The sequence below is a fragment of the Magnolia sinica genome, chromosome 3 (genome assembly GCF_029962835.1).
Source record: "Magnolia sinica isolate HGM2019 chromosome 3, MsV1, whole genome shotgun sequence".
In the NCBI taxonomy this organism is placed as follows: domain Eukaryota; kingdom Viridiplantae; phylum Streptophyta; class Magnoliopsida; order Magnoliales; family Magnoliaceae; genus Magnolia; species Magnolia sinica.
Window position 1 is genome coordinate 88398260 of NC_080575.1, and position 258882 is coordinate 88657141.

General features: G+C 40.3%; 5 protein-coding genes and 1 long non-coding RNA gene across 12 annotated transcripts; 3 read left to right on the forward strand and 3 right to left on the reverse strand.

Moving 5' to 3' along the window:
- The first annotated feature begins 1627 nt into the window (after nucleotides 1–1627).
- Nucleotides 1628–43471, forward strand: LOC131240164 (uncharacterized). Of its 2 annotated transcripts, XM_058238241.1 has the most exons (10): nucleotides 1628–2030; nucleotides 3572–3634; nucleotides 3717–3812; nucleotides 17086–17133; nucleotides 37088–37159; nucleotides 37577–37635; nucleotides 41805–41892; nucleotides 42063–42274; nucleotides 42987–43041; nucleotides 43216–43471. In XM_058238241.1, the coding sequence occupies exons 1-8, from the start codon at nucleotides 1683–1685 to the stop codon at nucleotides 42213–42215; spliced, it is 927 nt and encodes a 308-aa protein (XP_058094224.1). In that variant the 5' UTR covers nucleotides 1628–1682; the 3' UTR covers nucleotides 42216–42274; nucleotides 42987–43041; nucleotides 43216–43471. The 2 variants fall into 2 exon arrangements, with proteins under 2 accessions (XP_058094224.1, XP_058094223.1); XM_058238240.1 differs by lacking the exon at nucleotides 42987–43041.
- A 5761-nt stretch (nucleotides 43472–49232) lies between these two features.
- On the reverse strand, nucleotides 49233–58861 carry LOC131240165 (probable transcription factor PosF21). Its single transcript, XM_058238242.1, has 4 exons — nucleotides 58209–58861; nucleotides 54357–54489; nucleotides 50112–50196; nucleotides 49233–49872 (listed from the first exon to the last, which is right to left on the reverse strand). Exons 1-4 carry the CDS (start codon nucleotides 58859–58861, stop codon nucleotides 49544–49546), a joined length of 1200 nt encoding a protein of 399 aa, XP_058094225.1. The 3' UTR covers nucleotides 49233–49543.
- Nucleotides 58769–59292, forward strand: LOC131240166 (uncharacterized). The gene is made up of 2 exons (XR_009168645.1): nucleotides 58769–58907; nucleotides 59184–59292. It is a non-coding gene; the product is annotated as an uncharacterized LOC131240166 (long non-coding RNA).
- A 13991-nt stretch (nucleotides 59293–73283) lies between these two features.
- Nucleotides 73284–91639, reverse strand: LOC131240168 (probable transcription factor PosF21). 2 transcript variants are annotated; one of them, XM_058238243.1, is made up of 5 exons: nucleotides 91334–91639; nucleotides 89895–90742; nucleotides 74916–75048; nucleotides 74234–74318; nucleotides 73284–73987 (listed from the first exon to the last, which is right to left on the reverse strand). In XM_058238243.1, the coding sequence occupies exons 2-5, from the start codon at nucleotides 90533–90535 to the stop codon at nucleotides 73662–73664; spliced, it is 1185 nt and encodes a 394-aa protein (XP_058094226.1). In that variant the 5' UTR covers nucleotides 90536–90742; nucleotides 91334–91639; the 3' UTR covers nucleotides 73284–73661. The 2 variants fall into 2 exon arrangements, with proteins under 2 accessions (XP_058094226.1, XP_058094227.1); XM_058238244.1 differs by lacking the exon at nucleotides 91334–91639 and adding an exon at nucleotides 90835–91306.
- A 19220-nt stretch (nucleotides 91640–110859) lies between these two features.
- LOC131240169 (uncharacterized) lies at nucleotides 110860–172257 on the forward strand. Of its 3 annotated transcripts, XM_058238245.1 has the most exons (16): nucleotides 110868–111293; nucleotides 112590–112634; nucleotides 116210–116250; nucleotides 116473–116554; nucleotides 134229–134273; nucleotides 136314–136370; nucleotides 144439–144498; nucleotides 144583–144710; nucleotides 147542–147824; nucleotides 147912–147978; nucleotides 157464–157534; nucleotides 157694–157783; nucleotides 163664–163772; nucleotides 169900–169991; nucleotides 170239–170344; nucleotides 172056–172257. In XM_058238245.1, exons 1-16 carry the CDS (start codon nucleotides 111174–111176, stop codon nucleotides 172151–172153), a joined length of 1494 nt encoding a protein of 497 aa, XP_058094228.1. In that variant the 5' UTR covers nucleotides 110868–111173; the 3' UTR covers nucleotides 172154–172257. The 3 variants fall into 3 exon arrangements, with proteins under 3 accessions (XP_058094231.1, XP_058094229.1, XP_058094228.1); XM_058238246.1 differs by lacking the exon at nucleotides 112590–112634 and having other exon boundaries at nucleotides 110867–111293; XM_058238248.1 differs by lacking the exons at nucleotides 169900–169991; nucleotides 170239–170344; nucleotides 172056–172257 and adding an exon at nucleotides 169617–169662 and having other exon boundaries at nucleotides 110860–111293.
- An 18939-nt stretch (nucleotides 172258–191196) lies between these two features.
- Nucleotides 191197–232736, reverse strand: LOC131240170 (F-box protein SKIP16). Of its 3 annotated transcripts, none has more exons than XM_058238249.1 (5): nucleotides 232401–232733; nucleotides 212948–213643; nucleotides 205671–205889; nucleotides 193426–193532; nucleotides 191197–191626 (listed from the first exon to the last, which is right to left on the reverse strand). In XM_058238249.1, exons 1-5 carry the CDS (start codon nucleotides 232638–232640, stop codon nucleotides 191548–191550), a joined length of 1341 nt encoding a protein of 446 aa, XP_058094232.1. In that variant the 5' UTR covers nucleotides 232641–232733; the 3' UTR covers nucleotides 191197–191547. The 3 variants fall into 3 exon arrangements, with proteins under 3 accessions (XP_058094232.1, XP_058094233.1, XP_058094234.1); XM_058238250.1 differs by having other exon boundaries at nucleotides 191584–191697; nucleotides 232401–232735; XM_058238251.1 differs by lacking the exon at nucleotides 191197–191626 and adding an exon at nucleotides 196631–196697 and having other exon boundaries at nucleotides 193424–193532; nucleotides 232401–232736.
- Nucleotides 232737–258882: the final 26146 nt, after the last annotated feature.

Genomic DNA, 258882 nt, shown 5'->3' on the forward strand with positions numbered 1-258882 from the left:
TTTCAAGCCCATGCCTAGGCGCACGTTTAGTCATGTAAGCTCAAGACATCCATGGGAGATTCCACTGTGGTGCGTGTGGGGCTGTGAGTGCATGTGTAAAAATAAAAATAAAAATCAAAAGGTCAGACCTTAGGACCAGGGCCCATCTCTAGTGGGCGCCACTACATAAACATCTTGGATTGAGTTTAAAACGTTTCCAACGGTCACGGTATCAATGTGGATGGATGCATATGGATTGCCATATTCAGCCAGACATCAAACAACTCCAAGGCAGAGAAATGATAACATACCGATGTAAGTGAAAGTTCCCGCCCACGTGTCATGGGTGTAGGATTCTTAGCCGTGAAAAGATGGGCCAACAGATCACCTGGGCCGTAGAAGAAGCTGGTCCACTAATCAAGTAGGCCCACTGTAAAAAATCAATGGATAATATGTACCCTGTTTCAAGTTACGGCCGACCTCCAGTGTGGCCCAACTCCTCCTCCTCCTCTCTCTCTCTCTCTCTCTCTCCTCCACCTGTCCACACAGGCATCAGCCCCAGTCTGGCCACCCATCTGCATAGGCAATAGCCCCAGTCTGACCACCCATCCGTACAGGCAACAACCTTGGTCCGACCACCCATCTGCATAGTGACATACAGTGATACAAGTAATTAATTTTAATTGAATGGTGTCATTGATCAACCTGGGTTCATCCGGGCTGACTCGAGATCAGCCTGAGTTCGCTCAATGGTGCGGCCGACCTTGAGCTTTTGGCCCGATCCGAACCATAGCCAACTTGATCTGGCTCGGTATGTCTAATCGAGTCAGACACGATTTGGATCAGCCCAGTTAAGATCCGGTTCGGATCGAGTCAGGTGGATGGATGCATATGGATTGCCATATTCAGCCAGACATCAAACAACTCCAAGGCAGAGAAATGATAACATACCGATGTAAGTGAAAGTTCCCGCCCACGTGTCATGGGTGTAGGATTCTTAGCCGTGAAAAGATGGGCCAACAGATCACCTGGGCCGTAGAAGAAGCTGGTCCACTAATCAAGTAGGCCCACTGTAAAAAATCAATGGATAATATGTACCCTGTTTCAAGTTACGGCCGACCTCCAGAGCGTCTCGGCCTGATTTGATAGCAGGCGGCTTATGCAGTGTGGCCCATCTTTTGCTCATGTGTCCTCCACACACGAGTCCAAGACGCCGGCCCAAAGAAAGGGACAGTAGGTGCAAGTTCACGTACAGTTTCTACATCGATCCTTCCTCCCGAGTTATTTGATACCCTGACAGAGTATGATGGTTCATGCGCGTGCGAATGTACACGTGGCAAATAACGGGGAGACACTGTAGACAAAAGATTATTGGACGACCAGTACGTACCACATGTTAATCGAATTTAGATCAGACGATTTCTCATTTTAACCGTCCAATATATGTTTATCAATCGCCCATCTATAACATCTTTTCATTGTAATAATTCTCTCATAACCAATCAAAGGTGGGCCTCAATATTTGGACGGTTTATTTTTGTAATATACATTTCACAATTGGAAATTTTCAACGCATGCATATAAAGTATCGAAGTCCGCCAGAGTACCCAATCTTTCTCATACATCCGCATATTAAACGAAAGACCCATCGCCCTCCCACAGTCTTGCTGTTCGCTCCCTCAAAAAATCAGAGAGAGAGAGAGATGAAGAGAAGAAGAAATTTCAACGTCTCTATCTTCTTTCTGTTCTCTCTCACTCTCTTCTCTTTTTGTTCTTCTTCCTCTCTTGCATTCCAATCAGACGAACTTCTCCAAGACGACGATGAATTCGGTCTGGTAGGTGGGAAATCTCCTGCCGATCTCGAAGACAAGGGGCCGATCCGATCGTCTCCGATCCGGAAGCGATCTTCGTTTGACCCCGAATCGTCCTCGTCCTCCGATTCCAAGGTCCATTTCTCCCTCGATCATGCCTTTGGAGACTCAGACGGCGCAGATTTCTCCCCTGCTGGGACCTTCACCGCCCGCGTCAAGACCCTCAATCACGGTGGACAGGTCTTCCCGTCTCTCTCTCTCTCTCTCTCTCTCTCTCTCTCTCTCCATTTTTATCTGTTTTGTTGTTCTAGAACACGGCGAGTTCACTCGGCTCGGATGGGCTCCTGGTTGACTCACCTTGAATTTTTGTGTTTATTTAGTTTCTTAGTTTAATGTTATATTGTGACTTTGAGTCGACTCGATCAGTCTGGGGATTGACTCGATTCGGATTTTTGGGATTTTCTAACTGTTGGCTCTCTATGCTGGGCTCAAAATGTTCTAATTGGATTTGGTTTCATGTTCTTCATTTTGCTTTTGTTGTATTGGTGAGCAGAAATTTGCATCGATTTTCTTATTTGCAGAAATTTGCATCAATTTTCTTATTTGGTTACATAATGATGTCCTTGGATCAGTGGAGATTAGTTGGTTGGTTATTTAGGGCAAGCATACAATGATATGTGTGTAATGAGTAACGACCATTACAGTCTCTTTTTTCTTTTTTTTCTTTTTTTTTAATTGAAAAAAAGAGTCTGAAAAACCTGTATCTGCCCCACAATGGACTGTTACAGCCTTTATGGGGGGCATAACGGGCTGTTATTAAGGACTGCACTGTTGTCGTCCCAGTTGTCGTCACTGATGTCTTGGAAGTTGTCGACCCTTTTTTTCTCACCATCATCGCTGTTGTTGCCTCCTTGTATGTGTAGTTTAAAGACCAATATCCATAATATTTATGAGCAGTAAAATAGGATCCTATTGCAATGAGGTTCCGAAAATCAACAACATCCCAAACACTTGGCAGAACAGAATTCCATCCTCTGCTGAATATCCAGCCAGCCTGTGGTTTTGGGTATATCCAAATAGGGCCCCTAAATGAAATGCAGAGTGCATTTCAGATGAACATACAAACCTATTCTATTCCTTTTCTTTCCTTGATGCACTTGGAATTTTTCTGATTTTGTTGCTTTCCATAATCAAAGTCATGGTTTGCTTTTAATTTCCATGTATTGTTTTTTTTGTCTCATCTGATCTGAATTCAGAACTGTTTCCTTATCATCTTTCAGTGAAAACTAAGTACTTTTGTGCCCCGCGCCCCCCCAAAAAAAAAAAAAAAAATTTGTTTTTAAGATGATAGCAGGGATATTAGAAAGAAGCACTAATCCTTTGACTTGTTGTACACGTTGACTGTTTAAACGAAAAGGAAACTATTATTACAAATGACTGCACTGGTTTTCATAACTTAAAAAAAAAAAAAAAAAAAAAAAAAATTCTTTTCGAACTTTACTGAAATTTGCCTTTTTAGTTATGGTCTATTTATTCTGATACCTGGTTTTCACTAAATTCTTTCTTAATTTAATTTCTTATGGAATTATGGAAAATGCTGGGTGAGTGCTAATTTTTCAAAGAGCTGTTGTCAAGAGTAGGATATTTTCATTATTTGGATGGTGTCATTGCTCCTGAATTTTCTTTTAATTTCTGTTAAATTTTCTCTTCAAGAGTGTTCTGATTTCTTATTTATGATTCTATTTTGTTTCTAATGTGGTGATGATATCAAATTATGACAGACTCTAACCAAGCTTCGATTTTCAAGGGACACTTTCACAGAAACAGAAAAGGAGAAATTTGAAGTAAAATCTTCCCTTGATTGTGTTCCATTTTGTTGCTTTGTATTGCACAAAAGCTTTATAAAAATGATCTAATCTCTTGCAGATGCTATTGAAAGATGATGGTTTTTACAGGATTAGGGTACCATCTAATGTACTGAATCCTCCTGGGAAAGATTATGTTACCTCGTCAGTCAAAGCAGTGAGTTTTTTAGCAGTTCAGTTTACTTTTTCCCACTATGTTGTTGCTGTACGTATACATCATTCTGCTACAAGGGTCATCAGATTTATCTTTTTTGGTTTTCATTTGTTCGCCAGTATGCATTACAGAATTCTAAGCCACAGGAAACAAATTTTGAACTTGGTGGGAATGCCATAATATTAATATTCGGTCAACACCAACCAGAGTTCCCTTCCTTAACAGGCCCATGCTTCATTTTCTCCACTGGTTGCAGTTCTGTTAGAATAACTTTTTCGCGAGTCAACTTCTCTAACTGATTGTTGTATCAATATATCTAAATGAGGCAGTGACAAAGAAGCATAGAACACCTGAAAGATTTCCTCTTTAGAGGCTGCATTGGGAACTTGGTTGCACGTGCTTGGTACAGATTCAATATAAATTGCACATGAGAGAAACAAAATTGCCATCATTGAATAATTAAATCATAGCAAAAGCATCCTTCGCTAATCTCAATTGTATATTTGATGCTTTTTTTTGGTTGGGGGGGGGGGGGGTTTACTCGTAGTCTGTCATAATTTTCGAGATGGGTGGAGAAACATGAACTGGTTGATATTCCATTTGAAAGGGGCAATTTTGCATTGTCTAGTGGTCAGGATCGACCTATTATGACCAGAATCGACAGGTTGTGGTCATAATTACTCGTAGTATGTCATAATTTTCGAGATGGGTGGAGAAACATGAACTGGTTGATCTTCTGTTTGAAGGGGGGCAAATTTGCATTGTCTAATGGTTAGGATCGATCTATTATGACCAGAATCGATAGGTTCCTGGTTTCACCCTCTTGGGTGGGTTTGTGCCTCCCGGTGTTGGACCATTGCCAAATCTTGCTGGACGTTGAGGAGGATAATTGGGGCCCAAAACCCTTTATATTTGAGCTTTCGTGGCTTGAGTTGGAAGGTTTTTCAAACCTTATCACAGATTGGTGGGGACCCTTCATGGTAGAAGGTTTTGTGGGCTTTAAGTAAGAAGCTGAAACTGCTGGAGGGTCAAATTATCAATTGGAAAAAGGAAGTTCTTGGTAAAAGGCATGTTGAAATAGAAAAAAAATGCTAAATCAGATTCATGAGCTAGATATTAAGGCGGAGAAAATGGAACTTTCTGAGGACAATAAATGTCTTCGCGGGAAGCTTGGTAAAGATTATGCGGATTGTATAAAGGAGGAGGAAATCAAATGGAGACAAAAGATCACGGGCCACTTAGCTCAAAGAGAGGGATAAAACACTAAAATTTTCCACAATATTGCAAGTGCTTAGCTTAGATGCAATAAATTATCTAGTGTCATAGTTGAGAGAGAGATACAAGGACAAAAATGAGGTTTGCAATGCAATAGTTCGCTTCTACAACCTATTGCGTAAAGATGAGGGGTGGAAGTGGCCTACGTTGGATAATTTACATTTTAATGCTTTATCATCGGTGGAGGCGGATATGCTTGAGAAGCCCTTTTTTGAAGAAGTCAAGAAAGCTATTATGGCTGCTTTGAGAAGGGACAGCACCGGGCCCGAATGGGTTCCCTTTAGCTTTCTTCCAAACTTTTTGGGAGAATGTGAAGGGAGATGTCATGGATTTCATGGAGGAATTTTTTATCCAAGAGAGTCTTTCTAAGGAAATAGGGGCATCATATTGTGTAAATTTTGAAGGTTCAGGCATAGCAAATTTGATAGACTACCAGCCCATTAGCCTTATTGGGAGCATTACAAGATTCTTGCAAAGGTCCTAGCAATAAGGTTTCGAAAGTCGCTTTAGGGCGTTATCTCCAAGTTCCAAGGAGCCTTCATTGAAGGTAGACAAATTCTTACTGGTGCATTAATATCTCATGAGTGCATTGACACTTGCTTCAAACAAAGGGTGGGGGAAGTAGTATGTAAGTTGGATATTGAGAAAGCCTATAATCATGTCGAACAGGGCTTCTTGCATTACATGCTTGGGAGGATTGGATGCGTGGTTGTGCAGGGAGTGGGTTAAGGAGTGCATTGGCTCTACTTGGTTTTCAGTGTTGGTAAATGTGTCGCTGAAATGTTTCTTCCAAAGCTCACGCAGTTTAAGGCAAGGGGATCCACTTTCTCCTCTTCTTTTTGTTGTGGTGGCCGAGGCGTTGGGTAAAATGTTGGGACGTGGGCAAGAAGTTGGCCTTTATAGTGGTTTTTGTGTTGACAATTTAGCCCAACACGTTGCTCTTTTGTAATGCTAAAGCCGATATGGTGAAGAATTTGAGAATGGTTGCTTGTGGGGCTTGCTTCTTTGTTCAGATGCAAGGTGGGGGAATTCCCATCCACATACCTTGGATTCTGCAAAACACCTTTGGGATGTGGTTGTGGAAAGGGTGGAGAGGATGCTTGTGAGGTGGAAGAGTCTGTGTTTATCATCGGGAGGTCATATTACCCTCATTAAGGCATCTTTATCAAAATTTCTTGTGTACTTCATGTCTCTTTTTTGATGCCTGCAGTCGGTTTTGGATAAATCGACAAGTTGTGAAGAAATTTCTTTTGCCAAGGGGTGGATATGAATAAGAACTCTCATTTGCTTAACTAAGGAGAGGTGTGTAAAGGTCATGAGGAGGGAGGGGCAGGAATTAAAGACTTGGGGGTGATGAATAAGGCTTTGTTGGGTAAGCTACAAAGTTTGTTTGGTCTTATGGTGCGCCCCCGAAGATACGTTGCATTTGCTTGGTTGGTTGGTTGGAAGGAGTAGGGTGTTGACGGTGGACAACCTCCAGAAACGGGGTATGATTCTTCCAAACATTTGCTTAATGTGTATGGTGCATTTGGAATCGGTGGATCATCTCCTCATCCATTGCTCGGTTGCCTACATTTTGTGGAATAGCATCTTTGATGTAGGACAATTAACTACTTGCTCTAAAAGCTCGAATTGATAGAGCATGACGAATTAATCCCTTTATCTCATAGCCTAGGCCCCAAATCCATGGGTTAGGCCCTCGGCCAAACCCTTCTCGTGAGCCCCAAATCCATGGGCTCCGCCTCACACGAGTCACCCGCCTCTCACGGGCCCCAAATCCATAGGTTACGTGGGCCGCCCTCCCCGAGTGTGCCCCTGTATCCCACATGCCACCCTACTCGAGTCCGGTGTGAAAATGCCCCCACATTAATCACCCCTGATGAAGAGTCTCGAACACAAGACCACCCGCTCTAATACCAATTTGATGCAGGACAATTAACCATTTACTCTAAAAGCTCGAATTGATAGAGCATGGCGAATTAATCCCTTTTATCTCATAGCCCAGGCCCCAAATCTAGGGGTTAGGTCCTCGGCTGAACCCTCCTCGTGAGCCCTAAATCCATGAGTTACGTGGGCCGCCCACCCTGAGTGTGCCCCTGCATCCCACAAGCCACCCCACTTGAGTTTGATGTGAAAATGGCCCCGCATTAATCTTCTCCATGTTCGGTGCCTACTGGGCATCCTCAAGATCTATTGATCTATTTATTTTTGTCTTGGCAAGGGCTGGATGTTAGAAGGGATCTAAAAAGTGTGCGGTGTTTATGTCTTTAGGCATTTTGGGTGGAAAGAAACAGGAGATGCTTTCGAAATGTGAGGCATTTTCTAGGGTGGGTTATTTTGAGAGCAAGGGGCTTGGTTATTGAATGGGCCTCTTCTTTGGGAGGGGAAAACGTGTATTCTTTCTTTTGTATTTAGTGGGTGGCTACTTGCCTCCAGTTCCTTGTATTCTTTGTAGTACTGTGGCACCTACTTAATATATATCTTTTGTCATCTTTTTAAAATTTGATGCTTGGTAGTTTGTCTGGCAACTGCCGCTCCATGATGATACTCTGCTTGCTCACTATTTTGGGTGTGTTTGTAAAAGTTCAGCTGTGGTTAATACTTGGTGGGACCATCTTGGCATGTGAGTGGTGTTAATTTGAGCCTTTGCCATGGCTAGTTCCAATAGCCTAGTTAAAATAGGATGTCTGGGGCAGCCAATTGAAAAGCTTCTGCATATCTATTATGTAGCATTTAAAAATCAAACCCTTTAAAAAAAAAAAAAAGAAGATTAATAGTCCAGTACAAATTGCTAGGAGAAAGGCCAAGATGATGACCAAACCATCTCAATCATCTCTCTAGTACTTCTTTGATGGGGACGTCACGCGCACACGCACGCCCCCCTATGCATGTACGCAAGGAGGAGGAAGGCCCCACCATCGATCTAGATCGATGACGACATCCATGGAGGGCCTTGTAGTTAGAGGGTTATGCTATGGTTCATTGGAGTGGACCTGATCATCATGTGGATCCTACCATTGGATCTCATGATCGTGGCTCACTACCCTAAATGATCTAGGACTTTGAGTTTTGCTTATTATTGTTATTAGGAACATCATGAATGGTTTTGATTGCATTAATTAGTTATTATTTTTGTTACTTCGTCTCTAAGCAATAGTGTGCGTACATGGCGCGACTTTTGGGGTATAAGGTTTTCTTATAAATAGGCAACCCCTTGTAAGTTTTTTATTAATTGAAGATTATGAATAAAATTCTGCGTTTTCCTGCTTCTCTAACTCTCCGAGTTGTGGAAATCTAATTGGGTGCGAAACCCTCCCTTCTTCGAAGAGCTAACTACCGTGGTTCGAAGCCACACTCATCCCAAATCGCCCCCACCTCATACCTTCAATATTCATCATCTCCCACAGCCATCCCACTATCAAATCCACCCCCTTTTGCAGCCAATCCTTCCTCTACAGTAGATTTGCAGAATCAGGCCATCCAAGAGGGCTGAAACTTTAGCGAAGCACCATGCACAGACCGGACGCCCAATCAGCCTGAAACTTAGTGTGGGTGGCCCACCCCTGGCCGACCAACCCCAAGCTGTCCTTTTTTGGGTTCATGGGCCCCACACACGTGCATGCAGGATCCCACGCACGTGCGTCTGGGCCAGATTGTTGTCCATGCGTGTGGACTGTTTTCAGGTTCTCTCTCTCCTCTAATCCTCTCTTCTCTCGCCTTAAATCCCTAACCCTAACTCTAGATAATCCTAAATTCCAAGTTCTATTCCACTTTTGCAAACCCTAGGCTTTTCCAAATTGAAACATGTGATTCTCTTAGATTGGAGAATAATCATTTATAAGAGTGGATGAATCTACTCTCCTTTGAGCATTGTTTGGTCTATAATTTTTAATTGATCCAGCCCTAACATGTTTAGGCTTGGACCCTCGTAGATTCCCCTTGTTGAATGCTTGATCTTATGTGGGATGTGGAATTTTTGTGGTTATTTCTAATTAGTATGATCTAAAGCCTGAAATCTTGCATATCATGTTTAACTTTCATGTCCTTCATCAAATTTGGTATCAGAGCTTAGGTTTTTCACAGGGAATTGTATTACATGTTTAGGGTTTAGTCTACTCACGTTTATTTTGCATCAAATCGCATCATATAGGGCTGTTTAGGATCATCATTCACAACATGGACTGCTGAATTTTTAGTTGTCAGAAAATTCCCAATTTTCATGGCTGAATTTTTTGTTAACAAATTATTTGGCCAGTTATGTTGCTGGAATTTTAGTAGTGTTGTGTAGTTTCTCTCATATAGAGTCATATAGGATCATTTAGTCTCATTTAGATGCGTATAGTTGCATTAGAGGATCTTTAAGTGAGCAGTTCTATGCCCACACGTACTGGTTGTGGTTTTGGTTTTGGTTTGCACCCTACACTAAACATGGAGCAATTGCAAGAGTCCGTGAACGACCTAACCCAACAATTTGAGTCTTTGGGTGGGTGCTTGGAACAACATATTAACTAATGCTTGGATCAACTTAATGTGCGTGTTACCCAGCTAGAGACCATCATTGAGGAAGATGCCTAATCGCAAGCAGATGGTCAAGATGATAGACAAATGAATGGAGGTGGCCAAAGAAACGGTCATGGGCGCGCACTCATGCACCCACCCCACGAGGGACATCAAGATTATTATGACCTAGATGTGCAACTCCTCAAGGGAGTTAGAGTAGATGCTCCTACGTTTGATGACCACTTGGACCCTAAAGCTTTTCTAGATTGGTTGGCGAATATGGACCACTATTTTGAGTGGTATGACATGTCAGATGCTCGTCGAGTCCGATTCGCCAAGATGAAGCTTGTGGGCCAAGCAAAGAGGTTTTGGGTTACTGTTAAGCAAAAGAAAGAAATGTCGAGGAAGCCCCCAATAGTCCATTGGGGAAAAATGAAAGAAACTCTTAAGGAAAAGTACCTTCCTTTCTCTTATCACTTGAGGTTGGCTGAGGAATGGTAGTCTTTTCGACAAGATTCCATGAGTGTGGCGGAATACATTGAAAAGTTGGATGAGCACTTGACCTAGTGTGAAGTTGATGAGGATCCCGTACTCACTTTTGCTCGATTTAAGACGGGCCTCCGTTCTAACATTAGGAGAGAGTTGCTCGCCAAGGACATAAACACTTTTGAACAGTTGTATCAAGTAGTGTTGGAGGTTGAGCAATACCTCCAAGCATCTGTGGGAAGGCGGTTTGAGTTTCGCGATTCTAGCGCTAAGGCCAACCCTTCTGGGGCTAAGCCTAACACTGGATACCAAAACAAACCTTCCAGTAGTTCACAACCCAGGCCCAAGGATGACAAGGGTAAAGGAGTTGTCGGGTCTAGCTCATGCAGAAATGATGCAAGTAGATGTTTTAGCTGTCAAGGGTTTGGTCACTTTGCCCACCGGTGCGGCACGAAAGAGGACACCAAGGTGCTCTTTATTGATGGGCAAGTAGAAGTACTGCCCTCAAAAAGCGACAATGAGGAGGAAGAGTATGAGCCAGCAAAGACCCCTACTGATGAGGAAGAGGGAGCGCAAGAGTCTGCGACCTTGGCAGTAGTGCATTACGCCTTTGCCCAAGCAAAGAATACCAACGATTGACGCCGCAACACGATCTTCTATACTTATGTAAAGTGTGGTGATAAGAGTTGCAAGTTGATCGTGGACAGTGGTAGTTATGCCAATGTGGCATCAACTGGCACTGTGAGCCGTTTGGGCTTGAAGCTCGAAGCCCATCCTCAACCCTATAGAGTGTCTTGGGTTGATGAGACTTCCATTCCAGTCTCACACCATTGTCTTGTTCCTATTCAGTTTGGTTCATATAAAGACACTTTGGTGATGTTATTCCTATTCAGTTTGGCTCATAAATCTAGGAAGCCTATTGATCTTGTCACCATATTTGGTCGTTCAAATGTGTGTACATTCTGGTTTGAGGGCAAGAAAGTCAAGCTAAATCTACTTTCACCCAGGAACACAATTGAAAAGGAGTCCACTACAAATAATGGTGTGAGCGGCTTGAAGGAATTGAAGGAGTCGAAGTCCAAGTCTAAGCCTTTCCATATTCTAAATGCCAAAGACTTTGATCGAGAGACCGAGTTAGACTCAATGGTGTACACCCTTGTGGTTAGGGAGAGTGCAGGCTAGTGTAGAGTTACTCACTGAGGCCATTTCGGTAGTGAATGAGTTCCGTGATGTCTTTCCTGAGGATCTGCCGAATGAGCTTCCCCCTATGAGGGATATAAAGCATGCCATTGATTTAGTCTATATGACGACTCTACCAAACTTCCCTCATTACAGAATGAACCCAAAGGAACATGCATAGTTGAAAAATAGATTGATGAGCTCTTAGAAAATGGTTTCATTCGAGAGAGCATGAGCCCGTGTGCCGTGCCCGCCCTTCTTACACCTAAGAAAGATGGCACATGGAGGATGTGTGTTGATAGTAGGGCCATCAACAAAATCACACTCAAGTATCGGTTTCCCATACCATGTCTTGATGACATGTTGGATATGATGGCCAATGCTATTATCTTCTCCAAAATTGACCTCAAAAGTGGTTGTCACCAAATTCGTGTATGCCCTGGTGATGAGTGGAAGACGGCCTTCAAAATGAAGGATGAGCTATACGAGTGGCTAGTCATGCCTTTGGGGCTGACTAATGCCCCAAGTACTTTCATGCGTACGATGACCCAAGTGTTGAGGCCCTTTATGGGAAAGTTCCTGGTCGTCTACTTTGATGATATCCTGATTTATAGCATGACCAATGAACAACACCTCAACCATTCGAGGCAAGTTTGTGGGATCCTTAGATCTGAGAAATTGTACGCCAACCTAAAGAAGTGTGTGTTTATGTCTAGTTGTATTATTTTCTTAGGTTTTGTTGTGTTAGCTGAAGGTGTGTCCAAGGTGTTCGGTATCGGTATTGGTGGGCGTAACGATGCCCCACCGATACGGATACGCCCCGTATCGGCTGATACGGGGTGTGTAACGGTGCAATTTTTATTTTATTTTTTTTGGGTAAAAAAATTATGGAAAATTTCTATTAAATCCAAAATATTCTAACCGAAGCTCCAGTCACGCGACTTCCGGATTTTTTGAAAGTTTTTGAAGTCGCATGCGACGCGTCAAGAGTCGGCATAGGAGGAGCACCTAGTTAGGAATGACACCCTATCGCCTTTTTTAGTGAGAAACTAAATGAGGTGAAGCAAAAATACTCCACTTATAACAAAGAATTCTATGTTGTAGTGCAATCACTGCGCCACTGGCGTCATTATCTATTACTGCAAGAATTTGTCTTGTTCTCAGATCACAAGGCCTTGAGATATCTAAACTCTCAAAAGAAATTAAACCTTAGGCATGCCAAGTGGGTTCGATTCCTTTAAGAGTACACTTTTGTGCTTAAGCATAAGGCCGTTGTAGAGTATAAGCCTGCCGACACGTTGACTCGTCGAGTCACGTTACTCAATTCCATGAGTGTCGAAGTCATGGGCCTCGAGCATGTCAGAGAGGACTATTCTGAGTGCCCAGATTTTGGAGTTGTGTACGCGTCGTTGTTAGAGAGTCCGTCATGAGCTAGCAGTGAGTACTTAATTTTAGACGGATATTTGTTTAGGAGTGATCGCTTGTGCATACCGCACACCTCCCTCCGCGATTTTCTTGTCTGGGAGTTACATTCAAGAGGGGTCGCGGGTCATTTTGGTCGAGACAAGACCATTGCCTTAATGGAAGATAGGTTCTATTGGCCAAGCTTTAAGCGAGACGTGGCTAAAATTATAAGGCAATGTCGTACCTATCAACTGGCAAAGTAGAAAAAACAAAATACGGGACTATACACACCTTTGCCAGTTCCATTCATCCCTTTGCAGGACATCAGTATGGACTTCGTGCTTGGGCTCCCCAAGACTATTCGGAAACACAATTCCATATTTGTTGTCATGGACTGTTTTTCTAAAATGGCCCACTTCATTCCTTGTTCTAAGACCTCTGTCGCATCTCATGTTGTTAATCTGTTCTTTAGTGACATCTTCAAACTTCACAGGTTATCAAAAACCATAGTGTCTGACCGTGACGTGCGATTCATGAGTTATTTTTAGAAGACACTATGGCATATGATGAATACTAGGCTCCAATTTTCTTCTGCCTACCACCTTAAGACCGATGGTCAGACTAAGGTGGTCAATAGGAGCCTAGGGAGTTTGCTCAGATGTTTAGTGGGGGAACACACCAGGACGTGAGACACTGCACTACCTATAGCCGAGTTTCCATTTAATAGTTTTGTCAATAGGTCCACAGGTTTAAGTCATTTTGAAGTCGTTACTAGTTATAAACCTTGGAAGCCTATTGATCTTGTCCTTATGTCACTGTTCCATAGGCCATCAGAGTCTGTAGAGTTCTTTGCACATCACATTCATTCATTACATCAAGAAATCAGGTAAAAGATCACTACTAGTAATGAACATTACAAACTTTCTGCAAACCAACATAAACGTTTTAAGGAATTCAATGTAGGAGACTATGATGGTCCGGATCAGGCCAGAGCAGTACCTTCAGGGAGCTGTTCGTAAATTACACGCGTGTAGCGCTGGACCATTCAAAATTATAAAACGAAACGGTCTCAATGCGTATGTGGTAGATCTTCCACCTTCCATGGGAATTAATTCCACATTTAATGTGGAGGATCTAGTTGCATTTCAAGGGACCCCTGATACATTGTCCAGCTTTTTGCCTAACCATCCTGATTCCCCATACCTTTCCCTGATACATGACCTCTTAGATCCTTCTTCCCAACCTCTACCTCTCATACCTACCCTTTCCACACTCAGAGAGGAGATGGAGGATATTTTGAACCATCAGATAGTATCAACGTCGGACGGTGGGTTTCGAAAGTACCTGGTTAAATGGAAGTCACGCCCAGCTTCAAATAGTACGTGACTCACTGAGGAGGAGCTTCAATGAATTGATCCTGACATCTTGGAGCAGTTCGGGAGTTTTGTTCCTCCAGTGACGAAATCTTCGCAGCCGGGGAGAGTTGATGGGGACATCAAGCCCACACGCACAACCCCCTACACACATACGCAAGGAGGAGGAAGGCCCCACCATCGATCTGGATCGATGATGACATCCATGGAGGGACTCGTAGTTAGAGGGTTGTGCTATGGTTCATTGGAGTGGACCCGATCATTATGTGGATCCCACCATTGGATCTCATAATCGTGGCCCACTACCCTAAATGATCTAGGATTTTGAGTTTTGCTTATTATCGTTATTAGGAATATCATGAACGGTTTTGATTGTATTGATTAGTTGTTATTTTTGTTACTTCGTCTCTAAGTAATAGTGTGCACACATGACGCGGCTTTTGGGGTATAGAGTTTTTTTATAAATAGGCAACCCCTTGTAGGTTTTTTATTCATTGAAGATTATGAATAAAATTCCGCGTTTTCCTGCTTCTCTAATTCTCTGAGTTGTGGAAATCTAATTGGGTGCGAAACCCTTCATTCCAAATCGCCCCCACCTCCTACCGTTAATATTCATCATCTCCTACAGCCATCCCATCATCAAATCCACCCCCTTTGCAGCCGATCTTTCCTCTACATCAGATTTGCAGAATCAAGCCGTCCAGGAGGGCTGAAACTTCGACGGAGCACCGTGCACAGACCGGAAGCCCGATCGGCCTGAAACTTGGTGTGTGAGTGGCCCACCCCTGGCCGACTAACCCCAAGCTATCCTTTTTTGGGTTTGTGGGCCCCACACATGTGCGGGCAGGATCCCACGCATGTGCATCTGGTCCAGATTGATGTCCACGCGTGTGGACTATTTTCCGGTTCTCTCTCTCCTCTAATCCTCTCCTCTCTCGCCTTAAATCCCTAACCCTAACTCCAAATAATCCTAAATTCCAAGTTCTATTCCACTTTTGCAAACCCTAGGCTTTCCTGAATTGAAACATGTGAATCCCTTTGATCGGGGAATAATCCTTTTCAAGAGTAGATAAATCTACTCTCCTTTGAGCGTTGTTTGGTTTATAATTTTTAATTGATGTAGCCCTAATATGTGTAGGCTTGGACCTTCGTAGATTCCCCTCGTTGAATGCTTGATCTTATGTGGGATGTGGAATTTTTATGATTGTTTCTAAATTAGTATGATCTAGAGCCTGAAATCCTGCATATCATGTTTAACTTTCATGTCCTGCATCATTCTTTCTTCTTTCAGAGCTACTCTTAGACCTACTTTCAATGGCCTCATTCTCAATACCATCATTCCTAGTGTTCCCAGACATTCATCTTTACAATGGTTATCCTTTGGTCATGTTACGTCCTGATTGCCCAACCAACAGAAACTAGTCTAAAACAGAAATTTCATATTTGAGCAAGTGTAGATAAACACCTTTTATTACGAACCTTAGTTGTAGGGTTCTTCCACTTACATAACGCTCTGATTCGTGCTTTTAATTCAGTTCCTTGTAGGAACTGCAATTCTCCTTCTAAAGATTCACACAACTCGTAGGAACCATGTTTTCTTTTTTCTCTTCTTTTCATGGATCGGATGTATTGGTTTATCTCTTACATGTGCAGGTCACCGTTTCATCAACAAAAATAATAATAATAATAATAATAGTATTGAAGACTCCTAGAGATTTTGAACTTCGTACTTTTCAAAAAGGGTGGTTTCCGGCTCCCACTGCTTCGTGCAACTAAGGTTTGAATTACGGTTTTTTTTCTCTTTAGGAAAGCTAGAGCCCTTTCTGAATCTCCAATATTAATAATCAAATCAACAAATTTCGCTGAAGCAGAGGCAATGAAGTGCAACCTCAAGCTGGCTGCATCCCGGAAAATTTTCTCTTTTATTGTTGAAGGGGCACCTGTGTCCGCATCAGGTTCTCCTTGGGGCATTACCCTTGGGCTAACAGGAATTCCCTGGACACTCTGTGATGAGCACCATTGGATCAGTGTCTTTTAACCTTGTTGAGAGGGAGGTGAATAATATTGCAGACAGGCTTGTGAAAGAGGGAGTTTATATATCAGAATTAGTAATCTCGAATGTAATGCTTTAGGAAGCTTTCGGTGGCTTGTCAGCCCCTTTTGTATTTTATTTTGGTTTTCTTCTAATAAAATGATTGGCATTATATATATATATATATATAGCTTATCCCCTTATCTACAATTTTCTTTCTTTTAGTCTATTTGCCATTTCCTTTGCTTTATGCTCCTGCACCACTGCATGTGATTTTATATATATATATATATATAGCTGTGGAGTCTCCCCATGAGAAAAAATGGGAGTCTCACCTCTAAACTCCATTCACAAGAATAAAATAAATAGAAGCCCTATCACAATCTTTAAGTGCGTAGGGTAGTAAGATGGGCAGTAAGATGGCCTTGCTTATAGGGCTTCCTTCCCCTTTACAAAATAAATCCTTATTAAAATGGGATAGTAACTGTTTGTTGACTTAAAACTTTTTTGAAGAATAACTAATCTTCCTTAGTCAACTTCTTTAGAAAGAAAACAAAGAAATTAATTTTCTAGGAAACATTCAAATGTATTGTATAGGACATGTGGACCCTACAATTGGTCAAACAAAGCCACCATGTGCCCCATGTGTCTCACTAACCAAAGGCATGGCTCAAAATACCTTATCAGATAGAAATTAGGACCTTCAGGTCCACATGGATAGACCTAGGGCCCAGATCCTCAATCAGTTTAAAGTGGGACTCACCCTTGACCTTGTATTGATACACTTAGGTGATTAGGGAATTCCTGCATCACCAGCACTTGGCCCAATATAGCATGGCTCGCCAAATATCAAGCTTACAAAATTTTACCTTGGAGTTTAATGACTATAAGAAATGCGCGATTAAAACATTGTTGTTTTTTTGTCTTTATGCACCCCTTCCATAGTAAACTCTTATCATGATGCCAATTTTAAATGTTTCACTTTCATATCATTGGTTCTTAATTGGTATCTTTTTTCTTATGGCAGAGGTGTCTTCCACGAGAGACTTTGGATGAACATTTTGTCATTCACATGGTAATTTCAAACCACAATCTTCATTGCTATTTTAAGAAGTATTTTAATTCGCTTAAAAGTTTCAAACTGTATGGCATGGTGTGGATTTTTATGTTGCTTATGTGCTGTGAAGCAAATTGACTTTGTGGTCTTATAAATATTTGAGGATTAAAGCCTGTCTCACCTTGTGGATTAGGTAAACAAAGTATGAGTCTCCAAACTGCCCATCGAAAGGGAGCTAGGGAGCCTTTTGAATTTGGTGTCAATTGGCTCAGAAATCAGGATTATTGGTCTAGACCATTATAGCAAAATATGGCTAAAAAGCAGTTTTCCTGTTTTTATATTTTTCTAACCACAAGTTTTTTTTTTTTTTTTAAAGGATGCTTGAATTAAAAGAAAATAGAATGAGAACAAAGAGGCCCGAGAAGGGTAGCTACAAAACAAAGAGAGAAAAACATGAAACCTAGAAAAAAACTAAGCAACAAGGAAAGAGAAAAGAGGAAACTTTAAAAACATGAGAAAGGGGGCATTAAACCAAAAGTTTGGAATGATCTATCTGTCTTTGAGAGAGACTGATAGACCATTCTGTAACATCTCTGAAAATAAGAGCAGGAACTGCAGCTGGAGAGTTGTAGTCATGGAAGCATCGAAGGTTTCTTTCATGCCAGATAGCCCAGAAGGAAGCAAGAGCAACAATCCTCCACAAAGCTGTGGAATCTTTGTCAAGGTCTGGAGAGTGCCAAGCATGTAAGAAAGAGGGGATGCAATCAGGAGGGACCCAGTTCATCAAGAACTTAGAGCAAATGGTATTGCAAATAATCGATGGGAAGGTGCAATGGATGAAGAGGTGGGGGATGGATTCTGCAGATCTGAGGCACAGAGGACACACATTAGGGAGAATCATTCCTTCTGAAGGTTATCTATGGTCAGCGTCCTTCCTCTAGCTAACAGCCAAGTAAAAGCCGCAACTTTCAGGGGGGCCTTATATTTCTAGAAGAAGGCTGTGAAAGGCTGCACTTGTTGGTTGGAGGAGTCCAAGATTAATTTGTAGGACTTTGTTATGAAAACCCCCGAGGGGTCTTTAGTCCAATGGAGGCAATCTACATGATCTGAAGAGGGATGAATCCCCTGCAAAAGGAGGAGGAGGAGATTAAGTCTCCGGCTTCTAAATCGGTAAGGTTTCTGCGGCAATGGGGGCACCAGGCACCAGTGCCCGATGGAGAGAAACAATCCGCCATTGAGATAGAGATATTGACCAAATTCGGATAAGCTTCAGCTAGAGATCTATCCAAAATCCAAGTATCAAGCTAGAATCTTATGTTTCTCCCATTGCCCAAGGAGAAATTGATACCCTGGATGAATTGGTTTCTAACACCTAAAACAACTTTCCAAATGGCAGAAGCTCTGTAAAGAGAGGTCATTTTAAGAACAAGTTGCAATGGCACTTATGAACTGAGCCATTTACAACATGCATTCTATCCTTTTAGAACTTTTTTTTTTTTTTGCTTATTTAAGTGTAAGGACATATTGTTCAGTATCTTGGGTTGATAGTTCATGAGAGTGGAGAGAATCGAGAGATTGAGAGGGATGTTTCCCATAGAATTCAAGCTGGAGGAAGAAATGGAGACATGTCTCTGGAGTTTTATGTGGTTGCCTTATACCACTCAAAGTTGAAAGGGAAATTTTATAGGATAGCTATTAGACCAACCATGCTTTATGGGATAGAATGTTGGGTAGTTAAGGAATAACATGTTCATGGGATCAGTGTAGCTGAAATGAGGATGTTGAGATGGCTGAGTGAGACGAGGAATGATAGGATTAGAAATGAATGCATTTGAGAGAACTTAGGAGTAGCAGCAATTTCAATCCAAACCCAACTTCATCTTAGGGCGTGTTTGGATTCACATTTGCGTTGTACAGTATTGTATTCGGGTACTATTCACGGATACGTTGGGTGATTTTCAGAATACATCCATCACAAACATGCCTCAGCACAATGTTTGGATAGGAGGTATTGTCGTAGCAAGTATACAGAGACTTGTACAACACAATGTTTGGAAAGGACGTATAAGGGCCATACATTGTATACACATAAAAATATTGGTAGTTTGTGCAATACTGTCACAATTCGTAAAGTCTCATACATTCTATCCCAGGTGGGGCCCAATGAGGTTATCGTGATTAATCTTAGCCATGCATCATGTTATGATTGAATAATTGTGACCGTTAATCCATTGTAAAATATGGAATGATGACGTCATTAATAGTGTTGATGTAAAAAGAAACTTGTAAAATCGTCCGATAATGTTGCACCTCGTGTAAATAGCAGAATACTTTGTCCCTAAACCTGAATACTTTGTCCCATAATTTTTGTCGTCTTAGATGAATACTTTGTCCCTCAACCTAAATATTTTGTAAATTGTCCAATAAGATTACCCCACCATCGCCCGTATACGGATGGAGATGGGAAATAGGGTGTATACGCTTTACTGTATAAAGATATAATCCGATCTTGATCCTCGATCTAGACCAACAATATATGTATATATAAAAGAAAAAAAAAAGTCAATCCCTACGACTCTCACATAGAACTACAACCACTCTCACATAAAATTAGAACCGAAACATCAACTTCAATGTCGCATAGAAAATCAGCATTTGAAATAGCAAACGAAGCACCAAATGGATGGATGGTTCGTTCCTATCCCCAGCAACCGCCAGCCTCTCAGGGCTACGATCTTCTTTGCCAGACATTCTTTGGATTATGGTTGGATCAGCAATAACACCTACACAAGTCCCACTGTCCTTCGTATGATGAGATGTAGGGCCTCTATCAATTGTATTTGGCATTCCCGTTGCACGATCGGAGACTGTTGCCTAAATTATTAAGTATAAAAAAAAAAAGAATTTATGTCCATCCACTAATAAGAAACTTGTAAAACTTAATCCCTAAAGTATGAAATCTATTATACATACGTATGAATTTTATTAATAAAAAATAACTAACCTAAAACTGATTTCACACATTCATCGCATCTCCCAATATCATGAAGGACTTGTGCTTGCAACCACTGTATCCGTGAACCTAAGCATTGCAATCCGCCCATGTCGTAAATATTCCGGGATTCCTCCCTACAAAGACCACGTAATACTTGTGCTTCATTTCGCTGCAAAACATACTTAACAAGTTATTGACAGACTTATTAGTGTAAACAAAAACGTACAATTTGGGATGATGTCTCTTTTTCTATAATCTTCATAATACTTAAATAATGAAGATGTCGGTAACAAGTTACAATTCTTGAACCTTAAAGTTTTATCAACTGATCACCTCAACCAACCTGAAATACAGAACGGAACTGGTCAATGCCACCAAGATGGTTCATATTCATTCACTAGAACAAACCTGATAAATATCCATATAACCTATCTATATATCCAAAGATTCGATAATATCATAATAACTTTTGTTTCCCTGATATAATATTTCACCTCACATCTGTCAGAGCAGAATTACCAGAGAAAAGAGAATCAATACAGTATCTTAAAGGGATAGCCATTTTATTGCAACCCAATTCAATACATTCTTAATATCTTCATGAACAGCCTTTTGAAATTTTGATTAATTTAATTCAAGACAGATGTACTTCATTCTAAAACTATCTGGTTTATTTCAAGGTAGAAATGTATTATTATAGTATCTAATCAGACTAATATACCTCAGTGGGATTATGAACGTTCTCAATACCAGCAAGAGTATCAGGAAAATTCGATAAATCAAATAAAAGGGTTTGTCAAAAGTAGAAACATTACCAGTAACAATCCGATTTTACCGTAAGTGAAGCCATAGTAATCCATGTCAGTTACACATGACAAAGGTATATCAGTATAACTTTCAGAAAATAACCAGCAAAACTAATGTACAATCCAGGAATAAATTATGAATGTCAGGGGCGTATTAGAAAATAACACATAAAAGAGTGTTAATACAGAAGAATGAATGTAAACAGTAATAATCTCATTCAGCTAAAACAACATCATACTGATATATCAGGTTAATGACATAAAATCAGTAAGACATAAAATCAATGATTGTCCTGGTCATTGTCTGAGTCCAATGACATAAGTACCCGACTGAAATGTAGCTCCACTATCAAAGCTATATCGGTAGAATGGTATAAAAATATTGTATAAGTCTACAGTTCCAACCTGCAAGAAGTATCAACACTATGAGGGTAACAGCTTCGCATTTTCAAAATCGAGCAGTCCAAAAGTACAACATTAGCAGTGCTGCCCCAGCAGCAAATGTATCATCCACAATATATTAAAGTTAACCAATCCAAACTGAGCTACCACATACTCGAAAAAAACAGTTTCTATAGCAAACCATCCAAAAAAATACATTCTCCAAATGTAAACAGTCAACAGATATCATAAAACGTCTCCCATTTTCATCCGGGCCACAACAAGGAAGGATAACTTTTTCGATCCATTCCTTCCAACATTCATGACACATCTTCATAAAATACCAAGCACTGACTAAATCAGTCTGTAAGACCCTTGCAGTACGGAGTTAGTCTTCTTGGAAAAGACCATCCACCTCTTCCAGGATACCCAGCAACCGCTGAACGCCCGTCATGCTTTTTCCCTAATCCAATGTAATGGTCAAGTTGTTAACGGCTTCAGTCACTTCCCCCATCTTGTCGCCGATATGTTCACTCGGCTTGCTCTTCCTCCCACGGCTTATCTCACTCCCCTCTATGCGACTATGACGAGAACCTAAAGTGGCTTTTATTGGGCTTTTGTTAGCACATTTTGTCCAATTTAATAAGGATCCATCACCACCTCGAACTCGGGGAGGACGCCTCCGATCATCCTCGTCAGAGGATAACAAATGTACTATCTGGGAAGCCCCCTCATCTGACTCATCCTCAGAGTTGAACTCGTCACGGCCGCGCCTTTTTTCTGATATCAGAGAAGAATATGCCGTACTAGTAAATTCACCATGGGCACCGTCATTGCCAAACATGAACGCGAGGTCGTCCCATCTTTCAATATGTTTGCCTTGCACCCATTCGGCGCACACAAAGATAGAATGTTTTTATCAATTTTGTTAAATCAAACAGTACAAACTTTAAAAGCATTTATATGTGAAGATCATACCGCGATGTATCCATCCCATACATCCTCTATAGCAAGAACCATTTTGTTTTGTTCATCCCATCCAAAACTCGAGGCGTTGAGCATGTCCTTTATTGCCCAATACAGCCTCTTTAGGGTCCGCAAGCGATTAGAAATATGATGGTTCTCTAGCAAAATGCCACAAGTATCGTAGATTACTTTAATCGTGGCTTGTACGCTTCGAGTTTAAACCCGACTTCACTTTTAAGTCCTAGGTTCACCTGTTCCACCAACCCTCAACTAATGCGTTATCCATGTTTCTGTCCATTGAACTCTACTAACTTTATGTGAATTGCCTAAACTACGCCTTGGCTGGAATACACATTTTGGGGATGACCCTTTGCGGGAGGGCATATGCTTTTTCTTAGGAGTTCTAATTAATTCAGTCGGTGAACTCGAACACTGGTTTGAAGCAACAACCTTCTTTAAAGGTGATGACTCCACATCTTTCTTTCTCGGGTCCTTGACGGTGCTCCTTAGAAAATTTGTAGAACCTACAAGCAGAAAATATAAATAGAGATATAATAGCTACAGCAAAGCAATGCAGTATAGTAATGAGTCATAGGCAGACATAATGACATTCAACACGAATACTAAACATAATATCCCAAACTTGGTGAAAATATATGAAAATATTCCCGCTTTTAAGTAAGCGGATCATTACATAAACCAAGAAACCTAAGTCCGTTGTCTTGTGCGCGAAAGACTGTCATTTCACATTCTATTAGCAATCTCATTTCTCTTCCTTGTCCACTCATCACGTGCGTGATCCGTCAACCGAGCTAATGCATGTCATTCATCTACTGAGGTTATATCTACAGGGGATGGTGCAACATCCTCTATACTATCCCCACTATCCTCATCACCACTAACACAAATGAAATTATGAAGGACACAACAAGCTATAACAATTTTCACTTATGTTATAAACTTGAACTAAGGAGGAGTGCGTAGAATAAGAAAGCGATTTTTTAAAAGGCCAACTAAACGCTCTATAACATTTTGCAATTATGTGTGGCGATAATTGAAAAGTTCCTTTTTATTGGCAGGCTTCTTTCTAATACGAAACTCATTCATCGCATACCTTGATAGAGTGCCATAAATCCAGGCGAATGTACATATCCAGCATCAACAACATAATATTTTCCTACACAATTGTAAGATATGTTTTAGATATCTATCACACATAATTACCTACAGAAAGAACAATCATCCCTTATACGCAATTACCATGTGGAATAAGAAAATAGTCAGGGCGATAGGTGAGTGAATTTTGTAGCACACGAACATTGGATGCGAATCCATCCTAACCAGCAAGCACATATATAAACTTCATATCAAAAGTACATGCGGCCAAAACATTCTGTGATCGAAATCCTTTTCTATTTTTGAAAGTGGAGATTTTTTCTTTTGGCAAATTAGCCAGGATATGGGTACCATATAGGGCCCTTATGCAGTCCTACAATCAAAAGGGTGACATATGATTAGTTCATCCATTAACTATCAACTTATAATTTAGGAATTTCTTTAACATATCTTCCAGTTTACCTGAAAATATGAACTCCACAAAGGATTGTCAAAAATTTTCTTGGATGTGTGTAAACTAAGAAACCTCATGTACTCGGGATATAGACCAGTTATGGCATCCAGCACTCTACTCAAGTGTTTGCTCATAGTCTCACCAGATCGTATAAAACAATGACCAATCACACGATTACGTACGTTATGTCCAACAGTATGAAGAAACATTACAACCTTCTTCTCCATGCTACATCTCCTGCTATCGGAAAGTAATTTTCGATTCCTCAACAGCGAATATAATTCAAAAAATTATCCTTACTCATCCTCAGTTGCGCAAGACACTCAGTATCGCTCTTACGTATAATTCGGCTTATGAACCCATCTCTCTCAATCTGGCTATCATTGGGTTTAGCCTTTATACAGTAACAACGATAATATTCAGCTGCTCCCATTACAGTTACTGCGACTGCAATGATGGTTATGACAGCGGCTATTTTACTCTCATGCCAATCACTGCCAGATGATCTATCGTCGGAACATTTCGCACTTTTGGAAGCCATGACAATTTTAAGGGAATTGAAAAAATGATCTAATTGACAATTAAAAAAAATGTAAATTTGAATGGTATATAAACATGTATACATACTACATCAAACAGTTACAGTTATAGAGATTGATAACCTTCATGCCTTTGGGTATAAAGTAAAATGTTAAAGTTTCTGACAATATTTTTTGAAATGTATTCTACTTCTAACAAGCATTAAAGGTATGAAAACACTTGTTCCTTCAACATCTTATATTATACTACAACAAAATTAGAAGATGTACACCCAATTACAAATAACAGATTAAACACTTCTTTCTTATATCAATTATTTTTTTTAGGAGAATTTTTTTACTTGCCGCTGAACAGATTGATACATCAAAACTGTTAACATCAAATTAAGAAGATGTACACAAAGTTACAAAGAGTACATGAATCATTTGATTCTTCAATCAGTTAATGAAGATATTAGAATATAATTTTTTAACAGAAGATAACAGCAGAATTATAAAATGTGCAGCAAAATTAACAACAGATTATGCAGCTGAATTTTTTTATCATTCTAACTTAGATGGATACATGAAGCATGTAAGCAGCATCAAAAGAAGATATACACAGATTTCAATGTAACACCTAAACCATATGCTTATTAGTTTTTTTTTTTTCATTACCTTGAAATTTTTACTTGCTGCTGAACAGATTGATACATCAAAACTATTAACATCACATTCACAAGATGTATAAAAAAGTTACAAAGAATAAATAAATCACTTGCTTCTTCAATCAGCTAATGAAGATTTTAATAGAGAATAAGAGCAGAATCAACAGCAGAATTTTGTAATCCCTCAACCTCAGATTGATACATCAAACATGTAAAGGTCAGAAACAGGCAGGTGTACAGGGAGTTAGTTTGTTAATTAGTATCCCTTATTTACTTGTTGTTGAATAGATTGATACTGTTCACATGACATTAAGAACATGTATAGTATGTAAAAAAGAGTACATAATAAAACAGTTGGTACATGAATCAGTTGTTCAAGATTTGAAACATGAATTTTTTAATAACCGTGAAACATCAGAATTAGAAGATGTAACAACAGAATTCACAATAAAATTATGGGAAGAGATTTTTTAACCTTTAACCTAAGATTGATACATCAAACATGTGAAGAGCAGAATTAGAAAACATAGAGAGAGTTAAATGTAACAGAGAAAACACTTGTTTCTGCAATCAGTTGTTTTATTAGAAAGTCTCAAATTTTTACTTGCTGTTGAACAGTTTCATACATCATACCTGTTCACATGACATTAAGAATATTTCCAGAAGGAAAAAAGAAAAACAACTAAATAACCACTTGCTTCCTCAATCAGGTATTTCAGATTTTAGGAGAGACATGACTTTAAGAATATTTCCCGAAGGAAAAAAAAAACACCTCAATCACCACTTGCTTCCTCAAAACAGAAAGGTTCAAAGACAACAAACGAAGGAATGATTTTGAAATCTCAGAGAAGGGTTTTATGTAATCCAGGACATATCTACCTGATAGAACGATTCCTCGGTACATACACCGCCTGTATATGACCTTCCGCAAAGAGATGGGTGTCATGCACCCATCCTTTCCAAACTTCCATTGTTCAGCGAAATCTTTTATCAAAACCGATATTGGATTCGACAAGAGAAGATTGCCCCACCCTCGCCCATCTACACATAAAGATGGGAAATAGGGTGTATACGCTTTACTGTATAAAGATATAATCCGATCTTGGTAAAGATTGTTGGATGAATCCAAACCAATTTTCAAAAGATGGAGGATCATACTTGAAGCAAGTGCACTGCGCAGTTGGACTAAGAAACACGAACACCTAGTTTGCAAAGAGGAAGGTGGCAGCAAGATATTGAAGCCACTGTATGATGAAGTCTGTCTAAGAGAGGGAATAATCCCAGTTCATCTTCGACATGCAAGGTAAGGGAGATGATTTACGGAGAAGGACTATAGCATCGCCCGTTCTCCCAACATCCACTTTAAAATGGAAAGTTTTTTATGTCTATCCCTCTTCAATACGATACAATGAAGAGACAGGACCAGACGCTGTATAGCCGTCACCAAGTACTCTACAATCGATGAGAAAAATTAGTTCCACGCAATATTCGCGCACGTGGAAATGAATGCATTTGAGAGAACTTAGGAGTAGCACTAATAGGTAATCAGATGAGGGGAAGTAGAGTTAGATGGTTCCGCCATGTGTAACATAGGCCAAGAACTGTGTTGGTTAGGAGTGAGTTGGTACAAGTTGAAGGCTTTGGAAGGGCAAGGGGATGGCCCAAAAGGACATGGGTGGAGGTAGTAAGAAAACACTTGATGACATGTGGTCTAACCGAGGTTATGGTCCTTTGATAGAGTGGAATGGCAAAACAAGATTCATGTAGCTCACCCCAATTAGTTGGGATAAGGCTCAGATGATGATGGTCATCATCATTTTTTAGTGCAAGGACAGATAGACCCTGATCCTAGAAGGAAATAATAATAATAATGCTTTTGATTCCCGCAACTCATTTCTTTCTATTCAGACGTGCTTTGATTCTTAGCAAACATGTGCATGTATCAAACTCTTTGTGATGGAGGGACATGTGGTGACCTAATCCAATATGCATGTATAATCAGGTTAAAGAATGTTCAAATAAATACACGAATCAACTAACTGTTTCCAATCAAAGGGATTAGGTAAATTTCAACACTAAGATGAGGTCATTCCGTCAGGATTATGCCCCTTAGCATAAAATCACGTAAACAGTAAAAAGAGAAGACCTGGGGATATGAGGATATTCCAGATCTAGTATAAGTCAGTCCACGGTTAAGTTTGGATCTGATTCTACTGACTAACAATCCCTCTTTTCCGTTCAAAGTAGAAAGGGGATATCAAGATAGAAATGAAAGGGGTGAAGAATGAAGGGTTCGAGATGAAGAAAGTACAGGTCCTTTTGTCGTCAAAAGAAAAGGAGGATGATTCTTACATTTTCCTGCACTTCGAAGATCAATAAAAAATGAAATCTGAAATCGGGGTGGAATCCTTAACACCCAAGGGCCAATCCTAAAATCCTAATATCTTGAATAAAGAGAAAGAAAAGAGAGGAATTTCTATTCATTCAATAATAATGAAAATAGAGTTTCTCACATCGTATATATAAGCTATGAAAAAAGTAAAATTGCACTAAAGCCCCTAAAATAAGAAAAATGAACAAAAACGCCTAAAACTAAAACACCCGTGTAGAGGTGTACATGAACCGAGCTAGCTCGGTTAGCTCGCTCGACTTGACTCGAAAAAGCTCGATTCGACTCGGTTCAAAGCTGAGTTCGAGCTGGCCCTAGCTCGACTCGACTCAGATCGAACTAGTTCGGTGACTCGGTTACTTTGATATTGATGTTACTCACCAAGTGTTTGATGAAATGACTCAAAGAAGTGTGGCTGGTGGCAAGGAAAGTATGTATATGAAACCAACCCCCTTTTTTCTTGATTTTTATGTTGCTTAGAAGGTGTTTGATAAAATATCTGTAAATCCATTGTTGTTGTCTCAAATACACTGAGATGTTGAAGGTGCGGTCCAGGTGTTTGTGAAAATGCTGCAATGGCGAACTCGGCTCGATCTTGGCTCGAACTGGCCTGAGCTGCTGACCGAGCCGAGCCGAGCTGGCCAGTTAGGCTCGAGGACTAAGTCAAGCCGAGTTCGAGCTGAGGTCAACTAGTGGCTGAGCCGAGTTCGAGCTGAGGCTAGCTCGACTCGATGTACACCCCTACACCCGTGTAGTAGGGTGTGAAATCCGACCCATGGATCTATGGTAAGGGTGCGGTCATGCCGCTCCTGCACTCGTACCGCGTCAGAAAATGGGTCCGATGGATCCAACGTCCATCCACATCAACTCCTCTGCTCTGGTACTCTGTCGGCAACGCCTCCTCCTCTGGTACAATCTAAAGGGTTCACTACTGATGTCCGCATCACTTTGCTATGGCCTTTTCTTGTTTTATCCAAACCATATAAAACATGTTCATTTAAGAGGCCATTGCCATATCTTTATCGATATGATGTAGACAATCTGACAATGGAACCAAGCACCTCCTTCATTAATGATGAAGTGATGCCTTCCAAGATTTATCATGACATCCACCCCTTCATGGATGATAAACTTCAGAGTGATTTTCATTCAAGTTCATCATGTAGCTTTAACAAAGGGCCATAAATGGAATGTCTATGCTTATTAAATGAAAACTTAAATTTATTATAGAAAGGCAGACAAAATATGTGCTGGGAAGAGGCAACAATCAACTCAACCACGAGTTACCCTCTCATCATTCATTCTTTCATAGGAGAATCGGCAGCCTTGTTCACATCCTCAAAACATTAGAAAAATACACTCCTCCAGTTAGCAGAAACAGCTCAGATCTATGGCATCAGAAAAACCAATTTCTAATGCCCCAGCAACATGGAACAAGCCTATTTCATGGCATTACTAAAGTCTTCTTCAATGACCAAATTTCTAGAAAAGAATGACAAGAAAATGAGTAATCCTCCTAGAGTGCCAAGACTTCTACTTTGTTAGATCCCACCTTGCCACATAGGCTGGAGAAATTTCTCTACAGTTGTCATAATGAACAAGATTCCATGTGGTCTGAGGAAAAGGTTCATGAGAAGAAATCCATCAACAAGGTCTGGAGTTTTTCTTATCCCTTTTGATATCATCAACCACTGTTTCTTTTTTCTTAGAATTTATAATTTATTAAAGAAGCCATAAGGCAAAAACCAACAAAAAAACCAAAAGGAAAGCCCAAAAACCTTACAAACCCAACAACAGATGGTTCATCGATTCTCTGATGACGCTCCTTAGCCTTCACCGATAATCATCGACTTTCTTCTTATTCATTCATCTATGGCTACAGATCATACCATCCGAGCAGATACAGAGAATCATTACCCTACCCTTTCCAAGGAACCAGAGTGGAAAAGGAATGGACAAAGGTGGTTTCTAGAAGACGTTCCCAGGTCCCGGTAGCTAATAGCCGCGGCAAATATGCTCATTTCCCTACCCTCTTCGTCAAAGGCTATCCGCATGGCTGGTTTCCTATCAACCTTGAAAGAGTCTTTGGTTGTGTTGGAGCGGTCATGGACGTGGTTATGCCTAGAGATCGAAATAGTGGTGACTAAAGAGGGTCGTTAATCCGCATGGGGAGTGAGAAAGAGTTGGCAAGGGCGGTGGATATGCTCCATGGTGATAGTTTTGATGGCAGAAAATTAGTAGTTCAAAGGGCTCGATATGGCCCCGACACACTCATTAATCCTCCCAAACGCAAACAACCGAAAACAAGCCTCCCCTTCATGCGCACACTCAACTTCAAAATAGATCTTCCTCTACAGGCATCACGCTCACTTCGCTCGGATCCTTCAAAGACACGTGGTTAAAGGCAATAGCGCAGCCAAGGCCCCCGATCTTATGTCTCCAATGCCGACGACCCCACTACCAACTATTCTCAGCAGACTCACAAATCAGACAGCAACTCTACACCGGACGACACTCTCTCCATTGATCAAGATAAGTTTGATCACAACAGGGCCGAACTGGCCAAATCTGTTGTCATTATCACTAACGAAGGAGCCTCGATTAGTTCTGTCAAGGCCTGGATTAAAAACAAAACTGGTTTTCAATATGGGAATTCTGATTTTAAACCCATTGCTTCCAATGCGCTTTGGGTTAAAGTCTGTCCAGGCCTTTCCCCCTATCTCTTGACATCAGTGGGGAACTCCCTTAAATCAGGCCCGATTGTTAATATCATGCCATGGGAGGAATTTACCATATTTGGTAAAGAGAATATATGGGTTCTAATATGGGATTTCCGTTGGAATTTTGGTACGATGAATTTCTCATCTCCGCAGCTTCTTCCCTGGGATTTATACTGGAAATGGACCCCAAAACTCAACTTGGGGTAGAGCTTGGTGTTATCAGAGCCAGGATTCGAAGAAAGAAAGGCATTCCCCTCCCCGATCACATTCGTGTCAAGGCGGACAACCGAATTGTTCTCCTCCTGATTACTTGATAACTATTTGCTTTGAAGGAAGCTAATAGGTTGCTAGCTGGTGAACGAGGTCATGTTCATCTCAAAAATTTTCAGAAGTTGCTTCGAATGAGGCAACAGTACATGATGGCACAAGTTTCAGCCCTTTATCCAGTAAAGGCCTCACTTGGACAGACACCTGGAGGAAAGTATGACTCACGTTCTGATGGGAGCAAATCAGGTATTATGCTTGTGAAGTAAGTATCTGATATCTCCATTTCCGTTTGAAAGAAAATGATGCTCTTATTGGGAATATTGTGAAATAAAAAAGGGAAGATTTTGGGAATGTACAGGTTCTTGTGAACATCCCTTTTTGATTATCGAGAATCAATTTCCCATTGGAAACGAACTCGGGTTTGTGGAAGCGGGCCCCTTTTCGTCTTGAATCCGCCTAGCACACAACACATGGCCCGCCATCACTGTAGCTGAATCAGTTCCTCTTAATCCCCGATTCTCTTCTGACGCAACCCATCCTCTGCCCTCATCGCCCATCCTCACGAAACTCTCCTCTCAATTCATTCAATCCTCACATAGTATCCACCTGGCTTCGATGGACGGTTCTCAATCCCATGGGGACATCTCTGACCTTCTTCTCACAGAATCTCAAGGCGACATATCCTGTCCCACCTCGCCTACCTCCTCAGCTTCCAAGAGTCATGATTGGGCAGATATGGGACCCCTGACTCTGTTCCAGGAGGAGGACCCTAAAGCGATCATCATCGTTGAACCGCTCTAGATGAGAGCTAATTCCTCCCATCAATAGCAGACTGACTCCTTGCTATCCACGAAAGGGAAAAGCCACAAGGAAATCTTTGAGAAGATGCAAAACAAGAGGTGGATCAGGGACACTGTTGGCCACATCGGTCGGTCTCTAGGCCTATCATTCGGAACCCGGCCAGAAGATTACATCGGCCTATTCAAATATATCGAAGACAGAGGAAGGCCTCTTCCTCCGACCAAGACTTCGATCAAACAACCAACCCGCTCTGTCTCCAACAGGGAGCTATCCAACCTCCAATCTATCCCAGCATTATCCCCCGCCTCTTCCTCTAGATGCGGCAGAAAGGGTACTCGGGGCAGAGTGGTTTCTCAATGAAAATACTCTCCTGGAATGTCCGCGGGATGGGGTCCAGGCAGAAGCGGAATCTCATCAAGGAATCCATCAGGCGCAGGCATCTGGATGTCTTATGCCTTCAAGAAACCAAAGTTCTTTCTTTCTCTGATCGCCTCCTGGCCACAATATGGCACACCAATGACGCTAAGTATGTGACTCGGGATGCCGACGACTCTTCAGGAGGCATTCTCGTTGCCTGGAAATCTTCTCCGTGGGACCTGCAACACTCGGTCACGGGCGTCTTCTCCGAACAATCTTGCAAGATAAGTCGTCCACCTTTCATTGCCTTATTATTGCTGTATATGGTCCTAACGATGACTCTCTTAGATCTCTCTTCTGGGATGAGTTGTCTGTAACTAGGCAATTATTTTTAGGTCCCTGTTGCATTGTCGGAGATTTTAACGTCATCCGCTACTCCGAGGAACACTCCCGCAGAAGGAGAGTCATCCCAGCTATGCGGGTTTTCTCGGACTGGATCCAACAACAGGAACTGGTTGATCTTCCTCTCTCTGCTGTCAAATATACTTGGTCTGATGGTCGTCGAAATCCGATCCAGTGCAGGCTTGACAGGTTTCTCCTCTCCAAGGAATGGATCGACGCTTTTCCTTCTACAACCCAGATTGCTCTCCCCAGATCGACTTCTGACCACTGCCCGATCCTTCTCTCGTTGGAGGAAGTTAACTGGGGCCCGAAACCTTTCAAATTCAATTCTGCCTAGATCCTTATCGACGGATTCAAACAGAGGATTGTGGAGTGGTGGTCATCCTTTCATGTAGACGGCTTTGCTGGTCACAGCCTGCTTTGCAAACTAAGACTACTGAAGGAAAGAATTAAACTCTAGAAGATTGAGGAGCTTCGTAAGAGAGATCAAGAAACCGACGCCCTCTTTTCGGAACTGCAGTTTATCGACTCAACTGTTGAAGGCAATGATATTCCCCTACATATCTTCTCCAGATGCATCCCAATAATTTAGGAATTATCTTTTAGGGCCCTTCAAGATGAAATCACCTGGAAACTTAAAGCACGGGCGAAATGGATTACAAAGGGTGACAAAAATACGAAGTTTTTTCACAATATTGCAAGTATGAAAGCTCGGGCCAAAGCCATTCTTAGCATCACGGTCAATGGAAGACAGATCGACAATAAAGATGAAATTGCTACCTGCGTGCTTGCTCATTTTAGCTCAGTTCTTTCTTCTGAGGGCTAGAATCGACCTCTTCTTGAGGGCATTCCTTTTCTCTCTCTTCAAGCTGATGATGCAAATCCTCTGGAAACCCCTTTTTCCGAAGAAGCTTTAGCGGCTATCAGGGCGATGGGTGGAGATAAATCCCCGGGTCCCGACGGGTGTCCCATCAGTTTCTACCAAATATTTTGGGACACAGTTCGCAGCGATATCATGAATTTTCTCCAAGAATACCATAGTAGGAATAAGCTTTCTGAAGGTCTTTAGCGTCCTTCATTGCCCTCATTCCCAAACTATCTGGCGCATCTTCATTTTCTGATTATAAGCCCATCAGCCTCATTACCAGCCCTTATAAAATCCTTTTTTCCAGACTCTTGACAGTCATGGGCAAACGCATTTCTAAGTATCAGAACACATTTATCAAGGGGAGACAAATCATAGATGGAGCGCTGATTGCTAATGAAGTCCTTCACTCTTGCCATTTGTTAGGGAAGAAATGTATCCTTTTCAAATTGGACATTGAAAAGGCGTATGACCATTCTGATTGGAGCTTGCTATTCTATATGCTTAATCATATGGGGTTCGGCGATAAATGGAAACGATGGATGCATGCCTGCGTGGAATCGGCTCATTTCTCCGTTCTCCTAAACGGCACTCCTAAAGGCTTCTTTCCTAGTTCTAGAGGGCTTCGCCAAGGAGATCCTTTATCTCCTCTCTTATTTCTTATGATTGGTGAAGCCCTGTCCTAGATGCTCTCTAAAGGTGAAAGTGTTGGTCTCTTCAAAGGAATTGCGATTCCGGGTGTTTCGTCGACAATCTCTCACATTCAATTCGCCGATGACACCCTAATTATGGTGGAAGCTGACTCTGACTCCGTGCAAAACCTGCAGACAACTCTAAGATGTTTTGAGGCCGTCTCAGGTTTATTAATCAACATGTCTAAATCCAGAGTTTTCGGCGTTAATTGCACAGACGTTGAATTATCCTCATTTGCTAACACCCTCGGGTGCTCCCTAGCATCCTTTCCGACTTTCTTCATGGGCCTTCCTTTAGCGTTAGGCCCTCCTCCAAAGCCTATGTGGGACAAAGTGATTCAGAAATTTAACAAAATGCTTGCTACGTGGAAAAGTCATTATCTATCTATCGGGGGAAGACTCACACTTATCAAGCTGCGCTGTCCAACACGCCTGTCTACTTTGTCCTTATTTAAATGCCCCCCTGATGTCCTCAATAGAATCGACAATTTGAGAAGAGATTTTCTTTGGAGCGGAAAGGAAAATCAGAAAAAAAATCCACCTTTTGCACTGGAAAGACGTTTGTTCCCACTTTAAAGAGGGTGGTGCTAGCATCAGGTGTCTAAAGACGATGAATCGAGCCCTTCTTGGCAAATGGTTGTGGAGGTTGGGTATTGAGACGGATGCTTTATGGTCTCCTGGGGGTTGGTGGACCAGCGATTCTTCGCGGTACAGAGCTTCCTTCCTTTGGAAAGGTATTTTGCCGGTCAAAAAGACAGTTATTCAAAATATTGGGTTCCAGCTTGGGAACGGCGCTGCCATAAGGTTTTGGGACGACCATTGGATTGGTGACACGCCCCTCAAAAACAGATTCCACAACATCTACCGCATCGCTGTCCTTAAAGATAGCCTGATTCGCTGCTTCTTCTCTCAAACCGATTCTGGCTTAGTATGGGAAATCAATTGTTCTAGGAATATGCACGATCGGGAGTTGGAGGAATATGCCGCTCTTCTCAATTGCCTCTCCATGGTGTCGCCAATCAGCGACAAACCTGACAAATTATTGTGGAAGGGGGATAAATTCAGCCTATTCTCGGTGAGATCGTTTTATTCCATCCTCTCTCCCTCCTCTATCCCTGCTTCCTCGGTGCATCCGTTTATTTGGAAATACCAGGCTCCTCCTAAGTTTATCTGTTTTGGTTGGCTAGCGGCTAAGAAACGGATTCTAACGATTGATAATTTGAAGAAGAGGGGCATGCAACTTCCTAACATATGTCTTTGCTGCATGAACGATGAGGAATTGACAGATCACTTATTGGCCCACTGCCCCTTCATCTCTCTCATCTTGCTGGATTTTTTCGAAAGATTCGATGTTTCTGGCTGTCTTCCTAATACTGCCTCTTCTTTATTATCATATTGGCATGGGTTCAATCTGGGGAAAACCAAATTGAATATCTAGAGAATGGCGATCCTCGCGATTTGGTGGGCTGTTTGGATGGAAAGGAACGACCGATGTTTTAACAACACTCATGCCTCTGTTCAAGTTGTAGGATCTAGGGTTAAAAAGCTCCTCATTGAATAGGTCGTTTCTATTTCTAGTCTTAAGGGTTGTAATCTTCTTTTTTTAGGCGTGTAAGTCTGGTTCTGCCACCTTGGCAGATCCTTGTTCTCTTTTAATGAATCGTTACTTTTGAAAAAAAAAAAACCTTACAAACCCAACAACAGATGGTTCATCGACCACTGTTTCCCTTACTACAACTGAGATTCTAGTCATTGAATGACTATGGAAGCAATAGTTTAATGTGCATCCAACTAAGGATTTGAATTATGAGATGAGTCTTCAAAAGCAATAACTGCATATTCCATAACCGAAGGGGTTATTAATGGAGCGCAATTGTGGAATTGAATCTCAAGGGGCTAGATCCGAATATGCTTCTACATGTGGAAACCCCTAGTTCGACCCACTTGCTTTTTAGCTAAGCTTATGCATGAGAGAGAGAGAGAGAGAGAGAGAGAGAGAGAGAGAGAGGTGGAACCCCCTCTTCCTCATCCACTTGATCCCACTCTCACTCTCTTGTTTTTCATAAAGATAAAATGAAAACAGTAATAAATACAAGAAATGAAGGGGAGAGAAGGAAGATAGGTAGTAAGCATGAGCTTTATCTGGGTCACATAGTCACCAGGAAGATTGAGATGCTCTAGAAGGCCTGTGAGGAGATATTGTTATATACAGTCTTCATTCTAGTCTCTGAAATTGATCCTTAACTATTTGTGAAAAGACGCTCGAACCAGTCCTATCCAAAGTGATGGACCATTTTAATATCTTTGAAATTTAACTTGGGGGCTGTTTGGATGCAATAAAATTGGTTACGGGTATAAAAAGGACTGGAACTACAAATAATAGTTAGTTTAATTCTGGACAGTTTTTTAGCCCTGTTTGGTAAACACATGTTAATATGGAATGATTTTGAATTCTCTTTAAAAATAACGTGCTATTCTAGAATTGAAATTTAAATACACAAAGTGCCATCTATCAAGCATCCATGAAACTGACAACTAAAATATGATTTTGCTATTTTATGTTGGTTTATGATCCATCTAAAGGCCCACTGTTTGGATGATGTACTTTGAATTACATATTTCTCATGTGTTTGGTTTATGGTCCATTTAAAGTGGGGCTGACTTTTTTAATTTTGATTTACATATTTCTCATGTGTGGTTATAGGTAAGGGTGGCAATGGGCCAGTGGCCCGACGATCCCAACTCAGCTTTAGACCAGGCTTGGACCTATTAGCTTGGTTGGCTTGCCACCCTTGGGTCTGACATGTATGGCCTGATCAATTTTTCATGTCAGGCTTGGGCTTCTCATGTAATTTTACTCAACCTGGCCTAACCCAGCCCAGCTTGACCCAACTTACATATGTAAGTCTTATATCCTAGAATCGTCATTCTAATCCTCGATCTAGCAGCTTATGCATCTTGAATGTAGACCATTAATCCTGTTTCCTTTAAAGTTTTTTATGTGCATGTTTGGCACATTGGTCAGCTAATAGATTAGGAACATTCAGGTGGGAGATAGGGATTTTTATCAATTTTTGGACCAGGTTTGGTCAGGTCCAAGTCCAACCAATTTTATTTCGGGATCGAGCGTAAGGTCTTAAGTGTTGAGCTGTCTGGGTCCGGCCCAAACCCAATCCATTGCCACCCCTAATTGTGTATTTGCGGGAGAGGGAGAGGGAGATGTGAAAGTGGTTAGAAAGAAAAAAAAAAAAACCACTATTAGGGGATTAAAAAAATGACCAGTTTTTAAGGGTGTTTTTTTAATTTAAATTTATTAAAACATTAACCAGGGACAAATTTTCCACTTTTTATTTCTTAACCAAACATGGTTAGAAAAGAGTTAACTGGTTATTTTTTTAACTTTACCGGTTATTGGTGTATCCAAACAGCCCCTTAGTGTTCCACGGAAAGTGCTAAATAACATCTGGTGTATGCATATGATCTGTTCATAAATGACACCTCTGAAAAGACTCAAATGACTTGTTAAATTCCACTAAGACACATATCCCGAGATCGATGACATTTATATTTTGCAGGAAGGAGTGAACATTTTGGCTGTTAATTATGGATCTGCTGGAGCATGCCAATATCCCAGGCCACTGAAACTCGTAAGTCACAACCAACCACCATTCTCTCTCTCTTTTTATTTTTTTCAATCTTCTATGTTCATTGTTATTTAAGTAGTTCTCAGTGGATTGTATCCTTGGAGGAAAAATAAAAGGAACTGATAAGTTCTTTAAAGTGTTACTTGAGACAAGTCTATATCTGTGAGGTGATATTAGCCAGCAGCTATGAGGGAGAGAAGGGAGGCATTTGGGCCATGTTCCTCATCATGTTTTCCATGAACATCTAAGGATCTCAGTTTTCAGTTCCATTGGTAATATGCTTGGCACAGAAAACCACATCTAAATTTAGGATAATGTAATTCCCCCAAGCCGGAACAAATGTAGCTTTTAGGGGAAAATGACAAGATTTCTTGAAGATACTGAAAATGATTAACCACTTGCTTTATGTCTTGATTGCAGCCGACAAAATGGTCTTTTAATTCATACACTGTCCTGAAGAACAGTGAGCAGGCACCAAGGTAATATATGCACACCAATCCAGCTTTCCAATTCTTCATCCTTTCATTTTATTTTTTTTCATCATTATCTCTCCTATTATGTATTCTTTGTTAGAAAGCATGCTTACGTACAGACTGATCTTATGAGAAACAAACCACCAAGATTTGACCTTTGACAACATGACTGACTTAGAATGGACCAGTTAATCCTCTTTTTTTAAAACATAATAATAATTATTATAATAATAATAAAATTTGTGGATGAACCAGAAATGCATTTGTTAAAGGATCAACCATTTCATCAACTATTCTAGTTGATGAAATTGGAGCCAGGTCATTTACACAGTAGGCCACACCTGGATGCATGCCACATGTAAACTGTGTGTGGGCGTTGCAAATCACTACAGAAGGAATTGACAAGAAGTGCTGTTTTTGCTGCTTCTTTTTCTTCTTGTCCTGTTTGTTTGTTTGTTTGTTTTTGGTTTGACAACAACAATATCTTGCTCAGCATAAAGTGGATGAATTGTGCTAACAGGTGGATTCCCATGTTCACTTGAGTACTTTAAATATGTGTTCAGTTTTCTACATTCCATCTTTCATTTCTGCCATCATTATCATCATTATAGCATCGTGCCAGCTATTTGGGGTCAACCTTATGAATCCTGCTTTACAAATCAATCTTATCTAAAGACCCTATTCTAAGTTTCAAAAAAAAATAATAATAATAATCTGAGGCCCTGTCCTAAGTCCCATATCGCCACCTCAATCCAAGTCCTTTAGGTCTTCCTTTCATCCTCTTTTCATGCCCTTCAATTCTAAGCAGTATTCTGCTTCTTACTTGAGTCATCCCTGGTCTTTGTTGCACATGACCGAACCATCTCAATCCGCTTTCCATGATTTTTAACTTTTATTAGTACTACACTTTTGATTGCTTCAAATCTGTGTTTGAATTATCTCCGATATTATCTTTATCTCCAGCTCAGCGATACCGATAACATAGGTAGCGATACCGATAACACCGGTAGTATCAAAAATTTCAGGTATTAGCAATGTATTGCTAAGTATTGCAAACGTATCAATATCGCTAATGTAATCACCAATATTCAACTATGTAAATTCTAGGTGTCGCTTGTATTGACAATGCATCAATATCGTCAATATTTTCGACTATGTAAATTCTAGGTAATGCTTGTATCATAAATGTATCGACGATATTTCAATAATATCGCCAACGTATTGATATCATCAAAATTTTGTTTATTAGTAAAATAAAAAATAAAAAATGGTTGTATGTAGTGTTCAATTTGTCATTGATAATATCTCAATATTATTGATATCGCAACATGCACGATATTGAGATCACAATCTTTCGTTTCCTTTCCAATTGTTGATGATTTCTTGATGACAGATCATGTATTGTTGATATTTTGCAATATCGATGGATGTTTGGACGAAAGGTTGGATGGTTAAATAGGCTAGAGGGGATGGTTAGTCTTACAACAAAAAAAAAAAAAAAAAAAAAAAAAAAAAAAAAAAAAAAAAGTGCACATAATAATTTTCCTTTGCATAGGGTCCTAAGTTATGCATTATCTGATTGAACTAAGGTAACTATATTCAAATATGATGCATAACATTAAAAATTTTGTGGGCCACAAATATATTTTTTTTGGATCAAGCTGATATTTGTTTTTTCCTTTCATCTAAGTCTGTGTGAACTTATCAACAGGTTGGATGGTCACAGTGGACCTTAGAAAGTTTTCAATGGTGGGGGATCAATGACCAATGTTTCTCAAGTCTGTGTGAACTTATCAATAGGTTAGATAGTCACAGTGGACCCTAGGAAGTTTTCAATGGTGGGGGGGTCAATGATCACTGTTTCTTATAGTGTGATTCACTTGAAACTTGTATCTGTTTCATTTTTGGGACCATGCCATAAAATAAGCAGTCCAAACAGATGGACGACGTTGATATGCAATACATACATCGATGTGGGCCCTAAAAGTTTACTCATGTACGCAGTTTGTTTGGTTAAATCCAAGCAACCAACAACTTGAATGCGATCTTGTCCATGGGGCTACCTCGAGATAAGATGGTGTATCAACACCATCAATTCATTTTAACATATCGGCCATGGCCAAAAAATAAGGCAGATCCAAATCTGAGGTGGACCACACCACACAAAATAGTGGTTATTGAATGACGACCATTAAATTTTTTTTGGGCCTACAATTTTTTTGGATCAAGCTAATATTTATGTTTTCCCATCTAGGTTTGTCAAACCTTATGAATGGATTGGATGACAAATAAACATCACGGTGGGCCCTAAGAAGCTTCAATGATCATTGCGACCACGGTTTTTGTGGTGTGGTACACTTGAGCCTTACATGTCTCCTTTTTGGGCTCATGCCTAAAGATTATCCATGAAAATGAATGGACGGTATGGATTTGCTGGTGCACCACACACCAGTGACTTGGTTGGTGTGGGTACGTGTGGTGCGAAGATGAGTGTTGACGCTGGTCGAGCTCGAGTTGTACAAACAGTTCAAAGGAGAACAAAGTTACATAGGCTCCACAATAATGTATTGATTATATCCACACTGCTTCATCCATTTGGAGAGATCATTTTAGATCATGAGCTCAAAAATGACTCATATCAAAAGATCAACTAATATCAGTGGGATAATGATTCTCACTATAAAACCATTCGTAGGGCCCACCATAATGTTTATTTTCCATATCCAATCTGTTCATGAGGTCGCACAGACTTGGATGAAGAGGAGAAACAAATATCATATTGATCCAAAACTTTTGTGACCTTCAAAAGGGTTTCAATGGTTGACGTTCAATCTCCCACTGCCTATTTCAGTGTGGTCCACTTGATCTTTGGATCTGTCTTATGTTTTGTCTCAAGCTATACAACTAGGTCGTCAAATGGACAAACGGTTTGGATATAACATATACGTCATGATGGGACCCACAAAACTTGGTGACGTCAACACACCATCCAGGTTGGTGGTGTGCAGTACACGAACCCATCTGATTCCCGTAATAAGGGCTGCGGGCCCTTTTTTTTTCGAAGGAGAGGGTTTCGACGTTCCGGAACCCTGAAATCTCTTAAAAATCTATGATTTCGCTGAGGATTTCTTCGGACTTCGCCCAAATCTCTCCCAAATCAGAGATTTTGTTGCTTCGTTTCAAATGGCCCTTCAAATACATCTTCCGATCAGGGTGTTCTCCTCTATAGGTACCGAAATCTACCTGTTGAAAGTTTTTTTTTTTTCGAATGATGATGTTGTCCCAACGTCCCCGAGTTGTAGTATCGTTGATATCGCATGATATCGAATGATTTTGGTGATATTATTCTATATTTATCAATATATCGATCGATACAAAATATTCTGTAAATTTTTTCAAATTTTTAGTATCTTACTGAGGGTTTCGTATCACTGGACTGCGATATCGATAATATCGGCCGATAGTTTCGATATTTCGAACACTGGTTGTATGTAGTGTTCAATTTGTCATTGATAATATCTCAATATTATTGATATCGCAACATGCACGATATTGAGATCACAATCTTTCGTTTCCTTTCCAATTGTTGATGATTTCTTGATGACAGATCATGTATTGTTGATATTTTGCAATATCGATGGATGTTTGGATGGTTAAATAGGTTGGATGGGATGGTTGGACTAATTTCTTACAACAGCACATGCTTTTAAGGCCCCCATTAAATGGAAAAACTTGTTATATATGCATTCTTTTTACATTTTTTTTTTTTTTCTAAATATGCAAATATGAAGTTTTGCTGAAAATTCCACTGTTTTTTCCATGTTTCCCCACATTTCCGGTTATCAACGATATTATCGGCGATATATATTTCCGTATCCTTAGCTAGTGAAACTTGTAGTGATACCGATACTTCAAACACTGCTTCAGATGACCTCATTCTTTTTTGTCCTTCCTATTCTTCCCACACATCCATCTCAACATCCACATCTTGGCAACACTTGATCTATGCCATGCTGAATTCTAACTGTGCAACACTTTGCCCCATTAAGCTTCCTAGGCATGTAGAGTCACAAAAGGCAAAGAAGGCACATCCCCACTTCATCCATTCCATCTTCTTTTTTTAAAAAACTTCTATTTTGGCTTTTACCATTGCTGGAAAATTGGGGTCCTTGCAGAACTCCAGCATTCACTGAAGAACTGGGTGGGGAGAATGGAGATGGCGAAGGCACAATGCCCCCGGAGAGATCGTTCTGGTCTAAATATGTGAGTACTAATCTATTTATCCTTTCCTCTATTTCCCCGTTTGCATGTCCACACACGTGCCCCTTTTTCGCTTAGCATAGTTATCCTTCTTTTTTTTCTGTTTTTCTTTTTCTTTTTAATTTAATCACCATGTGCTGAAACTTGTCATCAATCTCTCTGTTTGGTTTTAGTGGATGTACATGATCCCACTCGGGCTCATTATCATGAATGCTGTCACACAAGCGATGAACATGCCCGAGGAACAGGCTGCAGGTCAGGCAGGTTCCCAAGGGCAGCAGCCAATAGCACAACGGCCACAAAATGCAGCTGTGAGAAGGAGATAGCAAGTTAGGTGCTCAAGTAATTTCTCTCTCAAGGAAAGACTGGCTTTTATGGATTCCTGGTATGTAATGTGCATATTTTTCATAAATTTTCAATGACTTAAAAAGTCTTTCATTTTTCTAATTTGACCATAAAAAAAATCCGAATGGTGAAAATGGCTTCACCAGTAACATTTCAAAAGAGGCAGTTCCCATGGCAGAGGGTATGTATTTGGACTTTTTGGTCATTTAGAAAAGATTTGGGTGGTTCTTGTCAGTAATTAATGGATTTACCTGGGAAGGAGGGTAACTGCATCTTTTTAGGCTAAAGAAGCCATCTGTTTCCATGTCCAGTGTCATCAATGACCAAATACATGCTTTTCTCCAACGAGTATGTGTCAATACATTAAAGCATGTGAAGAATCTTAAGATTAAACAATATGTTTGGTTTGTTTGTGAAACACACAATTCACTGATATACATTTCAACTCGGGAATGTCACTAACCATCTGAATCATAATAAGATACACACATGATGCTAATGGCACTTGTTTCGTTGGCATCCAATCAACATTATTGGTTTTGATGAAAATCACTGATGCATCTAGAAAAATGGTGGATACTCAACGAGTTGGATTTTAATATTCCGACCAATGGGTGGCTCATTGGTTGTCGATGATTGAGAACCTACAGACAAGATCCTCATTAGATGTGTATGTATGTCCGCAGCTATTGTCCCCACACAGTGAAATATGTACTTGAAAGGTTTTCTCTGTTTTGGGTGTATTTTAATAGGCACGGCTCCATTGCAAACTGAAAATCAGCACACATCTCTCACCGTTTAAAGAAGGTAGGGATCCTGCAAGCATTTCAAAATGTGAATTTTCAAAAGCCCATTTTGAAATGCATGCTTAGATTTCCTCCCACATTTATTTGATGATACGAATATGTGCGCACAGGCTCTCAGTGCACACAACATGTGTCCCTTATATCCTAATGATAGACATTGTGCTTTGCCTTTCAGGGTTTACCAAATGGCTTGTAACTGCAGTTGCATGCCTGTAACCGTTGCTGGGCATACTTTAGACATATTCACCATTTTCAGAGGTGTTTTGTAAGTTAAATGGTAATTTAATTTGGACAGATGTTTTCCAGGGCAGATTTTCCATTTGGTTGTGAGGAAGAGGACATTGAATGCTTAGTTATTTTCTGTTTGTCATAAGACAAATACCAGTTTCTGGCACACCTGGAATCAGAAGAAGTCACAGCATTTCTCTAGACGTTTTTTTTTTTTTTTTTTAATAGGCAAGTTGCAGTACTTTCTCTTCAAATGCCTTGATAAGGAGAATTGTTCCCGGTCATGCCTTGGGAGAGTGGGAACACTGTTAACTCAGTGACTGAACTGGATGTATGATAGGTGGCTTGTTTAAAGGCTGTTTATTCTAAAACAGGAGCTAAACATGGTTCTTTAGATTGAGATGTCATTTTTGCCTTTCAAATCTGTGGCCTGCTTGATTTCTTGCCATGCACCGAGCTTACAATGTGAGGCCCCATGCATATGCACCTGCCCATAAATCGGGCTGCTCATGCAAGTTCCAATCACAGAATTTGAACATCGAATGCTGAAAGCGGGGGTTAATCTCTTCTGTAACTGGTCTGGCTATCTTTCATCAGTTCCAGCGGTAAGGATGGTGTCTTTCACTATTTTTATTCTAGTGCTGATGCACTTCTATTTTGTGACTTTTAGAATTGGAGCAGGGGCAGTCTAGATGGTGAGAGTTACTCTTACATTGATATTGCACCTCAATGGTACAGATACTGAGGGGAAAATAAAAGTTGCAAGCTGTGGTTGATTATTATATTGTCGATGCTTCACAGTATTTTCAACATTGTGAGATGTCGATGTTAACCGTTTGAAATAATACATTATACTGTTGATACGTGATAATATCCATGATGCTAGTATTAATACTAGAGAAATTCCTGAAAAAAAAAAAAAAAGAAAAGAAAAAAGAAAAATCAGAAGTTTTTGGGGGTCTCTTCTTAGAAATGTTCTAAATCAGTGCATTATATCTATTGAATTATTGTATTATTTCTTAGTAGTACATTAAAATCATATCTATTAAATATTTTTGTCCGGTAACACAGTTTTGGCTTCTATTACAATGGAAACTTTATGAATAGTTGTTTTTTCATATCATTTTGAGTCCCAAGTGTTAACCATGTTTCTCTTGAACTTCTACTGAAAAGCTTCACCACTGTCCTAAATGTTTCCCCAATGATTCCTTAGCAATACATTCCCTTGTTTAGTCCTTTCAGTACCAGATTTTGGCAGTAGTTGATCCTGGATTTCTTACTATTGAATTAACGGATGATGACATGGTGGAATGGAAGTTGTAAAATACAAGCATTTTGAAATATGTTGTTTGGCTCATCGATATGAGGAGGAAGGGTAACTGAAGAAAGTGCTTTTTGGGAGATGAAATGAAGAAATTGTCCTCTAATTCTTTTTTCTTTTTCTTTTTTTGGGTCGGTCGAGCCTGTGTGTGACATCCAATCCATTCAACTGCTGCATCCTACTCTGATTGTCAGATCCCATCCACAGTTGCAACTTTCGACCTGTCTTATTTTTTGTTCATCTGATACTCATGATAGGGTGCAACTTTGGATGGATTGGATGTTATACAACATGTGGGCCCCAACATCAGATTTCGCCATTTTTTTTGGGGGGCAATTTTGGTGATTGCACCTCTTACAAATCACCTTTCGAGACTTTCAACTAGTTAAGGCGGGCATTATTTGGCAAAATAAGGATCCTCGAGGCATTCTAGAGTAAAATTCCCCAATTTAAAAAAGAAAAAAGAAAAGGGAACAGTTATTTTAGTCTGGTAGAGACGTAAGAGTGTGAAGCTTGATTGTCAGGCACTCGATTTTTGTACCAGGCACATGGCATGCTTCGGCTCAAACTGTAGGACCCGCTGTAAATAGCTCATTGCTCAAAGCTCAGATTGACTGAAACTAAAATGGCATCTGTTTATTGAATATGAACTGTTTGAGAAATATTTATTTCAACCGTCCACTAAATGTCCATCAATGGGCCATTACGATATCACAGTGTGAGCATCAGTGCAAGAGTCATCTAAATTGCAACTCGTGATCTTACGGTTTTAAATTTCCTGAATGCCACGCATGCAATTCTTAGTGCCTGTGTATCAAGCATCACTGGCAGAGTATGAAAGTTTTTCTCCAAACCAAAAGGTAATTGATTCGGATGGTTTTAGTGGAGTACTGGATGCCAACAGTGTATGGGTCAGACCTGAGTTTGAGTTTTAGGCCCGGTTGAACATGGGCTTGAGCCTGCCTGAGGGTTTTTTTTTTTTTTTGGCAAGTGCATGCCTGGAGAGGTCTTCTGTGGCACTTTGCAACACGTGGGAGAGAGGGAAGGAGAAACGGATATGAAAAATGTCTTTTTGGGAGGGATTTGCTACAACATCTCCAGGAGCATAGTCGTTGAATCTGAAGTCACGTTGCAATGATAAAAACCATTTATAAAATGGGGTATGAGATCTTTTTAAAAAAAGTTCTAGATTTCAAATCACAACTCTTTGATCATTTAAATCTCTTTTCTGTGAATGTGGCCTGACTCGTTGCAACGCTTTTTTCTTTTTCTTTTTTTTTTTGTAAATTGGGCCGTGCATAGGATCTTCCAGTCATGAAATGGTTTTTGTTATCGATCATCCACTTTGTGGGCCATCATATAAACGATGTGGATCATTGCAAATGTCCCCAAATCCAAGGACGCCACTTGGCTGCGACGCCGAATCATCAATGTGAGTGGGACCCTGACCGTAGGGCCCACCTCGATGTGTGCATTATATATCTACACCGTCCATCCGTTTGTCCAACTCATTTTTATGGTATGATACCAGAAATGAAGCAGATACAAATCTCAGATGGACCAAACCACGGGAAACAGTGGTGAATGACTATTAAAAAAATTTTGTTACCCAAAGAAGTTTTGGATCAATCTAATATTTGTGTTTTCCTTTCATCGAGGTCTCTGTGACCTAATCAACAGATTGGATGGCAAACAAACGTTACAGTGGCCTTTAGGAAGTTTTTAATGGTGAGCGTTCAATGACTACTGTTTCCTGTGGTGTGGTCCACCTGAGCTTTGCATCTGCTTCATTTCTAAGATGGTGCCATAAAATGAGTTGGCAAACGAATGGACGGCATAGATATATATCATTCATAGAGCTGGTTCCGGGGTCGCAGCTAAGTCCCGTCCCAAATCCAAGGGAAGGAGTAGAGACCCCAAGTGAAAAATAGCAATATGCTTAAGATGTATTTATGAGCAGAAGTAGTATCTCTGCCCATGGAGACATTTGGTGCCTCTAAGTTAAGTGAATAAAATCTCCACCATCCTCTCTATAATGTAGGGCCCACACGATGGCCAATCCATCTCAAATCACTTTGATTAAATTGTCCTACCCATCCAATATAGACCGTCTATCATGTGGGGCCCACCTTGATTGCACATCCCTCTTTACTCACTTTGAGCAGATGATCCTAACCATACGATAAGTGGTTTGGTGGCGTGGACAGTCCATATTGAGTATACTAGATGAGACGTGGATCGTCCATAATGCAGGGCCCACATTTGATTGCTCATCTCCTTGAAATAACGTTGATCAAATGATTTTAACCATCCAAATAGTGATTTGGTGAAATTGACGGTCCATATTAAATATTCTAGAGAGGTCTAAGCATGATATGGACCATCCATCACCTTTGATTGCCATTTCTCTAAAATTACCTTGATAAGATGATCCAAACAATTGGATCAAGTGTTTGGAAAATGGGTGGTCCATATTGATTATAATAGAGAGGTTTAAGCATTAATATGAACCATCCATCATGTGTACCCAACTTTGATTGCCCATCCTCTCAGATCCCTTTGATCATATAATTCTAATCATTAGATTAGAGGTTTGAGAAGGGACAGTCCATATTGAGCATGGTAGAGATGTCTAACCATTGATGTCAACCATCCATCATGTGGTGCCCGCCTTTGATTACCCATCTCGTGTAAATCACTATTATGAAATGATCCTAGCCATCCAACAGTGGTTCGGTGAAATAAACATTCCATATTAACTATACTAGAGGGGCCAAACCATTTATGTATGTAAATGTGATTTACGTACATAAAAGGCGTTTGTTCTTTGTTCATGGGAAGGTTGGTAACATCCCGTAACCTTTTAATGAGAGTTGGAATGCCCAATCATCAATCAAGACCGTCCATTCAATAGTGCTACTAGGAGGAAAAACAATGGTACAAGAATCACACCAATCAGATTATCCTAACCTTATGAATGAAACTAATACATTAGATGATTCTAACGCTATGAATGAAACTAATTCATTAGAGCCGTACATTTTTTTTCACACAAGTCATAGATCGCATAAGTAGAATCACCATACCAAAGAGCTTACTTTTGAAATCATAAACAATAGAAAGTAGGATCTATTAGATAAGGGTTCAATATTATGATTGGACCCATTTTGTATGTATGGTCTGTATGGACTGTAAATCTTCCATGCTATTGGTTGCACACTTAGGATCATCCACCATCCAAGATTTTTACACCATGTCTTTATCCCTAGTTGTGTGAAAGAGCTCACATTTCCAAATAATGATTGGCCACCCAAATGTCATTAAAAAGCTTTGGGGAGGAAAGTAGGTACATCAGCAAAACCCTAAAAAAAAGTCCACCCCAAAAACCAAAAACCCAGGGAACATAAACCAAACGGAAAGGTAATGAAGTGGGCCAACTCCAACATTCCCATGAGAAATAAAGAATGATTAGATTAACCTGCTAAGTACAAAAACCACCTTTCTTTTTTTGGTCTTTTGTCCGAAATCTTTCCAACAGCCTTAATAATGCGAAACTTTATAACCATCTAAGAAACCAATCGCATGCAAAAGGCAAAGCTTTAGGGTGCGTTTGGTTGCACCAAATATCATGAAATTTCCGGAGTAACCAGTCATAGTATGGTGAAAATTTTCACCATACGAACCAAACATACCCTTGACCATCTCATGCATGCAATTTCTGCCCTTATCCTGGAGCTATGTATAAAGATTTACTTATTTATTTAGAAGGGCAGTTGAACAGCATGCATGTGTTTTCAGTTTTTATTTTATTTTTTTACTTTTCTTCCAACACAAGCAAGAAAGTGCAACGACTTAGCAAACTTTTCAAGCAAACTATAAGAAAAGAAGATTTACTTGACTTTAACAAATAGCAAGTGGCGAGAAAGCCAAAAGTTATTGCGCTAGTCAAAAGAGACGGCTGCAGCAGCACATGCCACACTTCCCCTTTATGCGCCAAGCTACGAAAATTCGATGCCCATCCCGAAACCGCTTTAAACCATTCATCTGGTGGGGCTACCCATGGCCCTGGGCCTGCCAATGACGCTATCCAAAGTAAAAGCCCAACAGTGCTCAAAATCTTAGATTTAATTAATTTCATTAAATCTAGCAGGTGCAGCACCCATGGTTCAGCCTCTTTGAAAGATCTAATATCTGAATCACTGGAATTGAATAGAAAATATTCAATTTAATAAAGAGGAAACTATACACACATACATAGGGTTCAACCCTGGAGATTTGGTGGATGGGAATCGCTACATAGCTATCAAGAATAACAAATACAAAAATAAATAAAAGAAGTCTTCTATAACAATCAGGACAATGGAAGATGGACCTGGAATTGCAGAAGCTACATTTCTTCCAACTCACTTGAAATTCATGTCGCTGAAATTTTGAAGAAAACTATAATCTGGTTATTGCAGTTTATTAGACTGATAATAACAAATTTTGCAATTTGATTCAACAGTGCATCCAAACACCATTAAATCGTTCAGCCATGGGATGCATCCCACAACATGCCATGGCCAAACAATTTCATTCCTGTACCTTCACAAAGTTGCCACAAGAAAATGAATGCGGCTGTAGAGTTTGGATACAAACAAGGAGGAAAAAATGGTTAAAAATGAATATTATCTGAGTTCAGCCTATGGTTACATTATAAATTGTCTTTGAAAGAACAGCAACTTCATAGAAATGACAGTTAAACCACCACTTGAATAGTGACATGGTAACAGGCAGCTCATCTTAGGAAAAGTACAAGGCTGCATGCATTTTCTAAAATGGAATTAATTTAGTTGGGTACTGATAAAAAGATCATGGATGCATTCCTTCAAAACATGCACATGCAAATTTTATCTACTTAACAATACAGTCAAAAGTTACAATTTAGACGGCTACTGACTACGGCATCTGTTTATCATTCCCTGGACGAGGAGCTGACATCGGATTCTCTGTGATTCGGAGATGGCAAGGGTCCCCTGCTGGGTTGTAGTTGTGACTGTTGGGGCTGTTGGGGCTGCTGCTGATGCTGTGGGTGTAACTGCTGCGGTTGCTGCTGAGAATGGATCTGGAGTTGCTGAAATTGGTGGGCAGTCATAAGCGTCTGCATGGCATCGTTGGGCGGATAGAACTGTTGATTGCCACTGTATGACAATGCATAATTCATCATTTGTCCGCCATTGGGAATGGGTTGGCCTGTCGCCAATTTCAGACGCTGGACCTCATCTCTCAGTGTGTCATTTAGAGCTACCATAAGAATTTTAAGAACAAAAGAGAAGAGAATAGGTAAGAAGAGACCAGAACATGACTGACCACATTCAAACAGCAAGCAGAATGTACTCAAAATAAAGTTATGATAGGTCAAAGCTCACTTCAAACTCTGCAAACTAGAATATAGACTGATTTATCATGAATATAGATGTCATCTCTAATGTAAAGAACTAAAAAGCATTGTCCAAGAACTGCCGCATACAATGAAACCTTACCATCTTGTAGATGAACTTGTTGCTCCATGGTTTGCAAACGTAGTTTCAGCTCATTGTTTTCAGCAGTCAGACCATTCGTGTCTCTCTGTCCACAACAAGCCAATGCAAGAAACGGGGCTCATAGCCATACTATATTAAGATAAGCTTATCCAGCGTAGCATCTTAAGAGATTTAAAACAAACTTTGAATGGATCAATGCAGCTGCAGTAACCAAAATGATCATACGCATCTATGTGTACAGGGGCCACATTCATGATTTTGATGAACAATCACCCTACAACTGGCTGTATTCTTCCCCCACCTCCAATCGCCTTTAGAGCTCATGTGTACAAGGAAACTCATGCCTACACCACCATGTGTGCTAGCATGGCACATAACTATCAGATCCAATTCATCCATGAGGTAAGAAATGAGGATCACATAATGTGGATGTCCATGCCCAAGAATCAGGTGGGCCATGGTTCGTGAAAAAATTGTACAGCTGAGGAAATTTTGCCTAAAGTTATCCTAAGCCATCCACTTATTCCTGACATTGTGGCCCACCTAAAGAGTGAACCAGCCTGAGTTATGGGTAAGAATATCTTCGAGGTTGGACCCACCTGGTGGACAGCCTGGATATTGCACCTATCTGCCATGCTAGCACGTGGTGGTGTGTGGATGGTATCCCTTTTACGTGAGTGTGGATTTGGTAAAACTCTTCCCTTCAAATGTTCCAATTTTGCCCTTGCAAATATCATATCTTTTTCAAGGCCAACCTTCAAATGTTCTAATTTTTCCCTTGCAAATATCATATCTTTTTCAAGGGCAAATGGTTGAAAAATGGGTTGTAGGTTATGTGGACCAGTCCTCAACTTTATACCAAGGCTGAGTCCTTCAATATTCTGCCAGTGCGTAAGGGAGCAAAATACCTGTAACATGGTCAATTGAGCAGACAATGTAGTTGCTTCTGTTTGCAGGGTCTGCACTTTCCGTTCAAGCTCCGCTATGTAACGCATCTTCCTTTCTTTCGACCTTGCAGCTGACTGCCTATTTGCCCATATCCTATCAAATGAGAAAGAAATAATCAGCAAAATATAAGTATATTGCACTGGGAAGAAAACAGAATAATATGATTTCTATCCAGAAAAGAGCAGCATTTTCTTTTCATAATTTGCAAAACTAATAAACTTTCTAAATACCATAAGGGCCCATTTGGTCACACTTCCTCAAAAATGGGTTTTGAAAAGGAGGCGCGAGGCCTGCTTTTCCGGTCGACTCAGAAAAAATCAATTGGATCAATTTTTGCCAATCCAGCATTTAGCACAACAGGGATTGGTTTTTGTCGAGTCCGCAATTTAGCGCCTATTCTATCGTGCAGGAGATGAAACAGGGGGTTTGCAAAGCGCATCCAAATGGACGGCATCAACAGCCATTTAGATCAAAATGACATTTAGTCCTCAAAAACCCCTTTGGCGGGTGTGCCCAAACAGGCCCTAAAAGAATGACCTTCCATCATAAGCAGCTAAGGAAAGTTCAGCAAACATCAGCTAAGGTACAGAATTGATTCATCATCAACAAGCATGGAACCATCCCCACGCAGTGTATCAGCAAATACATTGACCTTCACAGGGAAACAAATCAACAAGCACTACTGAACCACAGTACATCTATGGCCTCCTCTCACCTCAAACCACAATATATTTATGGCCTCCTCTCACCTCAAGCATTGGGGATTTTATGCTCACCACAGGAAAAATCCTAGCAGTTGCCTAAAGCCCCAACTTCAAAGCAGCAGCAAAGGTAATCAACCTTACACGGACTGGATATGGAGCAAGCTCTGACAACAAGGACAACGATAATTTCAAGCTGAACAGGCCCCAGAAGCAATCAGGCTATAGGTACAAGCACTACATAGTAGTTTGAAGATCCCCGATTGGGAAATGGGGAGTGGAAGATCATAGATGCAAAAAAATGGAAGGGTGGCCTTCTAGTATGCTATTTTTTTCCTAACACCAGGACCCAGATAGGATACTTCACTCCTGATTTTCTATATTCAGGAATCGGGGGATGCAAATATTTATCAAAGCAGTGGGCTAATTTTGGTGTTGAATGTTCACAACTGATGAAAAATGAAAAGGCATTGTACTACTGTAGGCCATTCTTCTTCATTTTTTTACCCCAATCTACAAGTTCATTATGGAATTACAAAAAGGAGTAAGAATGACTTATCATATTACATTTTCCATCGAGATGATACTGAAACAGCTATGAGCTACCAATACACCTTCCAATTTCACAAGGGTGGAACCAGTGATGCACCCAAATGTTTTGATATTTGAACAATTGAACAAACATTCCCTCCCAATCTTTAAAAAAAAAAAACTAACATCCTCTTTCTGCTCTTCTTCTTCTTCTTCCTGAGGGGTACCAAAAACTTTTATTGAAATCGGAGAAGACTTTTACAAGGAGTCTGATAAGGCATCATCCAACATACAAAGGAGATAAGTCCTCCCAAGAATTCCTAAAAAGGTCCCAATGGCTGTCACCAAAGTCCTTGGAATCTTTAGCCCACTCAATAGCCATCTGCTTCACTTGGCTGACCACATCCAACACGCACGACTTGTCCCAAAAAGCATGGTATACAAAAACAGTTACATTTACGGGCATAATAGTGGCGGTGCTCATTATGCATTTGTTTTATTTTTTTTTTTTTGGGGGAGATCAACAGCCATAAGGCTGGCAATTACAGCCACCATTACCGTTATTGAATGCATTTGCTTAAAAGTCCCATCGCTTTCATGCCAAATTGCCCATAAGACAACAAGAAAAGATATCCTCCAAAGAGAGCACCTCCTTTACACCTATTCCTACTCTTTGCCAAGCTCTAAAGAGCTCATTAATGAAGGATGGCATGACCCAGTCCACTTCTAGGAGTCTAATGAATTTGCACCAAATCATTTGCACAAAGGAAGCTATGCATAAATAAAACAGTCCACTTTTACCATGTCTCTAAGGCACATAATGCAATCATTTAGGATTATCATTCTTCTACTCCTCAAAGTGATCAATCACAGGTACCCTATTTTTACCCACCTTGTCTTACCATTCATTGTTTAATTGACATAAATAAAATGAGAGTATCAAATGGTATATTTTTCAATCAGAAGTTAGATCTAGACAGGTTGACAAACACCCGTCTTAGACTGGCAAGCAGCATGCAAGTAGTACTCAGACAAACTCAGATCAAGATCAGACATCAAGCATGTTATTAGATGCAATAGACTGTCACTGTCACAGTGTCACTGGAATTGCTGAACAAGAAAATGCCAATTACACTGACAGAACCAAGAAAGAATGTGTTGTAACCTTCAGGGTGTAACCTATAAGAAGAAAACACTGAACTGCATACAAAATGAAAGGGGAAGAAAACATGCACCTGCAGTAAACCTGGAACAAAGTAGCATTAAACATTCCAATTTTCAATGAAATCACATATAGGAATGCCTCGCCCATTTGGAAGGGAATTATGTCTGTAAAAAAGGCAGTTCTTCCAGTTTTCGGCTTCAGCCTGGGAAATGGGGCCAAAATCCAATTTTGGGAAGACATTTGGGTGGGTGAAGCCCCCTTGAAAGTCGATTTTCCAAATATGCATCGCCTCGCCTCCAACCCCAAGTCCTTTGTAGACGAATGCTACACACATCTGGACAACAAGGTAGACTAGATCATAGATTGCAGGAGGAAGCTTCAGGACTGGGAGATTGACGAGCTGGCGGGTCTTCTTCAGTGCATAGATTCAAGCACGCCAGATCCTTTGAGCCAGGACAAGCTAATTTGGAAGCCGGATAAATCATCCAGCACTTTCTCCGTCAAATCTTTTTATCAGCATTTGGACCAAGGCTCGATCCTCTCCAAGGTCCACCCTCCTTTCAAGTTCTGGAGTACTCGGTTCCCCCCAAGCACACCGCCTTCACCTGGTTAGTGGGGTCCAAAAGAATCCTCACGATGGACAATTTGAGGAAAAGAGGCATGTCTATTGTCAACATTTGGTAAAACACTTCCCTTCAAATGTTCCAATTTTGCCCTTGCAAATATCATATCTTTTTCAAGGCCAACCTTCAAATGTTCTAATTTTTCCCTTGCAAATATCATATCTTTTTCAAGGGCAAATGGTTGAAAAATGGGTTGTAGGTTATGTGGACCAGTCCTCAACTTTATACCAAGGCTGAGTCCTTCAATATTCTGCCAGTGCGTAAGGGAGCAAAATACCTGTAACATGGTCAATTGAGCAGACAATGTAGTTGCTTCTGTTTGCAGGGTCTGCACTTTCCGTTCAAGCTCCGCTATGTAACGCATCTTCCTTTCTTTCGACCTTGCAGCTGACTGCCTATTTGCCCATATCCTATCAAATGAGAAAGAAATAATCAGCAAAATATAAGTATATTGCACTGGGAAGAAAACAGAATAATATGATTTCTATCCAGAAAAGAGCAGCATTTTCTTTTCATAATTTGCAAAACTAATAAACTTTCTAAATACCATAAGGGCCCATTTGGTCACACTTCCTCAAAAATGGGTTTTGAAAAGGAGGCGCGAGGCCTGCTTTTCCGGTCGACTCAGAAAAAATCAATTGGATCAATTTTTGCCAATCCAGCATTTAGCACAACAGGGATTGGTTTTTGTCGAGTCCGCAATTTAGCGCCTATTCTATCGTGCAGGAGATGAAACAGGGGGTTTGCAAAGCGCATCCAAATGGACGGCATCAACAGCCATTTAGATCAAAATGGCATTTAGTCCTCAAAAACCCCTTTGGCGGGTGTGCCCAAACAGGCCCTAAAAGAATGACCTTCCATCATAAGCAGCTAAGGAAAGTTCAGCAAACATCAGCTAAGGTACAGAATTGATTCATCATCAACAAGCATGGAACCATCCCCACGCAGTGTATCAGCAAATACATTGACCTTCACAGGGAAACAAATCAACAAGCACTACTGAACCACAGTACATCTATGGCCTCCTCTCACCTCAAACCACAATATATTTATGGCCTCCTCTCACCTCAAGCATTGGGGATTTTATGCTCACCACAGGAAAAATCCTAGCAGTTGCCTAAAGCCCCAACTTCAAAGCAGCAGCAAAGGTAATCAACCTTACACGGACTGGATATGGAGCAAGCTCTGACAACAAGGACAACGATAATTTCAAGCTGAACAGGCCCCAGAAGCAATCAGGCTATAGGTACAAGCACTAAATAGTAGTTTGAAGATCCCTGATTGGGAAATGGGGAGTGGAAGATCATAGATGCAAAAAAATGGAAGGGTGGCCTTCTAGTATGCTATTTTTTTCCTAACACCAGGACCCAGATAGGATACTTCACTCCTGATTTTCTATATTCAGGAATCGGGGGATGCAAATATTTATCAAAGCAGTGGGCTAATTTTGGTGTTGAATGTTCACAACTGATGAAAAATGAAAAGGCATTGTACTACTGTAGGCCATTCTTCTTCATTTTTTTACCCCAATCTACAAGTTCATTATGGAATTACAAAAAGGAGTAAGAATGACTTATCATATTACATTTTCCATCGAGATGATACTGAAACAGCTATGAGCTACCAATACACCTTCCAATTTCACAAGGGTGGAACCAGTGATGCACCCAAATGTTTTGATATTTGAACAATTGAACAAACATTCCCTCCCAATCTTTAAAAAAAAAACTAACATCCTCTTTCTGCTCTTCTTCTTCTTCTTCCTGAGGGGTACCAAAAACTTTTATTGAAATCGGAGAAGACTTTTACAAGGAGTCTGATAAGGCATCATCCAACATACAAAGGAGATAAGTCCTCCCAAGAATCACTAAAAAGGTCCCAATGGCTGTCACCAAAGTCCTTGGAATCTTTAGCCCACTCAATAGCCATCCGCTTCACTTGGCTGACCACATCCAACACGCACGACTTGTCCCAAAAAGCATGGTATACAAAAACAGTTACATTTACGAGCATAATAGTGGCGGTACTCATTATGCATTTTTTTATTTTTTTATTTTTGGGGGAGATCAACAGCCATAAGGCTGGCAATTACAGCCACCATTACCATTATTGAATGCATTTGCTTAAAAGTCCCATCGCTTTCATGCCAAATTGCCCATAAGACAACAAGAAAAGATATCCTCCAAAGAGAGCACCTCCTTTTACACCTATTCCTACTCTTTGCCAAGCTCTAAAGAGCTCATTAATGAAGGATGGCATGACCCAGTCCACTTCTAGGAGTCTAATGAATTTGCACCAAATCATTTGCACAAAGGAAGCTATGCATAAATAAAACAGTCCACTTTTACCATGTCTCTAAGGCACATAATGCAATCATTTGGGATTATCATTCTTCTACTCCTCAAAGTGATCAATCACAGGTACCCTATTTTTACCCACCCTGTCTTACCATTCATTGTTTAATTGACATAAATAAAATGAGAGTATCAAATGGTATATTTTTCAATCAGAAGTTAGATCTAGACAGGTTGACAAACACCCGTCTTAGACTGGCAAGCAGCATGCAAGTAGTACTCAGACAAACTCAGATCAAGATCAGACATCAAGCATGTTATTAGATGCAATAGACTCTCACTGTCACAGTGTCACTGGAATTGTTGAACAAGAAAATGCCAATTACACTGACAGAACCAAGAAAGAATGTGTTGGTGTTGTAACCTTCAGGGTGTAACCTATAAGAAGAAAACACTGAACTGCACACAAAATGAAAGGGGAAGAAAACATGCACCTGCAGTAAACCTGGAACAAAGTAGCATTAAACATTCCAATTTTCAATGAAATCACATATAGGAATGCCTCGCCCATTTGGAAGGGAATTATGTCTGTAAAAAAGGCAGTTCTTCCAGTTTTCGGCTTCAGCCTGGGAAATGGGGCCAAAATCCAATTTTGGGAAGACATTTGGGTGGGTGAAGCCCCCTTGAAAGTCAATTTTCCAAATATGCATCGCCTCGCCTCCAACCCCAAGTCCTTTGTAGACGAATGCTACACACATCTGGACAACAAGGTAGACTAGATCATAGATTGCAGGAGGAAGCTTCAGGACTGGGAGATTGACGAGCTGGCGGGTCTTCTTCAGTGCATAGATTCAAGCACGCCAGATCCTTTGAGCCAGGACAAGCTAATTTGGAAGCCGGATAAATCATCCAGCACTTTCTCCGTCAAATCTTTTTATCAGCATTTGGACCAAGGCTCGATCCTCTCCAAGGTCCACCCTCCTTTCAAGTTCTGGAGTACTCGGTTCCCCCCAAGCACACCGCCTTCACCTGGTTAGTGGGGTCCAAAAGAATCCTCACGATGGACAATTTGAGGAAAAGAGGCATGTCTATTGTCAACATTTGTCTATGTTGTATGAAGAATGAAGAAAGCATTGATCACCTCTTACTATCCTGTCCGTTCATCTCAGAAATTTGGACAGATTTCCTCAAGTGCTTCGACTTGAAGTGGTGTTTTCCCGGTTCGGTCTCCCTCCTTATCAAAGCCTAGCACGGGGTCAGTTTGGGGAAGAAGAAGACAAGGATCTGGTGTATGGCGATCATAGCGATCTGGTAGTCGGTTTGGGAAAAAAGAAACAACAGGTGTTTTAGGGATATATCTAATCCCACCGTGGCTATAGTCAGTAAAGCAAAGCGTCTCCTGATTGAATGGATGGTCTATGTTGTAGGTTTTAACCAAGTTGATTTTCTGTTCCTTGGGGTGTAATGGCTTGTCTTTGCCTGCTCGGCAACTCCCATTCCCTCCCGCTTTTGTTTTCCCCTGTTCTTCTCCCCTTTCTTCTTTTCAATATATTCAGTGACTTTTCAAAAAAAACATATAGGAATGCAGATATGCTCATTAGCCCATGAGATGATATATACCCCTTTGAAAAAAAAAATCAATGTAAAATTGAACAGGCAAAGTGAAGCCGTGTACCAAGAATTGCAGATTTATTTTTCGAAAATATCATAATTGAATACTGCAGAACTATTTACATTGCAAAGCAATATATAAACAGATAATATATTCTTCCTTTATTGTACAATTTAAAAAATGCATGAAGCTTATTCCCTATTTTAAAATGGCCTGGAAGTACCTCTTTGCACGCTTTGGATCAATGAGTGCGAGATCAGCAAGCTTTGCTGCCGACATGGCTTTCTTCTGTTCTGCTAATGAAGGACCTTCTGCACCTGAAACGAGCAACTCAGGCTTGATTGAGGTGGATCCATCCATGGATTGGCTATGTTGGTGTCTAATCCTCGGCCTCTCGCTAGGACCCGCAATCATATTATCACTTATAGGAAATGTTGCTGCTTCTGAGGACTCACCGGATTTTACACCTGATGTTGCACAAGACGAGGTAAATTTCTCCATGTCCATGTACATGGAGAAGAGGTCTTCCTCAGTATCATCAGACAGTGAGGGGCCATCAGCAGAACCCACAACACCAAGATCGCTATCAAAGCTGATGTCATCAGGGAGTCCAAGAATCTCAGAGTGGGCCCGTCTGTGACCACGGTTCTTCGGGGGGAAATCCGGCATCTGGCTGATGTCATGGCTGAAACGTCCGGGCTCCGACGACATTGAATGGTTAAAATGACCGGATTCTGGCAATGCAGGGGGAGCAGATGATGGTGATGATTCACAGTTCGTGGTTAAAGAGTTCGCCGATGAGCTAAAAGCAGAGTAACGGCCTGAAGGAGGCGGCAGACCACCACCAACATGGCCTGGTGATTTATGCTTCTCCATAGACAAACGATCCTCAAGCACTAGCCCACTCAATACAAAACCCTAAGTACATAATAAAAGAATAAACCCTAGAAATCAACGATTTTCTTTAACTGACTTAAAACACAAGAAATCAGTCCAAGCTCTCTGTGCAAGGAAAATGCCTCCAAGACAAATAAGTAAATGAATCTGTGCTTCTTCTTGTACCGTATAAATCAGATATATGAGCTTTTAGTGCATAGTAAACACTGAAATCTTACTATTGACTGAGAGAAATCCGTTCCAAAGAAAACCAAGCGATAAAACCACAGAAAGTCCTACGCCAAGTTTCAGACAACCCCAGAAAGAAATCAGAGATCTGCTCTAAAGTTCACGAAAACGACTTTTACAGATAAACCGACCGGCAGAGCAGCGTATCTTGAGCTTCTCTAATGGAAATCTACCGAGACGCTGCGAAAAATAGAAAACTAGAAAAATCAGGATCTCAGCTTCTGCTACAGAAAAAATGCAGCTTCAGACGAAAATAAAGATATCAGACTACCGTTCTGCTTCAAATAAAAAGCTCCGAATCATGAAAACACTCAGAAACCCAAGAAATAGGAGAGCTGATATCGAGGTAAAGTGAAATACCTTGTTTTAAGAAACGGTAGATAAATTTTCAGAGATTGTGCTGAAAATGGAAAAAAGAGATCGAGACACCTAAAAATCAGGGATCTGAGCTTTTCCCGACCGCTGCAAGCTTCTGGTCTTCGAAATCGCTTCGATAAATGACAGTTTCTCCGGATTCATTGGCCGTTCTGAGCATAAAAATCGTCGATTCGTAAAGGATACGAACCTAGGGTTTGATCGAATATGAGAGAGATCTGAGAAGAAGCTTCCGAGAGAAGGAGGTGAAGAAAATGGAAGGTTTTACAGCTAGGAACGGTTTTTTTTTCTTATTTTAAGGAAGAAAATGAAATGCACTTATTATATCCTTATGATAGTTTACCACCATTTTACGTGGTGCTGCATGATACTCGGGCAGCGTATGACGCTTGGTACGCAGGCACTCGGAAATTGTGTACGTGGCATACATTAACTCAAATTAAATCAATTAAATTGTGAAAATTACTGGGTTGAGTCACAGACTCAAATCAAATTGTTTTCTCTGATGCTTGATTTTTTTAAATTTTTTTAATGAAATAAGACCGTTTGGATATTTTTGAGTTTCAACCGTCCAATAAAAGTCCACCAATCTCACAGGCAGACAATTCAGTTACGGCAATTTTTAATTCGTGATACATCTAAACTGAGGAAAATAATCGTACAGTTTAATTTGACTTAACTTGCAAGCCACGCATGCTTTTTCTAAATGCCTGTGTATTGTCCCCCACCTTCTGCCAGAGCATCAAAGTTTTTTATCTTTTTTCTGAAAAAAAAAAAAAACAGTACCGTCCGGGGGAATAAATGTATAATACGTACGCGGTTTGGCTGGTGACCCGGACATTAGCCAGGTAGTTGGTGTCAAAGCTATGTAGCCTCACCATGATGTATTTGTTTTATCCACACCGTCTATCTATTTTTCCAGTTCATTTTTGTGCATGAGAGAAAAAATGAGGCAGATATATGGCTCAAGTGGACCACACCACAGGAAAAAAAAAGAGAATGATGTCCACCGTTGAAATCTTCCTGTAGCACACAGTGATGTTTATTTGTCATCCAACCTCTTCGTGAGTCGGAAGGGAAAACACAAAAATCAGCTTGATCCAAATCTTTTTTGTGGCCCCCGAGAAGTTTTCAACGGTGAGTATTCAATCCCCTCTCTTTCCTGTAATGTGGTTCACTTGACCTTTGGATCTGATCTGGAAAAATGGATGGACGGCTTGGATAAATATATACATCATGGTGGGGCCCACAGAGCTTTAACACCGGCTAGCTGGCTGGTGTTGGGGTCACCAGCCAAACCGCGTCCGTCTAAAACAGTAGAGTCGAGGAAGGTGATATATGTACAGTTCATCGCGTTGTATTATTGTTTAGAAATATATCCGTTGAATTTCAATTATCAAAACCATTTATAAGATGGGCCACACCGTTGATATTCTAACGTCTTGGATCCTGATATTTCCATGCTTTAAGTTTAATCATTTGACTATTTTTTATTTCAATTTGAGCCGTCTCCTTAACTACCAGTTGCTTGGTAGGCCATTGACAGGAGTTTATTACTTGTATTTTTTATGATACATTCACAGTAGCGGATTGTAAACCATAAATCATGAGTTAAATAGGCAATTAAATAGATTGTAAACTAATAAAATAGACATAAAATGTATTGTAAACTCGGTTCAGTTCTAGGTTTTCTTCCAAGTTCGGTTATACAGTTCAATTCCGGTTCTTTTTTTTTTTTTTTTTACACATGCACACAAACCCCACACACTAACACTTGTGGAATTTCACCACCTATGGGTACTCGAACCCTTGACTGGGTGTTGAAACTCCTAGGAGTCTACCACCCGAGCGAGAGTAAGGACCGTTCGGTTCAGTTTGGTTGGATTCTACGGGACCCAAATCAAGAACTGAACCGAGCCAAACCGAATTAGCCGGTTCTTTGATTTTTGGAATCGAAACCAGTGCTTTGGTCAGTTCCAGTTTACCGGCCCATGTGCACCCCTACCACATAGCATGCACTTGATTTCAACTGTGACACGTAGACCCCATGGTTCGCTAATCCAGGCTATTGATCTGTCCCATCTTTAATGGATAATGAACCAACGATATATATATACACGCGCACACACACACACGGACGGAAACACTCACCTGCTAACCAGTTCGTACGTACTACATACGAACTTTTTTGAGAACCTATCATACGTGATGTGGATCCAAAATCTGAACCGTTCATGTGAAGCAGCACCTCAAGAAACCCGCTGGGACCAAGTTTTACTTTGATCTAAAACTTTGATGGGCCATGAAAAATGAAAACAGTTTCCTCCCTTGATTTGCATTTCTCTTTTCTATGGCCCACCAGAATTTTAGATCAGGGTGAAAATTTGTCGCAAGAGGTTTCATGGGATTCTGCATCACATGGACTGTTCAGATTAGACACCCATGACACGTGTGCAAAGGTGCGCACGTGCCTAGATGCGCAGGGGAGCATGACTTTTATATATATATATATATATATATATATATATATATATATATATATATATATATATAATCACATTGACCGATATTGGGATTTTTTTGGTTGGTGTAGATTTCTGTTGTATCTCTCTTTCTTAACTGCACCCAAGCTATATGGTATCCACCGTATCGTTTATGCAAAACCTATTTGCAACATGGAACGCCTATATGCAGGGAGAGTTTATAAACAAATAAAGATCCATGGTATCATACTCTGTACTAAGATATTCTGTGAGGCCAACAAGTTGATTTGAGATCTCGCTATCAAACTCTTGGTCGAAAATATATATATATCTCAATAAAGTCGGATGACCAGCATCATTCCAACTAAAAGGAACACCGCAAACTGTCGATTTCATTTTCTTGGAAATCCTGAGGTTTCCACAAGTGGCACGTCATTATGGTTGTTGAAAGTATCCCTATTATTGGCGAAGGGGGACTTGGAGGGTGATCGCAATCTTCTAGTTGTTGTTGAGAATGGTTGTTCTTCTAGTTGTGGGGTGGATGTTATTTGTGCTACTTCAATAAATACATCTGAGAGCGGGGTCTGTTGTCAAGAGACACGTAAACCTCGAATCATGTTGGAATGAATAAATATAGGGACTATTTGTTCTCAAATTGAAAGGGCTCAGTGTAAGTGACTCATAGATTCCAGTCACGGAAAGACTACTTTGAGGAAAACTCAGGACAACGACTATGAGGAAAATTGCTTCAATATACATCTGAGAGTTGGGTCTGTTGTCGGGAGACACTAAACCTCTAATCTTGCTGGAATGAATAGGTATCAGGGCTATTTGTTCTCAAATCGAAAGGGCTCAGTGCAAGCAAATCGTAAACCGCTACTTTGATTTGGTTTGGTTTCTAACTAGAAAAGTAAGTGCTTGAGCTTGAGAAGCTTCTGGCCCAATTGGGCCCATAAAATTCACTAGTATGAGTGGTATTATTGAACCACACAAAACAACAAGCAGATTATTTTTATTTTTATTTTTATTTTACACACGCACACACCCCCACACACACTCATGCCATAGTGGGCTTTCACCACCTATGGATACTCTAACCCATAACCTCGTGTTGAAACTCCCGAGAGTCTACCACCTGAGCAAGAGCAACGATCCAACTAAAAACAGATAAAAGCACCTACACTATAAGACAAGTAAGCCTCCCCTACACACAAGCTACAGCCTATTCTCATTTTTCCCAGCAGTGTGGCCCACCTGAGTTGTGGATCTGGCCTTTTGTTTTGGCGCCAGGGCCTAGCACTAAAGATGCACATGATGGACGGTGTGGATTGCACAATAACTTGGCGGGCTCCACAAAGTCCGTACCCTACTGTATAAAATATGAGTGACATAAGAGTTTCCAACTTTAACAAGACAGGCCGTCACCAGTAATCCATGCCATTGGTATGTTGCCACCACGTCGTAGAATTGATGGCACAATGGCAAGCCTTTAAATTTGCATCTGCATTTGGACGACTGAGAAGAAATGCTGCAGACGGCCCACAGCGTCTTGGAACCTTTTTCAACCTGGATGTGTGGAGTTTTTATCATCGGCCAATGAGAATCAATAAATCAATGGTTTGGATTACAGAACCATGGGCTGCTCTTGTCAACATGCTGTAAGAGACTCTTAAGGTCCATGGCTTACATAGATCATAAGGTTGAGAAAACGAGAATCCTCCTGCTGGACCATGATGATAGGACCGGATCTCATCCAACCATATCATCGTATTGTATTTTGAGAAATATATTCCTTGACCGTGTTGAGATCTAATTAGAATCATTGATGGATTGTATTCTTGAACTGCTTATAAATTATTAATAATTTAAAAAAAAACCTGCAACACAATTAAGGCGGTTGAAAATGAACCATTAACCACCCCACCTATCTTGGGGAGCGGATTGGATACTTTGTTGGGGATTTGGACCGCGGAATCACACAAATCTAGATCTATGATAGCAATCTAATGACATCAAGCGCACACAAGAGAACAAAGATTTAACATGGAAAACCCTTACGGGAAAAAATCATGGCACAAAGCGACAGATCTCCACTATGAAAATAGAAATTACAAAGAGAGAGGACTTATCCAATTTGAACAACCTCGAATCTTACCCTTGTTACACCATTTAGAAACTCTAAAATCCTTTTAGGAACCCTTGGAACTCCTTTAGAAAGCCTTAGAATATCTCTTAATCCCGCATACACCCCTTTATATAAATTTAGAAAGAATTAGAATCGGAATAGGAAACAAAAATCGCAAAATCTGCATTTCTGCAGAAAATCTGTGTAAAATCTTCTATGTCATCGAAGATCCATCGATGTCATCGAAAACGGAACAAAACTGTCCAGCGACCAGGAGTAAAAAATTCCAATAATTATTAATGGCATCGAGCAACCTTCGATGTTATCGACGACTGGCTTTGATGTCATCGAAACCTGGTCGATGTCATCGATAGACCAACAAACAGATTTAAGACATCTATCCATAACAATCTTCACCATATCTTCAATCTTCATCCGTGTAGCTTCTTGTCCCCTTTTCTTATCTCCACATCACATCATAACTTCTCTTGCACACTCAGTCTTCCTTTTACACCATCGTCAAGCCCAGAGAAGTTGCATGGAACTTGAACTTCTCTGCAGGAACATTCTTGTTGATTATGTTTGTCAGATCTAAATCCACATGCCCAACCACCTTTGCTCCTGTCTTCCCAAAAGAAAAGACATAATCTTCTTACCATCTCACCGCTACCCAATATTGCTTGCCGGGGTACTTACTCACAACACTGATAGCCTGTGAAATAACCGGTCTAATCCAGACCATGACATACAATGTCAACCGCATTCGAATAAGGCTCATGAAATATCCTGCTTTTTCTCATCTGTTTTGGGACATGTCCTGAAGAAAACTTGAGGAGAGACGCGTAGGGAACGCTCTCCGACTTTTCCTAGCCCATGACATCCTTGATCAATACCTACACACAAGGTATTCCTCCTGTGATTATTAAAGCCTACTCCTCTTTCAGTCCCAACGCTGAAAACCATCTTTGCAGCCCCCAATCCTTCATCTTGAATGTCCTACTTAACCGAGTCTTCAGTACATTGATTTCAAACATGTCATAATTGGCAATCTACATGTCATTAATTCCTGACTCACCATGAAGGAATCAAACCACTGCCTAGGCAACAGGTCGAACCACGACCTCCTGCAAAGTCTTTTCTCAACCCCTTTTAACTTTGAACCACTCTAGTTACTTCATGTAGATCTACTCTTCACTTTCCACATCCATCCTTCCAGCTCAAGAACACATTGGCCAACCAACGCCAATCACGGATCTAATAGACACCTGCTATTTCGTCGGCGCGAATATCTCTGAGAAGCTGATCCCTTCTCTCTGAACATAACCCTTCGTTATCAATCTCGCCTTGTATCTATGTTATATCCTCCTGAAGATCAACCTACATCCAACCGCTTTCCGGCCAACTGGAACCTCCGCCAGCTCTCATATGTCGGTCTGGTACAACGAATCCATCACATCGCCCATAGTCATCTTCCACTTCTCAGCATCAGGCTTACCTAGAGCCATCAAAATAGAAGATGAATCCTCTGCGATATTGGAGTCGTCTATGTGCCACGCCGATATCCTGCGATCATGCCATATGATTCTTCTCACAAGTGGCTACTCCACCTGCTCTGTATCCTTGTCCGCGTGTCTTAGCCTTCCTGCCCTACCCGCTCATATGGCCATGCCCAACATGCCACACACATGCAGAGGTGGAATCCGCTACATCCACTACAGTCAGTGTCTGAGTTGTCGGTATCGCTACAAGTTTCGCTGGCTGGAGATAAAGATATAATATCGTTATCGCCGATGATTGGAAATGTGGGGAAAACATGGTAAAACGATGTAATTTTTCAATGAAACTTCGATAGAGGCTTAAATACACATATTTACATGTTTATGAATAAAAAAATTGTTAAAAAAAAAAAATGCATACATAATAAGTTTCTATTTAATTAAGGCCTCAAAACATGTTCTATCATAAAAAAAACAGCCTAATAGTAGCATAACAATCGCTCAAATCTCATGAAACCAATTAACAAATATAATGCATTCATACATTTTACAACCATGCATAAATAAGCATATAAATTTTTAAAAAAAATACATATGCATGATGATCCAACCATCCATCCCATCCATCCAACCATCCAACCACCCAACCATCCATCCCAACCATCCAACCATTCAACCACCCCAACCATCCCATCCATCCATCCCATCAAATCATCCAATCATCCAAACATTTATCCATCCATCCCATCTATCCAATAATCCAACCATCCCATCCATCCATGCCATCAAATCATCCAAAAATTCACACATCCATCCCATCTATTCATCAAACCAATCATCCAAACATCCATACATCCATCCCATCCATCCATCCATCCATCACATCAAATCATCCCATCCAATCATCCATCCATCCAACCATCCAACCACCCAACCATCCCATCTATCCATCTAACCATCCATCCATCCCATCAAATCATCTAGTCATCCAAACATTTATCCATCCATCTCATCTATCTAATAATCCAACCATCCAACCATCTCATCCATCCATGCCATCAAATCATCCAAACATCCACACATTCATCCCATCTATCCATCCAACATCCCATCCAATCATCCAAACATCCATCAATCCCATCCATCCATCCTTCCATCACATCCAACCATCCATCCATCCAACCATCCAACCACCCAACCATCCCATCTATCCATCTAACGATCCATCCATCCCATCAAATCATCCAATCATCCAAACATTTATCCATCCATCCAACCCTATCCATCTCATCTATCTAATAATTCAACCATCCAACCATCCCATCCATCCATGCCATCAAATCATCCAAACATCCACACATTCATCCCATCCAAACATCCAAACATCTATCCATCCATCCCATCTATCGCATCAAATCATCCCATCCAATCATCCAAACATCCATCTCATCTATCCATCTAAACATTCATCCAACCGACCCATCCATCCATCCATCCATCCCATCATCGCATCAAATCATCCCATCCAATCATCCATCCATCCTTCCCATTCCATCCAACCATCCAATCATCCAAACATCCATCCCATGTATCCATCTAAACATTCATCCATCACATTCAGTCATCCAAACATTCATCCATCCATCCATCCATCCATCTCATCTATCAATCCAAATATCCATCCAACCATCCCATCCCATCCATGCATCCAACCATCTAACCATCGAGAGTGGATGATGTGTGGCCTCAGCCTCACTTAAGAGGGTGGCCACCACCTTGGATTATGTATTCTATATCCATCTATTTTACATGATCCTTTTAGGGCATGAACCTAAAAATGAAGTGGATCCAATTCTCGAGTGGACCTTATCATAGGAAACGATGGTGATTGACCATAAATGGGCCACAAAAGTTTTAGATCAAGTTGATATTTCCTTTTTCCCGTTATCCATGTTCACGTGACCTTAGCATCTACTTAGATGACAAATAAACATTATGGAAAGATTAAGGTGGGCCCTAGGAAGTTTTTAATGGTATGGCATTCAATCACCGTTGTTGTACGGTCCACGAGATTTGGATCTTCATTTTTAGGCTCATGCCATAAAACGTTTTGGCAAAATGGATGGACAATGTGGATATAAAATACGTAGATCATGGTGGGCCCCATAGTAAGGGCCTCACCCGCCATAAATATCCCACTCTATTTAAATGTTTATTTTAAAAAAAAAACTGCATTTTTTTTGTTCCTAAAGTGGTGGTGAACCACTTTTGTTGTATGATATGAAACTCACACTTTAAAAGTAACTTAAAAGTTACTTAAACTATTAGTTTAATTTCCATTCAAAATAGTGGTGACATATGTTTTTAAATGGTGGAAAAAGCATACTTTAGAAAAAGTTAAAAAGATAAAGTTAAAAGCAAATAGCTTCGACCCCTCTTTCAAAACCCTAAAACTCACGCCCATTCCCTCCGCAGCAACCACCGCAACGTGGGTAGCTCCGTTAGATTTTCCTTCCACAGATATGGTTCTATTCAATTACATGCTCTATCTAATCTAATATCTCTCGCTTTTTTCTTTTCTTTTTTTCTTTTCTTTTTTTTTTTTTTTTTGGAATTTAAGGCTATATACGAAGATATAATCGTCGAATTATCAATATTTTTGTTGTCATCAACGTTATAGACGATATATCGCCAATATATCACCGATATTTGGAAGAGACAATTTTTTGGGTTTTTGGTATCGCAAGTCCAACGATACCGAAATTATCGGCGATAATATCGATTTTTCACCGACAATATGAACACTAACTACAGCTCCACCTTTTAAAGTGCTCCTGATCAACCTTTACATGTTACCGAGTCGTTGCGCTTTCGTAACTACCCGTGCCCCTTTAGATACCTTAAGAGCACCATCAATATCTATGTACTTGCATCTTTTTGCCTCAAGTACACCAAGAGAAATCAGATTATGTTTTAAATCAGGAACACGCCTTACATCAGTCAAGGTACGCTCCACCCCATCAAACATCTTGATGCGCACTGAACCAACAGCCGCAACATTACAGGCAATATCATTGCCCATAAATACATGTCCATCATCGCACTTCATGTAGCTAGTGAACCAACTCCGATGAGGAGTCATGTGAAAAGATGCCCCTGTTTCTAACATCCACTCGTCCTTAAAATCATCGTATGGCCGCCTGATAGTAAACACAGACAAAACATTACCATCACATCCACTCAATCCATCAGACGTGGCAGTATTGACCTCCCTATATGAAGCCTCAGAATCTTCTCTCTTCGATTTAGGATTTTCACAATCCTTCTTCATATGTCATTCTTTCCCACAATTCCAATACATTACCAGTCCTTTGCCCTTGCCCTTGGATTTAGATCTATAACCTGAAGAACCTGTACGTTGCTCAGAATTTTTGTCCCTCGTAAACAGTGCCTCAGAAGATGTCCCCATATCGCCGTTTAGCTTTCTCATAGCCTTCCCTTGAAGGGCTGAGATAACAGTGTCGACACTCAGGGTTTTATTCATGCTGCACATAGTGTCCTTGAATGACTCATACGACGCCGGAAGAGAATTCAACAACATACATGCTTGTTCTTCATCTTTCATCACTTCCTCTATATCCAGCAACTTACAAACCAATTTATTAAAGTTGCTAATGTGAGCCTCTAGATCTCTACCCTCTGTCATCTTAAAGTTATACTACTACCGCTTCAAGTGTAAGCGATTTTCAGAGAATTTTTTCGCATAGACATCCTCTAACTTCGCTCATAACTTAGCCGCAGTTTTCTCCCTAACGACGTTGTAGAGAACCTCATATGTGAGATATAAACGGATCGATGATAAAGCCTTCTTATCAAGAGTATTTCAATCATCATCAGTTATAGTAGACTTTCGCTCCTCAAGAGCATAATCTTCGCCTTGCTTGATTAAGGAACTCATCATCTTGATCTTCCATAACTCAAAATTATTTTTTCCTGAGTACTTCTCAATCTCATACCTAGTGCTTCTCATTATTACTAATCCTGCGGATTCAGATATGTGCCCCAACGATTACTTTGATATCACTTGTTGGGGATTTGGACTGCGGAATCATACAAATCTAGATCTAGGATAACAATCCTATGACACCAAGCACACACAAGAGAACACAAATTTAACGTGGAAAACCCTTAAGGGAAAAAACTATGGCACAAAGCGACAGATCTTCACTATGAAAATAGAAATTATAAAGAGAGAGGACTTACCCGATTCAAACAACCTCGAATCTCACCCTTGCTACACCCTTTAGAAATCCTAAAATCCTTTTAGGAACCCTTGGAACTCCTTTAGAAAGCCTTAGAATACTTCTTAATCCCGCATACACCCCTTTATATAAGTTTAGAAAGAAGTAGAATCGGAATATGAAACAAAAATCGCAAAATCTACGTTTCCACAGAAAATCTGCTTAAAATCTTTGATGTCATCGAAGGTCCATCGATGTCATCGAAAACGGAACAAAACTGTCCAGCGACCAAGGGTGAAAGTTTTCAACAATTATCGATGGCATTGAGCAACCTTCGATGTCATTAATGACTGGCTTCGATGTCATCGAAACCTGGTCGATGTCATCGACAGACCAACAGATAGATTTAAGACATCTGTCCATAACATACTGAACGCTTCACTAGCCAAAAGGCTACTGAAGTGACGTGGTAAAATGTCATTGCTTGAATACCAAGGGACTATTTCTTGCAATGTATGCTCTTTCACCGCCATTCCGTTAGCCTCCGTGTTGTTCCGTTAGCCTCCGTGAAAGGCTTTCCCATGAAATCAGCATCCACTTTAGTTAACTGGGAAACAGATTGGCTACTCCCCCTGACACCAGCCCTGTGGGTAGTGGTTGGTGCTCTGTGGGCTCCTCCATGATGTATATGTTTCATTCATTCCATTCATCCATTTTTAAAGATTATTTTAGGGCTTTATCCTGAAAATAAAAGGGACATAAATCTTAGGTGGACCGCACCACAGGAAAACAATAGTGATTGGATATCCATCATTTAAATCCTCCTAAGGCCCACTGTACTGTATATCAGACATCCAATCTGTTTATTAGGTTATAAATACCCAGATGAAGGGAAAAAACAAGAATCAGCTTGATCCAATACTTTTATGGCCCCCAAAAAGCTTTTAATGGTTGACGTTCATTCAACACTATTTCATGTAATGTGGTCTAACTGAGATTTGGATATACCTCATTTTTTGTGTAATACCATAAAATGATCTATAAAAATAAATGGACGGCATGGATGAAACACATGCATCATGGTGGGGCCCATAGAGCACCGAACACCAGCCATTGGGTGGTGGCAGGGGGAGTAGCCAATCCCTTTCTACAGACAATAAATTCTGACCGTGGCAAGGCTTCTACGTGGAAGCTATAGGATGCCAGTTTCTGATAAACAATGAGACATGGTGCACATGCCATACCTATTTCTCGAGTTAAACCCCAGATTGTGGGACCCATTTTACACGTGGAAAATTGATTACTTTTATTTTTCAACTGTCTTTTGAATTCACACCAATGATCTAGTTAGAATCCTTTATTTAGTATCCGGTTTAGGTTATGGCCCATCTATTGTGGGACCCACTAATTGGACGGATTTTGATGAGCTACTTATGTGACTTGTGATGACAATTTCTACATGCAGGAGTATGGATCATAATACTCTGCTAGTTTATCCGTTTGTGGCCGAAACGGAGGTTAACGGACTGCAGTGAAAGAGCATTCATTGCCCACTGAAGCGTTCAGTATCCAATCTGATCCCCTATCTTGGGTTCACTTCAGGTTTAAAGGAATTGCATTTTAAGTCCCATGGTGGCTCAGTACGGCTGCCACTTCAGGTCAACCCGAACCTGACACACTGAACCCAAGTTCGAGTCTCACTTTGGAAGACGCCAACCCAATTTTAATTCTGGGTTAGGTCCGGGTTGATCAAATTCAGGTCAGGTCAGGTTGGGTTGGGATGGGAATAATCACATGTATCTGGGTCATGTCGGATCAAGTATAGAGGACTTCAGGTAGGGCACCTCAGGTTGGAATTCAGGTCAGATTGCAGGTTGGGTCTTCTTGTATTCGGGTTGGGCTTGGGTTGACCCTTAAACACATGCCCTCACACCCAAATTCTTAGGGCCCATATGCAGCCAGAGACACATGAAAAGGAAGGGACGCGGATTGCTTCCTAACCCCCGCCCGGACGGTATCCGTCCAGGCAGGTCTCCGTGGGACCCACCGTGATGTAAGTGTTTTTATCCAAGCCGTTCACTGCTTTTCTCATATCATTTTAAGATACGATCCTAAAAATGAGGCAGGTCCACAGATAGAGTGGATCACACCAAAGGAAGCTGCACTGATAATGACACCCACCGTTGAAACCTTTCTATGGACCAACATGATTTTTTTTTTACCATCCAACCTATTCATCAGGTCATGTAAACGTGGATGAAGTGAAAACACAAATATCAGCTTGATCCAAAACTTCGCCAGCTCCCAAGAAGTTTTTAATGGTGTACGTTCAATCACCACTTTGTGGTCCACTTAAGACTTGGGCCTCCCTCATTTTCTAGTGCATATCTTAAAATGATCTGATAAAAGTGTTGAACGGCGTGGATAAATTACTTAAATCACGGTGGGTGGGCAGGGGTAGGACGCAATCGGCGTCCAAAAGGAAGCCCGAGCCTAGCCAGTCGAACTCGATAAGCTCGTCGAGATAGACATGAACAGGAACCCAAGATCCAATCTGCATCCAATCACGGCCGAGTTTCATATCAGCAAAGGGAAGTTCCCCCTGCAAAACTCAGGTAGTAGATTTGGGCCCATGGTCGGTCTAACCAAGTCATTGATCTGACAGCCCCCATCATGGATGGACCATTCTCAAAAAATCTGCTCAATCAGTCAACTCCAACGTTACAATTAATCACACATAAATCTTATGATTAAAAAGAAATGTATGAACAAGCCACATTCAGTGAATGGCTAGGATCTTCCAATTTGTGAGATTTTTGGGCAATGGTCCTTGAAGCTTTAGAAGTAATTCCAACACCATTCTATCTAAGCCGACATTTTTCCAAAATGATAATTGTGAGAAAGTCACTATATAAAGAATGACCACTAACATGAAATGGTTACCCAAAGCACCCTAAGAAAGAATCTGATCGGCAAACCGTCTTCGTAAACCCAGGGGAAGTAAGTTCCCACCAGCCACACAAGTAATGCATGGGATAGAACACTGCTACCCGACCTGCATGCAATGCAGGGCATCAAGAGGAAATGACTGGAAACTAGGGTTCAACCCTGAAGTTCGATCATTGCAACTTCGAGGTCTCAGGTTGAGCCCCACCTACCTATAATGACTATAAACTCACCTATTATTGTGGACAATGTAAGTGCCCTCGAGTTAAGAGTAGTTACATTTCTTCCAACTCGCTTCAAAGTCATGTAGCTGAAAGTTGGAGCCCTGACCCCCAATAAAAAATACTAAAGAAGAAAACTATGGTCTGGTTATTCCACTTCATTAGACAGGAGTAACAACTGGGGGGGGGGGGGGGGGGGGGGGCGGGGACAACAAAAGAAGAAGAAGGAGAAGAAGAGTAGCAATTGGCATTCCAATTCAATACTGCATCCAAACACCATTAAATATCACCCAAACAATAACTTTCATTTACCTTGACAAAGTCACCACAACAAAGCACAACTGTAGAGCTTCGACACAAATTAGAAGGAAAGTAATGGTTAAACATGAATATTATCTTACATTATAAACCCCTTTTCATCTTTCAAAATAATGGCGAATTCTAAGAAATAACAATTAAACCACTTGAAGAGTTGATTGGAACAAGCAATTCATCTTAGGACAGTATGAGGCCGAATTTCATAAAATGGAATTGAATTAATTGGCACCAATAAAAAATATGAATTTGTCCACATCATGCAGATGTGAATTTTCCCTACTGAACAATAAAGGCTGCAGTTAAAAGTAATAATTTTTCGACAGCTACTAACCACGAGAGCTCTTTCTCATTCCCTGGACGAGGAGCTGACATCTGATTCTCTGTGATTCGGAGATGGCAAGGGTCCTTTGTTGGGTTGTGGTTGTGATTGCTGTTGCGACTGCAGCTGCTGATGCTGTTGGTGTAGCTGCTGTGGTTGCTGCTGAGAATGGATTTGGAGTTGCTGAAATTGGTGGGCAGTCATAAGTGTCTGCATCGCATTGTTGTGGGGATAGAACTGTTGATTCGCACTGTATGATGAAGCATAATTCATCATTTGTCCCCCATTTGGAATGGCTTGGCCTGTTGCCAATTTCAAACGCTGAACCTCGTCTCTCAGTGCGTCATTTAGAGCTATCCCAAGAATTTTAAGAACAAAAGAGAGAACAACCGGTAAAAAAGAGATCAGGATATGACAGACCACTTCAAACAGCAAGCAGAACCAAACTCCAAATCAAGTTATGATAGCTCAAAGCTCACTTCAAACTCTGACAACTAGAACCTAGACTGATTTCTCATGAATGATGTCATCTCTAATGTAAAGAACTGAAAGGCATTGTCCAAGAACTACTGCATACAAACAGTCCATCGAAAACTTACCATCTTGTAGGTGAACTTGTTGCTCCATGGTTTGCAAACGTAGTTTCAGCTCATTGTTTTCAGTAGTCAGACCATTTGTGTCTCTCTGTTCACAGCAAGCCAATGCAGAAAAAAAGGGGTTCATAGCTGTACGTTATTAAGATACTTCGGAGCTCACATGTACAAGGCAACCCATGCCCAAGCCACCATACCATGTGCGCTAGCATGGCAAATAACTATCAGATAAAATCCATCCACCAGGAGGGTCCCATAATGTGGCTGGCCTGAACCAAGGATCAGATGGGCCATAGTTCATGAAGAAACTGTACCACTGAGAAATTTTCCTGGAGTTTTTCTAAGCCCTCCACCTATTTATAACACTATGGTCCACCTGATGAGTGACTGGGCCAGCCTGAGTTCTGGGTGAGATCTTCAAGGTCAGACGCACCTGGGGGACGGCTTGGATATTGCACCTCTCTGCCGCACTAGCACAAGTGGTGACGCATAGATGAGCTGTCCTTGGATATTGCACCTCTCTGCCAAACTACAAGGACAAACTTTTCCAATTTTGCCCTTGTAAATATCCTTTTTAAAGGGCGAAATGGTTAAAAATTGGGTTTAAGGTTATGTGACCAGTCCTTAACTTCATACTGAAGCTGCGTCCTTCAATCTTCTGCTAACAGGTATAAAGGGAGCAAAATACCTGTAACATGGTCAATTGAGCAGACAGTGTGGTTGCTTCTGTTTGCAGGGTCTGCACTTTCCGTTCAAGCTCTGCTATGTAGCGCATCTTCCTTTCTTTGGACCTTGCGGCTGACTGCCTATTTGCCCATATCCTATCAAATGAGAAGAAAGGTATTATCAGTAAAACATAATTATACTGTACTGTAAAATATATTACATGGAGTGCAATTTTAGTAACTATAGGAGTGGTAATAAGGAATTAGTTAAGATTGCCGACCAAGATGTTTCCAAAAATAACCAGTTTCATTATCTTGGGTCAATAATTCATGAGTAGAGAGATTAAGAAGGATGTTGCCTATATAATTCAAGCGGGGTGGACGAAATGGAGATGTGCCTTTAAGGTTTTATGTGATCGTCGCGTTCCACTCAAATTGAAAGAGAGATTTTATAGGATAGCTACAAGACCAGCCATGTTTATGGTACATGTTAGTGACAGCAAATGTGGGCCATACGATTGTATGGCCCGCCTAGATGAATGTAATAAGGGGCCATGCATTTGTATGGCCCACCTAGTCTTTAGTTTTGTCTGTGTCCTTTTTTTAGTTTATTAGGCGCACTTAATATGCACATGTTATATTGTAAGTAGGTAAGGAGTGTTTTTTGGTATTTTTACTCTTTTTTTATAACTTATATAAAAAGGGATAGGGAAAGGGGAGCTAGCATAAGGAATTTGGAGCAGATGAATCAAGCCCTTTTAGGCAAATCGTTGTGCCAATTCAGATTGGAGGAAGGAAGATTGTGGAGGAAAGTAATAGCAAGCAAGTACGGACTACAGGAAAAGGGTTGGTGGGCAAAGAAATCATTGCTTTATCGCAGGTTCAAAGTGTGTAAAGGTAATCATCATTGCGGAACAAGTTTTAAGGACAGGAGTTGATGCAGGACAATTAACCACTTGTTCTAAAAGCTCGAACTGTTAGAGTATGGCGAATTAATCTCTTTATCTCATAGCCCAGGCCCCGCATCTCATAGGTTAAGAACTCGGCCGAAACCCCCTCGTGAGCCCCAAATCACATGGGTACCGCCTCACACAGGCCGTCCACCCCGAGTGTGTCCCCGCATCTCACAGGCCACCCCACTCGAGCCCGGTGTGAAATGCACATTAATCACCTCCGGTGAGGAGTCTCGAACACGAGACCTCCCCCGTGGGCCCCGCGCACCCCGAGTGTGCCCCTACATCCCACAGGCGACCCCTCTCGAGCCCAATGTGAAAATGCCCCTGCATTAGGAGTCGCATCACTTTGGGTGATGGGAAAAGAATTCAGTTATAGAAAGACATCTGGATTGGGGAATGCCTGCTTTTAGAGGCACTCCCATCCCTAGCAAGAGTTGCTCTAGATTTGGATGTGACCGCAGACTAATGTTATTGATACAGAAATGAGGTGGTGGTGTGTTCTCCTCCCTGCCGAAGGAACTTAATGGATGAAGAAGCAATGGAGTTTGTTCATCTCTTGGAATGGCTACATTGTCTGAAGGTGCACTAGGGTAAAAAGGATTCCATGGTGTGGTCTTAGGAAATGTCAGGCTGATCCTCTGTTCGCCCCTTTTATGGGTTGTTGGGGCAACTAGTTCCGAGTGAAGAAAGTAGTCTGTTGGCCTTTGTATGGTCCTGCAAATCCCTAGTTGGTGGGAAGAAATAAGATCCTCATCATTGACAATATACAGAACAGACTGATGGCAATTCCACTTGTTGTATAATGTGAATGAGGGCAGCGGAATCAGTGGACTGTTTATTTATCCATTGTCCCTTCACCCGAAAGGTGTGGGACAAATTTATAGCCTTCTTTGGCATTCCGTGGGTGATGACAGGCTCCATGGTAGGAATTTTGCTAGCGTGGTCTGGGGGAGGTTTAAAGAAAAAGGAAGCGGCGACACGGAAGTAAGTCATGACGGTATTGTTAGTCTCTTTAGGGGGAGAGGAATCAAAGATGCTTCCAAAACAAAAACAGATCAGAGATGGATGTCTATAGAACGGCTAAAATGAACACATTGGATTGGATTTCTTGTTTGAAGGATTTTGACCAACATGCATGGTCGTTCCTAGAGGGGTTGTAATCTTATTAGCTTTGTAAATTCTAGCTTGTAAATTGAGCATCTCGCTCCCGTTGATTCAATGTCATCAACTTTCACTATATATATATATATATAGTCCAACTAGTTGGACATATACCTAAGGTCCAACTAGCATAGGAAACTGCCCTTAATTAATGTTAATAAATGACAATGTAAAGAAGGAAATGGGGTTGCTAGCCTAGGTGAACCCCACCATGGTGTTCATGTGAAATCCACCCTGACCATCATCCGCGTCACCCCATTTTAGCCCTTAGACCCAAAATTCAACCTCATCTGTGATTAAGGTGGACCACACAATTAGAAATAGCGTACAAAGCAAAGCTCACCTTCCAAGCTATTTCCATTTTTGTGGCCCACTTGAATCATAGGATAGACTAATTTTTTTAGATCTGCGCCTAAAATGGGATTACACATCTAATGGCTGGAATGGATCTCACCCATCACAGTGGACCCCTTCAAAAATCAAAGACAGCACCCAAAGCAAGGTGAAATAACTCCTCTGCTTGGATGTCACTTACCAAAGTGGGAAGGATAGAGTATTAAAGGTGTTAGTGTTTCCCTAACCGTAGGGCCCACCTTGATGCATGTGTCATATATCCACACCGTTTATTAGTTTTTACAACTCATTTTAGGACATGGTCCCAAAAATGAAGCAGATCCAAATCTTAAGTGGACCACACCACAGAAAATAACAGGGATTGAATGTCCATTGTTAAAAACTTCTTGGGGGCCACAAAAGTTTTGGATCAAGCTAATATTTGTGTCTTCCCTTCATCCAAGTCTGTGTGACCTTAGCAACGGGTTGGATGGAAAATAAACATTACAGTGGGCCCTAATCAGTTTTTAATGTAGGAATCCAATTACCACTATTTCTTGTGGTGTGGTCCCCTTAAGATTTGGATCTACTTCATTTTTTGGGACCATGCCCTATAATAATTTGTAAAAAAAATGATGGATGGTGTGGATATACAACAAATACATCAAGGCGGGTCCCACGCTAAGGAAAACACCCACTACTAGGTAATGCCTATAACAATTAATCCGGTCCCAATTTAGGAAGTAACGTCTGGAGGAGTTAGTTATTTCATCTTGATTTGGACACTTACCCTTCAATTTTGAAGGGGTCCACTATGATGGGTATGTGAGATCCATTCCGACCATTAGATGTATAATCCCATTTTCAGCCGAGATACAAAAAACTAATCTGTCCTATGATTCAAGTGGGCCACAAAAATGGAAATAGTTTGGATGGTGAGCTTTGCCCTATACACTATTTCTAATTGCATGGTCCACCTTATCGTTTGGAAGGTGAGCTTTGCCCCGTACACTATTTCTAATTGCGTGGTCCACCTTAATTACAGATGATGTTGATTGTTGGGTCTTGGGGCTAGCATGGAGTGACGCGCATGATGGTCGTGGTGGATTTCACATGAACACCACGGTGGGGTCCACTCAAGCCGGCAACACCATTTCCTTCTTTACCTTGGGGCATTTATTAACGTTGAGGGTAATTCTCTATGCTAGTTGGACCTTATGTATAGTCCAACCAGTTGGTCTTGAGAGTGCCTATATATATATATACACACATCCAGCTAGTTGGCATGTGGGGGCCACCATGGTGTTTGTATGACATCTCATCCATTCAGTAAGGTTGTCCCACCATAGAAATAGTATGCCCCAAAAATCAGGACGATCCAACCGTGACAATGAGATGCTCTACGTGACTGTGAAATTTTTTGGTGTTGTTTCATGGTTTTCTATGGTGCACCCCACCTAATAGTTGGATCAATCTGATTTTTGGAGCATCTCATTTTCATGATGGGATAATCTTAATGGCAGGGCAAGATGTTGTACAAACACCATGGTGGGCCCCACACAAGCTAGTTGGACGTGCAACTGGTTGCACGTGAGCATTACTCTATATATATAGGGACGTACAAACCTAGTTTTCTCTCTCCATTCTCTTTTTTCTATCTCTTTTCTTCATCTTTTTTATTTCCTTTCACTTTTACATAACTCTACATGGTATTAAAGTGGGTTTTGTTCAAATGTACACCGCTTTCTCTTCTATCTCATAAATTCTTCTTTTTCTTTTCCTCTTTGCTCTTCATCTCTCTCTTGTACTAAAAGTTCTCCAAGAAACCTAGGGTTCCTTCTTCTTCTTCTTCTTCTTTTCTTTTTTTTTTTGGGTGTGCCAGGCCTTTGCAATGGTTTGTGTGTGAGAGTGTGATTGGTGTATCTGTGATCACTACTCTTCTCTTGTTCAGTTGGAATGTGTGGACTGATTGTTTCATCAGGTGCGGTGAGTAGATCATGTAGAGAGTGCAACCAAAGTGCAACTGAAGAGTTCTTAGATATGGAAGAGCCAACTCTCATTTGTGTAAGCACAATGGAAATCTCTATAATTACTTCTAATGGAAAAGAAATGTGATCAAAGATCGAGGTTCCTATATCCATATGATTTTCAAGGGGCTCAATAATCTCTGTAAAACTAAATGGAGAAAATTACCCCTAGAAGTCTTAAATTGATCCAAGTGTTCTTAACGGCCAAAGGCAAATCAAAATACCTAACTACGAAGAAACTAGATGAAAGTAAAAGCACGTACTATCAGTTGATCCAGGAAAATGCTTAAATCACAATATGGTTGTGGAATGGTATAGAAACATTTGTTAGTAGAAATGTGACGTTTCTAGTTACTGCAAAGGGGGTGTGGGATGCATCAATAGAGATTTATTCATCCGATAAAACCATCTCTCATACATATCATTTGTTTGAAGAAAATTTTGCATCCCAAGGGGAAGTCCCTTGGTGAATACTATTCGAAACTTAAACGAATGTGGGAGGAGTTGAATGTGAACAATGTCAGCAACGCGAGGAGTTCCATGTAACTAAATTCATATCCGGCTTAAAACCCGAATATGAGCTAGTGCGTATGCAGATCTTAGGTGGCAAGGATGTTCCATTCCTAAATGAAATTTATAATCGCCTTCAATGTGTATCTCTTGGCTCTGCGGGTAGAGCCAGTGATAATTCCACTTTGACATCATTTGTTGAACGAAACGGATGTGGAAGTCGTGACAGCCAAGGTAATCAAGCTGGTCGTAGTGATGCAGAGGGAGGTTATGGACCTAGTAAGTGTACTCACTATGGGCTTGCAAATCATGTTGTTGAGAAATATTGGGACATCCGTGCTAAGCCAGCTTGGTAAAATCAAGCATCTTATTTTGGAGAAAAGTGGATTTCATTATGTTGATTATAGACCTACAACTCAACAAACAAGTACATTCGATAACATAGTCACACTTACCAAAGATGAGTACTCCAAGTTCTTAAAGAATCAACCTATCTCCGCCGCTACTTCCACTTGTATAATCAATCACATTCCTGAACTCCAGTATGACTTGTTTAGGGTCCAACCATCCAAGTCCTCTTCTCCATAGGTGGTTGACTACAAGGTCTCTGACTATATGTCAGCTGAGTCCAATGCCTTTTTTCCTATATTGATACATTGATGTCAAGTTCATTAGTCACTTGGGCTAATAATACCCGACCCCAAGTATTTAGAATGGATATTCTTCATCCAAGTTCCTTTCTTTTGTTGTCATTTGTTCAATTGTTCTCTATGTACCTAAATTTCCTCTTAGCCTTATGTCTATTAGTTAACTCACAAAATTACTTAATTACTCTGTGATTTTATATCCTTCAACTTGTGTTTTTCAAGATCTAAAGACAAAGAAGAATATTGGTGGAGAACATGAACATGGTGAACTTTACAATCCCGACCGTGTAGTAATTAGAGCAGTAGCACAGAACGTCTCTCCTTACCATTGGCATTATCATCTCAAAAACCCATCCTTGAAGATTCTTAAAAGTGTTACTCCTCTATTATCGTCTATGTCAGCTTTAGAATGAGATATGTGTGAGTTATATAAGGATCATCGAGTAACTTTTCCACCGTGTGGAGAAGACCAGTCTAGTTCTATTTGCTTTGGTTCATTCAAATGTTTGGAGACATGTTCGAGTCTCTGGCATGTCAAGGAATAAGTATTTTGTTACTTTTGATGATAATTTTTCAAGAATGATTTGGCTTTATTTAATGAAAGATATATCTAAACAGTTCTCCATTTTTAAATCTTTCATATGGAAGTATAAAATCAAATTAACTCCAAAGTGTGTGTTTCGTTACGATAATGCCGAGGAGTATATATCCAATTCTTTTAGCTTGTATTTATCTGAAAATTGATATTTTGGATACTGCACACACTCTATGACAAAACGGAATCATATAATGGAAAAACCGCCATTTGCTTAAGGTGACACATGCCTTGTTGATTCATATGAATGTCCTAAAAAGAGTTTAAAGTAATACAATTTTAACAGCATGCTATATGATCAATAGAAATATTATCGTCGTCTCATGTAGTTTTGTTTCCAGGTGTCCCAAGAACCTCATTCCACTAGTTCACCCATTCCTAATATTGAGGCTACACTCACAGTCTACTCACAAAGAAAATGAGGAGATAGTGCCGCAAACCATGATGTGCCATCCATCATGTCTTATTGCGAGCCTGTTGATCCACTCACTTCGCCCGTATCTCATGATTCGTCTAATATCCCTATTGCTCTAAGGATGGTAAGCATGTCTGTACCAACAACCCTATCTCTCTAAATTTGTTTCTTTTCATTATTTGTCTTCCATCTTTCATAAAATTACGTTGTCTTTGTCATCTCATTATGTTCTTAAGTTATGCAGCCTTATCACATAAGGAGTAGAAACAGGCTATGGCTGAACAAATGGTTGCACTTCATCAAAATGACACTTGGGAGCTAACTAATCTTCCAGCCAATAAACGTAATATTAGTTGTCACTTGTCAGTGGGTGTAATATTGCTCCGAGGGTGTATCTCCTAATTTGTTTGATCTCCCAATTGCTCTGACGAAAGGTAAGTGTGTCTACACCAACAACCCGATCTCTAAATTTGCTTCTTTTCATTATTTGTCTTCCATCTTTCATAAATTTGTGTTGTCTTTGTCGTCTCATTATGTTCCTAAGTCATACGAGGAAGCTTTATCACATAAAGAGTAGAAACAAGTTATGTGAGAATAGAGTTGCACTTCATCAAAATGACACTTGGGAGCTAACTAGTCTTTCAGCCAGTAAACATAATATTAGTTATCAATGGGTTTGTACCATTAAATTTCAGCCTGATGGCAAAGTTGAATGAATGAAGGCTCACTTAGTTGCTAAGTGGTACACTCATAGTCTCAACATCGACTATATCAAAACCTTCTCTCTAATTGACAAGCTTAATTTCATTCATGCCATTCTTTCTGTAGTTGTTAATCATGGATGGCCCCCCAATTTCAGCTCGATGTTAAAAATGCTTTCTTAGTGATCTCACAGAGGAGGTTTATATGGAGCAACCATTTGAGTTTGCTGCTTAGAGGGAGTCAAATAAATTCGCTAAGGTTGTGTTGGCCTATGATTTTTTCAAAGTCAATTGATCCCTCTGTCTTTATATATCACTATGTCTTCATACAAAGAATAGCCTCTATCTGATTGTCTTAGTTGTATATCTAGATGACATTGTGGTTACAGGAAGTGAGAGTAAAAGAATTAAGGATCTTAAGAAGTATCTTCAATGTAATGTTGAGGGTCAAATATTGCATATTAGACCCCAGTTATTACCGGATTTTACGAACATAATACTGTTTAACGGCCTGTTTTAATCGTGTTTGTGATGCAAGGTGAATTGACGAGCAAGGACTGAAAAGGATGCTAAAAGCATGGATTTAACACTTAGGAATCATCAAGGCAAGGGACGGACTCCAAGGGACTGAGATCGATGATTTTACATGGCCGAGATTCGAGAAAATCATGTGCTTTATGCTAAAGAGGCCTGAAAGTAATCCAGAATGCAAGATCACAGGGTTCCCACCATCTGCTCGGCGCGAAACTCTATATCCGGCCTAAGGACCACAAATTAACCGTACACGTCAAATTTCAGCCCTCAGATTCATATGGAAGTGGCCCAACGGACAGATCAGCCCATGAATCTCTGATTCGGGGCCCACCTGAGATCTGGATATGCTTCACATTTTGTCTCAACCCATTAAATGACGAGCCAAGACAGAAAGATAGAGAGGATTTCTCATGACCATCACCGTGAACCCCAACTGAGTTGGGTGTGCATGGTGCACAAGTGCACCAGATGTGCACGGCATCTCCAAAAGGCATGAACACGCCAAGTCCCGTATCTTATTAAAAAACGGCAATTGTCGTTCCTCTTACGCAAACGGTTGCACGGCTTTTTGCGGAAGCTAGTGGGCCACCATCATGGCCCACATGATCAATCCACACCGTCCATCAAGAGCGGGCCCTGAAATCGACCAAAACCTAATCAATTCCTTGCAACATGTAAACGATTAAGAATGCAAAGACCGGATGCTTCCGCCACATTGATTAATGGTGTGGTCTACCCAAAGCTCGGATCCACTTCAAATTTGGAAGATTGGCCCAAATAGACCTTATGAATCTAATGATCGACGCTGATTCACCGAAAGATCACCGAGAGTGGGCCCCACAAGGTCCAGTGCAACTGCCGTGCACAAAGCCAGCGTCCTCAAGTTCCGGACACTGCTCGGCTTTTGTGGCCCATTGTATGATCTTGGTGGTGATTGGTTGAAAGATCTGCACCGTCCAAACTATTGGGAGGGAAATTTAGACCCTTCCCACGTTGTCAGAATGCCCGAACGTGATTGCAGGCTGGTCCAAATCTCATCCAAACACAAACCGGTCTTGTGGTTTTGCTGCGACAGAAAACGTTGCTGTGCGTAAGAATTTTTGGATTTTCTCAGCGTAAGCAAGGTCGATTCCTTGCAACCGACCTCTCCACCGTCTTCTCTGCTTATAAAAGAAAGAGAAGAGAGAGAGCAATCAATTCAATCCTATCTGGGGGACGGCTGCACAAGAGAGAGAGATAGTTAAGAGTTTTTTTTAATTTTTTTTATTTCTTATTTTTTATGTTTCTGTTTAAGAGAGTTAGCCGGATCATGTCGGGCTAAACCTCTTAGCTAGGGCTAAGAGGTGAAGCTTGTGGCATGATGGGAAGGATTCTACAGCTTGATTAATGTTAGATGAATTGATTTTGAGTATAGTTTGATTATAAAAAATGCTTCTAGTTTTTAATGGTTTGTTGCGACTAAAATTACAATAGATCTGCAATGACTTTGTGTATTTCCTTTTCATTATTTTTTATTGTGAAGTTAGGAAGCCCTGTTGTTCACCATCGCCCCTTGGAGACGGTTGAATGATGGAATCCTTCCTAACATTCATACATCTCTCAGATTGGCTATGGATTGATTTAATTCTGTTGTTTAACTTGTCTCATGGGCATGGTTTTGTGATGGAATCCATTCTAATTTACATCCATCTTATCTTTTGAAGACTAGATCAGAAGAAGTTCAGATTTGATTTTCATGGTATATCTTCCAACTGGATGAAGATGGGACTCGAAGTCCAGTTGAGTTCATAAATCAAGCGTAGATCTCCCTGATCTCTACAAGTGGATCCTTGGCACCCTAGTTTCCTACCTTTAAATTTCATCAGTTTTAGATTAATATTTTCACCATTATTCCTTCAAATTCACTTGGTTTAGATTTCATCTCATTCTAGTTCTAGTTCAAATTATTTTCAGAATACGTACAAGGTTCAGTCCCTATGGATTCGACCTCGGTCTTACCGAGTTTATTACTACATCACAACCCCATACTTGAGGTGTGAACATGTAACTTCCTAATAAAAGATTTGGTCATCTTCAATATTTCCTTGGGGTAGACATTGTCAAATCAAAGGAACGCATTAATTTATCTCAAAGGAAGGCATTAACTTATCTCAAAGAAAGTATGTTTTAGATTTGCTCACAGAAGTAGGCCTTCTTAGTAAAGCAAGTTGATATACCAATGGATCCAAATCATAAACTAATTAGTGATTAAGGGAAGTGGTTGAAGACCTAGGTAGGTAGAGAAGGTTCGTTAGAAAACTTGTCTACCTAACAATTGCTAGGCCAGATATATCATATTCTATGAGTGTGGTAAGTCATTTTATGAATTCTCCTAGGATGCCTCACATGGATGCAATTGTTCAAATTCTATGATATCTTAAAGGAGCACCTGGACAAGGAATTTTATATAAAAGAGATAATCATCTTCAAGTTACAGGGGGTACTTTAATGCAGATTGAGCAGGCTCCTAGACTTATAGACGATCTACTACCGGGTACTGCACATTTGTGGGATGGAATTGGTCACGTGGAAGAGTAAAAAGAAAAGTGTTGTAGCCCGATCAAGTGCAAATGCAGAATATAAGGCGATGGCTCATACCATTTATGAACTCGTGTACATTAAGTAACTATTGTAGGAAATAGATTTTGGTGTGAACTTACCATTGCAGTTATTATTCGATAATCAAGCAAGCTCCCATAGTATAAATAATTTGGTTTATGATGAGAAAAACCAAACATATTGAAGTCTACTGTCATTTTATACTTGAGAAGGTTTCTAGTGATGAAATTTCTATATCGTATATCCAGTCTCAGGATCAACTTGTTCGCCAAAGCTCTTGGCCGCAGTCAATTTGCACGTAATTAAGCTAGGCACTAATGGCATCTATGCTCCAGCTTGAGGAGGATTATTAAAGATTGTGGACGTGGGGCATACAATCCCATCTGGATGAATGTAATAAGGGGCAGCACAACACCTGGTCTTTAATTTTGTCCATGTGGCCCTTTATTTAGCAAGTGCACTTAATGTGCACATGTCATATTCTTATTGTAAGTAGGTGATGGGTATTTTTTATATTGTTTGACTTAACATAAAAAGGGAAAGAGTGCGGGCATACAATCCTACTCCATTCTCCTTTCTTCCTCTTTCTATTTGCTTTCACTTTTACTTAACTCTACAGTACAAAATCTTGGGCATTTAAGGAACAACATGTTTATAGGATGAGTGTAGCTCAGTGTTTTCAGTAGCGCCCGTAGCGTAGCGGTAGCGTACGCTACGTAGCGTTACAAATAGCGTTTTTCCCCTGTAGCAAATAGCGTTTTTCCCCTGTAGCGTGCGCTACAGGGGTCGTAGCGTACGCTACGGATACGTAGCGTGTAGCGCAGGTAGCGTGCGCTACCTGTTTGGTATTTTATTTTTTTTCAGTGCAGGAAACAGTGGTGAACTCACACCACAAGCCAAACTTAAGTTAAAAAAGAAAAAACCTAATTCGAAAGGGCTTCCACCCCCAAACCGAAGCAGCCGACGCAGTTGCTGCCCCCACCCTTCCATTTGGAGACCAAAAATCCTCTCACAGGGCCAATTCAACGCTGCCGACATTGCTCCTCTCCCCACCCTTCAATGTTGAGGTCGAAAATCTGCTGTCAGGCGCAAACCGATGCTGCTGACATTGCTCCTCTCTCCACTTTTCAATCTTGAGTTTGAAAAACTGCTTCCAGAGGCCAACATTTGCAGTTTTCACTGATTCAATCTCATCTTGAGACAAAAATAGGTACGCTCCTTCCTTTTTCTTTTTTTCTTTTTTCTTCTTCTCCTCTTCCTTCTTCTCCTTCTTCTTCTTCCTCTTCTTCTTCTTCTCGAACTGCTGCGGTTGCAGCCGCAGCTGCAGATTCTTCTTCTTCTTCTTCTTCTCTCTCTCTCTCTCTCTCTCTCTCTCTCTCTCTCTCTCTCTCTCTCTCTTCTTTCCCTCTTTTCTTTCGGTTTCCCCCTCTCTTCTTTTTCATTTCCGGAATAGACTGCGTGGCTGTTTCACAACCACGCACTTATTATTATTATTATTATTTTGTGTTCTGCGATGCACGTTAAACAGTGCACTTGCACTATTTTGTTACACGATCCGCTGTAATGTTTATTTTCCATCTAACCTGTTAATTGGGTCACACTGACGTGGATGAAGGGAAAACACACATGTCAGCTTGATCTAAAACTTTTGTAGCCCGCAATAAATTTTTAATGGTGGACGTTTAATTATTATTGTTTCTTATGGTGCGGTCCACCCGAGCTTTGGATTTGCCTCATTTTTGAGCTCATGCCCTAAAATTATTTGGCAAAATGGATGGACGGTGTGGATATAGCACATTTATCACGGTGGGGCCTAAAAAACTTTGACACTTGTGTGCTATACTTCACAATCCGAGTCCCGCCTAATTCGGGCCCTTAAAAAATTGTACACGAGACATGTATTAACTTAAAAATGATAAGACCCTATCTATCAAATTCTTACTATTTAATATTTATCTCATATATATATATATATAAATTAAAAAATAGAAGTATTGTGTAGCTTATGCTACACGCTACAGAGGGTTGAACGTTACGCAACACGCTACCGCTATTTAAAACACTGGTGTAGCTAAAACGAGAATGTTGAGATATATGAGTAGCAAGACAAGGAAGGACAAAATTTCAAATGAATGCATTCAAGGGAACTTAGGAGTAATACCAATAGGTAATAAGATGAGGGAAAGTAGACATAGATGGTTTGGTCATGTACAACGGAGACCAAGAATTGCGCTGGTTAGGAGTGAATCGGTACAAGTTCAAGACTCTAGAAGGGCAAAGGGAAGGCCCAGAAGGACGTGGGTGGAGGTAGTAAGAAAAGACTTGATTACCTACAGTCTAACTAAAGTTATGGCTCTTGATAGGGTGGAATGGCAGAAAAGGATTCATGTATGATGTAACCAACCAATTAGTAGGGAGAAGGTTTAGATGATGATTATGCTAACAAGAAAATAGAATATATATATATACACACACACACACACACATATATATATATCCAGAAAAGAGCAGCATTTTATTTTGTAATTTCCACAATAGTCAACTTTCTAAATAAGATTAAAGAATGAACTTCCATGATGTGCAGGTAAAAGAGTAAGTCCAGTGTAAATCAGCTAACGTACAGACATGATACAGCATCAACAAGCACAAAACCAACCCCGGCAGTGTATCAGCAAATAACTTAACATTCACAAGGGGAAATATCAACAGGCACCACTGAACCACAACATATTTATGGCCTCCTCTAAGCTCAAACATAGTGCAGAGGGATGTATACTAAAGCATTGGGCATTTAATTTGCTCACCACTGGAGACATCCTAGCGGTTGGCTAAAGCTCAAATTCCAAAGAAGCAGCAAAGGTAGTCTTACACGGGCTGGGCTGGATATGAAGCAAGCTCCAACAAGAAGGCCAAAAAAACTTCAAGCTAGACAGGCCCCAAAGCAAACAAGATGGAGGTACAAGCACTTCAAAGCAGATTGAAGGGTACCCAATTGGGAGATGGGGAGAGGGAGATCAATGGATGAAATAAAGGGTGAATGTCCTCCAGTATGCTGGTCCATTCCTAACATTAGGTCCATTGGAGAAATTCTCTATATTCAGGGGAAGCAAATTTTATCAAAGAAGCTAGCTAATTTTGGTGTTGGAAGTTCAACACTTGAGAAAAACAAAAAGGAATTGTACTATTGTAATCACTCTTCTTCTTCTTTTTTTCCGATCTACTAGTTTATTATGATACTATGGGAGTAAGACTGAATAAACACATTACATCCACCATGGAGATGATACTCAAGGGACTATGTGCTACCAATAGGCCTTCCAACTTCACAATGGTTGAACCGGTAATGCACCCAAGTGTTTTGATGATTGCAGAAATCTTCTGATACAATATTTCCATTCTTTCTTTTCTATGCGTACCAAAAAAATTATTATAACCGGAGAAAACTCTTACGATGAGGATGATAAGGCATCATCCAAATACAAATGAGAATAGTGTCCCCAAGAACACATAAGAAAATACCTTGGAAGTATTTACTCCACTCAATAGCCATCCATTTCGCTTTGATTTCAGACCACATCCAACAAGCACGACCAGTCCCAAAAAGTCCTGTTGCTTCGTGCCAAATTACCCATAAGACAACAAGCAAGGATATCCCTAGAGCTAGGACCTCCTTTTACACCCGTTCCTCCCCCGTGCCAAGTTCTTAAGAGCTCACCAATCAAGGACAGCATGTCTAGGAGCCACATGAATTTCCATCAAATCGTTTGCGCAAAGGAGCAATGCATAAATAAATGGTTCACTTTCCACATCCTTAAGGCACATAATGCAACCATTTTGGATTATCACCTTTCCACTCCACAAGTGATCAATCAGGGGCACCTCGTTTTTACTCACATTGTCTATTGTTTAATTGATATTAAAAAAGAACACGAGTATCAAATGCTAGATTCTTGAATCATAAGTTAGGTCTGGTTAGGTTGACAAACACCCTTCTTAGACAGACTGGCATGCAAATGAAAATACTACTCAAACAAACTTGGATCAAGATCAGACATCGGACACGTTATAAGACGCAATAGATTATCACTGGAATTGATGAGCAACCAAATACTTGTTAAACCAACCATACCACCAAAAGATGTGTTGTAACATCTAAGGTGTGACCTATATAAAAAAAATTTCACAAAAAAAAAAAAAACACTGAACTACATGGAGCTATTTAATAAACAAAAGAACATTTAAAAGACGATACACCTGGGGTAAACCTGGAAACAAACTAGCATTAAACATTCCACATTTCACACCTGGGGTAAACCTGGTAACAAATTAGCATTAAACATTCCACATTTGGATGAAATAGTACCAAAGCGAAGTAAAGCCATGTATCAAGAATTGCATATTTTATCCTAAAATATCATAATTGAATATTGTAGAACTATTTCCATTGCAAAGGAATCTTCCTGCATTGTATAATTTTAAACAGCATGTGAAGTTTTTTCCTTATTTAAAATGGCCTGGAATGTACCTCTTTGCACGCTTCGGATCGATAAGAGCAAGATCAGCAAGCTTTGATGCTGACATGGCTTTCTTCTGTTCAACCGATGAAGGACCTTCTGTACCCGAAACAAGCATCTCCGGCTTGATTGAGGTGGATCCATCCATGGATTGGCTATGTTGGTGCCTAATCCTCGGCCTCTCGCTAGGACCCGCAATCATATTATTGCCTGGAGGAACTGCCGCTGCTGCCGAGGACTCACCAGATGTAGCACAAGATGAGGTAAACTTCTCCATGTCAATGTACATTGAGAAGAGATCTTCCTCGGTATCATCGGACAGTGAAGGACCATCGGCAGAACCCACAACACCAAGATCACTGTCAAAGCTGATGTCATCAGGAAGGCCAAGAATCTCGGAGTGGGCCCGCCTGTGACCACGGTTCTTAGGGGGGAAATCCGGCATCTGGCTGATGTCATGGCTGAAACGGCTGGACTCAGTTGACATTGAGTGGCTAAAATGACTGGATTCTGGCAATTTAGGGAGACCAGATGAGGGCGAGGATTCACACTTTATGTTTAAAGAGTTCGTCGTTGAGGGAAAAGCAGAGTAACGACCTGAAGGAGGAGGCAGACCACTGCCCCCATGGCCTGGTGATTTATCCTTCTCCATCAACAAACAATCCTCAAGTACTAGCCCGTTCAATATCAAACACACAAGTACATAACAAAAATAAACAAATAAACCCTAGAAATCAGGGCTTTTCTTTAGCTGATTTAAAACCCAAGTCATCTGTCCAAGCTGTCCATGCAAGAAAAATGCACTCAAAAGAAGAGAAGTAAATGAATCTGTGATTCTTCTCGTAATGTGTCCCAAAACCTAGAAATCAGAGATATGAGCTTTTAGCACATAGGAATATGCAGTTCAGAAGCAGGAATTATAAAATTCCTCTGTGAATTAAACACACAAACCTTCGTATTGATGGTGAACTTGCAAAACCCTAGAATTCAGATATCTTTTTTTCTCAACTTCTAAACTATGAAAGCAATCCGTTACAAAGAAAGCCAAGCAGCCAGACGTCCAAAATTTCTACACCAGTAAGATCTGGGCTTGAACTGCTCAGGAAGACTTCATATCAAAGGAGACCTTCTCAAAACCCTAGAAAGTGGACTTTTTCAATCTCTACATATGAAATTCCTCATTCCGGGATTTTATTTTTATTTTTTAAAAAAGGCCTACCGAAATACTCTCCTTGTAAAGTTGTACACAATCAAAACTTCAGAAACCCAAGAAATCAGAGATCTAAAAAATGCCTCTACTGACGGGCAGAGATTCGTATCATGAGCTTCGCTAATGGAAATCTTACGATACGATGATAAGATAGAAGGGGAAAAAACCTGAAAATCAGGATCGCAGTTTAAGACGGAAAAGGCGCGTGGGAGAGCTGAGACTCGAGGTAAAGGGAAATACCTTTTTTCTTTAAGAAAACGGCCTATAAATTTATACAGATCTTGATATTTCTATTCCAGTGTAGAGATCTTCGGAGATGGTGCAGGAAATGGAAAAAAGAGATCGAAACACCGAGAAATCAGGGATCTGAGCTTTTCCGGACCGCTAGAGGCTTCCGGTCTTGGAAATCGCAGCGAGAAATGACAGTTTCTCCTGATTCTTTGCCCGTTTGAGCCTAAAAAACGTCGAACCATGGAGGAGATGAGACTAGGGTTTGATCGCATTTGAGAGAGAGATCTGCGACGAAGAAGGAGAAGAAATGGAAGGATCTACGGCTACGAAAGGACTTTTATAAAATACTCCCTCCTATTGTGTAATTTAAGTTCCAGTACATTTTTTAAAAAGCTTCTTATTAAGCTGTTAATGATTAAAATACCCTCTCCACTGAGGCTCAAAGTTGGGCGGCTTCAACCCGACCGACCCGTGTCTGAACCGACGTTGGGTTAGGCTGGGGCAAAATATGTCAAGTCCGATCTCAAGCTTTGGGCTATACAAACACCAACCCGATAAAACTTAGGTTGGGCTCGGGTTGAGGTCTTAGGTTGCCCAACCCAACCCGAACCCGATCAATATATATGTTACTTATAAATTATAATTAAGTATGGATCGTTTGTGTTGAAGGCACACTAATGATGTTGGGTCTCATTTGTCCATATCATTTTCAAGGACTCAAGCTAACAAGATATGTTGGATTTCTCTCTCCCAAATAGATTGTGTGCTATGCTACATGACTTTTAAATGAATGATTGTTCTATATTTTAGCTTGCTTTTTTAAAGAAAAAAATAAAGTTCTTTATGATGAATAATTACATATATAATTAATAAAATCATAGATACAAAAAATAAGTCTTATATTAAAATATAATAAACTAATGTAGTAACGAAAATATTAGCGCGTATATACCCGACCAACCCGATCAACCCAACCAAGCCCGCTTGGGTTGGGTTTGGGTTGAGAATTCCCAACCTAAGATTGGGTTGAGTTCGGTTAAGGTTGAGGTATAGGAACCTTGGGTTGGGTTAGGGTTGAGCACCAACTTGCCCGACGTTCAACCCTACTCTCCACAAAGATGCCCTCTTAATTTACATACATTTGTTTCAACCTACGAACATTTACAAATTAATACATGTTGCTTATTAATTCAACCAACAACTATTGCACTTGTTTCGATATAAATTTCATCCAGTGTAACGGGAAGGATTTAATTAATCAGGGTCTCATATCATCTCATCCCAACGAAAGATACAGTGGGGTTTTGGTGGATTTAAAAATCCACTATCTATATGCCTCAAATTGATACATGTGTTTTATCCATATTATCCATCCATATGCACCTTTTACATGTGACAATCAAGTTACATATATATATATGTGTGTGTGTGTGTGTGTGTGTGTGTGTCTGACAAATACCAGTCGTGAAATCTAATCCATTGATTATAACTCCATAGTCTACCAAATGTAAGTTTCACATAATATAGTGTTTTTTTTCAATTAAAATTTTTAATTCCAAACATAGGATTAGACGATCAAAATACTATGATAATTTCAAACATATAATCATTGTGCAATAATGCTATTAATAATGAAATTGCATTATCAATTTCATATTATTATATCTCACAATCTAAATAGGCCCTAGGATACTTGTAAAATCTAAGATATTCAGCAAGATGGCTCAATAATGGAATAAGCCTTTGATCAAATATCAAGTCATATCTTGGGACACGTGTGAGAGATCTAAGACACTCATGCATCCTCGACTTACATTTTCAAGCACGTGTAACAGCATATTGAGAGGCACGTATGACTCTTTGATGTGAGTAGTCAAGGTTTATTATAAGCTAGTTGTGAATGAGGCTTGATATAAGAACATCTTAGAATTATATATATGACATGCATTGATTCAAAGAGAAGCTGACTAAATGTGTAACACCTCTTTTCCTTTTTTCAACAGCGGGTTCCACTGTATGTGGTTCACTTGAGCTTTGGATCAGCCTCATTTTTTAGCCCATACCCTAACTCTAACAGGAAAACTAATGGATGGAGTAGATTTGTCACGGCATATTTGTGGGTCCTACCCTATTTTCTAAAACAAAAAACAAAACAAAAGGTGGCGTCATCACCTCGGCTAAAACCCATGCCATCTCCCAATTTTCTCTCTCATCTCCTTATTCTCCGTGATACAACTGTAGACCCGAACCCATCTATGGCCATCGACCCACCGTCTAAATGGGACTGGCCCACCGATCTAAATCATCTATTAAGAAGATCTCCACCATTCAAATCCGAACAACCTCATTAGCAATTGTAGCTTGACCACCAGTAATCGAAACTTCTGTACTCATCATCCTCTCCAAGCAATATCTCAGAAGCTCCTGAAATCTTGGATGATTGTGGCATTGGGACCCACCATTAGCTCCAGCATCATATTTCAACCAAAATGTACTAAAGTTAACGTCGACCCTTCTCCATACTTGACAAGAGACGTGCGACATTCGCAAGCTCCCAGCTATAATACCCACTAACCAAGTTCATTGAAGCTTCGAAATCTACCTTCCTTAAGTCTCGTGCATGGGACTCATCTGAGCCATCCAGAACAAATGGCACATTGAGATCTATCTTATACAAGAATCTGTCATTTAAGACCATGGCATCACTTTTGTCAAGTAGCCACCACACAATTTACATGGAGCACTATTTCATATTTAAATCGGAAGTCATTTGGGCCTTTCAAGTATTGTATGATCACCAAGTCTAAGCCTCACCACCAACATGTGGAGTCTGAGTTTTGAATGAAATCAGCACTCCAATGATCGCACCGGCGCCAACTTTACTATTGCCACGTAAACTTTAGAGGCATATTTTCTCATATGTGTATGCCCATTGAGACCTCAGATAACCTCCATCATAAGAAAGATATCAGGGATAGAAATAAAAAGAATAAAAAAAAAACAATCGACGAGAGGAAGAGAGCCGAGCGTTTCGACTTGCCTGACTCGTTGTTCTATTACATCTGAGTTGTTGTTCCTACACATTTTGAATGAGATCAGAAGAATGAATCAGAAGAAAAGGCTAGAGTAAATGAGAAGAAAATAAAGAAAGAAATAAGAGAAGAAGAAAACAGTTTCATCGAGTTGACTTGGTGAGTTAACCCAATGACCTGTTGGTCCAATCCTCCAAGCTAATTCCATATTCCATCTTTAAACCATTTATCAACTAAGTTTCTATTCTTCATCCTTTAATTCCATACGTTAGAGTAGGCTCGAGTTGAGTCGAGTCACTGAGTCAACTCAGTGATTTGACATGCTATTTTCTTATGTTTTAATATTAGATAATCAAAAACTTCTATGTAGGACTTAATAAATCAGCATGTATAATTTTTTATGTAAAAATGTCATCGTTTTACATTGAAAACATTTACTGAGTACTACTAATTTAAGTGTGCCAAACTAAGTTAACTAAAACCAGACTCGAACCTCCATCATCACATCAAAATCTATCACTATAATGGTAGGTAGGTGATCTTCTCAGTTGAAAACCCTATGGTTACAATGTAACTATGTGTCAGTATGTGGATTTACATTATTGTTATGGTGTATCATTATGTACAATGAATTTATTTAATTGTATTTATATGTTGTATATTAAAATTTTTAACTATTATTATATATAGATTGAATTTAATTCATTATAATTATGTGTTATGAACTGGATTTATTATTATTGTTACATATTACAGATTGAAATTATTTCGTTATTGTTACATTTGGTAAATTGAATTTAATTATTTACTGTTGCATATTGGATAATAAATTCATTTGATAATTTTTATGTATTTAAGTTATGAGTGTTTTGTCCTAAAAGGATTGTTGCATTTTTATGGGTGCTTTACCAAGGGTCATTCCCGAATGGATCAGCACAGGTGCTCTGCCGTGGGTGATTTCCAAAAATATATGCACACAGGTGCTCTGCTCTGGATATTTACCCTAAAAATCTATTCATCGGTGCTCTGCCAAAAGTCATTCCCTAAAAGGATCAACACCGATGGTCTGTCGAGGGTCGTTCCTTAAAAGGATCAACACACGGTTGTTCTACTCTGGATTGAACCAAGAGGATCTTGGATAATTGTCTTGTCTTATTTTGTTATCATGAATGCTACAATGTTATTATTGTCATGTAAAATGACGATTCAATACTCGTAATTAATCATATTTATTTTATTGAGTTATATTGGTGTTGGCATAAAATTTTCAAATTTGGGAATGATGTGACCCTATGAGCTATCGCCCTCACACCCGTATAAATTGTTTTGCAAGGTTTATATATAAAGAATCAGTTGGGTAAGGTTGAAGACTTTTTCTCTTGTTTATTTGAATATTAATTAAAAATTAATATATTTTATTTTAATATAATTAAGATTTGATGATAATTTAGTGGAACATTTGTTAAGGGAAATGATATTAGTTTATCCTCTCTTAGTTACTTTGTTTGCCTTGAAATTGCATGTAAATTATGTGGGTTGCAATGTATTTTATTCATATAAAACTCATGGTCTTAGAATTCGGGTTCAGGCTTGGCCAACTTGAGTACCGAATTTCGAGGTGTAACAGAATGGTTTTTAGCTAACCATTATATCCTGATGAGGCACGTCAAATAAATGGATAAGATGAACCAACTAACAGCTCGTGTGTTCCAATCGTTTCTTGTGATGTGGCCTACCTGATTTCAAATAATCGTGAAAATTTAGTGTTAATTAGGATGAAAATAGGGTAGCTTACCCAACGGACAGATTGGATCTCTTGAAAGTTCTGCTCACATCTCTCGTTTAAAAAAAGTGACCTACCCAAATCATGGTTCATGTTTGTGTTGAATGTTCGAGAGTTTAATTTTTGAGGCCCTCCTTTACTTTTAAAAGTATGAAAAATAACAAAATTATGATAATAAAAAGTCAGTCAAATATGATACTACAACACTTCTTCTCAAGTTAGTGTATGGATATCATGAATATCTAGCCTGGATACCACCGAAGACAATCAAACGGCTGAAATGACTTTAATAAACACATTAGCCAATTTACTATTTTTAAAGAGATATGGAGTGTGACTTATTGTGAGACCCGACCCGAGTTCGCATGTGTGCATCTGTATGTGTGAGTATGCATCTCGTTTATTTTAGTCACACGATCCTACTAGTCAAATTCCGGCGACCCACGAACTTTGGGTATTGTTTGCGGTCATCCTTGAGTTCGGTCATGTAGACCCGACTCGGATCGACCCGAGACCTATGCCATTGTGTCCGCATCATCACCGCGGTTCGCCTACCCTATGAGAACTTTCTCCCATAAAGCCACCCCACCTAACTACTAGCCTACCCAGGCCTAGCAAATCCATGATGAGATTTCTTCCAAAACTCATTATTACCTCCTCTTATTAAGAAAGTCATCATTTATTTTTCTTCCCAATCTCTTACATGGCCATCATGACTTTGCTTTTGCTCTTCCCTAGCCAAGAGAGCAATGAGTGCATTGGTATACACCCCTCCCTCCTCTCTCTCTCCTTCTCATTCTCTCATTTTCTCTTCCCTTGTAAAAAACGGCCAACCTCCCTCTCCCCATTCTAGCACCTTCTTCCTCCTTTCCTCCTCCATCTAGCCATCAAAACCTCATCTACAACCTTCAATCACCTTCCTCTTGAAGCAATGAACTTAAATCTTAGAGTTTGAAGGCATCTTTAGAGGTGGGTGCTCCTCTAGATGTAGAAATCTGATTTCCATGGCTCAGATATCTTCTTTCTTTCATGAGGGAAGTGTAAGACCCACCAATCCATGGTGGAGATCCCACACAATCTCATGGTTGTGGCCTAATGGCCTACCTTATGCATGCATGATCCATATATGGGGCTTTTCTCTATGGGCCCCATCATGATAATTTCATTTCTTATCATATCATGTTTGGGTCATCTAGACCTTATAACCATGATGGGGATGACATCCCCACCATACATTTTGATCTTAAGTCATGCATGTGTAAGATCCATGTTGTAGATGTAAATCTATGTATGATGTGTGGTGAGATTATTCTTGAGAGGGCTTAATAGTGGCGAAGCCCTTTCCCTATGGCTGGATTGCCTTTCTTTCTCTCCTTTTCCTTGTTTCCATTTCTTGATCATGGTGTGTGGCCCACTTTGTGGGCCAACAAAAATCCAGCCACCCAAAAAGGGGAGGACTCCCATGGCATTCCACCTTATGACACGTGGCCCCAAAATCCAACTAATTGGGGCACATGCAAAGGTATTTTGGATGGTGGGATGGTCTGGATAAATGTGGGGCCCACTAGGGTGGTTCATCCTTTAATTTTCTGGGATTAAATCCCATTTTAATTACTATTTATAATTATTTCTTTCCAATCTATTGTTGCTGTCCAGAAATTGTCTGGACAAATTTTTAGCCCACCTTAGGGCCTGATTTCTGGTTATTTGGTGGGAAAACTGATACTAATTAATATGTGATTCTTATAGTTGCATTACCTACCTACAATCATATCAAATTTCAGCCCCAACAAACCCCATTTGGGCATCCAAAAGGATAGGCCAACATAGTGGACTGCTAAAAATTTCTGTTGTGCAGTCCAGCAGCATAGTCCCTTAAAAACTAAAATTTTAAAATACTTTTTCAGATGGTGGGCCATCTTTTTGGGTCTCACCTTATTATAGGCTTGATGAGGGACCTTGGGTCCAAATTTCAGGAATTTTGAAGGCCAAGAACCCACCCATTTGGATGGCCCAAATTCAGTACAGCAACATGTATGTTGTAGATTTTTATTCTAACATTGTTGTCTTCCTTGCAACTATGGATCTTATTGGGCCCAGCCCATTGAAGCCTTTATGCATGTCTGTGGGGGCCATCTTAAGGTGTTCTAGAGGCCATTGGGGCCGTGATTTTTGGCCCATGTGGTTGGACCAGCGGTCCATGATGGACGTCCAGCTGGTGGACACCCACCATGGGCTTGCCATCCTTGGCCAGGCCCACCATGATGTATGTTTTTCCTCCAAGCCGTCCCACGTGGGGCCCACTTGGGTTGTGAGGAGCCCACCTTTGTGTGTGTGTGTGTGCTGGGTGGGGGCGGAGGCCGTCCATAGCCTTGGACCGTCCCACCCTTGGGACGTCCCTACCTTGGGTTGTTGGGCCCGCTTCCCGGTGGCATGCCCACTTAAAATATGTGTTGCACATCCCCCTCTCATCTGGTGGGACCCACAGTGATGTGTGTAGACCATCATGAATTAAATACACTATAAATTAATTTATTTGTTGAAATCCAACAAACCCATAAAGCGGGTGGGATGGAAATTCAGTAATGGGCCCAATATTGCTGCCCATAAATATTGTTTTTTTAAGGCAGCATGGCCCATCAGATTTGAGGATGATTTGATTAGTTATCTTGCCTTTTTCCTTCAATATTTTTGGGTGTAATTAATTAGTGCTCATCTGAGGCCCACGCAAGTTGGGTTTTTATTGGAACATTGTATGTGGTTAATTGACTAGTTCCTTAGGCCTTTTGGACTAAAACCTTTTAAGTAGGCCCATTGACTTTTGAACCTATACTCTTCTACCTATTGTGATGGGTTTATGGACTATAATATGCAAGTAGTTGGGCCCTTGGCTGCCCGCCAAATTAACCCTATACCTGGGCTAAGAAGTGAGGCCTAACTCACTAGTATTAAGTGTGAAATTGCCCACATGGTTGAACTACTAGGCTGCCCATGAGGCCCACCACAATATGTGGGTTTATGACCTTTATGGTTGGGCCCAAACCTTGCTTGAGGGCCCACTATATTGCCTATGAGTTAGGCTTTGTGTATAGCCCATTAGGTCATGCATTGCTCGGGCCTTAGACCTTACTTTATATGCATAGTGAGCTACCTTTTGGGACCTAGTTGAGGTTGGATGTCCTCCTTGGTGGCCCTAAGGTAGGCCCATAGGGCCCTTATAGGTGGTCGAAGGCCCACCTTGAACTGTTTTAGGACCGTTTCCTCCATTAAAACCTTATGACTCTCTTAGCTTGTGGGTTACCCCAAAGTATTAAGCCCCCCACTAAAGGACTTTACTTCTCCTTAGAGTACCTGTCTGTGTATCTAGACCTTGTCCCTCCTTGGGATGGAGAAATATATTCTACAGGTAGCGCACTTACTTCATTGTGACTCATATGCATCATCTGTGTGAATTGATTGCATTGTATGGTGGTCATTGAGAGATGTAGTTTCTCCCATCGTGCACATTGAGTGTCTGAAGCTAGTGCATGACCGTATGTGTGACTCATGCATTGGCATCGCATTTCATGATGATACTGCTCTTGCGTTATCAGGGCCTTGCCTCCACAGGAATATTCATGAATGGCTGGATGTGTGAACATCGAAAATGATACTCGAGCATACTGAGTGCATAGGATGCCCATGAGTGAAATTCTCAAAGCTTTCATGGTACTAAGAATCTGCCCCAACGCCGTGACCGAGTGGAAACTATGAGCGCACGAGGGCTTTATACCGTTAGGCCGCGACTCCCACTATCGTGTAGTCGGTTGGGTATGGATGTGGCCTTATTCGCCTGTGAGGGAGGGCATTACTAGACTGAGTCTGACCAGCTCCTGAAATGAGTCTGCTGTCATCGAGCCTTGTTGGTGATTGACTGTCCACAGGTGGGTAGTGAGGTCTCTTACGCTCGTTTGACTGTGCAGGTCTGTAGAGCTGCAATCACTCTGCAGTGTAATGAACCTCGGTGATTTCCTTATAATTGAAAACGTACTTGATATGTGGATTAGTTATAAGCACTAGCATTACTTTGTATCGTATTCGCATCGGCTGCATAAGCCCCTTCATGCATTGCCTTGGTATGACACCCAGTACTCATTGCATCGTATTCATGATAAGCCTTGGTAAGGCTAGTGATATTGTTATTGAGCATGTTTCTTTTCCTGTACTTCCTACTATTCTTCTGTGCACTATTGTCACACACGTTCACCACTCTCTAAGCTTCTATAGGCTTATGCATGATTGATGCGTGCAGGAGATCCTAAGCAGGCGTCGTAGCGGCAAAGCTTGGAGTAGAGTTGAGCTTGAGGACTCCAATATTGCTGACTTTTTTCTCATTTTTCTATTATTTTATGTATGTCCTTTTGGACCTTATGAAAGCTTGTAAAAGTTCAAAATTTTAGTGGACTTGGTGATGTGTGTCTTGTTATTTTCAGATATACTTGTTGTGATCTTGAGTATGCTCGTATTGGAAATGATTATATTGTTATGGAAATCCTCCTTGTAGGATCTCAGGATCGGAATCTGCCTCAGGAGCTGAGAATGGGGTACTATGGAGGTTGTTGCGGTCAGAACCGACCATCGGGTTCCTTGTGAGTCCGGTTACCGAGTCTGAGGCGTGACACTTATATCAGCACACAACTTGAATAAAGTGACAGTCAACTTCAATATGTTTAAATACAAGATTAAAGACTATAAATTGTGTCTTGATGATCACAAAATATATATATATATATATATATATATATAAAATGAAGTGGGAGATATATCACAAGAGAGGCAATATGTTTAGAAAGAAGTCTTTTTATGGATAAATTGAGCAGCTAGGTAGATCATAATCTAAAACTACATTTGGAAGATGGCCTTTATGACCTAATTAGGCTAGGGCTTCTTAACTCTTCGGCCAGTCGCATAAGCATCTCATAGCTCACATGCACTCCGAAACACTAGCCCGAAAATTTGTTGTCTAGCCACCCCCATGAATGTCCTAGATTACAAGTGCCATAATGCTTGATCAAAGTTGTGAGGTGATTGGCAAACAAGGCCCACTTATTTCTTAAAAACTCAATTCACATCATCCTTCATAGGCCATTTAATCATTTATAATAAAAAAAATCACTAAATCTAAAATGTCATGGGAAATTTAATGGAAGGCATGTAACTGCTAATCATCTAAACCAATAAGGTAGTTTATTGAAAATACTTTTTAAAAGGGTATTAGAATGTAAATCTATAGGAACAAGGGAGTGATTTATAAAAACCCTGCAGTTGAGAGTGTAAAGTTAGCCACTGGGAAGTTTTCAACCGTAACAGTTTAATCTCCATTTTGTATTCTACTTGAGCCATGGATCTGCCTCATTTTTAGGCTTGCATGTTAAAATGATACCGAAAAGAAAAAAAAAGAAAAAGAAAAAGAGGATGGACAGTACAGATAAGACCCGTACATCACGGTGGCCACTCGGAGATCATGCCGTTCCCAGCTGGAGACAGGGTATGGGTACCGCGTCCGCAGGCAGGGGATCTGTTGGCCTTACTTAATGTATGGGTTTCATCCACGCCGTTCATTTATTTTTTCCAAGTCATTTTAGGTTTGAAATAAAAAATGATGCAGATACAGGGCTCAAGTAGACGATAGGGTGGGGATTGAACGTGCCCACCATTAAAAATTTCCCGGGAGCTGTTGAAGTTTTGAATCAAGCTGATATTTATGTTTCCCTTTCTTCCAGGTTTGTGACCTTACAAACAGCTTAAATGGCAAATAAACGCCATGATAGACTCTTGAAAGGTCTCAACGGTGGGCATTGTTATCACAGCTGATTCTTGTTGTGTGGTGCACTTGAGCCTTGGATCTACGTCATTTTGGGTTTATATTATAAATTAACTTTGAAAATGAATGGACAGCACGATGGAACCCTTGCATCACGGTGGGTTCCACATAGTCCGGCCTGGTTGGATTGTCGTGTAGGTGGGACAGGACACAATTCGCTTATCAGCGTAGGCTAGTTTTTAACAAGTGGAGCCCATGGTCGGCAAATCCCAAATATTAGTATGCTGAGCCCTGTACTTTATCAAGTAATTTAATGATTGAAAAGTCACATCAACTACTACTTCCATTCTGACCTTTTTAGTTGAAGGTAGGCTGATGTGATATGTCTATTCTAACTGGTTGCATTTTAGAGAACGAATGAAAATGTTGTAAAATAATTTTAGAAGGAAGCTAAATTCTCTACTTGCCACGAACACTAAAATTCTGCTTTCGAGAATTGTGATTGATCCACATCATCAGTCATGACTTTGCTAGCACTGCTACATTAAATACAATTTGATGATGTGGGCCAATTAAATTATAACAATTACCATTTTTATGCTTATGGCAAGGTGAGGATGTGGATTCAAAAATAAAATAATCCAACATGTACAACTTTTTATGGGCCACCTTGATGCATGGGTTTTATTCATACGGTGCATTCATTTTTTTCATATCATTTTATAGTGCAAGCCCTAAAATCAAGCAAATCCAAGGCTCAAGTGGATCATACTATAGGTAGTAGAGGTATTAGTGACACCTAGCATTGAAACCCTTGTAGGGCCACTGTGAGGGTTAATTGCCATCCAGCTTGCTGGTAAGGTCACGTGGACCTCGATGAAAGGAAAACACACATATCAAGCTTGATCCAAAACGTTTGTAGCCCCAATAAGTTTTTAGTGATACGTACTTAATGCTCACTGTCTGGTCCACCTGCATCTTGTGTCTTCTTGATTTTTGGGCTTGTAACCTGCAATGATATGAAAAAATGGATGAACAATGCATATAAAACTCATACGTTAGGATGACCCCTTAGAGCCCTTGTGAGGCAGTACCCAATTCGCCTTTGCAATAATCCAACCACACATTAGGATACTAAGAAGATAAATGCATCAGCCATCTATGTTGTCTTGGATCCTTTTAACTTTGGTACTTGGAGTTTTCACAATGAACGTGAGAACCAATAAATCAACAGTCTAGCTTGCAATATATAGGCCACTCTTGCAAAAAATAGTGCAAGATTTTCTCTTTAAAAAAAAAAAAAAAAAACAACTTTAATTAATTGGCAGTTTGATGATTGGAATGGCCGAGCTGAATATTGCGTCCCATGATTTCATGGTACATTCTTTGGTGCACTTACGGTCTCTCTCCCTACTAATCATATAAATTTATATTGTAAGTAATTCAAGAATGATAAAAAGATAATTGAAGAAGGAAAAGAAAAGCCTAAGTACCACCGTAACACCTTTCTTTAATATCGGATGGTGGAGTCATGCACGCTACTTTTTTGTTATTAATTCCAGAATCTATACATTAGACATGTGATCCCAGTTTCATATCAAACGAAGCCAATGCACACACCATCCAAGGACATTCTCTATGAACCTGGTAGGGGAAGCTTTTAGCGCATGCTAGATGTGCTATCTTTTTTTTCTGTTTTTTTTTTTTTTTTTCATGGTTTGGCCATGTCTATAATTTCTGAGCCATTAAATATTATGAATTTAATTAAAACTTATAAAAATAAGTTTCTTGTAAATATTTATCAGAACACAATTAACAATTAGGGATTTGGATTCGAGATTGAGAACTCATGCATACACAAGTATACCGAGAGAAAAGAGAATGATTGAGGGCACAAATTGACAATTACCTTAAGTCATGTAATCTCAGATGTGCACAACTTTGTCAAAAATGTCGATGATTTGTAAATTTACAGAAATTAGGATTAACCCCCACAAAAAATAAAAAAATTAAAAAATCATAAATATACTGAAGTTACGGTAGTTTAAAAGCCTACCCTATTGGATACATCACTCTATGCTCTCCCTCAACCTAGAGCATCGATGTCCATTATACCCAACTTAAAATAAATATCAGAAAGATAAGGCCCTATAACATCTTTCTTGATGATATTAGCTAATTATTCCCTAAATGCGAGATGAGGGGTATTAATAATACCAGAAGTAAGCTTTTTATAGACATAGTGACAATTCAACCTTTATATGTCTGGTGAATTCATTGAACGCGGATTAGAAATGACGTGAATTGTTGCTTGGTTGTCCCAAAGGTGGGTACGACGGATGTGACGGGGACATTAAGATCAACAACAAATGAGCATAATGAAACCACTTCATTATTGCTATTTTTATAGGTCTAAACTTCACCTTTTTCAAAAAAGGGAGCTACCATAAACTATTTTTATTCATTTAGTAGATAAGATTGCCTATGACAAATGTACAAAATTCAATTATGCAATTGTTGGGTGGGGTGCCTTAGATTCTGCACAGTCTAGGAGTTGAAGCAAGTATATATCAGTATGAACTCCATAGCCTACGATACCACGTACTATCATCCCGACTTCACACTCCAGTTTGGTCATTTCATTCCCACCGCATATTGCATTGCATCCTCAACACATAACATTTAGTTTGCTATGCTTCCATGTTGTATAGCTGATCTATATTATTTTTTCAGTATGTGATATTGACTTATTATGTTTTTATATTGCATAGCCCGAATAAGGCTGATGATATTTATTGACTTATCAACATATTTACTCATTGCCTTGATATTGCATACTTGACACTTACCTTGCACACATACTTTCAGCACCCTCTAAGCTTTCTATAAGTCTATGCACGATATATGCGTGCAGGTGGCCTTAGGTTGCAGCAGTGTTGAGCTTGGAGCTTGTAACTGTCTTCTGAAGCTTTGATTATTAATATATGTATTTTCTCTTTCGGCACTGTATTCAACTATTTATATTAGTGGATATATGATGATGATGTTGCCTTTGTGATTTGGATAAACTTGTGGTTATGCTTATTACGAGATAAATGTACGTTGAAAATCCTCCTCGTAGAATACCAGGATTGGAATCTGGCGTATGAGTGCTGAAAGACGATAATGGGGTACCACGGAAGCTGTTGGCATTGGATTCGGCGATCGAGAATTTTGTGAGCCCAATTTTCGAGTTTGGAGCGTGACATCAACAGTCACTGTTGGTCATAATTGAGGATACTGAAGAAAAAGAGAATGACAAAAACAGGGAAAACATGTAAGAAATGACAAATTGATTCACTAGGTTGACTAGCTAGGTCATGGTCAGGTCAAACCCGAGTTGTGGTTGATTCAGGTTAAACCTTCGCCAACAACAATCTACGAGTGATCATTCTCCAAGTTTGAATCCTTTTTTCCACCATAGTTCTTGATTTTATTTATTTTTTCTGTTTTTTTTTTTTTGTTACTCGATATAAGATTTTAAGAGACCTTTCCTATTATTAACTTCAGCCGTTTATATTCGTATTTGTAGTAAAAATTCATTGTTTCGGGCCTATACTTTAAGTCCTAAGTCTAGCCCTCTTCGCTTTAAATTTGACCATTTTTTAGCTGAAGATTGCATTTTTCTTTCATTTCGACTAAAAGAATTTTTCCCTTTAATTCACTTTTTTTTTTTCAAGTTGATGTGTTTCTTATATTAAGTTACTTTGATGATGGTCCTTCTGTTATACCACTTGAATCTTGATATTTGATGTTACATTTTCTTGAATTTATCTTGCGCATTTGTTACTTGTGTAGTTTCTAAATCGTGAATGTATTCTAATAAGTATATCATTCATAACATTGTTAATTCCTTTCAAGAATCTTATTTGAGTGTACATGCATCGCGATTGTTTGTACTTAAATCCTGATTACTTGATTTGCTTGATTGCATTGAAGTCATTGAATACTTTGAGATTGAATTATCAACCTTATTATAGACTACATTAAATTTAATTTACTTGCATTGGTGGGATTATAGAGTGGGAGTTCCATTGTCTACATAGCATAGATGATCTGCAAGGGGGTTACCAAGCGGTTCCCTTGAGCTATATGGCAAAGATGATATTTTTTTAATGAGATTATTGAGTGGGAGCTCTATTAACCTACGTAGTAGGGATGATAAGTGGTGTGATTATCAAGCAAGAGATCTCTTAAATACATCTCAAGAGTGATCATTGCATATTTTGATGGGATTATCAAGTGGGGGTTCCCCTGACTATACGTCTTCGATGATTCATGCATCGTGGCATTATATATATTTCGTAATGAATTAAATCACACATCTCGACATTGTATCTTATTACATGCTTTATTTGTTGTTATCATGTTTGTTTCAAACTTATAGAAGATATGAATTTATTGGGCTTCTACATCAATTTTGATAACTCTTACAATATTACATAATGAGAGAGGAACATAGAATAATACTTGAATGGTTAATTTCACTAGATTATAGTTATTTATTTATATTAATTAATTGGAAAATTGTAACAAACTTAAAGTAAGGAACTATGAGATGAATTTAATAGTAGTAGATGATTTAGATAGTAAATCCATGAAGTTCTTCTTTATAGTTTTAAGTTTAATTGTAATGCTTTGAATAATTTAATTATCATTTGATTTGAATGTTTGATAAATTTAATGAGAATATAATGAATGAATGCATTCATTATTAGCCCATACTCTAAAGCTTAGGATCGAGGTCACCATATATGGGTTCTGAAAGTTGGGGTGTGACAAGCGCGCCATGTGGCAAATGCGCTGGTTAAAGAGGTATGCGGATGACACTGTAAGAAACAAGCTCATATTAGTCCATGTGGCAGGTCAAAGGTGCAAACTCAACCTCTGAGATCACTGGATGACACCTTCTATATTTTCATCATATTTTCAAGTCCACGCCTTTTCCTTACAAGCATTTCACACTTTTTTTTTTTTTGATCTCAGCCCTTGTCTAACTAGCTTAAAATAGAAATTTAGATTCGGGCCTAGATTACCGCCAATCCTAGTTAAAAAACACATGTTTTGTATCTTTCTCATAAATAGCCCATTTTCTCATACGAGATTCACCTGTTTGACCAATATTCCACGTCATCTTAAAGGTGTGCCCTACTTGAGAAGTGGATAGCATCCTACTCTCGCGTGGTTGGAATCGGTTTAGCAGGGGTTTTGTGAGGCCAACCTTTGATGTATGTGTTTTATCCATGCTGTTCATCCATTTGTAAAAATAATTTTATGGCATGAAGAAAAAAAAGAGCTCGATCCAAAGCTCAAGTGAACCACACGATGGTGATTGAACGTCCACAATGAAAGACCTCCTAAGTAGGATGACAAATATATGTTAAAGTAGGCCTTATGAAGGTTTCAATGGTGGGTGTCATCATCACCGCTCCCTTTTGTTTTTTCTCAGACACTCATGCCATAGTTGGATATCACCACTCATAACTACTCAAACCCTTGACCTAGTGTTGAAACTCTTGTGAGTCTACCACTGGGGCAAGAGTATGGACTCTATTACCACCACTTCGGTATGCTTGAAACTTATATTTGAATTATTTTTGGGGTCATGTCCTAAAATAATTTTGGTAAAAATGGATGAACGAAGTGGATAAAATCCATACATCATGGTGACCCCACAAAGCCCCTGCCCAGGAAACGGATTGGCTACTTCCCCGACACCAGCCCCAGAGCTGGTGGTCGGTGCTCTGTGGGCCCATCATGATGTATTTGTTTCATCCATTCCGTCCATCTATTTTTCTAGATCAATTTATGGTAATACACAAAAAATGAGATATATCCCAATCTCAAGTAGACCACATTACAGGAAACAGTGTTGAATGAACTTTGACCGTTAAAAACTTTTTGGGGGCCATAAAAGTATTGGATCAAGTTGATCTTTTTTTTCTCCCTTCATCTGGGTCTTTATGACCTAATCAACGGATTGGATGTCAAATAAACAGTACAGCAGGCCTTAGGAGGATTTAAATGATGGATATCCAATCACTATTTTTTTCCTGTCGTGTGATCCACTTGAGATTTATATCCTTCTCATTTTTGGGATAAAAACATAAAATGATATTTAAAAATGGATGAACTGAATGGATAAAACACATACATCATGGTGGGGCCCACAGAGCACCGACCACCAGCTCCGGGGCTGGTGTCAGGGGGAGTAGCCAATCCGTTTCCCTGCCCAGACCTGCTTCCATCCGGGTGGGCAAGACCCAATTTGCTCCCCCCACCTGATTATGATACAGATGGACATGTGTTGTAGATGGCTGATCCGATGGTGATTCCAATTCACTATGCTACTTGTACCGTAGCAGCGCCCGCCCCCTCCATTGGCTTAGAACCCACACATTTCACTTTAGCTCGTGTGCGGCCAGTTGCCCAGCATAGTCATTCTCTCACCGTGCAGATGGTCATTCTCTCACCGTGCAAATCGTAGTTGCACGTGAGTTCAAAGGGGCAAAATCATGCGGGAGTGAGCTCAAAGGGGCAAAATCATGCGGGACCACAGTCGTCCACCATACCTGTTTCACACGGAGGAGCGAAACACAAAGCATTGTGGGCCTACCACGTTTTATATGATCCAATCCGTTTATCAGATAAAAAAACCACTATTTCAACTGCATATATGAAATTTTTTATTTAGATTAATAGTACAACAAGCGACGCCAATGCGAACAATGTAAAACTGCTCTTAAAGGTTTAGATCTTACTGATTTCTGCCTTGTCCTCCGATCGAGGTGGAACCTGATGGATGGAGTAGATTTACATATGCAATCTGGGGATGTGGATTAGGTGGTGTTGCCCACACCAGCCTGATGGTGGTGTTATGGAGCCACCATGATGTATGTGTTATACATCCACACTGCTCATCTATTTTGATAGCACGTATTAGGTCGTGAATGTAAAATTGAAGCAGATTCGAAATTCAAGTAGACTACACCATTAGAAATAGTGGGTTAATGACACTCACCGTTGAAACCTTCCTAAAGCCAGCACAATGTTTATTTGCCCTCCAACTTGTAGATACCGAAACTTTTGTCGCTTCCAAAAAGTTTTCAACCCGAAGTGTTCAATCTCTACCGCTTCTTACCATGTGGTCTATAGGATTTAAATATACCTCATTTTTAGAATCAAATGAATTGGAAAGTGGATGAGCAGCATAGATACATATATCATGTGGGGCGACAGAGCTTTGACACCGGCTGGCTGTCGTTGGGTCACTAGGTGGGAGAGGATTGGCTGTTACCAGTGTGAGTTAACTTTACCATGCTGGGGGTTACCACGGGGAACTTGTTTTACACCTGGGCAGCTTTTATATATATATATATATATATATATATATATATTCTAAAACTTGAGCATATATAAATCTAGAAATCTATGATTGAACACACCGATATCAATGACGTGGAGTTAGAAAAAGCAGTGAATGACCATTAAAAGCCTTTTATAAGCCATAAGAGCTTTACATTTTTCCTTCGCCTTATTTTGGTTGGCTTTATTAACGGGTTGGATGACAGATAAACATTACAGTTCTACTCAAAGTGAGCCCATTGAAGTTTTAGTGGTGAGCAATCAATCATCACCATTTCTTGTGATGTGGTCCACTGAAAATTTTGACATGCTTAATATTTTTTGTGCATTATCCTAAAATGAGCTTTCAAAACTGATGGATGGAGTGGATATAAAACATATGATTAAGGTGATCCCTACGGTGAGCGTAACACCCTCTAAACTGTTACCCAAGTGACACTTCGCGTCCAGTGGAAACGGGTTGGCTACTTCCCTGGACGCGGATTGCGTGTTACCCCGTCCGGGCGGGGCTCTGTGGAGCCCATGATGTAAGTGTTTTCTCCACGCTATTCATTGCTTTTTTTTAGAGCATTTTAAGGTGTGTTTATAAAATTGAAACATGTCCACAGCTCTAATAGACCACACGGGAGGAAGCTGCAGTGATAATAACAGACATCGTTGAAACTTTTCTAAGGGCTATCGTGATTTTTTTATTATTATTAATCATCCAACCTATTAATTAGGTAACGTAGACATGGATGAAGTGGAAAAACAAATATTAGCTTGATCTGGAAACTTCTCCACCTCCCAAGAAGTTGTTAATGGTAGACAATAAATTCTCACTTTGTGATCCATTTAAGCCTTATACCTTGCTCAGTGTTCAGCTCATTATCTTAAAATAACATGAGAAAAGCAATTAACAGCATCGATAAAACACTTACATCATGATGGGCCCCATAGAGCCTTGCCGGTAGGACCCAATCCGCCTCTCTACTCCCTTGCCACTAGCCCCGGGGTGCCAGTGGTGGGTGCTCCGTGGGCCCCACAATGATAATTGTGTTTCATACATTTCGTTCATCCATTTTTACATTGATCGGAAAATGTCAAGGATATAAATATCAGGTGGACCGTACCACGGAAAAATAATAAGAATTGAATATCCATCATTAAAATCATCCTAAGGCCTACTGTACTGTTTATTTGACATCCAGCTGTTTATTAGGTCAAAAACCCCAGATGAAGGGAAAAAAACAAAGATCAGCCTGATCCAAAACTTTTATGGCCCCAAAAAGTTTTTAATGGTCACCGTTCATTCAACACTTTTCCTGTAATGTGGTCCACTTAAGATTGGTATATATCTCATTTTTGATCCGTAACATAAAATGATCTAGAAAAATATATAGACGGCATGGATGAAACACATACATCATGGTGGGCACACAGAGCACCGACTATCAGCCATTACCTGGTGGCAGGAGCAGCCAATCCGTTTCGGCTTCCAGCACGGCGGGGCCAGGTTTTACGTGCTGCGCAAAACAGGGGTCGCAGAGGAGTCCGGTCCGTACGCGCTGGAAGTCTCTACCGAATCTATCTCTCCTACCCCGCTCCGATTCGCGTCGTCTGGTCTCTTCTCGAACAACCTAAAGAAGAACTGGAGAAAAAGAGAAAAGACTACTCTCCTTCTCAATCTCTCTCTGAAATTTCACCTTCAAACCCTAACTAGCAGGCCAACCCCACTCTATATGCACACAAAAACCAGCATCCTGAAAATACTCTTCTCATTTTCTTCCTTATTTCAAACAGTATATAAGAATCCTCGCGTCTGATAATCTCTAGGGTCCGAAGAAAATGGAAAAGGACAACGCAATTGCCGACGTAAGATCCGTCGTCGAAGCAGTTTCAGCAGATGATGACGCTTCGGCACCGCTCCACCAGATAGAAAGCCTCTGCATGCGCTGCGGAGAGAACGTAAGATCTTCAAAAAATCCTTTTTTTTTTTTTTTTTGCTTCAGATGCCTGATAGGGTCCAAGCCCTATTAAGCCCACGTGAAAAGAGGGGAAGGGCGTCCTCTCGTGTAAAAAACACGGTTTAAAGTAAAATTCATCTGCATTCCATTATTTCTCCGGAGAACTACATAAAAAGGAGTTATAAAAGAGCTACAGAATCTTACCTAGATAGCAATATAAACGCAAATGCTAGCTAATCTCCTATTTTAACACATTATCAACTAAGTTAATCTCTTATTTTAACACAAATACTATCCTATTTTAGAGGAGTAAAGAAAGGTACTACTAAGATAGGCTCTACTCACCATGTCAGCATTTCGAATAGGTTGGGCACGTAACATCGCCCCCCTCTAAAGCTTCCCCATGTCCTCATGGTGTGAAAATAGGATCACTCCATAGTTCCCACGTAGCCTCTTCACTTGACAGGCTAGGAAACCACCACCATCAAATCAAGGTCTGGTTCCGTTGGCAACAAATTGGGTGGTTCTGTTTCCTCAATCATGAAGATTTGCATTTGTTTGCAACGATGACATGGTGTGAGGCATTCATCGTAGTAATAACAAAGACATTGATTATGTTGGTCTGTTGGGGATTGCATGGAAGAAAACCCGAATTCAATCAAACAAGACGAAATGAAACGTAAACCAAACATGCAGAGAACATGAATTTTACGTGGAAAAACTTTCGCAGGAAAAACACTACGGCACAAAGCGACAAACAATCCGCTATGAAACAATATTACAAGAGATGATACACTTACAATGACGAGAACCCCCTTCGAATCTTTCAAAACCCTGCCTTTTCTTCACTAAAACCTTATGAACGTCTTAGCAAACCCTTGTTATGCCCTAATCCCGATTACACTTGACATATATACTATCACAGCCGGAATAGGAAATAAATTGCGCACTTGCGCAGTTCCGCGTGCGCTGTCGATTTCAGTGTCAATCAATTGACACCGATCCAGCACCCTTCTATCGATCAACCATACTAAAGCTTGAGTGATCGAACTACTCCAAGAATAGCAGTACTTTTTGGGAGATTGTTTCACATGTTCAAAACATCTTGAGATTGTAAGCATGCTCTCTTGCAAGAAGTTTTTAATTTTGTAAAGTTGGTGTTGTTTAACATGGAAAATCTTTTTGCTTTACCCATAGAGCTTGGGCATAGCGAAAGACACTTCAAAATACTGTATTTTTTCTTATGCTTTGTTCACACTTTTTGAAGTATCCTGACACCAGTTATCATGCTCAACAGGGAATTACCAGGCTTCTGTTAACTCGCATTCCGCATTTTAGGGAGGTATGCATTTATTTTTTTTTTACAATTTTTTGGGTATTTTTATGGTTTTATTGATTAAGGCTTTTGATAGATTCTAAGAAGGTATTCAATATATTTGATATATTGCCATTTTTTCATTTGTTCATTGATCAATGAGTTCTATGAGAGTTCAATAAAAAAAAGTTATACCCGGGTGATAGGAAAGAGGTTCTATAAGAGATGCCGCAAGGTATTCAATAATGATAACAGTGGCTGCGTAATTACCGTTACGATATGGGCCATTACGGTCAAATTAAAAAGAAGTGTTTCGGCCCCATAACAGGCTGTTACAGGCCCATTATAGGCAATTTTTTTCCCATAATGGCTGTTACGGCCCCGTAATGCGTAACGGTTTCCATTGTCATTGTTACATAACAGCTGTAACCGTTTTTTAATACCTTGGATGTCGCCAACTCGTTGGCCCTTTTGATCATTGCCTTCAATAGTTGCACTCAGTGTTCGCAATCTCGATACTATTGGCCGATATGTCGGCCGATGCTATTGTTATCGCTGGCCAGCGACACGAAACCGTAAAAAATGTAAAAAATCCCACAAAAAAAGGAAAAAAAAAAAAGAATTATGTTTATCGTGCAATATATTGCATGATATTGCATGTTTTTTTGCAATATAACTGATAAATTGCACGCACGATAATTTCTACAATAAAAGGGCCGAGAACGTTGGGGTTGCATAATTACCGAAAAAATCGATTTTATTTATTTATTTATTTGTTTATTTAAGGGGAAGGCTTTCAATTGATGTAAGAGGGAATTTCGGTACCTGTAAAAGAAGATTGCACGATTGGAAGTTGAATTCGGTGGGCCACTCGATCAATTGATAGCTGGCGCCGCAAGTGCAAAAAAATAAATAAATCGAATTTCTTGTTTTTTTTCTTCGAATAAATGGTAGATCTAAACTGGAAAGGATATTTTGACAACAAATCTACAAAAAATCAGGGAGATTTGGGTTTTTGGGTAAGAGATTTCATGGATTTCACGCTTCCGGTTTGGGTTTTGGGTGAGAGATTTTAGGGATTTCAAGATTCCGTTCCTTAGGAAACGAAAATGACTTTAGAAGCCTATTTTATAGGAGTGCGCGTTGGTTATTGCCCTCATCAGAAGCAAGTAGAGACGGATGACCCTGTCATGGGCTGTGGGGTCCACCTTGATGCATATGTTTCATCCAATCCATCCATCCATTCTAGAAGATAATTTTAGGGCATGAGGCCAAAACTGATACATATCAAAGGCTAAAGTGGACCACACCACAGGAAGCATTAGAGATTAAACGCATACCATTGAAAGCTTTTTGTCAGGGATAGAGCTTTTGGATCAAGCTGATATTTATTTTCATCTTCATCCAGGTCCATGTGACCTTATGAACAGGTTGGATGGCAAATAAACATCAAGGTGGGCCCTAGGAAGTTTTGAGCTGTAAGCATTCCATCGCCACTGCTTTCTATGGTGTGGCCCACTTGAGTCTTCAATCTACCGCTTTTTTGGGATCATGTCCTAAAAGGACCTATTAAAATGAATGGACGGTGTGGATGAAACATATATAACACAGTGGGCCCCAAACAACCCTTGACAAATCCGTCTGTCTCTTGCTATGTACTAGTGGGTATTACCCAATCAACTCCCTTTTCACGGGAACATCTTGGGTATTACCCTTACTGTAGGGCCCACCTTGATGATTTGATTTATATCCACGACCCATCCGTTTTTCCAACCCAATTTAGGACGGGTCCAAAAAATATGCAGATCCAAATCTCAGGTGGACCACACCACTTGAAACACCTTCGTGGGTGTTACCCTTATTGTGGGACCCACCCTGATGAACTTGTTGTATATCCATGTTGTGCATCTATTTTTCCAGCCCATTTTAGGACGTGGTCCTAAAAAATAAGCAGATCCAAATCTTAGGAGGACCACACCACAGGACATAGTGGTTTGATTGAACACTTGGCATTAAAAACTTTCATGGGCCCACTTTAAGTAGAACCATAATGTTTATTTTTCATCCAACCTATTGATAAGATCAAATAGACTTAAATGAAGGTAATGCACAAAGATTTATCCCAAAATTTTGAGGCCTACAAAAATATTTTAATGGTCATTTGCACTTTTTCCAGTGGTGTGGTCCACCTTAGAGTTTGATCTGCTTAAATTTTTGAATACAATCTTAAAATGAGCTGAGAAAACAGATGGGCGGAGTAGATATACAACACGTTAATTAAGGTGGGCCACTGCACAACTATATGTGTGTCTAAAGCCATAGCCAACCAAATCATTAATAGGAATGTTTTTCAATTTTACTTCTTCTTTGCTTTTGAATGAATTTATTAGGTTTTCATACATGTCTTGATATATTTATAAATGTTATGCATTCAATTTGAATATAGTTGCATTAGTTCAGTTAGACAACGCACAACTTAAGACCATATACAAAGGAAATTTATTATGTACATTTCTTTTTTGAGATTTTATGATTTAAAAGTGTGTATTAAGGGTTTTTTTAAAAAAAAAAAAAATAATACCTGAAGTTTCATAAAAAAATTCAACCATTTTGCCAATGTTTTCCCGTGTTTCCCAAAAAGTGCGATAAATTACACGATACAAACGATATATCCCGTGCGATAACCGATACGTATCTGTATCCCAAGGGTGCGATACATTGTACGGTACCGATGTTTCGAACACTAGTTGCACTGACCTTCTACCTAGGTAAGATACACTTGCTCCGTATCACACGTTTGGACTGACACAAGCTCTTTCTTCTTAGATCTTGCTCACATTTTGAGATAGAGGCTTATATGCTCACAAACCTGAATCCATTGTTGCTTCCTTTCATGCTTCATGCAACTTGACGTCATTCACCACTGTACTTGGTTTTTAGTATCATTCAATAACGAGTTGACTCAGCATCAGTGGGCAGATGATCAGGAAGAGTTATACTGCTTTCGGTTGCTTGGTGAGTCACACTCCAAAAGCAATATTTGAAACCACATTACCAAGGAGTAATGCAAAAGGGCTATCTTCAAAATATGCAGTACCTACTGTGCATTGCTTCACTGATACGCACCAGTTGCCTCCCTTGAGGGATTCTCATGGGTGATTTAATGAAGGAATTTGGTAACATAAAGAATAGGAAGTGATAGAGCAGTAAAGAGTGCAAAACAGTATTTATAGAAATATTGCTTTGCTTTTAATCTGTCAAGACTCTGCGCTCTTTACTGATCTATTTACAAAAATAGATCAGTAAAGAGTGCAGGGGGACATTGACTTAGGTATATTAACTTTGCTTTTAATCTGTCAGGACTCAGGGCTTGTTTGAACTGTATACTGCATGTTGAACTGTTGATGCCAGTTTTAATTAGTTGAGTTGATGTGCCTTTTTTTTTCCTTGTTGGATTAGTAAATCAGAGGGAAGAGGGGACCTTTTGGAGGCAGATACTTGTTTTGTTCTGGCCTACTAAGATCAATAAAAAAAATGTGTAGAAAGTCACTGGCTCAGTGTCTTATTGCTTTTGAGCATTTGGTTTTTATTTCTCTGTGCAGGTTGTATTAATGGCCTTCGAATGCCGACACTGTAATGAAAGGTATTGCATTCTTGTTTTATATTTGTTTCAATATGCAGCAAATATTGCTGGATTATCCTATGTAATGTGCTATTCATTCTTTGATAGGCTATCAAAGATTGAAGAAATTGGGAATGAAAGTGTTTTTATTGGTTCATCCCCTCTTTTCATTGCAGCAATCTTGCATATCTAGTGGTCTAAAAGGCTTTTCTGATTTGTTTTCCATGCATGTTTTACCACTAGGAACAATGAGGTTCAATTTGCTGGAGAGCTCCAACCTCGAGGGTGTTGCTACCGTTTGGAAGTTCCATCGGGTGATTACAAGGTGTTCTTTGATTACAGACTGAAGCTCGCAAGCTTTGATGCTATATTACATGATTTTAATTGAATTATATTCACCTGTTTGCTGTCTTTTAACTTTTCTGAAGGCCATTTGGGTGTATATTAAAATCTCACACTGGTGATCCCTTGACACTTCCTTTAGCTTTTCGTGCCAAATTACTGGAAATGAGATGCTTGTCTATCTTTTGTGTTAGTGTTACCTAGTTACCCATCATTAGCATGCCTTATTGGAAAGTCCAGCCGTGTGGCACTGCTTCTAATGCACAAACAGGCGTTTATAGTATTGCTCCACATTGCTGCTCCAAGACAACTGATCCAAAACAGTTAACACTACTGTAACTTACAGTAGTGTTGACTCTGCAGGGCCCACTGTGATGTGTGATGCAAATCCGAGCCGTCCATGGTCCACCTAGGACACCCCCACTTTTTAGGCCCCGATCCCAAAATCTCCTTGATCTGTAACTCATGTGGGCCACACCGCAGGAAACAATTGAGAGGGGACGCCCATTGTGATGTTTATATGACACCCAAACCCGTGCATTATGTGTGCCCCACCCGAAGGGACAACCCAAAAATCAGGCTGTTCCAATATTCAGGTGGGTCCCAAGATGTAATTTTATATGTTTTGGGCATGATCTAACACTGTTGAATTTGGTGTGGCCCACCTAAGCATTGGATCCGGCTGATCTTTGGGGCGCCCCATTTTCTTGAGGGCCTGTGTTTGATTCATGACGCGGATGTCTGACACAGAACACAGTGGGTCCCTCAAAGTCAACTGTAGTCCATGGGATCAATTTCGTGCACGTGGGTGTGGGTTGAATTTCTCAAGTAGTGAATGATGCTCTTCATGTCTCTGCAGATGTCCGCATATGAGTTGAGGTTGTCTTGGCAAAATTAATTGTTTGGAGATTGGAATGGGGAAAGAATTATTTGTGGACTGGGAAAGGTTTTGGATTGCAGGATAAGATGCTCCATTTCAAGTCTTGTTGAATCTAGATATGTGGATGATTGATAAGAATTTCCCTTTTGACGAATATGGTTGAAAGGAAATTGGCAATTTGGAAAAATTGATATTTAGCTTTTGGGCTGGGTTACCCTTATTTTCTCCACCCCTGATAGCCTTTGAGGTTCGCTTCATGTCTCCCTTTGATAGTTAGGTTGCCTTGGTAGCAGGAATTGGAAAGGTATAAAAAGTTTTTCTATGGGAACGATGAGCTGGGAAACACATGTATTTGCTAGAAAAAGTTCATAAACCCAAGAAAAGAGGGGTTATTTTATATTTGGAAGTTCAGGAGTGGTTAATTTGTGTAGGGGACCCCAATTTGTTGTGATAAGGCTTAGATGATGATGATGAAGAACTCAAGGAGTGGTTTTGGGGATTTTGGAAGTAAACTGATCCTTTTGATGGAGGTATCCACATCATCTTAACATCTCTCAAGTCTCAACAATTTGAGGTCAGTTTTTAAATGGTACATTGGCAAAATTGTTACAATCGGATGCACACATGACACTAACCCTCATTTAGTCGGGCTTTTTGGTGGCATCCATGGTGGAGGCTTGCAATTACCATCCACGACCATCTAGGGAAAATATCTTCTAGAATATACTTTTTTGGTGATGAAGGATCCTTGTGGAGGAAGGCAATATTTTAAAATTATGGCTTTGGGGAGAAGAGTTTAGTTGTTGGATTGTTGGTGTAGGGAGATGTTTAGGCATGTGGCGATCCATTTTTAAGATTGTTTGTGAGTTTAGGAATGGAGGTGCCGCCATGTGGGAACGTGGCGAGGTTCTGGGAACATCTACAATGGGGGTACAATGCTCCATTTGATAGTTCGGTATGGCTTTGGTGGTGATAGGGGTTCTTTATTAAAGAGTGGGGGATTGTTTGGAATCCTTTTACTGAATTACTGAGATTGTTTAGAATCTAGTTTTGGGATGAATCATGAGGATGATGAGGTTATGTGTCTACTGTCTTGTGACATTCATTTTTTTATGAGGTCCATATTGTTGGTGAAGATAGCTGGGTTTGGTTATAGGATCAATTGGGTTTTGTCTTAGGTAGGTCTTTTGTTTCAATTATTTCCACTACTCCTTGATGGTGGGATTGCATGTCCAGTGGTGATTTTGGATAAAATTTGGACGAGGTTTAGGTTGCGTTTGGCTCATGGCTATTTTAGGAACATTGAAAAATAATTTGTTATTTTGGAATTTTGACTTTTTTAGTGGATCTAGAATAATTGGCTCTTTTGTGTTTTATCGGGAAGAAAGTGCTCTTTTTGTATCCACATGAGTATCCGCATGAGTATTATTTGAGGAAGACAGAGTAATATTTGAGGAAGGTAATGACAATCAATTGGTGGGGGTGGAGGAATATTCCATCAAGGATTTCTCCTTCCTAAGGATGATGCCTGCATGAGTGGGAACATCCACTGGGCCAACTCGGTGTCGGTTTGAGCCTTGAATGTCTCCTCTGAGGGACGCATTGTGTGGATTCTCAACCTAGTTCAGAGCTTTGGTTGGACTCAAGTAGCTACATCTCTGAACTTTTTCTTTGGAAGGGGTAGGTCAGTGAAGCTACTTGAATACTGTGGAAGGATTATCGTGGATCCCCTCCTTGTTTGGTGCCCTACTCTTAAAGGGGTTAAGGAGCTCTGTGGGCTTTGTAGGATGATGGCCAAGGTCTCAAAGAGGCTGCTTCTCTAGCCAACATGATCTGGTTGCTTCGAATCAGAGAGGGTAAGTACAATCTTCTGGATATCCAATGGATTAGGGATTGCATATAGCGAGTGGGCAAAGTTGTGGTGGCCTCTGTGGAGGGAAACAACGATGGTTTCATTGCAATTTTCAGGCTGTTGGAAGAGAGGGAGAATATTGACTAAGGGGTGGAGTATCATAAGAGGCCAAGTTGAGGTATGAGAGAATTAATGAATTTATCTTCTATACCTTTCAAAAAAAAAAAGGGAAAAAAAAAAGAATTTTTCTTCTATTTTGAATTGTGACATCATGGGGAAACACTGAGAGGTTTATCAATTGTTGTGTTGGTGAGGTCGTTGCTTCTAGGATTGTCTATTAAACAAGGAAGTGGACTTGCTCAAGGTAAGTGGAACTTAATTGGTTGTGTTATTAAGATGCTATCTTAGGGGTTGGGGTGTCAAACCAGAAGCTGCCAAATCGAGCAATTGTGTAAGCTTAAAAAATGTTCAGTTCATATCTTTACAAAATAAAAATTCAAACTTGGAACAATGGGCTTATCTCATTGGTTTGGACATGCCCCAATTTTGATTACTTCTCCCTAAACTTGGTAGGGGTAACATAAGGAATTATAGTGATTTATAATGCGATCTTGTTAAAGACGGTTGATGGTCAGGCTTCTGCTCACTTTTGGTTCTTCTAAAGCTTGCAAGTTCTGTGACGAAATGGGTCTTCACTGCCATATATGGTCCCAATGATCCAAGTAATAGACCTTAATTATGGTTGAATTGCCAAGGATTGGCTACAGATTGATGTCAAGGCTCCAATTGTTGAAAGGCAAGATAGAGGACTAGGACAAGTAAAAATATGGTTCAGTGGAGGACACTAAAATTATGCTGCTAAATGGCATCCAAAATCATAGACAGAAAAGAGGAACAAGGCCTTTTGGCTGATGATGATTGCTAACAACATTAGCTCCTCAAGTTGGAAAAGAAATAACAAAGGAACAATTAATGGTGATAAAGGTTAAAGGTTGTGTGGCTAGAAGAAGTGGACGAGCTCAAGCTTCTTTCATGTTACAGCTAATGCTAGGAGGAGCAATCTTATTTATAGCTTGGTGGTGAATGAGGTGAGGTTGGAGAAAAAAAAGAAAAAATTTGTGAGGCAGTTGTTGACTATTTTGAATGCCTTCTAACAATGGATGGTTGTAATCGTCTGAATATGGATTACCTTGATTTCAACTAAATCGATGAGGTAAAAGCTGTTTGAGTTTATCATTTCAAAAAAAGGAAAAAAAGGAAAAAAAGAAAAAAAGCTGTTTGAATTTATCAACGGTTCCCTATTTGACTTCTTCAAAGCCTCGAGGGGCCTCCGGCAAAGCGATCCTCTTTCCTCATTCTTATTTGTCATTATTTCCGAATTTAAGTCGGATGCTAGTCTAGGGTCAATCTGTGGGTCTGTTTAAGGGTTTAAAGTTCCAAATATCCCCCTTTGAGCTAGTCATCTCCAATTTTCTGATGATACTCTCATCTTTTGAGAAGTGGAAGGGTCCATGGTGGAAAATCTTAGAAAAATCATCAGGTGCTTCGAGGTGGTTTCGGGTCTCAGAGTCAATCTAGTTAAAAGTGAGATGCTTGGCGTTGACTTGTCTTCGTCAGAGGTCTCCTGGATGGTAGGTAGTTTTGGGTGTCGAGCTGGGTCTCTCTTTTCCACCTTAGCCTCCCTCTTTGTGTGGGGAGACTTGCCAACCACTTGTGGATAAGGTGTTGGAGAGGATGGAAAGGAAACCCTCCCCTTGGAAAAACAAGTTTATCTCTCTTGGGGGCATAATTACCCTTATTAATGCATCCTTGTTTAACCTTTGTGTTTTATGTTTCTCTTTTGTTGTTCTGTGTTGGTTATTGACATGATTGGCAGATTAAAGAGGGATTTTCTTTGGCAATGTGGCGCGTGTTTGGGGAATTACATCTTCCGAGTTGGAAGTGTGTAAACCTCTCTCTAAGGGCTGCCGAGATTAAGAGGCTCAAAGAGGTTTATATGGCATTGCTGGGTTAATGGGTTTAGAGATTTGGGGTGGAGGATGATAGTTTCTGGAATCCATTGTGGTTGGCAAATATGGGTCTTCCTCAATGGGGTGGGGTGGTGGATTAAGGAGTCGCCCTTGCATCGTGCTTCCCATATTTGGAAGGCTATCATGAGAGTTGTCCACAAGGTGTTCGAGGGGTTGGGTTTCTTTGTTGGGGATGGTGTTTGGGACAGGTTCTTGGAAGATGTCTGGTGAGTTAAACCTTAGGTCAATTTTCCCTAGTTTGATTGGGCTATGTCCGGTTGTTGATGTCTTGGTCGCCTATTGTTTTTGGTTCTTGGGGGATGGATGTGTTTGGGTTTCCCCTTGTTAGAGAAATCTCTTGGATTCGGAGATTGACGACTTAGTTTGCCTTCTTTTGCGGTTGTAGGGAATCTAACCTAATATGGCCTTGAAGGATTTATAGGTTTGACGCTTTGATGAGTTTGGATATATATTTTTTGTGTGACATTGTTCTTCTCATTGATCTCTTATCCTGCGATCTAGGCTCCCTACAATCATATGTTGCTATGTGGTCTTATGGGGCTCCTTTGAAATTTGCTACTTCCGTTTGGCTACCGGAAGAAATAGGATCCTGATCGTAGACAATCTTTACAAAAGAGGCATGGCACTCCCTAATATTTGTCTTTCGTGTTTCGAGGATGTGGAATCTGTGAATCATTTACTCATTCATTGCCTCCTTGCGAGTGAGGTTTGGAGTAGTATTCTTTGCTTGTTTAGTGTCTAGTGGGTGATGTCTAGTTCTATTGTTGATTTATTTTGTGCTTGGCATTTGGCTCGGACGGGACGAGAGAAATGAACCAGATGGAGAATAGCTCTTCATGCGGTTATTTGGGCTCTCTGGCTTAAGATGACGAGTACTACTTCAGGAATAGGAGTTGCCCTCGTCTAAAGGTTATTAATAGGGTTAATCAATGTATTAAGGAGCGAGTGGGCACCTTAATTGGCCAGTTTTATTTTTCCTTTTCCGTTTCTTTTCTTTCCCTTTTTTTGTTTCTTTCCTCTTTTTGCATGTTGAGCTTGAATAAATTCAGTCTCTTTCAAAAAAAGAAAAAAAAATCTGTTTGAGTGGAAAGGCTGATGGAAGATGAGGAGGTGCTCGAAGCATTAAGTCTCTCGGTAGGAAAAAAGCTCCAAGGTTAGGTGGCTTCCCATTCGCGTTCTTTCTAGTGTTTTGGGAGGATGTGAAATTTTAAATGTTAGCCTTCTTTGTAGAATTTTATGAAAGAGGCAGACTATCTAAGACATAGGTGCATCATTTATAGCTTTGGTCGTGAAGAAAGATGGGGACGAGTGCTTGACAGACTTTTGGCTATTAAGCCTAATTGTTGACGCTTGTAAAGCCTTAGGGCTTGTTTAGATTCATGGAAAGCATAAGAAAGGAAATTGTGTTTCTTGGGAAACCTTATTTCTCAAAAAGTGTGGGGAGAAAATATTGTTACCTAGTTTGTTTTTCGACAAGAATTTTCTAAAAATTTAGGATATATTTTCAAATTTAATGTTTGGCAACATAAATTATTTTTTGGAAAGAAATTATAGGTAGTCACTAACATGTGCCAGATTAGCCCATGTGGCACATGTGGGATGCTTGAAGATGGATAATGGTTCATGTGGCATATGTGAGACATTTAGGCACTTAAAGCTGAATTGTGGTACATGTGAGGTGTTTGAAGCTGTACCGTGGCACGTGGCACAAGAAGCGCATTGGCACATTTGATTCCTAAGCACTTGAAGTTATATGACAGCATGTGTGTCACGCCCTGAAATTCAGTACCCGAGTTGGCCAGGCCCGAACCCGAATTCCAGGACTGTGAGTTGACTTTAAACACAATATACACCACAACCTACATTATTTTCGTGATTTTTACGGCAATTAGAGTAACTAAAAGGAGTCAAAGTAATTATTATTACATAACATCCATAAATTAATCATTGAATATTTAATTACATTGATATTAAAAAAAAATAATAATAATATAAATTGAACTTTAATTAATTTCTAAATAAATAAGGGAAAAAGTCTTCAATCTTGCCCAACTGATTCTTCATATACAAACCCTGCAAAATAATCTATACGGGTGTGAGCGCGACAGCTCGTAGGGTCACATCCTTCCCAAAATTGAAAATTCTACGTTAACACAAATAAAACTCAATAATGCAAATATGATTAATTACGAGTATTGAATCGTCATTTTACATGACAACAATAACAATTTATTTTTTTCATAACAACAAAATAAGATAATGTAGTCATCTAGAATCCTTTTTGGTTCAATCCAGGGCAGAGCACCCGTGTGTGTTGATCCTTTTAGGAAATGACCCTCGGCAGAGCACTGGTGTTAATCCTTTTAGGGAATGACCCTCTACAGAGCACCTGGTGAATAGACTTTTAGGGTAAATACCCAAGGTAGAGCACCCGTGTCGATTTTTTCGGGAATGACCCTGGGCAGAGCACCCGTACCGTGCTGATCATTTCGGGAATGACCCTGGGCAAGCACCCGTATCAAAATAACATAATGGTCCTTTTCGGGCAGAGCATCTATAATATAATTAAAAGCATTTAACAATAATTAAATGAATTTATTATATATATTAGAAATCAAATAAATGCATTCTACATCATGTAAAACCAAAATTAAATGTCTTAAATCAGCAATACGAAATGAATAATTAAGAAAATGAAAGTATATAATAATGTAGTCTTTTCAATCGGGAAAATCACCTACCTGGTGTGTTGAGTGGAGGTTGAATGACATAGTTTAGACGTTGCAGATTGAAGATGGATCCAATGGATAGTCGAGATTTTCCGATTTATAGGTTGGCTCAAAAACGGAAAGAGAAAGGAGGAAAAATCGGAAAGGTTTCAATTTGCGTGGATTGCATTGTGGAAGCCTTCCAAATCCCTTACTGCAACGGAAGCTAGGTGGGTCCAACGAGATGTTTGTGAGAAATCCATTCCGTCCAGCTACTTTGCCGGGTCGTAATAATACATGATTCTAAAGGTAAGGCAGATTTGGAATTTAGGTGGGCCATAAGACTGGAAATAGTGGGGTTGAACGTTTGTCGTTAAAATCTTCTTGGGTTAATGGTGAGCGGCCTAGATTGTTTGGTGGGTTCCGCCGATGAAGAATGGTGAAAGAAGAAAGAAGAGAGTTTGAATGGGAGAGGAAATTGGGGAGAGAGGTTAGGTCGTGCGGTTACCGGTGCGAAATGCAACAGAGGAGAATGGGAGAGAAGTTAGGCCGTGCTGTGCATTGTGTTTTTTTTTTTTTTGGCACGGTGGGCCCCATAGGGATGACATGACGAATCCACTCCGCTCACCAGTTTTATTAAAACATTTTAGGGTATGGGCCAAAAAATGAGATAAGACCTGAAGCTCTAGTGGGCCACACCATAGGAAATGGCAGGACTTAGTTCCCACCGTTATTTTAAAAAAATGGGTTGTTACAATGTGTGCACATTGGCACCATTAGCACATGTGGCATATTTGGCACAATTGAAGATGGATGATGGCACATGTGGCACATTGACACATGCGGAGTTTTGCACATGTGGGGCATAAGAAAGAATGAATGGTGTGCCACATTAACATGTGGGGTGCTAGAAAAGATGGCTGGTGGCACACGGGGCACATTGACACATGGAGCGCAAGAGAAGATGGATGGTGGCGCATGTGGCACATTAGCAAATGTGGGGTACAAGGGAAGATGGATGGTGGCACATGTGGCACATTAGCACATGTAGGATACTTTACACATGTGGGGCACAAGAGAGAAGATGGATGGTGAGACAAGTGGCACATTGGCACGTGTCATAGTGGTACGTGTGGGGCATAATTGAAAATGGACAATGGGTCATTTGACACATTGGCACATGTGGCATATGTGAGGCAATTAAAGATGGATGGTGGCACATTGAGGATTAACCCTTGAGAAACTCATTTCACTTCCATCGTAGGATAATGCCTTTATGAGGGGTGGAGGTGGGAAAATAAAGTTGTTATTTTCCAACAAAGATAGAAAGTGGGAAGTAATGTTTCCCAAATTCCCACAAAGAAAGGCTTGGCAAACAACGAAAAGTGAGTTTCATGGGAAACAATGTTTCTTTTCCTTTCCCTTCTTTCCATGAATCCAAACAGGCCCTTAGTGAAAATCTTTGCCTCCAGACTTCAGAAAGTGGTGGGTGTGATTCCTTTAAAGGCACAAGGGGCCTTTATATTTAGGAGGTAGATCTTGGATGGAGCTTTAGTTGCTGACGAATGCAATGATTTGTCAGCAAGGAAGGGGGACTTTATGTTTGGGATGCTGATCCTAGACGGAGCTTTAATTGCTTAGGAATGGAACAATTTTAGTTTTAGGGCAGGATTTTTGAGAACTATTTGTAAGCTTGACATGGAAAAGGCGCATGACTGTTGACTGGAACTTGTGTGCTACATGGTAAAAGATTGGGGTTTGGTTTGGAATGGCATAATTGGATGAAGAATGGATGGGTTTGGCTTTCTTCTCAGTGCTAGTGAATGCTCACCTAAAGGATTTTTTAAAAGCTCTCGAGGTCTTTGGCAAGGAGACCCCTTATCCTTCCGTTTTTTTTTTTTTTTTAAATTTTTTTATTTAATATAAATTTTATAAATTTAATTTTATTATAATTTTTTCCTGTCATGGCTGAGGTTCTCGGCAGAATGTTCAAACAGGCGAGGGGTGTATGCTTTATCAACTGCTTCTTGGTTGAGAATGCTAACTTCTAGGTCATTTGCTGATGACATATTGTTGTTTGGTGGGTAATCGGACTCAGGTGGACAATTTATGCAAGTTTCTGCGTGCTTCAAGGTGGTCTTGGGTCAGAAAATTATCAACATTAAAAGAAGTGACTTATTTGGTGTTCGGCTCAATGAAGAAGTAAATGATTTTGCTTAGATTTTTGGTTATAAGACAGTCAACCTTCCTCCCACTCATCTCTGTTTTCCAATGTGTATTGTGAAGCCAAAGAATCTCTTCGGATGTAGTTCTGGAAAGAATAGAGCGGAAACTGTTGGGTTGAAAGAGTCGCCATTTGTCCTTTGGAGGTTGAATAACTTTTATTGATTTGGCCTTGTCTAACATGCATCTGTATTATATGGCCCCTTTTCTATTCCCTGTAAGTGTTATCAACTTGGAAAGGATCCATAGGGAGTTTTATGGTGGGGGACCGGGGCAAAGAAGAAATCCCATGTCGTGGATGGGGGGTGAGGTTTGCAAGTCAAAGGAAGTGATGGGTCTTGATATTAGATCTCTAGACCTGTTAAACTTGGCTCTCCTGGATAAATGGTTTTGGAGATTTGGGGAGGAAAGGGATAGCCTTTAGAAAAAGGTGATCTCTAACAAATATGCGGTTGATGCTGGGGGTTGGTTCACCTATCCTTCATCTTAATATAAGGGTGTACAGGCTGTAGAAAGTTGTGCATAGATTAGGGAGGCTAACTCATTCAAGGTTGAGATGACCTTGGTTTCAGGTGATGGTTCACACATCTGCTTTTTGGAGGACATGGGGAAGTCCTCTTAGTTCTGCCTTTCTTCGTAGGTATGGAGGGAGGGGTCTCTTTTTGTCCGTGCGTGTCTCAGGTTGGCGATTAGTTGGTTTGGAATCCTCTCTTTAGGAGGAATCTATCAGGTGAGGAGATTGTGGAATTTGTCAGCTTGATGTAGCTTTTACAAATTTGCCACCACATCATGGGTGTGGAACCCATGCAGTTTGGGGAGTTTTTGGTGAGATCCTTTTAAAATTGTTGTATGGTTACTTTTGTCCTCTTGCTCATGATCATATTTATCATTTTTTGAGGTATCCAAGACCTCATGTTGTTGCTTTGTGGTTGCTAATTGGCAAGAACAAAGTTCTCACAATTGACCATTTGAGGAACATGCATATGATCATTCCCAATGGACGCAATTTGTTCTTGTGTGATTTGGAAATAGTGGGTCATCTGTTCTTGCATTGCTCTTTTGTAGAAGATTTGGTGGAGTTTCTTTAGTATATTTGAAGCCAATTGGTTGATGGCTACAAAGATTTGGGATCTCTTTAACGTGTGGCAAAAGTAGGAGGAAATGGAGAACCCTTTGGTGGCTTGTTTTGTTAGCTTTTCTTTGGACGGTCTGGCAGAAGTGCAACCATAGGAACTTGAGAAATAAATTGTGCTGTGGGAAGCGTCGTTATATAAGTGAAGTGGTCAGTGATGGAGAGGAGTGGGCTAGGGCATCCGATGCCTTTGTTGGCTGTCCTATCGAGGCCTTTTAGGACAATTGGTGGGTAACTCTTCTTTGTTTTTAATAAGATAATTCCTATTTTTGTATTTTATTCTTTTTTATGTTTTAATAGATTTTGGTAATCCTTAAAAAAGTAAAAAGCCTAAGGCCCTGTTTGGGCACGTGAAATATGGTGGAATAGAAGGGATGGAATTACGGCCGCCACTGCATTTATGAGTTGCAGTAGATGGTCGGCTGCATTGCGTGTACACCTCTATCCCATGCGCCGCACATGACCTGTTTGGGTTTTGTGGGATTGCAATCATCCCATGGGTTATCTCATATGGGTTTGTTTGGATTTCCCATGGGATTGAAGTGGATTTCAGAAACGGCGTCACCTCCTCCATCTTCACCCAATCGGAGCTCAGAGCTCGACGGAGTCGGCGTAGTTGGCATCGCTGGCCGGGAATGTGAGTTGCCGGCGGCCGCAAAAGCCAGAGACACGTCGGAAAACTTGGCGTTGACATCGATGGACGGCGATGCGTCGTCGTGAGATCTAGGAACATAGACGCAGAGATTCAAACCCAGAGCAACCTTTGCTTTGCTCCACCTACTCGCCATTCTCTTCTAGATCTGAAGTTCTTCAACAAAATCTTTGAAAACGAGCCTTCAAATCCCGAAAATGGGCATAAGGAGCGGAAGCGATAGCGTTTCTGTACCTTTTTCTTCGAATTGAGGGGAGTCCGAGGTGGAAGAAACAGGAGGAGAGTTGAGATAGGAAGGGCTGGCAAGGGTTTTTGTATTAGAGGTTTGAAAAAAGAAAAGGAAAAAAACCCAAAAAGGCCAAAAGAGCAAGATCGAGTAAAAAAAGGAGCTCTTTCTCCTTCTCGTTCATGGCCGCCATGAGAGGTCTGGTTTTGATTGCGTTGGGAAGAGAAGGGGTGTGGCTTGAGGGATTGAATGTCGCGATAGGGCGTATCTCAGTGGGATTGAAATCCCACCGACTCCACTGCACGTGCCAATCCATCTTAAGACGCGGAGAGACGTCCGCCATCCAAACAGCTCTCCGTCCGTCACATCAAGGATTAGCGAATCCCATAATTCCTAACCAAGGTATTCTGTAACAATAACGGTGGCCGTAACGGCCACCACCGTTACTGTTATGATATGGGCCGTAACGGCCGTTACAACCCCCGTATCGGCCGTTCTTTATTTTTTGAAAAACGTTGTTCCTGGACCGTTACGGCCCGTTTTTCTGTAACGGCCATTATGGCCGTTTCGACCCCGTAACGCGTAACGGTTATGACTGTTACCGTTACGAAACGGCCGTTACGGCCGTATCGTAACGGATACGGGACACCTTGTTCCTAACACCGATTAAGCCAGATACCCAAACAGGGCCTAAAAATCATGAATGACTTGTCTGTGGCTTGGTCCAAACATAGCCTTATTTCGGCAGCTTGGTTTTGTCGTCAATTCTTAGTGAGTAGATAGGACTTAATTTTGAGTTCTTGTCCCAGTTGCGAGTTGTTCTTGGTCTTGTTCCAAGGTATGTTGTGTTCCGCACATTTCTGGTCAAGTCTTTTTATTAGAGGACACCTTATGAAATGTTTTTTTTTTTTAATTTTTTTTATTTTAAAAAGGTATTAATATAGAAGAGGTGTTAGTTCACCTTCTGGTACATTGGTTGACAGCTTGATGATTGTTTAGTACTTCGCTAAAATATCTTTGGTATGAATTGGGTACTATTTCCTCGTAATGAATGATGTTATTTGGAGGTGTGTTGGGGGGATTTTGTGGAGGTGGGTTGGTGGAGGCTTGATCTTATTGAGAATTCTTTCCTACACTACCCTGTTAAAAATTTAGAAGGGAAACTTTATTAAACAGCTTGTGACAGCGAGAAAAGAATACAACCCAAGCAAGCTAGCCTAAACATGAATTAATTGGAGTTCCATAGAAGGGGCTGTTGAGTACTCGCATAGTTTGGAGTCTTAGTATCTGTTGGTTTTCATTTTTTTTTTTCTCTGAATGCAATTGTTATTAGTAGTTCGATATGATTAGGAGTGTTATGGATGAGGTGCTTGCACCATTAAGGTTTATTTTGAAAATTTGAATCATAAAGGATTCATATCTACCTAGGCCCATAAATATCCCTATATGTCCATCCATCACATAGACAGTCTTTATGATTTCCTGAAATAAAGATTGTTAGATGTGTTTTCTTTCATGTTAGCGTTGTGTCTGCTTGCATGCGCCCTGGTATTGCTGATAGTATCACATTGCATAGATGATATCATCCGACAATTCGAAATATCACAAGATATTCGCAGGATTCCTTTATAAAATCCCTGACAATATCGAGGCAACATGTGGGAGGTGAAAAAACTGATTTTTTTTTTTCGAAAAAAAAAAAATCAAATTACTGCATTTTCTTTGGAATCTCTTGTTGGGATGTAGTGGGCATAGGTGTATTTTTTGCTTATTTTTTTGGTTTTTGGGTTTTTTGGATGTATTGTTTGTGTTTTGATACTTGTACTGCATCATTTATGAATTACTGAACTCTTTTGGAAATAATCTTTGTGAAGATTCTCTTTTTTGGATATAACTGCATCTGCATCACTTCCATCAAATGGTGCTTAGTTTAGGATCCTATACATTATACAAAGGAAACTTATTATGCATTTTTTTTCCCCTGTAATATTTTGAGTTCGAAGTTTGTAATCATGTCTTTTTTGACTTCTCCTGAAGTTCCCGTTGAAAAATTCTTTCATTTTACCAAAGTTTCCCTCTGACCCTGATACATTTCCCGAAACACGTGATATTTCCTATGTGACACTGCTGTGTTTCTGTATCCCAAGGGTGAGATACATGCATTGTTAGAGACAGTGAGGAGAGTTCGTACAGTAGCAGAAATTGGGGTTAGCAAGGGTTTCACTGTGATCTCTAGCTTCTGTCTAGAGGACTGTGATTTCAACTCTCAGTCTCATTTCTCTGCTTTCAACATCCTGCATGTGATAACTTTTTCATAAAGTTTACTGTGGGTTTTCTCTCCAAAACCGGTATGTAATTTCTCAGGCATTTGCAACATGATTTTAGGCAATCCTGGTTTCACTGAAAGGCTTGAAGTAACTTCATTTGTGGCCTTGGCTTTTATCTTTTAAAAGAATTGGGTGATCAATGAGGATGTTTCCAGTAGATTTAGAGCTGGGTGAATGAAGTGGAGATGTGCCTTTTGTGCTGCTGTGTGATCGAATGATCCTTCACGCAATGAAATGCAGAGATATATTTCTTAGGATAGTTATTTGATCGATTATGCTATGTGGGCAGTTAGTAGGTATCATGAACAGAGGATGAGTGTTGCAAGGATGAGAATGCTGAGATGAATGTGGGAAGGCTAGGAAGGCTATAATCGAGAATGAGGTCATCGTAAGTGGAGCCCAGTGTAGCTCCAATCAAATAAAGTGATGGAGGGATGATTCTACCATGTGATACACAAGTCACAGATGATCTTAGGAAGGGGTGGAATTCAATCACAGCTAAAGGCCCTGAAAATAGGATTAGGGGAGACTCCCAAGGGCTTGGATAGAAGTGGTGAGAAGGGATAGAAGGCTTGTCAACTTACCAGAGGGATAAGGCCTTGGATATGAATGATTGATGAGACTGGATTCATAAAGGCAACCTGGTACAAGGCTATGACAACGGCAATGTGACTACTCCCCATTTCGAAGATAGAGGAAGGGATCAGTGTTTGGTTGTACAATAAGCATTGATGAAAAATGAGTTTTGGGGCATTAAAGTGCAAAACTTGGATTGTTATTGAATGGAGGTGGCAGGTGGTTTAAGTGAGACAAAGAAAAGGCGAGGTCAAGCAAATCAAGATGGGTGAACTCCTTACTTTGATGGGAGCTCAAGGGGAATTGGGTCCAACTGATATTGATTGGTTGTTTAGAGACAATAAATGTGAAATTAATCTAGCTGGTTCATTGGAATAAGAGATTTTAACAAAGTCAAGGCAAAGTCTGATTTGGTAAATCTAAGGTTTTGAAGGTAATTATTTGGTTGAATCTTTGAAAGTGATTCTGTCTTTTATTTTATTTAGGAGTTTGATCTATTAACCCCTTTTATAGTGGTGCTATCCCCTTCATTGGCCTCCCCGTGGATGAACATCTGTCAAAATTCAATTAGAGGACACCCCTCTTGAGTCGAGCTCTGCCTCTCACGCACTATAGAATGTACCCTTGCTGAAGAAAGGCCTTCCAGTAGAAATATCATTAATCTCTAGGGGCATTACTGCAGATCTTTGATGTTTTTTCCCCTACTCAATTATACTGCGCTTGATCTTGTTTATGTGAACCTCTATCCTGCAATCCTTTGGAAATTCTCTTTTCTGCCTTACAAAATGCTCCACAATGTTTCTTGGGTGGCGCACCTTCATGAAATATTCCTTGCAGTTGAAGAGCACTGTTGGACTAATTTCCACTAGCACTGAGATTGAAGCTGATTCTTCTAGTTGCATTAGGTCGGTCTTATTGGTGTTTTTTTTTTTAAAAAAAGGGTGACAACTTTATTGAGAAACAGCCGAAGCCGGGAAGAATACAAAACAAAAGAAGAAAAAAGAAACACACAAAACCTAGGAATGAAAGCCCAAGGGAAAAGCAAGAGCCTCTACAAGGAGGCCGCGACAGCCCACTCGATGACAAAAGATCTCGCTCTAAGAAAGACTCCTTTAGGAGAACCGCTAATGTGCTGAAAGCATGTATTGTTCCTTCCAAACCACACAGCTCAAAATCCTGCCACGAGTGCCAATTTGCATCTCCCAACTAAACCCGAGCCAAAACCTCCTACTTGCCATTGCCTGAAGAAATCGTCAATAGAAAACGGGATAACCCAAGCCATGACAAAGAGGCTGAAATAGCTATCCCACACCTCCTTAGAAAACGGGCAATGCAAAAATAGATGATTCACTGATTCCTCTATCCACAGGCGCAAGGGACACGCACTAACAATACATAGGCCCCCTCTTCCACAAATTGTTGATCGTAAGCACTTTGTTCCAGCCCACGAGGCAAGCAAAAGCCTCCACCTCAGGAGCCCCATACAACCAAATGGGGAAAGAATGGGCTTTTACGTCGACAAATGGGCCTCCTGAAATCCGAGAAGTGAGAGATTTAACCGAGAACAAGCCCACCTTCGAATCAAGCCAGCACACCCAGTCGCCATTTTTCTGTAAGGGTCACCCCCAAAAGCTGCTCGAGAAGCCACCAGCTCTTCCAACTCACTCTCATAAGATCTCTATGGCATAGAGGGGTCCAAACTACCCCCAGGCTGGAGTGACGAGTAGCAATAAGAAACAGAGATGTCAAGATTCACTGAAACTTGGGCTAATCTTGGGTAAGTCTTGACCAATTTTATCCTTCCAAAATCTAATCTGAGCACCATTCCCCACCCTAAACCCCACCCTACTAATCACCACCTCCTTAGTTGACATAATGGACCTCCAAACACTTGGCCCTCTATATATTGGAATGCGCTTAGGCCACCATGCACCTCCTCCCACCCCATATTTTTGCACCACTAGATACTTCCAAAGTCCACTCTCCTCCGACCCGAACCTCCAAATCCACATACCCAAAAGTGCTTCATTCTTGACACCTAAACCACGAATCCCCACGAATCCTTCTAGAGCCATCGGGTTGGTCTTATTGGGTGTGGAGGCATTGCATGCGATTCTCCCTTGAAAGGAGCATCTAGGGAATCTTTGTATTGTGCTCTTTTTTGTAATTTTGTTCTCTTTCTAATTGATCTTTTTCCTTTATGTAAGTTCTGGATTTCACTGTCATTCTTTTTAAGTTTTGCATTGCATGTGATTTAAAGACATTTTTCGTTTTGTTAGTTGGGATGCATGAGCTTCCAAAGAACTTCAAATTCTGAATTTTGATTTTTTTTATTATTTTAAAATTTGTTTTTGTTTTTTTTTTGTTTTTTTTTTTTGGGTGCATGAAGGCTTCCATTTGTTCGGTCTGATGTTTTACAGTCCTGTTTGGAACATAATATCCTTAACCGTTGTGTTCCTGATGAAGGTAGCATAGTTGTGTCAGTTGCATCTAAACAGCAACACAAATAAATGCATGACAAAGGGAAGAGAATAGTCTGCATCAAGGAGAGTAGAGTCAAACTAGCAGCTTATCAAAAAGGAAGAAGATGGTCAAACTAGCAAATATTGAATCTCTTCAAAGTTTTTTCACCAGGAATGAGAATGTTTTAGTAAGAGAGTACATAGTTGCTTGAAACTTTTTTTCTTTCTTTCTTTTGAATGGCTGTCACTGTATCACTTGAACATTACTGCTTGATTAAAAAAATAAAAAGCATATCCTACTTCTGAGTAGTTAGAATTTTATTTCTGAACTACAATAGCTACATCCTGTGCATAACTGTGGAATATAAATACAATATGTCTATTCCACTTATGCAAACAATGTTTGCACATGCTAACATGAATGCCTGCATGTACGCATATCTTCTTTATTGGTCCATGGTGTTTGCATTGAAAGTTGATTTCAGATAATAGCAACTTGATATTCCTTCTCTACCTAAATGAAACTTCTATAGCTTTTAAAGATCTAAGATTTTTCGGAGTCTTAAGTTGATGATGGAGTTTATTGTAGATACTTAATCGGCAAGTGGTGAAATCTGATTCGGCTACCATCAAGGTACAATATTTGTACTTGTTAGAATGTCTCCTAAATGCGAGATTCGAGCCTTTTCTTCTATATTCATTGCACAACTTAACATGTCTTTTGTTTCTAATCTTGTACTGGCATTTTAAATCATCATCATCATACAAGTCTTATTCCAACTAATCTCGTACTGGAATTTAAAATCCCATTTCAAATTTCAGCTGAGTGACTAAAATGCATTGAGCAACAACCACTTGTATGAGTTACAAAACTAAGAAGTACCTGGTCAGATTTCAAGTCTACATTAAAATGTCAAGATTCTCTGATCTTATGACTAGGAGTAGATGCACACATCGGAGGTAACTTATTCTATCAAAGCATCGTGGAGATCAGATAGCTCAAAGATGAGGACCTGGGCTGACTTTCTGGTGCCTGGCTGAATTGGTAGATCTATTATTTATTTCAGCCCGCCTAATCCCTAGTTTGGTATGACCATGGTCGTTGATTGCCCCAGCCATGCTTTCATGGGTTCACAAAGTTTGAAAATTGTGAGAAATTGCTAACAACTTGGTTGTCTAAGCTAACAACTTGGCTGCTAGAATTCAGAAACTGTAGTACATGATCTAAGACTTGCACTTCAGTCAGCTCTATGAGTGCCCTGGTGCTTAAGCTTTTGAAGTTTAAAAACTGAATCATATCACGATCTTTCCGATTTGCAAGTTCTGATCGAGCTTGACATTCAATGCAGAAATAATTTCACAATGTTTCTTCCACCAACTCCAGACTTAAAAAAAAAAAAACCTTCATGGGTTGCTAGAGAAGGCTAAGATGACTATGGGAGAAAGCTAGGATGTTGATAGTGGTGATGATTAGTGTTGTTTATTTCCAGGAACGTTTCATTGTGAGGCCTAGCTGCAGTACTCCCTTGTTGTTGTTGTTCATTGCCAGGAATGTTTGATTGTGAGACCTAGCTGCAGCAGTAGCCCCAATTCTAACTGTTTCTATTATTTTTCAATGTCTTCCGTATAGAAAATTTCTGCTTATTTTTTGTCAGTATTAGAGCATCATTGGAACTGTTTGAGTCTAGCTTTGTGCCATCTTGATTCTCACTGGCTGACGAATCTGGGTTTGAACTTCCATTTTCTGTTTTCAACAGCTTCCTTTTGTATCTCTGACTTCCCTTCTACTCTCTGGCATTGTGGTCTCATGATTCTTTTGTGCTTGGCTACTGAACATGTCAAAATGATAACATGCTCTGGTATTCTGTTCTCATATCGATAAAATAAAGTCTCATTATCTATAGCATAAAGTACTCTCTACTTTCCCTTTTCTTTTTCTTTTTCTTTTTTCTTGTGGATTATTTTTATTTATAAGAAGGAAAAAAAACGAAAAAGGGTAAAAAAATCTTTGATGAAACTATACCGTGCTATACTACCTTCCTAAAGAATTTGGCAACTCATATTTAGGGGGTTTATTCCGTCAAACATTTCATTTCCATATTAATGGAACAATATCCCTTTCTTCCAGCTTGAATCCTCGACATCTTTACTTGGAAGTGAGATTTTGTGACGTATGGTTGCATAACTCCTGCTTCGAGCTTCTGCTTCTGTTTCTTAGCTTTTTATACTTCTGACATTTTGAACGGATGCTTCCCTGCTTTGCACTAGAATTTGTTGCCGCTTCACTTCAAGATTTGCACAACTACAGGAAAAAATAAAGGCCAGTCATAGGTGTTAGTCAGTTGAAGGTCTTTTAGTTGAGATCGAGGATAAACAAAAGAAGTTCAAGAAGAAATTTGAAGTAGTTGCAGGTCTTTACCTTCTGTTTTTGGCAAAGCAAGGACAGGCTTAGTAACTGAGTCTTAATGAGTTGATTTGACCTGAGAAAGTTTCAAGATACTGGAATGAGCTTTTAAAGAGACTTGATGACCCATGGTCTAACTGAAGGTATGGCACAGGATTTGTGTAGCCAACCCCAATAAGTTGAGATAAGACTTAAATGATGATGATGATAATGATGGAATGAGCTTTTTAAGCTTAACTTTTCCTGACATTTTTCTGTTGAACTTTTTAGATCCCAGAGCTTGAGTTCGAGATTCCTCCAGAAGCTCAACGCGGGACATTGTCTACAGTATGTTCTTCCATTTGTTGTCTTGGTTCCAATTTATGTTGTTGTGACAAAAATGGCTGTTTGACTTTTGGTTCATTTATTTATTTTTCAATATCGATTCTGCTACTTGATGATGTTAAACGTTATTTCTTATGCTTTGCTGATGGACTCCTTTCTGGGAATTAAATTGCTTTTATTTCTTCGTGTAAATTACTAAGCCACCAGGACATTATTGAACTTTATCTTAAGAATGCATAGGGTATTGAGAATTGAAATTCTCTTGACCATAGTTAGGAAAACTCCATTTTAAACTCTGTATTTTTTTAAAATACTCGTATAACTGATCAACTGTTTAGAACTCCATATATTTCGAAAGATAGGCAAAAAAGTCATTTTTATTTTGGGCAAACTGAATTAAACACGTTTAGTTCAAAAAATATTTTTGGGGGCAATTTAGAAAATAGAGATTGGTGGTTGCCACCCATTCATAAAATAGAGTAGAATGTGAATATTTTTAGTAGAGATGGATTAATTTATTTGAGGTTTACTTGAAAAGGAAGCATTTGAGAGAGGCAAAGAATGCCATTCTACTTTTTGTATACATTGTTTTTCATACAGAAAGAAATTCCGATTATTTTAATTAAACTTTTCTATTTTAATCGTATCTATATATAATATATACACACATATATGCACATAGCTGTTTTTTTTTTTTTTTTGACTCTTAAGCCATATTAAACCTGAACTTTCCATTCACAAAATTTGGCATTTCTGTTTTATTTTTAATAAAAAATTTGACTATATTTTTATGATTGATACATAATTAAACACAAATATTTCCAATACCTTTTTTTAGCCGTATGCCATTTTGCAAACGATGTGTTTGACTCCTTTTTTGGTATCAAGAGGGTATGTAAATGAGTGTGCAAAGCAACTGGTCACTATATGGACTTTGCTACTTGATAAAAGCTTAAGGGGCTGATTCTATTCATTTCCTTAATCTGAGAAATCTCATAGAAAACCATGGAAGCGTGTAGTTATGGTTATAATTGTAAACCACTAGGATACATCAAAATAACTCTATCAAATCATGTTCTATGAAAGTATTTCAGGAAAAGGCACACACTATTTAATGTAGGCTTCTTGAACATCTGAGAGACAGATAACTACCAAATATCTTATTTATTTATTTCCCTTTTGATAATCATGAGGGTCATATAAAAGGGAAAAAAGTGCAAAGAGAATACCAAGGACCAAAAAGATGATCTTATTGCAGTAGAATATGGAGAAAGGGAAGGGGATCTTATTGCAGTAGAATATGGAGAAAGGGAAGAGGTTGTCAATGTGAGTAGTAGTTATAGATATGGGAAGAGGATTTGTTATGTGGAGGTTAGATTGCTCAGGTGAGTCACTTGTTTTGAAAGCTGCACAGGATTTAGGGTGTGGATTGGAGATGGAGCAAAGTTCTGGGATGTCTTTGGTGTGGGCAAGGAATGCTACGTGTTTAATGTTTGGGCATATATAGCATAACTAGATCCAAAGGAATGGTACTTGGAGAATTTGGAATGTTATGAAGGGTGGGATGGGGTAGGAGTGGGACAAATAATTTGGAACCTTGAGTTTGAAGGAATCTCAGAGATAAAGAAATTTCATGGCTTGTGGAGTTCTGGGGTCCACTTGAGGTAACCTAAATCCCTTCTACGGAGGCGATAAGAACATTTGGGCCATGGGCCGCTCACTTAAGTCGTAGCGTCAGGTTGTATTCTTTTCCTGCCTCTGGCTAAAACGGTTGTTATCTCTAAAAGAAAAATATTGGTTTTTAGTCAGGTTGATACGCCCTTCGATACCATTATTAAAAAACATGGTGGGGTGCTTCAACCCCTTTAAAATTAGTTGCTTTTGGTTTTTTATTATTTTTTTATTTTTTTTGTTGAAAATTAATGATATTTTATTAGAGAAGAGCCAAAGACGACCCAAAACAACAACCCACAACCCCCACCTTAACCTAAAGAAATACAATCTATAGGAATTTTTAAAGTAGAAGCCCAATCTAGCAAATCCACCTTCACTTTTCTAAAAACCATAGAAGCCGAGCTGCTCTTATCCCGAAAACTTCTGCCATTTTTTTCCTTGCAAAGGGTCTAAAGGCCTGCCTACAAGGAGAGCCTCCACAAGATCTTGTCTTATTTTCCAAAGCCGCCTGCATGCCAAGCTGAAAATAAGCACTCCATTGACTTGGACATCACCCAAGAGATGTTGAAAAGGTAAAGGAATCCTTCCCAAACAAATTTGGTGAACGGACAATGAACAAAGTGTTTTACCATCCCAACATCAGGCAAACACACAAAGCACATGTTTAGAATGACCATTGACCTCTTCTAGAGATTTTCAATCGTGAGCGCCCGGCCTTTACCCACCAACCAAGCAAAGGCTGCGATCTTTGAGGGAGTGCCATAGTGCCATACAAAAGCCGTAGAACCCGAACTTGATCCAAACGTAGAGAGAGCAAGCGTTCCATTGAATGAACGAGCAAAAAAATCAACCTGATCTATCTAGTCTCCATGCCATGGTGTCCTTATGCCCACTTGCAGGATAAATACCGTGGAGCCGAGTAGAGATTGCGATAAACTCATTCAACTCCTCACTCGTAAGATTCCTCCTTCAAGGAGCCCACACCTCCTTCCCTCCTTGGCATAAGCACCGGGCCCACTAGAACGTTTCCATCTATAACAATCTTGGCTAACCCTGGGAACTCTACTTGAAAAGGCCTTTTTCCAAACCACACATCTTCCTAGAATATTATCCTCTTCCCATCCCTAAGAGAGAAGCTCACCCCCTCTATAAACTTGGCTGATACGCTCTCAATCGCCTCCCACACTCCAAGGCCCTATATAAAGATGACCTCTTGACCTACCCACCACCCCACTGACCCCATTCTTACATGCTACCACACTCCACAAAATCCCTTCTTCTATCTCCAATCTCCACAACTATTTACCCAACAATGGAAAATTCAACTCCAAGGCAAGTGCACCTCCTCCCATTTCACAAGATGGAACTTTCGAGACTTTGCCACACATTGCCATAAAAAGCTGCACCTCAATTTTTCCAGCCACACCCACACCGTCTTTGGGCATCTAAACAAAGACATGAAGTGTAGGGGCATATTGGATATGGCCACTTTAATGAGGGTTGTCCTTCCTCTCAAAGACAAGTAGCAACTCTTCCATCTTAAGAATTTCCTTTCAACTTTTTCAATGACTACATTCTCTAAGTGCTTTGCCGGCTCGCCCATGCACAACAAAAGGCTAAGACAAGTAGATGGAAAGGACCCAGCTGCACAACCAAAAACCCTGACTAACTTCTCCACCTCCTCCTCAGATGATTTTGTTGGATGGTGGTGCTGGATAACCTTAAACCTTAAACCCCAACTGTTACAACCATTTCCCCAATATGGTCATATTCATAGCCTTCTTAACCCTAATTCCAGCTCCACCTTCACTGGTAGGTTTGTACACTTCGCCACTGCATTGGGTGAAATTTATTATTTTTTCCAATCCTCTCCAATGGTAATCCCTCCGAATATTTTCCAATCTACTTAGCAAACAAGTCGGGCTTTGGAAGAATGAGATGAAATGCAATGGCATGTTGGACGTGGCTACTTTAGTTAGCACTCAGCATAATTCTCCCACCAAGTGACAAATATCTACAATTCCGTCTAGAGAGTTTCCTCTCAATTTTCTCAACTACCTTACCCAAATATGTTTAATAGGCTTCCCTAGGCAAAGCAGTAGGCTCAAATTGGAAGAAGGGAGGCTACTGGGCTTGATACTAAACAACTCGGCTGGACTCCATTGGAAGCTAACCTGATGTCCAAAAAATCTCGTGCTTATGAATGTTGACCTTTTGCCTTGAGACAACTTCAGAGCACCTGATAACATTCCTCATATTATTGACTTGTACTTTAATAGTGTCACTGAATAGAATTGTGTGATTAGCAAACTAAAAATGAGAAATTTGACGATTCACATTTTCAACATTGAACCTATTAGGTAGGTCCGCTACACCTGCTTTCTCTAACATCTTGCTAGGTGCCTCAGTCACCACCACAAATAGAAAATGGGAGAGAGGATCCCTTTGGAGATGACCCCTTGAGCCTTTGAAAAGCCTTTTGGTTGGTCATTGACCAAAATTGAATAGCAAGCCGAAGGCACGCATTCCTAAATCCAACTTCTTCAGTTAATGCCACACCTAACCGAAGAAGCATGTAGTTAAGGAACTTCTAGTCGATATAGTCTTGAGCCTTTTCCATGTGTAGCTTACAAAACATCCACTTGCCTTGCTTCTTGTATGGTATATCAACACATTCATGGGTCTGGGATTTGCCTTACATGAAGAAAAGTTCCTTGAGTAATGCCTTCTGGCATCTTGATGCAAGAACTTTAGATAGGATCTTATCTGGGTCCTTGATAAAATTGATATGCCTGAAATCTCTAAGGCATTTAGCCCATCCTTCTTAGGGATAAGAGTGATAAAAGATGCTCCCACCTCCTTTGCTTACATATTTCTATCAAAAATTCTCAAGTAAAAGCCATTAAATTGTCTTTCATCCCTTGCCAAAAAATTTCAAAAAGGGCTATAGGGAAACCATTTGGGCTAGGAGCCTTATCCCTGCCTAGCGAAGAGACTGCAATCTTCATTTCTTCCTTGAAGGGCTTCTCTAAACTTTTGCATCCTTAGGGCCAATTTGATTGTAATCCAAAATTTTCTAGAGATGGATCTAAAGAATAGTCCACAATGGAATCACAAAGCACTTCCTTGATTTAATTACAAATGTTTGATTGAATTTGGGCCATTTATATTAGATTCGAAACTGGTAACTTTTTACTTCAAGCTATTGTAAGAATGATGTTGTTTTAATCATTCCATATGATGTGTTAATCATAGTAGAACATGTTAATGTACATTTTACAGATTTGGGTGCCATTTAATAATTTTTTAATATTTTTTTCTATTTACGCATGAATTTTGGCCCCTTTTTAAAATTCGAAAAATCAGTTTTAATGGTTGTTTTGCTGTTTTAATCATGCCATTTGATGTGTTAATCATAGTAGAACATGTTAATATGCATTTTACAGATTTGGGGTGCCATTTTATAATTTTTTAATATTTTTTCTATTTACGCATTTATTTTGGCCCTTTTTTTGAAAATTCGAAAAATCATTTTAATGATTCTTTTGCTGTTTTAATGACCTCATATGATGTGTTAATCATCGTAGAACATGTTAATGTGCATTTTACAGATTTGGGGTCCCATTTTATAATTTTTTAATATTTTTTTCTATTTACGCATTTATTTTGGCCCTTTTTTTGAAAATTCGAAAAATCATTTTTTAATGATTCTTTTGCTGTTTTAATGACATCATATGATGTGTTAATCATAGTAGAACATGTTAATGTGCATTTTACAGATTTGGGGTGCCATTTTATATTTTTTAATATTTTTTCTATTTACGCATTTATTTTGGCCCTTTTTTTGAAAATTCGAAAAATCATTTTTTAATGATTCTTTTGCTGTTTTAATGACATCATATGATGTGTTAATCATAGTAGAACATGTTAATGTGCATTTTACAGATTTGGGGTGCCATTTTATATTTTTTTATTATATTTACTATTTACGCATTTATTTCGGCCATTTTTTTGAAAATTCAAAAAATCATTTTTAATGATTCTTTTGCTGTTTTAATGATGTCATATGATGTGTTAATCATAGTAGAACATGTTAATGTGCAATTTACATATTTGGGGTGCCATTTTATATTTTTTAATATTTTTTCTATTTACGCATTTATTTCGGCCCTTGTTTTGAAAATTCGAAAAATCATTTTTTAATGATTCTTTGGCTGTTTTAATGATGTCATATGATGTGTTAATCATAGTAGAACATGTTAATGTGCATTTTACATATTTGGGGTGCCATTTTATATATATATTTTTTCTATTTACGTATGAATTTTGGCCCCCAAAAATAATTGCAAACACCTAAATGTAAGATATTTTCATATTACATTCATTCTAATATATCTATCATTGATAGTAGATAGTTAGAAAATTAAATATATGAATTTTGTAGTCAAATTCAGGTTATCTGGTTCATAAATTCATCAGATAGTCCGATACAACTTCTCACCAAAGAGTGGACCGTTACACCACCATAAACATGTTCCAATTTATAAATGAATGCATATTTGGAATGCGTAGAATATTCCAGATTTAATCCATATTTTTTCATATTTTTTCGGCAAAAAAAAATTTTTGCACCGTTACGGGCCGTTACGCCCCCGTATCCGTATCGGTATTGGTGGGCACCGTTACGCCAACCGATACCGATACGGGATACCTTGCCTTGAAGGGCTTCTCTAAACTTTTGCATCCTTAGGGCCAATTTGATTGAAATCCAAAATTTTCTAGAGATGGCTGAACCCAACCTTCCTCCTAAAGAAGATCTAAAGAATAGTCCACAATGGAATCACAAAGCACTTCCTTGATTTGGACCCCATCAATCAACAAACTTGAATTTGGTTGCATTTATGTCTAGTGATTGAAATCCTGTGGACGATTTCATGTTCTTCCCCCTCTTTTAGCCAAAGAGCCTTGGAACATTGCCTCTGTTTTACCTTTCAAAAAAAAAAAAAAAAAAAAGAGAAGAAAAAAAGAAAAAGAAAAGAAAAGAAAAAATCCTCTGTTTGATCTTCTTCCTTTGAGTTTAGATTTGTAATCCTGTTTAAGACAGGCCCTTAAGATCTTATCGTCCTCAAAACATCCCATTCCTTATTAAGATCTAAAACTTGGATTTCATGGATGTCTTTTACTTTGTCTATCTTCCATAGTTTTTGCTTTTTGTTGAGTAATTTGAGTTTTAAATGAAGTCTTTGACCCTCCCAGCCTTCAAGGGAAACAGACCTCCACCACAAAACTCCTAATCACTGCCGATCACTTTGGCCTCGTGATAATGATTTCTGCCACCTTTGGATCTTCTGAAGGCTCTGAAGAAATCTGCTTCAGACCATTTTTCCAGCAACTGTTCTGCAAACATTGTCAGAAGTGCTGTTTTTGCATGGTTGGTTGGTTGGAAGAAGGTGGTTACTATCGACAATTTAAGGAAAAGAGGCATGACTCTAGTCAGTATGTGTTCCTTATGCTAGTGCAACAAGGAGATGGCTGATCATCTTTTTATCTATTGTCCTTATGCTAGAAAGGTGTGGGATAGCTTCCTTGGTAGTTTTGGGGTGAAATGGGTGAATCCTGAATCCATGCAAAGCTTTATGCCCACGTGGAGTGAAGATGGTATTGGCAAAACGGGCAAGGTCATTGGAAATTGGCCCTTTTTGGCAGGTCTTTGGGAACTGTTGGGCGAACAAAACAATCATTGTTTTCACAACACATCTTCAGAAGCTTCAAAGGTCATCTTGAAAGTGAAAAAGGACGTTACGAAATGGGATCTGTCCTGTAACTGATGCCGATTCATGCTTAACAATTTGTTAGGCCATGTTTTTTTTATTTATTTTGTGCATTCCTTTTGGCTTTTTGCCCCTTGCAATAAAATGTCTTTGTTAATACTCAAAAAAGCAAAAAAAGAAAAAAAAGGAATCATTGTTGGAAGTGCCCTATTCCCTTGCTGAGATCCTCTCAGCTGAGTGTCTCCTACTCTTCCTTTCTGATTCAAAATGGGAACCCGGTTGTACTTTGGCTTCGTCTTCTCCCTGACAATTCTACTAAAACTGGTGATGGGAGAAGTTTTTAAGAAGTGCTGAGTCTGCTGACTGATACGGATGATGATTGAGTTATATTCGACGATTGGGCATCTACATGATGGTTCACCAGGTTACTATGTTTGATTTTAGAAAAGTTTGAGAGCTTTTGACGTGTTAAGGTTCTGGATATTCATATTTAATATAGTCCAGCCTGTCTTTTCACGTATGATGATCTGTTATAATTTCATGGTCCCATTTCCCTTACAATGGGACTTTGGGATATTTCTGTTTGACACCTAACTGTGGGCTATTGACTGTTCCTCCCCATCTAGGTTGAAGGGATATTATTGCGTGCTATGGATGAATTGATGGCCCTTCAAGAGGAACGCAAGGTGCATCTTCGGCGGCAAATACTTCTTTGTAGAATATCACATGTTTTTGCATTGCATTTACACCATTTCTTCTGGGCTTTGCAGAAAGTGGATCCAGAGACAGCTGAAGCTTTAGATCAGTTTTTGATGAAATTGAAGTCCTTTGCAGGAGGAGATGTACCTTTCACCTTCATTCTTGATGATCCAGCTGGCAACAGCTTCATTGAGAATCCGTAAGCTTACATATTTGGGGATCATTTACACTTTGATTACCCGAACTACTATTTTCCAGTTATCAGTTGATGGTCCATTTATGGTCTATAGACTTCATTGTCACATGGCACTTGGTGCTTGTTTGATGCTCTGCCAGTTATTAGTAACAGGCTGTGTTGTTAACTATTTGGTATGAGTTTTATTCTGTTGATTTTTTTATTTTTTATTTTTATTGCTTGCCTTTTCTTTTTTTCTCTCTATTTTTCTCTGTAATAGTAGCGTTTGCACTTGTGTTCTGTTTTCTATCTCTTGAGCAGTGCATACCAGACCCTTTTTTTTTTTGTGGGGGGGGGGGGGGGGGGGGGGAGGGGGTTGAAATGTGGATGATGTAGCCAGTGATTGGTTAGATTTGGGAGTAGAAAGATGTTCCCTTGGGTGAGATTACATGGATGATGGGCAGCCCTGTTGACTAACATGCAACACATCAGTGAGAGCTTTTCTAAAACTCAACTTGGTTCACAGCAGAAATATGAATGTTTCCATGAGAGAGTTTACATGGATGATGAGCCCCTATGAACTGACAACACATCAGTGAGAGCTTTTCTGAATCTTGACATGGTTCACAGTAGCATGGAATAAAATGTTAGGATTTCTGTCTTGCCTTGTTTGCAGTTGTTTCCATTCTGCTTTCTTACATTGTTTGGAGAGGTAGCCACCTTTAGTTATTGCTAAAAAGCTGTAGTAGATCCATTCTGACATGTGAATGGAAGACTAAGAAAGTGGGGTACAACTTCTTTGTCACAGTTATCTGACTCCATCTTTCAAATGACAATGATTGAGGTTAAATTACTTGAGTATAACAACTTTCGTATCGCATTTGACAAGAATGAACATCGTAGCCTGAGGTAGAGTGTCTTGTGCATTATTTCATTTTGTTGGACTTTTACTTCAGTATGGTCATTTTCCTGAATTGCTTGGTGCCTAGAAAATAATTTTGAACAAGGGAACAAATTCTTTGAATATTTGTATCTGTTTTCTGACAATGTAGAACCCGTCTTTATGAACTTTGTCCAAAAACACGAAGTTGGTGCCTGTCTGCAGTGTTGTCAAAATCCTATGACTTAGGATTTGAGTTGAATCTTAAGCATAACGATTTGAATCCCACCTTTGAATCCCTTTTTATATTAATCTTACAAATTTATAATTTGAATCGTACAATTTATGATTCAAATTGTACTTGTTTTCTTCTATTTTAAGCTTCACTCGGCTTTCATTTTATGTTTTTAAATTGGTGGGGGCTTTAAGAATCATTTAGAAAAAAACATTTCCAAAATAAAAAGAAAAAAGAATTGTTTAGAAAAGGTAAATTATTTTATTTTGTTCCTTATAGTATAGATTAAATGATATGTATTCTCTTCAAATGTTAAATCGTAGACTTCATTTTATTTTATTTATGATTTCTTACTTATCTGGAATGTTTTTATGGATGGTTACAATCATGTTTACTTATATGTATTGTGGAATGATGGTTATAAATCAAAATATCTTTGTTTGTCGGTGTTCGGAATCAACTGCAGCTTTCCAATGCGATTCGACATTCAAGAAAGTTAACAAGAACATAAATTATTAAAGGATCCGTGTATGTTTTTTAAGGAAAAATTCTTGAAAGAAAGAAATAAAAAAAAACCTGAAAAGAAAAGGGAAAGATAAGAATCATTTAATTTTTGAGTAATACCATACAATGTTGTTGAATCGCATATGCCTATGTGCTTATGCGATCGCATATTTTTTTTTTGGGGGTGAGAATATTGGAAATCGAGGAGGTTTGGAAACCTTTTTATAGGCAAAAAGTTGTTGTTTTTTTTTTTTTTTTTTTTTTTGCAAAAAGAAAAGGAAAATTAATGTGCCAACCATTGGCCAATATGCGAACGCATATGCTATATGCGATCGCATATTTTCGCATATGCCATATATGTGATCGCATATGTGCCATGATCGCATATGCGATCTGCATATGGATATGCGCATATGTGATCGCATATGTGGTTGCACATGACAACACTGATACCATGCCATAATAGTGTTAAAGTTCTTAATTTTTAATTTTTTTTGATTTATTCTATTTTTATATTTTTAAGAAAATCATAAAAAATCTTATGATTTACGATACGATTCAACCCCTATTACGATTTGCAATACGATAATGATTTTGACAACATTGCCTGTCTGCATTGTTTGTTTCTGCCTTAGAATGGCTGACTCTTTTTGATTAACCATTGTGCTTAACCCTTGGTGCTGTCATACAGTATGCTGATTAATCAATCTCCAACCTTAATTCTACTTCCTGCTTTGCTGCCTGAAAATTCCTATTGCTGCCCGAAATTTTTGCCGTGTGGCCTCTCCAAATTGAACTCAGAAACAGAATTATGTAGCAAATTTTGGATCACCATCTTCTTTTATCAATATTTTGGATTAACATGGAATGCAGGATTCAGGGAAGTAAATGATTTTTATCTGTTATGTGATTTTCATATAATTAAACAGGCTGATTTTCTTAATTTGACAACTTTTTGAAATCCTTTATTGCCTGGATGACTGTGTAATTGTTAATTATTCCTTCAATATTTTAATGTCTTCTCCATGAAAATGTATTAATTTTTTTTCCATGCTAATTTAAGTTACCATCACATTAGTCAGTGATGAACTGTTTTTCTTTTATTTGAAGTTTGCATGATTAAGCCCAATGTTTTTGACTCATCTTCTATGCTTAAGGGTCTATCCCTTTGTTGATCCATGTTGACCTTCTTTGGGCTCGTTTGGTTTATTATTAGAACTCCTTTGATATCTGTAGGTTTGCCCCATCTATGGATCCATCATTGACCATTAGGTTTTATGACCGGACACCTGAGCAACAAGCATCTCTGGGATTCCTTGTTGATACATCATCAGGTGGGGGAGAACTTGAAACACAAATTGGTAATGAGACTGTAGGCGACAAACAGAAACATGTACACAATGGATTGAGTAGAGAACCACATGGGTCAATCAGAGCTGTTGCTGGTCATCGAGCGATTGCTCAGGGTAATAGTGAGGAAGTTGCTGCAGCCTTGTTTAAATATTCTGCACCAGAAGAAGTATGTCTGCTGTTTAGAGTTGAAATGCTGCATTGATTCTCGATTTGTCATTATAGTCTACTGTTGTTGCACATGAATATTGTACAGGTGATGACTTTCCCATCAACTTGTGGAGCTTGTGGCAGTAGATGCGAAACTCGAATGTTTGTTACCAGTATCCTTCATACTCTTTTCCTCCACTTGTGCTGTAACAATGGAGGATTTTTCTTTTCATTATTTCCAATTCTAGAGATAGATTTCCATCAGTTCGTGATCATGTTGCATATCTACCATCTCTGATTCTTGTTGATCAACTACTATTCAAATAAACAAATTTAAAAAAGGTGCTCATCTCCAATCAACAAGAGTTCCATTTACGGCTATATTGCAATCCCTCATGTGTTGTTTTGCAGTCATCATAGTTAGACACAGACTTCTGTTGCATAGAGATCCAGATTCTCCATATGCGTCACAAGATACATTTTCAGACCAATTGAATCCCACTTGCAAACAAATGTGAAAAGGGTTGAAATGACAGAATTGTCCTTCATTCATTATAGAATCTTAAGGTAAATGTTTCCCCTTGTTACATACAGATGCAATAAGGCAAAACAACCATGCAAAAAAGTGAATATTAACTCAACACTCCCACCCAAGGTAATTGGAAAATTCGAGAAGGGAACATTCTTTGGAAGCTCGCTCTCCTTGCGTGTTGGGGGTCTATTTTTGAGAGCAGAACAATAGAGCTTTCCGGAATGAGATAAGGACCGCCATCTGGGAAGCTAAGCTCACGAGAAGAACTCATGGCTACTTGGAAGGAATTTACAGGAGTGCGTGTTTCGGTGCTTGAAAGAGGCTGGTTGGAGGTTATTGAGGACTATCTCTCAATCAAGGCATCAGCAAGAATGGTTTGCCCCTCCTGAAGGTAATTGGAAACTCAACTTCCATGTCAGCTCCAAAGGAAACCTGGGACCAGCAGAACTAAGGAGAGCTATTTGAGACAATTAGGGAATGGTCCGTGGTGTTTTTGCTGGTCCCACTGGGATGGTGGAATCTAATGAAACCGAGTTCAGGTGCTTTGGAAAGGCATGAAAGAATCAGTCCGGTTGAACGCTCCCCCCTACGTTAGTGGAAGGTGATTCCACAAATGTTATCCGGTAGACTTCTTCTCTCATTTGTATCCTTGGAGGGGGTAGAAGATATTAGGGCCTGTTTGATTTTCCAAATACCTTGTAAATGGGCAATGATTATTTCCTCGAGTAATTACTGCATGGTTCCCAATGCTTGATTTGACAAGCCTACTTTTTGAACAAAAAAAAACCGAGGTGCGAAATATATATGGGGCCCACCGTGATGTATGTGGCTTATCCACACTCAAGTGGACCACACCACAGGAAAAAAGGAACTGAACACCTATCGTTAAAACTTCTTGGGGCCACTGTTTCCTTTGGCGTGGGCCACTTGAGTGTTGGATCTGCCTCATTTTTCAGCTCATGTCTCAAAATGTTCTGTTAAAAAGGATGGACGGCACAGATATGTCATACATATCACGGTGGGCTGCACAAATTTAAACTAGTCCTTTTAGACGGTTTTCAAAGCAGAAATACTCGCGTATTTTCAAACAGGGTGAAAATGTAATAATTGTTTATTTATCCGGTATTTACTGAGGATTTAGAAAATCAAACAGGTTGAAAATGAAAGGAACTATCTGAGTTTTGTTTGTTCATACTTAATTACTCATAGAGAAGAAAATGCAATTGCTAATGATCTTGCCAGGAAAGGGTCTGATTCTTTCTTTCTTTCTTCTTGTTAAAATTTATCCATCCTTCAAAAAAAATGGTCCCACGCAAGCTGAGAAGGGTGGTGTTAGTGCATCAAGAGCTTGCTGGAAAGGGTATGCCTATCATTCAATTGTGATGTAGTCATTGTCTACAATTTGATGTCTAGTGGATTGATATAAAAAACAGAATCCTCCACCGGAAACTTTCCATGACTGGAGTGGTCATCCATAATAATATGTTTCATTTGAGCATGAAAAATAAGATTAGAAATTATATAAGGATTCCCAAGATCCCTAAGAAGAAAATGAATCTAGGTGAAATTAGCCACTGTGCCAGTCCGTAGTATGACATTCCACTTAAGCATTGGAATAGCCGTCACTGGAGTGGACAATTGTTTGTTGTTCATTACTGCTATTGTGGACGAATGCAAACAAATGCTAGGAAGATTATTCAAATGGTGACTTATGTAGTAAACATCTTGTGATTATCCTTGGGAGCATTATTTTAAGGTCAACAGGGTTAAATGGATGTTATCTCCAGTTTCAGTTTAGTTCCTAGGGAGGCTAACTCAGCATCCAATGGGTAAGCCAAGGAAGGTGTTGGAAGGCAATCTCTGTATATTGGTGAGACCTATCTATTGCCTTGGATAGTGTTCCCTATTTTCTTTCTTAATAAAATTATCTTTGCTTTCAGAAAAAGAAAAGGGAAGGAGAAATGATTACCCAGGAAAGAAGTTGCGCAGGGAGGTGGCCCATATTGTAGGACACTTGCTTTGCATGCAAGAGGTATGGGGATAAATACCCCACACCTCCACTTTTTTTTTTTTTTTTTGTATAATTATATAATTACAAGTAATCATGGGCTTTGGTAATGAATCAAGAAGATCCAAAATATGAAAAAGAAAAAAGAGTAAGTTTTATGTTAAATCAAAGAGATGGAAAAACTTGAGCAAACTCCTAATTGGGATGAGGAAACATGAGAATTGCATGTTCATAATGGTAATGCAAGTTGGGATCATCACAGGAAGAGGGGGATGAAGATATCCGCTGCGAAGACTCAATAGCATTTACTTCAGTAATCGGTCCATTCGGTGGTCACGTGTACTAAACATGTTTTTAAGGCCACCAAGGGGCTCAATTTGCAGTTTTTAGGGTTTTATGTCGCTTTAAAAGTCTTTTTTTATGAGGTTCACATTTTCAAGATAGGAGCATATTAGGTTTTAACTTTATGGAGTCAACTTCTTTTCTTTTCTTTCTTTTTTTTTTTTTTTTAAATTTTATTATTATTATTATTATTTTATGTGGGATCCACGTGTATAAAAGTCATTTTGAAGCTTAGTTGATCTCACTTTATGGAGTCAGAAGTCATTTTGAAGCTTATATGGGATCCACATTTTAAAAGTCATTTTGAAGCTTATGTGGGATCCACGTGTATAAAAGTCACTTTATGGAGTCACTCTCACTTTGAGTTGCACTTCAGTTCTGTCATGTTCCTGTTTCCTAGCTTTTATACTTGATAACGTTTTGAAACAGATGCTTCTATACACTCCCACTTAATTCTGTTGCTGTGTTTCCTATTCCATTCAGGCTTCCTGCAACCAGTGTATAAAATATCGGCGATATTATCAAAATATCGCCGATAATATCGGTTTCGCCGGCTATGCGACACCGAAACCCCGTTTTTTCGATTCTCTCCCCAAAATCGCTGATAATCTCGCCGGATAATCGGTATTTTTCAAAATATCGGCGATATTTCACTGTTCCCACCAACCACGGGTGGGAACTGTAGCCAACAACCCCCTTTGTCGATAAAAGGGGTAGTTGTTAGCGAAAAAATGTAAAAAAAAATCGAAAAATTACCTGTTTTTTCGCCTGGATCTGGAGGAAGACGCAAATTCAAAGCCTTGAGTGCAGATCGGCAACATCTGGTAAGATTCAACCCAAAATTTTCCTTTTTTCCATCGAAAAATCCTTCAACTTCTCGAATCTGCTTGCGGGGCGAGATCTTGATGGGTATTTTTTTTTTCTTATTTGAGACGAGGGAGAGGGATTTTTGGTTGAAATTTTGGAGAAATCGGTGAGAAGGAGATGAAAATTTGAAATTTGAGAGGGATTTTCGGAATTTGGGGATCGGGCGGGCATAAATGGGGATCGGGCAAGTGTAAATGGGATCGTGTACGTGGTTCCGTACGTTGTTAATGTACCGAGCACATTCTTCTGGGGCCCACTGAGAATGTATCTGGTCAATCCATGTGGTCCATCCGTTTTTCCATCTTATTTTAGGGGTTGAGACCAAAATTTAAGCATACCCAAAGATCAAGTGGACCATACCATTGGAAACAGTTGGAATAATGATTTCCACCGTTAAAACCTTTCTAGGGCCCATGGTGATGTTTATTTCTCATCCAACCTGTTCATAAGATCACATAGACATGGATGAATGGAAAACACAAATATCAACTTGATCCAAAACTTTTGTGGCCCTCAAGAAATTTTTAACGGTAGATTTTAATTCATACTGTTGACTACGGTGTGGTCCAATTGAGGTTTGGATATATTTCGTTTTTAGGCTCAAGGCCTAAAATTATCTTGTACAATGGATGGACGGAGTGGATAAAATACATAAATCACGGTGGACCCCACAGTTGAAACCTTCCTGGTTCACGTAACTGCTCAAGTGAGCTGTACTAAAGGAAAAATGTGGTTTGGGAAATTCCAACCGTTGAAGATGCCATCCGTACCGTTAATAACGTCATTACTATTGAGATGAACTGAAAATAAAAATATTGGCATGAATCAAAACTTCTGTGGCTTCACAAATATTTCAACCATGGACGTTTAATTATCACTTTTTAGGCTCAATTGAGCTTTAATTACGGTTTGTTTTTGGCATCATGTCATAAAATGAACTCACAAAACTGATGAACGGAGGATGTTTCACAAACATCACAGCGGGCCCCACCTGAGCTTGCAGCGCAGGAAGGAAATCTCAATCCTGCGCTGCATGGGGTGGAAAGGTTTCAAGGGTGGAAATCATTATTTCCACTGTTTCCTGTGGTATGGTCCACTTGAGACTTGTATAAGCTTCAATTTTGGGCTCAACGCCTAAAATGATATGAAAAAACGGATGGAAGGTGTGGATAAACCACATAAATTCACAGTGGGCCCAACTTAGAGCGTATTGAGTAACTCAGTAGGTAATCCGATTTCTGGATTGGCTACTGACAAAAGTCGTAGCCAAAGACACCCAGAACCATAGCTTAACTCGCAGACTGAGTGCAGATACCTCGTTTCAACGCATGACATCGATCCCCAATGGGGTGGCTAACCCAAATGGCTACTGATGTGACGTCACCGAGCTATGTGGACCCAACCATGATGCATGTATTGTATCCATACCATCTATTAATTTAGAGAGATATTTTTATGTCATGAGAAAAAGAATGAGATAGATCTAAAGTTCAAGTGGACCCCACCATAGAAAACAGTGGGGACAGTGATGTCCAGCGTTCAAAACTTTTTAGGGGCCATTGAAGTTTTGGATCAAGCTGATATATGTTCGAGCGCCATTCGAAAAAGAAAGCCGGACGCGCCGCGGCTGATGCTCTCACACGCAGCTTGTCATCTATGGACATAAGTTCAGATCAGGGGAGCTCCACCTCTGTCCCGCCTTATGCTCATGGGGGATATCACGGGTATGGCCATGGCAGCTCTGACATTCAGTCACGCTCTTCTACCCATGCGTACAGGCAGCCAGAAGATAGTTCTTCGAGTTATGACCCTTTGACAGGAGGATATTCGAGGTACCCGTATGACTGACAACAATACTATCAAGGAGTCGGTGTTGGACTTGATCTGTTTCCTCAGTACTCTGCTCAGGAAATGCCGTCGATGTATGTCACGCAATTCCCACGTCTAGGCGTACTCGTACAGTTTGAGGAGGATGACTATCAGAGGTACATAAGAGAGTTCCTCAATTGGTACGAGCAGAGGATGACCTGGGAACAGTACTGCCAATATGTTGGGCAGCAGTACTACTCTCAACTGCCACGGGATCCGGATAATGATTATGAGCCACCTTGTCACTCTATGTGGGGATGAAACATAGCCAGAAATGTGTATTTTTTTCAATTCATTTACTTTTTCATGTCTTAATTGTTGTAAGCTTGCATTTGTATTATATAAACTAATTTTGGTTACTATTTGAGTGATTTGTTACGACAACGCATACTTTTTGGCCCCCATTAAATGGAAACTTCAATTTAATGCATTTTTTTTGCAAAATTTTCGTTCTTGAATATGTAAATATGTGTATTTAGGCATGCCCTGAAGTTTCACTGAAAAATTCCACCATTTTCCCCATATTTCCCCCTTTTTCCCTGCATTTCCGGTTATCGGCGATATTATTGGCGATAACGATATTATATCTTTATCTTCGGCCAGCGAAACTTGTAGCGATACCGACAACTCGAACACTGCCTGCAACTATATTCTGAAGCAATTTTTATGGAGGAATAGTCTTGTGGCCAGTAATTTTAGTGTTAAGAAGTTCTAACACCTACCGTTTTAGGTGTTCATAGAGAATCGATTGTATAAAAGGATATGAAATAGGAAGTTTGATTTAGATTTGAGGAAGAATCCTTATTGGGTGTCTTTAGTTTTTGTTTTTATTTTTTATGACGACAGGGTGTTCCCGGCCCTTTTAAAAGCAGTTTTTAAGATTTTTGAATTTAGGTGTCATGCTATTTTCTAGTTGTTTAATTTTGGAAAGATAAGAAATCTCTTTCTATAAAATAGGGCAAAGGAGTTTTCCGCTAGGGTTCTTTTTTTTTTTCCTTTTTTTTTTTATAATTATAATTTTTATTTTTTTAACACACGCACGCACACCCCCACACACTCACACCTTTGTGGGATTTCACCACCTATGGATACTCGAACCCTTGTCCACCGGGGTTCTGTTGAGATTTATGCACAAGGAGTATTTTAGGGCCACATCTGATATTTTGGGGGATTTCTGTGCTTTCCCTTTTGGGGGATATTTAGTGGCTGAGATATAGGGTCTGATGTTACTTTGTTTTGGGTCTTTTCACATGCGCGCACACACACACACAAGTGAATAGTTAAAAGAGCGCTCTTTACCAAAATTTTCTCTTGTAGAGGGTTTAAATCCTAGAAAAATTATTCCCTGCAATAGATCACTGAATTGACACAGGAAATTCCCTTACAAAATTGTCTTCAATCGCAACTGCATCCTTGTTCCACATAATGATAATTCTGCCAGCTGAACCCTGCCAGGAGATCAGAAAAGCATATTTTTGCCATGCTCCATCTCTCAGATCATCCTTTCATTCACATTCTCCTACTCTGATTCTTGAATTGAATCAATATCCAGACTTGTTCTCTTCAGGAGATCCTTAACAACCTGGCCTATTGGGTTCCGGAGTCTCATTTCAGGAGACAGTCTTCATCTTTCACCCATTGTTCTCCCTGTCCATGTCATTGCTATTTATAACCTTTGGAACATATCTTGCATTGAAATCTAGTTTCATCAAGGATAATAAATGTTACATGTTTGTTAAATTAGGTTGAATCTTGCTTTTGGATTTTTAAACTCAAATTTCATATTTTCTTGATTGTACAACTGTAGCATTTGTCTAAAAAAAAAATTGCACCATTTGGTCATATTGTGCAATTTGAGTTGTGTCATATGATTTGGAAAATGTAGAATTTGGGTTTGTTTAAAGGGTTTTTATATTGCGCTCTTAAAAGCATAAGCATGTATCATGAAAAACAAGGTTGGAGAACTCTTCGACTCAAATTTTCTTTCCCTTCGTTTGACTGATCTTGATCAAAATTGAGTGAAAAAATTCCAAATCTTTCCCTATAAAAAAGGAATTTACCTAGTTTGGCCAAGTGTTTATATGCCTCGACATGCGAATCCAAGGAAACTCATCCTAGTCATGCTAACACAAGCCAGCCAACCTTGTTGAATTGTGTTTCTATGAGTTTGCGCATTTAAATGATTCTCGTAAGTAACCTAATAAGTGGCGTTTTAAACTTCTAAAATCTTAGGTGATTTTCGAGGTTCAGGCCTTTTGCATTTTGACTATAACAGTAATTTTCAAGTCTTGGTTTGTGAAGTGAGGTCGACAAAGGGTTCAAGAGCAAGAAAAATCGGGTAATGATTAACAATTTGAAGTTTCCACCTAGTAGTGATTGCATTAGGTCTTTAGGTGGTCCCCAGCTGGGGTTGAAGAGTCGGTTGTCTCAGGTGGTCAGCAGGTCTTCAAACTTTTCATGAACTATCATGAGAATTCTTGTTTAAACAGGATTCCTAAAGCCAATCCAAAAAGATAGAACAAGGCTATCATGATGACGGTAATGATCAACAATATCAAACTTCTGCAACTTTGTCAATGATCAATGCTGCGGTGACACTTTGGCGCTGACAAGAAACCAGCGATGTGTTGTATTGGGGTTTGTAGAAATAATGTTTGGGTTTCTTGGAATTGGAAAAGGCCCCAAATATTTAGCTTCTCTATGGAATAATTTTAGATTTTGAGATTTTTAATAGCATCCGTTGGTTGTGATGGAGGGAAAAGAATAAGGTTCTTGGGGTTAGTTCTCAAATCTTCTAGGGAAGGAAAAAGGAAGAGGAAAAGCGAGTAACTCTTAATCTATTTTTTCTTTTAACATGCCCTCATTTTGTGAATTTTATGAACGCATTATATTCTTATATGTCAACTATGTAAATACCATGACTCGACTAACTTGTCGAGTCAACTCGCTCGAGTCAAGATTTTGCAGTAGGCTGGTTGAATCCAAGTCTTGTGTTTTCCAACCTTGGGAAATATGGCCAAAAAAAAAAAAAAAAGAAGGAAAAGAACACAAAAGAATATAGCTAATGGTCCATGGTTGCCAGCAAATATGCTACATGATCAGTTCAAAATGAATGAATTACCCATGTGCTGCAGTACCTCAGTTTGAAGTGCAAAAGTCATAAACTTGTTGATGCAGGACAATTAACCACTTGCTCTAAAATCTCGAACTGTTAGAGCTTAATCCCTTTATCTCATAGCCCAAGCCCCACATTGCATGAGTTAGGACCTCTGCCGAACCCCTCACGTGGGCCCCAAATCACATGGGTATCGCTTCACATGAGCCACCCGCTTCACACAGGCCACCCACCTCGAGTGTGTCCCTGCATTCCACAGGCCACCCCACTCGAGTCCAATGTGAAAATGCCCCTACATTAATCACCCCTGGTGATGAGTCTCGAACACGAGACCTCTCGCTCTGATACCAATTTGATGCAGGACAATTAACCACTTGCTCTAAAATCTCGAACTGTTAGAGCATGGCGAATTAATCCCTTTATCTCATAGCCTAGGCCTCACATCACATGTGTTAGGACCTTTGCTGAACCCCCCCTCGTGGCCTCCAAATCACATTGGTACCGCCTCACACGAGCCACTTGCATCACATGGGTGGGGCCTGCCTCACACGAGCCACCCGCCTCACACGGGCCACCCACCCTGAGTGTGTCCCCGCATCCCACGGGCTACCCCACTCGAGCCCGGTGTGAAAATGCCCTTGCATTACCTGTTCTTGGGTGATACAGGCCAGCAGGATTGTGGATTTTTTCCTTGTCCGTGCAGTCATGCCATTTGATTGAATCATACATTGTGTATCTCCAGTATGATTTGGTTACAATTGTACCCAAATGTGATTCATTTTTGGCAATAGTGATATTTTCTTGAACCTGTGTATCATTTGTCTTACCATTAAAAAATGAATATAATTTGTTCTTACCCTAAAAAATGCATATAATTTGTTTTTACTCGTACTTGTTGTTTTTGTGCGCCTTAAGCTATCTGCAGACATTCCATATTTTCAAGAAGTAATTGTGATGGCATCTTCATGTGATGCTTGTGGCTATCGTAGCTCTGAGGTTTGTAGTAACTGTGAATTTCATTTGAGTTTGAAATCCCTATTCTCAATTCTGGAGGGTTTTTTTTTTGCAGTTCATTTAGTTGGATTGTCGGTTTTTATCATCATAAGAATTGTTCTTTAATCTTTTTAATTGTTGTCTTGTCTTTTTCATGAGCAGTTGAAGCCAGGTGGGCAAATTCCTACGAAAGGAAAGAGGATCACAATCCGTGTGCAGAACATGGATGACCTTAGCCGGGATGTGATAAAGGTCTTTTTCTTTTTCTATCCTGAAGGTTCCCCCCCAATTTTTTGGAGCATTAACAGAAACAATTTTATTGCAAAAGGCTAAAAAGCCAAAAAAAATAAAATAAAATTACAAACCAAACCACAACCTAACAAGACGTTAAGTTCGAGCCGGCAACATCAAAAGAAAAAGAAACCCCAATCCCCAACATCCATCCTAGCTTTCGAGATAGGTTGATCCTCTCTTTTGTGCAATATCTCTGATAAATAAATCGAGTTAACCTTTTTTATATGTGAAAAAGGAAGAAGCTAATCCCCTACAGTGATTTTATTTTATTTTATTTCATGTGAACCCCAATTTGTTTATTGACCTTTCAACATGTAGGAAATGAATTCCTTGCTTTTTTCTTTCTTTCGTGTGTGTGTGTGTAACCACCGGGGTTATAGTCAACACATTGACTTCATGCATTGGTCAAATAAACTTGGATCAGTTCAATTCCAACTTGGTTCAGTGGAATGACCAGATAATTATTGTCAACCTCCACCCAGTCCCATTGACTTGCAAAACATGCATTGTCCATTTAAGAATCAGGTAATTCATGGTACACGACCATTTATAGATGGTCTTAAATAATCTGTTAGGTTAGAATGGGCTGTCTTTACCTGTGATGAATAATGGGATTAAGAATGCGAGCGACACATTTATTGGCCAACATTCCGTACCTGGTTGAGCTAAACCACTAGTTCTGGGCTATGTCAGACCTTTCACAGAAAATAGTGTACAGACAAAGTCTGAGCTCTCCCCAAGTGGAAATTATTTATGAGATTTAATTCAAAATGTAGTATGGAGAGAGGGTTGTGGGTTTTCCATTTTCTTGATGTTTGTCTAGGATGGTGAAAGTTTATTAGTTAGGGGTCGTTTGGATGCTTGTAAATGGGGCTAACTGAAAATGATTTACAGTCTGTTTTTGATGCTGAAAAATGATTTACAGGCTGTAAATCATTTACAGCTTTCAGCCCTATTTGATTTCCCAACAAGAAGCTGTGATTTCATTTACAAGCTTTCCATTTACAACCCAATGGCTATAATTTTAAAGATTGGCTCTCCATTTATAGGACTTAAACAATTTAGAGGCTATCCAAACAGAGACCATCATTTACCCGTAAATCATTTACAGCTTACAGCCAAACAAGACATACTGTAAATGATTTACACCTGTAAATCATTTACCACTTAAACCATTAACAGGCATCCAAACAACCACTTCATGTAGGATTGGGGAAATTCAAGATTGGAGAAATTCATGGGTTTCTTGCTTATCTTTTTATAGGTTTTAGTCGTCTTTAAACCCATTCTGATAGCAAAAGCAAAGCAGAATAATAGTGTTTAGGCTTCTCCTGAAGACTGGTTGTTGATAGCTGGTCAACTGTACTAGTGTTTAGGGCTTTCTGTTTTGTCTTTCTTGTTCTTGTTGGATGATTGTTTTGTCAGTTCTTTGGTATGGGGCTGGGCTGGTGTCGAGTTGTATAGCTTCTCAGGTTTCTTTTGTTTTCTTAGTTTGTAGCTGTTGATGTTTTTTCTGTTGCTTTTCCTTTGTGTTTCTGCAGCCATTTTGGCCTTTTAGTAATATTCGATCTTCAAAAAAAAAAAAAAGCAAAGCGGAATGAGAACCATTGTTTTTCTGCAGCTTTTTTGGCCTTTCAATAATATTCGATCTTCAAAAAAAAAGAAAAAAAAAAAAGAGAGCAAAGCAGAATAAGAACTTATCATGCTTTCATATGATAGGGTATTCAGTGCTTGAAGGGATAAAGCACAGAGTCTTCGAAAAGATATAGATTACCCACGTTCCAGCTTTTTAAAGCATAAAAAAGGCGAAGTAAGAAATTTTTTGGAGCAAGGTGGATTTGTATGAGTCAGGATCCTTGCTACTTTGTGGATTGCAAGTGCGTGAAGTGAATACATGGGAGTCTTGTGTTAGAAATTTGAAGACGGTTGGTGTTAAAACTCATGTTACTGCATGGTGGAAAATGGAAAAAAGATCATGGTTCACGGTATAGTTTTCAGTCTAGAAACACAGTGTTCTTACTGTTGTATTTGTTGAGAAATCTGCAGTAGGGAATACAGTGGGGTAATTTCCTACATGCTTTATTTTCACAGAAAACCTTTTAGTTGAAGTAAGAAAGCATTTTTCTTTCTGTTTAGTCCTTTAGTACATGTTTTCTGCATTTTGGTTCAAAAAATGCGAACTTATGGGAGAGTTGTTAGTGTGTCTTTCCAAAGTAATGCCACTCAGTTAAATATTAAATTTATTTATTTATTATTCTATTTTCTCTAGTTGGACCCTCAAAATAGGCTAGGCATGAGAATAATGGAATTTGGTCTCTCGATTTTTAAAGAAAATTTTAAGGGATGAGGAGATACAAGATTTAGCCTCTCTTGGGTTGTAATAGCAATATAACTCTTGGTCATATTGAGCATAATAGATGGATGTGGAAATTTGACTCCTGTAGAAAGTTTTCAATGAAATCTTTGTACTCAGTGATGTGACGGAAACATGCTCGATGCCCTCAGCTAACACATGGAAGTACCTGGGTCACTTATTGCGTTCATTGGTCAGTAACAAAGTTGTAACCATTGAAAATCTTCTTAGGCATAATATGATGGTTACGAATGGATGTATTATGTGCCTTAAGGATATGGAATCAGTTGACCATCTCTTCATGCACTCTGAATTTGCTTGGGGGATGTGGATAAAGGTTATTACCCTTTTTACATGGACTGGTTTTGCCTATGTCTATTGCGCATAAGGGTAAAAGGAAGAGAATCCTTTGGCATATTTCTTGTTTGGAGGTGGTCTGGCCCTTATGGAAGGAGTTCAAGAATAGGACCTTTAATAATAGGTCAGAACTCATTGATGCGGTTTTCCAAAGGTTCAAGAGCAGGGACATTCATTGGGCCTTGGGGCTTCATCATTTTGCGGGATGTGAAAGACAGGATATTATGGGTGAGTAGGGTGGTTTCATGTAATTTTGCGATTTGGGCATATTAGGTTGAACTCTCTTCATTCTTTTTTGGCTGTCTCCTTGTTGCTTGCTTGTATTCTAGTTTTCTTTCAATGAATTGCATTACCATTCAAAAAATAAAGTTTGCTTCTTTCTTGCATGGTTTAATGTCATAATTCATTCATGGGGTAGATGGGGTGAATTATTGGGAAAGCATGAAGGGATGGTGGATTGAAAAGAAAGGGTATCAATTATCATCATCACCTTCGAAAGACTTATTTATCAATCCCACAACTGACTTACAAGGTTAAGGTTTGTGGATGGCAGAGGAAAGAGAGATTAGATGTGGTTGGCTTGTTGGGATCTGCTGGTAGGATGCATATGCGGTTAGCGATGCATGTGCCAATGTTTTGAGTTGCACATGAAAATGTCAAGCAAGAAACATCATGGGGATGCAAATGCGGTTTGCGATGCATGTGCATATGTTTGGAGTTGCACATGAAAAGTTCAAGCAAGAAACATCATGGGGATCTGATGGTAGAGGACGATACCCGTGTAATTTGCATTGAGAATGTACTATTTTGCATAAAGAGAGGATCGGATGACCCAAGGCACCAGATGTTGTGGTAGTGAGAAGATAGAATATAAGGTCAAGAATGATTAGTGATGGAGAAAGGAAGAGGAAAAAGAAAAATGGAAGTGCAGTGGCAAGACCTATGATTGAATATGATGGGTTTCCGTCAGTTCACCCTGTGGATGTTAGATTTTGTCGTTCTCAGAAGTAGCTTTCATACCCCCACCTGCCATTCCTCAAGATACTGCAAAGTGCGAGCAAGTTAATTGAGGAATACATTAAATGATGATGGGATCCATTAAAAATTACCATTTAGGTATTACACAAAAAAAAAAAAAAAAACACATCACCCTTTACACTTAGGTACCTTGCCTATACATGTACTTACTGGGGTTTCTTTCATTAACATGGGTAAATGACTTAATGTGCATAATATCTACACTTACCATGAGTTAAACCATAACTTGTTTGGCCTTGATTCGAAAATTCAGGATGATTCAACTCTCAGGGTGGCCACCCTGTAAACTTATACCTAAAACCTCTAAATTTACGTGATAGCCCAACTAAGTCTTGGAATATTGTGATTTTTTGAGTAAGTTTGTCATCAATATGAGGCACATCAGATCAGTGTTTCAAATAGCGCCCGTAGTGTATGCTACATAGCGTACGCTACGTAACGTAGCGTGGCCGTAGCGCTACGTAGCGTCCCAAATAGCATAAATCCCCTGTAGCGTAGGCTATAGCTACGTAGCACGTAGCGCCCGTAGCGTAAGCTACAATGTATTTTTTTACTATTTTATTTTTTACTATTATTTTTTTCACGTTTTCTTTGTTTCTAATGTTGAGGAATGTGACACTTGTATTATACTTGATACTTTTAACCTATGGGATTTTTATTTCTTTTCATAATTGTGACTTGTGGTTTCAATTAGACATTATTAATTAAAGTGGTTTGCTTAGAAAGTTGTTGATGTGATAATTATTTGATTTGGCTTATGTATGTGGATTGGCTTTTGATAAATGATAACTAATAACTTTTTTGAACATGCTTATAATTGATAAAATGAATCATCTTTTAGGCAATTTTATATTTTTTTCCTTTTTTTTTTTCACTATTTATTATATTTGTCCTATTTTTAAATTAAAAAATAGAAGTATCTTGTAGCTTACGCTACATGCTACATATTTACGCTACACGCTATAGAGGGTTGAGCGCTACGCATCACGCTACCACTATTTAAAACACTGCATTAGATGAATGGATTGGCTGACACATAAACACCACAGTAGTCCCTGCACAAAACTAAAGGTGGATGTTCCTTCCCAACTGTTTCATGTGGTGTTGCCTACCTGAGTTTTGGATGATCATGATTTTTGTGTTCGATGTTTAGACCGGGGCAGCATACCTGATAGATGGGATGGATCTCATGAAAGTTCCACCCATGTGGATTTATGTATGTGAAAGTAACTGCAGTGGGTACGTAGCTGACTAAGCACGGTTGGGAGAGCTGGCTTTGGTGAGAGAGGAAGTCAGCACAGTCGAGGTTTTTTGCTTTTTTTTGGGAAATATAAACTGTTGAGTGGCATTTGCAGGTGAAATCTTAACCACACGTTCGACAGCACACACATTTTTGAATTCTTAAAATACTCATAACTTTATTTAAAATGTCTTTGGATGTCCCTTAAATATACCAAGTTATCTGCCGTTGGAAACTAATTGTGGGATAAAAAATGTCCCCAACTACTCTCGCATTATAATGTCAAATACTGCATGTGAAATGCCTATGAATTTTTTATTTTTATTTTTTTTTGAAAGGTGAAATACCCCTATGAATGGATGAAAGACAATGAAAAACAGATCATTTTCTATCATACCCTTACCATTTGCTTCTCTACATCTTATGCTGTTTGAGCTGGTACTTTTTTTTATTTTTTAAAGTTACTGAAGAAAATCTGAACATAATTTGTTTACACTAATGACATTAGTATATGGTATAATGCATTGATTATGGTAGGAGTGGTTGGCTGGTGTTGGATGTCCTCTGGGTGGTTAGTGTTGTCAATTTATTTTTTGGCAAGTTGCTTCTTCTAAAAGGCCAGGTCTAAAATTGGTTGAATACAGAAACAGCGTTGATAATAATTTTGTACAGAAGAAAAGGAAAACGCTTGATGACCTATGGTCTGACTGAAGTTATGGCCCTTGATTAGTCCCACTTAATTGGGATAAGGTTATGATAATGATGAAGAAGAATTATAACTGTTTGTCTTGTATCCTTTTTGCCTTCACATTCATTGCCTGATTTGTATTCATGGTATGTTTTTTCCCAGTCAGATACTGCAAGTGTGAAAGTTCCAGAGCTTGATTTGGAGCTTACAAGTGGCACATTAGGTGGTGTTGTTACAACTGTGGAAGGTTTGATCACTAAAATAAGTGAAAGTAAGTTAATTTTCTCTCCCTCGGTTCTTTCATTCTTCTTTTCATGTTTCTTTTAAGCTTCATGGTTGTACTTTCTAGTGGCACGACTTACAAAGGTTTCATTTGGCATCAGCTCACATGGTTTCTTGCCAAAACTAGCTATTTGCATGAGTAGATTTTTCAATAGAATATGATTATTTCAGTATTTTTATGTGGATTGGAATCTCTTGCTAAGATTGATGACATGTTAACCCACCACGTGTTTGCACATGGCCAATCCAACTGCCCCAAATGTGTCTTGAGGAGAGGAAATGGTCGGTTCATGCATCGCCTCTTGCTCTCCCTGTTTAATCCCCTCTCCCTCGGTCTTTATCTCGCTGTCTCTCCTCTCCTTAGTGTGTACAACACTTCGGACCACGTTAAGCGCACTCCACTTCGGGTTGCACCACACGCCTCCCTCCGACTGTGCAATGCATGTTCCACTTTGCCCCTGGATTGCATACACGCTTCCTCCTAGTGAATGGCATACTTCTGTTCCTTTCTAGTGGACCACGTTCTTTCACTCCTTGGGCTGTGTATTGTGACTCTTTATTAGGTCGCAGCGTTTGTGCCCTTTGAGCTGTTCATTGCCCTTTCGACTCTGATTGCTTCTGCCACACCCAATTTGGTAAGTCGACTTTTGGGCCGGACTGACAGTGATTGTACTGCCTGTGTCAATTGGTGTAAGTGATGCCCATTTGGATCCTTTGGACCATTGATGATGATTGCGCATGAATAAAATTAAAGTGTGTTGGATGTGTTTTCTGATTGACCACTCTCACTTGATTTAGTAACTGGTAATGACATCCAAATCAGTTGTGGTTGATTCTTGAAAGGAGAGATATTTGATGGGTACAATTTTGATGATTGGCATGGGTCTATTAGGATTTTAGTGGATGAAGAAAATGTGTTATACACACTAAAAACGGTTAGAAAAATTGTGAAATGTATTGTGTTTTGAAAATAAAAAATTATAGCGATGCATTCGATCTCTGCCGATTTTTTTTTGTTCAAATCAAATATATCCTGAACTACAATGAGGCAATGAAGACCTCTAAAGACTTAGTTCATCATGTAGAACATGAAGTTGAGCCAAAGGTTGTTCAGTTTGGAATCTGTGTGGTTTTTGATATCGAATGTCGAAAGTGGAACCGATAATTAACCTAATCAACCCTATCGTTCACCCTTGAAATTGACTATATCCACCCAGATATCAATCCATGAAACCTCCATAATCGTTACAGCTCCATGATATCTATATTGAACCTATGCAGTCAAGATGATAAAAAAAGAGCCAGAGGACGGTGATTGTTCCTGTTTTTTGTGTGGAAAATAGGGCCATTGGGCTAGGACTTGGCTTGAATGTAAAACGGTAAAATTTCCTCCACCAATTAGTTGTATTTGTACAGAAGTGTTGAACTGATCTAAACTTTAATGAAGGGATTGTAGGTTTAGGTGCAACCAGTGTTTTAAATATCAACGATATTGGCCGATATATCCCACGATATATCTTGTATCCCACCTTTGTGATACGAAACTCGCAAGGAGTGTGATATATCTCACATGTTCGATCCGGTGAGCATTTTAGATTTTCGATCCTTTTTATTTTTTTTTGTAAATCATGTTAAATTAGTGTCAAATTGTTACAAATCCATGGTTTTTTCATGAAAAAACATGGATTGGGAGCTTCAATTTCGAGATTTGGAGGTGATGAGCCGAGTTGCGAAAAATTGAAAAAAAATCAAAATTTCCCACTTTCTAGCAAATTGGTTGCAATCATTCATTGTGTCCAAATATAAAATCAAACATGTATGTAACCTAATCTAGTGATTCTTCTTTTGCTTTTGAATGTATTGCTTGTGTTTCCACATGTCTTCTTATACTTATAAATTATATGAATAAACTTTGAATATACTTGTATTAATTCAATTAGACAACGCATAGATTAGGACCCCATACGAAGAAAACCTATTATATGCACTTATTTTTTGTAATGTTTTGATTTATAAGTGTATGTTGATGTCTTTTTAACAATCACCGAAGTTTCATTGAAAAAATCGACCAATTTCCCCATGTTTCCAACAACAGCGATACATTACGCGATACAATCGATATATCTCATGCGATAACCGATATGTATCTGTATCCCAAAGGTGCGATACGTAACGCGATACCGATATTTTGAACACTGGGTGCAACAAGGCAAGTGACAAAGGACTGTCAATTTTTGTACTATCCCACTCGAAAATCACAAGCTAAATATGGGAAAAAATGTGTCGGAGGATGCAATCAACATTGGTACTTATCGTCTCGAGTCGATCATAGAACATTCTCTACTATTTATGGACATCTTTTTACTCCCGAGATGAGAAGAAATCTAATATTTGTCACGTGTTTAGTTATAGAGATTTTTTTATTTTTTATTTTTTTTTAAAAAAAAATAAAAAAATTTTAAATGTAAGATTTTGTAAATATACGGTTTCACTGAGGAAAAACAATGTAATACTTAGATGAATTTGTTAAGTGGCATAATAGATTGAGATATATAGGAGAGGATTGAATAATGAGGTTAGTATGAGATATAGATTATTGGGAACAATGATAAGAGTAGATTTGCCATTCTATGAATATTATTTGTCTGGAAAAGCAACTAGAAAACCTTTCCATAAAGTCAGTAGAGCTAAATAACTTCTACAGATTATACATAGTGATATGTGGACCTCTGAACGTGCAAGCTTGAAATGGTTGTCAATATTTTATAACTATTATTGATGACAATTCATGATTAGAAACAACATATCTAATTTTTCCAAAATCAGAAACACTTGACTGTTTCAAAAGTAAAGACTGGAAGGAGAGAATCAGTTGGATAAAAGAATCAAAGTGTTCAGGACAGATAGGAGTGGAGAGTACACAATTCCACATAAGAGATTTTCAAATTATATTGTGAAAATGCTGGCATTGGTCGATAGTATGCTATGCCTTACACTCAGCAAAATGTTGTAGTTAAAAGGAGATGTATGATGGCTCACACAAATCTGGCGACTACCTTTTGGAGATGCACTACTTATAATTGCTTATCTATTAAATAGAGTTACCTTCAAAATTAATTCTCGTAACCCTTTTGAATTATGGACTGATTGGAGAGATTGTCATTGGGTCATTTAATAGGTTTCATTTGGTCACATTTTAATTTCTACTCAGAACAGAAGCAACTTAGATAAAGAATAATTGAGTGCATATTTCGATAAAAGAATAATTGAGTGCTTATTTATTTGGTATCCTGTCCATTTGAAAGGATGTGTTAGTATATGGGGACCATGGTTGATGGATTGAAATTGAATCCCGAGATGTGACATATGTTAGATAGATATCTTGGCAGAGAAAAGCTCAAGATAGAAACAGAACTTTATGAGATGTCGGATCTAGTTCAAGTGGGAGCAACAGTCTAAACAATGATAATCTAAGAACTCCTATGATTTATGAAGATAGTGGAAGTGCGTTGACTAGTGTTTTTGAGCTACGACAAAGTTTGCGAGGTAGAATCCCTAAAAGGCATTTGATAGAAGCTAAGTTGTGCTCCTGTATCGCAGTAGAAGATGAACTCGATTTGTATGAAGGAGTACTGGAATATCCAAATTCTGAAGATTGGATTCTTGCAATGAATGAAGAAATTGATTCGATAAAGAAAAATCATATTTAGAAGCTAGTTGATCTTACAAGCGGAATGTGTTGATTATGAAGAGACTTTTTACTTGTGGCCATATTTACATCAATTCGCATGATTTTGGCCGTCGAGGCTTACCTTGACTTAGAATTATATCAAATGGATGTAAGAACCACTTTCCTGAATGGAGATTTATAGGAAGACATTTATATGGAACAAGTTGTGAGATATGTTGAAGAGAATTAGGTAAGCATGGTCGGTAACCTCTAGAAGTCTATCTACCGGTTGAAACAATCATTAAGATAGTGGTACATGAGATTCCATGAAGCCATTACTTTTTTCTCTTTCCAGATTTTCCATGTGTGAAGAAGGACATTGTGTACATATGAACAATTTGGGAGGCACTTCCTGATATAATCTTTATATGTCAATGATGTTTTATTAGCACGTAATGATATGAGAATGCTACTCTTGACCAAAGAATGACCATCATTGAATTTTGAAATGAAGGTTCTTGATGAGGCAAACCTTATACTAGCCTTAGTGTCCACTTCGTTTTTCTCATGGGCTTACTAAAGAGACTGCATAAAGGAATCACTGGGACCCACTTAACATATAATGCCAAGTTTCACACAAAATTAATAATAGAACTATGAAATGAACAAGTCACTAATGACTTAATTCTAATCATCACAAGAAGGTAACAAGTGATTGAGATCCAATAATCTAGGCCAGATTGTCTTTCCAAGGCCCATATAACCAATGATTTAAATATCGGTATCGATACACATATCGCATCCTAGGGATACGGAAACATGTTGGTATCGCATGGGAAATATTGCGTGTATTGGGGAATGTATCGCTGCTTGAGGGAAACATAGGGAAATGATGGAATTTTTCAATATAGGTTGAAAGAGAAATGATTATGCACTTAGAATTCAAAAAATCAGAAAAAGCAAGTTTGTACAGTATATACCCAGTGATTTAAATATCGGTATTGATGTACGTATTGCATCCTTGGGATATGGAAACATATCGGTATTGCTTGTATCAGGGAATGTATCGCTGCTTGGGGGAACATTGGGAAATGATGGAATTTTTCAATAGAACTTTCAGGATACGATGAAAGGGAAATGATTATAAACTTTGAAATAAAAAAATCACAAAAAAAAAGTATGCACAACAAGTTTCCTTTGTATATGATCCTAAACCATGCATTTTCTGATGCAGTTATATCCAAAATGAGTTCATATAATCTATAAATCATACAAGTATAAAAACAGATTCTGTCAAATGAATTTAAGAGAACAGATTTTTGTGGAGGTTTTTTTTTTTTTTTTTTTGAATTTCTGGTAGGGGAATGTATTGGAATACATATCGCAATGTATTGACAATATGGAGAAATTTTTCTATGGGTTTTTAGCAAAATATCTCAATGTAGCGATATGTCGTGATATATCAGCAAGACATTGCAATATTGTGTGTCTGCATATATCCAACATCTTATGTATAATCATCTTTTGATGGTTTTTCTGGCATCACCCTCCGATGATTTTAAGAAATTAATTTTGAAGGAACCTCGGTAGTGGCACAGAGCTGGCTGGTTTGGGCAGTATCCTCAAAGATAGTGAAGGAAATCAATATATATTTTTTTCTCTGGTCTGGGCAGGAAGGCGAATGTCTTGCAAAATCCAAAGTGCTTTGTGAAGGCATTCTCATGTGTTTCTTTTTGTACACAATACTAGACAATGCATGTTTCAATATTGAGATCTCGGGTTCAGCCCCAGCTTACCTATAGAAAAAGTGTTTCTTTTGTAATGGTCCTTGTTAGTGGAAGGTGGATTTTTACAAGATTTTCAGTTTCTCCAGAGAAACCATGGAAACAAGGCGCGTCTCCCTTCTGCTCAGTGAGATTAGAGATCTCAATGTGAAGTTAAAGCACTACGTTCTCCTCGGTTCACAGGAAGTTAGTTCATTGGGAATAGCTCTTGCTAGGGTGGGTGAGAGATGCTCAAGGATTCATGCAGGATTCTATCACCCAATTGTAATTTCCCCTATTCTTTAATAAGATGTTTGGTTGTCCATAAAAATGAAGAAAATCTCATAACTTAGTTAAATGGTATGCTACTCAATATATCTATTTCTTCATTTTGTTCCAGTCGGAAGATTTTCATGGTTTGATTAATTTTCAGAAGATTGGGTTGGCAAAAGAACAGGCACATTATGATATTAGGTTAGCTATTATCAACACACAGTGGTTATTTCAATGGTATTTTGAGCATATAATGATTTGTCCTGCATTTGTCTTGCGTTTGTTGACCTTTGACGTGTTGTGCCACTGGATTTCGGTGGTGCCTATTATTGTCACAGTATGCATCAATCATTCATTTCTTAGTTTCTCCTTTTGCAGTAAGTCATGATCTTTTTATGATTGTCTTACAGATCTTGAGAGAGTACATGGTTTTACTTTCGGCGATAGTCTTGATGATTGGAAAAGTAACAAATGGCAAGATTTCAAATCAAGGCTAATAAAGGTAATTACATTTCAGTTCTGTTCTCCCAGCAGAAATGAAACAACTACTGCAATTCAAAATATCCTTGCTTAAAACCTAATGTATTGGCTGATAATTAATGCATTTTTGAATCAGATGGAACGTTTAATTGTTAAATTCCTGAAGTTCCTAAATTTCCTTTTTGCTAGAAATGTTATACACATGGTTTTAGTTTAAAAGCATGCACTGGTTTCTCTTTTCATTAATGCCTTTCACCTGCATTCTGTAGCTTCTGAAAGTGGAGGATCCATGGACTTTGATTATCGATGATGCCTTGGCAAATTCTTTTGTTGCCCCAAATACTGATGCCATTGAAGATGACCAACAGCTCATCTGTAAGTTTATTGTTGTCAGTGAGGAAAGCCAGAAAGCATGTTTCCTACTCTTTGTATGACTTTAGCTGCTTGGTTTCTTACACATGAAATACTTCCCATAGTTTATCAGGTGTGAAACAGGTCTAGGCTACTTTTCAACAAATAGAGAACCTATGATATAGGGATCTCTAACACATATTTTCATTTTATTATATTTCTGAATATTTGCTGGTTTTTTCTTGAAGCAATATCTAAATTTCACCCTTTTAGATACTTTCGCAAACCCATTGCCAATACTTAGTAGCAGTAAAAAACTTGTATCCATTTTTCATGATATTATGCATGGATCAGATATATCACGGCCTGATGCAAATGAGCACGAAATGTCAATAAATGAATTGTCTCATTATTCGTTATTTCTGGATCAGATATACAACAAGAAACAACCACTAGCGTTCGGTGCAGCACCCAAGTTGGCAATTTTCTATTTTTCTCATTTCACAGATAGAGATTACAAAATGGAACCGAATGTGTTGGCATAACATGGCAGATAACTTAGAAAGTAACTTATTCATTGGTCACATTTGCGTAGATAATGGATGACATGTTAAATTATTTGAGACCTGCAGGCCACCTTACGTTTCTGTTTTATTGGCTGTGTAACATATCACTGTTCAGCCTTTGTTTTCTAAGATAAATGGTGGAAGTTTAAGAAGAATAGGAGAAAGGCCAATGGTTTCAAGACGTCTGCTCCAGTGGTACCGGTACCACCTTAAGCTTATGGTGATACTGGGCAGATGTGGGGCCCACATGGTGTATGAATCACATTCCAACCTGCCCATCAGATGCATCCCCTCGGGTTACCTCCAAGCCTGAAAAGCAGCTCATTCCAAAACTCTGGTGGTTCCACAACACAGGGAACGAGGTGGGAGTGGATGCTCAGCCTTGATTCTAACTGGGGCCCACCTTAGTCACAGAACAGCCTGATCTTGTCCTGACCCTTCATCCAGGGCAGATGGAGCTTCAGGATGGCCTGTATTCTGTATAGAACAGGGAGTCCCCCCAGCCGCCTGTGCTGTAGCCCACCCGAGTTTCTTTTTGGGCCCTGGGGATATGAACGGGTTGGATGTCGTGAATACATCACATGGGCCCACTTCTGCCACCATAGCTTACAGTGGCACCGGTACGGCGGTACCAATGGAGCACACTCCTTCAGGGAACCAGTAGCAACCTCTAGGCAAATGGTGAAATGATTTTTATTTTTTTAAAGAAGGTAAAAGTGGTGGAATAAACACATGAAGAGCTGTAAAATCTGAATAAAACATGGAGATCGAAGAAGCAATTGATATTTATATCTGCATTAAAAACCCAGTGTGGAGAGAATTAAGATGATGTCATTAAGAAGTTACCAATAAAGATGCTACTGTTAAATTCCAGTTTTCAGAGAGAATTAAGATGATGTCGTTAAGAAGTTACCAATAAAGATGCTACTGTTAAATTCCAGTTTTCTCCCACAAACACACAAAACAGCGTCATATTGTCTATGCCCTCTCTCTCTCTCTCTCTCTCTCTCTCTCTCTCTCTCTCTCTCTTCGTTTGCTTTCTATGGTCTCTCTCCTATATTGATATTTGTAGTTTATTTATTTGTATTGACATGGTCAAATCCCATATTGGTGTTTGTAGATTATTAATTTGTACTGACATGGTCAAACGATGGATGTTATTATCTCAGTTGAGGAATATGAGAGGTCTTGGGAGCAAAATGAGGAGTTGGGACTGAACGACATCGATACATCTTCCGCTGATGTTGCTTACAACTCTGCTACATGAAACAAGTGGTCCAATTCCATGTATGCTTTTTATTGAATCCCTTAAGACCCACCATTACCGATGTATACCAAGCTAATCATTTGTTTATTGTAGCTTAAATTTTCCAGTGGTGCACTGATTATTAATTTCGTCATGCAAATGCTGCACAGCCAGAAATTTGTATGGTCTTCATTCAGAGGTTAAGCACTAGAGTAGACTGCATAAACCATCTGCAGTTAAATTGGTTTTAACTATTCAGTGCAGTATCCTCTGGTGGTTGCAGCTCCCAACAGAATTGGGAAATGGTTATGTTTTCTCGTCAGTTCATGAGGTAAGCCCCACCATTCATCACCCATGGTTAGTATATTCTCTTGGATGGATGATCCTTAACCTTATCATGTTGCACTGTGACCATGCTGCTGGTATCTCTTTTTTCTTGTCCTCGCGTGCTACTGCTGTAAACAAGTCCCATGGGTTATAGGTGCTGATGCCATCCAAATCTGCCGATATTTCAGGAATCCAATCTGCCACCAGCCTGAGTTTGCATTGTTGTAATAAGGAGGGGGTGTCTTGCTCTGAGTGCTATGTGGGCAGAACACGCATCAATCTACCCTGTCCATCAGTTGCGTGCTGCCACATTTTCTAAAAAATCAGTCCTATTCAAGACTTAGATGGGTGACACCATTAGGAATGGCGTACATTCATGTGGGGTGGGTCATGTGAGTTTTGGAATGACCTGATTTTTAGGACATCCCTTAATACTGGTGGAACGGTGTGATGAACAGATTGGATGATTGGATGTCATCTATACACCATGGTGGGCCCCACACAATTTTGGGTGATTTTAGTTGTGGGTGTACCGATCTCAACTCTTTATGTAGCCCACCTCAATTCTGAATAGGCCTGATTTTTGGGCCCCAGCCCAAACATGAAGACACCACCCACACGAAGAATCCTGCCATGGTGGAAGTCACGCCCCGCCCTCAATATGACTAGTTGAGTCAAATAAGCACTTCTCCGTTTTAAAAATAAATAAATCCAGATTAGATGATTTAGGCCATTGGACTGCTTGGCTTTTAAATTTAGTTAGGAAGAAAACACAGTGGTTGGAAATGACGATCACAGTGGAAGAGCAAAATCATCTCTGACTAGTATTTTTTATTTTTTTTTGGCATCATGCTCCATCCATGGTAGGGGCCCATCGTGGGTCTGGACCCCTCAAGCCCCCCGCCGCCTCTACAGAATGAATGCATCATACTTCATATTGGGAAGTTCATCCAAGATGTCAAACAAGATCTATTTCTGTAAGTAGGCCCCACGCTTCAGCCACTCAAAATGTAGATACCATGCATCAGTAAGTCTAAATCCTTCAATTGTACAAACATACCAAAGACGTTGATCACTGATTCATGGGCCCACTAGTACAAACATATAGCTCTTATCATTGTACTAATTTGTGAAAAGGGTTCTTCCAGCCCAAGCACATTTCCCCCATTCCCAACCCCTGATATAATAGATTATGCGCTCATTACTACTTGTACATAGGGTTCTTCCCCCATTCCCAACCCCTGATGTGTAGACGAAAATAAACACATTATGGCCCCGTTTTGATACCACCAAATAGTTTACTTTTTAACTTATGTCAAGTAATTAAGTTGCTCTTTTTTTTTCTTGTTCTTTTTTTTTACTCTAAGTTAGTTTGGTAAGCATCATGGGAATATGCCAAAAGCTACCTATCTTAATAAATAATTATTTTTAGCTTTTTAACTTGTGACATTTCTACTTCCCTCCACCGTCTATGTCAAAGGAGGCCCTTGCTCATGGTCCATATCAAAGGAGGCCCCATGTGGACTGTCCACATTGAAGGAGGTGGAGCTCACACGGTAGATGGATCAAAGGTCAGCCCATAATGATAAAATGCCCACATCCAAAGCGGGCTGATATGATGGATGACCCATTACAAAGGTGGGGCCTACATGATGGACAATCCACATCAAAGGTGGGCTCCACATGATGGGCAGTGGACATTGAAGCTGGGCCCCACATGATGGATGGCCCATATTAAAGTGGCTTCATATGATGGACAGTCCACATCAAAGGTCAACCCCTAATGGTGAATCACCTGCAGCCAAGGCGAGCCCTGCATAATGGCCAAGCAACTGACATTGAAGGTGGGGCCCACATGAGATGGACAATTCACATCAAAAGTGGCCTCCACATGATGGGCACTTAATAATGGTGGGCCACGAATAATGGATGATCCACATCAAGATGGCCCCACATGATGGACAGCCCTCATCAAGTTAGGCTCCACATGATGGACGGTCCACATCAAAGGTGGGCTCCATGTGATGGGTGGTGGATATTGAAGGTAGGCCCCACATGATGACAATAACATTGATGGTGGACCCCACTTGATGGATGACCAACATCATATGTGACCCCTCTATAATGAATGGTGCACATTAAAGGTTGGGCCATAATGCTGAATGACCCACATTTAATGTGGGTCTTGTATGAGGGACAACCCACATCGAAGGTGGGGCCCACACAATGAATGGTCCACATCAAAGGTTAGCTCCACATGATGGATGGTGGAAGTGAGGGGGACCAAACAAACTTAAGGGATAATTACTTATATTGGAAACTAAACCTGCTTTTCTACTAAATATGTTAGTTACCAAACATACTCACCTGCTGAATAAGTAAAAACCAAGATAAGCTACTTTAAAATAATAATAATAATAATAATTTAAAACACACAGGCACCAACTACACACTCACCCCATGGTGGGATTTCACCACTTATGGGTACTCTGAACCCTTGACCAGGTGTTGAAACTCCGAAGAGTACCATCGGAGCAAGAGCAAGGACCCAACCGTTATGACATAAGTAGCTTATCCAAAGTAACTTACCACGGGTGTTTAGATACTACCAAATTAGTTACTTCTTCTACTTATATCAGTAGATAGGTAACCTATTTGAGATAAGTTTGGTTTATGATCAATTATTAGTTTTTTTTTTTTTCTAAATCATTTAAAGTTACATAATCAATTTAGTTTAATAAGTAGAAATCAAGATAAGCTACTTAAGGCACAAGTAGCTTAAGTAATTTACAATTCAAACGCGGTCGTTTGGCAGCATGAAATTGTAATCAGTGGTAACAAAAAATGGTCGTTTGGGAAGGCCGTGATAATCGGAAGTCATTTACCACTGATTCCACCATTTTGGATTCTTTGAAAGTTTTTCTTGTGGTGCAAAGATCCTCTTCACTCTCCATCTCTTCCTCGGGCTCCTTCCTCTGCTACTCAGTGGGTTTTTGAAGTAACAGGAAATGTTTTGGTTCGCGGTGAAGGTGAGAGCCTGGAGAGCCAGTGATTGAGATCCAATGGTGAGGAGTGGATGGCCAAGATGGGAAGAACTGGAGAGGCTGCGATGGAGGAGCAGTAAAAGAGCCCTTAGTAACAGCTTCATAACGTGGAATTCCATACAATACCTACAAAATTAAGTATAGAATATGAAACAATCTGTTTATTAACAAACTAATGAAATATATGAAATCCGTTAATTTGACACATTTGCCCCCATTTGGAGATGTGAGTGGGAACCATGACTGTAGGCCCTGCCATGCTGCATGTGCCTTATATCCACGCCATCCATCCGTTTTTAAAACTCAATTTACGATATGATCCAAATAATGAAGCAGATCCAAATCTCAGGTGGACCATAATATAGGAAACAATGGCGATTGACCATTAAAAACTTCTCCTGAGTCACAAAAGTTTTGGATCAAGCTGATATTTGTGTGGTCTCTTCATCTAGGTCTTTGTGATCTTACCAACAAATTGGATGGCAAATAAACATTCTGGTGGGCCCCTTCAAGTTGTTAATGGTGGGTATTCAACCACGATTGTTTACTGTGGTAAGGGTAGCACCTACTACACTCCCAATGTCAATACGCAATCCTCTCCAGACATGAGATTAGAGGTGGCTAGGACCTGACTTGACTCAGCGGATCCGACTCGACCTGAACCGAATGCCACGGTTGGGTTTGGATCGAGTAGACCCACTCGGATTGAATCTCGATTGAGTTGAGTTTGGGGTCATATAGTAATCCGATCCGAAATCTGATTTGATTGGATCCGATCCGATCCGAAACCCAACTCGGACTGGTCACGCTTGTGCTCGCGCGCAGCAGCACTCCAGCACGCTGGCACGCCCGCATCAGCACGCCAGCAGCACACTAGTAGCAGCACTCTAGCATGCTGGCACGCCCGCAATAGCACACCAGCAGCAACACTCGGGTAGTATAAAATAAACTTTTTTTAAAACCTTTACCATTTCATCTACCTTAACCCTACCCGCGCCGGTGCCGCACGAACTCGATTGGAATCCAGGCTAGCCAGTAGCCGAGCACCCAATCTTTACTGGTCATCCTCATCCATTCATCAGGTATGTTTATTTTATAAGTTTTTTTTGTGTTTTTCGAGCTTGGGATCTCATGTGCAGGTCGCTGATGGCTAGCCTTGGCTTGGGACCTAGGGTGCAAGCCGCTGGTGGTTCGACCGAGCTCGGGACCTCGGTCGTGGTCCGCCCTAGCTTGGGATGGACGTGGAGTAGCTACGAACATGATAGTAGCGACTCGGCCTCACTATTTTCTATGGTGGGGTCCACTTGAGATTTTTATCTGCCTAATTCTTTCCATCATGCCATAAAATGATCTCCCCAAGTGTATTGACGATGTGTATACAATACATACTTCATGGTGGGTCCCGCCCTGGCTCACTGATGGTCCAACCGATCTCGGGATCTCGCTGGGTTAATGTCGGTGGTGGCCTGCCCTTGCTCAACCTCGATGGTGGACCGCCTGGCTCGAGTGTAGCGTCCTGCTGGTGATCTGGCCGAGCTAACCTTAACCCTAAACACTAAACCCTAACCCTAAGCCCAAATCCTAAACCCTAACCCTAATCCTAACCCTAAACCTTAAACCTAACACTAAACCCTAAACCTTGAACCTAACCCTAAACCCTTAACCCTAACCCTAGCCTTAAACCCTTAATCCCTAAACCCTAAACCCTTAACCCTAACCCTAACCCTTAACCCTAACCCTCCCTAACCCTAAACCCCAAACCCTAAACTCTAACCCTCCCTAACCCTCAACCCTAAACCCTACACCTAATCCCTAAACCCTAATTCCTAAATTGCAAAAGTGTTTTATTTATTTGATATTTTGAATTAAACAATTAATAGTTAATTTATTGAAATTACCATTTACATTGTTTATTGCTTAGCTTCTTAGTTCTTATTGTGCATTAGGTAGTTAGCTTAATATGTTTGTATAATTGCATTACATTGCTTTTTTGCTTATCTTATTTTTATGCATTATATAGTTAACTTAATATGATTACATTGCTTTTTTCCTTAGCTTATTATTGTGATTTGTGAGTTGTGATTGTGAATTAGATAATTACTTTCCCATTTGAGAATTTCTATATGGCCATACATAGATATAGTATATTTTTGGTGGCATAGAAATCGCTCGAATTGTCTCATTTTGGACAGTTCAAATATAACCTATTTAAATGTTCATGCCTGATCTGCGCTCCATCTCCTCATTTCTCTCTAGATATGTTTCTTCCTTTTCATTTCTAATGTCAAATATCTTCACATTGTTTAGATATTTGGCATCGAAATATAATGGAAGATCAATTTATCTAGAGAGACATGAGAAGATGCTACTGGATTTTCGGTGTGAGTGTTTAAATGAGAATATGAAAGTATAATAATCTATCCAACCTTGGATGGGTGACTAATTTAGGGTTTAATATAACTCTTTTACCATTAGATTGCTAATATTAATATGATTTAATATTTTTCAACTATTAGATAGCTAATGAGGGTCTTTCTAATACCCCAGGTGGTTTGTCAGTTACATCACTAATGATATTGGAAGACGAATAATTAGGTGTAGAAGATGAAAAGGTGTCCATTGATATTAGTACCTCACAGTCACAGATTATGGGGAAAAAAAAAAAATCAGTAGTGTGGGAAGATTTTGGAGAAGTAACCTTAAAGAATGGCACAGTGAAGATACAATGCAAGTACTGCAAGACTCAATATGCTAAGCAAGCATATAGGTCGACCACGACTCTGAAGAAAACAGTCTGAAGTGTCATAAAAAAGTGAGAACTCGGACATCAGGGCAACAGACACTTTCATTCACCCAATCTTTAGTGGGTATGTCACAAGGTACATTATCCATCTACAAGTATAACAAAGATCATATGAATGAGTTGACGGCCAAAATTTATTATTGTCAATGAAAGACCATTTCAGATGGTAGAGAGTCCTACTTTTTTCGAATTAGCCAGAGGACTTAACCTCAGGTACGAGCTCTCCCATACAACAATAAAGAGTGTGTTTGAAGATGTATGAAAGCGAAAAGCTCAAATTGAAAGGACGGTTGGAATCGATTTCCCGAATTAGCCTGACATCAGATTCGAGTACGACATCCAATCAACGAAAGAGGTATATGTCACTAACTGCTTACTACGTTGACGCCGAATGGAGGCTCTGCAAGAGAATCATAAATTTTCGTTATCTTGCGCCTCCTCACACTGGATTGATGATTTCATACTGCATGTACAAATGTCTTGTAGAGTAGGGTATTGAGAAGAAAATCTCCTCAATAACTTTAGACAATGCTTCTGCAAATGATAGTGTGCTAACGAATTTGCGTAACTAATTTAAGGCCACCGGTGACTTGTATTTTGGTGCAAAGATATTTCATGTTAGGTATTGTGCCCACATCCTAAACTTGATTGTACAAGATGGTCTTAAAACAATTGAGCCAATGATCGAGAACATAATAGAGAGTGTAAAGTGTATACGGGGGTCACCTTCACGATTATATACATTGAATGAGATCGTAAAGCGCTTGAATTTGTTATCTCAGAGAATGATGAAACCGGATATTATGACATGTTGGAATTCAACTTTTGAAATGTTGGATTCAGCGGTAGCTTTTAGAGATGCATTCTCTCACTATGCGGAGCATGATAGTGTGTATCTTTGGTTGCCTTCTGAAAATGATTGGTCAAGAGTTGAATTAGTTCATAAGTTTCTTTCGGTTTTTTACGACGCAACGAATAAATTTTTAGGAAGCAAGTATCCAACAACAAATATATTTCTGTCATAACTTTGGAAGGTAAAAGATGTCTTGTACAAAAGTTGTAATGGAACAGACTTTTTACAATTAATAACCATGGGTATGTAGTTAAAGTTTGATAAGTATTAGTCTGAGTGCAGTTTGGTAATGGTTGTTGTAGTTGTTCTTGATCATCGACACAAGATGTTCATCATTGTATTCATATGTAATAAGTTGTATGGTGAGAAAAGTGCCTCTGAGGTCGATAAGATTCGTGATGCAGTCGATGATTTGTACAATTTCTATGTGGACGCCACAAAAGACAAAACTCCTCAAGTGAGTTCTAGTTCTACTGTTGATGAATCGCGAGAAACGATCGATGATTTCATGTCTTTCCTGGCACATGTTGAGACGAAAACGCAGACAACTCAATCACAACTCGAAAACTATCTTAAGGAGCCACTTATAAAATACAAAGGCGAAAAATTTGATGTTTTAGACTGGTGGAAGACAAAATCTCGTGATTCACAATATCGTGTGCTCTCATTAATGGCACGATACATATTATCAATTCCAATTTCAACCGTGGCTTCAGAATCTACTTTTAATACTAGGAGTATGGTCGTGAACAAGTATCGAAGATCACTTACACCAGAATTAGTTGAAGCGCTCATTTATACACAGGATTTGTTGCGTCCCATCTGGGGGAAAGGGAACTCTGTTGATGAGGAGTTCGAGGAATAGGAGAGTGGCAAACAAGATGAGACAGTACCTGCAACAATTGCATGAACTGCAAGACAAGACACTGCCTTCTATTTCTCTTGTATTTTCTTACAAGTTACAACATGATCTTTGTAATTATTTTTTGTGAGCTTAAATTGTAATATTTTATGGGTGGATGGATATTTCTATATTTTCATTTGTACTATTTAATTAGTTAATGTTGCTTAAATCTCATATTATATGGTTGGCTAATTGCGTTCATTCATCACTATAAATTATTTTTTATGTTGCCTTAACCTAACTAGATATTTTTCTTTTAAAATATACACCTATATATATATGTCATCGGAAGATGATACATCGGCAGATATTTGAGATTATGGAGTCCAAGTCTACTCCCAAGATGGAAAGGTAAAGTTACAATGCAAGTTGTGTGGAAAACAATTTGTAAACAAAACAAATCGGCTGAAATTACATTTGGTTTATCGGGGAGAGGAGACGCTGCACCATATAACAAAGCTCCTCAGGAAGTCCGGAATTTATTTTAAGTCATTCTCAACTCAAATACAAAGGCTTTCTACACCCCATCCCCTTACAATTACAACTAATACAACCAGCCACAGAATATATAAAAGTAGGCCTATTATAAATGAAGAAGATTAAGCAAAGGAACTGCCTCCAGGCCCTCCACATTTAGTAGAGAAGAAGAACAAGAGAGAATTTTAAAGGAACAAGAAGAACAATCTTATAAAGAGGCCGTAAAAGAAAGCTTGAAAATGACATTCGAGATCAGACAACAATATTCACCGCTTCCCAGACAACATGATGTTGAAGTAGGCAGGAGCAAATCATCAAAGTTTCTTAAAAGTTTCACAGCATTTTATAGGCTGTTAGAAATCCCGTACAAATCGGATCATAAAAAACGGATGAAAAAACTTGTTGCATCTATGAATGAGGATGATGGGAAGGTATCTCTACCATCCGATTCAGCAAAGGTAAACAACTATCTTTTGGACACCTCTAGCTTGGAGTCAACCCAGAGTTTTCCTGCAGTTGAAGCCGTAAAAAGATTATCAAAGGATGATTTTGACGACGAAGGCAGAGGTGGAGGAGGGGCTTATTATTACATATAATGTTCATTTGGTTACACGCCACAAAAGCATTCATCATACAGAGGTTATTGAATGAATGAAAGTTGATTTATTTTTTATTTTTGACAGAGTTTATTTACTTTGTTCGTTTTATGGACGTAGTTTATTTACTTTGAAAGTTGGATCTGTGATATTTTAACAGTTAAATGACCTATCTAAATGGTCCAACGTATTGATATCATATGTCTCACCATGGATGATGCTTCATGAAAACTCCTAAATTGAGAGATGTTACCTTGGATCTCCCAATGAACAGTTAAATGACCCATTGCATGCCAAGTGTGCAGATGTGTGATGATTTTAGTTAAAGCTCTCTATATTTGTACGTGTACCACTATCAATCTTCAAGTGCCCAACATATGGCACTTGTGTCAATACACAACAAATACATGCATTCACATTATGCTCCCCACACGCATCATAGTTAGGGTTGCAACTCAGGTGTGTTGGGTGGAGTTGAGGTCAACTTGAGCCTAATCTGACCTCAGTAGGACCAAACTTGGAAATCCGGCTCAACGTTTCAAACCCTAACCCCACCTAAATTCCTTTTTGCTCAACCCACCATAAGAACCCAACAATATTTTGTGATTATTCCTAATTGGACCCAACCCAACATTAAAATTAGTCAATGAACCATTGACTCAATCCGAATCGTAACCAACTCGATCCGACTCGGTTTTTCTAACCGAGTTGGACTCGGTTTGGGTTAGCCTAGCCAAGATTCGGTTCGGATCGAGTCAGGCCTGTTGGACTCAGTCTCGAGTCGAATTGAGTTTGAGTCAAGGAGTTGGCAAAATCGGTTCAAGTTGAGTTGGACCTAACTTGGTCCGACTCAACTCGATACCCACCTCTACCTAAGATCCACCGAAGCCACACCCACTTGAAACAGATAGTCATTTCAAGGGCTCTATGGGGCCTACTGTCACATGTGTTTTATCCACACCATCCACACATTTTTCCATACTATTTTAAGGCATAAGATATATATATATATATATATATATATATATATATATATAACAAAGCAGATCCCTCGTAACTGGGGGTTTAAAATCCAAGGTGAAAGCTTGGATTACATCTAAAATTCTTCCATGAGTTGCATGTGTAACATGTGTCACTGGGCTACTAATCTATTGGGCACATGGCCCATCGATGATATCCTAAAACAATCAGATTATTAACTACATCAATATAATTACTTTAATAGGATAATTTGCACCGTCCAAACATTGTCCATGTAAATTAGCGGTTAAAAATTATTGGTTGATCACTTGGATGTGATTTTGTGCTTGCAGCCCATCCGAGATTTGGAATTTCATTATTTTCAGGTAAAGTATATATTCCAACGAGCTTATTACAACCTTTGTGTCAAACATGACATACGTACACTAATTAGAGATATTAAAGTTGATTTAGTAATTAAATTCAAACCCATTTAAATATATTATGCATGCTTTTGGATTACAGGGATTCTGAATCCAGGGTGCCAAACACAATGAAAGGATTCCAAATCCAGACTCCTAAACGAGCCCTTAGGCCCAAGTAGTTCACACTACAGGAAACAATGGGAATTGAGCGCCTACCCTTGAAAACTTCTTAGCCCCACAGAAGGCTCCGATCAAGCTGATATATGTGTGTGTGTGTGTGTGTGTGTGTGTGTGTGTGTTTTCCCTTCATCCAGGCCCGTGTGACCTAATCAACAGGTTGGATGGTAAACAAACATTACAGTGGGCGGTAGGAAATTTTTCATGATGAGTGTTCAATCATCGTTGTTTTCTTGTGGTGTGGTCCACTTGAGATTTGGATCCGCCTCTTTTTTGGTCTCTTGAACTAATAGAATGATCTCACAAAATGGATGGGCAGTTTTGATATAACACATACATCATGGTGGGCCCCACATAACTTGGTGACACGAGGTCGGTGGTGTGTGGCACATCATGCAATCTGCTTCCAATGTTGGTGGCAGGGATTTCCTGCTAAAGCCTTTTCCATAAACTTCCTACATTGGGATATTATGTGGGGCCCACTGTAATGTTTGTGGGAAATTCATCCCATCCATTCGTTTTGCAAGCTCATTTTAAGATAAGAAACAAAAAATGAGGCAGATCCAAAACTCAAACAATGAGAATTAGACACCTGTTGTTGAAAACTTCTTGGGGCCATGAGAGGCTCGCATCAGTTGATACTTGTGTTTTCCCTCCATCCAGGACTGTATGACCTCATGAAGAGGTTAGATGGCAAATAAACCTCAGTGGACCCTAGGGAGGTTTCAACGATAGTCGTTTAATTCTTCCTGCTGCTTTCTGTGGTGTGGTCCACTTGAGCTTTGGATGTGCCTCATTTTTATTTTTATTTTTGAAAGATGAAAGGAATTCATTAAAAGGAAAGAAAGAACAAAAGAGAGGCTGCTGAGAAAGCAGGCCGCTTCCAGTGCTAGTGGCAGGTATTTCCTGCTAAAGCCTTTTCCATAAACTTCCTACATTGGGATATTATGTGGGGCCCACTATAATGTTTGTGGGAAATTCATCCCATCCATTCGTTTTGCAAGCTCATTTTAAGATAAGAAACAAAAAATGAGGGAGATCCAAAACTCAAACAATGAGAATTAGATGCTTATTGTTGAAAACTTCTTGGGGCCATGGAAGGCTCGCATCAATTGATACTTGTGTTTTCCCTCCATCCAGGACTATATGACCTCATGAAGAGGTTAGATGGCAAATAAACCTCAGCGGACCCTAGGGAGGTTTCAACGGTAGTCGTTTAATTCTTCCTACTGCTTTCTGTGGTGTGGTCCACTTGAGCTTTGGATGTGCCTTTTTTTTTTTTTGAAAGATGAAAGGAATTCATTAAAAGGAAGGAAAGAACAAAAGAGAGGTTGCTGAGAAAGCAGGCCTCAAATTACACTCTAAAAAGAAGAAATCAAAACCCGACAGATCCTTAACATTTGAAGCCCCATCGATGATAAGACGCTTAGCCAACGTCGCCACTGTCCCGGCCGAATTGGATAAATTTCTGAAACATTTATTGTTTCTTTCCCCCCAAATTGACCACTAGACTGCAAGGACCGCCATCCTCCAGATGGTGGTTTTCATCTTACCAAAGTACATCCCATGCCAAGCAAGAAGGAAATGGTTTACCTCTCCCGGAATACACTAAGATATATTGAAGTTGATTAAGATCTCGGCCCAGATGGATTGGACAAATTGACAGTGAAGTAGAAGGTGATCTACAAACTCTTCTGAGCGCATACAGCAAAGACATATATGGGGAAGGACCATACCTTTCTTCCTCAGGTTGTCTATAGTTAGAATTTTCTTTTTCCCTGCCAGCCAACCAAACACAAGAATTTTCGAGGGGGGGGGGGGGGGGTATCATATTTCCATATGAAAGATAAATTGTATTTCGGGTCAGATTCCTTCTTGCGCAACTGGTTGCAGAAGGAGCGAACTGAAAAAAGGGACGACTTTTCCAGTTTCCAATAAAATTCATCTTCGAAGGAAAGAGAGGGATTTGTAGAATAGAGACATTCAAGGAGCCTTGTGTAATCCGAAACTTCCCAATCTTCAAGTCTTCTTCTGCAAGATACATTCCAAACAATATTTCCTTGCGCTTCATAAAGAAAATCAGCAACATAAGCATTTTTGGACGTGGCGATTCGATAGGAGAGAGGGAACCTGAGTTTAAGCTTCTAATCTCTGATCCAGATATCATCCCAAAATTTGATTTTAGCACCATTGCCAAGTAGGAAGACAATGTTAGGGATAACTTCCCTTTTCATTTTCATAATTTCTTGCCATATATGAGTGACTTTGTGAGCCGGTAAGTCTTTCACCATCCAGCCGTCGGAAGGGCTGCCATATTTACCCTTGATAATGGATCGCCATAGGCTGCCTTCTTCAATCCCAAACCTCCAAATCCACTTCCCAAGAAGGGCCTTGTTCATGTCTTTAAGATCTTTCACCCCCGCTCCCCCATTCGACAACTGTAAACAGACCTCTGACCACTTTAGAAGATGAAATTTCTTGCCTATTTCCTTTCCTTGCCATAAAAAATCGCTTCTCATTTTGTCGATCGACTTCCTAACCATAGTCGAGCATTTCAGAAGAGATATGAAATAAATTGGCAGATTTGAAAGAGCGGCTTTGATTAGTGTGAGGCAACCACCTAAAGACAAATATCGGCTCTTCCATCTTGATAGAAGCGATTGAAATCTGCCAATGACTTTGTCCCAAGAAGAATTAGGAGGTTTTCCAACGCACAACAGTAAACCCACGAAGGAAGACGGCAGAGAATCAGCAGTATAACCAAGGGATTGAGCAAAGTTTTCAACCTCCACTTTCTCCATGTTGATCCCAAAAATCTTGGACTTTGCCATGTTCACCTTCAGGCCGGATAGTACCCAAGTTGATCACCTTCTCAGTTGTAGCTTCAGAAAAAATGAGCGAGTCGTCTGCATATTGGATGTGCGTGATTGGGTGAGACAGGCCATTGATTTTGATCCCGTCTAGGAGGCCCTCCTCTTGCCCCTTCGAAAGCATTCTAGACAAGGGCTCACTCGCCAAGAGAAATAAGAAAGGGGAAAGAGGATCTCCCTGCCTTAGACCTCTATTGCTTTTAAAGAAACCCTTAGGAGACCCATTTAATAAGATAGAAAAATGGGTTGATCCGGTACATTCTCTCATCCAAGCTCTCCATTTGTCCCCGAACCCCATACGCCTTAACAAATACTGCAGGAAGTCCCAGTCTACATGGTCGTATGCTTTTTCGATATCTAACTTGCACGCAATATACTTTCGACTCGATCTGGCGCTAGCATCCAAAATTTCATTGGCACATAGGGCTGCATCTGCTATCTGCCTACCTACAACGAAAGCACACTGATTTTCTAAAATGAGATTCCCAATTACCTTTGCCAGACGTGTAGCCAACACCTTTGCCAAAATCTTGTAGGGGCCCCCCAACAAACTAATTGGCTTGAAGTCTTTTGGAGATGCGGCACCTGACAGCTTTAGGATCAAGGCAATAAAGGTTGCCCCTATGGTGTTAGAGATCCTCCCTTTTTTATGGAACTCCTGTAAGTACTGTAAGACATCCACTTTGATCACCTCCCAAAAATGAGCATAGAAAGCAATCGGAAAACAATCTGGGCCAGGGGCCTTATCAGCCCCAAGGGAGTCAATAGCCCGTTTGATCTCTTCTTCCGAAAAGGGGGCTTTGAGAGGTGACACCTCATCCTCCAGGATAATGTTGAATTGGAGACCATCAAGTTTTGGTCTGCACCATTCTTTTCCATTGAGAAGAGAGTAGAAATATGAAATCATTGCGCTGGAAATTTCATCCTTATCCTCTATTCGAATCCCATCCACGAAAATGTTGTTGATTCTGTTATTAGACGTGTGCCAATTAGCCATCGTGTGGAAAAAACTAGTATTTCTATCACCTTCCTTCAACCATTTCAGACGAGCCTTTTGTTTCCAAGAAATTTCTTTTTGAAGGATTTTATCAGCGATTTCTTGGATCAGTTGCACCCTTCTGGCCTGCGAATCGGGAGAAAACCTGTCAGTTTTCATCTGCGCATCTAAGGCTGACAAATCAGCAAGAAGCTTATCTGAATCATGTTCTTTATTTTGGATTTCACTCCGGTTCCACTCTTTTAGCTCTTTCTTCAGCATCTTCAACTTGATAGATAACCTGAAGTTAGCGAATCCTTCCACCTTGAAACCTTCCCACCAGTCAGAGATCTTTCTGGCAAAACCTTTGATTTTGAGCCACGATAAATCAAAACAAAATGGTTTAGGCCCCCAGTTCTGCTCTACTACATCAAGGATAATTGGACTGTGATCGGATGTGGTCCTGGGGAGCACAGATTGAGAGGTTAAAGGGAACTGATCTAACCATTCGGTTGAGACTAGAAACCTGTCCAGCCTGTACATAGTTGGGGATTCTCTTCCATTAGCCCAAATGAATCTGGCCCCAAGGAGGGGTAAATCCACGAGCTCCTCTTCATCGGTCCAATCAGAGAATGCCTTCATGGCTGGAGTAGACGATCTGCCATGCGATTTTTCCTGAATTTTCCTGATGACATTGAAGTCCCCGACAATGCAATACACGCCCATGAAATTCTACTTGGAGAGAGCTCTTCCCAGAAAGATTTTCTGTCCCCATCCTAAATTGGCCAATAAACAGAGGAAAACAGACAAGTGAAGCCAGAATTTATATGCTGGAGGATAATCGAAACAGAATAATTAGCAGTCCAGCTATTGAGGGTCTGCCAAATTGACGGCCTCCAAGCTACTAGAATCCCTCCTGCTGTACCCATAGAATCCTTAGCCACCCAGTTCACATCTATGGCCCGCCAGAGAGTACCCATTAGCCTGTTGTCGAATATGAAACACTTGGTTTCCTAGAAGCAAATGATGTCTGGATTGTATTTTTTACAGTGTCCTTGATGATGCTTCTTTTACGTTTGGACCCCACCCCCCGCACATTCCAAGAAATTAGCTTCATTTGGAAATCGAACTTCCCCGTGTACCCTGGGTAGAGATCCTTTTAGAAGGGGTGAGAGGATATCCCTGCCCTATTAATAAACTTTGCAATTCCCTATTGTTGTGATTACTCTACACGTTCCTGCTGGAACTCGGCGTTGATCTTCGAACCTTTGGTGATTTCTGCTCTGCGAGGGGTCTTTCACTGGTCTCAACACATTGGAATAATGCTATAAAATCCTCCGGGCAATCTCCAAAAGATAACCCTAAAGCTCTGCCCACGTGTCCCATGGCGTCTTTTATCCATTTCTTGTTCGGGATCTTCTCTATCAGTTCTACGCTTCTAGGCCCTTTCAACTGCTGGGAAGCTTCTTCCACGATGGTCGAGACAACTCCCCCTCTAGTATGGAGAGGTTGCGCCTCAAGCACTTCTAGATCTGGATGTTCTTGGAACAGGTCAAGGAGCCCGTGATCAGACCAATGACAAACTGAGGAAGCGGGAGAGGATGGAGCAGACATCTAAGATGGCGGATTTTCGGATTAGAAGGAGCCTTGATCGATTTCGGAGTTGTCAGGTCCCATAATCATCTTCCTCTTACTAGAATGGAGCTATGGGAGGAGATGCTCCAGCTGATGTTGAGCTTCATAGCGAAGCGGTTCTTCATAAGGGGCTGGGTGTAGGATATGAGTGTCGGAAGGGATAAGAGCTGTAGACTGATCAGGTGTAAGAGGGAAATTAAGATTGAAATAAGTCAGGCCTAAATCGTTGGACCCGCATCCCCTCGGACCCGAGAAGCGATTAAAGGGACCCAAAGAAACCGAAAGACCCAAAAAATGACTGCCCGAGCGATCTGAGCCAGCGGGTTCGAGTCCACTACCCGAATAGAGTTTCCGAATCTCGATCGTATCGCGACTCTTAGTCGACACGTCTTCCGATAGCTGATTGCCATGCGTCACCATCTCGTCTTCACAGTCGACCGATGGATGGTTGAAATAAACGTCGGAAATAGCGTTGGGCGAGGATGCCGCTCGAGGTAGAGAGTGAGTGCCACCTGTCGCCCGTTTGTTGCTACTGGGGAGATGAACGGATTGAGGGGCTCCGTGTGTCTGGCGAGGGGGCTGGGTACTGACCGAAGCATTAATCTCCTTCTAAGCACACGCTGCCACTGGATTTGGTAGTCTGTGTGAGTACTGAGGAGGAGATCCTCCATGCTCCACTCCGGGACGATGATTGGAATCGGACGGCTGTTCTCTTGCACGCCATAGGTCATCCCATCTCGAGTATTGGGATAGATTGTCCTCAAGCTAGATCGGAAGAAGAATCTCTCTGTCATTAGCCAATACCTTAATCTGAGGCGGAATGGGTTCGCATTTCTTCCTCCTGATTCTCAGCCTTGCAACTACCATTTCCTCCCCGAGCTTAGTTTTCTGATCTAGTTCTATCAACTGCCCTAATTCTTTCGCCACAGTGATAAAGAATTCATCGTACCATAGTTCTAAGGGAATCCCCCATATGAGAATCCACACCTACTCAGACCCAAATATGGAATACTCGTCCCAACTGACGACGGAGCGAACCGGACCATCGTTGTGTAGAGCCCCAGCCATTCTGAGAATATCTGGATTCAGGCCCGACGTGAGCCTAACCCACAACTCATTATACCCTATTGGTTTGATTGAGAACTGGGCGGCACGGATTCTGCAAACATTGTTCACCCACTCCTTGACCTGGGATCATAGAGTCCCTTCTCTCGTTCTGATGACGACCGAGTCCTGTAGTTCCTTCTTTGATTGAGCTATATGCTCTGAACTGATGTTGATCTTGTATGCTTCCTTGTGGTCACTTGGATCCTTCATCCTTTCTCCTATTTTTCCGAGATCAGTTTGAGCATTCGCTGCTCTTCTTTCTTGAGTGTGCTTCACAAGCGCATCCCGGTATGATGTTGTAGGTGGTTGTATATTAGTTGTGATCGGCGCAACCTGGGAGACTGATCTGTCTAGCCTTTCACCCTTTCTACCTTTCCTCTCCGGTCCGAACCTTGCACGTTGCACTAGCAGTTTTTCGCCTCCAAAGCTCTGGCCGTGTAACATCGAGACCACACGAGATAGCTCCTCCTCCGAGCTCATCCTGATTAGGGCGAATCCCCTGTATTGTCCGCTAGTTTTGTCTCTGGGCATAATCACATCCATGACTACCCCTGCACGCCCAAAAACCCTTTCAAAATTTAAAGGAAACCGGCAAGAGGGATAGCCTTTGACGAAAAGGGTTGGAAAGGAGTCATAACAGTTGCTTCCTCTTCCACGATCCTGTTTTTTCCTTCCTACCTGTATCCATTCCTCTTGCTTCTTCCCCTTCTGGATTTCATTCCCATTTTCTATGATTCCTTTCGTCGGTAAGGTGAGGGCCATACTGTTCTGTAGCTCCTCGACTTGTCAGTCATCTTCCATGGTCGTTGTCATCGGCATCGTCATCGTCTCTGATCTGAACCTATTTCACCTCCAGACCATTCTTCTTATTGTTAATCTTTATTTGAGCACTCTTATCATGATGTGCCTCATTTTTTGGGCCATGCTTTAGAATAATCTGAAAATGTTAATGAGCAGTGTGGATCTAACACAAATCATGGTGGAGCCCAGAGAAGTTCTACAAGTTCAAAGTTGGGTTGTGTAATATGTAATCCATTTCGGAAAGAGAAAACTCTATGGGAGCGTGCATAGTGGAGCACATTCAGCATTCGCTTACTGAAAAAATTCTACAAAAATCGAGCGTTTCCAGATTCTGCATTAACAAACATCACTTAACGCAGAGTTTCACAATCTGGGATTATTTTTTTTTCAATGTTAACAAACAGGCACTTACTATATTACCGGAATCCTCTGCAACACCTAATTGTGCACGACGGATAAAATGTGGAGCTATGTGGAGTCCACCTTTGTGCGAGTAACATCCTCTCCATACATCAGGCATGATTTCTCATGTTCAATGTACCCTAACATCAACCCCATTAAAAACTTAGGTGGGCCACACGATAGGGAACAAGTAAAGTTATGCCTAAAACCTCTTTAAGTTCAAGTTATGTGGGTCACCTGAGTATTGGATCAGGACGATTTTTGGAGTCTCTTCATCCTGTGAGGCACACCTAATGAATGATCTGGATGGGATATAAACACCATGGTGGGCACCACACAGAAACTTACAATCAGCATTCTCTTTTGCAGGCCCACTTTTTGATATTGATTCAACATTTTAGAATTAGTCTGTCCACTTTTGCGGCCCACCTATGGATAAAATATTCCACATTTTTAGTACTAGTTTCCATAAGAGCGGCACATGGTTCAATGATCCAGACCGTAAGACATATGGGTCACTCCAGGGAAGGCCCATCCAAGAAAAGTTCCTTAGATGTGAAAATCTAAACCCTTCAATTGGTGGTCACAAAAAAGAGGTGAAGATACCCTTGGTGGGATTTTGTAGTGCATGAGCCATCTACAGGGAAGCACATCATATCAGGGGTTTCGTTCACTAAACTGACTACCTGAGCATTGCATAACACCTGGAAGAAGAGTGATCTATTCCAAATGTGGTGAAAATTACAGTGAGCCCATTATTCATAAATCCAGAAAGAGAACCACCCCATGGTTTCATATCAAACAAAACAAAGCATTGAGGTTTCTCAGCTGACATTTTTATCTTACAGTAGTAAATATGGCACAAATAAAACTCGACTACCTTAAAACACAGTATTTAATAGAAACAGACACAGGACCACGACAACAGATCCATTGTCATGGCACATCAACGTTAGATAGTAGACATCATAACAACAAGGAAAGAAAAGCAAATAACAAAATAGAATGCAGATCTCAGTGTTGGCATTTGGTAATTTACCATTCCTGCATGGGTCCGATCAGAAAATATAGTCAGGCAATTCAAGAGGAAAGCGAGCGACTTCTACATTGAACGGCCTTCCTTTGGGGTGTACCAACCTGCGTAAGCCAAAGGACAGCCAGTTCCTTGTCAGCTAAATGGGATTTGATCTATAAATGACCAGAGCATTCTGCAAAGCATTCAGAAAAATATTGAGCATACCCCTCAAGCCTTTGAAGATGTCAAGATATAGCTGGTTTTGGTTTTGCAAAAGACCAGCCAATTCAATTGAAAAAAGTAAACTACAGTAATTCGATCAACCCAAGCAATGTTTCATTGTAATGTGGCTTTAACACTCCACGACTTGATGCTGAATGGCTTTGACAGATTGTTTTGGTGAATGGATGCTGGAGTTGAACTAGTGTTGTAAACAGCAAATGGCGTGTAGCATATTGTTCACCCCTCTTGAATTGTGAAGCTTAACCTAAATGCTACTTCTAGATTTTTAGTTAAGGCCATGCTTGGTTGAGCCAATTTCATGATATTTTGCACCAAATTGGTCTGATTAGTAATGATATTAATGACATTTGGTGCAACCAAACACAGCTTAACATAATAGGAAAAATAGGCAAAGATTAAGTATAAAGGTAAAGAAAGAGCAACCTAACTGATTTAATACTATTACTTATATTATTTGACTAAAGTCCCTGAAAAGTTTAACTAATTTTTATAAAAGAAAAAAAAAATGAAAAACATAACAAAATCATTGAAAACATTAATTGATTCCAATGCTTAGTGAAAAAAGTGTGTACCATAGGCTATAGTGTAGCATATGCAAAATTAGCATGTAGCGTATACGCTACACATGACTAAAGTTATTTTTATGATCCATGTAGCATTAAGGCTAAGCTACACTACGTAGCATAAGCTAGACACTACATAGAAAAGCTATTTAAAACAATTGAGTTGAACAGATCTTTCTCTCAGTCTCATCGGGTGTAGAGCTGTCATAGGGCTGTGTATGGGGTTGGCCCTGGTAAGCACAGGTCAGGTAGGATGGGTTATTAAAAATAAACAGGCTCGTGTGGCCAATGGTTTGGAATGCCCAATGGACTAGCACAGAACAGAGATTTTACAGTAAAGAAAAAGGTTCAGATAAAGGCTAATAACTTGGGCCCTGGACTGGACAATTGTAAGACATGCTTTGACCTGCAGACCATGTCTGAGCTAACGGGTCTAAGATGCATCCCAATCCAGCCTGTATTGGGCCGAACCTGAAAGCCCAATGGGCATTTCCAGCCTGTTGACAGCTTTACAAGGGTACCCAACTAGATATCATTTCCCTCTCCATTTTCCCATTTATTGATCTTAAATGTTGAGAACAAGATCAACACTTCCCCATACCAACTGGGATCTGGAATTAGAACACTAAATTCATGAATCGACTGAAAGTGCTTTATCAATGCTGAGAATAGCATCTTTTATAAAGAAGGCATCGATGTCCAAATCTACGTCATTTGAATAGGAATTCATCGAGTCTGGGTGGACCAAGATTACCAATGCCAAACTCTGCTTTCAGAAACAGTTGGCTTGAGTCGATGGTCAACTCAGTCAGTTTTATTTATTAAATCCGCAATTTCTTCATTGACTCAGCTGAGCCAAATTCGAAATCACGAAGTGGTTCAGGTTGGACTGAAGAGAAAGAGGTGATCGTATTCACATGAATATCATTTCGTGATTTGTGGAAAATATATTGAGTAGAAATCCCAAAATCTCAAAATTATTGTTTTCATTGCGCAGCCAAATGCCGCCTTGAGAAATGGAGAGGTTTTGGAACTTAGATTTAGCACAAAGTTCTAAGCCACATGTCCAAGCTCAATTGCTTTAGAATATGCAAGGAAACATTGATGCAGAGTACCTGCCAGGAACAAATGTGAAAGCACCCTCGATAGAACCAGAAGAAGATCGCATGGGCGAGCAACTTTCATAAACGAATTCCTCAGCACCTGGGTATAGGAGCGGATGCTGCAGCCAAACAGAGGAAAATGATTTTAGCTATGTAACAAAGAAAATCGATTATTAGAAGTCATGCACCAGACATGCATGTGACACATGAATGTATGAAGCACTTTTTGCCAACCATAGAAATACTATAGACTTCTGCATACTGGTCCTTGAAGCCCAAAAGATTAAGATTGAATCATTCCAGAAAGCTTTAAAGGAGAAAAGGAAAAAGCTTAGGTGCACATATCCCTTTTACATGTGCATATCCCTTTTACATCAACAGGTCTTGAAATTATTTTAGATTACCCAAATACCCTTCTAATTTTTCCACAACCCATTACAGTGGAGCCTGGCTACGATTAAAAGGCTCCATACAAGAGCCAGGTAAGCTTTCTTGGCTAGGTTTAGCTCCATTTGCATCTACTGGTAACCAGAAAAGCGAAGAAGCATTTTTGAAAATGTTTTAGGAGCTGACATGTTACTATGTTAGCCAATAGAACATGGGTAGGGGCCCAACAGCATTCAGGAAAGCGAAGTCTGGGCGGGCAATGAATCTCTCATCCTAGCTAAGAACCTGTCAACTGAAAAATGAAAAAGGACAGATAATTGCTTCCTTCAAAATATGGGTTTAGGTTTGATTTCAGAGGTAGCATCTCCAGGAACAATATCATCAGTATCATAGTAGTAGCCTTGTCCTACCCAGCTATTCGAAGTTAGCTTCATGAAATGTATTTCACCAATAATTCCTAGGCAAGGCCCCTCTTTGGTAAAGTACACAAGCCTTCGTAAATCACTTCTCAAAACCTTGAGCAAAGTCTTTCAGTTCTTTCCTCCTCATCCTTTCAAGCCTTTCATTTCTAATAGAAGTCGCATGCCTCATCAGGGCCGTCTCCGGTTTCCCTAGCACATGACTGAACTATCTCAACCAGCTCTCCATCATTTTATCTCCTATTGAGGTAGTCTTAGGCTACTTTGGATGTTCTCATTCTTGATTCTATCATCCTAGTATTTTTACACATCCATCTCAACATCCTCATCTTTGCAACTTTTATCATCTATTCATCCTGCCTCCTAATTTGCACAACATTTCCCCCCATATCACAGAGATATTTGAATAGCTTTTAAAACATTCACACTTATCTCTCCAACCTGTTCAATTATAGAGCCAAGGCAATGAAAAAGGTCACTTTAAGAAATCTCCTAGCTATATTTATTTAAACTAAAGACCAGCCTCTATAAATATCCAAATCGCATTCCAAATACTGTCTTGGTTCTAATTTTAAAACCTCTGCACTCTGGACTCTAGACCCTTCTTTAAACCTCCAATTGAGCATTCACCCCTTCTCATCTCATCAACTAGAACGGCATCATCCAGAAACAGCTAAGCCAGAGGACCTCTTCCTGAATACTAGTGGTTAATTCCTTTATAACAGGTAATTCATGTTAAAGGTAGAGGCTGGCCCCCGATGAAATCCACTGACATATGGAACTCGTTAATTTCACCACATGCCATCTCACTCTTGTAACAGCATCCAAAGCAATAGCATTTCCACCAACAACAAATTAGACAACATTCTTTTCTTATGAAAGCTCGAGTAGGATTTGATTTTTCGGCTGACAGGCCCACACTGACTATGTTGATCTTGGTTATAAAAGCTCTCCATAGGAATTATGAGATGCTTGGTTTGAAATATATCGCCCTTTAACAGCTAACAGCAGTGGGGTGAGAATATGATCCCAGCTGGAAAACATGCTTCCAGAGCTTTCCTAATCGAGACCCTCTTGATTGCTCCATCTCGCAATCAATAACCAGAGAAATAACCAGTATTGATGAGGAAGGCTCAGCAAGCTTGGAATTTTAAATTTTTTGAAATTCCTAATATCTGAGGTACATATTACACCATATCATATTCTAGATAATGGCATTTGCAGGATACACTATATTCATATAAATATAACTACGCCAGAGTGAGTTTTCTGCTCTCAGTTCCTGTCCCAAGCCTGGCCAAGCGAGGCCTGCATCAGGTTGGCAAATGCAGCAAACTGTGGCCACAACTTTTTCTCATGAATCCTGACAATCTGACATTCTTGAGGGTATGGTCCTCAATAGAGTGGAATGGTGGAATGGTATTCATGAAGCTGACTCCATGTCTAGCACCACTTAATGTTTAACACACTCCATAAACTTATTAGTTGGGATAAGGCTTGGATGATGATGAGGACGACATTATATTAAAAAATAATATTTGTAAGGATGCGTTGGAATGTTTGCTCCTTGAGATCTCCATGTCTAGCACCTCTTAATGTTTAACACATTCCATAAACTTCGGACCATGTTTGTACAATGTTGAATGCCAATGGGTGGGGGTGGTGATTGATCAAGGATTCCAGGGTCATCTTCATGAAGTTCGAATTTGACTGTAAAGGGGGGCAATAGTACTCATTAAGAAATTTGTCAAGACAGTAATAATTTTGCAGACTTGCAAGAAAATACAAAAAGGAAAAGGTATTTGTTCTCAAAACAATCATGAAGCTTCAAGTGTTTGATTATTGTTGGGCAAGAAATGCAATTTTATTTCTGAAAAGTTGATATTTTTGTCAATATTGCACAATGGTTTAGTGGTCATAATAATTATCCTAATTCAAAAAAAAATAAAATGCTATCATCATAGACTTGTCTGAGCTATTCGGGATTTGCAGATATAATAATAAATAATAATAACAAAGGAATATTCATATACAGCTCAGTGGATGGAAAGCACCATCAACATGTGCACATGTTCCCATACTCCGTCCGAGCCATCCAAAGGGTTGGTCGCACCAGCCTTATCCACCCATTAGGTGGGCCACACACGTATGTCGAACCAGACCATTGCCCATCTATTGTTGCCACGGTCTGGCACAAGTGATAAGTGGTTTGCACCAGGTTGTATTCATGGTGGGGCCCACTTTTGGATGGATCAAATTTATACACATGTGCACGAAGTAGACTGACTTGCGTCTATTGAGGTGTATGTGAAAATTACAACAAGAACAACAATAATCATAATAACAAGGGATTATCAAAAGCCCCCTAGAAAATACTTCTACGACCAGGTTATCTTCATAGTGGGGCCCACCTTTTTGGATGGATCAAATGTGTACATATGTGACATGTTGGCACATGTGCACGAAGTGGATTGCGACCTGTATATTTTGAGGCATATGTGAAAATTTCTAACAACAACAATCATAATAATAAGGGATTACCAAAAGTCCCCTTGAAAATAATTTTATGACCAAAGCCACCCCCTCCCCAAAAGTTATTTCCATTCCACCCTCCATAAGTATTTGTCAAAAATCAGCCCCATCATGAGAAGCTGTCTTGATCCTGAATTAAACAATAGTATTTTATTTTTACCCCAGAAACACTTCTCTGAAGCTGTGTATTACGCTATTAGCATTAAATGATCATATTTTCATTTTTATCCTAGAAACCCTCCCTCCCTAAGCCAAGCTCCGCCTCTCCCAAGGTGTTCACCCAGTCACCCTTTTGCCACAGCATGTGATATGATCCACACCATTCATCTAGAAAGGCTACCACAGATGGACAATAAAAAATCTCACTTCAGCAAAGATCATTTTTTTATATATATAATGACTTAACAAAAGATATAATCATGCATTCAAAGTCAGTTGAAAACAAAAGTGGAGAGAAGCAATTCGTAATCAAGTTTGTACAGTTGATGAGGATTTTGATCAGTGACACTTTTACCATGTGGGTCATACACATTTTGGAAATCTAGATGAACGATACAGATAATCACATGACATGGCAGGAGAGGCAAGCAACCTGAGAACGACTTGCTAGCAAAGCCCCCAACTAGAGGTCTGCCATTTACAGTGAGGCATTGTACAATCTTCCCTAGAGTTCATACAGTATGCTGGGGTTTTCAGTTTGAATCAATGGGGCCCACGGTTTAGCAATCCAGATCACTAATACGATGAGCCTCACCCAAGATGGACATACACCAAAAGTCCTCAAGATTGGAATACCCAAGCTTCTTTATATTTGGCCTTTTTTGGGTCCAATGTGAACCGTTGCAGTTTTTCTTTAACCATCCTTTTTCAGCCACCTATTGAAGCATTAAGCTTTTTTCCATCTAAGAGATGTTTGGTGCATGGCTCAAACACAGGAGCCATCTTGTTAATGGTTTGAATCAGTAAATAATGGGCCCCGCTTGTACAAACTGAAAGCCAGAATGGTATTGTAAAAACACCAGGACTGAGCATTGCATAATTCCTCATTCAAACATGGATAAAAAGGTCTTGAAGAAAATAGTTCACCAGCATATATAAGTTGTGGTGTCTATTCACCACATACGGCATACATGTTCTATGCATGCATGGCAACCAGACTTCAATTCATGGTCCTGTTGTGAATGGAGCATAGGCAAAAATTCCCACTGGTTGAACAACCTTAATCACCTGGTTTTGCTCATTAAGTTTAGATCTCCAATGTTTTTTAGCCATCCATTCAGTAACCACTTGGATGGTTAAGATCACTAATTCAGTGTGATTACCAAAGTATGCTCCATCCACAGTGGGCCCTACAATTTAGGCAATCTGGATTCATATGCATGCATCCACTCGTACCCTAAATGAGATACCACAACTCAGAAACTGGCGGTCAACTATCACCCAAGTCATCTGATTTGAATATGATTCGTCTTGGGAAACTGGACTATGGTGAAACTCACCACCATTTCCAAAATGGTGGCGACTGAACCACCACAGGTGTGGCATACATGTGCACCAATTTAGATATTTGAAATCATGGGTTACATTGTGGACAGGAGATAGATCGAAACTTACACTAATTGGACAATCTTGATTCTTGACCATTCAATTTTGATGCAGGACAATTAACCACTTGCTCTAAAAGCTTGAACTGATAGAGTATGACACATCGATCCCTTTATCAAATAACCTAGGCCCCACATCCCATGGGTTAGGACCTCGGCCGAACCCCCCTCATGGGCCCCACTTCACATGGGTTCCGCTTCACACGGATGGGGCCCGCCTCATATGGGCCGCCCACCCCGAGTGTGTCCCCACATCCCACAGGCTACCCCACTCAAGCCTGGTGTGCTCCGGCATTAATCACCCTCGGTGAGGAGTCTCGAACACAAGACATCTTGCTCTAATACAACTTTGATGTAGGACAATTAACCACTTGCTCTAAAAGCTCGAACTGATAGAGCATGGCGAATCAATCCCTTTATCTCATAGCCTATGCCCCACATCCCATGGGTTAGAACCTCGGCCGAACCTCCCTCGTGGGCCCTACTTTACATGGGTTCCGCTTCACACGGGTGGGGCCCGCCTCACACGAGCCACCCGTCTCTAGGGTTGTACATGAACTGAGTTGGCTCGGTTAGCTCGCTCGACTCGACTCAAAAAAGCTCAATTCGACTCGGTTCGAAACTGAGTTTGAGTCAAGTCGAACTGATTTTTTGAACTCGAAAAAATTTCGAACCGAGTTCGAGCTTGATTCAACTCGGATCGAACCCCAACTCGAATCGAACCAGTTCGGTGACTCGGTTACTTTGATATTGATGTTGCTCACCAAGTGTTTTGATGAAATGACTCAACGAAGTGTCGGCTGGTGGCAAGGAAGGTATGTATATGAAAAAAATACCATTTTTTCTTGATTTTGATGTTGCCTACAAGGTGTTTGATGAAATACCTATAAATAGCTGATGTTGTTTTACATATTGTAAGAAATTGAAAGTGCACTTCATGTGTTTGTGAAAATGCCGCATAGGCTCGATCTTGGCTCGAACTCAACTCGAACTGGCCCAAGCTGCTGACCGAATCGAGCCGAGTTGGCCAGTCAGGCTCGAGGACATAGCCGAGCCGAGTCGAGTTGTGCTAAGCTCGACTCGGTTCAACTCGTGTACACCTCTACCCACCTAACACGAGCCGCCCACCCCGAGTGTGCCCCTGCATCCCATAGGCCACCCCACTCGAGCCCGGTGTGAAAATACCCCTGCATTAAATTTCCTCTTTGAATTTTACCCGTTGCTCGATGTTTCTAAGAACAACTAAGGAGATTAGCTGCTCGTCGGCCAGATCTTGAGGGAGATTGCAGTTGTGCACCAAAGACCACTTGCGGAGTAGGATTATTAGAGAGGATCTATATCAGCATCGACTCTCAAAGAGGTAGAAGTGTTGCCGAGAGATGTGGTCGAGGTTCAAGATCACGAGGGAGATGCACCGTTACGGGAAGGGGCTTCTCCAGTGGCCTATCAAGACCCTCCAGCGTTGGGAGAAGAAATGAGAAAGGCAAAAGCAAAATAGAGGAGAATGTATCCAGAGGGGAGGAGGAAGATGAAGGTGGTTGGGTGTAGGTCACAAAGAAGAGTCAACAACCTAGTAGAAGCCAGGGGAACAAATCCGACCCCTTTGTGTCGGGAAACCAGCGAAGCATCTATTGGACAAGGTTGTGGAGAGATTTGAGAAGTTAGCAAGATGGAAGAGCAGTTACCTTTCGCTTAGTGGGCGTATCCAGTGTTCGCAATATCGATACTATCGGCCGATATTATCGGTATCGCGGTCCAACGATACGAAACTCATCGGACGAAACTATGAAAATTTGTATCGTGCGTAAATATTCTGAAAAAATCGGGAAAAAAAAAAAAAGAGGAGGAGGAAACTTTCAATAGGGTGGATTTCCACACCTGTAGAAGAGATTGCCCTGATTGGAAGTTGCATTTGGTGAGCCATTCGAATCGAAGCTCGCCATTCGTAGGTTAGTATAAAGAAAATCTCGATTCCTTTATTTATTTTTTTCTTCGAATAGCTAATTGCTTGAAAAACGGAAGTGATTTCGGAAGAAAATGTGAAAAAATAAATAAATAAATAAAAATCCAAAGAAATCTAGATATTTGGGAGAGAATTCAGGGTTCCAAAAGGCCGGAACCCTCTCTGCAATAAAAAATGGCTTCCGAGCCCTTTTTGATCGAGCGCGGCTAGACGCGGATTTCATGGGAAAGGCTTTGCGGATGAAGTTCCAGCATTGGGATGCTAGGTGGGGCCCACCGTGATGTTCACGAGAAATTAGCGATGTCCATCTGTTTTGCGAGCTCATTTTATGACATGTGACCGAAAATGAGGTAGATCCAAAACTCAGGTGGGCCACACAAGAGGAAACATTAAGGATTCGATGACCACCATTAAAACATTTTTATGGCCACAAAAATTTTATATCAGGATAAGTTTTACGTGTTTTCACTTCATCGCAATGAGAATGACCTCATAAACAGTTTGGATGGCATATAAACATCAAGGTGGAGCCTAGGAAAGTTTCAATGGTAGGAAACTCTTTCCCCAGCTTCCCTCTCATATGGCCCACTTGAGTTTTGGATCCACCTCATTTTCGATCGCATGTCCTAAAATGAGCACGCAAAATGGATGCACAGGGTTGCTTTCTGACAAACATCATAGTGGGCCCCACCTGGTATCCCTAGCCCAGGAACCTCTTGCAAAAGCCTTTCGCAGGAAGAGGCATGCTCACCTGCGCACCTAGGCACGTGGGCATCTTTGCACACGTGTTGTGGGCCTCCAATCCGAATGGTCCATGTAATGCGACACCCCATGAAACTCCTCGTAGGGACCAATTTTCACCCTGATCTAAAACTCTGGTGAGCCATAGTAAAGAAAGATGCAAATCAAGGGAGGAAACCGTTTTCTTTTTCCATGGCCCACCAAAGTTTTGGATCAAAGTAAAAGTTTGTCCATAGAGGTTTCATGGGCTGCTGCATCACGTGGACCGTTCAGATTTTGGACTCACATCATGTATGATGAGTTCTCAAAAAGTTCTCACGAGAACTTGTGCGAACTGGTGCGCAGCGCGTCCACATGGATTGGGAGCCTAGAGATGGATGGTCTTGTTAGGGGCTCAGTAGGGGCCACCATTTTATTTTTTTTATCCACACTGTCCATCCATTTTGATAGGTCATTTTAGGGCATTAGCCCAAAATGTAGCCATATATGAGGCTCAAGTGGACCACACCACAGGAAGCCGTTGTGGGAATGATATCTACCATTGAAGCTTTCCTGGGGCCCATTATGATGTTTATTTGCCATCCAATATGTTCATAAGGTCTAACAGACCTGGATGAAGGGAAAACATAAATATTAGCTTGATCCGAAACTTAAAACCCCCAATTTTTTTATTTTTATGGTGGCCATTCAATGATCACTTTTTCGTGTGGTGTGGTCCACCTAAGATTTGGATTTGCTTCATTTTTTGGCCCATACCCTAAAATGATTTGTCAAAATGAATAAACGGTGCAGATACATCATATTACGTCGCGGTAGCCCCACGGTCAGGGTCCCACCATATTACGTACCTCCTATGTTTGAAACCAATTGAATTACCAAGACATCTCAACCTTATTTTATTAAGGAAACTCCATGAGCTCCACAATAATGTATGTGCTATATCCACTCCTCTCCTTCATTTCTTCATATCATTTTAGCCTATGAGCCTACAAATGGGGCAGAGCCAAAGCTCAAGTGGACCATGCCAAAGAGAACAGTGGTTTCAATGGTGGCGTCTTTATTCCCACTCTTTCCCATGATGTGGCCCACTTGATCTTTGGATCTGCCCCATTTCTTGTCTCGGGCTCTAAAATTATCCAAAAAATTGAATGGACGGCATGGATACAATGCATGGGGCCCACACAATCTACCTCTTTTTTGAGCCAATACCTCTAATAAAAAAAAATTAAAGATGTTTAGGTGAGACCCGGACTCACTCGGGACAATGCAACCCTTAACGCAGCCCCAGTTTAATGTATGTATTTTGTATCAATGCCGTTCATCCATTTTTCCAACTCATTTTAGTGTATCATCCAAAAAATGAAGCACATCCAATTATCAAGTGGACCATACCAAAGGAAAAAGTGGTGATTGACTATTAATGGGCCACAAAAGTTCTGGATCAATCATCTATTTATTTTTTCCTTTCATCCAGGCTTATGTGAACTTATCAATAGATTTGATGGTAAATAACACTGCAAAAACATTAAGGTGAGCCCTAAGAAGGTTTTAATGGTAGGGCCTTCAATCAATACTGTTTCCTATTGTTTCCTATGGCATGGTCCACTGGATAATTGGATATGCTTCGTTTTTTGGATGGTGCCGTAAATTAAGGTGGCAAAACAGATGGACGGTGCGGATATACATGTCTTAATACATTTATAAATGTTATGCATTATATTTGAATATAGTTGCCTTAGTTCAATCAGACAATGCATAACTTAGGACCCTATACAAAAGAAACCTCTTGTGTACTTTTTTTATATGTTATTATTTAAAAGTGTGTATTAAGATCTTTTTTAACAATACCTGAAGTTTTATTGAAAAATTCAATCATTTTCCCAATGTTTCCCCATGTTTCCCAAAAAGTGCGATAAATTTGCGATACAAACGATATATCCCATGCGATAACCGATATGTATCTGTATCCCAAGTAGAGGTGTACATGAACCGAGCTAGCTCAATTAGCTCGCTCGACTCGACTCGAAAAAGCTCGATTCGACTCGGTTCGAAGCTGAGTTCGAGCCGAGTCAAGCTGATTTTTTGAGCTCGAAAATGAGTTCGAGCCGAGTTCGAGCTGGCCCCACCTCGACTTGACTCGAATCAAACCTAGCTCAAATCGAACTCGGATCGAACCAGTTTGGTGACTCGGTTACTTTGATATTGATGTTGCTCACCAGGTGTTTGATGAAATGACTCAACGAAGTGTGACTAGTGGAAAGGAAGGTATGTACATGAAACAAATACCCATTTTTTCTTGATTTTTATGTTGCTCAGAAGGTGTTTGATAAAATACCTGTAAAACCATTACTTTTGTTTTACAAACAGTGGGATTTTGAAGGTGCAAGGTGTTTGTGGAAATGATGCAAATGCGAACTCGGCTTGATCTTGGCTCGAACTGGCCCGAGCTGCTGACCGAGCCGAGCCAAGTTCGAGCTGAGGTCAGCTAGTGGCCAAGCTGAGGCTAGCTCGACTCGGTTCGACTCGATATACACCCCTAATCCCAAGGGTGTGATCCACTGCACGATACCAATATTTCGAACATTGGGCGTATCACTCTTATCAAAGCGGCTTTATCAAACCTTCCCCTCTACTTCATGTCCATTTTCAAATGCCCGATTTTGGTGCACCCAAGGCTAGAGAAACTCATATGCGACTTTTTATGGCAAGGGGTGGAAGATAAGAAGAAGTTCCACTTAATGGGATGGAGTGATGTATGCAAGACCTATGAAGAGGGAGGTGTCAGTATTAAAAACCTTAAATCCATGAAGAGAGAGCTTTTTTCACTTTCCTGGTGTGTTCCGGAGTCCGCCGCGAAGATATTGATTGCGTGGAATGGGATCAAGCTTGGAAAAATCAAATCGATGATCTGGTGTATGACCATTCTTGCCATTTGGTGGGCTGTTTGGGAAGAAAGAAACAAAAGATGTTTCAATGATAGATCGTCTTCTGCGAAAGCGGTGGGGGCTAGGGCTAAAAAGATGGTATTAGAATGGGTTGTTAATGTAAACGATTTGAATAGTGTTGATCTTAGCTTTTTAGGTGGTTAGGAGCCTTCTGCTATCTCAGCAGTTCTGCTTCTCCTGTTTCTCTTTTGCTTTTCTTCTTGTTTTTTCCCCTCTTTTCAATGCATTTTCAGTTCGTTGCCTCTAAAAACAAAAAAGAAAAAAAAAAAAGGGAGGTCTCAGTATTAAAGACCTTAAATCCATGAATGAGGCTTTGCTCAGCAAATGGCATTGGAGATTCAGGGAGGAAGATATGGTGCTTTGGAAAGAAGTTATAGTATGGATGCTCGAATGGAGGTTGGTGGACGGGAAACTCTTCTAATTACAGAGCATTGGCTTTGTGGAAAGGAATTTCCTCCGTGAAGCAAGCTTTTATGGAAGTGGTTGGTTATTCTTTGGGTGATGGTGAAAAAATCCAGATTTGGGAAGACATTTGGGTAGGATCCTCCCCCTAGAAAGCTGACTTCCTCTATCACCTGGCTCCAAATCCCTCCATGATGGTGGCCGCCTACTTCGTGACAACGAGGTTGCTGATTTCGCAGCACTTTTACAGCATATCCACCTTTGTTCCCCATCTACATCGGACCTGGATAGAATGATCTAGAAAGCAGACAAATCAGGTGCTTCTCAACTCACTCTTTTTACTCCCTCACCCGTATTTGACAATGGCAAGGAGAGGTGGGGCAAACAAAATTTCTGTCACACTATGACATTCCTCCTAAAATTGCCACATTTGGGTGGCTGGTTAGTAAGAAAAAAGTCCTCACCATAGACAATCGTCGGAAAAGATTTATGATTCTTTCGAACATTTGCCTTCTTTGCATGAGTGACAAGGAGACGGTCAACCATCTTTTTCTTCATTAACCCTTGGCATGGAAGATTTGGGAAGACATATTGGGTCACTTCCAGCTCTCTTGGTCCTTCCTGCCAATGATGGCCAACCTTATAATTGCTTGGCACGGGATTAGCATTGGGAAGGAGAGGACGATGCTGTGGAGAATGACATTGCTTACAGTTTGGTGGCCTGTTTGGGAGGAAAGAAATGCGAGGTGCTTTAGAAATGAAAGGAAGTTGGTGGAGGGAACTTCCCAAAGGGCTGGATTTCTGGTGATCGAGTGGGCCTCTTGTGTTACAAAGCTCAAGGGATGTAATATTCTTTTTCTTAGGATGTCATTGGATCGCCCTCTCGGTGTTGTTGTTTCTTTGTTTTCTTTTTGTGGTTTTGTTGTTGTTTGTTTTGCTTTGTTTTTTAATAGTCTTCGTTATCTCTCCAAAAAAAAATCTTCTTTAAATTTGGACTAGTGGCCATTTTACCTATGACCACCCACTTGATAGCTGTCCATGGTGACAATTGTTCAATCATGCCATTTTCAATCTATATTACATCCATAGTGAACCTCATGAATGGGTATGTGTATATTGCTTTATACATATGCCACGTGCGGAGCAGATAAATCACCGCCATCTAAAAGACGGTGGTGAATTGCAACTATACTAAGAAGCTTGCAGGCAAATAAGCATTGGCAAAAGTGCAAAAAATAAATAAATAAATCGAAGTGAACGCTACCTTTCCTATGACAGCATCTCCGCCAGCAGTAGATACAACAACATCATTGGCACGAATGACCCAATGCCGCCAATACAGTTGACAAGAGCCAAAGTATACACCATCCAACATGCAGCCCTGAGGCAGAAGACGCATGCGGATTGAGTAAGAAAAACAGTACTTCTCTTCCTCATTCTGAAGGTTGCTTAGTTCTGGGACAAATACAGCAGAAGCACGAACCTGGAAAATAAAAAGAGAGGAGCAGTGAAAACCTAGGACCAAGAATTTTCTTAAAAGGATATTCAGCACATCTAAAGGTAAGATAACTTCATCAGGAAAAAGTTGCAACCAACTCACTGGCCTTATTGCAGCAACATTATCAAAAGAAAAGAACAACTCAAAAGCTTGTCATCGCTAAGATGTTTAACCAACTTCATATGTTCAATGCTCCTCTCAGAGGAGAAGAATTTCAAATAAAGTAGAATACCATGTGTTGCATTTCTAAAGCAACACAACCTGTACCTGAAAACATGCCTTGTCAAATTTCCCTACTTGTGGCTGAGAATAACACCGTATGTTGGGGTTTAAAAGACTTGAACAAGGTAAGATTCTCTCAACTCGGAAAATTATTTACAGCCCAACCGAGTGCAAAGCACTTGTATGTGAATCCTGAGCATAACTGGAAGTCACTTTTACAGGTTCCCCTCAATTTCTCAAGTTTTCACAGGTTTGTGTGGGTCACACTTGGCATTACTCCAAACCCATTCTTTGCCTTCTCTGCTGTCAAGATTTAAAGCCATAGATTTATCAAATTTCAAGCAGCTTTCTACAGGTCTTTTTTTTTTCTTCTTCTTTTAAGGGATCGTGAAAATTTTATTAAAAGAAAACAGGGCAAAGATGAGGGTTCAATAGCCCAGAAATTTCAAAGATCTCTACGAAGGAGAAAGAAAAGACTTGGAACAATTAACAAACGGCTTGAGGATGCTCCCATTGTGGCCCCCCTGAACAGCTCATTAGGGCCACAAGGATGATTGCGAAAACATCTATTATTGTGCTCTGCCAAAATTGACCAAAGGCCTGCAAGAAGAGTGATGAGGGCATCACTTCACGTACACCTTTGTGTACGTATCAGAGGAGGCGGGCCGCATCGATTTCCCTGTGGCTAGGCGACTATCCATGATCGTGTTGAAGACTCCATGTGCATGTGCGAGCAATCTGTAAGACCCCACACTGGGAAGATGCACATGGGCTGCTATATGGAGTGATATAGACTGTTGGATTGGAGGGACGTGATGATCGAGCCGTTGGATCACACGGATCACATGATCGAGCCATTGATCATGGATCATCCACATTAGTTTTTTAGATTTTATCATCTTTTAGGATTTTGTTTTGATTATTTTATGTTTGGACACCTTTATGAGTGATTTAGTAGATTCCCTTTAGACCATGATCATTTTTATTAAAATTTTATAAGACTGTTTTTTGTGATTAGTGAAACTTGTTTGAGCTATAAAAAGAGGATGGGTGTGTGACTCTTTCCCTCATTAGGTTTTTGTAGAAAAAAAAAGAAGAAGAGTCTTTTACTCTTTTCTTCTTCTTCTTCCATCTTCATGAGATTTGAAGATACTTCCATGTGAGTTGGAAGGAAAATTGGTGTGAGGCTAATCTTTATCAACGGAGTTGCGAGGTCTCCATCTATCCCCACAACATCACCCTTCCATATTCCATCAAGGTATTTTTTTCAAAGTTCTTCAATTCTCCCATCTCAGATTTTCTTCTTCTTCTAAACCTCACCTTCACATGCTCATCAACAATCCAAACCCTTAAAGACCTAAACCCATCCAACCTACCCACACCTTGACCCTTTTGGTTTCCCATCACCTTTAAGTCAAAACCCTCTTATCTTTTTCCCAAAATCCCTAACTTCCCTTCATCTAAAACCTTAATTCCCCTCTACCAATACCTAAATCCATCAATCCCCTTAACCAATTCACCCAATTTATTCCTACATTTCTCAATCTATTTTAACCCTAATTTCACCCTAGGGTGTATTAGGTCTTCTACTTTAAAATTAAAAAATTTAAAATTAAAAAAAAAAAAAAAAAAAAGGCTTTACCCTATGCTAATTGGATGTCATACATCCATTAGAACCTAGTTTCTTTTATTTAATGATCTTATGCTACGATGTTGGTAACCTAGGCTAGGATTATGCATGATATTCTTATGGTTTACTTGGTATCAGTGATGATAATGGCAAGTTTTATGTTCTTTTGTTAATTACCTTAATTTTGTTGCTTGATCTCACATAATATTTGGTTCATGCATCGGTCCTGCATCAAAGAGCCTCCGCAAGATAATCCTTTTATGGATGAAACCACCCTATGCCACATAAAGATGCAATCGAAGTGGGCATCACCCAGCAGCATAAGAAGTGCTCAAAGAATCTTTCCCACACCGTTGTTGCAAGAATACAACACATCAACAAATGATCCACAAAATCGGTGTCCAAAAGGCACAAAACATGCACATCAAGGATGAGCATGTCTCTTCCAAAGATTATCAATTGTCAACACTTGATTTTTGGCCGCTAACCGAGCAAAGGTGATGACTATAGGCGAGCCCATGTACAAGAAAATAAACTCCCTCAGGTTGCATGAGGCCCAAGGAAAAGGAGAGCCCACATGGAATGGTCTAATAGAATAACAACCCGATCTCCCCAACCACCATGCCGAACCATCTCTATCAGATGTAGATGGAACCTAGTTTTATAAAAGGTCCAAAAGTCTCACCATGTCCTCCAATTCATCCTCATGCAAGTTCCTATGACAAGGAGGAGACACCACACGACCTCCTAGAACCAAGAAGCATTGAGAAATGGGCATCACACAAGCAATATGGCCAAACTAGGAAGCAAAAACATAAAGGAGAATCGCCACACCTAACGTCCTCATACAATCGAATGTGAGTATTGTAACTCACCATGAACATGTTTCCTCTTGAAGTAGTCAATTATTTAGCCTTCCAAGCCCCCAAAGATCTATATATAGAAGAGGATTTAGAAAACCAGCCCCCATCATCTACCCTATATTTTGTACCAACAACATGTTTCCATAAACCATCGTCATCCACCCCAAATCTCCACAACCATTTCCCTAATAAGACCAATACTTTATGTATATGTATGTACCATGTATCTTACCCTTGAGATATGGAAACATTCCAACATCGCACAAGATGTCACACAAGAAATACCGCATATATTGGGGAATGTACTGCAGTCTGAGGGAACCATTAGGGAAATGATAGAATTTTCAATGAAACATTAGGAGATGTTAAGGGCCTGTTTGGATACAAATAAGTAACTTTTTCTACTTACAATGGTAGATAAGTGACTTATTTCAGATAAGTAAGTTTGGTTTATGATTAGTTATAAGTAACTTTTTTACTTAAAAGTAATCAATCACTTCAGTTAATTTTTTTTTAATCTTTTTGACTTTTCGTAAGTTGCTGAAGAGAGGTATGAGAAGAGACGAAAGAGAGGAGAAGCTAATAAGTATGTCGTTTACCAGACACACTTATCTTCTTCATAAGTAGAAACTACGATAAGCTACTTGTGGCATAAGTAGCTTATCTTAAGCAACTTACTACCCAAACGGACCCTAAAAGACACATGACAACACACTTAGAACTCAAAACAGTACAAAAATGACCAAATGTAACTCGTTTTAGAGATTGATACTTTGGCAGCGTGATGGATGATACACATACACTTAGAAATTACTTAGAAATATGTGGAATACAACTAATTCAAATTAAGATATCAGAATTATCGGTATCCCAATTTAGATGTATCAAAAACCAAAAATAGCACATTTAACTCTAGATTGGTGAGCATTTACTGGACGGTTCATCATCATCATGTTATGCCTTCTCCCAATTAATTCGAGTCGGCTACGTGAATCCTATTCCGTTGTTCCACTCTATCAAGGGCCATAACTTCAGTTAGACCATAGATCATTAAGGCTTTCTTACCACCTCCATCCATGTCCTTTTGAGCCTTACCCTTGCCTTTTTAGAGCCTTCAACTTGTATCAACTCAATACTTCTAACATACCTAGTTATTGGTCTCCATTGCACATGACCAGACCATTTAAGTCTACTTTCCCTCATCTTATTACCCATTGGTGCCACTCCTAAGTTCTTTTGAATACATTCGTTTCTTATTCTATCATTCTTTCGTTTTGCCACTCATCCTTCCCAACATCTATATTTTAGCTACACTTATCCTATGAACATGTTGTTCCTGAACTACTCTCATAAAGCATGGCTGGTCTTATAGCTATCCTATAAAATTTCTCTTTCAACTTGAGTGGGGCACGATGATCACATGAAACTCCGAAGGCACGTCTCCATTTTCTTCCACCCAGCTTGAATTCTATGGGCAACATCCATCTCAATCTCCACTCTCGTGAATTATCTCTCCATTTATTGGACAGTTAAAAATGAAAAAATATCCAATGATCTTATTTCATAAACAAGTAATCAAAGGTTAAGACTGTTCAATGAATCTGATTTTGGGACTGTCACTTAGCGACAGCGAGTTTCACAATTTAGTCTGTTTAAAGGAATTTCCGATGCTTCCAAGATCGAGCTTCCTTTTCTACTGTTGTCTTCTCGCACTTGATGTGGGACCTGAAGGAATGGTTGTCCAATCTATACCTCTTTGTAACGCAAGGGCATTTTTACATTGGGCTCGAGTGGGGTGGCTTGTGTGAAGCGGGGGCACAATTGGGCTGGGCGACCCATGTGAGGCAAGACCCATGTGAAGTGGGACCCATGAGGGGGGTTCGGTCGAGAGCCTGACCTGGACTATGAGATAAAGGGATTGATTCGCCACACTCTATCAATTCGAGCTTTTAGAGCAAGTGGTTAGTTATCCTGCATCAAAAGTGGTATTAGAGCGGAGGTCTCATGTTCAAAACTCTTCACCGGGGATGATTAATGCAGGGGCATTTTCACACACCGTGCTTGACTGTGCTAGCTTGTGTGAAGCAGGGGCACACTCTGGGTGGGCGGCCCATGTGAGGCGGGATCCATGTGAAGTGGGGCCCACGAGGGGGTTCGACTAAGGGCCTGACTTGAGCTATGAGATAGAGGGATTGATTTGCCACGCTCTATCAGTACGAGCTTTTAGAGCAAGTGGTTAGTTGTCCCATGTAACTTAGATAGACTGCCCCCATCTACTGCTACCTAGAAGTGTTTTTTGTTTTCATGTTGTCTAGACTTGTATAGATTTTAGGTTTTCTTTCTTCTCTCAGTTCGGTCTTTTCTTTTCTTGCTTTACTTTGTATTTCTGTTTTCATTTTTAATGAATTTCTTTGCATCCTTCAAAAAACAAAAAAAAAAAATAAAAATAAAAAAATTGAATTATTGTATGCCATGCGTACATTTCTAAGTGGCTGTTTATCAAGTGTCATACACTGTCGCAGTATCAAATAACTCCCCTTGATTTTAAGAGTGTGCTTAGTAAAGCTTTCAAGCATGGTCAGACTCCTATGTTGGTTTAGTAGCAATGACTCATCCTCCTCATACGTGGCATTGTATCTAACCAGCCAAATTGTTAAGCCCATCGTGGATGGAACATATCTACAAGATTTGCGCTGAACAAGAAATTCTAACCATTGAAGTAATGGCGATCAAATCAATGGCTAAAAATAAGATAGCCAGTGGCCTGAATTCAAATGAAGAAATCAGATGGTTAGTACTATTTTCACAGTGTAAGTTTTGGCCTGGGTTATGCTGCATCAATAGTTGAGTTGGTGATTTGGATAATCTAGATTTCCGTAATACTTTTCCATGTGTAGATTGAAGAGTCACCACTTCTCAACATCCTATCCCATAAAGCATGGCTAGTCTTATATCCATTCTATAAATCTCCCCTCTAGTTTGATTGGCATGCAGTGATCAGTGATCACATAAAACTCCAAAGTCACATCCCCACTTCATCCACCCAGTTTTAATTCTATGAGAAACATCCAGTTGATGATATTTCAATGAATTTAAAATTTATCGCCAACAAGGGCATATCTAATGTCCAAGGGTGTGACGCCTTAGACATGGCATGGAGTAACCGCGTCACTGCCAATTTATTTGCTACTTTATGAACTTATTGCTTAATTTTGGAGCGGATGGAACATATTTTCGAGGGGCTTGATTTGTCAATTGGTGGCAGCTTTCAGATTTATGCAATTTCAATTTCTAGTGTAGTTGCACTTCTATTCCCCATCATTCGCTCCAAAGCACCAACTATCAGGGCAAGGTTTCGAGGAGTGCTGACATTCATCTAAGAAAGTTTATAGCGAGGCAATCAGCTTTTGTTTCTACAAAATAATTGCATATTCAAGTAACATATTTCATTTTCTTTTATTTCTGTTCCTTTTATTCTGTTTTTGAATGGCAGAATTTTTCACATAACCCTTGAACTTCTCGTTAAGCAGAGAGGTCAATATTAAAATGCCTAGGCAAAGATGTTATGCTTACAAACATGCATTAAGGCAAAGCAAACAGGAAGTAGGTTTTGTATTCTTTAAAAATAAATTGCTGCCAGCATGAAACCCTCTAAGTATCATTTAGCAAACACTTATGGAAGAATTCCAAAAACAATACGATGAAGTAGTTGATAAACTTTCAGTTGATTTAGACATTAGAAAAAAGCCCACATTAAGTCCAAGTTTTCAGATTTTCCGCATGGATGTACAAAACATCCATGGAAACCTGTTGCCTATTCCATCACAGTCCGCAAAACACCATTACAGCGCAATTCAAGCAGGAAAGCCACTCAACTTGTGAGACTATGTATTCATCAACATTAAGCTAAAAGAACAAAATAGCAGGTGGAAGGAAATAAGATGTTCTCAATTTTCAAGAAAGAATGGAACTTGAGGGAAGAAATGTTCTAGATGCATTGAAATCAAATAAAGAACACACATTTGGTGGTAGCATAAGCATATCTTAGTCCAAAACTACTACAAAAATAACCATTTGAATGATGTAACTTCATATAGCCAGAATCTTGCAAGGACAAAAGGAATAAATGATACTAGCAGGAACTACAAAACATGTTATCAGTATGTGTTGACCAAGGCAAGTGACAACATAAAAGAGAACTACAACCAAATGTATCTTTGCGTTCACTAGCTTTTCACTGTTTGCGCATATATCATACGGAACTTATTATATCCAGATGAGCACAGAATTGAAATGTTAAACTAAGGAACTTTTGGACTGTTGTTAACCTGAACACCATTAGTTACTGCAATGGAACAGACCGGCGATGTTTCCGGGAATAGACTGATACTACGGATTTTTCTTTCTTCACGAAGCCGAATCGTACCACTTTGTAAGCGCCTGCCATGTTCTTCTAACCACAGCAAGATGGCGTCTTGCAGCTGAAAACTGTTCATATCATGCACTGATCTTATCAATGCATCAGGTACACATGGTATCATTTCTCTATTTGTAGCTAAGTTTCCAGTACCAACGTAGAGCTGACCATCATCACAGTTAAGGATGAACAACTTATCCATATAAGTAGAAGCCGCCACAACAACATACTTAGATGTGCTTGGAAAACCACCGTGACGTAACTCTTTCGTTTCAAAGATTACCCCACTCAAAGGTAACAAGTATACATTTACTGCATGGTCATAAAAGAAGTAACCTCCTATAAGGCCCAAAAATTCTTCTGGACCTCCAATTTCCTGGCCATCACAAAAGCGATACAGAACCCTAGTAGGAAGAGGTAAAGTCACCCCCAGCTCATTTTCCAACACCTTTATTTCAGCTTCGGATGCACCTTTCCGCAGAGTATTGCCAGCCTCTGGAAAGTTTGCAGCCATCCAACTTTTAAGTGTGCTCCAACATTGTTTAGCTCTCCTCACTAGAGGCCAAGGATACATACCAAAAGCTTCCTTCCATAATTTATATGTCACCTGCAGAAAGTTTGGGAAAAAAACAGAGAGATGCCATATTTAGAAGTAATTGGATAACATGAAAGGAGTGCATAATTTATTGTAAATCATACAATACAGCGCACACAATGAATTCCAGTGTATAAAAACAGGGACTGGAGCCTGACCCTCTCTTTCTTTTTTTTTTAGACGGCTCTTTCCAAACAGTCTAACCCATTCCAAGCCATAACATCTACTTGAAGTCAGTGATTACATTATTGATAATATCAGCCGATATTATTGGCATCGCACGTGGGCGAATACAAAACTAGCCTAGAACGTCTCAAATCCTGAGTATCGGTCAGTTGTATCATCAATGTATCACTGATATCGCAATGAATCGCGAGATATCAGCAAATTTCTCTTTGAAAAAATCCATGGTATCAATAGATATCGTTGACACCAAACAGGAGCCGCACCAATTTTGTCAAAAAAAAAAAAACCGGAGTCATTTTTCCACTTTTTCCTTCATTATGCTCTCTTCTAAACAGATTGTAGGTGGATTTCGGTCCATCCTTTACAATCTTTTGGGAGAAAAACGTCGATTTCAAAGCCAAATAAAGATTTTTTTGGATTTGGGGCTCAGTGTTTTTTTTCTCATTCGATGAGGTTAGAAATTCTTTTTTTTTAAAGGGGAGAACACACACACTCTTACACCCCCACACGCACAATTGGGTTCTTGAACCCATGACCTCATAGTGGAATCGCACAGAGTTTACCACTGAGCCATGAGTGGAGACCCATCATAAATTCTTGATTCTTCATGTTTCAAGGATTTGAACCTTTGATTTCGAAATTTGAGGGTAGGTGGTTCGATTTGGGAGAAATTCAAAAATTTTCCAATTTCTCCCAAATTGGTTGCGATCACTCCAAACACGAAATCAAACATGTATGAGGGTTGAGCTACCGATTCATGAAGTTTTTGTGATTATTCGGAAAAAATATTTTTTTAATTAAATTATAATAAAAAATTATTAAAATATAATTTTTTTTCAAAACTTCACTTCTAACAACAGTTTTTTGAGTCCAATTTCATAGTATTTAGGAGTGTTTGATGAAATCATCATCACATACACTCTAATTTCAAATTTTGGGGGTAGGTAGTCCGATTTTGGGAAAATTGGGGAAAATTCAAATTTTCCCCAATTTCTCCCAAATTGGATGCAATCTTACACTCCAAACACGAAATGAAACATGTATGATGCTTGATCTACTGATTCATGTATTTTTTCTGATTTTTCGAATTGTCTTCTTACATTTATAACTGTTATAAGTTCACTTTGAATATAGTTGCATCAATTCTATCAAACAGTGCATAGCTTAGGACCCTATAAAAAGGAAACCTATTATGTGCACTTTTTTGTGATGTTATGATTTAAAAGTGTGTATCAAGGTCTTTTTTAACAATCCCTGAAATTTCATTGAAAAATTCGATCAATTTCCCAATGTTTTCCCATCTTTCCCAAAAAGTGTGATACATTATCCAATACAAACGATATATTTCGTGCAATAACCGGTACATATCTATATCCTAAGGGTGCGATACGTAACGCGATACCGATACGGTAAACACTACTTGAAGTATTAATGAACAAGAACACTACTTGAAGTATTAATGAACAAGAACAGAAAGACAAAGCAAAAGGAATAACAAGAAAAAAAAAAAAAAAAAAATCCTTTGGCACACAGTCTGACCCATTCCAAGCCATAACATCTACTTAAAGATTGCTCAATCCCAGATACATGCACCCCCGTCAAAGAGCTACAGACCTCGGACCAACTGAGTAAGCTAAATTTATGACCATCAGAATCACCTTTCCATAACCATAAGAATTCCCTTCTAAGTTTTTCAAGCTTGCATAAAGCCAATTTAGGGCAACGACAGAGATAGGAAATAAGAGGGGAGGTTAGAGAGAGCCACTTTGATAAGGGTTAAACGACCCCTAAGGGACAAGTATCGCCTCTTCTAAGTCAACAGCTTCCGCTCAACATGTTCAATGACAACATACAACAGATTCTTAGTCAGCTTTCCAATGCAAAGGGGAAGACGAAGATAGGTAGATGGGAAGGAGTCTGCCTTGCATCAAAAAACCTCTACCATATGGGAAAGGCAAAATGAGCAAGATTGATGCCCAACATCTCACTTTTAGATAGATTAACCTTCAAGCTAGAGATGGCCTTGAAACAACGGGTGATTTTCTTGAGGTTCTCAACAGCAACCTAGGAAGCATCACAAAAGAGGAGAGTATCGCCAGTAAACTGGATGTGAAAGACAGATAGCCCCGAGTATGATGGGGACATCTCACGCACACCCCCCTTACGCACGTATGCAAGGAGGAGGGCCCCACCTTCGATCTGGATCGATGACAACATCCATGGAGGGCCTCTTTGTTAGAGGACTGTTTTGGTTCCTTGGGGTGGACCCGATCATCATGTGGATCCCATCATTGGATCTCATGATCGTGGCCCACTACCCTAGGTGACCTAGGAGTTTGTGTTTTGCTTATTACTATTATTAGGAACATCATGAACGGTTTAGATTGCATTGATTAGTTTTTATTTTTTATTACTTCGTCTTTAAGTAATAGTATGCACACATGGCGCGGCTTTTGGGATACAGGTTTTTCTTATAAATAGGCAACCCCATGTAGGGTTTTTTTTCATTGAAAATGATTAATAAAATTCTGCGTTTTCCTGCTTCTCTAATTTTTTGAGTTGTAGAAACCTAATTGAGTGTGAAACCCTCCCTTCTTCGAAGGGCTAATTACCATGGTGCGAAGCCACACCCATCCCAAATCGCCCCCATCTCCTACCCTCCATATTCCTCATCTCCTACAACCATCCCTTCATCAAATCCACTCACGTTTGCAACTAATCTTTCCCCTACAGCAGATTTTCTGAATCTGGCCCTGCAAGAGGGATAAAACTTCAGCGGAGCACCGTGTTCAAACCAATCATCCGTTTGACCTGAAATTTGGAGGGAAGGTAGCCCATCCCTGGCCGACCAGGCCCTAGCTGGCCGATTCCAGATTCGTGAGCCCCACACATATGCGGACCGCTATCTACGCACGTGCGTCAGGCCGGTTTGCTGTCCACACATGCGGGCTGATCACAGGTTCCCTCTCGTCTCTATTTCACTCCTCTTTCGCCTTGTTTCCATAACCCTAACCCTAGATTATCTCAAATCCCCAAGTTCTATTCCACTTTTGAAACCCTAGGTTTTCCCGAATTGAAACGTGAGAATCTCTTGGATTGAAAATAATCCTTTGCATGTGTGGATGAATCTACTATCCTTTGAGCATTATTTGGTCTATAATTTTTATTTGATTCAGCCCTAACAAGTGTAGGCTTGGACCCTCATAGAATCCCCTTGTTGAATGCTTGACTTTATGTGAGATGTGGAATTATTGTGATTGTTTCTAAATTATTATGATCTAAAGCCTGAAATCTTGCACATCATATCTAATTTTCATGTCCTGCATCAAATTTGGTATCAAAGCCTAGGGTTCTTGTAGGGGAATGCATTGCATGTTTAGGGTTTAGTTTGTTTATGTCCATTATGCATCAAGTCTCATCATATAGAGTTGTTTAGAGGTCCATAATTCCAGATATAAGCTACTGAAATTTCTGTTATCAGAAAGTTAGCAATTCACATTGCTGAAATTTTCTGTTATCCCTTTATTTTGATAGTTATATTGTTGAATTTTGATAGAGTTGTGTAGTTTCCCTCATATAGAGTCTCATAGGATCATTTAGTCCCACTTAAACGCATATAGTCGTATTAGAAGGTCTTTTAGTTGAGTTAGTGGTTGTATGCCCACACATACGGGTCGTGGCTTTGGGTTACACCCTACACACTAAACATGGAGCAATTGCAAGAATCAATATACAAAATGACCCAACAGTTTGAGTCTTTAGGTAAGCACTTGGAACAACGTATTGACCAACACTTGAATCAACTTACTGTGCATGTTACCCAACTAGAGACATCCGCCTGGGCAAACCCCACCATTGGGGAAGATGCCCAATCTCAGGCAGGTGGTCAGGAAGATAGACCAAGAAATGGAGGTGGCCAAGGAATCGGTTATGAGCACGCACCAGTACACCCACCCCGTGAGGGACATCAAGACCACTATGATCCCGATGCGCAACTCCTCAAAGGAGTTAGAGTAGATGCCCCCACGTTTGATGACCACTTGGACCCTAAAGCTTTTCTAGATTGGTTGGCAGATATGGAACCACTATTTTGAGTGGTATGAAATCTCGGATGCTCGTCGAGTCCGATTCGCCAAGATGAAACTTGTGGGGCAAGTAAAGAGGTTTTGGGCTACTGTAGAGCAAAAGAAAGAAAGTGCGAAGGAGCTCTCAATAGTCCATTGGGAAGAGATGAAAGAAACACTTAAGGAAAAATACCTCCCTTTTTCTTACCACTTGAGGTTGGTTAAGGAATGACAGTCTCTTTGACAGGGTTCGATGAGTGTTGCTAAATACATTGAGAAGTTCGAAGAGTACTTGACCCATTGTGAAGTTGATGAAGACCCCGTACTCACCCTTACTCAATTTAAAATGGGCCTCCGTTCTGACATTAGGAGAGAGTTGCTCACCAAGGACATAGACACTCGTGAACAGATGTATCAAGTAGTGTTGGAGGTCAAGCAATACCTCAAAGCATCTGTGGGAAGGCGGTTTGAGTTTCGCGACTCTGGCGCTAAAGCCAACCCTTCTGGGGCCAAGCCTAGCACTGGATACCAAAACAAACCTTCCAGTAGTTCTCAGTCCAAGCTCGGGGATGATAAGTGTAAAGAGGTTATCGGGTCTAGCTCGCGTAGAAGTGGAGCAACCAGTGTTGTCATGTGCGATCACACATTCGCATATGCGCACATATGTGCACTGATCGCATATGCGACAGTAGCATATGCGATCGCATCACCGCACATATGCGATCGCATATGCCACATGTGCCATAATATGCAATTGCATAGTTGCCAACGGTCATAAATCTAACCGTTTTCTGACCGTTGGAAATTTTATATATTAAAAAAAAAAAAAAATCCTTATTTTTTCTCTATAAAAAAGGTTTCTAAGCACTCCTAAATGTGCTCAAAGCTCAAACTCTCTCTTTATTTTGCTCTCTTACACTCTCTCTTACACATTTCCAAGCCTCAAGCTCCACTCCTCCATCCATATTTCTTTTAAGAATCAAGATTGAGATTAAAGTTTCAATCAAGGGACAAGTACATACATCCATAAGGATTCAAGAATCAAGATTCAAGAGACATTACAAGACAACCAAGCTCTCCATCCATTGAATTGAACTCTCTTTCTAATTACTAATTTTTCCAAGTTATAAATATTCACACAACACACCCACCACTCTCTCTTTCTAGTTTCTAATCTATTATCTATCTCTCTTTCTATCTCATTCTCTCTTAAAGTTTCATAATATCCAAGTTTTAAGTTTTCTAATAACTTCTAACATTTTTTTTAGTTTGTTTGTTACTTTGTTACAAGTTAGTGTTATGTTGGTGACTTAGTGTTACAACTTACAACTTACAGCAACATAACTTTACCAGTCTACATTCTACATAATTCTAGAATCAAAATCAAGACTCAAGTCAAGGGTCGAGGACTCAAGTCAAGGGTTGAGAGAAGACAACTTAGACAAGTGAAGATTGAAGAATTTGGAACCTCTTTTTAAATTTGTAATGGTAATTTTGTTTGCGTGTAAATCGCTCTCTCCCCTCTCTTTTCTACAAGTCTACAAGTGTAACTCAACTCTCTCTCTCTCTCCTTTTTTGTTCCCTCTTCTTCTCCCTTTCTACAAGTGTAACTCAACTCTCTCTCTCCCCCTCTATCTCCTTTTCTTTTCCCTCTCCCTTTCAAGTTTCTACTAGACTACTACTAGTCTACTACTAGTGTAAGTGTGCAAGTGTGTAATTCTCTCTCTCTCCCTCTCCCAAGTCGCATCTCTTTAGTCGCTTTACTCTTAGTCTCTTACTTTAGTTTTTACTTTTTAATACTAGGCTACTAGCAATCAATACACACACCACTAACATAACATCTTCTTCCCAATCTTCCTCTTTGAAACCCAAGTCGAATGACTCGGGTTGAAAGTATGGGCACTATCGTAGTGTTACGGAAAAGACTCACATAATATGTGAGTTCCGGTGGCATTGCAAGGCACAAGCAACACCTTGCACATTTACCGGGGTCAAATGCAAAAGTATGCGACAAAATTACTCCAGAAATTCGAAGAGAAATCATGAAGTAAATAGAAAAACAGTCAAAGAAAGAAATGCGATAATGCCCTACGTCAGGAGGAATATTTGGAACAAGATGCATATGAAGATATAAACGTGGTTAATGTAGATGAAGCTCGTCCCACTCCCCCTACTTCGACAGGCCGGTCTAAACCACAAGTACAACCAACGGTCTCGAAAAAAGCCCAAGGGCATGGGTCCATGGATAGATGGTGTAGACCACACCCCGAGAATGTAATCGACCAAAGGGGTAGAGGTAAAGGGCCAGTTCAAACAACTTCAGAGAACCGGTATAAACAAAAAGATAGGAAAACCACTATTCAATATATTGCTAAGTGGTTTTACCAAACTGCCATACCTTTCAATGCTGTTAAATAGAGAAGCTTCAAAGTAATGGTTGAGGCTATAAGTCAATTTGGACCTGGGCTTAAACCTCATTTATATCATGAAATGAGGGAGACATGCCTGAAAACTGAAGTTGAATATACACAATCCTTCATAACTGAATATAAGGAATCGTAGAAAACATATGGGTGTTCACTAATGGCCGATGGATAGACCGATAGATCCGGTCAGTCTCTCATTAACTTTTTAGTAAATTGTCCAGCTGGGACAATGTTCTTGAAGTCCGTGGATGCATCGGGCCATTCACACACAAGAGAATATTTGTTTAGCTTACTAGATAATGTAGTTGAAGAAATAGGTGAGAAATATGTTATAAAAGTAATTACAGACAACGCAGCCTCGTATGTAATGGCCAGTCTTCTTATGGAGAAGAGGTGACGTTTATTTTGGACCCCCTATGCGGCCCATTGTGTTGATCTCATGTTAGAAGATATAGGTAGATTATTTATAAATGTGATTGCAAGGGCTAAAAGAATCGCGGTCTTTATGTACAAACACGTCCTTCTTCTCAGTCGAATGAGAAAACATATTGGGGGTAACTTGCTACATCCAGCAGTCACCCGTTTCGCTATAGCCTTTTTAACACTATAAAGATTACATGCAAAAAAATCAAAACTTAGAAGCTTTGTAGTGTCAGCTGATTTTACAAGTGGGCCTTGGTCAAAGAAGGCTGAAGGGAAACAGGTTCAACAAACAATCATTTCTCAAAGTTTTTTGACACAAGTAGTAAAGGCGCTAAAAGCATCTGAGCCCTTAGTCACTGTGTTGCGATTGGTGGACAGGGATAAGAAGCCTGCAATGGGCTACATATATGATGCGATGGAGAGGGCGAAAAATAAGATCATGGACCATTTTAACTATAGAGACCGTAATTACAAGCTAATTTTAGATATTATAGATAGAAGATGGGGCAGCCAAAATGTCATCTTCATTGTATTTAGCTGCTTACATCCTTAACCTAGCTTGTTTATTCGCTTCTGCTGATCCAACAGAAGCACTAACTATGCATATGGTTAGATTTATTTATGTCTTGGAAAAAATGATTCCCGATAGAGGAGAACAGGACAAGATCTCAACTTTACTGGACTTCTACACAAAAAGTGAGGGGATATTCTTAAGGGATATTGTAATAAGGCATCAGACAATAAAATTACCCAGTAAGTACTACTATGAATGTCAGTCTTAATGTCTTACAAATAGTTTTTCTACAAAGTGTCTCTAACCTACTTCAATTGTTTTTCTCAGCTGACTGGTGGGCTGCCTATGGAGTGGACCTGAACAGGAAGGATCCATCTCTAAAAAAGCTAGCTATGAGGATTCTTGGACTCACGTGTTCTACCAGTGGTTGCGAGCACAATTGGAGCACGTTCGAGGCGGTAAGTTTAGACTGTTTAGTAATTGTAAACTTCAATTTTTTAGTGTAAGGCCTAAGCTAAATTAATTACCTAAATAACTAATGTCAAATGTGCTTTCTTTTTAGCAGATTCATACCAAGAAAATGAATCGCCTAGAGCAGAAAAAGCTCAACGACTTGGTTTTTGTTCAATACAATCAAAAATTGCGAGAACAATTCCAAACTAGGAAAGAAAAGCCCGGTTTCTTTGACCCTATCTGCTTAGATGAGTTGGATGCAGATAACGAGTGGCTCGTAAAGACGGAGGACCCGGTATTTGCTGGAGAGGACCTAACATGGGCACAAGTTGAAGATGCCACATACAGATCGACACCTAGTGAAGGTAGTACCACTCCGAGGCGAAGGATGGGGGGCAGCCGGGGGGCGAGTAGTAGCCGTCAACCCGTTGAAGAGATTCAGGAGATGGAAGAAGGAGATGGTGATGATGATGATCAAGCTGAAGATCATCCACCATTGGATGTTGATAAAGTATTAGTACGTACAGATGATGAAGAAACGGAAGAAGAAGAAGTGTCTGTGGAAGAAGGAGATGACTCGAATGATGATGATGGTGGTGGTGGTGGTAGTGGACCTGGTGGTGATATGCCACAATGGCAACTAGATCAATGTATATAGTATATGATTAGATGAATAATAAATAAATAACTTCTTCATTTTGTTTACTAAGTGTGTTAATGTTGATTCTTGATGTATATGTAGTGTTAAATGTTGAATGTTGATATTTCATATTTGTTAAATGTTAAGTTAACTATATTGTAGAATGTAGAATTGTTGATGAATAATGACTTAATATTTAATTCATTATGTAATTGGTTTTATTTTACTTAAATTAAATGTATTTCAAGGGCCAATGACATATAATAATTTATTCATTTTTTTCTTAATTTATCCATATTTTTCTAATTTATTTTTTTTTTGAAAAATGTTTTTTAAAAAATAAAAAAATGTGCGACCGCATATGCGCACAGGCATATGCAATCTCACTCGATTGCATATGCTATTTAACAACATTGGGAGCAAGTAGGTGTTTTAGGTGTCAGGGGTTTGGTCACTTTACCCACTAGTGCGACACGAAAAAAGGCACCAAGGTGCTACTTATTGATGGGCAAGTAGAAGTAGTGCCCCCACAAAGTAACGATGAGGAGGAAGAGTATGAGCTAGCAGAAACCCCCAGTGATGAGGAAGAGGGAGCGTAAGAGTCTATAACCCTGGCAGTCGTGCATTGCGCCTTTGCCCAAGCACAACTACCGATGATTGGCGCCGCAACACGATCTTCTATACCTATGCAAAGTGTGGGGATAAGAGTTGCAAGATGATCGTGGACAGTGGTGGTTGTGCTAATGTGGCATCAACTGTTACGGTGAGTCGTTTGGGCTTGAAGCTCGAAGCCCATCCTCAACCCTATAGAGTGTTTTGAGTTAATGAGACTTTCATTCCAGTATCGCACCGTTGTCTTGTTCCTATTCAGTTTAGATCATATAAAGATACACTCTGGTGCAATATTATTCCCATGGATGTTGGCCATATCATTATGGGTAGACCCTGGCTCTATGACAGGGATGTTACCATATTTGGTTGTTCAAATGTGTATACATTCTGGTTTGAGGGCAAGAAGGTCAAGCTAAATCCACTTCCACCCAAGAACACGACTGGGAAAGGAGTCCGGCACACAGAGTAGTGTGAGTGGCTCAAAAGAATTGAAGGAATCGAAGTCCAAGTTTAAGCCTCTCTATATTCTAAATGCCAAGGACTTTAAGCGAGAGACTGAGGCGGACTTGATAGTGTACGCCCTAGTGGCTAGGGAAAGTGCACCAGAGGCTAGTGTAGAGTTACCCACTAAGGCTGTTTCGGTAGTGGATGAGTTTCATGACATCTTTCCTGCAGATCTACAAGATGAGCTTCCCCCTATGAGGGACATACAGCACGCCATTGATTTAGTCCCTGGGGTGACTCTACCAAACCTCCCTCATTACAGAATGAACTCAAAAGAGCATGTAGAGTTGAAAAAACAGATTAATGAGCTCCTAGAAAAGGGTTTTATTCGAGAAAGCATGAGCCCGTGTGTCGTGCTCGCCCTTCTTACACCTAAGAAGGATGGCACATGGAGGATGTGTGTTGATAGTAGGGTCATCAACAAAATCACAGTCAAGTATCGGTTTCCCATACCGCGTTTTGATGACATATTGAATATGATGGCCAATGCTACTATCTTCTCAAAAATTGACCTCAAAAGTAGTAATTACCAAATCCGTGTGCGCCCTGGTGATGATTGGAAGACGACCTTCAAGACAAAGGATAGGCTATACGAGTGGCTAATCATGGCTTTTGGGCGGACTAATGCCCCAAGTACTTTCATGCGTGTAATAACCCAAGTGTTGAGGCCCTTTATGGGGAAGTTCCTAGTCGTCTACTTTGATTATATCTTGATTTATAGCATGACCAAGGAACAACACCTCAAACATTTGAGGTGGGTTTGTAGGATCCATAGAGTTGAGAAATTATATGCCAACCTAAAGAAGTGTACGTTTATGTCTAGTAGTGTTATCTTCTTAGGTATTGTTGTGTCAGCTGAAAGTTTATTGGCGGATCCCAAGAAGGTTAAGGTCATTGTCAATTGGCCAGAACCCCGCAATATTCACGAGGTGCGCAGCTTCCACGGCTTAGCTACCTTCTATAGGCGGTTCATTCGAGGCTTCAGTTCCATTATGATTCCCATCACAGATTGCATAAAAAAATGAGAGTTTCAATGGACGAAGGTAGCCTCGAAGGCCTTCAACGAGATAAAGGTCAGGATGACCAAAGCTCCAGTCATGCGACTTCCGAATTTTTCGAAAGTTTTTGAAGTCGCATGCGACGCGTCAAGAGTCGGCATAGGAGGAATACTTAGTCAGGAAGGGCACCCTGTTGCCTTTTTTAGTGAGAAACTAAATGAGGCGAAGCAAAAATACTCCACCTATGACAAAGAATTCTATGCGATAGTGCAATCAATGCGCCACTAGCGTCATTATCTATTGCCACAAGAATTCGTCTTATTCTCAGATCACGAGGCCATGCAATAATTGAACTCTCAGAAGAAATTAAACCCTAGGCACGCCAAGTGGGTCCAATTCCTTCAAGAGTACACTTTTGTGCTTAAGCACAAGGCCGGTGTAGAGAATAAGCCTGTCGACACGTTAAGTCGTCGAGTCACGTTACTCAATTCCATTAGTGTCGAAGTTGCGGGCGTCGAGCGTGTCAAAGAAGATTATTCTAAGTGCCCGGATTTTTGAGTTGTGTACGCGTCGTTGTTAGAGAGTTCGTCAGGAGCTAGCAGTGAGTATCTGATTTTGGAAGGATATTTGTTCAAGAGTGACCGCTTGTGCATACATCGCGCTTCCCTCCATGATTTTCTTGTCTGGGAGTTACATTCAGGAGGCCTCGCGGGTCATTTTGGTCGACGCAAGACCATTGCCCTAGTAGAGGATAGGTTCTATTGGCCAAGCCTCAAGCGAGACGTGGCCAAAATTATAGGGCAGTGTCGTACTTGTCAACTGGCAAAGCAGAAAAAGCAGAACACATGGCTATACACACCATTGCCAGTACCATTCGCCCCTTGGCAGGACATCAATATGGACTTCGTGCTTAGGCTCTCCAAGACTATTCGGAAGCATGATTCCATATTTGTTGTCGTGGATCGTTTTTCTAAAATGGCCCACTTCATTCTTTGTTCGAAGACCTCCGATGCATCTCATGTTGCCGAATTGTTCTTTAGTGAGGTCGTCAAACTGCATAGGTTACCCAAAACCATAGTGTCTGACCGTAATGTGCAATTCATGAGTTATTTTTGGAAGACACTATGGCACATGATGATTATTAAGCTCCAATTTTCTTCTGCCTACCATCCTCAAACTCATGGTCAGACTAAGGTGGTCAATAGGAGCCTAAGGAATTTGCTCAGATGTTTAGTGGAGGAACACACCAGGACATGGGACGCTGCACTACCTATAACTGAGTTTGCTTTTAATAGTTCTGTCAGCAGGTCCACAGGTTTAAGTCCTTTTGAAGTCGTTACTGGTTATAAACTTAGGAAACCTATCAACCTAGTCCCTATGTCTCTGTTCCATAACCTAACAGAGTCTACAGAGTCTTTCGAGCATCACATTCATTCATTGCATCAAAAAAGCAGGCGAAAGATCACTACTAGTAATGAACATTACAAACTTTCTGCAGATCAGCATAAACGTTTCAAGGAATTCAATGTTGGGGACTCTGTGATGGTCCGCATCAGGTCGGAGCAGTACCCTCAGGGAGCCGTTCATAAATTACACGCGTAGTGCTGGACCATTCAAAATTTTAAAACGAAACGGTCTCAATGCGTATGTAGTAGATCTTCCACCTTCCATGGGCATTAGTTCCACATTCTATGTGGAGGATCTAGTTACTTTTTGAGGAACCCCTGATACATTGTCCAGCCTTTCGCCCCACCATCCTGATTCCCCAGACCTTTCCGTTGATTCATGGCCTCTTCCCGACCCTTCTTCCCAGCCTCTACCTCTCATACCTACCCTTCCCACACCTAGAGAAGAGATAGAAGATATTCTGGACAATCAGATAATATTGACGTTAGACGGCGGATTTTAAAAGTTCCTAGTCAAGTACAAGTCACGCCCAGCTTCAGACAGTACGTAGCTTACTGAGGAGCTTTAGAGACTTGATCCTAACATCTTGGAGCGGTTCAAGAGTTCTGTTTCGCTAGTGGTGAAATCTTCGCAGCCGGGGAGAGTTAATGAGAACATCTCGCGCACATGCACGCCCCCCTTATGCATGTACGCAAGGAGGACCCCACCTTCGATCTGGATTGGTGACGACATCCATGGAGGGCCTCCTAGTTAGAGGACTGTTTGGGTTCCTTGGGGTGGACCCAATCATCATGTGGATCCCATCAATGGATCTCATGATCGTGCCCCACTACCCTAGGTGACCTAGGACTAAGTTTTGCTTATTACCGTTATTAGGAACATCATGAACGGTTTAGATTGCATTGATTAGTTGTTATTTTTTATTACTTTGTCTTTAAGTAATAGTATGTGCACATGGCGCGGCTTTTGGGATATAGGTTTTTCTTATAAATAGGCAACCCCTTGTGGGGTTTTTCCATTGATGATTAATAAAATTCTGCGCTTTCCTGCTTCTCTAATTCTCTGAGTTGTGGAAACCTAATTGGGTGCAAAACCCTCCCTTCTTTGAAGGGCTAACTACCGTGGTGCAAAGCCACACCCATCCCAAATTGCCCCCATCTCCTACCCTCCACATTCCTCATCTCCTACAGCCATCCTCTCATTAAATCCACCCACGTTTGCAGCTAATCTTTCCCCTACAGCAGATTTTCAGAATCTGGCCCTGCAGGAGGGCTGAAACTTTGGTGGAGCACTATGTTCACACCGATCATCCGTTTGGCCTGAAAATTGGAGGGAAGGTGGCCCATCCCTGGCCGACCAGGCCCTAGCCGGTCGATTCCAAATTCGTGGGCCCCACACATGTGCGGGGCACCATCCACGCACGTGCGTCAGTCTGGTTTGTTGTCCACATGTGCGGGCTGATCACAGATTCCCTCTCGTCTCTATTTCACTCCTCTTTCGCCTTGTTTCCATAACCCTAACCTTAGATAATCTCAAATCCTCAAGTTCTATTCCACTTTTGAAACCCTAGGTTTTCCCGAATTGAAACGTGAGAATCCCTTGGATTGGGAAATAATCCTTTGCATGTGTAGATGAATCTACTATCCTTTGAGCATTGTTTGGTCTATAATTTTTAATTGATTCAGCCCTAACATGTGTAGGCTTGGACCCTCATAGATTTCCCTTGTTGAATGCTTGACTTTATGTGGGATGTGGAATTATTGTGATTGTTTCTAAATTATTATGATCTAAAGCCTGAAATCTTGCACATCATATCTAATTTTCATGTCCTGCATCAGAGTGCACAATGTCAAACCCATTGAAGAGGCTAGCTAACTCACCTGAGAAGTTCCCTCCAACCTCTAGAAGATTTTCTGGCCTTCGCCACCTAACATTCTTGCTGTCTCTGAGCTCGTCTACCTTGAACAAACTAGAATATCATGTATACATCCTCATCCCGAGTCCCAAAGGATAGTCCCACCGGGCCTCCAACCCTATCCAATGTGTCTTTGGGCCAACGAAATTGTGCTTCAATTAAATCATTGTTTCCCATGAAAACATCTTGCCCTCCCTATTGTAGTGACTAAATCAAACTAACGAATAGCAAACCTACATCATCTCTCGTCTTTGTAGCGCGTAACGGAGTTATAATCAAAGCCTCTTCCAGAATGTCCACCTCAATAGCCAAAGTCCCCAGCGCAACGCCACTCCCTCCACAGCATCCACTTTCTCCTCACTATCAATTGCCATCCCTCTTCCGAAGTTTACCCAATCATCCCACTACTCCTCAAAGACAAGACCCACATGGATATCCTCCTTGCTCCCAAGCTCCACCAATCTGTCATCCAATCTCACTGTAAGTATTTGCATGTGGCTCCCATGTGCGAAGGGACTGGAAGCTAAATCAAGCTTTCACAAGAGACTTTCTCTGCCCCAGCTGCATTCAATAGAGGAACCGCATCTCATTTTCAATAAATAAGGGGTAGAAATAATTCCCACGTGTGGTCACTTAATAATCGTGCCAAAGAAAGCACCACAATTGCATGTGATGGGAGCAATACACGAGCAAGGGGGCGTAGCACCATCCCCACCATGTGTCAACATCCCCAAAGACTGCCTTGCATAATCTTGATTGACTCCCTACCACGCGTTGACCGCAGACACCTCTCTGCTCACAAGCTCCACCAATCCATCATCCAATCTTGTTGTAAGGATTTGCATGCAGCTCCTATGCACGGAGGGACTGGAAGCCGAATCAAGCTCTTCACATGTGACTTCCTCTGCCCCAGATGCATTCAACAGACAAACTACATCTCGTTTTCAATAAGTGGTGGAAATGATTCACACGTGCAGTTGCTTAATAGTCATTCCAGATAAAGCGCCTCAATCACGTGCCAGGGGTAACATGAGAGTGAGGGGGTGTGGGGCCCATCCCACCACATGTCAACATCCCCGGACATTCCCCTGCATGGTCTCGATCGCTTCCCTGCCACGCGTCGAATACAAATAACTCTCCATCGACAGTATTAAGAGCCACCATCGAAAGAGACACCTCATTGATGGTTCAGACCAAGCCATCCACCTCCTCCCTACTCTCTCCCTTCCACATCGCTTAAAGCAGCTAACAACAATTGGGGCACATGTCTCAGTAACCATAGGCTCAGCATCCAGACCTACTACCACCATCAGGCCCAAAGAGGCGGAACATTACATCGGTGCTCCTACAACAACCCCAAACCCACGTGTCATCTCACCGTTGTCTCCCCCCCAAAAGCTGCTACCAACAATCGAGGCACGTGTCTTAGCAACCATAAATTCGGCATCTGGTACTCCCACAACAACCCCAACCCCACGTGTCATCTCCACCCAAAGAAAAAAATTGTGGCACATGTCTCAGCAACCATAGGCTCGGCCTCCAAACCTCTGTCTTCTCTTCTACTCAAGATCTCTCCCCATCTATGTGGAATCCCCCCAGCTTTCCTCCCTCTCCACCTTCAAATCTAAACTTTATACCCCGACTGCTACTTTGACAGTGGCAGGGTCCATCATTGCCCACATCTTCTTTACACATACCCGAGCTACCCCGAGCTCCTCTCCATCTTTCGTCATGGCATTGATCACAACCACTTCACAAGCACAATCCAACTGCTAGGAACACTTCGTTGAACCATAGCTCCAGAGTGATTCCCTACGTCAAGAACCAGACCTCCTCCAATCCGAAATAGGATTTCTCTATTGATCTCTTGGTCTGTCTTATAAGCCCATCCTTAAATATGGCTCCTGCAACCACCACTCAATCCAGATTCGCCCCTAGTTTAACAAAAATCCATACCTCATTTGACCCGATAAGCTTAACAGTGAAATCTGCGTCAACCAAACAACAACATTCTTCAAGCCAAATCTTAATTCGCGATATGATGGCCATCTTCATAGCTTTCTGCTTCCAGTGACCATTGTAGAGTATTCCATGCATTTTCGATCACTTCTGGCCTAACAAAAACCATATGGTCTTTATCGAAGCCCTCTGTCCAAATCCACTTCTCCTCATCTGCTTCTTTCTCCCCCTACAACCGTTGCGGATGTTTCTCCCCAACCACTGCATCCTCAAAAGAAGTAGATTTTTCACCTCTGATTTGGCCAATCTCCCCTTTTTTCTTTTCGAAACAATTCTTGCCTAGTTTCCACCTTCTCCCCTCTGCTCTCCTCCCAATTTCCTTTCTCTCACCTTCTCTGTTTTTTACCTCAGGACCGAATTAGGCCTTCAAAACCTAAAGCTTCTTCCCTCCGAAACTCTCTCCAGGTAGCAACTTAATAGCCATTGCCACCTCCTTCTCCAAGCTCATTCGAATGAAGGTGGACCCGCAATAAGATGAAGATTTCCAATCTTGAGGTAACATCACCTCCATAACCTTACTCGCCCCGCCGAAGGCCTTAGAGAAATTGATTGGAAGCCAACCCTTGGGGAAACCGACAATAAAATGGGTTGGGAGCTCCGATAACTCCTTACATAACCCTTTCTTCTGTGGCCCCTGCTTCCTTCTTCTAACTTTCATCCAACCATCCACCTCCCCTTCTTCTGGCAGCACACCCCCCCCCCCCCCCCCCCCCCCCCCTCAAAAAAAAAAAAAAAAACCTTTATCTACTTTCCCCCGACTCCCCCTGGTGGATTGTCACTCCTCAAGCAACCCTCCCCTCGGTTCCCATTACTACAATCCCCCTTCTTCCTTCACTCTCTATTCCCCTTTTGTCTCTCCATACCTCTCTCAAAACGAGGATTAGTGGCAAAGATTGCAACTGCTCTCAACAATTGCAATCAAAATAAGGATCAACAAATTCAAAACAGCTTCACCAATTCGCCCCCAATAACAATGAAATCCAATAAGGGGTCGTTTGGATGCCTATAAAATCATTACAGGTAATCTGATTACAGGTGTAAAGTGTTTGCAGCCTGTCCTGTTTGGCTTTAAGCTGTAATATGATTACAAGTAAATAATTGTTTGTATTTGGATAAATTGAAATATGTTTACAGCCTGTAACTAGGTATTTGCACACAATAGAGCTTGGAATGGTAAATCCTTTAAATATAATTAAATGACATATAAAATCTTCATTTAAGATAGATCATTGGGATAAGCCCAATGCAATAAAGCCTGTGGTCAATCCTTACACTAAACAAATCATTTGGTGGGCCACAGAAGTGGGCCCACTAATTCAAATTTCCTTTTATGATGACTATTGAATATAAATAATTCACAATAAACCAACATCAAATTAATAGCAACTAATGAGTTTAAACATGTGTCTCTAATAATTCAAATAGAAAATAACTTCAAATAATTTTGTAAAGCAAAAATCTATAAACATGCTCCAATCAACGGCTAGAATCAGTAGATACAAGTCTTTTAATCGATGGCCATCAAATATATGATTAAAAAATTCTTATTAAAATTGTACCTACCTGTTAGATAGATATGGCCCACATATACATCAATCAATAATGTTCATCTATATATTGGTCACGGGCCATCCAATCGAGGGTTAGAATAATTGGATCTAAACCTTTCAATTGATATTTGTGTGGGCTATGAAAGTTTTGGATCAAGCTTATATTTGTATGGGCCCTTCATCCAGGTCTTTGTGACCTTATCAAAAGGTTGGATGGCAAATAAACATTCCAGTATCCCCCAAGAAGTTTTTAATGGTGAGGATCCAATCATCATTGTTTCATGTGGTGTGGTCAACCTAAGATTTGAATTGCTTCATTTTTGGAATAATGCCCTAAAATGAGATTTCAAAAGGGATGGACGGCGTAGATTAAGCTACATAAATCATGGTAGGCCCCACATTCAGGGATCCCACCCACAGTGGATCCGGGGATCCACTGTAGCCGCACCTTCCTAAAACACTGCACCATCATTTAGGGGTTTGAAAGCCATCCAAATCGTATGAGAGGTTTCAACCTAGCAACAATAAACACACACAGAGAGAGAGAGAGAGGAGCCAGTGTATATCTTCTTATTTTACTTCTTCTTCTTCTTCATTTTTTTTTTTCCGTTTTCATTCCCTACATAGCTGTTGGAAGATATCCGCAACTCTCCCTTCATTAAGATTTTTCAAAAATCAGAACCGTTACCTGAAATCCCATTACCTGTAATCTGAAATTTGACATTTTCTCATGTTTCAGATTACAGCTAAAAGCTGTAATCGGATTGCAGCCTGCAATCTGATTACGTGCAATATACCCATCCAAACGCGCCCTGTAATCCGATTCCCACTTAGAAATTAAGGCATCCAAACGACCCCTAATTTATTTGAAGCAAAAGCACAAATTCCAAACATCATACACTAACAGCATTCAGAAAAGACAAATAACAGCAAGATTCGAAGTGGCAACCTCAGTTTCACTAAACTTCAATCGGGCCAGAAATTCAAACAGAGATGGACGAAAGTACGCGGAATTTCATCGAACAGTGCGGAAACATGATTAAGATCGAGATACTTACCTTGAAGGAAGGCGCAGGTTTTCCGTACGGATCTTCGGGAGAGGAGAGATCGAGTTCCTCGGAGCAGAATCTGAGCCAGAGACCTTCGTCGGAAGCTGAAACCCTATATCGACGGCTGACGCAGGCGATCATAGCAGCATTTTTTGGGCCTACTTTTGATAAGATGATGCTGAGGACCAAATCTCCCAAATCTTCTAACCCCATCTCTCCCTGTCTCTCTCTCTCTCTCTCTCTGAACATGGATATAGGTGGAAGGGAGCAAATAGCTCTGGTTTGGATGTGCGCTAACGTGCACTGTGTGCGGCATCCACCGGAAGGACTTGGATTGCGTACAGAGTAAACTCTGTGAAGTTCACCATGATTTATGTATTTTATCCACTCCGTCCATCCATCTTACCGTATAATTTTAGTACATGAGCCCAAAAATAATGCATATCCAAAGCTCAAATGGACCACACCACATAAAACAGTGTGAATTGAACGTCCACCGTTGAGGAATTCTTGGGGCCACAGATGTTTTGGATTAAGCTTATATTTTTTATTTTTGTGTTTCCCCTCATCCATGTCTGTGTGATCTTATGAACAGGTTAGATGATAAATAAACATCAATGTAAAGCCTAAAAAGGCTTCAACAGTGTGGACCATTATTCCAACTGTTTCCTTTAGTACTATCCACTTAGGGCCTGTTTGGGAGTGTGGATTTGGAACCCTTGGATTCGGAACCCCAGGATTGGAAACCAGTGTGTTTGGCACCGGCACCCCGAAGTGTGAATCACCTTTAATTCAAAATTAATATTTGCAGGGGTTTAAATTTGATTACTAAATCAACTTTAATATCCCTAATTAGTGAGATATATAAATTTTGACACCATGGTTGTGATAAGCCCACTGAAAATATATGCTTTGCCTGAAAATGATGAAATTCCAAGTTTCGGATGGACCGCAAGCACAAGATCATGTCTGAGTGACTAACCAACGATTTTTAATTGTTGATTAATATGGAGAATGTTTGGACCATGCCGGACAATGTTTGGACGATGCTGATTTACATGGACAGTGTTTGGACGGTGTTGATCATCATTAGTGGGTCATGTGCCCAATAGAATGATAGTGTACAGTGACACACGTGTTACACCTGCAACTATTGAAATGATTTTACGTGTAATCCAAGCTCTCACCGTAGATTGCAAACCCCCTCAAAGAGGGGATTAGAAACCCCCTTAGGTGTAATCAAGCTCTCACCGTGGATTGCAAACCACTTCAAAGAGGGGGCTAGAAACCCCCCAGATTTGAAACCCCCAATTACTGTATGCTGCCAAACAACCAAGGGGATTTGAAACCCCCTCCAATCCCATCTAGTCCCCTCCAATCCACAGTGCCAAACTACCCCTTAGGCTTTGGATATGCTTTAATTTAGGGATCAACCCCTAAAATGAGCTGGAAAAAATGGATGGCCTACGTGTATAAACTACGTACATTCACGGTCGGCCCATCTGAGTTTACTTGGCACAATAATAGCACACCGAGTAACTTAGTATGCAATCTGATTTCCAACCAGGAACCGGTAATAACTCAGTATGCATTTCGATATCCTGACACTGCCACTCACAACCTCCCCATCAGACGTTGCTCTATGGCCCTACCATGATTTATGTGTCTTATCCACGTGGTCCACCCATTTTGGATCATTATTTTAGGGAATATTTTTGAAAATCGGTTAGATGAAAATCTCATGTGGACTACACCACATGAAAATAGTGGTGATTGAACTCCCACCATTAAAAGCTTCCTAGGGCCCATTGTAATGCTATTTTCTATCCAATTTGTTGATAAGGTCACACAGACCTAGATGAAGGGAAAAAACAAATAGCAGCTTGATCTAAAAATTTTGTGGCCTGCAAGAATTTTTAATGTTAAGTGCTCAATCACAACAATTTCTTGTGGTGTGGTCTACCTGAGAATTTGATCTGCCTTATTTTTGGTTTCATATCTTAAAACATGCTTTTAAAATGGATGGACGAAGTGGATAAATATATATATCATAGTCGGGCCACAGACTCGCTACTGGCAGGGTGGTATGCAATCCAGGGCAGCCTTGGTGGATCCCTGATTGTTGGTCCCACCCTGATGTATTTTCCTTACATCTAGGGCCTGTTTGGTTTTACCAAATACCAGCAAATCGGGTGAAAAGGGTAATTATGACTTTTCACACCTATTTGAATTTTAACATATTCTGTTGCATTTATAAGTGAATCCGCAGTTGGATGGATTCGGCAGTAAGGCAGTCACCAAATCCTGCACATTACAAGTACTTAATGGGATTTCATCTGACGCCAGTCTACAAGACTGATAACAATATGGTGGTCCGTGGAACACCACTGCCATCCAAACTACAAATAAACAGTTGCTTCCTGTTTATATTTCCATCTTCGCCTTTGCGAACTTCATCTCATTCCTAGCGACACTTGAAGGAGATTTTCACCAGCAAGGTAAGATCCAGTTCCATTCGATGACGTTTTCAGAAATCGTTCCTGGATCTTGTGGGAAGCCTGCCATCCTCGCATGGTTATCTTCTTCAAAGTTATTTGTATATGTTAACCGTCTCTCTCCCTCTTCTCGACAGTCTATAAAGGATAGATCTTGGTGGTAGACAACGTTACATCCACCTTCATCGCTGCATAATCTGTCGGGAACAAGAATTTCGTTTCTAAGGTTCGTCCTCTTTTCTCGGTAGACAACCTCACTCGTCATGGCTTGCTTTTAAGAGAAATTACCTTTATTCCTCTATTGGCCATCAGATATTGGGATATTAGGTCATCTGTACATGTACCATCAGGTTTTCCACAACAACCATCCGATATCCAAACAGGTACACTCCGATTGCTGGTATTTTACAACCTTGAGAGGGTTTTTTATAAATGTGTTTGAGATTTTCTTATGAATTTCAGAAATCTGGGTTGTTACTGTATATGTTTTTGTAGAGATTTTTTGGATAATAAAATGTTAAAGCTACATCGAAGTCTCTGTACGATTTTGAGTAGGAGAGGCTTTTGATCGGTTGCATGGCAAGAAGCTTTTAAAAAGACTTTGCCTTTTGCGGACCGTTTGGATAAACCGCAAAAGGCGCATGATGCCAGAATGGGGTGGTCCTACATGCTCTCTTTATTTGTTACCAGTCGTACAGTGGAATGTCCGAGCGGACGTTGAGTCCTCTGTTTACCTTTTGTCTACCCTCTGTTTAACTTCTTTCTTACATGATGTTTATGACAGTTATTACTATAAATCATTTGTTTACCTTTTGTCAGATTTTCATACATAAACAGAAACATGGAAGAGAGATAGATATTTTTTTGGGGAGGTCGATAAGCTTTTTGGGCAGATACATATAAATAGTGGGGCCCATCTGATGAACGGCTTGCATCTCGTACAGATGTACCGCATTGCCACATTGGTTGGCAGGTAAATGGCCTGGCATTTGTTCATGTGTTTTCCATGAATATCAGATGATAACTTCAAAACTTTCGATCCTTTTATTTGAAAATATAACTAGATTTTTTTACTTGTTAAGCAGTTATTTTGTAAGAATTAAAAATGTACAGTTACAGTATTTCATTTCATATCATGCACGGGACTGATAACTTGTTCAGTTTTGTTAAAAACTGACATGCTAGTAAAAGCACTTATCCCAAACCCATTGGACCAGTCAAGACCATCAACATATTGGTTTGGTTTATGAAAAAAAATTCACACTCAAAAGAAGTTCGGGAAGGTTAGACCAGTGTAAACTGGCAGGTGATCTTGGTTGCACTGGTAATAATCCCTGGTAATGATCCCTAGGCTTCTTTGGTCATGACTCTACAGATAGATAATGAAATTCTTTCTTCGTTTGTTGTTGTTGGGTTCAGTTTTGTTTTCTGTTGTGATTGTATGATCAGTTTTGACAAATGTATGACCAGTTTATGATTAAAACAGACCCATGATACATATAATAGTAATCACAATCACTTTTATTATTGAATTCCTTTTTGGCGATTTGTTCGATCGCTGTTGACGCTGAAAATTTTGATTTATGTGGTCGTAAGGTTGTTCTTCCTTGTGACTTTTTGGACCTAAAATCTAGGTTTTGGTGGAGAAACTGGTGTGGTTTTTGGGGATTTTAAAGTCGATGGTATTTTGATCCTGTAATTTTTTTTAATGTTTGATTTCCGCTAATGTTTGAGAAATGGGTTCTGGATTAGAAAATGCAGCATATGTTTGTTTAGTCCAGAAGGCATTGTTCTGGTCCAAGTGCAAGCATGACATGCTTTTCACCACTTTGGATGAAAAAGCACCTAACAATTATGTCTTTGATTCTTGGAAAATTTCAATCTCATGCTTGTTTGGTTGGTTTTTTCAATGGGTTGAATTATTTCTGTTTGATTTCAGTGGAATAGGCACTGTTGAGGGATTTTCCATTTCTTAGTTGTCATGAGATTTCATCTCTTATATTAATGTTTAGAATGGTAGTTTTCATCTATTGTGAAAATTCGTCCTCATCTGTTATAAAAATTGGTACTCAAGAAAATCTGAAAACAGGATAATTGAATTTTATTATGGCCAAAAAAAGAGAAAAAAGGTGGGTCATGGCAAAGATAAAAAGCGCAGCCACAACCAAACAATGATTAGGATGTATGTAGTTTGTGACAATATCTGACTACATCCATCGGAAAACCATCAACTATAAGTATTTGACTATTTCAAAGTACAGCATTTAAGATATCGTTTTACCTCTGGAGAACCTAGTAATGATCACCAACCTTTGTCTCTTTACATATGTATCGCCAACAAATGTATATATCAATACATAGTACCAACAAATGTATATATCGAAGGGCATTTAATGCTACATTCGCCTATGAAAACTGGTATTTTATAAAGTGTCGTTAGTGCTGACTCCATTTTATTGGGTTTGTTATATAAGAGAAAATCAAAACATTGAGGGTCAAAGATGGACAAAAGAGGAAATGGCTGCTTTTGTAGCTACACTTGCTGCAGCAGCTATTACTATTGGAGTAGGGGAATAATGCAGAAATATTTTATTTAAGACACCCTCAAGATTTTGGGACGTTGAAAGAAAGAAGATAATAAATGCGACAATAAGAGCGGGTGACAACGAGTGCATAACACAATTCAGAATGAACAATGCCACATTCTTCAACTTATGCTCGTTTCTCAGGGATAGAAATCTCCTTCCCGATGGGAAACATATAAGTATGGAGGAACAACTTGTCATGTTCCTTCACACAGTATGGCATAATGTTAGAAACTGTGTCATTGGACATTGGTTTATAAGATCTGGAGAAACCGTGAGCCGATATTTTGTAAAGCGGTGGATGCAATGGTCAGAATATATCTGGAGTTTGTGACACTCCCAAGTGCAGATACACCAAACGAGATCCTTTCTAATCCTAATTGGAGCACGTACTTTCAGGTACGCTCATTTGTAATCACATTATGCAACGTCCACTCCTATCCTAAATTTATAGTATATTTTTTATCCTGATAATTCAAGGTGAAATTAGAACTGCATTGGTGTAATTGATGGGACCCATGTACCCGCCTATGTGCCGGCATTAGAAAGTGCAACCTATCGTAACAGGAAAGGGGTCCTCTCTCAGAACGGAATGGGCGTATGTACATTTGACATGAAGTTCGTATATGTGCTCGCTAGATGAGAGGGATCAGCCTCTGACGCACGCGTCTTACTCGGTGCATTGACACATTCCACCGATCGCTTTACTATCCCCAAGGGTACTTCATGTATATTTGTATGATTGAACATCTTGATAACATGACTTCTGAGTAAATAGATTGATAATTATTCATAATTATTTGTAAATAAGTATTACGTAGTTAATGCTGGTTATGCTTATTCTCCTGGATTCATGGCTCCTTGTCGCGGTGTACGGTACCACCTCAATGAATACCACACAGGCCGCGTTCCAACCAACATGAAAGAACTATTCAACTACCGGCATGCTCAATTACGAAACGTTATAGAAAGAATATTTGGAGTATTGAAAGCTCACTTTCCAATCCTCAAATCAGCTCCACCATACAACCTTCTAACACAGGTGAAGATAGTCATCGCATGTTATGTGTTACACAACTTCATCCATCTATTTGGAGGAGATGGTTTGGTAGAAGATGGAGTCTCATCTACAGATGTAACGGAGAGTATAGACTAATCACCATGCTCAATTAATGTGACACAGCGTGAGAAGGACGAATGGGCCACATTTCGAGACAATATTGCTTCGAGGATGTGGAATGAATTTCATCCTGTGAGTCGTGGCGTTTGATATTCAAGTTATATTTTGTCATTTTGTAGTAGGTTATAACATCACATGATTGTACGACGATACCTACAAGCATGTCTTAGCATCATTTTGGATGTTTGGAAGAAGATGATCCTCACCATCTATTTTGTATACCTTATTCTGTCTGTGTATTAAATTTTCGCTTTCTTCATTTATTGCCTTCCCGTGACTTATATGCAATGTTGTACTGTTAGACTAAATATGTCCATTGTACTATTTGTAGATAATTGAAGTTAATAGTGACGAGGAAATATCTCCAAATAGGTAGAACAACCAGTCAACCCCCACCAAACAATCTGGGCAAGAGCAGTGTGTCACACCACGAAGGACACCGCGAAAGTATAAATTAAAATCACTTGATGAAAACGTTGTGTCTATTGATGTAATGCGGTGGACGAATGAAATAGATGACTGTGTCATTGATACCTTGATGGATGTTGTGTCGACTGGCCACAAGAGTGCAAACGGTTTTAAGAAGGAGACTTATAACATGGTCGTGGAAACAGTCAGGAGTACCCTAGGGATATCAGTACAGGAAAAGCATGTTGGTAATCACCTTTGGACATTGAAACGGTTGTATTTTGAGGTTCGACATTCCCTCAATGCCAGTGGGTTTGGCTGGGATGAGGATAATAAGGTAGTTACGGCCCCAAAGGATGTCTGGGAGGATTACATATGGGTGAGATTATTTTTTATATTGAACCAGTTAGTTACTTTAGCACAATGTTTATTTAAAGAATATCTCATCGATATTTGTTTACTAATACAGATTTTTCTTGGTTATTGTCAATAGTCACCTCCCTATGCATAACACATTCGAGGGAAGGCTGTGCAAATGTACTACGACCTCACCTTCCTATTTGGAAATGATGGCGCTACTGAATCGCGTGCTTCCACGGGAAATATGCATAGTACTATGCGAAGGGGAAGGTCCCGTGATTCCTACATTACGCTGACAACATCGATTGATATGAATGACGATACACTCGTGTTGTCAAGTGACGATGTATGGGACAGTGGACATAACATCCAGTAGTCGTTTCAAAGTGGTGACGGTGATCATGTTGCAACCCATAGTCCGAATGTCAATGGGAACAACTCGGTGAACACAGGCAGCACATCCAATTCTAGGAAGAGAGCCAGACAGGATTGCCCATGCGATGTCATTGGCAAAGGAATGAGTGACGTTGCAGAAGCTGTTAAGTCACTAGCTATCAGCATACACCAAGGGAAGGATTTGGTACGTATGTCCAAGATTGTGCATGCTCTGGAGCAGATTGAAGGCCCCACGGGTCACGAGAACCTACGCGCCACGAAGATACTATCAAAAGATGAACAACAATCTGTCTCATTCCTTTCACTCCATGAGCATAGGAGGTTGGACTTTGTGCTGATGCTGCTTGCATCAGATCAGTCTTCTGACTAATTGCACTGCCATCCACCTGACCGTTGATGGGTTTCTGTTTTCTTTGGCTTGTCAGCCAAGTGGTTTCTGAACAAAACTTCTTTTTTTTGGTACAGGGCTAGTTTTGTTGACTAGCTGGAAAAGTGTTGCTTATTTTGGATGATATTTTACTCTTTAAATATATATATATATATATATATATATTGATGTGTGTTTTTAATGATCCCACCGTTGATGCGTATTAACTTGCATTACCTGTTGATGCTTATCTTGCATTATCTGATGTTAATCTCCTTGATATATTATTTTCCATATGACTATCTTGCTCATATCTGCACTTTGATTAGGATAAGTACCAAATTTTTACTGGACAAGTCATCGCTTCAGGTATGCTCTCAGATTCTCATATTCATTATATTATCGGATATTTGATGTAGTGGTAAAGTGTATAAAAATTATTTTATGCTTGATTATTAATATCAATTATCTACATGTTGTACTTATTCGTATTTCAATAGTCTGCAGATGGGCAAGAAAATGTATGTCGTCTTCAATGGACGTCGACCTGGACTGTATTATACATGGGAGGAGTGCCGCCAACAGGTGGAAGGATTTTCCATGGCCCGCTTCAAAGGATACAAGTCCACATCGGAGGCATATACTCAATGGACTGCTTTCTGCGACTGTGCGGTGCAGCACAATGAACCGGTGGCCTACATCAAGGACGACCATCAGATGAGGACGTTAAACACTGAACGACCTTGCATTGCCAGTTGCAGCAACCTTTCTATAGGGCACTCCCCGTCACCATCCTACTACTGTGCAAAGTGTGCTGGCAACGGCACACCAGGAGATGGCGTTGAAGAAACGTCAGGGTCATTTGAGGCCCTCCTTAAAATTATCTTCAGTTGCTTGCTTTTAATCCTCACCATTTAGCTCATGGCGTGGCGCTAGTTTATAGCTTTTTGGTTCATGGTTATTTTTAAAACGACTGTTATATAATTTCTGGAGGACTGTGGTTTGCTTTGAACTGGTTGTGTGGATGTTTAGGAATTTATGGGTTAACTTCTAGGTGGTTTTCATAATTCATTACTAGCATGTAACATTTACAGGAGTACATTATGTTATACTACAGTGGGGCCCATATTTCCTCACGTAGTAAGGATTAGTAGCAAGCGCTTGCTACTGACATTGGGTTACTGATCCCACATCCAAATTTTTAGTGGTGTGAGTACGCTGATACACTTCAATTTAAAATTTTGAAGTGTAACATATACACCTTGACCCCTATATGTCTACTTCTGAATCCTGTGTCTATTTATCCATGTTACAGTTGAATTATGTATACGATCATCTATTATCCTTAAAATCCGAATTTGAAGGGACCCATGTACCCGCTTTTATTCCGCCGGTATGCTGGCCATCTAGATTAAGTTGTTGTAATGTTAACCGTGAGACACGTCTGTTTGAAACAAGTCCACCACATAGTGCTGATATACATCTTGGTGCATTTTGATATATGTTGTGGACCAGACAATCTATCACAAAGATCATCTTGTGGTCCACCACATAGTGCTGTATAAAAAATTTAAGCATATGCAAAGATTGGGTCCCACGATGACTATTCCAGAGTTGACCAAATTGCTGAAGGGGGAAGTTGTATATTCAGAATTATTGTAAAAATCAAACTACTGATTACGGTTGTTGTAGAGCTGAAATGGTGGACACCAGAAGAGCAAAAAAGGAATGATGTGACTACTACACTATCTATCCAAACACGTTCCTACTGAATTTCCGTCTATTACACCCAAAAAATACTAAAAAACAAGCATGGGAAAGTAAAATACAAGTATTGAAACAATCATTGTTAATACATGTAAATACGTAATTATGCTGTCTTTACACCCAACTACCATGGTAATTGGAAAACCAAACAGGCCCCTAAGCTATCCATCCGTTTTTACATATCATTTTATGGAATGATTCCAAAAATAAAGCAAATCCAAATATTAGGTGGACCATACCACAAGAAACAGTGGTGATTAAATATCCACCGTTAAAAAATCGTGGGGGCCACAAGAATGTTTATTTTCCATCCAACCTGTTGATAATGTCACAAAGACCTATATGAAGGGACCACACTAATATCAGATTGATCCAAAATTTTTATGGCCCACAATAAGTTTTTAATGGTGAATCATCGTTGCTTCCTATGGTGTGGTCCATCTGAGATTTTTCTATGTTTCATTTTATGCATAGTGCTCTAAAATGAACTTTAAAAACGTATGGACAGAATGAATTTAATGAAAACACATTTATAAATGTGGACCCCACAGTCATGGATCCACCCACCTACGAGGATCCATCGAAGCCGCGCCCATACAATCCGTGTCCGCTCGCCAGCTCGTAAGCAAGTTCGAAGGAGTGTTGGTGGACTGGAATTTTGTGCAACTCCTGTCTTACCCACCACGGAAAACACTCAACCTCTGTCAGCTCTGCCATGTTGTCCATGTGACATCCACTCCGTTCATCACATGGATTTCTTAATGCCAAGCCCTATGGCCGAAATTCGACCAGATAGTGGACCACACCATAAGGAACAATGGGGATGCGACGCCAACTAGAGGTTTGTGTGTGGGACCACCAGGATGTGTTTATTTCATCAATTCTATTCATCAGGTGTGAATCATGAGAGGAAGATATGAAAACAATCCTGATCTAAAAATCATGTGGGCCACACCGCATAAACTTTAAGGTTTTTCGACAATTTTACACTATTCCCATTGGTGTGGCGCCTATGAATTTTTTATCCAGCTGATCTCCCATTATATTAATGCAAGGGTTCTCACCTAAGTTGATGGAGTGGATTTAACATATACCGGATGGTAGGCCCCACGGAGCTGGGGTGTTTGATACACCATGTAAAACAGGTGTGGCAAACTACTAAGTTTGGGTTTTAATATGTATACTTGGCAAATTTATGTTATATACGGGTAACACCTGAGCCAAAATGACGTTGGATTGTAGGGCGTACACTAGCAGAGCCACCCCATGACCGTGTTAAGCTGACTACAAAGAGTAAGCATGCGAAGTCCTAAAAACTAAAGGTGGACAGAGTCAAATGACCACTTTCACAAATCATGGAAGGATGGCATAGCAAACATAGCTACATCTAAGTAAGATTGGAAACCGAAGCGAACCTCGGAGGTCGACTCTCCCAAGGACCACCCAAACAAACCAAAATAGGTTTAGACAGCTCATCGTAGTTCCGTTAAGCCCGAAACTATAGAGAATCGTCCACCTCACTGGACTTGAGGCTCATTGCAAGCGGTAAACGAAGAAAGTGCCTAGAACTGCTCAACTTAGGCATGAAGATAAAGCGCTTGAGATACATGAATCCCTTAGGTGGAAATCTGAAACTTAAGTTAAATAGCCCCCCGCTCTTTTGTAAAGTTGTAACTTTCTAACCATCGGATGACGACCAAACTCGATGCACGAGTTAAAGATATTTCCCTGCTCGCATCCGTACAGCCACATCCCTGATCGATCACCAATGACCAATCATTGCAAGTAGGTTCCCCCATGGTTGATCAAGGCATCTCATCTCCGCCCGATTGTGACCAATCATAGATCCTATGGTGAGGCACATGCCCCTTAGTGCAGATGGGCTAGCGGGCCCTCGAAGAGACCCTGTAGGCCGAAAACGACCCACTGAGGGCAAGTTCAATAGAAAAGAGGCCCCTAGGGCCATTTTCACACATATCTAGGACTATAAGTAGCCCAGATTTTCACTCCCTCATGCCTATATAAAATTTTAATTACAATAGGGAGAGGGAGTGAGGAGAGGAGGAGAAATGGGATGTTGGGGGATCTGATTTGGGAGATTTTCCCACCACCACCAGCCGTGGCCTAGCTCACAAGCGGGCCACGCCATACAAAAACAGCACCTCGACAAGAATAGGTAACTATTGAACCCTTCTTGTGATCTAGGCCTTAGAGGCGGATTGCATGCATCCTTGCAAGCTAACCTCGTTGGCCCAGGGCACCTACATGTTGATCTACGAGACCCTGACTCTAGGAGCGGGACCGAAAAACCCATGAATCGTTTCAAGGTGCGGACCATTACCCTTAGGTTGTTGAATATTGAACCTATGTCACAATTAATGGTTTATGTAGTGAATAGATGATCGCATGCTAACCAATGTGTACTTGTTCGATTGATTGCCCTTCATAAATTGCAAATTCTACGTAACATAGCTTGAACATCTAATTTGCATGATAGGATAAGTCGAAAGTACCAAAAATTCCTGCTCATGCTTCATATTATTCCCCTATATGTGCACTAAAATTTATCTTATCACATGTACATTGCGGTGATCCATGTAGCACGCTCGCATATTCAATAAAATGCAAAAAAACTTGCGAGGGCACCCTATGTAAGTCTGCTACCTCAGGCCAGTTCGACTGACCCAGGCCGAACGTGGACAACTGACAATAGTCGGACTACACGGGATGCTCGCACCCAGTGCCGATTGCGCTGAAGTTTGCTCGAGTCATCCGAACTAATTTACTAGCTGACTCACCATATGTGTCCACCATGTATGATCACGCTCGCTTGAATCTAAAGCACCCTACACCCTAGAGAGGCCTACTCATAACCATTAGGGATACGATCCCCAAGCCTTGGGAGATGGGCATGTTAATATGGGACATTGTATCTATATCATCGGCCTACGCTGGGGTGACGAGCCTCCCCATAGTGACCTCGAGCAATTTGGTTCACAACGTCATCTATCGTATGAGTTCAACTGGGAGTGAAGAACCTAGAGGGATCAAGGATCGCATGTTCATGGCCGCTACGACCGCCCTGGGCCTAATGATCCACTTAGGGCCATTGCTTAAGCGAATGTGTTTCGCTTCCCCAATCTTACTGGATGAACGGATTTAATCAAATACTCAACTAACATGATCACTTATCGCATCACATTAGTATAGGTTGTGACGACTTGGGCATTATGGTTGCATGATGAGGGAGTGTTGGCATTTGCAAATGTGACATCGAAGTCGCTATGAGGAAGTGTTGGATTGTCAGGGCATGCATCATCTTATAACAACATGCACATGCATTAATAAAGGTAACTGAGAACTGAATGTTTGCGCTGCTTTATCGTTAACTGTGCTCGTGGAATTGATAACATTTGTAACTTCATGTTAATGGAACCACTGAGTTGATCACTTACTCCCACTATGGGACGTTGTTTTAAAACACCAACTAGACCCGATTATAAATACAGGTACCATAGAGTTCGATGCACTAGAGGAGGCATCCATGGACTCAGAGGAGGAGCTTTCATACTTCCAACTATTGAGCGGACCACTGTAAGTTGCTTTAAGGGTAACGATGAGATTTTGGGCTAAGATATTTAGCGTTTTGGGAACCATATGTATTTTGCTTGGATACGATCCCATACATTAGACTTATACATCTTCTTATTAGTCATACTCTGAGTTAGAATTGCATTCATTCCCATGCACGTTGCATGATCTATTTTAATTCTTCAAATGCTCACATGCCAAGTAAAAATGAACCATAGAACCTACTTTCGCAAAGCACGAATGATACCCGAAATATCGAGAGTCGAGTATTCACTCGACCCCCGAGATACAGGGCATTACAAGTTGCTATCAAAGCATGAGTTTGGAGTTAAACCGGACCGTGGGTTGTGGACTTACCATAGACATGCTCATTAACATAGGTAGGGCTCATCGAAACTTAGTGACATCAAATCCTAGGATGAGACCTCCGAGTAGTCAAAGGTCAAAGTTATAACGGTCCCCTAGTTGAGGAAAGTATACGCAAATGACGGATCCACTAGACAAAGTTTTCACCTTTGTGGCGGAAAAAAGACCCCGACTATGATTAAAGGCAGGCCACGATTAGCTGTAAATGCAAGAGAGGGCGCTTTGGGGATGACAACCTGCATCACCATCGCCAAAGTTAGCACGCCAACACCAAAATTAAGTAGTATGGGGTGCACCACCGTGGAAACGGCGCCCCACCGCCAAATGGGCTAGCAGGTGGCGGTGCCATCGCGGAATCGGCATGCCACAGCCGAACCAGCTCAAGGGCCGCGGTGCCACTGTGAAATCGGTGCGCCGCCGCTAATTTAGGCCAAGGGGGCATGGTGCCGCCGCAAAATCGGCGCACCACCGCCGATTTGGGCCAGGGGGCCGTAGTGCCATCGCCGATTTGGGACAGTGGTCGACGGTGACACCGTCGAATCGGCGCACCGCCGCCAACCACGGACAGACTCCGGTAGTGCCACCGCCGAGTCGGCATGCCATCGCCGGGACCCGACCTTCTATGGGTTAGGTTTGCACGTCTGGCCTCTTAAAACCCCAAAACTCCATTTTTTCCCCATTTCGAATCTACCTTACCCCCTCTCCCTCAAAAACCCAAAACTCTCTTTTAAACCCATCTCCTACAACAAATCCTCCCCATCAAATCCATTTATATATATAAATCCCTCGAAATCCCTCATTCCCTAAACTCATATTCTTTCTTTTAACCCACCATTTCCCATACCTTCTCCCTTCTAAACCTATTTCCCTAGAAAGGAAGGAGAAATCTCTTCACCTACGAGGCCCTTTAGAGAAAAATGACATTCATTACGATTTTTTCCTCCATCTTTTTTATTCCCTTTGTTCTTTCCCTTACGAAGAAGAAAAGGGCGGCCCCCAATGATGAAGGGTCGAGTCGCGAGAGAAGGATGAAGAGAGACTATGACCCGCAAGCTTCGTCGGCACCTTCCACTCGACTCGGGGCAGAACTAGGAAGATTCCGAATGCGAAAGGTCGTATTTAAGGCCACCATGGATGACAACCTATTCAGCGAGCACGAACTATTCGATCGTCTTATGCACAACGAGTGGGAGCACATCTTTGAGGGAAACTATCGTGCCAACAAGAGCCTAGTAAGGGTGTTTTATGCCCGAATACAGAACCCCAAACTTGAACCCCTGCGGTTTGACATTAGTTACGGTGGACTAATTGTTCACATTGATGTGGGGGCCATCTCACGAATACTTGACATGCCCAGCAGGAAAGTGCACATCAATAAGGAAAATCTGAAGAAAAAGCAACAATGGGATGAGTGCATCCTCCAATTGTGGGCCAATTAGTTGAATGGAGGAGAGATAACAGTGTTATGGCTTCGAACATGATCCCGGAATATCGGCTGCTCCACCACATATGCACATACAATGTGTACTCGAGGACTAGCAACAGCACAGAGTGCTCCCGCTACATGATAAAGTTCCTCTATCAGGTGGTCCGATGGGGAGGATGTGTGCCTCCCCACCATTGTGCTCTCCCAGATTGTCAAGGCTGCGACAGCGACTCGTGAAACCCTCGGGCTCCCATTTGGCCACCTAGTCTGCAAGATAGTGCAGCAATATGGAATCAGGGGAACGAATGATTACCCCTAGCTGATTAAGGTGATTAACAACGACACCTTAAATCGCATGAAGGTGGGCCCCAAACAACGTATGGCTTGGATAGAAGAGTTTGGGGATGAGGCCAAGGAGGAAGAAGAAGAGAGTAATGAAGAGGGAGAGAGTGAGGAAGAGGAAGGGAGCAGGGGAGGAGATGAAGACGAGGGAGAAATCAGGGCAGAGGCCAAAGGGGTTCGTGAAGAGCCTCTTGCCCCTCAAAATGTGCAAGAGTGCTTGGACACGCTCGAGGCCAAGATGGTTGTAATGGAAAGGGGCCAAGAGAAATGGAACAAGAAGATGTACCACACCTTGAAAGCGATATTATGCTGTGTTCAAAAGGAAGGAGCACCCCCGCCTTTGCCTGACTCTGAAGATTGATAGGCCTTGTTAGCCGCTTGGCACTTGGGTACTTAACCCAAGCTAGTTAGGGTTCACTTTCTCTTTTATTTGTATTAAATATGTAATGACTAGGGTTTAGTTTCTTTCAATATATTTGGTATGGTAGTTGTTTTGGCTGTAACGGTTAATATAATGGACTAATGTACTAAATGTTATTCATTGCAATGAAAACACCATGCGCCATTTCATTTTCGTGAATGTTTGATGCTATGTGATGATTTGTCGTGTATATCCTTACCCCTGAATGGCATACCTGCAATTATATTTGCGCATGATTTCACATAATTGCCTCATAAGCCTGATGCCTATCTGTAACGTGATTACAGGAGATGCTTCCCGAGGGAAGTCGCCGCTTTGTCCACCTCCTGCATGGCGAACTGGTTGAGGAAAGTCACTCCTCCTATAGTGAACGGTCGGGACCCGAATCAAGCCTAGAGTCCGAAACGGTAGGTGAGCAGTTGCTGCCCCCGACGGGACAATGCCATCCTGGGCTAATAAACCCATCCAGTGCCATGGATGCCACACTAGGGGCGACCTTTAGTGCGCCACCAGACTTCAGTTAAGCTCAGGCCATGTCTTCTGCCCCACATGCGCCTCAGTCAGCCCCGACTTTATATATGATGGGGCAGATGCTGCTCCTCATGCAACAACAACAACAAACCCTAACCGCACTTGTGGGAGCTATCGCCCATGAACTGAATGTGGCCCCACCAGTGCAGCTTGCACAGACCCTTGTCGTAGCTACAACAAGTAATTTATTTGAGTAGTTCTAGAGGCTTAGGCCACCTACTTTTGCAGGCACCCATCGACCCGAAGATGCCGAGTATTGGCTAAATCGGGTCTCCAAGATGATTCGGCCCCTCCACTGCTCCGAAGCAAAACAAGTCGAGCTCATTACTTACGGGTTCGAGAAGGAGGCGGACTTATGGCGGGATAGCGTACTAAGGTCCGTACCGGCTGGATTCATATGGATATGAGATGAGTTTGAGTCGCGCTCATTTGAGAAGTACTTCCCACTCACCTATCGTGATGAGGAGTGTAACATCCCAGATTTTCGCTGTTTTAGATTTTCAAAAACCCTTGAAAAATTTTCACTATAATTAGCTCACATTGCCACTGACTGACCCTTGACACTCGAGGTGAGCCTATACGTGGGTGATACTAGTAAGAAACCACACAAATCTGATTAATAAAATATAAAAAGCCAATGAATCCGCCCAATCACTTAAACATCGAGTTTAACCTCGTGATTTGTTTACATGGGGTCCAAATCTAGTCGAACTATCACTGACTAATCGAGATAACCGTGACTAAATAAAAACTTACTAAAAGTCAAGACAATTAGGGGTTAGATCTTAATTAATAAACCAAAGTGACCCAATTATCCTTTTAGCCTAAGAACCAATGACTTAGAGTGACTTTGACCGAATCACCATTTTTGCTAATTGTGAATAGACCACACTACGAATGTAACTAATCCAAACCATAATCATTGTGCACAAGAAATCTAAATGCCTAATTCATTCAAAAAAATGCCCTTATTATCCAAACAAGCTCTAGACCACTCATTAGTGGGCCATTAAACCTAAGACTATAGAAAGACATTCGTTTTATTGGGCTTGACACCCATCGTGAGACATCGAGTAGAGGTCACATCTCAAATTTCTCGACTTAGACCCGCAAGCCAAGTGCATAAGATGTGTGAATGCCTTAAGTGAAAACCCAAAATTTAAGTGAAACTAGACCATTGTTCTTTTGCGAAGTTGTAACTTTTAGATCGTCGGTTCATGGCCAAATTTGGGATACTGACTAAAGATATTTCTCCACACATTCATATAACCACCACCCCAATTGATCATTCATGACTGTCGATCTAAGTTACGGCCTTCCCCGTTGATTGGCACGCCCGAGCATCATATATTTATGTCTAAACAAAGATCGCATTGTTGGACACCTATTTCATGGATTATATTGACCTATACGCCTCCTAATGGGTCCTATTGATTGGAAACAACACTCTCCAGGATTAGTATAATGAATAAAGGTCTATTGGGGCAATTTGCACCACTTCTAGCACTATCTAAGGCCCTTATTTAGGCACTCTCTCCTCCCATACGAATTTCAATAAGAGAAAAAGGGAGAAAGGGATAAGAGAGAAAGCATGGGGTGTGAGTGATGATGCACCCCTACCCTCTCATCCACTCTCTAGCCGCCTCGTCGTAATAAGAACTGTCGTCGGAAGTTTCTCAACGGCGATTATAGGTAAGAAATATATTCTACTATCTAATCTAGTATTTTGAGTTAGGTTTTCTAGTCCTTACAATGGTTTGTATGATTGTTTAGGTTTTGGTGGATTTTCCCTACAACTCTAATCCCAGGAGCACTTTAAGTTGGGCAAATCATTGCAAAGGTGCGGACTATTATGCCTAGGTTTTCATTTATTGACCCTTGAGGGTCCCAGTTAATGATGTCTTATGCTGAATGGTTTGTAAATAGCTAACATGTCCATATTTCATGTTCGATTGTCGTATGTGTTATTGGTTATTTATGGATGCCTACATATTTGATAAAATGCCTAAATGATTAAAAGTGTTATTCCAATGATGCTCACATGTTTGATTGAATGCTCGATTAAATGTGTTGATTTGTTGATGTTCACATGTTTGATTAAATACTCTTGTGAGTGTATTACTTTTTGAGGCTTACATGTTTGATGAAATGCCTAAGTGCTTGCGTTGTTGAATATATGATTCTTATGAAACCTCACAATGATTGCATGATGAGTTGCTAGGTCCATAGTGATATTAGAATTATCTACGATGTTGGGTCAGTCGACTAACCGCTCAAACTAATTGAAGGTTCGAGTTAAGTCGGCCACTCTAGACTTGTTCGGTCGACCCGAGTTAAACAAGGACGACCGACAGTAGTTGGACTATACGGGATGCTCACACCCATTGCTGATCGAGCCGGAGTGCCCCAAGTCAATTGAACCATCCTAAAAGTCAACTGAACGCTTATGTTTACAACGTGTGACAACACCAAACAGAATCTAGGATACCACATTCCCATTGAATGAGTCTACTTATAACCATTAGTGGTACAATCCACAAGACTCTTGGGCCGGGCATGGTGGTGTGGGATACCGTGTCTGAGCTGTTGGCCTACGTTGGAGTGACGAGCCTCCCCGTACTGATCAATGAGCAACCAAGAAGGCTATGAGCTTAGTACATCAAACTGTAATGATGCCAGGAATGCTCCACATTTGTGTTTGGGTGACGACTCTTATATCATTTATGAACACCCTCCACCCGTCGATGGGCCACCTAACCCTATACGTCTAGGCTGTGTCATCTAGGTCCTTAATGATCGGTCGGGCCAGGTGGCCAGACCAATGTTAGCCTTACATTGATTGTGGAGTTGTCGTCTGGGTGATTAACCCAAATACAGATCAAATGACACAGGAAATGAGCCTCTTCGGCCGGCCTGAGCCCAATGATTCATTTGAGACCATGATAAAATGAGGGTACCTTATCTTTCCCAATATGCTGGATGAATGAAACCTATTAACTATTCAACTAACATGTGCATTCACCGCATTACATTAGATAGGACTTGCGATTTGGCGTTGGGCCGCCTGTTAGGAAGTGTTAGCATATACGAAATAGGCATTGAAGTCGCTTAGGAGGGAGTGTTGTTTGGAAAGAGCATGCATAATGTCATATCTTCATATGCACTTTAATAAGAGTATTTAGAAATCGTTTGATTTATTATTTTATCATTACCTGTGTTGATTGAATTGATAATATGTGTAACTTAGAACTAATGGAACCACTGAGTTAGCTACTCACTCTCACTTGGGACGGTGTTTTAAAACACCGACCATTCATATAATTAATGCAGGTACCAGTGAGACCTTAGACATGTAGGCTTAGATCGGCTTGTGCTACCACCTTTATGTTTTGGAGGATTGAATGTAAACTGAAAACTTTACACTTTAACCATCGTGGGTATATATATTGTAGCTTATGTAATTATCATTGGACGGATACCACTTTTCAATTGTACTTTAACTGTCTACCTTATATTTAATAATTTTTGTTATCTCCACCTTACTGTGGTTCTGCTAAGCTGAATTACGCAACTATGATTATTTATGTATGGACTTAATGTGAATTAGAATGAGGACACATGTGCATTTTATTAAGTTAACACCTGAGAACTTAAGACTAGAGTCTTTATATTTGGGTGCCGATTTTCGAGACGAGGCAACGAATGGACTCGCCTACGAGACTTATGGCTCCCCTAGCTCTCTAGATGCCACCTGATCGTGTATGCACATACTATAAGAAAGTGGGTCATACAACACCTTTTTGTTTCTCCAAAATGAGGGACAATGATTACATGCCCCCTCAATGCATTAATCGCCAACCACAACAAGCAATGCTATCTCCCCCTCAACGAGCAATGGGATCCGCACAACAATTCAACTGCCCTCATGTACACCAAAATAGGCCGCCTCGACGGCCTGTGCAACTGGCTAACCTTGCGCAATACGTGCGAGTTCATGCAATGGCGACAGAGGGTGTCAATGTTGTCGTCGGTACACCCACAACATTCGAGGTTACCACCCACATACGAGGTACCCCATATTCCTTTTAGTGGACACTGGGTCCACAACATCCATAATATCACGTGCTACAAGTAAGCGTTTAAACATGAACACCATCCCTATGTTGGGAGTAAGAGTCATCGCAGCTACTGGGACCTTTTCGGAGGCTACTGAAATCTGTTACAACAACCCCGTAGACTTGGGAGGTAAAGAGGTGTACATCGACTTGATCGTGACAAAAATCTTTTTTTATGATGTCATCCTCGGCATGTACTGGTTGACCGCATGAAGGCATAAATTGATTGTGAAGCTCGGTCGGTGACAATCCACGAAGCCAAAGGTACCTCATTCACATTCCTAGTCCAGGTCAGCTACCCATACCGAATTCATTGCTATGCTTCTCTATTAGAGGGGAATGATGGTCCCTTATTAACAAACACGCATGTGGTCCAAGACTTCATAGACATGTTCAGGGCTATACATGGGCTCCCTCTCCCATGAGAGATTGACTTCAACATTGACCTAATGTCGGGCGCCACACCTATCTCCCTACCAACTTACCACATGCCCCCATGCCAGATGGAGGAGTTGAGGACTCAAATTGATGACTTATTGGATTATGTCTTCATTTAGTGAAGTGTCTCGCCATAGGGAGCTTTAATGTTGTTCGTGAAAAAGAAAGACGGTTCATTATGGCTATGCATTGATTACTGTAAGATAAACCATGTCACAGTGAAGAACAAGTACTCTTTGCCTAGGATTAACGACTTGTTTGATCAATTGAGAGGCATCTGATATTTCTCAAAAATAGACTTGCAGTCCGGGTATCACCAGTTACGGGTTAGGAAGGAGGACATGCAGAAGACAGCCTTTAGGACTAGCTTTGGACATTACGAATTCCTAGTCATGCCATTTGGGCTCACAAACACACCAACAATGTTCATGGACCCTATGAATAGGGTCTTCAGGCCCTATCTGTACAGATTCATCATCGTATTCATTGACGGCATTCTAATATACTCAAAGAGTTGGGAGGATCACGAAGAACACTTGCAGGTAGTCCTTCATACACTCAAGCATAACCAATTGTTTGCACAATTTCGAAAATTCAATTTTTAGAAAGAAAAAGTCTAAATTTTAGGGCATGTGGTCTCGAAGGAAGGTATAGCTATAGACCTCGCCAAGGTGGTGGCAGTGCAAGATTGCAAGTAGGTGGGTTTAATGACGAAAGTGAGAAGCTTCCTTGGACTCACGGGTTATTATCGCCGGTTCATCAAAGATTTTTCAAAGATAACTCGGCCGTTGTCCCGACTCCACTCGAAAGGACACCAAGTCGCCTAGAACGAGATCTCGAGCTGGTAACAATTATTTTTCGCCTTAAAACTATATAGGCACTACCTCTATGGCGAACATTTTGAGATTTTTTGCGATCATAAGAGCCTTAAATACATCTTCACCCAAAGGGATTTAAACATGAGGCAGCGCCGCTGGATGGAGACGTTAGAGGACTTCAAGTTTGAGGTATCCTATCACCTGGACAAGGCCAACCTAGTGGTTGATAGGGGTGCACACGGGTCAGTTCAGTCTGGTTATGGGGTGAAACCGGAATCGAACCGTTCCTAACGGTTCTAGGAATTTTGGAACTGGACTTAGACCGGTAACACCCTAGAACCGAACCGGAATCGGAACCGGATCGTGAAAACCGGATCGGTTCCACAGTTCTGGGCTTTTCTGGAAAACAAAGATCAAGAGAGAGATGGAGAGAGAGATGTCATGGTGGTGGTGAATGGGGAGAGAGAGAGAGAGAGAGAGAGAGAGAGAGAGAGAGAGGATCAGTGATAGAGGGAGAGAGAGGACCAGTGACAGGGAGACTGAGAGAGGCCAGCCGCATGCAGCAGGGTCGGGTCTGGTTAGGGAGTTAGAGTTTTATTTTTTTATTTGTTTTAAATTTTAGTTCGGTTCCTGGTTCGGTTTGACGGTTCGAATCCACGATTTGGGTTCGGTTCGGTTTTACATACCCCAAACCGAGAGCCGAACTAAACTAAACGGTTCTTTGAATTTTAGAACCGGAACCAGTGCACTCTGGAACCAGACCAAACCGGACCGTTTGGTCAGTTCCGGTCCGATTCCACGGTTCTACTGGTTCGATGTGCACCCCTAGTGGCTGACGCCTTGAGCCGCAAGATGGTCTTGGAGTTTACGGCCCCGTGGATGGTGGAGGAGTGGAACAGGGTAAAGTTCATGTGAGACTTTGAGTTGAAACTAATGATGGATGAATCGTATGAGACTATAGCCTACATCCATGTTAAGCCACTAATCGATAGACGTCGGATTATTGAGGCTTAAGGAGAGGACGAACTGCTGAAGAAGATGAAGGAAAAGGCTAAAAGTGATGAGGGATATGATTGGAGGGTCGGTTCTGATGGAGGTTTACGATACTAGGGCTGTTTATGTGTCCCAAATCTCCATGAGCTGAGGAGAGAACTCCTCGACGCTGCTCACAATTCTATGTTGGCTATGCACCCTGAAGCACTAAGATGTACCGGGATCTAAGACGAGCCTATTGGTGGGACAACATGAAAGACCAGATAACAGACTACATGTCCCGATACCTCACTTGCCAACAGGTTAAGGTTGAACATCGCCGACCGCCGAGCCTTCTACAGCCCATGCCGTTGGTAGAGTGGAAATGAGATTTCATTTCCAGTTTGCCTAAGATGAGGAAATGACATGACTCTATATGGGTAATTGTGGATCAGTTGACAAAGTTGGCCCACTTTATTTCGATTTGGGCTTCTAACTCTACTGACAACCTAGCCAAATTGTATATCAAGGAGATATCGCGACTCCATGGCGTCCTTTTGAAAATCATGTCGGACCGATACACACGATTCACGTCAATCTTTTGAACGCAGATACAAGAGGCGATGGGGTGAAGTTGAAGTTCAACACCTATGTGAAAAGGATAATTAGGTCACTTTGGTTCATTAATTAGGATCTGACCCATAGTTGTCTCGGCTTTGAGTAGATCTTTATTTAGTTGCGATTGTCTTCATTACTCAGTGATAGGTCAGCTAGATTTGGGCCCCATGTGAACAAATCACAAGGCTAAACTTGATGTTTAAGTGATCGGTTGAATTTGTTAGCTTTATACGGTTGATTAATTGAATTTGTGTGGTTCTTTATCGGTACCACCCGCGTATAGGCTCACTTCGAGCATCAAAGGTCAGTAAGCGATGACGTAAGCTAGTTATATATAAAAATTTCAAGGATTTGTTTGGAAATCCAAAATAGCGAAAATCCAGGACGTTACATAGGCAGTGGTACAAAAGGTTTGAGGAGTCAGAGGACAAGCTGGTAAGCTATGTGGATGTCGATTACGTGGGTAATGTGGATAATAGAAGGTCGACTTTTAGCTACACGTTTGTTCTAGCTAGTGGTGAGATTAGTTGGATGTTGAAGCTTCAGTCTGCAGTGGCTCTTTCCACAACCAAAGTTGAGTATATATCGGTAACGGAGGCATTCAAAAAAGGTGTTTTCTTGAGAGGAATGATAAATCAGCTTAGGCTTTAGTAGGAGGCCGTTTCGATTAATTGTGATAGAGAAAGCGCAATTAATTTGGCTAAAAACTCAGTTTACCACTCATGTACTGAACATATTGATATTTGTTATCATTTTATTAGACGAGTGCTTGAGGAAGGTGGCGTGACTTTAGAGAAGATCCATATAAGTGTGAATTCGGCCGACGTACTTACTAAGATAGTTCTTACAAAAAAGTTCAAGTTATGTGCAACTTCTGTGGGCCTGATGAAGGCCTAATGAATGCAGAGTGCACATAAGAAGTGACGATGAAGCTATGATGGAAGTCGATTAGAGATGGGGAAGACAATAGAGCAATGTGGCATGCAGATTGAATCCATGGTGGGGATTGTTGAATGGATATCTTCAATCTATGCAGAATCAAGGGAAATTGATAGATCGACGATCTTGCTTGATCAATCGAACATCACCAGAAATAGACAGATTGCTCGCTGGACAGTTTTAGACCATGCTCGATCGATCTAGCATTCAAGTTGATTGATCAACAATATTTTAAAAAAATCTTGTTTACTCTTTGAATAGTTTTTTACTAGTTCAATCACTCGAGCTTTGGTTTGCTCGAACAATGTTGATCGATCGACACTGAGATCGACAATGCGTGCAGAACTGCATAAGTGAGCAATTTGTTTCCTATTCCGGTTCTGATTTTTTGTGTGTGTGTGTGTGTGTGTGTGTGTGTGTGTGTGTAATGTTGTAATCAAGATTAGGGTAATTCTAAAACGTTCCTAAAGTTTATAGAGAAGAAAAGCTAAGGTTTTGGTTTATGTTTTATTTCTTCTTGTTTGATTGAATTTGGATTTACTTTGGTGCGATACCCAACACTATACTTAGATGGTTGGTTGACTCACTGAGAAAGAGAGTTGCGATCAATTGGGTGCCACGCACTTTGGGAAGCATTTGGGCCATGACAAAGTCTCCCCATGGGAATATGTGGCTCAAGGGTGTGCGTGATTGCATTTGATCAAATGCACACTCCTCATATGTAGAGACGCTTCATATAAATGTTAGACCGGACCATTTCATTACGTGACCCTTATTGTGTAGATTTCATGCATCTAAAATCAGGCAAATCCCATTGGGTGTGCCACACACTTAAAAAGTTTCCATGTACACTAAGGATCAGCTGTCCTCCTTGTTATTCGTTGTTTTTATTTTTTATTTTTTACAAATACGATTGAATTTTGCGGACACATTGTTGTTATTTCCGTACAGATGGCACAAAGTCATATTTTGAAGACACACTGTCTTTATTTATCCTGGTTCTCATAGATAAATGAATTTGAGAAACAATGGACAGGCTCTCTCTCAAACTTATGTGAACACAATTTTACTTCTATCAAACTGCCCATGGAGTTACAGAGCATGAACACACTCGCTGCCTACAGGTTCGTATGTTTTATGTGGGTTCTCTCTCTCTCTCTCTCTCTCTCTCTCTCTCTCTCTCTCTCTCTCAATTGTTGTGTTGAGATGAATGGTGTGGAAGTGGATTAGGTGTTACCCTTATCATGTGGGCCCACCATGATGAAAGTGTAGTAAATCCAGCTGCCCATCCATTTTTCAGCTCATTTTGGGACGTTATCCAAAAAAATTAAGCAGATCCAAATCTCCGGTGGACCATACCACTGGAAAAAGTGGTGAATTCAAGCTGATATTTGTATTCTCTTCATTCAGGTCTGTTTGACCTTATCAATGGGTTGGATGGCAAATAAACATTACAGATCTGCTTACAGTGGGCCTGGGGAGATTTTAATGGTGGGCGTTCAATCCCCACTGTTTCCTCAGGTGTGATCCACCTGAGATTTGAAACGGTTGGAAAAATGGATGAACTGCATGGATATACAACACATCATCAAGGTGGGCCCCACGGGTGTTACCCGGCTAACACCTAATCCGCTCCCGAATAGTTTACGAAGGTCATCAAAGAACGGTTGGATCAATGCATTTTATTTTAAGTGGGCCTTGTACCCGATCATAGCTCTATGAAGTAAGCAGAGCTATGAGCCACTATAAAATTATTGTACCTTATTATGGTATGAATTTATATCTGCCCAAATGGCCCCCGATATGATAAAAAAAGGCCATCAGATAGAATACATACAACCCAGATTGCACACGAAAAAACAGCCATGACTGCATCTAAATATCACCCCATCCAAGTAGCTAGTTTTTATGTTAATAAGAGGTATTTGAAATCCTAGCAAGAGTGTACTTTGGGTGTAATACAGGTGGAATGCCTTTTTTGGTCCCTTTTAAAGGCTTGAGAGTTACACACATAATAAAGGTGTTGGTAGGATACTAATCCGCTACACGTGGCATGCTGATGATACCCTAGAACAATATAAGTGTTAACTGTAACACCAAAATCATACCAATAGAATTATCTGAATTGTCCAAACATTGGCCACCTAAATGGAGAGTTAATGGTGATCTTTACGTTTGTGGCCCATCTAAGGCTCGAAATTTCCTCATTTATGGTCAATGTATATATTTCGGTAGTCTTCTTATTATAGTAATTTTGTCAATATTATGGGTGCACATCAAACCAGTAGAACCTTGGAACCGGACTAGAACCGACCAAACGGTCCAGTGTGGTCCAGTTCTAGAGTGCACCTTGGAA

Excerpts from the sequence above, each read along its gene's own strand:
- LOC131240165 (XM_058238242.1), bottom strand. The coding sequence starts at position 58,861 with ATGGAGAAGCATAAATCACCAGGCCATGTTGGTGGTGGTCTGCCGCCT. Across the intron at positions 54,490-58,208 it reads GATCCAAAGCGTGCAAAGAG|GATATGGGCAAATAGGCAGT; the intron begins GTACTTCCAGGC and ends CTCATTTGATAG. Across the intron at positions 49,873-50,111 it reads ACAAGTTCATCTACAAGATG|CTCTAAATGACACACTGAGA; the intron begins GTAAGGTTTCAT and ends TTCTTATGGTAG.
- LOC131240168 (XM_058238243.1), bottom strand. The coding sequence starts at position 90,535 with ATGGAGAAGGATAAATCACCAGGCCATGGGGGCAGTGGTCTGCCTCCT. Across the intron at positions 75,049-89,894 it reads GATCCGAAGCGTGCAAAGAG|GATATGGGCAAATAGGCAGT; the intron begins GTACATTCCAGG and ends CTCATTTGATAG. Across the intron at positions 73,988-74,233 it reads ACAAGTTCACCTACAAGATG|CTCTAAATGACGCACTGAGA; the intron begins GTAAGTTTTCGA and ends TTCTTGGGATAG.
- LOC131240169 (XM_058238245.1), top strand. The coding sequence starts at position 111,174 with ATGGAAAAGGACAACGCAATTGCCGACGTAAGATCCGTCGTCGAAGCA. Across the intron at positions 144,711-147,541 it reads AACAGCTTCATTGAGAATCC|GTTTGCCCCATCTATGGATC; the intron begins GTAAGCTTACAT and ends TGATATCTGTAG. Across the intron at positions 147,979-157,463 it reads AACTCGAATGTTTGTTACCA|ACATTCCATATTTTCAAGAA; the intron begins GTATCCTTCATA and ends AGCTATCTGCAG.
- LOC131240170 (XM_058238249.1), bottom strand. The coding sequence starts at position 232,640 with ATGTTCAGAGAGAGAGAGAGAGAGAGACAGGGAGAGATGGGGTTAGAA. Across the intron at positions 213,644-232,400 it reads AACCTGCGCCTTCCTTCAAG|GTGACATATAAATTATGGAA; the intron begins GTAAGTATCTCG and ends AACTTTCTGCAG. Across the intron at positions 205,890-212,947 it reads CAGTAACTAATGGTGTTCAG|GTTCGTGCTTCTGCTGTATT; the intron begins GTTAACAACAGT and ends TTTATTTTCCAG.
- LOC131240164 (XM_058238241.1), top strand. The coding sequence starts at position 1,683 with ATGAAGAGAAGAAGAAATTTCAACGTCTCTATCTTCTTTCTGTTCTCT. Across the intron at positions 2,031-3,571 it reads CCCTCAATCACGGTGGACAG|ACTCTAACCAAGCTTCGATT; the intron begins GTCTTCCCGTCT and ends AAATTATGACAG. Across the intron at positions 41,893-42,062 it reads GATCGTTCTGGTCTAAATAT|TGGATGTACATGATCCCACT; the intron begins GTGAGTACTAAT and ends GTTTGGTTTTAG.